General features: G+C 53.0%; 1 protein-coding gene and 1 long non-coding RNA gene across 6 annotated transcripts; one reads left to right on the forward strand and one right to left on the reverse strand.

The window, feature by feature from the left end:
- Positions 1 to 12,083: 12,083 nt before the first annotated feature.
- LOC122364263 (ras GTPase-activating protein raskol-like) lies at positions 12,084 to 182,644 on the reverse strand. 5 transcript variants are annotated; one of them, XM_043334472.1, is made up of 18 exons: positions 180,819 to 182,644; positions 149,415 to 149,554; positions 98,612 to 98,819; positions 46,210 to 46,310; positions 38,276 to 38,373; positions 32,141 to 32,359; positions 22,400 to 22,686; positions 21,366 to 21,486; positions 19,338 to 19,552; positions 18,775 to 19,033; positions 18,371 to 18,519; positions 17,661 to 17,827; positions 16,630 to 16,925; positions 15,863 to 16,435; positions 15,126 to 15,534; positions 14,786 to 14,928; positions 13,077 to 13,235; positions 12,084 to 12,675 (listed from the first exon to the last, which is right to left on the reverse strand). In XM_043334472.1, the coding sequence occupies exons 1-18, from the start codon at positions 182,413 to 182,415 to the stop codon at positions 12,591 to 12,593; spliced, it is 5,226 nt and encodes a 1,741-aa protein (XP_043190407.1). In that variant the 5' UTR covers positions 182,416 to 182,644; the 3' UTR covers positions 12,084 to 12,590. The 5 variants fall into 5 exon arrangements, with proteins under 5 accessions (XP_043190407.1, XP_043190408.1, XP_043190410.1 ...); XM_043334473.1 differs by lacking the exons at positions 149,415 to 149,554; positions 180,819 to 182,644 and adding an exon at positions 125,936 to 127,537; XM_043334475.1 differs by lacking the exons at positions 98,612 to 98,819; positions 149,415 to 149,554; positions 180,819 to 182,644 and adding exons at positions 69,147 to 69,898; positions 74,572 to 74,620.
- Positions 182,645 to 228,515: 45,871 nt separating this feature from the next.
- On the forward strand, positions 228,516 to 235,195 carry LOC122364264. Its single transcript, XR_006253532.1, has 2 exons — positions 228,516 to 228,870; positions 229,115 to 235,195. It is a non-coding gene; the product is annotated as an uncharacterized LOC122364264 (long non-coding RNA).
- The last annotated feature ends 53,163 nt before the right edge of the window (positions 235,196 to 288,358 follow it).

Raw genomic sequence — 288,358 nt, forward strand, 5'->3', positions numbered from 1 at the left:
CAAGAGCTAGCTACTATTTGACCAATAAGCACTGTCCATGCAGCTTGTAGCCTGTCGAAAGTCGAGAAGCTTGACAGAACTCTAATTCGATCAGCGAATTGTTTTGGTTGTGCACGTGAAGAGAACTGTGGTTTTTGGTTGTGCGTCCTTTAAGCAAAACACTCCGTGAATTCTGCACGCTGTAAAGGGTTAATGTCACTTTTAACATTTTAATAGGCTACATGGAAAAGCAAATAACTTGATATGAAACCAATGCTAACAAATTCAATACTATGGAAAAAATTAAACACATGGCCCTTGCTACATTTTAAACGTTAATTAATTGTTGTTGTGCCGAAATAAACGAAACGTCAACGCTAAACAAACAAATGCAAACAGCCAATCCTACATTTTGAAAGTTTTGTGAACATTCGCTGTTTAATAAGGCACAATTAGGTATCCATGCATTCTTGCATACCGTTTGAAGGGGTCAGCTAGCGATTCAGGCGTAGAGCACGATATGCAAAAAAAAAAAAAAACGCATTTCGGTCGGCTCTATATTTTTATGTTGTGGTACGTTCCTCGTGGAACCTTCCAAGAGCTTACGTAGAACCTAAAAAAATACGTAAATGTTGAATGACGTGTTCGAGAGTACCTACTATGCATGTAAATACAGTATCTTCTGTCTTCCATTGCTGCTGGAAAATCATCCATCTGTGGTAATACGGGTACCTAATACCTATAATGTGACCTGTTAGTTGTATATAACTAATACTTCTGCTAAAATGGACGGCTCTGTTATCTATAAAAGCAATAATCCTTGTGCTATTTATTATTCTTGTATAAAAAGTCGCTTAATTTCTTAATTTAGTCAAATCGTACTGAAACGTTGCAAAGGCGAAACCAGAATCGGCACACACAGTAGAGTTAATTGCACGAAATCGGATTTCTTTCCGTTCATTTAGGAGCTGTTTAGAAGCCCAAATAATAATAAGACACGGGAGTTCCGTCTGCAGTTTATGAACGTAGCAGAACGCCACCTGTCTCACTCAGTCCTCGCTGAAACAGCCGGCTGTCACTATGCCCATTAACCACAAACTTCAACTAGTTTAACCAAGCTCATACTTCGGGAGAGCGTCAAAGAGACTGAAGCTCGAAATGAACACGAGCTCATGCATCGAACGGCAAATTTGTGTGATATGCATAAATTGCGGCCAATAACAAGGCTTGGCTACCTAAATAGAAATAAGTTTTGTGAACTTTTCAGTTTATGTGTAAGCAAACATTAATAACATAACATTTAACATTCATAGCATTTATAACATAACATTTGACATTCATAGGAACGTTTTATTCAATGCCATTAACAAAAGCACGGTTCTAACAATGAGTTTGGCTTGGGTCCATGCGAGTGTACCCATCCACATTTTTACTATGCCTACCCTGACCGGACCTGAAATGCAAGGTGTGCTTATTCGCGTTTACATTAGTTTTACTTTAAAAAGTGGAGACCGGTGTGGAGGCCTGACTAGAATAGAGAGCTTACGGCTGACTTTTGACTATTCTTCCTCCCAGCACGCGTCTTGGAGCATGCATCCGTCATTTGTATGACTGGGAAAACCTAGTGACGTTCGTTGGCGACATCACGATTTATTGCGTATAAACTCCTGGCGCTTGTGTTTTGGGAAGTGGTACACACTTATAGATGTTGCCTGCCTGAATAAGCCGCTTCACTAATCCGGCTCGCACGTGAAGATCAAAATGCCGCAAACACGGAACTGAAAAGATAAGCTAAATTTTCGAAACTAGATGATGTGTTTTATCTAAAGTGACACTGCGAACAGCAATGACGCAAAGATCCATCTAAAATGCGGCACCTCAATGATGTTTCTTATCCCTTGTAAACATACATGTCCGACTTGAGTAGTTATGTTATGATTCGATTAAAACGTGCTGTAAAACATTCACTACAAGCACCATGCGTAAGAAAACTGTCGGCCACTTGATACTAGCAAGGACGTAAGCTGTAAGCGGTTCTTTTGAAATTCGATATCAAACATGAATAAAAAGCCACAGCTACCTATTTTACAACTGTATCACGACGGGAATCCGACATTAAACGATTTTCATTTATTGCAGATTAAAAGCGTCCAAAATATTATTCCAATAACGGTGATAAGGAGAAATATAAACAATATATAAACGCAAATATGTAAAACATTTTGTACTCACTACCTTGTTTGGCAGCTCAAATAATGAGTGTAAGGATAGGAGTCATCCTCAGTTCTCATGTCGTTTAGTGGTAGGTGTTTGCGTCAGGTGTTTCACTTTATTGAGTGGCTGGTTGGAAACAACTGCCAAACGCTACAAAACACTGTTGAGGAGGCCGGTTTGCGACTTGACGGGAGAGCCATTTCTGCACCGTCCACCACGCAGATCATAGAGGAATATGACAAACATTTGTTTTGGTATTCAAGATTTGGTTGCTGAGGTCGTCTTTTACAAAACATTCCAACAGCATTGGTCAACGGTAGTCTGCAGATGGACAATGCTGATTGCCCATAAATGAATGGAAATGGTAGAGTACGTTCCTATGCCGAACGGAGACTGGTATAACCGAGAGATTAAGTATGCGGATTGGCCGAGTGGGCGGCGCATGCCTACCCATATAGACGGGGGCAGACGATATGCGGCTGGCACTGCGCACTGACCCAGACGGTAGATATAAAGGTCTTGCATCTGATACCGAGGGCTCTGGGTGTGCCGGTCCCAGACGGCCACATATTTAGTTAGCGGATGTTTATCGGCCTACTGAACAAATGTTTATCGGCATGCTCGACAAATGTCCATAAGTCCTCTGGGGACTGACTGATCCACCTCACGGCTGGAGCTCGTGTGCAGCTGTGTTCTGGACCGTCTTCTGGACACTCCGTTAACAGCTGGAGCTCGTGTGCAGCTGTGTTCTGGACCGTCTTCTGGACACTCCGTTAACAGCTGGAGCTCGTGCGCAGCTGTGTTCTGGACCGTCTTCTGGACACTCCGTTAACAGCTGGAGCTCGTGTGCAGCTGTGTCTGGACCGTGTTCTCAGAGACAAAACGGTCCACCTCCGTCAGCAGCTCGTGCACAGCTGCTGACGGGGTGTGCCGGAATACCCTGACATCCGTGTCCGAAACTGTCCCCGGTTATCTGATGGGCGAGAGCCGCTCATCTCGGCCCCACGCCGGCCTTTCCAGTGACGGCTGAACCATGTTACCATGTGGTCAGTTGGTGTATAGCTATACATATGTGTAATGTAGTCAACCCGACTTTTCACTCAGTGTCGCCTCGCATCCGAATGAGTCGTGCAAGAGACATGCAAAGAGAAAAGTGGGACACCAGAAAAGCTAGTCTAGTGCATCTGCTATCTCGAACTAATTTTACAGCGAAAACTTTGTACCGCTTCTTTGTTTAGGATGATGAGAAGCCAAACTTATTCGGCGACAAAAATCCGATAGCGTGGAAACTAATTCAAATTAAATGACGGCTCATATTACGTACACGGACAATATCTGAGTAACGTGAGCACTTCCCGGCGGACCGCGTTCCTGGCCGGTTTAGGAATGTCTGTATGAAGCAGCCGTCTCTGTCCTCGGCCTGTGCAGGTGAGGCAGGGGACTCAGTTTCCCGCTCCTGTCTGTCGAGGGCCGACCCCAGTCTCCGGGAAAAAGGCCACGGCCTCCCCCTGTGCTACTTGTGCCGGGACCTCTTCCGGTGACGGGGGGCGGACGGAGAAAGGCTGGGAGTGACGACTGACTCAGCAGCCGGCAGAGGCGACCGGTCCCGACCTCGCCGCCGCGACCCGACATATTCAGGTTGTCCCGGGCAACACACACACACACACACATAGTGACCGGCACTGGCTGCGGCACGGAATGACTGGATTGCACACACAGTGTGGAAATACCGGAGACGGATGCCGTTTTCCCGGTCTGCCCCATACAACGTTACCCAGGAAATGCCACAGCGTTACTCACAGCTCCTGAAGGTCACCTTTTTGCGCGCGCGCACACACTCGCACACACACTCACAAAACACATCCAAGCTCTCGCACCTGCAACCGCCCACACACGCCGATAATGTACGCAAACACCACGGTCCATCCGGCACCTAACCGGCCCCTGTCCATCCTAATCCGACTCGCACCAGCCCTCCCCCTCTTTGTCACGTCTGCCTGTCGCCGCCCGCTGTTTGGGTGATCTGTGGACCTCCGTCTGACCGTCTGCGTCCTGCTCACAGGTGTGGAGCCGTTCCGGTGCGAGCCGGGCGCCGTGTGGATGGAGGCGTGCAGCCACTGCCGCTGCGAGATGGACAGCCACGTCGTCTGCACACACCGAGTGTGCCTAGAGGACGAGATCGAGGCGGCTGTGGAGGCGGTCGAGGCGGCCGTACAGGCGGAGGCGGAGGCGGAGGCGGCAGCGGCGGCGGACGTGCAGAGACAGTTTGGGTTTGGGGCCATCTCCCGTCGTCGGGGCATCCCTCGACGGCGCTGATGTCAACTGACGGCTGACTCTGTCGGTGTCGATGTCTGCTGGACGAGGCTTCTGATGCTGAGGCCAGGCGGCCGTGGTCTTCCGGCAAGTGGATCAACGCTGATGTCAGCTGGCTCCGCGCTGATATCAGTTGACAATGGTGTTGAGACGCTGGGTCATCAAAAGTGGCTATCTGATGTGCCGCTGTCGTCAGCAATTGCCGATGAGAAGACCTGAATGGTGGGCTATAGCTCCAGAGGTTTCATCAGATACCAGCTGTGTATCAGCGAAATACAAGCGACAGCGGACATTCTCGATCGTCCAGGGTGCAAGACTGGGGAGAAAACCAAATAGCGTGTCTCAATGTCGCGAAGGCTGACATACCCAGCGCTGCAGCACCTGAAGACATTGAAGCAAGTGCATGGGTCTCCTTCAGCAGCTGGTCTGAAGAGGCTGGTCAGCTGGCCTGTCTGTCAACCGGGAGGAGAATACTGCTGATAGCCGCTGGCCGATGCTTCTACTGTGCTGAATATGGAGTCAGCTGGGCTGTTGGCGCGTCTGTGATATTGAGAAAGGTTCGCTAAAAAGGGCAAATAATGCGCAATGGTGACCATACCGCGAAGTTGGGTTGTATTTTAAGTCCTTCATGCCTAACCGCGTTGCAGCCACCACCGTGACAAAGGCATTGATCTCAGCGGGGCAGGCGTCCGCGATACCTACTTGTCTAAGTATTAATAGCGTGTGTCCTAGGAAGAGAGCGAGAATGAAAGGTGGCGCGAGTCGTCTGTTGTTTAGCAGTGACCACTACTATTTGATTATTCTTAGTCGTGCTTGTCTTTACTGCAGTTAGATTTGCGACTTCCCAGCTCAGGTTGTCGAATGTGTGCGAGCCGCTGCGTTGAAGTTATTATTGTGTGCTCTATCTATTCTATACGAATCTATTCATGCAATTCGCCGGGTAGTTATTTCGTTTTTTTACGATCTTGAAAGGATATTGTAGACAAATACATATCTGCTGTTAATATACGTGAACCACAGCGGCAAATGTTTTCAAGTGTATCCTCTCCCCGTGTACTCGAAAAGTGGTTGTCTCTTTAGCAGTGTATTTTTTTTTCGAAGGAACCTGTAACAGTCTCCGTAAGCATGGCTGTAGCAGTCACTGTATACAGCTACAAAACTACGATACACAGCTAAAAACGCTCCGTATACAGCTGTAACAGTCACCGCATACGGCCGTAGGCCAACGTATACAGATGCTACATTCACCTTACATAACAGCCACCGCATACAGCTATAATAGTCACCGTATATAGCTGTAACGGTCCCCATATACAGCTACAACAGCCGCCGTATATAGCAGTTACCAATGCAACTGCACCAGTCACCGTATACAGCTATAACAGTCATCGAATATACAGCTCTACCAGTCACCGTGACCGTATATGTATAGCTGCTGTAGTCACCGTCTATCAGGGTTGTGCTCGACTCAAAAAAATTTGCCGACTCGACTCATCATTCAACTTCAGAATGCCCTGACTCAACTCTGACTCAAACAAGGAGCTGATTTTTTCCCTTGACTCGACTCATGACTCAAGCGGCTCAATGAAAATATGAGTTGACTCAAACTTGACTCAAATTTTTTGTTGAGTCAAATGTGTTGACTCAAAATTGACTCAGATAAAAAAGTTGTTGAGCGGGGTGAAAAAATCCGGCAGCAGGGCCAGGTCTAAGTTATTTAGCGGGGGGAGAATGAAAAAACTTATACTATATATTGTTTTTAGAAAGTTGAGCCAGCTGACTCATGTTCCTAAATGTTTTTGACTCAAGTCAATGTCAAAAGTTATTTTACTGACTCAACTCTGACTCAACTCAACACCTTAATATTTTTGTCCGACTCAACTCTGACTCAACTCAACAGCTCAACATTTTATCCGACTCGACTCAAATCTGACTCATTTGAGTCAGAGTTGAGTCAAATTTCTGACTCGACTCATGAGTCAAGCACAACCCTGCCGTCTATAACAGTCACCGTATAATTAGGTATATCAGTCACCGTATACCTATAACGGCCACCGTGTGCAACAGTCACCGTATGTACATAACAGTCAGCAGTCACCGTAGTAACTGTCACTGTATATGCAGCTCTAACAGTCGCCGTGTACAGTAGCGGCGCAACTAGCGGCACAACTATTTCTAAGAACATGTGAATTCAAAACATGCTCACAGCATTACCAAAGGGAGAAATGTTTTGCCAGTCAGCACCATAGGCTGTCAGGAAAAAACCTAAAACCAGTATAGCGCCTTTTGGGGCGACTAACGGAGCGAGCGAGAGGGTGAGCCTTGCACGTGCGAAATTTCGAGGGGGTACCTCCAACAGAGAGAGAGAGAGAGAGAGAGAGAGAGAGAGAGAGAGAGAGAGAGAGAGAGAGAGAGAGAGAGAGAGAGAGAGAGAGAGAGAGAGAGAGAGAGAGAGAGAGAGAGAGAGAGAGAGAGAGAGAGAGAGAGAGAGAGAGAGAGAGAGAGAGAGAGAGAGAGAGAGAGAGAGAGAGAGAGAGGAGAGAGAGAGAGAGAGAGAGAGAGAGAGAGAGAGAGAGAGAGAGAGAGAGAGAGAGAGAGAGAGAGAGAGAGAGGAGAGAGAGAGAGAGAGAGAGAGAGAGAGAGAGAGAGAGAGAGGAGAGAGAGAGAGAGAGAGAGAGAGAGAGAGAGAGAGAGAGAGAGAGAGAGAGAGAGAGAGAGAGAGAGAGAGAGAGAGAGAGAGAGAGAGAGAGAGAGAGAGAGAGAGAGAGAGAGAGAGAGAGAGAGAGAGAGAGAGAGAGAGAGAGAGAGAGAGAGAGAGAGAGAGAGAGAGAGAGAGAGAGAGAGAGAGAGAGAGAGAGAGAGAGAGAGAGAGAGAGAGAGAGAGAGAGAGAGAGAGAGAGAGAGAGAGAGAGGAGAGAGAGAGAGAGAGAGAGAGAGAGAGAGAGAGAGAGAGAGAGAGAGAGAGAGAGAGAGAGAGAGAGAGAGAGAGAGAGAGAGAGAGAGAGAGAGAGAGAGAGAGAGAGAGAGAGAGAGAGAGAGAGAGAGAGAGAGAGAGAGAGAGAGAGAGAGAGAGAGAGAGAGAGAGAGAGAGAGAGAGAGAGAGAGAGAGAGAGAGAGAGAGAGAGAGAGAAGAGAGAGAGAGAGAGAGAGATAGAGAGAGAGAGGGGGTGGTGGTGAGAGAAAGGAGGATAAGACTAATGAAGGAAAAGGAAAAGACTAACAGAGACTTCAGGGAGGACGGCAAGGAGACTGATGCCTACAGAGAGGAACAGTAGCGGCGGAACACCTTCAATTAAGGGGGGGGGGGGGCACTGCCGACTTTTGGTCCCACTCTTTCCATGCAACGCCCATAGGGCTAATGTTAAAATGGCAAAATCAAGGGGGGGGGGGGCACGGTGCCCCGGTGCCCTTCCCGTTCCGCCGCCTATGGCCGTGTACAGCTAATAAGTAATAACAGTCACCGTATATACAGCTGTATGTCACCGTATATAATAGTCATCATATATAACAGCCACAGTATATAACAGTACCATAAATAGTGGTCACCGCGGTAACAGTTACTGTACGATAGCTTTAACAGTCGCCGAATACAGCTATAACAGTCACGGTATACAGCTGTAATAATCACCATACATAGCAACAGTTATCGTGTTACAAGCAACGTATATAAAAGTCACTATATGTACACACACTGTCACCGTATACAACAGTCACCGTATACAGCTGTTAAAGTAGGTCACCTTACGGCTGCAACAGTCACCGTTTACGACATAATAGTCACTGTATTCAGCTGTAAGAGCTACCGTACCTATCATACAGCCATTACAGTCACCTATTACGACTACAAAAGTCATCTTTACAACTATAACAGTCACCGTATGCGGCTATAACAGTCACTGTATACAGCTGTAATAATCACCATACCGTACATAGCAACAGTTATCGTGTTACAAGCAACGTATATAAAAGTCACTATACGCACACTGTCACCGTATACAACAGTCACCGTATACAGCTGTTAAAGTTAGTCACCTTACGGCTGCAACAGTCAACGTTTACGGCGTAATAGTCACTGTATTCAGCTGTAACAGTTATCGTTCCTATAATGCAGCCATAACAGTCACCTATTACGACTATAAAAGTCACCGTATGCAGCTATAACAGTCACCGTATGCAGCTATAATAGTCACCCTCACAGCTAATATAGTCACCTTCACAGGTACAACAGTCGCCACACGCAGTTCCGGGTCTCAGGTGAGCGTCCGGTGCGCGGCGGCGGCGCAGTTGTTTCGACACCGCGGACCGGCCGTCGGACGGGCTGCCGGACGTCGCTCCTGTGAACAACACAGTGACCGTCCCACAGGGCCACACAGTGACCGGTGTGGCCTGGTGGCTGCGGCGACCGGCCGCGGCGGGCGGGAGAGGAACAGCGGACGGGATGGGTTCCACCAGCCGTTCGACATGCTTGTTGCATGGTCAGGCGAGCGGGGAATTCACCCCTTCTCTCCTTTCGCAACCTTGGTGATCACTGCATTCAACTCGCTCTCTAGCCGGAACAGCGATTTTGCATTTTGGTTAATTTAAATTGGCGTATAAAAGTACATCGATGAAGAAATTGCTAAACCCTTCGGCGACTAAATACTGACAGAAATCAATAAATAAACGCACATGGGGGGGGGGGGGAGGTGAGGCAATGCTATTGCAACGATGCAAGCGTGGTTGTATTTATTACAATCGAAGTGGCTGTCGATTTTGCAAACCTACAGGATCTGCTAAGAAGGTGAATATCGAACTATAATAATGCACTATCTGAGGTGTCTGACTGGGCAGCACGCAGAGGCCGCCTCTTGAGGTAGTAAAGTCCACGCCGTTCCGGCGACGCAGTGACTATGAGTGTCAATAAAGCCGTTCACGGCGGGTCAGAGTGACTTGCTGGAAGTCTGCGGTAACTAAACATCCCCGAATTGTGCAAACGGTTTAGGAGTTCGAGGCTATAGATGTGGCAGTCAATCGGAAACTCCAAATCATGCATATACGGTAGAATGCAGTTGTTCTCATTTACTTTCGTCCCTAGCGATTCTTGTTTAATATAGGTAAATTAACCCTCGCCCGTATTGGTGCTTTATCAGCCGCGAACGTATAGGACGGTGGGGGCCGTTAGACCCTCCTTGGCGTTGAGCCCCTGATCAAGCTAGAACAAACGAGAGTGTTGTCCGTGACGAGAGGAAGCCGATTATACCCAATCTTAAGATCCTAGGTCATTGGTTGACCTTCCAGGTCAGGCCAATGACCCAAAGTCAAGAAAATCGGGACCTGTCAGAACTTAGTAAAGTGAGGCTGTTATTTTTTTATCGGGGTGCTGATCACTAATTTCATGAGTTTTGATCACAGATGATGTCTTCATGCATTTAGGCCAGGTCGGGTCAGGTCAGGTCAGGTCAACCGGTGGCGGTCCTGCCTGGTATTCATAGTAGGTGTCAACCACCACTAACAGCTTCGTAACACGTTAGGAAGGCACCAAAACTTATTCCTAAATATTCAAATGGTTGCTAAATTCGAAATCAGCTCCAGAAACTAGCCTGGAACATGTAAACCTCGAAAAAGTGAGGCGAGGTCATCAAAGGTCAATGAACAGAACTGATGTTCACGTAACCTTGACACCCACCATAACCCTCGCCCCGCTGGGCTATTCAGCCATACGTGCCCTGCTGGGGGGGGGGGGGCAGATTCTGCCCCCCCCTGTCATAACTTCCGAACCGATGGTCGTAGAAAGACGGGAAAAACGGCAATCGAAAGCTCTCAACGAGGCGGATCTTAAGAGCTTTTCTTTTTTGCTTAAGTAGGTCAGGGGTCAGGTCAAGGTCAGGTCAAGGGTACAAAATGCAAGTTTCTACAGTATCGATCTTGCACCGTAGTTGCCGAAGAATGGACTGAGACTGATTGCCCAAAACGTGTTCTTAGGCTACCAAGACAAGATTCGTTACATAACAATGTCATGCAAAGGTCTAGGTCAAGGTCAGGTCAGGTCACCAAAAACGAAATATAGAAAAGGGCATGTGTGACACATGTTTTATGGGTCATTTTATTTATAGAATTCAATGGGCACACTCAATTAGTGATATGGACCACACCTGGATGAATTTCAGGTCGAGGCCAGGGCAAGGTCAGCAGGGGCGCAGCTTAGGTCAGGTCAATTGAGGTCAAATTTTGAAGTTGATTGTTATGACGTAATAAGGTGTCTATCGGATGCAGTTTTTCACGGCGAATCTAATGGTGCTATTTTTGTTTCCGTACGAGGTCTAGAACTTCCAAAAAATCATTTTTTTCTAAAATTGTGTGTCGTGAATAACTCCCACATTTTGAACCGAATTTTCTAAAAATTGATATGTAAGTGCACATATACCACTTCTCTAACATGTATTCCGGATTTTCCGAAAAGCTCAAAACTTTAAATTCCATAATGATTTTCTCCATAAGGTCAGTTTTTTAAGTTGGGACAAAATCCAAAATTTTCATAAAACCGAGAGAGCCATTTGATAGAAAAAGTAGAATCACGTATAGCCTTTTTTGTTGCGTCTTGATTCCTTCAAAAAGGAAGATGTAAGAGGCGTTTGAAATTTTGCCGTTTTTGAGGCGAAAATGGCGAACATGACGTCACCAAAACCGTCATTTTCTCAATTTTTTTCCGACGGATTTCGCTCAAATTTTCAGGGAACGTGTCAAATTGATGTATGATAAGCTACTCAAAGTTTGACGTCGCTGGCGTAACGCGCTTAGAAGTTATTGGCGAAAAACTGTAGGGGCAGATTCCCCTCTCCCCCCAGCGGGGCGCTGGTTATAAGGCATGGGACCAACCTCCTTTCACATGTTTTAACGTTTGAATTTTGAATTTTTGAAACCACAAAAAGACACGCGGATAATGTAAGCCGACATGCGATGATACGCCGAATCACGATTGTGGCCAAACATGGTCTTGAGAAATAGGTCACAGGTCAAAGGTCATTTGGTTCAGGGTCATGCCAATTTTAGAGTATGTACCTATTAAAGTGGTTAACTTGAGGGCGCTGAAAGTTTCGCCGCGATCTGTCCCTTTTAGCGCGAGTTATTCGCGAAAAACCGAGGGGCTGGGGGGAGGGCGTTCGACCCCGTAATTGCGATGGTTAAATTGAAATAAAGTGGATAAAACATTTGTTCAGCACTCCGTTACCTGTGTATGGATCAAGGTCCTAAGCTCGAACTCGATCAGCTAAAATGGGCCAGTTGACCTGAGAGGCGCCACCCTCGTCACAGATATGACGAGGGCCCCATCAGAGCAGGCCGTAGCATCCTGCAGTGGAGGCTTGACACGAACAGCTGCCAAGCGGTGGCCTTCTGCCGTTGGTGACTGTCAGCCCAGGTTTGCCTAAGCGAAATTGATATTCTGTATTCGGATGAGTTACGTGTATCGCCTAATTCTGACCAATTCTGTTTTGTAAGTGCATGCTCAACCACTTCAACCCGAGCCAGCGTAATTCCCAGCGCTCCAGTCTGTCACTGCATTCATTTCCACCCTTTCATCAACGATTCAAACAGTCTGCTGTGAAGAAACGTATATTTCTGTTTCAGATACTCTCTACCTGACTGTGACGACTTCACCCGCGTACGATGACTGCTTACAAGGACAGCTAAGCGTGTCGAACAGGGCGCCGCTGACTATATGTCATATAACATACGAACGCAGCGGCTAAAGGGAGCGCGGCACTCTGAACACGATTGCACAGTGCGCTCTGGGCTGGTGACCGCTCTGGGCCGGACAACTCTTTGTTCCCGAGGCTTGTTCCTCAGCAGCGGCACTGGCTGCTCCCAGGCCGAGCGACAGGCCGCCAACGGCGGCTATAAACGAACACATGACGCGCGAGTTATGCGATGAGTGACACAGGTGACGGTACCCGGTCGGTACCTCCCCACCCCTCCCCAGAGACAGATACAGAACGACAAGTAGAGCTGCCACAGTATGTCCTCGGACGAACCACAGCTGGACACAGTCTGTCCGCGGACAGTCTTTGGTCTGGTCAGGCCGCGGGCCGGCGCCGCCGCCTCAGCGCTCAGCACGAGCTGCTCTTGTAGTCAGAGGTGTCCGAGATGGGCACCAGAGCCGAGCCGCCGGGGCCGGCCGGGGGCGGCTGCTGCCTGCGACACACGGACACACAGACACGGTCAGAGGACGGACTCACGACACGGGGGATCACATCTCATCTCGGCGTCCGGTGCCGAGCAGACCCGTCACGACATTCCAGGACACTATCGTCAGTGATACACAGACAACAACTCGAGACTAAACACGGCGCCGGATTTAGACGACATTACGTCAACAGACGCCGCCGTCCCAGTCCCGGCGATACCCCGCCGGTACCCCTACCGGACGCTGCCCGGTCCCCGCTCCGTCTGACTGGCGCCAAGACTACACAGAGATCCCGTCCACCAGGCCTCCACCGGGCCTCCACCGGGCAGCTCAGATCAGATTCCGTCCGATCGCACCCACGGCCACGACACACATCCCACCTTCCCGGTAAACACTTCCCGTCACTCACGGTGGTCGCAGCGAGGCCAGCAGCGAGTGTAACTGAGAGTTGGCCGCGTTCAGCTCCTGGATGCGCGAGTTCTGAGCCTCAATGACACGCTCCTTTTCTGATAGCACGCTGGTCAGCTGACTCTGCTCTCGGCGCAGCTCGTGCTCCACCAGCGATAACCTGTCGGGGTCACAGGGGGTCAGCTGAGGTCGCCGGGGCGGGTCAGGTTAAGGTAGGATCAGTGGGGTCAGCGGAGCAGTCAGGGGAGTAGTCAGGAGCCAGGACGCAGCCCTGTCATCGCCTGTCGGTGCCAACAAGGACGATCACCCGATACGAGATGAGGGGTGTTAAGTGACGCAATCTAAGATCGCGCGGGGCCAGTTAAGTGATAGGATGAGGTAAGACGAGGTCACGTGGCGTTCATGATAGAGCCAAGCTGAGGTGGGAAGGGTAAACATGCAGTCAGAGGGGCTCGGGTGCAACAAAGGGGCGCGGCCAGTTGTGGGGAGGACTCGTGCACCGGAGTGCAACTAACCACACGGGTCGCAGAGTTCAACACAAACGAGGCCCTGGTCTTGCCACTAATGGGGGGCAATGACCTGACGCAGGACGTTCTATGAAAGCTGCTCATGTGCTAACGATTCCACCAGCAGCGCCAGTGATGTTTGTTTAGTAGATGCACCCTAATGAATGAGACCACTTCTCATTTAGTTGCCCTGGCATCCTCATACGAGTACAGCGATGTCTCGACACACAGCTGTGCCGTCGAGGGTTGATCCACGCAGCTCAGCACCATACAATCCGGTCCGGTCGGAAACACTCTCCGACAGCGAGACGACACTGACCGCCATCTCTCGCCCGGAATTATGCAATGAGATCTCCGCTCACCACTTTATCTTGGCCCAGTCGGGTCTGATACAGCCCCAGATGGCCGCCCACGGTCCGACGCATACTAACAATGGGGAAATTCGGCCTCTCCAAATCCCTCAATGGGAGCGGCGGGAGCGGCGCCCTTCAGAGGCTGGCGCGCGCGACTAGATCGCCACATCTGGCGGATTTCGGCCGACGACAAAGGGTTTCCCCGGCGTTTTTATGTGCTGACCGTGTGTCCACTGACCGCAGACAGGTATCTGATGAGGAGGGGGGGGGGGGGGGGCAGAGACTCGCAGTCGGCCCGACCGAGCCTGCTGACCGGTGGGGACGGGGTAGGCCCGGGTGGAGACAGGACGGGCTGACGACGGGTGGTCCGTCTCACACCGGTAGGCTCGGGTATCAGGACGGACACACCGCTGGGAACAGACCGTGCTTGGTGCCGCTCTGGTCGTGGCGGAACCGCCGGGATATCTGCTCTGTCTCAGACGAGTGGCGCCAGTGTGATACCGCTTCAGATGCACCAGGAACTATATTACGTCAGCGGCAGCGTCCTGTTGTTTAAACAAGTTTCATTGTCGGAACCACAAGGAGAGGATCACGAAGGGTTATATCATGACACCATGAAACTATGTGATATCGCCTGGAGCCCCGAGAAGTGTGACGGCCGTTATTGTCTGTCAGATCGTGGATTAGCTAGTAATCCTACTGGGATTACTCGTATGAATGAATAACTTTGTCCTTGGCCAGGTAACTGACGACCAGAGATGGCAGTGTGGCACGCATTCTATCCTTTCAATCACCTAGTTCTGCGTATCTACCGGTTCCGGCATCGGTATTGGTTTCGAGGTTGAACTGACCTGTGCAGTATCTCGTTGATTTGTACTGGGGTCGGCTGGCAGACGTGGTTGGTCGGTGTGACCGCCGGCCGCGGCAGCTCCTCACTCAGACGGCTGTGCAGCTGCTCCATCTGCACGTGCAGCTGACGGATCTCCTCCTCGTACTGGCGATGAGGGAGATAGAGACGATTAGGTAACGATCGAAGGCATAAACGCATATTGCAAGCTGTCGATCCATAACTCAACGGCAGGTTGACAGGCCCAAGAATAGGGCCACTGAATACAAGCACAGGCTAATTCAAGCGACAGAGGCTTCCCTGAAGACTATATGACCTTCATCTCTGAAGAAACTTCTGCTTACCTCTTCGAAGGACTTCTCTGGCAGCCGGCCGCGCCTGGCCTTGCCCTTGAGTCGGCTGTCGCGGCCGGTGCGCAGTCCATCGCTGCTCTCGCTGTCGCTGTCACCGTGCTGCTGCTGCCGCCTGGTGGCCAGCACGTCAGCTGAGGTTCGCCGGCCGGCCTTGAGGCGGCGCTGGCGGCCGTACAGCTCCTCGGCTCCGGCCGGCGGCGGCGGCGGAGGCGGCACGGCACGCGGGTTAGTTCGTGGCGCGGCCGGGTGGCGGCGCTCACGCGGCGGTGAAGGCGAGCTGCTAGAGGAGCGCGGCGGCGCGCGGCCGGCCGGGGCGGCCACCGACGGCGCCAGCACCAGCTGAACGTCCTCCAGACTCTGGGCCGAGCTGAGCGAGGTGCTCGGCGAGTAGGGCGACGGCCTGTGGACAGCACGGTACGGAGGTTAGTCAGGGAGAGGGGGGTAACAGATTAACAGCACACGGCAGCCCGACATCCGCCCCATACGCTGAACAGGCGATACTCAGGGCGGCGCACAGCCAACGTATGCTGTCGCCAGAGTCCCTGAGGGCTGCAGGGACTAGCTGTGTGACACGTTTATCCTGGCAGAACGCCCACAGAGCAGGTGGTGAACATCAGGGCCCTGGTATAACCACAGCCACTACCAGACAGTGATTTATCGATCCACGCTATCCAAACAAGCACCCGTACACAGACGGCCCGGCCCGTCTGCCTGAGAGGGACACTCACCGTGTCTGGCGCGTCCTGTTGCTGCTGAGCTGGTACACGGGGTTGTTGAAGGCCAGCGGCGTCGGCTGCTGGCCGGCCGACTGCTGCTGCTGTTGGTGACTGATGGCCGGGTCCACCGGACTCGAGCTCTGGCTGTAAGCGAAGCTCTGGTAACCGCTGGAGGCCACGTTGCTCAGCTGGGAGATGGAGATCTGCGAGCCCTTGACGTTGTGCTCCAGCTCTGTGGCCGAGTGCTCTGCGGTGTCGTCGTCGGCTCGCGGCGCCCTGCGCGGCCCGGTACCGGCTGATGTGTACGCCGCCAGCGCCGGGTGGCCGTGATAGTGCTGGTGGGGGCCGGCGGCGCCCGTCCGGCCCGGCCGCAGCGCGCTGAACAGCACGTAGTCGTCGCTGGTGTTGAGGTGCGCCGCTGGCCGCTTGGAGGAGCCGCCGGCCGGCAGGTAGGCGTTCCTGGGTAGTGTGGAGGCCTTCTCAGCCGGCGGAGGGACGGTGGGGGCGGCAGAGGGCGCGGTAGGTCCGTCAGAGTCCGCCACCGGGGACGCCGCGTCCCGCTCCGAGGAGGCGCGCTCGTTCAGCCTGCGGAGAGAAACGGCGACCGTCAGAAATGAGGTGCGCAAACCGAGTGGAGGGCTACAAAAAACATTACATCGCCATCAAGTGAACCAGAGAAACGAAGTTAAAGGCTAAAACTGATAGCTCAAGGGGCGAGGTTGAGCATGTCAATGGGAGACAATATTTCAACGCACAAATCGTGTGAATAAATCACTCACCTGTACATGTTCCTCTGTAGGCTGAGATAGTTGGGCGGCGGCGCCACTGCGGCCGAGGGCGGCGGCGGGGGCTGCTGCTGTGACTGCTGCTGCTGTTGCTGCGCCTGCTGCTGCTGACTGTGCGCCGCCGTCACCGTGGCCAGTGCCGCCTCCAGTCGCTGCCGCTCGGCCAGGTGCGCCGGGCTGGTTACCTTGGGCGCACACTCGCGCAGCAGACTGTGCAGCACCGATAGCTGCTTGCCCAGGTCCACGTAGCCGTCCCACTCCTGCTGACGGCCATCGCGGCCCAGAGGACTCTGTGGAGGAGAAGAGAAGAGGACGATCAGTCAGAGGCCGGCGACACGGTCTGTGGGTGTACTAAAGGACTGGTGAATCCTCTCACAGACGCATCACAACTCAATGTCCGAGATTGGGTGTATCATGTCGGCTTCCAACAACCACAATTGCGAGACACTATTCACGCTACACTTTGGAGTATCCAAAGTGTCACAAATTTATGCAAAGTGGACGGGGAAAACCAGTAGTTCTACTCTGAAAGACAATGCCGTTTTTCAATCTTGAATAGTTATTCCCCGCAATAATCCAGCATCACGCACTTGGGTAGAATATCCAATACCACAGCGTGTATTCCCAGGGTAGCCTAACGCAGTCACGTCACGGCCCGGTCTCATCAGTCAGTGGGAGGTAAACATATACACTACCCTTTCAGCAGAGGCCAGATTAACCGGCCACGTGCCGGGGCGGACGACACATGAGAAGGTCGCATGGTAATGTGTCGTCTCATAGCGCTGGAATGGTGGCGGCGGGGCTGCCGATGGCCGGCAATATATAGGCACGATATATCGAGACCCAATCAGTGACTGCGACTGTCGTTGGCAGGCTGCGTACGCGGCCCATCCGGCTGCCGAGGACAGGACAGGCAGTTGGCGACCTCGGTAAACGGTCGATGACAGCGGGGAAGTGTCGGACACCTCTGTGACAGCCGGACCAGCGCAGCGGCATCATCTACTGCGCTGCGGAAAAGGTCTTACCGATATTTTGCGCAGGAAGGCGCGCATGGTGTTGGTTTCCTTGACGACGAACTCGTTGAGGAACTCCATGTAGTTCTCTTTGCCCTGGAACTGGGTGAAGTTGGCCAGCGTCTGCAGCGTCTTGGCCACCAGGGTCAGATTCCGCACCGCCTTCTCGTTAGGGTACTCTGTGGGAGAGAGGAGAGGAGTGAGATAGAGCAAAGGGAGGGACTCTCTTGTCATGGCGTCATCCAACAGATGGGCTTTCAATGCAGACCCCGTCAAATGCTGTGTCATCTATACGCTGTGCGACATACTCCGCCGTTGGGCCACCTCCACACCACACCACTTATGAGGGAGTCGAAACGCCCACACGACAAACCACCAATCTCAGCTAATTAATGCTGATCAGCTGAATACATAGATGTGACGTGGTGAATCATCGCTGCGAAAAATGTGCGCCACAACTTGAGTCCCTGCCACTCCCACATCAAGCCTAAAACCTGACGTCGATTAGAGCACTAGAGCAGCTGCCCTGCTATTGTTACAGAGGTATATGTTCCTTCTCCCTTGCTCAAGGCGTTCACACTGTGTCTGCAGTGTTAGACCCAGAGGCCGTGACCCACCCATGTGCCATCCTCCACTCATCACCCGACCGTGTCGTTTGGCTGCCAGCCACTCACCCTGGGTCAGACTGAACAGACTCGGGCTGAGGATGGCCGGCCACTCACCCTGGGTCAGGCTGAACAGGCTCGGGCTCAGGATGGCCGGGCAGAAGAAGCGCAGGAAGATGCACGACGAGATGACGTTGTCCTGCTGCTCGGCCTTGCCCGCCTCCCTCAGCCGCTCGCAGATCAGGTGGAAACAGTCGCGCAGCTCCCTGTCAAGCGGCACAGGGGTCGGTCACAGCACGTCATACATAATGTTGATCAGAAATAACTCAGGATAAGACCACGAGATCAACGCAAGCAGAAAATATGACACACCAAGGAACCTTTTTTAGGACAGGGAAAACAAACGACATGAATGATTAACAACAGCCATAAACATCCAAAGCCCCGACCGAATTAACTAAAAACCATGTCACCAAAGGACACATAGCTCCACATCTCGCCCTCGGCGTCTGGCTACTCACGGTGGGAAGTTGGCGTACGAGGCGAGGATGCTGGCCCACACCTCCTCGACAAAGGCCCGCAGGTTGGTCCTCTGCTTGTGCAGCGCTCCGGGCGCCGTCACTTTGAGCGGGTCGATCTCGAGGTCGGAGCGGGCGTCCAGCAGGCGGCGCACCGGCTCGCCGAGCGTGTCCTGCAGGTAGCGGTCGCCCACCAGCTTCATGAACGACTCCGTGGCCTTGGTGGCCAGCGAGTTGCCGCGGAACGTCAGCCGCTCGTCGTCTGTAAGAGAAGGAGAGGAGGGGTCAGTGATACGGTCCGAGGGATATGAGAGTGTGAGGGACACCGGTACCAGCCTGTGCAGGCAAACAGATTTGTCAGCGCTTCTGTGTCTTAGCAACGCCTCTATCACCGTTTTCCTCCTTTTTTCTACTGGCCTGTCTGCATTCTTTTCTTTTCTTCCTGTCGTTCTCTATTGCATTACTAATTCATGAGACCCTCGTCCCTCTCATGTGATTACTGCCTGCCTGCTTCCCTCCCCTACCTCCACAATCCACACCTCTCCGTCCCTCTCTCCCTTCCTCACCAATTCTTGTGACGTCCATGCAGACCAGGTCGGCCAGCAGGTGTTTGGCCAGGCCCTCCCTCTGCATGATGTGCACCAGTGTGGTGGCAATGTCCTCCTTGCTCTTCACGCCCACCAGCGGCTCGAGGATCTCACAGAGCGGTCCGTACCGGGAGGTGACGTAGTGGAGGAACTCGCTGTACACGGGCAGCGGCAGGATGTCCACCGCCTGGAACCTGCGGAAGGGAGCGGGGGAGGTCAGAACTACTAAATACCACACACGCAGGCAGACATTGTACCTATGTACTTATCCGAGAGGGGAGGGCTGAATAGTGAATACCTACCTACCCAGCATAGAGACAGGAAGGCAGGGCACTGTGGCACACCTGAGCGGATAGAAAGGCAGGAAGTCACTGCGCACGCGATGTTTGATGGATAGTGTGGACAAAACAGCAAACAGGAAATTAGTTCTAGTTTTGTACCGGAGAGATTTAGGCTGTTACAGTGTTTATACACACGTCGGTGCCTGAGCTTCGACATTAATCTGTTGTTTGTTTGATGGCAAAGCCGGCATATGTGCATCGATACCCGTTAGACGTTCCGGCTAGACGCCTAATTAGCGAGCGATGAAAATGTCCGATTGAGCCGCACACGGTATAAACGGTAGCGCCAGGGCCAGGGGCGCGTGGGATGCTCGAAGGAATCCACCCAACCGAGGTGCACAGGAAACAAAACGATTTAAACACGTAACAAGTAGCGAGAACCGGCCAACACACAGGAAATAAGCGATACTTCGTGACAGATCCATACGCGATAAGCAGATTTGCTATGTAGACGCCCGGTAACACACCACAACACAGAAGTTTAACTGCAGAAACACGGCGCGGTGCGACTGAGGTCTAAATGCACCCCAAAGAGAGCCGGTCGCCGGCAGCCTGCCCCAGCGAGCGGTTCCCACACGGGTTCCCGGTGACGCGAGGGCGGTTCCTGGAGCCCAGATAATGTCTCGAGAACAGCCGGTCACCACTGGTCCACTGGGCCAGCGATCTCACACGACATCAGCTGCGAGTGGCGCGTCACACGGTCTGCAGCTGGGCTGTATCACGGTCGGAAAACGAGCGTTTGCCGCGCATTGTCTGGGAGGCCAGGCTCGCAGATGTGGGCCGACGCCATTCTCAGAGAGCAGCGAAGCTCGGTTCTGTTGTCCTAGCACCCCTCCCCTCGAGCGGGTGAACATGTGGCCTCGGTGACGGTCGCAGCCCGGTTCGGTGGATTCTGTTGAACCACCCACAGTCCTGACGATACCTGGGTCGGTCACCGCCTCTGCCACAAATCACTGCCAGTGTCGCTTCACGGCACGACAGCCACCGCTGGGCACACGGCACAGTGGGCAGAACAGGAGCCACCGACCCACCGAAATCGCCGCCAGCCCGCATACCTCCGCCCCGAAGATGCGCTGATTTATGGGACTAGAGATCTAAAGTAGAGGCCACATGCAACTGGTTCCGAGTACGCCAGTAAGCCCTGCACCAATAGTCGGAACAGGCAGCGGCGCGCGGTGGTGTGTCCGTGAGCCAGTGACTATCGGGCCGGGTTTATCGGAGCACGGGACCTTCGCCGTGTCGTGTACCCTTCGCCGCCCGACGCTAATGCACCTTGTTCGTCACAGTCGCCGCAGCGAGACACGCAAACGCCAAACACGACCGTGTGTGCCACCGTGGCACGCTCCTATCGGCAGCAGCGCTTGTAGCACCATGTTCAGCTGCCGATAGTTGACGGACATTAGGCCATAAACGCTCACCGGACACGGTTCTGATAAACATCACACACAAAAGGCCAGTGGACACGCGAGGGACTCAATCCACAATAGCAGAGGCAGGATAACGTCAGTCTCACGACTCGAGCTGTGACAATGATATACGGAAGGTGTGACGATGACATCACCTATCCTCCTCCGCATACTCAGACGGCCAGGAAACCCTCCCTTCCCTGCCCGCCTCATCCCTCCCCACGGGAGGAAGTTGTAACGCCGGCCACGCCGGCACCTACCTGCACTTGATTCGCAGACTGGGCGCGTGCTTGTTGCTGGTGCCCTTCTCCAACGCCACCGGGTACCACTTCTCGACGAAAAACTTCGAGTTGACCGAGCTGACCGGTATCTCGACTGTACCTGGAACAGACGAACAGACAGAGCGCGTGTAAGAGCAGACAACACGTGTGAAGGCGATACAGAAACACTGCAGTGTGGGTGCCGATACAGAGTTCCCGAAACACGTCGTTTGCTGGCTTGTCTTGACAGCTGCTGGCGTAAGACTGGTCAAAAGTTGCGCGAATGATGATAACAAGCTTATGTCATCAAGAGACAATTAATCATCTTATCGCTGCAATTTTTCAGCAGCGGACCACAGGTAAAAAAGCAGTGACCCGGATCTGTATCCGCCCTTCGGAGGTCAGGTCGACGAGCGCCTTTATAGGACCGCTGATAAGCCCCAGCCCTGCGGACCTCTGTTCCGATCTGGTCTCCGGCAGCACTCTGGGACCAGGTGTGGGACGGGGGCGGGTTCCATCCGCCACCAGCTGGGCGGCGTCTGATCTGTCACCTGATAATCCGTCACCGGGCTGACGGCCGTCCGTCCGACGGCGGCAGCTCGGCGGGGAGAGCCAGGCAGCGCGACAGGTGGTCGGGTTACGGACCGACAGGGTGGTGACCCGACCCGGTCAGAGACCCAAGCTGAGGTGGTCGGAGGCGTGGGAGCCCGTCGTGCTCCACGACCACATGTTACATAAACATAACTGCAGGCTAAAAAGATATTCTTCCGTATCTGCTCGTAGCTGTGTCCAATCCTGCTCCAACCCCGCCCGGGCGGGTCATCGACCGTCCCTCCCCTCCCCAACAGGGCGACCACCTGCCGGTACCCCGCCGCTACGGTCAACACGCATCGAACCAGCCGTCGGCCAACACAAGCAGCTCCGGCAGCGGCGGCGATCACAGAAACTCCGTACAAACACAGTCAGCACGCGCGCCCTCCCCGTCCCCTCCGCGTGTCCGTCAGCGCCACCCCGTCCGGAGACGTTCAACTTACCGACTAGCACGTTCTTGTCCTTCTTCCTCTTCTTGTCGGGCTCTCGGTAGAGGTTGACCTGGATGCTCTCCACGGTCGGCAGGTTGTTGAACTCGAACTGCTCGCCCCAGAAGCACAGCTCCGTCTTGGCCTTGCTGGACGTCCGGGCGTAGAGGGTGTTGTCCAGACACAGCTCGCAGAAGTAGCGCTTCTTGGCGGTGACCGTCTTGGCCTCGAGCAGCCAGATGCGCAGTGAGTTGTCGATGCGGCGTATGTGCTCCCGGTTTGGCTGCACTGTGCGGCGCAGGCTGTGAGACGTATAGAGATACATACACGTCAGTCGATTTATTATCAGCGAAAGCTCAGGCGGAGTTACGATGACCTATAGACGTCGTAAACGGAGGCCTATAGAATAACCATTGAATACTTTGAACGTTTTTGGAGTTGAGGCAATGCCATATGCAAATGACATATATTACAACGTCAGATACGCAATGAGGAAAATGAGCAGTGCTATGCATCAGACGCATTGGTGCTGCATCACTCGTAGTTTTGCAGTAGGTACTCGGCCCAGGCATTACTGGTCTTTAGGTCATCGAGTATTGATGATATCGTCAAACAATTGACACATACACCTACTAATATGTCCCTGTCCCAACATCAGATTAGCCGTGCAAAGTTTGGACAGCGGGCGATCAGTTATGACGCCGATACTTCAGAAATCGGGCGCTCGACGGTCATACCTGACGTGCCAATGCAGGGAAACAAGACAAGCAATGACAGATAAAATGCGCGGCCCACGGGACTGGCCGCTATATCGAAGGCGCGCGCAGCGCCCGACCGAGCTACGGCACAGGGCAGGGAGTACGCCGAAGAGCGGCCGACCGATTTGGTCAGTGATTATTCCCACTGAACAGAGTGACCGCTCAATTGACAAGTGACACGTGCAGGTAGATGGAGGGACCGGACCCGGGAGAGCGAGAAGCCCTGATGACCCGTCGGGTGTGACTGGGTCGGGCTGAGACGGGGGCGGGGGCGGTGGCCGCCGGCCGGGGTAGGGGCGGGGGCGGGGGCGGAGGCTAGCCGCGGTCGATCCCAGGAAACCTCACCGGCCAAAGAATACACTGACCACAGCCACCGCTAAGCGGCTTACTGGGCCGCCAGACACTCGTCCACCGGCTAAAAACGCGCTCTGTTGTCCGTCAACAACGAGTGAAAGGAATTCGGTCGAACGGCCGCCCGTTCGTCGGTGACATGTACCGGGAATGCGCTCCTGTGAGGGTGCGGATCCAGCGGGCGCACAATGCCGCCGCAGGGACGACACCTAACGGGGCCGCGCCGCCGGAGAGTTCGGGGAACGCCCGGCGGTGCGGTACACTGAGAGACTGCGCCACGGGGCGGTGTCACAACATGTGCAGGATGGTGGATGGAGCTGGTCCCCAGCCGGCCGGCACTGACGGAGCCGGTGTGTCGAAACTGGTCCCGATGTGCAGGCATGCCTCGGTCTGAATAGACGTCAACAGATGATCAACATTCACCGACCGTGCTCCGCATGTGAAATGACGCTAAACTGCAATGTCACATTGCGTTAGCACAGAGCTCGCCGCACAATACAATGCAGCCACATCAAGACTAAAGTAGACGTACTCGTTTCTTCGCAATCCGCGGCTCACAGGCAGACATTATCCCATTACCTTCCACGTCATCCACACGGACAAAAACTCTGTAACCAGACTGCCAGCCACTCCACCGCCGAGGAAAACCAGCCCTCTATCTGGGTCCAGGTGAAGTGGCGGCCGGGTCTTGTAATTCATGTAAATCCCTAAGAGGCGGCGGGAGCGCGACTCACTCCCAGGTGAGTCGACCTGGATCAGCACGGCCGGTTCACCCACATCTCTGTTCATCCGCTCGGCGCACTGCCACAGGAAATCGGAGAGGGCGGACTGCCTCAGGAAACCGAAGAGCAGTCAGCAGCGTACCAGGACAGACGCAGTGAGCTGATTCTCACCAGTCCCCGCTCTCATATTTCACGACACAGGTAGGTAAACCAGTGACCGATGTCTGCCAGTGCAGTAGCTGACAAATTCAAAGAGCTACTGACTGATTGCACCGATGCTGAAGCCTTGAAGCTTCACCTGACAGGAAATGTATGTGAATGTTCCTTTGCATTGACGATTCGGAGAGTCGACGGCTACCCAGAAACGCTGCCCTGGTATCGGGTTTATTGGCGACTGTCTCTGGGAAACTCCGCGCCTCTGCAGAGGTCACAGACAGCAGCGCAGCTCAACAAACACGGCGCCGGGCACCTGCAGGGAGCCGTTATACGACACAAACATTTACCGCCGGACATCCGGTCGGTACGGCCCGGCGCCGACTCCACCGGCCAAAGGTAAACGCCGCGGAGAGCTGTTTGGTCTGAGATCGGCCGCAGCCGTCCGCCGTCCGCGATCGGACCGCCGTGACCCGGTGGTGCCGGAGACGGCCTCCAGGTGCCGTCGGTCGCGACCATAAACACACAGGCAACGTAGCGCCGGCGCCGACCGGCCTTGGTATAAAACACTGCTTTGCATACCGCAGCGGGTGCTGGCGGACACTGGACCGGGCGGCTGGCGGACCTCCGGTCCAGGCCTCCGGTCCAGACGCCCCCTCCCGGGAGTCGCCGGGGTCTGGATGGTATCACAGACCTCTGCATCCGCCCGGCTGTCAGTGAATGTCTCCCCGAACGGCTGTAGAACTGACGCCGTATCACCACAGAACGCAGCGCTGGAATGTGTGCTGCGATAGAGCTATCGTGATGAGTTCCAAAGGCGACCCATGGTCTGGACCACCCCGTGGTCACCAGTAGTGGCACCGTGTCAGTGTCGAGCCATCACTAGCATCGGAGGAACAACGGAACATCGGAGCTCCCCCAGGCGGCGGAGAGAAGCGTCATCGGCCGAGAGTGGACATGGCGCCAATTGACTGCTCAGCTCGAACTGTGGCGCCACCACTGACCTAGGCCGATCCCCAAGGCGTTGGCCGTAACTGGGCCATGCTGTGACAGCTGCCGACAGCTGCAGACAGCTGGTGACAGTGCGTGTCATACGCACATCCGCCAGCTGCTCCCCGTGGAGGACACACCCGTGCCCGCTCCGCCCGGTACGACCAGCCGGCGTGTGCCAGGCCACACAATGCGCTGACGCAACCTGTCACAACGGCCTCCGGTGACGACCTGTCAACGGCGGACCTGTGACGGACTGTCAGCGCGGGCGGGAGCGGCAGAGTGTCGGGCACATCTGTCCAAATCTGCTGCCGCGCCGCGCCCCCCTGACGACCGCTCAGCTCACCATCCTTACCGCTGATAACAGCAAAGCCGCATAAAGAAGCCTGTATTTGCCGGTCGGCTTACGTGGCCCAGGGCTGAATGAAACATAAAACCGCGGCTGGATTGCTCAGGAGCGCTATCGGCACAATCACACCATGTAGTGTTTTTAAGACGGCTGATGAGCGTCAGTGACATCACCTTCCGACCTCATTCAGACCCGGGGGCCGGTCTGCCGCGCTGAGACCAGTAGGGGAGAGTGGGGTAATTTGGCCGGTGGTGTAAATTGGCCGCCCCCACCTGTACGAAAGCTGATAAAAGTGAATGAAATAACTTTATTCTCTATTCATATGTCATCGGCAGAACTAACTCGAGAACAAATGTCAAAACTTTCCCCCTCTTAGTTTTATTCAAAATTAATAAAAGGTGAATTTCGTTAGAAAATGGTAACATTTACTTCTGTTTAAAAACTTGTATAACATGTAGTATTTGGGCTGTAAACGAATTCCAACATTATAGCGCCATTTTTGAGGGTGTTCAGCGGTTCCAAGAGCAATTTCATCTAGTTCTGTACGGCCATGACGACTTTATAGACAAAAATTTTCAGAATGGCAATGTGGGGTTATTTGGCCGGGACTAGCGGGGCAACTTGGCCGGTGCGCTCAGAGTCACTATGCTGGGACGGCCGAGTTGTCATGGTCAATGATACCATAAAGGACATAATTCATGACCAACTTTGACTACCTTGATGCCATATTTCCTATTGGACAGCTGTAGGGGCATGTGACGTCATCAAAGGTTACCTAACGCTTTTTTGCTAATAAATACTTACAGAAAAAAGATACAGCCGCGCAAATGGTCTCATTGTGTTCAGCTCGTCAAGGCGCATCGAATGATATACATGATGACCTTGAACTCACGTAACCTTGAGGTCAAGCGACCTGACGTAACGTGACCTGAAGCCAACCTTTGACCTTGACCTCTCGAGATCAATACATACATGTTTCGATGCGGAATGACGAGAGAATTACGATGGTACTTTTAGTTTTGGCCTAGCTTGATAACTTCAAAAGCTATTCGTAAAAAAACAGTCATCGTATCTAGAGCCGCTATTTTGACTATTTTCGACCCCTGTGACGGCTGAGTCAACCTCCAAAATGCTTCAAATGCGTCGTACGACACGCGTCATTGCTGAATATGAAGCTGACTCGCCTATAACAAAAATCATGTCCTCAAACTAACACCGGCCAAATTGCCCCACACCCCCGGCCAAATAACCCTGCTAGTGGGGCAATTTGGCCACAGTGACTGGTCGCGTGGCGCGGCGCGGCGTGGCGGATAGCGAACCCCCGCTTTTAATTAGAGTTCAAAGCGAATTTAAGTAGATAAGCTGGTATTGATATTTGATTTGATATTTGATAATGTCGGGGAGAGGCAGACCCCGAGGCGGCGGAGGAAGACCAAGGCGAGGCTCAAAATCGCAGGCCTCCGATAACCGCGGCGAGGATGACGCAGCGTGGACGTGTGAGGGGTGCAAGGTGAAATTCACAAAGGATGACAGCAAGCTCCTGGTTTGTGATTACTGTGATCTCTATTTTTGCACCGATTGTGTCAACCTGTCAGATGAGCAATATGAGATCATCTCTGCTGTACCTGGAACATGTTGGTTCTGCGCTGCCTGTCAGAGAAAGGCCAGGGACTGCATAAAAACAGAAAAGCAGATAGAAGAACGTTGTGCAGAGTACTGCAAGAAAATAGAGGCTAGATTAACAGCAGCAGAAAATAAGATCGAGGAAAAGGTGTCCACAGAGGAAGTTCGGGTTCTCATCAAGGAGGAACTCTCGACTCTGGACCGTCGATGCTCTGAACAAGAAGACCTCAAGAAGGTCACCATGGCTCTAGCCGAACATCAGAAATACCTAGAAAGCCTTGAAGCCCAGAAAAGAGCCTCAAACTTGATCATAACTGGGGTCCCAGAAGACGAGATGGTAGTGAACGGTGACACTCTTGCCTCGGATCTGGAAAAGTGCTCGGCTCTGCTCCGCTTAGTCGATGAAGACAGGTCAGTCATCAAAGACTTGTCTCGGTTAGGGAAAGAGCCTGCCCCAGCTGGCTCGGGTGAAGCAAGACACCCAAGGATCATCAAGGTCCAACTGAACAATCCTGAGTGTCGCACAAGGATTCTGAGGAAGAGTAGTAACCTGAAAGAGGCAGGCCCCTCCTTCAACAAGATCTACATGAAGAAGGACATGCACCCCATGGTGTCCAGGGAATTCCAGAGGCTAAAGAAAGTCACTAGAGAAGAGAAAGATAAGCCCGAGAACCAGGGTCGTCAAGTGACCTATGACCCAGCAAAGCGTCAAGTGCTGGTGGACAACGTGGTGGTTGATGAGTTTCGCCCAACCTTTTTCTGAGACAGTGGGGTGAGTCACAGTCTGTCTTTCTTTGCCTGGAACATAAATGGTAATGTGTCCAAACTCGAACTCAATTCTGTGTTCAGCGCTTTCAGCCCATGTGATATTGTGATTCTCAGCGAGCTCAAAACAGAGTACAAAGTAGAGGCACCTGGTTTTGTATCAGTGCGCAGCAGTGTAGTCAAGGATGAAAGTGCTAGGGGTGGCGTGCTGGTGCTTTTTAAGAATTACCTCTGGCCGAGAGTTCAGATTAGGCATGTGCTGAAGGACCAGGTGTGGTTCCAGGTCCACCCTTTCAACATAACATTTGGTGCATGCTACATTGCTCCATCCGATTCACTGTTCTTTGATCCAGCTGCACTGAGCCACATCCAAGAAGTGTGTTTAGAAGGCGAACATGATGTGCTGATTCTTGGTGACTTAAATGCTCGGCTTGGTGATCTGTCCCCTCATGCTGCCCTGCATCGATACTCCCATACGACAAACCCTGATTTGCTTGTTAACAGCAACGGCAGGCAACTGGTCAACCTCTGTAAGAGTTGTAATATCGTCCCAGTGAATCACCTTGTGTGTCCACATGTTGTGTGCGATGGCGGCCTCACATTCAGGCGAGGCGGTAACTGGGTCTCTCAGCTCGATTGGGCACTCATCTCAGACACACTAGTGAACTCTATCAAGGGGTTTAAAATCCTGAGAGATGCAAACTTGCCCTCAGACCATGCGCCAATCATTCTGCAACTGAGCCTCCCTACCCACCTGTCTTCAGCAGTGCTGCAGAGGGCCCAGAGACTGAACGACGACCGGGACGAGGCAGTCGCGAGGAGTACTCACGAGGGTCGCAAACCAATTCGATTTCACAGCGTTAATGTAGCCACATTCTCGGGGATCTTGCCCGACCCCACCGCTCTCATGACCACGTTGGAGGATTGTCCGGCAGACATGTGTGCCGCAATCTCAGACGCGCTGTACAGCGCGTGCAGATCAGCCAGACAGTCCCCCCGCTCACAAACCCAACCTCGGGGCCCACACAACGCCCACGAGCGATGGCTCAGGCTTTTGGATCGGAAGGACCACCAGGGGTTATGGAACGCCATTAACTGGAAAGGAGGACTCGTTTATAGATCTTCTCAGCCGTCGGCCACCCCCTCAGAGCGTGATTTTGTTGTACACTACAGGGCGCTTCTGAACAGCGATTTCACGGAGAGTGACGAACTAGTCTGCCCCGATGAGGGAACTTATTGTCCCGTCCTGGATGACCAGATCACTGAGACCGAAGTCTGTCGGAGCATCAGTAGACTGCGCACAGATAAAACTCCGGGTCCGGACGGGATCCCTCCGGGCATCCTGAAGTTCGTCCCCCCTGCCTGGGTACCCCTGTTGGTTTGCCTCTTCAACGTGATCTTTAGTGGCTCCTACCCGGCTCAGTGGCACCTGGCCAAGCTGTGTAATATCTTCAAAAAGGGAGACTCTCGCAACCCAGCCAATTACAGAGGCATATCAATTCTTGACGCCATGTATAAAGTGTACGACGGCATTCTCTCAGAGCGTTTTAACTTATGGTTTAAACCGGATGTAGAGCAGGCGGGGGCGCAGGCGGGAAGAGGCTGCCAAGAGCAGCTTCTGACCCTTCGCCTTTTGATCGACATCGCAAGGAAATCCAAACAAACCTTGTATATTGTGTTCGTAGACTACCGTACCGCTTACGATAAGGTGAACAGACAGTTGCTGGTCGATAAACTTGCAGCGGCCGGTTGCGGTCTCAGATATCTTCGAGCAATCACACAGACTCTTAACCAGACCATAAACATGATAGGGGATGATAGTTTCCGAGCCACTACGGGTGTTAGACAGGGTGGTCTGACTAGCTGCTCCCTGTTCACGTTTTATATTAACGATACGATCAGAAAATTGAAAGAGCTGGGTCCCGATGGATTCTTAGGAAACCTCCACTCTCTGCTACTGATGGATGACACTGTAATTTTTGCGACCTCCCGCTGCAACATGCTACGTAAATTAGAAATTCTCATCAGCACTTGTAACGAGCTGAACATGCAGCTACATCCAGATAAGTCCAAATTCATGACGGTACACACTAGAGACACAGAGCCACTCGCGGTTCACAACATTGCCATCCAGCATACCAAATCATACGTGTACCTCGGTTCTCCGATTTCGAACGCCTCGATTCACAAACAGGTCAGCGAGCAGATGGAGCTAAAGCAGTGTCAGGTTAGGAAGTTCCGCAGCTTTCTCCGGAAGAACAATGAGGCTCCGTTCACCGTAAAGAAGGCCGTGTGGGACAGCGCTCTTAACGCCAGCATTCTGTACAGCTGCGAGACGTGGATGACAGGCTCCCTTAAGCCGGTGGATCAGATGTACCAGCACACGCTGAAGGATCTGGTCGGGGTACGGTATCAGACCCCGTCTGATCTGATTTATGTCGAGACCGGCATCCCACCTCTCTCTGCTAGGGTAGGCCAGATGCAGCGAAACTTTCTGATGAAGCTCCAAGCCAGCACACACTTTGAGGGTAGCCCTGTGCAGAAGGCCATCGAGCTCGCGCGCGTGCATGCCTGCCCCATGGGCCAGTATATTGAGAAGCTTCTGGGCTCCCCGCACCTGAGCTCACCCGTGGCCGCTCTATCCGAGGTGAAGGCGCGCATCAGGGGTGCGACAAACGCCAGAGCAGTCGCGTACAAATCGATAAATCCCTCACTAGATGCGCAAATTATCTACCAAACAAAAACGTCTTCACACTCGCACACATTCGAACCACACCGGCTGGCGTTCTCTCGCCTCAGGCTGGGCTCACACCGCCTCCGGGTCGAGACGGGGAGATGGTCTCACACGCCGAGAGACCTACGCCTATGTTCGTGTGGTCCGTTCGTACAGGATGAGGATCATGTCATACGACAATGTAGGCTGACACGCAACGTCTCAAGCTTTAACGAGGCCGATTCCCTCCCCGACGTTCTATCAATGTACACGAATGTTAATGCCCCGAAACTCTGTTACGACGTCCTTAGAGCCTTCATGTAGTGTCCGCCGTTTGCCGAACGTCTCGTCTGTATTCATCGATTGCCGATTGTGCGTTATATGTTGCTTACAAATATCTAGGCCCGGAGTCGAGATGGTTCCGACTTCCGAGGTCCCACGGGCGGTTAGCCTGCGCCGCGCCGAATCGCTAGAGATCATTGATGGACTGAGGGTTGTTTTTAATGTATTTTTTTTCCTGTCTTGCTTGCATCGTTTTAATGTGCCATGTTTGCGTCTGTGTCTCTCCCCCCCCTCCCCCCCGATACCCAAGGTCAATAAACGAATGAATGGCCGCTTTGCAGACCTTTGTAATACGTCACAATTTCAATATAAGTAGTTACTCTATCATTTCAAGTTTACTGTCCAAGAAAGTAAAATGTATGCCACACCTGTCAGCGTTGAGAAAATGCAGAAATGTGTTGTCGATTTTTAGTTACATCGTTTCCTAAAAAAAGCGGCCAAATTACCCCACTCTCCCCTACTGACGCACGACATTTAATTGGGCTGAGGTTTCCATGGGTCGGCAAAAATACTGTAAGACTACGACATCGGTCCAGGAGTCGGCCCATACGTCATAAGCATGTGCCCATTCATTAATTGGACATTCAAACGGTTTTGGTTTTTGACTATGCCAAAGCAAAGCAATATGGAGAACTAAAAATTAGGACGCTGAAAAGGTTTTCTAAAAAGGTCGTACCAAGTAACGGTAGCACCGTGCCCTGGATTCCTGGTCCTAAAACGAGTACCTGCAGGGCAGTGACTTTTGTCTGGTCCCTTGTAACATGCCTCCGCCCCCTGAGCATTTTCCTGTGACGCGATTAGCTCGTATACCTGATCTCATCCCTAACTTCTGACCCTACTTACTTTCCTTTGTGACCCCACTGACTTATGACCTATGAGACCCAACTGACCTCCCTGTGACCCCACTAGCCCTCTCTGTGACCCCACTGACCTCCCTATGACCCCTCTGACCTCCCCTGATACCACTGACCTCCCAATAACCCCACTGACCTGTGGATCCATCTGTCGCGCTCCTCGGCGGTCCGGCAGCTGTAGTAGCGTGTGCCGCTCGGGGAGCTGATCTGGATGCAGTGCTCCTGGCCCAGGATGGAGCTGTGCAGCGGTTTGATGACCACCTCTCCGGCTCCCAGCTCAGTCGAGGACACCATGCTGTGGCCGGAGAGCAGCGACTCGTGCGAACGGGACGAGCGGAGACGAGACGGCGCCGGGCTGCGGGAGGGAGAGGGGACGGTCAGCGTGGACGACACACGTCTCTCTCTCTCTCTCTCTCTCTCTCTCTCTCTCTCTCTCTCTCTCTCTCTCTCTCTCTCTCTCTCTCTCTCTCTCTCTCTCTCTCTCTCTCTATTCTGTGGTGCTTGTAGAGCGGCAGGTGCCAGGACGGCGCCCGCCAGCGTGGGCCTGTCCAAACCTGGTGACAGGCGGTCGACCGCCAACAACGCACACGCACACAAACACACACACACCGACATCCTAACACACAGGCTCCCCCTCCCTCCCTGCGTCCACACCCACACACCACGCGCACAGCACGCGCCAGGCTCGGAGAAACTCTGCGTCGGCGCACGAAAACAGACGGCGAGTGTACTCGGCTGACATGACCCACGTGACCGGGCACGGTAGCCGGCCACTCGGGTCGCTCTCCGACCACACAATCACCGAACAAACAATGACACCGCGCGCCGACAGACCCGGTCCCGGCACACGCCGAGATCCTGCGAACCGACCGTCAGGTCCTCGGGCGACATATAGCGGCCGCTTTGAGTTCTAAGAGCCGCGGATCGGGCCCGGCGGGTTATCAGAACGGCGGGCTTCCGCCCACTCGAGCGGGATCACCACCGGATTTGATGTCGAGAGGTCGGCAAGCGCGTGCCGCCGTGGTATCCCACGCTAACCGCTACCGACAGGACGGCAGTGAAAGCGACAGGGAATTCGGCTGCAGTTAGCCCGACTGATTGTGAATCACCGCGGCGCTTGGTGAACTTGAAGCGAACGGTGTGATATACCGCGGTAGTGCTTGTATAATATTCTGATGTAACACGAGAGCATTTGGCTTGTGTCTGAATTTGTTCCGAACTAAACTGCGTGAACGTTCGCCGGTATCACTCGCTCGTCCCTTCCGCCGCAGTGCGTATATCGTTTCGACAGCGTCCCGGAAGGAAGCTTGAAACCGAGCTGCGGCGAAGGGGTCGTGGGATCGGCCGTCCCGGCGCTCCCACAACCCTCGGCCGTCAGCCAGCGTCGGCGGCGAGCGATTGTGTGGGTTTACTGCAGCTCTGGATCAGCACAGACTTCTGTCATAAAGTAGACGTCCATTAGAGATCAGCTTCTCAAAGGAATGCTTCGTTTATATTAGAGAAGATAATCGCAATGAAGTAGACGGCAAGAAAGGATACATCCATTTCATACGTAACGACTAAAAGCTATACGCTATGAGGACAGACATAATACAAAACCGTACCCGTCGAGCTTTGAGACGGACTCGACTTACCCTCATGAGTCACGGTTAATCGCTTCTGTGGAGAATCTCCTTATTCCAGATTGACTTAGCGCTGCCAGCTGCAGTATGAAGGAAATGCCTGGGAGGCCGACGAGGCACGATCAGCGCCTCTGATCCATCCGTCTCAGCGCCGGACCGAGCCCTCACGGCTGAACGAGTTCCGTCTGCGCGCCGAGGGACCGTCTGAGCCGCCGCGCCGCCGAGGTCCGGCAGGCTGCGTTCTGACCAACAGGTGCGGGCTCCGGCCGCCAGCCGGCCGGTGCAGCCTCTCTAACACAGCACAGCCCTGATCGGAACCAGCCACGAATTCCAGCTGTCCATTTCAGCTCCGCCCGTCCATATCGATTCCGTGAGTGGACCTCTCGGCGGCCGGCCGCATATTCAGTGAAAGTCACCGCCGTCTGCCACCCGGTCGATTTGCAGATGTCACGCTGCACTGGGTGCACACAGTGACCAGCTGGGTGCACAGTGCACAATAATACCCGTTCACCGCCATCGTGCAAACAGCACAGCACACTGAGCTATACGCAGGTATTCGGATAGACGGCGGAAAGTCCGGTGCCGGGTCTGAGTCCCGCTCCCAGCACCATTGTGTCTGGATCTGAATCTCTGTGGGAGTGCAATGATAGTAACCCTGGCCGGCCAGACTTCAGTCATCACCGGCCAGACATCTCGGCAGCGCCACTCCCCCACCGGAACTCAATCTCATCTCCTGACGGCCGGCAGATAACTCCGCGGGTCGACATGCTCTCAGTACGAATTAACCTGACATCCTATCAGCGGCACACATTCCCGTGCACCTGTCCCTCCTAATGACAGCGCGCACCTCCGCCCTACACCGCGCTGCTGCCAGCGACACTTGACTCCCGGAACTCACGGAATGTGACCGAAACTGCGCGCCCTGTCAGCGGGGGCCGCCGGGTCACGGCCGCCGTCACCGAGAGGTGACGGCAGACCGACCGCGCCCGAGGGGACGGGCGCCGCCAGACCGCTGTCACGGGGCTGCCGCCGAGCCGTGAGGTCACGCTCACGACTCACGACGGGCTCAAGGCTGTCAGTCACCGTGACACCGGTGTGCAGCGGCGGGAGGGGGCTGACAGAGCTACCGACGACAGCAGGCTGTTGGTGTGGGGCCGTTCCCAGCGTCCCAGGAGACCGGGGCCGCGGGCCGCGCGGCGCCTCTCTCCACGCCAGATTAGTGACTGCTGACATCCAATGCGCCAGACGCAGACAGCAACTCATCGGCCAGACGTCTCCAGTAACTGCTTCCCACTGCGGCGTCCTGCAGGCTCCACTCAGGATCAGCGCTTCTCGAAACCTGAGCCAGTCCCACCAGTTCCGTTATTTCCACCAGTCACCCGGTTCCGTCGTCCACCGTTTTATCAGTCATCAGAGGGCAGCCACCGAGCACTGTCGATAGTGTCGAATCAGGGAGGGTAGGGCAATTGGGGAATTTCCACTTATAAATTGACAAAATTGTGTCGTTTTCTTCGCCGTCTCGTCTGTGCCATGTTGCTAGATATAGGCCGGCGAAGTAATGCCGCCACGGCACCAACTGCACTATCAGTAGACGCGCTTATCTGCGGCTCAATCAGCCGTATACAGAGAACGATAGAGTCCCACGCGGGAGAATCACACACAGGTGTCCTCGGGCACGGCTCGGCAGCACGCCCCCGCCACCGGGGCCACGGCCACGGCTCACTGACGCCCCGCAGAGGGCCGTTCGATCTCTCCCGAACGGCCGGAGAAACTGCCGTCACGGTCACGGCGCCGGCCCAACAGCCGATGCAAATTGACCGTCTGAGCCTGCCCAATGAACAGTAGCGGCCGTAATTCATTTGATACCGCCGCCTACTGGCTACAGGTGGCCAGGAGACGGCTGGTCGCTGAGGGTATAATGGTGACATGGTGTACGGAATGGGGGAGGGGGAGGATTGGTGTCACAGGAGTCACGACACGGCGGCCGAAGTGTGCTAATGCTACAAGCTCCCGATCGATCAGACTCAGCTAAAGGGTGTCGCGGTTAACACCTGACCTGTACCCACAAAGCCCAGATGAGCAGCAGACGGCCGCAATATTAGGCACAACACGTGTTCCCAGCCGCCGAGAGCCGATATTGAGTCGGCTGACATAGCCGCCAAAAGCACAACAAGACGGTCTTATCACGATCGGCGGCCTTCAGATACCGGGAGGTGAGCGTGACTTGACCTTTGTCAACGGACAACAAATGGAAATCGCTGCGTGTCCCACTGCAAAGTACAGTTATAAATAATGACCAGTCAATAGGTTGACAAATCGCAACTCAACAGGCGAGAAGTTTTAGCGGCCCGTTTCGATGACGGACCATGCTGTGACACGTGTCGCGCAGGTAACAATGGCACAAAACAGGGGCCCCTTTTGCGCCGGTGGCCTCTGAGGTCCCATGACCCTCACGAACCGTGAAGGGTACGGCAGCGAGCGACAGCGCCGCCCGCAGCTCGCCACCACGCCCAAACGGCCCATTGTTTACTGCGCAACAAACACGGCCAAAAATTTCACAAACGGATGCAGACGTAACAATGCCGCGCGAAATTCTCGGTGGCTCGGCTCCACCAGCGCCGGGACAGTGCAGCTGACAATAAAACTACACTGCGGCCGCATCAGTGCAGCGGATGCGTGAGTCGAGCCCGAATGGTCAGAATTCCACCGGCCGTGCCAGCCGGGCTGTAAAAGTAATCGGGAAATCGAGCCTGCGCCGCACTGAGACCGTCAGTCACGCGTCAGTCCCCGAGTAAAGCCGATGCCTCGGCCCCGCGCCGACATAATGGACCTTCACTGTTCGAGAGCATCCTCGGCGTTTTACGTCCGCAGGAGAAACCATGAGCGTGCTTTGTGCATAGCACGCCCCGACGAAGCTGAATATCGGCTCAATAAAACAATACCCGGAACTTCTCAGTAGACCGGAGGCGGCGCGCCACACGCGAGAGCGTCATCCATCAGCGCGCGCACGCACACACGCACAGACACATTGACACACTGACACAGTAGCGCGGGCGTTTGACGACCGAGCTCGGAGAGATCGTCAAACTTACTGAGCCGGAGAAAAACAAACCGTGAACCGTATGACGCTCACATGGACACTATCAGATCAGCCCAGAGCGATCACCAGGCTGGAAAAAGAGCTCGGCAGAGAAAATGGGAGACGGAGGAGCTCTCCGCCGAGGCGCCTACCTGGAGATGACGGGCACGGGTCGGCGCGGCCTCCGGCGCACAGTGGCGAAACTGGGGAAACATCTCCGGTCGGAGGCGCCCACACAGCAAGTGCCGCCGCTCATAGTGCGGCCGATCCGAGACTGACCGCTCCACACGCACTCCGCGCCGTCCGCACGCACCGCCCGCGCCCCGGGAACTGCCGCCACCGCCGCTGCCGCCGGCCGGCCACGGAGGAGGGTTAGGGTATTTTTAGACGGGCCTGTCTCTCTCTCCTATTTGCTGGTCTCTCGGGGGCGGAGGGACGGTACGGAGACGGCAAACACACGGTCCCGAGGGCCAGTCAGAGGTGGTGAAGAGCACCCTCTGTCTCGCTATATCGCCCCTCCGGTCTCCTCAGCTGTCCGCCGGGCGCTGATTGACTGGTGACTGACGTGAGGACCAGCTACGGAACGGGAGGGGTACTCTGCACCAGCGCCGGACCGCAGTGCAGGAGCACGCGAGGCTGGACCGCCGACACTCAGTCTGACAGGGCTGCCGGACCACCAAGCCCTAGATGCCCGGGTAAATGACCCCAGAGAGCGAGAGGAAATCGTGCTGCGTATACAGCCCCCGGCGCGGAAGTAGTTGCAGCCGGCTGCAGTCAGTCCGCTGTTCAGCACTCACCAGGCAGTCACGCCGTTCCAACACCCCCGACGCACCGGCACACCTCCGACCGGCCGCATTCTCGGCCAACAACGGCCGGAATGCTGTAACATAATCGGATTTCGAGTGCATTTAGTCCCAGCGGGATACCTTTGGAAGGCGTTGCACCACCGAGAGCAAAAGAAGCCCCGTCACCGGCGCTGTTTTCACTGTGTGAGAAGCCCCGCGGTCCCGGGGGCGACGTCGGTAGGGCGGCGACGCCCCGGTGCGTCGGTGTCGACACCGACAGTCGGACACGGCGTGTCGCCGCGCTCGTCTTTCGGCGGGCACCCCGCCGCGAAACGGTGCCAAACACGGCGCCCCAGGCCCAGTGGCCGCGCGTTGGCCAATAGGTCCTCTGCGGACTGACCGCGCGGAGCTCTGGAGGGCGCCGGTCCACCGGTCGCCGGTCGGGCGCCCGTGACCGCCGACAACCGACCGGTGATAAATCCAGCCTATCGCTGGATTTATCACCGGTCGCACAACTACCGGACAACTACCGGACAAACGGTCAACACGCGGCGACACGGATACGGACAGAGGGGTGGCAGCAGTGAGCCGCTGATAGCGTCACCGAGACAGGTGCAGTAAGGCGACCGGCTTATACTCGGCGACGATTAAACGGCATGCATGTAGGAAGGACTATCGAGTATATAACAACACACTCGCACACTCGCAAGCAGAAGTCACACTTGAAAGGTAAGTAGCATCGATTGCTAAATTGACCGCTGATCGTTTGAAGGTTCAGTACTCACCCATCGACGTCTACGGGGTACCTCTTGCGTTCCAGCTTGGTCACGGACTTGGTTCGTTTCAGCGGGTTGCCCTTGAAGGAGCGCTTCGAGAAGAAATTCTGAAACGGATGCGGAAACACCAGTCAGTGCGCTGAAGAATCACTTATTATACTCGTATGTCCCTCACGCAGAGTGTGTAAGGACCCTCTGTGATGTAGGTGGGATGTAATGTGACAGTACGTGGGAGTGTGTAAAAGATATACCATCAAAGCCAGCCCGTGTGTGTGCGAGTCGGAGGGAGGGATGGGTGCCCCACTGTGCAGCACTGTGGGTGCAGCGGTGAGGGGCTCCTGTCGGGGCTACCAGTGGCGTCACTGCCACCGCGGCCCCCTCCCTCCCCACCCATTCTCCCACGGTTCGGACAGAGTCGTCAGACCACTGACAGCTATGAGTCGTCAGACCGCACTGACAGCTCACTCCGCCCACACTGAAAACAATTTAACCCAAGGCCCGCGAGTAAACCGGTGTTTTGCAGGTACACTCGGGGGCAGATTGATGTTCCACAACTCTTTATCCACCGGGTTCCTATGGCTCAGCATTGGCAGCAGCCGCCTGGTACCGGTAGACTGTGCCGCTTCACTTACTTGTCAAGCGGCACAGCCTACCCACACCGTATGCCACCGGTCTGGGTCGGTGGCTGGAAGGCGATGTGGGCCGCCTGTGACGTCAGCGCAGCGGTGAGGGCCGAGCCCGGAGGCATGGCTCGGGTCGGCGCGGCGCGGTGGCTGGCGAGGACTGGGGAGTGAGGTGGGGTGGGAGCACGGACCATCGCGCGGCTGAGCGAGTGTAGTTAACTTTCGCGTCTCAAGGCGCCAATTATTCTACCTAACAATTGTGCTAAAGCAGTTGTTAAAATGTCCTATCCCCAAGACAGCGTCTATCATCATACTTGCCATGCACATTACGACACACTTAAACGTGGCATTGGGACAGCCGATAGAATTTATATCACACGTGCATCGAGTTGCGGAGCTACATTGTTTTTAACAGATAAGTATTAAGGTCTTGATTGAGCTCATTGGTGTCTATTATTTCGCACAGCAATCGTCCAGAGACGTGGGAACTGGGGTTTTTGGATAGCGCGGCGTCCCAAGTTTAAACAAATCTTACTGCTCCTCTTATGTGTGGTCGCAGCCACCAATAGCAAACCGTTCCATCTAGGAACAAATAAGTCGCGCACCTGGGACGGTTCGAACCGGGTTTCTCCAACCGGTCACCCTACGACGCTAGCGTGTATCCACTGAGCTGCCGAAACCAGCGACCACCCACCGCGGTCAAACGCGATCAAATGTCACAATACTGTCATTGGCGGTCAGCGGGTCAATGTCATTTTGTTTTGTGCAGGCGAGGACCATTCTCGGTAGCTCAGTGGATGAACGCTCGTGTCGTGAATTGGCCGGTGGGAGAAGCCCGGTTCGAACCCCCCTGGGTGGCCGAGTTTTTGGCTACAAGTTGGAACGGTTTGCTATTGGGGGGCTGCGACCACATATTACAGCAACAGTAATAATCGCTTTAAATTGGGGCGTTGGCTGCGGCACTACTCATAACCCCCAGCTCCCACGTCTCTGGACGATTGCCGTGCGAAACAATAGACACCAATCTGCTCAATCAAGGCCTTAATACTAATATGTTATACAAAATATAGCTCCGCACCTCGATGCACGAGTGACATAAGTTCTATCGGCTGTCCCATTGCCACGCTTAAGTGTGTCGTAATGTGCATTGCAAGTATTATGATAGGCGCTGTCTTGGGGATAGGACATTTTAACAACTGCTTTAGGACAATTGTTAGGTAGAATAATTGGCGCCTTGTGACACGAAAGTTAACTACACTCGCTCAGCCGCGCGATGTCCGTGCTCCCACCCCACTTCACTCCCCAGCCCTCGCCAGCCGCCGCGCCGCGCCGCGCCGACCCGAGCCATGCCTCCGGGCTCGGCCCTCACCGCTGCGCTGACGTCACAGGCGGCCCACATCACCTTCCAGCCACCGACCCAGACCGGTGGCATACGGGTGGGTAGGCTGTGCCGCTTGACAAGTAAGTGAAGCGGCACAGTCTACCGGTACCAGGCGGCTGCTGCCAATGCTGAGCCATAGGAACCCGGTGGATAAAGAGTTGTGGAACATCAATCTGCCCCCGAGTGTACCCCTATCCGCAACCATTTTTAACCACCCTCCCAGGAGTACAGTAAGGTCCCATTGCAGTGTAGTCGTCCCTGCTCTCAGCGGACTTGTTCGCTGACAGCGGTTATATCCGCTCAGAGCAAGTACGACTACACCGCACTGGGACCTAGCACTACTCCTGGGAGGGTGGTTAAAAATGGTTGCGGATAGGGGTACCCGTAAAACACCGATTTACTCGCCAGCCTTGGGTTAAATTGTTTTCAGTGCACAGCCCGGCCAGGAATCGGCCGATCAGCAGGCGGGATAATCCTTCCAGGCGTCATAATCGGGCCATAAGAGGCCGGCCGAGACACGTCAGACGGTGCTGATGACCTCTGGGTGTCCAGCTGAGATCCCGGCGCTCTGTCAGCCGTCTCGGCTTAGAGCGCCATCCCTTCACCTTGATAACTTCTCCCTTCCACTTATCTACAGCTGATCTCGAACACGAGTCAATTACCGCTCCCTATACTCGTACGCCGCTGTCTCCATTGAATCCCCTTCCAGCAATGCAGACACCCGATCAGTCCTTACGGACGGAGCAGCCACGACATTCACTAAAACGTCGGCACATCACTTTCCGTCATCAGCGGACCGACCATCCGACACTAACTATAGGCCCCAGTCCCCAGTTCAGTCAACGGTCAAATTTCAGTGACCTGGCACAGGCGTCCAACAATCAGACATCACCCACCGGCCCTCCACGACACGACAGCACTTGTAAAACAGGCCGCCGAACAATGCAACACGAGCGAGTCGTGATCACCAGTGGCGACCGAACTGGGTCAACTATAGGAGGCGATTGGGCCCGCGAAGTGTGAACACGGTGGCCAAGAAGCAGGAGTGTGACACAGACTGCGCGCCCTTTACTGTCATCGTCACCGACCGATGAGGCAGGAAGGCGTCGTGAGTGATGTGAGTGGTCGCCCAAGGGAGAGCGTACAATTAGCTACATTGACATTTACCGAGCGCAGAATCCCCTCCAGTTTCAGCAGATATCATGGCGCCCATGATAAGATGGTCCCCTGATAAGACGGTCTGGGTTGCGGCGGCAGCGGGTCAGATCGTTTGGAATGCAGCGAGCGCCGGTCGGGGGTGGGGGTGGGGGGGGGGGGGAGGGGGCAGGTGCCGGAATGCAGCCGTGTGCGTCACGGCGCCGCCTGCTCTGAAGGTCGTCTCCCATGTCCTGCATCGTGCCGCGGTCCGCAGAGAACCGCACTGCAGGCCGGCGGCCAGCAGCCTCCGTTACACGGCAAATCTCCGGGAGCGGGGGCGACTTAACTCCAAATGACGTCAAACAAACGGAATCGACTTGGATTTGCTTTTTAGCTACACAACTTGCCGATAACGCCAGCACTTTTACTTTCAGGTAAAACCCATGGCGTCCCGCTCGTTCGGGTCTAAAAACGTTCCGCAGGACCTAGCCTCACTCATTCTCTCTTGCAGTCCTGCTATCTACCAAATGTTGTCACACAATTTCAGTTTTCCTTTCCGCTTATAACTGCGCGGTAGTGAATCGCAATCGGTGCGGTCTGACTCGTCACTGGGGCGGGGCGGACACAGGACACGAGACACTGACGGACACTTCGGGTGGGGCGGGGCGCGACTCGGGCGGGCGACGGGCTCCGACGGGTGCAGAGAACCGTCCGTCGCGATACCGTCACTACACACGTCGCACATAGCGCGGCGTGATACCGACCAGTCTGTGTACCTATAAACTCGCCCGGCAGGTCTGATCGGCTGTTTGAACAGCAGCTTGTTAGCCGATCATCCCGTGAAGCGGCCATAAACCAGTCGACTCTACATTGGCCCTGACCATACTGCAGTTCATAAGCGAACAGTTACAACATTCCCATAATAAAGCAGCGCCGAAACATGCCATTTATGCTAAGCAGATGGAGCTCTCATACCCGTTGGCACGAAGTACAGGCGCGGGTGTGGCAATTGGCACGCCGTAGAGCCTGAGTTGCATCACAGGCCGCCGCTGCCGTGCCACTCTGCTCACGATCGGCCCGCGCCCGAAAACTGCTCCCTTCACGGCCCATCAGCCGGCACCGCTCACAGTAACGACCTGCCCTAAACCCATCGGCGGCGAAACATCACAACTTCCTGCCGGCGCGCCGACACAAACGCCGTCCAAAGTGGCCTATCGGCGGCACAAAGCGGCGGAGGGCGCCGATAAGGAGCCGGTCGCCGCCGCCCATCTGTCGCCGCGGAGGGCACGTGTCGCGCGGCCACAGACCATCCATCAGGTCTGTTTGGCCATTAGGTGAGCGGCGGAGGCCCGGGGACGGCAGCTACACCGTGTCAGCAGGTGCTGGGAGACCGCCGGCCATCTGGCCCGGTCCGCCCGGCCGCGCCCGTCGGCCCCTTCTCCCCGCTGCAGCAGCCGCCGCCGGAGGATTACATACATTCCACACAGCAGACCAAGGGGACGAGCGGCGCCAGCGGCCATTCACGCACCCACCCACACACCTCGAAACGAGCGGGCCGTGTGTTTTGACGGCGGTCAGCGCGGCGATCACCGCACCTCTGCTGACGGACAGCACGAGCCGACCTCGGCGGGGGCGGGGGCGGGGGCGGACCACCGTCCACCAGCTGTCTCCTGCCGCCCCAGCTGCCGTCCCTGAGGGCCAGCGCCGCCGACGGCGCGGGCGGGGCGGCGAGGCACGAAGAGCCACGGGCGCGACTGGCGCACCCGACACGGCGCATCAGCCGCCGCCCACCCGCCACCGTTCATGACGGCACACCCCCGCCGACACCGACCGAGCGGTGACCTGACCCGGCCGGGGGCGCGCGGCGGATGTCGGGGCGAAAGTGGCGCGGAACAGCGAGCGATCGGTGCGGGGCCGGCGCCGGCGCCGGACGTCGCGCCCCGGCGCCAGTTTGCTCGCTAGAAAGCGGACCGATCGGCGCCAGAGCCGCCACTGGGCGTCTGCCGAGCTGGCGGTGTCGTTCCCATATTCCTCTACCGTTCCTGACCTGACCTCCCGCCACCAGCCGCGCGGCCCGTCGGCACCCGCTCGCTGCCAATCGCTGCGGAACAAGAAGAAAGCGGCAATACGAGTACACACCGTACGAGACGCCCGCCCACCGCGGTTGGTGCCTCGTGCTGCGTCGCAGTCCCCGGCCCACCGCCGCGCCGGCGTTACGGCCGGCGTCGCCTGTCCCGACCGCTCGGCCCACCGGGAGCTGTCACCGCCTGTCACCGGCACGCGCTGACAGCTGTCACCTGACCCGGTGTCGTGTGACCGGTGACGGTCGGATGACGGAGCTCGGCCACACGGAGAGCAGCGGCGCGCGGCGGTCGGTCGCCGCCGTCACCGGGAGGCAGCCCGGCCCTCCGCCCTGCGCGCCCTGACAGCCGGTGACGTCATCAGGTCCCCTCTGACGCACGTCACCTCGGGAAGGCCCACCGGCAACCGATCAGCTGATATTGAGGGTCACACAGCCGGCGCAAAGGACGACGGGCTGTCTAAAGTTGATTCGATGCCGTTTGTTCTTGAAGCCGGCAAGACAGGGAGTTGAGGTCATCATCGAGCCAGGCTGAATCCTGGCAGGGTAAGTACGACGAATGACGATAAATTCTCCGCCGCGACGATCACTCTCTCCTCTCCAGCGCTCTCCCCTGCTCGGCCGAGCAGCTCTGACAGTTCGGTCACGCCCGGTGACGACCCCAGGTCTCCGTTTGACAGCCGTCAACTCTCAAACTCTCCACTGAAACTCCCCGCCGCCGAAGCCATCAATGCCGCTCGACATTCTGCTCTCTAACGAGCCGCTCGGAGCCGCCGCTCTCCACTGAAAACGGACGGCCGATCCATGGCTTTCGAGCATGACCGAAGTTCAGAAAATCTGCTCTCGAACGCAGCGACACTTTCCATGGACTAAAGGGGCTCTGCCGCACCCCAGCTAGCTTGGTCCTGTCTCAGTCTCCTGCCAACATTTATAATTATCTCTTCTCTTGCCAGCCCGTTCCCCTAGGTGCCACTCCTATCCCGACTCGTCTCCAACTCCCGACCTTGTGACGTCAGAACAGTCCGGTGATCGGCATACAAACCGGGTCCACCGGCCGAAAACCAGTTCATGACGAGCTGGGACCAGCTCCCACTTGGACACCGGAGGCATGCCACCGCTGAGACGGACACGCCGCCGGAAGTCCTTCTGCTCATCTGCAGACGGACATGAATACAAACGGCTTAATGCCGGATGTAAGTCTCCGGTAGCCGACGGTTGACGTCGGTGGCGGCGGTTAGCGCAGATGGGTCTCTGTCTGATGAGGCCGTGTCGGCGGCGGCACCGGCCACCTGCAGGACAGGTGAGACCTCTCCTTCACTGTCCACCGACCGGCAGTACATAATACGGCGGCATATCCGGCAGGATCGTTAACCGACCGCTGTAACGCGACACGGAGACTGGCTTGTCGGCCGGAGACGGATGAGATAGACAGGCTCAGTGTGTCTTTTTACCTTCAGTGCCTACCGTTTGTCGGTCTTGTGATGACGACATGACTAACGACAATATGTCCACAATGAAAATACCACGAGGGGCGGTCACAACATCGTATGTCTCACCGGTGATTTAGTCACCACCGACGCCCATTGACGTATATCATCGTTCATCGCCCTCGTCCCACACATCATACTCTGCACTCCGGGAACGGCGCCACCCGGCAAAAGTGGGCACGAAGACATGTCAGCACGACATTTTTCAATCACGTTACAATTAGTTTTCCTCGTATACGGCGTAATTGGCCGCGCGTGGAGCGCTGGCCGGGCTGACCCAGAGAGACAGTACGTGACGTAACGTCAGCGCGCAGAGCCCAGCCGTGACAGTGGGCTTTCACCGCCGCCGCCCCGGTCCGGAGAGCGTCACGAGTCACAGGACAGAGGGGGGGGGGGGGGGTCCTGGGATCAGTGTCCTGTCTTACTGACCACCGACCGACCGGCGACCGATTAGTCGCAGTCGGAACAATCTCCATCAACACTCTGGCTGGCGAAGTCGGGCCTCTCCTCTTCTCTCGCCTACCATCGACCCTCAGACCCCTGCACTGCCGGGCGTATCCTCATTCCGACCGCCGTCGCCACTGCCGACATACTCTGACCGGTGGTGTGCTCTGGCCAGTTAGCGGCGTGTCATGCTCGTTAATTATCCCCGCGCCGCAGAAGAATGACCGCACAATGACGGCGAGACTGTTCTCCGGGCAATTGGCGACAATCTGGGCCGGGTTAGAGAGCCGGGGAGGAGGGGGAGAGGGAGAGGTCGACGGCATGAGGGCGGGGTCGATAAACTAGCCGTGCTGCGAGACACAGACACGCTGGCGGAACGGAGAGACATGACGTCGTACAGTTCGGCAGAACGAGCGTGGAAAATACCGGTTACAGGTTTAACATTCACGTCAGCTCATAATCATAACTACATAGCGCATGACGCATTAGCAACGTCAAGCTAAATACCGCGGGAGACGTACTTACAGCATACCTGTCACATCAAACAAAGTGTCTACAGCTTACCGAGTTCATTAAAAACGTAGCGTTTTCCGATGCCCTCTACCCGCAGTGCCGCGCCAGTCAACTCACAAAGAACTTCCGCTGGCTTTTGTTTCAGTGATCTGAAGCGATGCAGGACACGATCTATTGAAGGACATAGCCGGCCCACTACCGACAGTATCCCTGTCCTTCCCCGCCCTCCCTGCGTGTCCCGGTCACCGTGACTCAGGACTCGTGACCCCGTGACTCACCGTGAATCGTGACGCGCCCGGGTCGGGCCGCTGACCCATGACGGGCGTGCCGGGCGCCGAGCCGCGGCCCGCCAGACCCACCGCCTTCTCATAGGACGAGTCTGAAACGGAGGACATCATAGTTAGAGCAAATCATCATCACCAAGGAAATCATCATCACCGCTAGGGAGACACGCTATCCCGACCACGATCCCTCCCAGACGGAGAACTGTGGTTAAAACGGCACCATCATACTGTGATAAGACGGACAATTTACAGACCACTGTGACGAGCGGTTCAATAATCATACACCTGGGAACCCGGTGACACACATCTCTGCACGGCCCATCTCGGTGACCGCACGGGCTTCTTTCAGCGTAATGGTACCCTGTCGAGCCCAAGGTTCGACGAGCCCTATCGGTGATCGACCAGCCCTATCGACGATCGACAGATCGATAGTCGCAGCCGCCCGTCGATAGACGCACTGTGTCGCCGCCGATTTGAGGTCACCGATCGCACTCTGCCAATAGGTCATGTATTTCTCTGTGCTTGATCGGATTTGTCCAATTGGGACGATCAGTCGGGTCACCGTTAGTGGGTCGTCGGTGCCCCGAACTCTCTTCTTGGGCAGCGTGCCTAAAGGAAGTGTAGTGACCATTTTGACCTGCCCCAATGGTGTGGGTATGGGTGCACAGAAAGATTGTGGCACGACCCCAGCCATCTCCCAGGAATGTGCGAGGGACGCACGGCTGGGGCCGGTCGGGGTGAGTCGGAAGGATCTCTCGGCAGTGTGTGGGTGGTGTGGATTAGGGAACCCCTGCCGCGCCCGGGCGGGGTGCGTGCCGCCGCGCTGGGAGCGCCGGGCCGGCCCGGGATCAGCGGTCGAACACCTAATGACGCCAATTACACAGTTTGTATGAACACACCCCGGGAAACAGACTCGCGGGATAATCCAATCAGATACACAGGCCGCCCGCCGTGCCGTCCCGCCCGGGGAGGGCTGGGTGGTCTCCCGACCTCTCGTGTCTCCCGGGACCCGCGCTGGAGACCTGTGCAGCGGCGGTCGGGCCGTCAGCGGTCTCCGAGGCCACTTTGTCGTCAACTAACGAGCCACCGGTAGCAGCAGCTGTCCCGGGCGGAGCCGCGGCACACCACCTTATCGATGGGCCGCTACCGAGGCGCTGTCAGCCTCACCAACACAATGTCCACTAAACGCCGACCACAAACAGCCGTCTAAATGACAGACAGCCGACTGGCGGCTAATATACGGCCGGGCTGCAGCCCGTGCCTCCCGCGCCTCCCGAGCTCCGCGGCCTGCCCCAGGGCAGTGTGCTCTCGCCGTCCCTGTTTTTGTTATGGGCGGCGACACTCGTGCAAGATCTCCGCGACATCCCCGGTGTCTCACCGTATATGTACGCGGACGACACCGCAGCACTGTGCGCCGGGAACTCCATCCAGATAGCCAAAGACAGGGCCCAGAGGGCTGCAGACGCCCTTCTCGCCTGGGCAAAGAAGTCGAAGATGGTCGTTGCAGCTGAGAAGACCCAGATGCTGGTGTTGTCACAGTGGCACCGCGACGCAGTCGACTGCCAGATTAAGATGGCGGGGAAGACAGTGTCAGCCACGGACTCCATCAGCCTACTCGGCGTGCAGTTAGACCGTCTGCTCCACTTCGGCCCCCACTGCCATAAGCTGAGGAAGAAGGTCCGCCCACGCATCGCGCAGCTGCGTCAGCTGTCCGGACGCTCCTGGGGCCTCGAGGAGGACCTGCTCCGGACAGTAGCCAGCGGCTATGTCCGAGGAGCCCTGGAGCATGCCGCAGCAGCCTGGCTTCCTGCCACGCCGCCCTCCCACGTGGAACTTCTGGAGAGGGAAATGAGAGCAGCGGCGAGAGTCGTCACGGGGTGCACTCGCAGCACTCCGTCGGACGCGCTCATGGCGGAAGCGGGCCTTCTCCCGGTATCGGTGAGGAGAAGGACACTGGCTGCGCGTTTCCTGGCCAAGGCGACTGCGCTCCCCCCGGAGGAGCCGCTCCATCGAGTAGCCGCGTCGGACGCCCCGGCCCGTCTAAGATCCGTGACGGGCTGGAGAACCCTGGGACGAGAGATGTGGGAGGCGGCCGGTGTCGGCCCCCCTATCGACCCAGTATCGCAGGCGAGCGTCCCCCCGTGGGAAGTGAAGAGCGGGGTCACCATCAGCCTGGACGTGGGACCACTACCACTGAATGCGACTTCCACACAGAAGAGAGACGCGGCGACCTGTCACCTAGGTAGTCTGCCACAGTGCGCGACTTGGGTTTGGTCCGACGGCTCGGTGGAGGGAGGCATCACAAACGGCGGCGCTGGCGTTTTCATCGAGGACCCGGACGGCCAGCAGCACCTACTCAAGGTGCCGGCGGGGAACGTCTGCTCCAGCTACCGTGCTGAAATGGTAGCCCTCAGAGAAGCGCTGAAGTTCCTGCTGGACCGACAAACCCTCCCTCCTGAGCCGATCGTGATATGCACGGACTCCCAGTCAGCTCTGGCGACACTCCGGGGTGGCCCCTCTACCCAAACAACCCTCATAGGAGGAGAAATCTGGGCGGCGCTTCAACAGCTGGCGGCCCGCGGCAGGCGTACCCACCTACAGTGGGTACCTTCCCACTGCGGCCTGCCCGGGAACGAGAGAGCGGACGAGCTGGCGAAGCAAGCTTCAGCACTGGACCAAGAGGAAGTCCCCGTCGACGCCATGACGGTGTACCGCGCGGTGGCAAGGACGGCGCGGGACCAGTGGGTCAGCGACTGGCCGCGCGGATGGTACCGCAGCCTCATGGGAGCGAAGCTGCCGGGACCAGTCAGACACCTGGATCGAGCGGAGGCGGTGGATGTGCACCAGTTGCGAGCGGGGCACTGGTCAGGCTCCGCCCAGTACCTCCACCGAATCGGCCGGAACCCGTCGCGACACTGCCCGCAGTGCGAAGACGTGGACTGCCAGGGTGCCCGTTGCCCCCTGTGCAGAGAGACGGCGGATACTCCGTACCACGTCCTGGTCGAGTGCCCGGCCCTGATGGGCGCCAGGCTGCGACTCACCGGGACAATCAGACCCAACAGGGAAGAGGTGCGGAGCGACGGAGTTGTCGCGGCCCTGGCGGCCGCGTTCAGGACCCTGCAGAGCCGTCAGGCTACAGTCGACTGAGGTCGACCTGGAGGGAACAAACAAAAACAACAACAACAGCTCCGCGGTCTCGCTGGCAGACTGTCAACGCCTCCAAACGGGTTCTGCTGCACAACTGGGTAAACACGATAGCCCATCAGGGCACGGGCTCATCACACAACGGACTGCACTCAGCCGCCCAGCTGGAAAAGGCTGCCGACATGTGTTCACGCCATGGGCGCGAGCGGGGCGATTTTTAGTGGCACAACAAGCACACAAACCACTGAAAACGGGGCCGATCACCGGCGATAGCCGCATAGGGCGGCGGCCGAGTCACAACTCAATTCCGCCGCCGGTGTGAATGCGCCCACATGCCGATGGAGATCACCAACCACGTCGGCAACTTCCCCAGAACAGCATCTGACGAAAGGCAGCGCAGGAACAGGCGGCTGATGAAAGGCACGAGCCGTCGGCGCGTTTTTCGAGCGTTCGTGTTTCGTTGAAGGCGACACACTGTCGTCAGCCACCTCCAGTTTTCACGAACTAGCATCACAGGGCGTGAGGCTAAGTACGACCGTGAGTCGTTTCGGTAACACGGAACAACCATTTATCGTGTCAAAGCACTAGGCATAATCCCCCACCGAGTATCATAGTGAACTATCACGGAACGAGCATTACAAAGAACTGAGCCGTCATGAATGAGTTAATACACTTAGAAGAACACACCTCTTTTTGAAGTAAGCAGTCGCACAGTTTACGAACGTAGACGTGCACATAACTAGATTCACCAAACCACTTGTGAACACATCTGCTCATAATATCCCCGTAGCTTTTCATCTCGCTCAATTTGAACGGCCGTCAACACGGTTACGCCATCCACCCTCTCCACTGCCGCGAGAGTCAGGAACAACAGCCCCCGGACCGTTCCCACGAAAAACAAACGGACCGTTTAGCCGCTCGACTGCACATGTGAAAACACGCATCGATCTGTGGTTCCCAACGCCGTCACGAGCCGGGAACGCGGCTTGGTTGACAGAGCCACGCCTGGAACCCGGCCGGCATGCGGCACAACGCGTAACCGAACGACCCTCCAAGGTCGCATGGGTGGCCAGTGGTGATGACGACAGCCATAGCCGAGCGGACCATATGTCGGGTATGCTTACGACCTTTTTATTGATGCAGAGAAGAGACGAGCTTTCCGTCAGGTGTTTTTTTGTTTTAAGGATCTGCAAATAAGCCTAAGAGTAGGAGCACTCATGAGACATGTTGGAAATGTCAAACGATGTAACCACAACAGGTTTGTTTGGCGCTATTCATATCCCGGTGTCATCACTGTATTTGTTTTCTACAAAGTTGCATATTTCTAAAAATTGACGCTGCCCTAATCGCGAGGCTCGCGTCATGTGTCGAAGCCGGCTTAAGTGACCGCAAACCAGAAACACTGGAGGCTCAAACGGTGCTAGCTGCTAGAACCGTCCACAAGGCACCGTAAGGACCGTCCAGGCTATTCAACTAGCCCCCGCCCGAAGACGTATCGCCCGTACGAAGCGGGCAGTCCGCCATCAGTCGCGACCCACTCGGAGTGACCAGGCAGTCCATGTGAGCAGACACTCGTGGGATTTCCTTACGGCGCATGCATAACTGAGCTGCAACGTACATACGTATATCTAAACCATCTGCACTCGTAGGACGGTATCCAGCGAGGATTTCCTCGAATAGTCGCACATACTTATCGCTGTTTTACTCAAAATCACATGGCATTCGCACACCTGCGCGTGAGGTTCATCGATGCAGCCACTATGTCAATAAAGTTTCCCGTCGGTAATACAAAAATGAAAAGCGCTTTATAAACGGCAGTCACAGGCCGCTCCCGCATACAGCCGTTCAGGCATATTCGACGCAGCACATGTCAGCCTGGGTGTGTCGACAGAAAAATGCGAGTAACTTGCAGGTACTTTCGCAGGTGCCTGTTGTGATCTCACGTAATTTGAGTAAAGAAGAAACAAGCGATTTAATACCGACTTAATTATGAAAATGTTGGCGTATCTGCAGGTAGGAAAACACGGCTGATTAGTCGTGGGCACGTCACCGATTTTCAATCAGAACCCAGACAAAAATGCGTTAAGATATCAAACGCTGTCAAACAGCTAGCTTTAACCTTGTGATTGTATCGTTCCAGCAGCCTGCATTCCGCCGTCGCCGGGCGATTAATCACCGCCGACCACCTAGCTGCAACAGTGGCGGCTAGTTAGCGTGTTGTCTGTCCATCACTGACCTGGTTTGGAGCGGATCTGGTGCACCCTTTTGCTGCACGGCTCCGGAGTCGGCGGGGAGACAAACCGAATCCTCATCGTCCCGCCCTGCTGCCTCACACACAGGGGAGGCGAGTGCGGTTCTCAGAGAGCCTGTGCACTCTCAGCTCAACGTCTTTGGCCAAATACTAGCGCTACGAGTCGCCGGCTTCTGAAAGCAAGTCTCTCGACTGCAGCCACCGATCAGTTGTTGATCGCCCTGTCACACCATCAGCGAAGTGCCGTAAGCCAACGTCAAGCTCAAACCTTCACAGTAGATCACTCCTCATAGGCCAACTCAGAATGATCACCACCGGCTCACCACGGCTCGTCCGCGCGCACCACGCCGCACCACCAGCCGGACCGTCCCACCAACCGACCGACCGCGCGCCCGTCCGTCGCCCCACTGTCGCTGCCGCCGCCGCCGCCGCGCCGGCTGCCCGGCCGGTCTCCAGTGCGCGCCACTGGACGGTGGCCGGCCGGGCCGGTCGGCTCACAGTGCGTACGCAAGGAGGAAAAGGTGACTGCGCTGATCACGATGGGTTCGATGGAACGACTGAGTCAGACTGACTGAGTGAGCGTGACTGAGACTGACAAAGCAGAGGTGAGGAGGAGCGCCGTAGAAGTGATGGAGACACCTGAGAGAAAGTACCACCACTCTGACTACACCGCTGGGCCAGGTCGGGCCGCCGGAGCCGCGCCAACTCCGTCAGCCAGCGGTAACTGGGACCAATTACTCGGCTGCAATCCGTCCCGGCTGCCAGCTCGGAGCGCGGCCACTTGAACTGCATCATCTCTCGCTCTCCGGTGATGCGAGCGGCCGGCCGGAGAGAGAGGCAAGGCCGTGCCGCGGCGGCGCGGCCGGACATTGCAAGGCCGGCGTCCGGCGTGACCCGAGGTCAGGGGTCAGGGGTCGGGGGCCATCAGGAGGCGGGGTTACCGCGGGAGATAGACGGCCGAACGACAGGTGAACACTCACGGTTCGCCGCCGGCGGGCTACGGTGGAGCAGAGGCGACGTGCTGGCCGCAGACGCACGCCGCTGCTCGTTTAGAGGGAGATGGGTCATCGCTAGGGTCAGGTCAGGTCACTTGTCAGAGCTGAGTGGGTTTGACCGCAGTAAATCTATCCTGTTGACAAATTGGCTGACGACACGAATCTCATAACGCTAATCGATATTCAGTTGAAGTTCATTCAGCTCCGTGGACTGTCTGCACGCTGTTGAGGTGTCCCTGCCGTAATTCAGACACCTGGGTGCCAGTCATTAGCGTCGCCACGGGGGGGCAAGCGGGGCAGCTTGCCCCCCCAACCTCGGACCGGGCACCCCCTGAGATCGATACAGATCCGATGAGATTTTGGAGTCGGGAAAAAATGGGGGTACCTTTCTGAGAATGCCTGTGAGGTCAGACTCGTTCAAGCCAGAGTCGGAGTCGCAGTCGCCAACATCGTCAAAACACCGACTCCAGACTCGGAAGTGTCAATACTGTGATTCATTTCATGTTCCTCGTTGGTTTTTTATTACATTTTATAGCTGATTTTCATAAGTTTTGAAGTGCTGATACAAAATTTGCGTTCAAAGCGTGACACTGAATCTTCGGGCCTTTCTCAACTCTCGTCAAATGTCTGCGACAGACTCAAGTACCGTTCAAGTGCCACAGGGCTCATGACTGCTTGCTTTTCACACAGGCTCCGAAGGAGCTCCACTGAGCTCTAAGAAGCCTTCAGAGGGCCCAAACCGGCCTCTGAGAGTCCCACTGGTGTTCATATTCTCTGAGGGCCCATACAGGAATCTTTGAGGACCTTACACATGCGTAGACCTCTGAAGGGCCACACGGATCTTTGAGGATACTTTTAAATATTTCTGAGAACCTTAGGCCTCTGATAGCTCAGCCGAGCTTTTGAGGCGACAGATTTTGCTGAGCCTAAGCCTGCAGTTTAGGGGTCACGACTCGGGTGTGCCTCTGAGGGTCCCAGCACATGTTTCTTATGTCCCTATGTAGGGTCCTTAGTGATTCGACACAGACCTCCAGGGTTCACACTGCTATTTGAGGGCTCCCTGCTCACCCTGGGCCTGGTCTCTTAGCGCCCGCCGCCGGCGCCGCCCACACTGGCTTCTGAGGGTCCCACCTTGGGCTCGGAAAGCCCTAAAGCACCACATATGTACACGTAACTATTTGGGGTGACCAGCGCCGATTTTCAGGATCCTAAGCAGGCTTCTGAGAGCCCACACTGACCCTGAGTGGCCCAAAATGGCCTGGAAGTCCCAAGCCTATCGCTAAAGGATCCCTTGCCGCTATGCCGTGCGAAATTTTGGTTCCGTTAAACGTCTTTTCTTCGCGTTTGCAGCGCTTCCCTACACACGAAAAACGAGAAACTTTTTGTTCACACTACACCTCCTCTCACTGGAGCAAAGATGAATTACTTCCGATTCACACTTCCGACATTCACTCTCCGCTGAAAGCCCTACTTAGCTTCAATCGGCGGCTGGGATAAGCCCTATGCATTTTACGTAGAACCTCTGCATGCATGCGTGAATGAAAGTTTCAGCAAGGTGATTCGCTTAAGCTGAGCGTTTAACCTTTTTATGATCATGAGCGACGAGCGTCTGCACAGGGGCTCTCCAGAGTGCGTCGGCAAGCGCAGCCATTGTGATTCTACCGGTCGTTTTTTGTTCAAAAATTTAAAAAAAATAAATTTTCTGTAAAAAAAATGGCAAGTCATAGCTACAAGGAAAACCTTGTCACCATCGTATTCCTCGCACCATTGCGCGTTGAATGATATGTAAAATGAATGAGTAACGACTGGAGGAAGGCAAGATTTAACACAAAAGTTGATTTTGCCCCCCCAACCGAAAATCTCTGGCGACGCCTATGGTGCCAGTACCGGCACCGCCGGCTGTCCGGGCCGCCACCAGCACTCACGGAACTCCTAGCCCGGGGCGCCGACCAGCCGACCGTGATCCGCCGGCAGCCGCCTCCTCTCGACAGCTTACTCGTCAGGTGACCGAGCACGCCACTGATGTTATCACCCAACCCGACCCGCGGCACGCAGACCTGCCAAAAACTTAATACATTCATCAATGCTTTATCGAAACGCTGGCAAAAAGCGCGGAAGCCGGCGAGGAGAGCAGTGTGAAGAAGTGGCACTCGCTCGGCCCGCGCGGCGCCGCGTGCCCAGTTTGTCCGTGAGCCCCGGGCGTCCGCCGCACCTCTGAGCGGAAAGCTGAGCCCCGACCGGCAGTGATTCTGATGAGGAGTGAATGTCGGTTCTCCGGAGCTATAAGGCACAGCCCAGCACGGAGCCAGAGTGCTCCAGGAACCCTCAGTCATAATTCGGGCAATGGAGAGTTACACTGAGAGGTGAAACAGTACGGACTGAAGATTGTGACAGAAGCGGAGTATACAGCGACCTCGGACAGCTACTTTAGCACAGAACAGTCAGCAGGGGCACATCTGAACTGCAATGACACACCCAGCGACTACTTAAAGGAGGACGGTCACCGTCCTCAAGCTCAGCCACTCCTAGCACATATTCTGGATACGGCACATCGGCGATTAGGATCTGAAAAATACGCCATTATACAGCAGTGTTTCCGAGAAGTTGTCCTCCATCCCAATTCGCACCGGTCCGTCTTACACCGAACATGATAATGTCAGTAGCGGTGCAAAGTGCAGTGGCCGCTCAACATTAGAGGTCAAACGACTCTCCACTTGCGAGAACACGGGAATAACGAGGGCTGCTCTTCTGCCGCGGTTGACTGCAGATGGACAGCACTGTATGTTCACTAATTACTCTGCCTAATTAGTAACATGTGTAGACGCCAATCTTGATAGATCAGGTTGCAGCTTCTTGGCAACTTACAAGTGAAAAACACATCACCGAGCTGGGAAACACGATCAGATTGGCTGGTCGGCCGCTCGAAGGCCCGCGCGGCACACGTCCTTACAGGCGCGTGACGGCTCGGCCGGACGGCATACCAATGTAATCAACCAGTTCGCGAGGAGGTGGAATTCGGCTGCGGAACAACACCTGTCAACGGGCTTGTTGAGCACTCATCATTCATTAACCACTGCTCCTTCGCCGTACAACAAACGCTAACTAACGGGGCGCCAAACAATCTATAACTCGCGAGCGAGCTGCCCGTACCACCGATCGGACTCCGCTCGATCAGTGTCGGTGACGGAGATGGGGCGTCGCCGACACCAGAGAACCGTGCCACAGTGGCCGGGCCATTACCGGCGGCGAACCGTGCGCCCAAACTGTCTGCCCAACGTCCGCCAGCTGGCCGCGCCACAAACGCCACTGAGAGAGAATGAGCGCGGGGCATAGAATGAGAATGATAAAATGGGAATGTGAAGATCGATTCCGACAGAACAGCAGCCTGTTGTGGGCGAGGAGACGGGCAATGAGCGGGCAGCCTTAATTCTGAATAAGAAAGTTAAGGCAAAAAGTAAATCGAGTAAAGGTCTTGAAAGTCTGGCTTAAAACAAAACATCCCATTACCGAAGCTTAGCGAATGTTTCGGCACCTCCGGCGACCGGCACCTCTAAGTAACTTTGCAACTACAACACGGAAGCATTTCAATTCCCCGAAATCACGCTTAAATACACACTCCATGATTTATAACACCCGATGTGTCTGAAAAGAAAACAACGTGAGAACCGGCATTCGGCATTTTACAAACCATTGCAGTCAGTGACTGAATTACATAACTGTTGGTTGAATGACCCCACAACACTCTGTCATGTCCCACGCCCCCGGTAAGAACCAGGACAGTGTCACTGCCGGCGTCCCACACACGTACACAGGAAGACCGGCAGAGAATGCAGCTCAGGCTCGACCAGTGGCCATTTTTCCCCCGCAGTGCCGGCTCCCAGCAGCCGCCCCACACGGGTAAAACGCCGGCCGGCTGAGCAGTGCACACGGCGGCCCCGTCACCGCCGATAAGGCTGATAGGCTCTGACTTAATGGCCGAGTTACCGACCCTATCAGACCAGCTTTTAGACAGACGATCTTGTTAAAATGCCAGGTAAACCACAAATCGATTCGCGGAATCCCGGCCTCGATGCCGAATAGCTGGGGAGGGCACATGGGCTCCGAATGGCCCGGGCATCCCAAACAAAACGCGGGAGCAGGCTGAGAAAAATGGTGCATGGTTACCTCACCACATCCGCTTCTGCTGACGGTTTGCAGGGGAGCTTAGGTTGAAAAACGATAGCATTCGCGGGACTGCTCCGATTCCGCGACTCCACAAGTGCCTCGCAGTAGTCTGAGTAACCAGATGTCTGACTGGTAGGCATGGGTCGCATTATCAGAAGTCGGAACGCCATCTTATGGGTTTGATCGAATCAATAGTGAATTAAACTGGCCCGTATGCGGTATGGTACACTCGGGGGCAGATTGATGTTCCACCACTCCCTACCCATCGGGCTCCTATGGCTCAACACTGGCAGCGGCCAGTGGCAGCACTGGCAGTACTGGCACTGGCAGGCAGTGCTGAGCAGTGCTGAGGGCAGGCAACACTGGCAGCAGCCAGTGCTGAGCAATGGGAGCCCGATGGGTAGGGAAGGGAAGGGTGGAACATCAATCTGCCCCCGAGTGTACCTACCATATCATACTCGAGGTATTTAAATAAGGCCCTGACATCACTTCCGAAGCCAGTCTGAATCTGAAATCCCATTACATGCATGGTTGGCATCTGGTTGGCATATTCAGAAAAAAGGAAAAACTAATGGGAACATTTACCTATAGTGTCACGAAGAATATCCGTCACGTAAACAATGCATGCGCGGAGGCAACAGCCAATCAGCGGCCCGCTGAGAATGACGTCACCGCCGCCCGCAACGGGCGTTTTTTTTTTGTTCCTATTCTTGTCGAGACGTGAAATTACCGACAGCGTGGAATACGCAACAGCCCGGCAACATAATGCCACCAAAACCTGTATGGAAGAGCCACGTCAAGTTTTTAGAACTCAGAAAAATTCACGGAAGTAGCAATGCGGATATTTTAATACGCGCAAAAACAATGTTACGTTACCTGACTTCCTGCAGTACCTAATTATTTAAGTGTTGTTATCAAACACTTATCGTTGGCATTTATGAACCCAGGTGAACCTCAATCAAAGCCCACGGGTCACTCCAGATGACCCGTGGCCGGTCTACTACCCCACCCGGGACCTCTCCCGGTCACGTGGTCACTGAGATGGTCTTGGTCACGGTCACAGTCACAGTCACAGTCCCGTGGTCAGTGTGACGGTCACAGTCACAGTTACCTACAGATCTCTTCCAGTCACCGCACACACGCCGTATAGAAGTGACGGGCACCGGAAGAAACGCCACCGTAAAACCACCGTATTAAATTGTGCTGTAGGGGCCCACTCGTAACCCGCATAAAGTCGTAATCGACGCAAGATCGTCGCCGTCAACAGCGAGTGTATAGCTGAGCTGCGTGCCACTTTAATCAAAGTTACTAGGTTACTAAAAAAGCTCGAAAAACGATAGATTCCAACGTTTAGGAAAACGCAATGGGCGTAAGCAAGTGAATGGAACCCTGCCTAAGCACACGAGACAGAGGCAGGCCCCCATGGGCTCGGACGGGTGACGGCCCGTCACCCGTCACTGACGGGCCGATTATGGTTTGAAAACATACCGTTGTCGGTGTCAGTCCAACAGCAGAGCAGTCTGAGCGCCATGACTGGGGTCGCTGGGGCGCCACGTGAGCGCTCCACCACGCCCCCGGTGCAGCTAATTGCTCCGGCCTCCGATTCACGTCGGAGCACGTTTCCAAAGGCTCGGCTGCGGCACGGCACAGCCGGCGGCCAGCAAAACCGCCGGGTCCACGCCCCACGGGCCGTCCACTGGGAGTCCACAGCTTATCCACTCCACTCCACACCACCGCCGGCCCCAAACACGGGGCCGGCACACCGACAAACCGATACAGCCCACCGCTGGGGCGTGCCGGCGGCCGGAAGCCACGGTCAGCGACTGCGTGATGCGAGGGACATCCCGACAGTGCGCCGGCACGGTGCACTGCGCGCCGCGCGCCAGTCGCCACGGGTCGCGGTGCACTGCAGCCCGAGTGCTGTCGCAATCGCGCCGGTATCGGCGGCGCGGCGGTCTGATAGGCCAGGTGGAAGTGAGCTGATTGCTGGGGAGCCGATTGACAGTTCATGACCCGGCCGCTCTGCCGAGAACGGACTGCTGTGCGTTGTGACGTCAGACTGACGTCATCGGCCCGGACAGTGGCCCAATGCGAATTGCGATAAGAAGAGGCCTCGGAATATCGCGACATCGATGATTTTATTTGTTTTCACTCGTTCGCCGATATTCGATACGTGCTGCTCTTCTGAGAGGAAATGGGGCTCGACAGACAATGTCGATCAGTGACTGTGTCGCGGATTGCAGAAACGTAGTGATTTCATTTATTATCGGTGCCGCCAGGTGATCTACCTTTTCCCGCTGATTGCAATGGGTCTAGTTCAACCGGCGGCATGTACCTAAGCAAAGCCTAAACCAATTAAAAGTAATGACAATATTTGAATATTCCGGCTTAATTTCACAAAATAATTATTTCCACAAAAATTATGACTTATGAGTATAATATCTCCCCAAAGAGCTTCTAATTTGTTGCAATAGGTAGGCACAGATTAAATCAGCGGTAGCTAAAAGTCACCTAAAACTCAGCAGAGCAGAATCATATGCTGCATCTCACTATGGAAGTTGGTGACTATAATGCTTGAGTAAATACGCTCCCATTCTTTTCAATCTCACAGTATTGTGACATGAGCCGTGACCCAGTAACAACAGCTGCATTTTTACTGAGTAAATACCCTTCTGGGCAATCGGCTTTGCCTGGCTACAAGTACACACCACCTAGAGAGGTAAGTACTTCGGTCAAAACTCGGTGACCTCATCCCGGTAATGAGATAATGTACAAAACCTACGACGATGTTGAAAAAATAGGCCGGTTGAGACAAAGCTCCATGGTCCGTGGAGATCAAACCCAATAGCCCATTTAGACTTGCACAAGGCTTCTTACGTAACGATATCATGCCGTTTTTCAGTTTCCTGCCGAAAAAGATTCAAGGATGCCTAGTGTTACAGGTCATCTTGGTATGCATTGCAATGCATTATCTTGCAAAATACAGGAAATAAAATAAAATAACATACGAAATCAAATAAAGCAACATCGCACATTCACACTGAAAGGAGGCAGATGAGAAAAAAAACACCGCCACTAGGTCAAAACAGAGGCTTGCTTGAAGCGGATGTACCGACAACAGCACCACAGCTACGAGCGCGTTGCTCGAGCGTATGCAAAGTAGCCCATTCGGAGCCGTGCCCGGCGCACCGATGCTCTGTTTAGATAGGTGCGGCTCTTCCGCCTCATTGAGCGGTCATCAGGGCGCTGATCGCCCGGAAAACCGCTCCGGAGATGGTGTTCGACTTGTAATCGCCGATCGTATCGCACCGCGTCCATTCAGATGGCAGCCCCATTCAGAACACTTCACCCAGCTCTCCTGACACAGGTGGCAGCACCGTCGGCACCGCCCGTCAGCAGAGCTGACAGGTGTCGCCACCGTAACGGTGAGGTACGGAACTATTAGTTCCGACTCCGGCCGCCTGGTGTCGGAGCAGCACCGGTGCAGTGCCGTGAGGACTGAGGATGCCAACAGCTGGAAGGCACAGGCCCCACTCGCATGCATTCTCTCCCAGGGAGACGCTGAAACTTCTAAAAACCATAACAATCATAAGTATGGTCATGAGCGCGATGCATCGCGAACATTGCGGGGGATATCGCACTGACCCTGAAATTTACTGCGGAGTCGTGTTCAAGTGCATGATGAGAGATATTGCAATGCTCGACTTATGTGCATGCGGTTCTAAATCAAGCTTGAAATATTACAGTATCGTTCATTACGTGAGAGCTTTACTCACTGTCATAATTAATAGTATAGCACATCAGGCTGGCACTTGTATGTAATTCACGGTAGGGAACTAACACACCTTTAACCCTGTTCGGCTTCGCATGCTTTTCTCTCTGGTGCCAATGAAGCACGTGAAAAAGAATGACCTCTCTCGTTCTCCTTATCAAATTACCTCCTTAGCCCACAAAACCACACGGGAGACGGCCAGGGACGTGTAGACTGGGTCAGGCCAGGTCGGACAAGATCTCAGGTAAATCTCCACCTGCTCGGCAGTTGTGTCGGACGACACACCGCTTCCTCGGCCCGTTCCCACCACAGCCAGTAATCTCATATCACCTCAGACCGCCGGCAGACATGAACAGAGATCACCGGGCGCTGATTCTCCACCCGGAGCGCTCCTTCAGGGCCACGACACGTGTCCGACCGTCCGCCGAGCGGCGTCGCGGCGGCGGGGAGGGTCCCGGGGACCGAGGTCGGCCGCGTCCCCGGGCCGGCCAGTGTCGCCGTGACCCGTCACCTCTGACCCGTCGCACGCACATCGTTACACGGACCGCAGCCGGGGCGGCACACGCTCTCGATTAGCCCTGTGGGCCGCTGTGACCGCGCCCGGCGCCGTGTCACGGTCAGACCGAGCCGCCGCCCGCCGGGGTCAGCAGCTCACACCCCGGCGCACTCCCACGACCCGCGCTCTGACCCCGCCCGGACACCGGCGCGCTAACAAAGATGTCTATCGAGCACGCGCCCAGCGCGCTCTGGTGGTAAGTGGGCTCGTTCCTGACCCAGATATGGTCAAACGAGGAGAGACGAGGCGTCGGCAGCGGGCTGCGGTGGGAGGAGGACGGGCACTGGGCAGGGACTACATCGTGGGACAGGGAGGGAAGCAGACGGTAGAGATAGGAAGGCAGATCACAGGCCAACTGTGGCTGAGTCGCTGACTTATAAATCATTTGTGGACTAGCATTGGGCGGACGACGGCCGTGTGGTTCTCTCGGTATTGCTCGTAATGACGTGTGACCCGGTTAGCAGCCCCATTGACCGGCTGCTGAGGTGTGAGGGTCAGCCATCGGTGACCTATAGGTTCAGATCGGTTCAGATAGCTCAGCAATTGACCGACACCCGACCTCGGTCGGAACATAAACGACTGCACGAGCATGTTGGACTGACTGAGGACAGGATGTGACGCCCTGGGAAAGGCGAGCTGGGCTCACCAGATGGAATGAGGTGATCATTTGAATCTGCTAAACAATGGGGTCCGCTACCTGACGCCGTCCATTCACACGAGTACATCTGTGACATCTCCGCTCCTCGGACCAAACTCTCCACGCCAGCACCTGATGACTCGTCGCCGAGCCCTTTGAGCTCGTCACAGTGATTAACTCAGCTCAGTGAGCTCAGATGAGTTCCCCACCGCTCACCGAGCTCTGTGAGCGGACCGGCTCAACTCAGTGAGTTCCGGTAAGCTCCCCATCGCTCTCTGAGCACCGCCAACTCAGCTCAGTGAGCTCACAGCTGAGTTCTCTGACCCATCCGAGCGCACGCCCGTGCCAGGGACCGGCTGGGTGTCTGTGGGTTCCGGGCAGCGCCCACCGAGGCCTCGCCAGCACCGGAACGGCTCTCCCACCGTCCCAGCGGCGGCGCCGGCCTGAATGAACACAGTCCTTCCCAGGCTGCCGGATCTGATGGGTTCAGTTCAGAGCGGTGTGACGGAGGCGCCCGACTGAGGGCATTTACCGGCTCGGGCCCGCTGACGGTCTGCTGCGCAGTGGCGAGTTTCCTTTCTAGAGTTTCATCGGAATTGAATCGCCCGAGATTATACAGTTGCCAACACATATTGGGTGATGATATCAGAATACCCATGGTATACCCGCAGGTGCCTATTACACGAATGCTCAAAAGTCAAAACTGTCACTCCAAGAGGCAAGAGTCGAGTGCGGTTGGCACCACTCTCGTAACGAATAACGATCACATATCATGGCATTTCATAGGAATACCTACATACAAGTGGCGTCAGCATTGCATAGAAACACAGCTAACACAGCATCGTTGGCACAATGCGTTCCAGCCGTGTACCTCAAGTAACCACAGCCGACCTCAGGTGACCGGAGAGCAGCCCGCCGCACAGGAAGCCCGCCCGGCCGGGCACGTATGTTGATAGGCCGACACCGGACCCGTGCTGCGGCGGCTGTGGTGGCGGATCCCTCGGTCGCGGCGGTCAGACGAGTAGGTAGGACCGACGGCCGCGGTTCCGGAGGTCAAATGAAGGGGGCGGCGGTCACTGGGCGTCCGTCAGTGGTCGAAGGCGGTGGATGTTTTTTTATGTCTGATGGTTGGTGGTAGATGGTTGTCGGTCGTCGGCCGGCAGTTGGGGATGCGAGGTCGCTGGTAGGAGGCGTTTCGAGGTTGATGGATGAGAAGGAATTTCGCCTGACCTTGACAGCCCCAGAATGGACCATTGGTTTACGGACGATCATCACTAAGTGCAGCGTCACTGTGGACGGCCGGGCGGACGCGATGGTGTTTCAGTGACGGGGCTGTAACAAATGTAAAAAGTAAATAAACAATTTCTTCTTCTGTGATAGTCTGTTTGGGGACCTCTTGTTTCAGCCGTATAACCAACACGGTTTTTCTTTTCTTCAAGTATGTATTGCAAATTTGACGACAGAATCCAAAAGTAGTAAACAGTCGGCCGAGACTTTGAATAATGATACGTCAGGCCGCTACGGCGGTTGGCTTTCGAATCAATCTTTCACAGCTCCTGCTCGGCGTTCGGCGTCGGCCGCTATATTCAAACGTCATACACACACGTCATACATATAGATGTACGTCATATCATAGCACCAATCAGAAGCGGGCGAGGACAGGCGTCGCAGGTGAGGAGTGAGGACCATATAAGGGTATTGTAAGTGGGCGAGGGGGCTGGGCAGTAAGTAGGTACAGAGGGAGGTGGAGGACGGGGTAGGAACGAATTTCGTTACAGGGGCGAGACGAGACACAGGCGTCAACAGTCATTGCACTGCATGCAGCAGGTCGTTAGGGAGCCTGAAATAAACAGAACAAAGGCGCCCTGGAGATAAGAAACTGAGTGAAGTCGTGAAAACCATTCGAGTAGAGACGTCGCAGCGATCGTAATCAATACCCCATGACGAGTTTATATGGCTTAGCATATGGTGGATTTAGATGGTCTAAAGACGGTCACTCAGACGGCAAACCAGTTGCTTCTATTCTATGAAGGCACAATGGGCGGCAATGCTACACCAGAACTCCACCAAGAGCGACCGCCGGCGATTGAGCTTGACTGCATGGTGATTGGAGCCAGCCCGTCTCCACTGCCGCCACCGGCAGCCGTAGCCAGGCAACGGGTGGAATCGAAAGTAAAAGGCGCCACATGAGTGCGAGAGTGTGGGCAATATGGACCATCTCCGTGCCGGTTCGACGGGCCAAATGAACTCATCTGGGCGCCGCCGAGCCGGCGGACGTGGCCCAGCCAGCCGTTTATTGAAGAGGTCAAACCACTCACTGCGGAACAGATCGTCTCGGGCGCCGCCGCCGCCCGGCGTGGGAGTCGGTAGATGGTTTGATAGCGACCTCTCCGGAGGAACCACTTCGGTAGGAGCTGCTGCTAGCCGCTCCAGACTGTTTTATCGGTCCAAAGGCTAACGACCAAAAACGTCGTATTTGCATAAGCCAGCAATCAGTATTTTAGGCCGAGTCAATCATCCCGTACAACGCCCTCGACCGCAACTTTTTGGGTTCAGTCCGTGGGCCGGAAATGTTAGTATTCATTCGGAGCGCAGTGATACGGCGTATGATCACTATTACGAAGAACCAGACGATGACGCCACGAAACGGAACGAAGGCGGCTGGTGCGTGCTGTGAAAGTCAGTTCTTTTCACAGGCGTCTGAACTATAAACCCTGAGCTATAAACCTTGAGCACATGATGGCACAAACAGGGAAATATCGCTCCGGCCAGCGACCATAGCTCATCGCCATCAGACGGGGGCTAATTGAGCGGTGCCTTATCCGGGGGCCCGGCGGGCGCGGCTGCAGCGGGGCCGCTGTACCCGGCGCCACCCGCCCGAGCCGCGCTGTGGGCGGCAGGCGGCCGCTCAGAGCCGCCAGTGTTGTGACAGGGAGCGTCACTGCACGGAGAGGCGGCATCGCTGACCGGTCCGGCGACACGGTGGCGACGGAGGCGGCCGTAATGAGCGCAGACTGTAACCAGATAACGCCTGATTATATAAACAGAGCGCTGGAGCGCCGTATATCCCCCTATCCATTCAGTTAGGCTGATTAATTGAAACGCATTCCGTCTATTCAGAATGGAGAGAGGGGATGGGAGGGTGTCGACGGGCGATGGGGAGGGTCGTTTGGGGGGGGGGGGGGGGAGGGTAGGTGCCTCAGCCAGTCAGTGGCCGGGCTTTGTTGCCCTGGCTCAGGCACGCCCACCGCCCAAATGGTGATGCAAATTTGTCGTCTAGTCATGGAGCCACACAAACGTAGGAGCGATCGGCCATCGCAGCGGCCAAATACGGACCGGGGCGTGAAAACAGAGCTGGAAATCGAAGGTCACCACACACTGAGGCAGTTTCACGCCGAATCACGCACGAGTTTTCAACACATGACTGCGCAAGTCGCAATAGATGCGGCTTCGATAAACATTCCGAAGCGGCCCGAGCGAATTAAGCGGATCAGAAAGCAGGGCAACGAGATGACCCGAATTCCGGGCCGACGAGTGTCTCCCTGCATTGTCGAGCGCCGAGTCATCCAATTCCCTGACTCCGACTGACATACCGCCCGTCATACCGCCAGATATCGGGAAATGCATCGCCTCCAAGAGCGCCGGCTAATTTGAGAAATGGATGTCGAGTCATCTCATTCGAGATATTGCTACCCAGTTAGCCCCAAATTTGCGGCACGTGCCGCGTCAGCTTCTGAGAAACTAATTCTTCCAAATGCTGGCCTGTTGTCCCGCCTCCTGACTGACGGACATGGGACGGCTCCAGGCGACATGGACGGATGTCAGAGGTCAACTGCTTTCTAGAGTCCAGACAGTGCGTCACTCCATCGCCCTTAATCAACTGCATGACAGGACAGTACCTCGTCCATGGCTCACCCACTTCGCAGAACATCGGTGTGTCATCTGTATACCAGCTCCATCGACACAGAGCGGGACCACCCGGTCAGGGGTGAAGAGAAGGCAGGGACGAGTAAAGTCCCTGCTGCACCTCACAGACGACGGAGCGGGTACAGCCGGCGGCGAGTGATGGCGGTGCAGCTCAATTGGGAAGACAGTCTCAATGAACTGACGCGACGGGACGGGCGAGGCGAGGAGACTGGCACAGCAGACAGTCCGCAGTCGGACGGACAGAAGGGCTGATGGGACGGGTAGAAGAGACAAGGACAGACAGAGGTAACAAGAAGACAGACTGGAGTGCGCGGACAATGAGCTCTCGAGACCCGGCCCGGCCCGCGTGGCTCCCGTCAGGAGCGCCACGGTGTTATTTCAGCCGGGCATTGTTCATCGGTCTCACAATGCTCTCGTCTCGACACCTGGACCGCGCCGGCTGCCTCCGGCCGCTGCCAGTTCCGCAGTCTCGGTAACACCACCCCGCTGAGACCATCGGGACACCGAGGTCACGTCCGCAGTATATCGCGCCCTCCCGCCGATCCCCACAGGCCGACGGAGGGGCGCACGCACCGCCCTGTTGCGACACCCGTTTACGTGTGCGTGCTTCTAGGGCAGAGATGGGGAGACTAATCGGCGCTGGCCGGCCGGCGCGGGTCGTTTGGGACGCCGGTCGCCGCTTGGGGTCCAATCTGAGCTCATCAGCGCTCGTGGAGGGCGTGACACGCGTCAGGATCGGACGACCGGCCGGCCGAGGGGCGCTGAGAGTCCACGGAGAGCGGCATCACCGGTCGGCCTTGCACTGTGGCCACCGGCCGGCAGCCTAGCGAGAGAGGCAATGATGGTCCTGTGAGACGCAGAGCGATGACTTCAGATGGAATTTAACCTTAAGGACATCGACCTTCTTCATTCCACCCTCGCATTGTTCTTCGATTGGCCCTTCCTCCAGGCTCCAGTAACCCGTCCAGTGAGGATAACGCGCAGCAGCCACCGCTGAGCTGACTGACAATGCCCGCCGTTTAGAGAGCTAATTTCAAAGCCAGAGACGGTCACAGAACTTCTCTGAGCGAGCGGCAGATCTGAGGGCTCTGCGGTGCCGCCTCTCCGTCAGCAGGGGCCAGATGTGGCCTCTGCAGGGTTGTGTAATTCTCACCCCGGAATCAGCAACAAACCTACGCAGCTCGGCCACCAAGGACAGAGAGGAGAGGAGAGGAGAGGAGAGGAGAGGAGAGGAGAGGAGAGGAGAGGAGAGGAGAGGAGCGGAGAGGAGAGGAGAGGAGAGAGAACTAGGGGGAGCAGAGTAAAGGAGAGGACTGTCGGGTTTCGAGAAGGTCGCAGCTCATAATTCACCTAACATTGTTCCGTGTTGCCGATCGCCTCAATGAAATGGATGGCAACATGTGAGCCGCCCGTTGACAGCAATTCGATATAGCACGATATTGTAAGGCATTCAGCCGGCGCCCATGGAATACAGACCGGTCCATTGATATGTCCAGGTTGTGTTACCGTCTGAAGGTCGAATCCAAAACACGAAACGGAAAACATGGCACACTCCACTCCATTGTTTCGCCATTATGTTCCAGTTGAGGCAACGCTTCAAAACTTTATATTTCACGCACCGCCAATTTTTAAAAAGCTGTGTCATGGTCTCCGTGCCGTTGCGCTCATCATATATTCAACTATGCTAATATTGCGACTTATGATTATTCTCATCAATCACCGGAGCGCCGTCGTTTGTGGTTGAGCCAGTCTTGCTGGCCCTGGCGCCGTTTATAAGAGACAGTCGACACGGAGCCTGTTTTTGGCCGTCGACTGCAGGTGTCTCTGCCGTCGCGGGCGGCGGTACCACGCCCCAGCGCAGCGCAGTGTCTTCTCCAAGGCCGCCGCACCGCCGCAGATTGCCGGTTTATTCGCGCTGCCGTGTGGGAGTCTCAGCCTCGGTGGCAGCAGCGGCAGCAGGCCGGACGTCTCCAACGGTCGTCGGCGCGGGTCGGCGCAGGCCCGGTCAGGGTCGGCCGCCGCCCACGGCAGCCGGCCGCCCGCCGCCGGGCGCCTTATACGGAGCGGGCGCGGCGCCGGGTCGGCCCGGGTCACCGCCGCCGGCCGCAGATGTGGTCCAACGACGCGCGCGACTCCATCACCAGTGTCGTGCGAGTCGGCGTGGGTTCAAGGCGGCCGCGAGGCCGGGCGAGGGTGGCTTCCCACCGCGCGGCCGCCGCCGGTGGCCCCGCGGGACAGGTTTCACCAAACCACCACGCACCGCAGCTAGTGGTGACGCGACCGTTTCAAATGTCCCCGATAGGCGCACGCAGCGCGACAGTAAAAACGGGTCCAGACCCGACCGCGACAGGGCGCCGCTAAAAGGCCTGACCACGCCGCGCCGGTCCGCAGAGGGGACGGGTGCCGTTTTTGCGAGCCGGGCGACCGACAGCCGCGGGAGGGCGCCCGCTCATGGGAGCACGACCTCAGCGACAGCCGCCTGATGCGGGGAAATCGAAAGATATTCAGACGCGACTCAGCGAGAATGTTCTGGGAAAGTTTCACGTGTACACCGAGCCATATCCATTACAACTATGGAGAGGCCCGACGGAGGAATGCATAATACGCTGCACAACTGCTTAGCACAGAGATGCCACATCATTATTCCTGTCATAAATTAGTTTCTTTAAGCAGAGAACGAGCAATTCATCAAGGATTCATCTATGGCACGACATACCCGTCCTGCATTCGAACATAACTCGTGCGCTATGGGCGGCCCATGGTCTGCCAAGTTAGTGGAAAACCTCTCAGAGGCTCTCCTTGAGCGGCTCGGCGTGGCGCAGCCACTGCCAAACGCTGCGAAGAGCCGACCCGGCGCGGCAGTAACACGGAACACACAGCCCACGATCTGCCAATCGCAGCGGGCGCCACTGAGCCGCGGGCACCGGGTTGAAAAGGCGAGCTGAGGGCGCGTACGGGCGTGAGCTCACATCTCTCTGTGATGGCCGCTCGGCTGGTGACGGACGGCGGACGATCACGCGAGTCCGATCGGCGGCTATCGGCCGGCTCGGGGTCACGGCGGGGTCACGGCTGTCCGGTGGGCGGTTCACCCGGCCTGGCACCACCGGTGCCTGTACACTGTGCACTGTGCAGATCACAGCTCACCGCTGCAACATCCGCAACGCCCTCGGCAGGTAGATCATCCGGTGAACTCATGACCCGAGTTCGATGAACTCATTCATTCATTTTAATCAATATTAATGGCACAGTGTAGCTGCATATATACCCGCGAGCTTCTGCCGCGTATTCAACGGCCCTGGCAAGACACCAGATGCCTTCCTCTCTTGGCCTTTAATTATATTCAAAAGCCAGTCCGTTTGAATTGCAATTGCCCATGAATTCCGTCTGTCGCTATGCCAGCACTTGCACGGATAAGGCAAGAACAGGGCGAAATCAGGGTAGGAAGAAGACAGACAGCCCGAGGATTTGAAGGACTCTGTACTCACCTGAGAACATGTCTGGCGGTGGCGGCGGGCAGACGGCCGGGTCCACACTGACTCCGTGCCGCTGCTGGTCGGCTAGCTCCGCCCCTCCGTGCCTCTGTCCCAGGCCGGGCGGCAGTGTGGCGCACCGGTCCCTGCTCTTGGCGCGCCCCATCAGCCTCGCGTACAGCTGTCGGCCGCGGCTCCTGCCCAGTGTGGTGGGCTCCTCTCGGCGCCGCTCCTCAGGAGCCGGCTCCTCGCGCTCCTCCTGCTCCGCCTCCTCGCGCGGCGGCGGCTCGTCAAAGTAGCCGCGCTGGGCGCGCACCATGGCCGGGCTGCCGGAGCCGGCGCGCCGCTCAGGAGCTCGTGCCGGGCTGAAGCCGTGCCGACTGGCGTGCGGTGACTTCAGCAGGCTGAGACACTTGGTGAACGACTTGGGCAGTGATCGCGAGTGGCCGCCCAGGCTCTCAATGTAGTCCTGCATGCGGCGCCGCTCGGCGCTGGCGTCACGTGCGTGAGAGGCGCGCGGGACCTCGTGCACGTGCATTATGACCTGTGGCCTCTCACAGTCTCACAGAGACGCTAACAGTGCGCCCACAGTCCTCTCGCAGTCCGCTGACAGTCCTCGGAACAGCTGTGTCACCCTTCCGCTGAACTCCTCTCACAATGGTACATTATTCACTTTAGCCGGCGGCGAACGTCATCTCAGCTCCGCGGCGGTCCGCCTGTCTTCGCCGCCTCACTCACATCGCGCTGATGACGCTGCTGCACACGCACTGCCGGACGGGCGATGACGTGCTGAGACCAGGGCCGGGTGACTCCGCGAGGGAACAGCTACTCAGAACCGGCGACGGTGACGTCACGACCCCCAGCCAAGACGTAAGGCGGTGCCCGGAACGGGAAGCGTTCGGAGCTACCAGCGTCACAGACGGGCGGGACGCCGGATGACGCTAGGTGCAGAGTGAAGGTCTATCCGCGTATTGTGCGGAGTAAACGATGTCTCATAAACAGGGCGTGTGCTCGGGGTTTCAGGGCGGTACGGACGCGGCGCGCTATACCTTCAGCGATAAACGAGCGAAAAGATGGCGACCCGGCCATGTAGGGCGGGTGACTAGAAGACTTTAGACAGATACTGTTAGTAACTGGGCGGCGCGGGGACGGAAACGACCTGTGCCGTCGTGGCCAGAGGGTGGAGACGGGCACGAGTGGTGACAGACCGGGAGACCTCTCCGCGCGACACGGTGACAGACCGGGAGACATCTCAGCGACTACGGACCGTCTGGTGACAGACCGTCAGCGTGACACGGTCTGACGGCGATGTCAGTGGCGCATCTGCCTCCCACGTTCCGCCCCAGCTGCCGTCACTCGGAGGGGGCTGCTCCGGAGAAAGGCGATCGACACGCCCGCTGCACCGCCGCCGCCGCCGGCAAATCACTCGAAAATCGCTAACGGCTGAGAACCGAGGGCAATCACCGCCGCTGCCGCCCTCACTAACCGAAACGCACACATTGCGTAAGGCTTTCCGTCACGACAGTGGCGCAGCCAGGATTTCGTTTCGGGGGGGTCATCGCCTCCAAAGCGGGCCCCCTAGTGTACGGGCCCCCCACCCATTTTTCAGAATCTCTCCATATTTCATACGCATTCTGCTGAGCGGGCCCCCTTTACCTGCACGATAACCCTGAGCGAGTTTGAATCAGAAAATTTGGATAGAACAATAGCTCGGTAGTTAATCACCCGGTGTTCAATTTTTACGCAAATTGACCACCACAGAAATATGTTACTATGACGTATGTATTCGTATCTTTCGAGGCCGAAATGTGCCCTTTCCGCAATATGTATAGCATATAATGCAATCAGAACTGTTGCCTGCTTCTGTCGGACAAAGCATTGTGCCTTTATTCTTCTTCATTACGTGAATTCGCTCACAAGAAGTTTTAACCCTCGCCGGCACATGGAGAGGGGTTGATGCAACCCCCCTAAGGTTTTTTTTTTCGCGAATAACTCGCGTTAAAAGCGGCTGATCGCGACGTTACTTTCAGTACCCTCGCGTTCATCAATTTTACACCTACCCTAGAAATTTAATGACCCTTACCCAAATGAACTTTGAGCTGTGACCTACTTTCCGAGACCATGTTTGGCCAGAATCGCGGTTCGGCATATGCCGGCTCGCATTAGCCGCGCGTTTGCAGTCCTTTCGTGGATTCCAGCGTTCAAACATGTGATTTGATGATGCTCCCATGCATAAGGGTGGATGTCAACGTCACCTGAAGGTCAGGTCAGGTCACTGACCTATGATGACCTCGGTACACTTTTTTTTTAAGTTATGTATGTTTCTAGGCTAGCTTTTTTGGAACTGAATTCCAATTTAACAACCATTTGAACATTTAAGAAGTAGTTCTGGTGCCTTCGTAACATGTTACAAAGCTGTCAGAGGCGGTTGACACGTAGGTAGGTACTACGAATACCCGGCGGGACCACTACTGGTTGACCTGACCTGACCTGACCCGACCTGGCCTAACTGCATAAAGACATCATCTGTGATCAAAACTGACATAATATTCGTGATCAGCACCCCGACAAAAAACCTATAGCAGCCACATTTTACGACGTTCTAACAGGTCCCGATTTTCCCGACATTTGGGTCATTGACCTGACCTGGAAGGTCAACCAGTGACCTAGGACCTTGGAATTGGGTATTATCGGCTTCCTCTCGTCACGGGCAACACGCTCGTTTTTTTTTCCGCGAAGCTCTAGCTCGATCATACGCCAAACGCGAGGAAGGGGGTCGTACCCTCCCTCCCTTGTGCCGTCGAAGGACGCAAAATGGCCTGAGCCGGCGAGGGTTAACGTGCTCACATGGGTCATGTATTGCCTTGGGCCAGGTTTGAATTGTGGTGTGGTGATGTGGTGACGTAGATTCTGTCTGTCACCGTGGTCCCGGCATGGTGTTACTTATCCCGGGGTAGGTACAGGCCAGACCGTTGCACCTACGTTAGTGCGCTGAACTTCGCGCAACTTATAGAACAAGGATGGGGAACGTGCCTGTGAGGGGTCTCAGCTCGATCGGGCTGGTGGTGAGCACATGGCGCGTGCTCAATAAGTGCAAACTCGCGTCATAGACTTTACAGGCTTGCAAAATTGGGCGAAAATGGCTAAATTTGACCGACACGGGTCCGGTCCCCGTGCAGTATCTCGGTAACCGTGGGTCCGATCGGCATGGGGAACAATGAGGATCGAACGGGCTATCGAATGGTGAGCGGTGCAGGGATGGCACGCGCCACGTGCACCCGTGAGGGCACTTATGCTTGAAAAATTGACGTTTCGGACGGATTTTGGACTTAATGCTATTTTCGGGTGACTGTCAGACGGAGCGGGTTTATTAACCCGCTTTGATTAAACCCGCATTGATTAAAACACCGCATTGATTAAAAACAATGTGGAACAAATCGCTGGAGAAAATGGTTTTTGTTCATGACTTACTTAATTACACGGCATTTGCTGCATAACCTGATACGTTTGACAATTAAAAATGGCATCGTTGGAAAGAGCATTCAATTTTGTCCAAGATCCAATCATCGCTTTTGCAAGACGAGCAACAGTATTCTTAAAAAGATAAATTTTCAAACCTCTACATGGCAATTCATCTATGGCTCTCATTTTTCAATGACCTACGTCAACCTATGCTATAAAATACACTTGACAAGTTCTGTAGTAGACGTATGGTTATCAGACACGAGCACCTCGATGCGATGGATGTTTTTTTCCAAACCAAAATGCTTAGCCGTCAAAAGACAACCGACCGAAATGTATACATGACCCACGGACACAAGACCAACCAAACGCCCACCGATCGAAAATATCCCTTATTCGCGTTGCGGAGCAAGCGGGTCACCCTAGCGGGCCCCATCCACCCGGAGGGCCCGGGCCCCATCCACAGGGGGCTGGTTCCCGTCCACACGAGGGCCCGGGCTCCGTCCACCCGGGTCCCGACCCCATCCACCAGGGGCCCGGGCCCCGTCCACCCGAGGGTCCGGGCCCCGTTCTCCCGGGGCCCGGGTCCAATCCACCCGGGGCCCGGGCCCCGTTCTCCCGGGGGTCCGGGCCCCGTCCACCCGGGCCCCGACCCCATCCACCTGGGGCCCGGGCCCCGTCCACCCGAGGGTCCGGGCCCCGTTCTCCCGGGGCCCGGGTCCAATCCACCCGGGGCCCGGGCCCCGTCCACCCAGGGCCGGACCCCATCCACCCGGGGCCCGGGCCCCGTTCTCCCGGGGACCCGGCCCATCCACCCGGGGGCCCGGGCCCCATTCACCCGAGGGCCCGGGCCCTATCCCCACGGGGGCCCGGGCCACGTCCACCTGGGCTCCGAGTCCGGGCCCCGTTCTCCCGGGGGCCCGGGCCCCGTCCACCCGGGGCCCGTACTCCCGGGGCCCGAACCCATCCACCGGGGGTCCGGGCCCCATCCACCCGCAGTCTGGGCCCCGTCCACCCGGGGCCCGGGCCCGTTCTTCCGAGGGCCTGGGCCCCATCCACCGGGGGGTCCGGGCCCCGTCCACCCGGGGCTCGGGGCCCGTTCTCCCGGGGCCCGGGCTCCGTCCACCCGGGGCTCCGGGGCCCGTTCTCCCGGGGGCCCGGGCTCCGTCCACCCGGGGCTCCGGGGCCCGTTCTCCCGGGGGCCCGGACCCATCCACCGGGGCCCTCAGGCCTACCCCTCACCCGTGATGTCCCAGTACCTAGGCACTTTACTTTTCGAAGCGGACCCGTCCGATTATGTAGATTAGGATCTCTCTCTCTCTCTCTCTCTCTCTCTCTCTCTCTCTCTCTCTCTCTCTCTCTCTCTCTCTCTCTCTCTCTCTCTCTCTCTCTCCCTCTCTCTCTCTCTCTCTCTCTCTCTCTCTCTCTCTCTCTCTCTCTCTCTTTCTCGAGCGGGCCCCTGACAGAAATTTCGGGGGGGTCAGCTGACCCTCTGACCCCCCCCCCCTGGCTGCGCCACTGCGTCACGATCGTTTTGAGCCGCGCTCTTTGGAAAGCAAAGAGCCGTGAGCATCAGAGCCGAAAACTGTTGTTTGATTAAAATATTGACTGAACGGATTGGTCGGTTTGAATTTCGGCCCGTCACACCGTCTAATGCCGCTGACCGTGCGAATATTGGTTGTTCCCAGTCTGGACAGCACTCAGGGCGTAGAGTATCGTCTACAGGGAAGACTAGTGGACAGAGGGGAGCGGCCCGCTCGAGGGGACACCTGCTCGATACTGAATCGATACCCTCGCGAGGGGAGCGCACCGTCAGTGGACAGTGGACACGACTGTCTCCACCGCACGGCACGCACGAACGTAATGAGACTGCACCCGGTCCGCGACAAACACAGCGGCTACACGTCACTCGGTCCATTTCAGGGGACACACAGTCCGACAGCACTGGCCCGGCCCTGGTCTCAGCACTCTCACACACCTCAGCCCGACGGGGCTCACACTCTCACGTGCTCGGTTCGGCACACACTGATGGACGGCCCGGCCCGGAGCGGTGGCGGCGGCGGCGGCGGCGGCGGCGGGGACACAGCCGACAGGCGGCGCCAGCGTCGGCCGGCGCGGCGAACGAATTTGACTGTGAACCGAGCGGCACAGCCTGTCTCGCGAGGTCCAGTGCACGTCCTCCAGACATTGTAGCTGTTCGGCTCAGTTATTTCAGCATCACGCATTGCATTGGGATTCTCGAAAGTCTCGCCTAGTCTCTCCGTCTCATCTTGTCCCAGACTCCCACCTATGGCTCCTCTAAATGCCTCTCGTATCGCTTCGTCTGCTCTTCTTTCCTCTCCTTTCCTCTCCTCTCCTCTCCTCTCCTCTCCTCTCCTCTCCTCTCCTCTCCTCTCCTCCCTCAGCTCATCTCGGCGTGTCTACCGTCTTCCGCTCGGGGCCGGGGCGGGTCACGGGCCGACCCAGCGGGATGGTCGACCACACAGCGCGTCCCACGGTGACCCACAGAGCCAACAGAGCGGACGACATGACAGACAAGACCGAGGGAGGATGCCAGAGAGAAACGGACCACATACATCGGACCGCGAGGTGATGGGGTTGATGGGGTGAAAACGCGATGGGGCGAGTCGTGAAAGGATTTAGAAGATAAGCTGACACATTGTAAACGAGCATTGTGATACCTTGTTTTTTTTTTATTCTTCCCTCCCACAAGCATTGTGCCCATTTACAGGACTCCTCCATCAGTCAACATTCGGGGTGCGCTGTAGGACACTGCAGGTCGCAATCTGACAAGCACCACCCAAAACGAACGTTTCCTCAACGCTGATAGATTGTAGGGGGACACAACGCTTAACGGTAGCGCAATTTGCAGCCATTTTAGCTTCTAAATGATAATTTAATTACGTTTCTCATACGTTAAAATTTGTATTCTTATGTATCGAAACGGCGCTCCAAACGAAAGCGTTTGGCTGCTCATGTAAACATGGTTTGTGTTCTTAGGTTCAGTAAATCCCGTTCAATTCATAAATGCCTTGAAGATAAACGCACACCGATGTTATTACCAGCACGCCAGAACTAGCCCAGTGTCGAGGGCGGCGTTTAAGATGAGCCGCTGCACCACCGTAAAACCGGCCCACAAACAAACCGGTTCACTCTCGGGACACATGTTTACTGGCAGAGTATCAATCGCCGGCCCTTTACGACCGTCCCGTGGCCTTGGCGGTCAATCCGGCGGCGGTGAGCGCCCGTTTTTACACCGTGCACAGGGCGCAGCGCCGTACCCGACTGGCCTGGGGCGGCGCCGACCAGCCTGCCGTGGCGTCATCGGAGGCATTAGGGCGCCTTCAACTGTCTCAGCAAATCACGGGATTGCGGGCGGACGGGATGCGCCGGTTTCGGGAGGGTATGAAGCTGCCCCTGGGTGTATTGGGAGGGGAAGATAAGGTGAAGAAGCAAGATACGAGGTCAGCAGTAAATATCTTGTTTATGTTCACCTCCCTCTCTCTCTCTCTCTCTCTCTCTCTCTCTCTCTCTCTCTCTCTCTCTCTCTCTCTCTCTCTTCACCAAGTAATGCAGCTCGGACCATATCCCGCGCGGGGCTGGGGTCTCCAGCCGAACGCGCGGGGCTGGGGGGGGGGGTAAATTTTACCCCCCCCCCCCCCCTGTTATCTCCCGAACTAACGGTCCGATTTGGAAAATTCAAACGCCAATCGAAAGCTCTCATCACGAACTACTAAAAACATGTACTTAATTTAAGGTTTGAGGTCAAGGTCAAGGTCAGGTCAAGGGTACAAATTGCAAGTTTCTACAGTATCGGCCTTGCACAGTAGTTGCCGAAGAATGGAGTCATGGACTGAGACTGATCGCCCAAAACGTGTTCTTAGGCAACCAAGACAATATTCGTTGCATACAATATCATTCAGAGGTCAAGGTCAAGGTCAGGTCAGGTCAGGTCAGGTCACCAAAAAACAAAATATAGAAAAGGGCATGTGCGACACATGTTTTATGGGTCATTTTGCTCATAGAATTCAATAGGCACACTCAATAAGTGATATGGACCACCTCTGGATGAATTTCAGGTCGAGGTCAGGTCAAGGTCAGGTCAAGTGAGGTCAAATTTTGAAGTTGGTTGTTAAGGCCTAAAAAGGTGTCTATCTGATGCAGTTTTTCACGGCGAATCGAATGGTGCTATTTTTGTTTCCTTACGAGGTCTAGAACTTCCAAAAAATTCATTTTTCAAAAAATTTGTGTGTCGTGACGTCATAAAATTTTGAATAACTCCGACATTTTTGAACCGATTCTTCTAAAATTTGGTATGTAGGTGCACATAGACCACTTCTCTGAGATATATTCCGGTTTTTTTGATAGACTCAAAATTTTGGATTTTATAATGATTTTCCCAAAAAAGTCAGTTTTTTGAAAAAATTTAGGCCAAAATCCAAAATTTTCAAAAAACCGAGATAGCCATTTGATAGACAAAGTAAAATTACGTATAACCTTTTTTGTTACGTCTTGATTCCTTTAAAGATGAAGATGTTAGCGGCGTTTGAACTTTTGCCGTTTTTGAGGCGAAAATGACGAACATGACGTCACTAAAACGTCAATTTCTCAAAAATTTTCCGACGGATTTCGCTCAAATTTTCAGGGAACGTGTCAAATTGATGTAAGAAAAGGTACTGAAAGTTTGGCGGCGCTGCGCGCCGCCGTTTTTGAGATATCGCAAAAATTCGCGAGGGGGGGGGGGGTAAAATTTACCCCCCCCCAGCCCCGCGCGGGATATGTCACTGACGGCACATCTGACCTTCGTGACGGCTCCGGAGCTCCGTGACGGTCATCAGAGCCCGTGACGCGCCGTGAAAGTCACCTTCAGCTCAGTTACACGGTCTCTCAGAGCGCCACAGTCACGGTCGCGGGCCCAGCGGGAGCCCGCCACGTGCTGTCACACGTACCGGTCACCTCCCGTGGATCGGTGTCGCTCTAGTACGTAGGTATACCGAGGCCGCGCGCTGACAGCCGAGTCCGTGAACCGACCCGGCGGGGCTGCAGAGACAGAGTGACGGCTGGTGTAGAGTGACGAGTAGAGGTCACCGGAAAAATCGACATTGAACCGTGCTGGGTCGGTCGGTCCTCAGGCGACAGGTCTGCACTCTGCCGTCCCGGGTCGGCCTATGCATGGGAATCTCCTTCCGTATGTGCGGGGAGCAGAGGACGGCCGCCGTATCTGGAGCTCCTCCGTCCACGGTCGCTGCTCTGGTCCGTTCGGCCAAGGTCGGGCGGACAGCCAGTGTGCGCCGGTATGCAGATGAAGGCGAAGCCTGCGCTGCACCGGGTAACAGATGGACATCTGACGGCCGTTCTCCGCGCTCCGCTCTGACCGTGACGGCCATCTGTGACTCATCCCATTATAACATACCGCTCTCCAGCACAGCGCCGCGGCTCAACGGATTTCCTCCACTCACGGAACGTTCAAACTGGGTCTGCCGTGTTGGTGCAGGTCACTGCAGCACCCCTCCCGGCACCCGTCAGCTCCGAGGTCTCGTCTGTGACCACCCAGGCAGCCGCGCGTGGCCCGCTCACCTGTTCGGCTCCTACCTCACGGCTCGTTCAGCCACAGCGGCCGTTGGCGGCTGACCATTTACATATCTGGCGCTGTTTAATGGGCGCCGGGCGGCCGCGGAATTTGGCGGTTGGCCGCGCCCGCTCCGTACCGCCGGACGCAGAGACACGCCGTGCCCGGTCGCGCACCTCTGCGGCAAAAAACGGCGCACCTGGCGCACCACTACCGCCGCACGGCCGGCGGTTACGGCGCAGGTCAGGAATGTCTGGCCGGGATGCTGAGCTGTCCGATTTTGGAGAGGTATGGCCGACAAACTGAACGGTGGCGCTGATGCCATTGTAACGAACTGAGCCGCGACAGAGCGGGTCGAATCGGTCTCTGAACGGTCCCCAAAACTGGGCAAGTCATCTAGTCACGCCGGCGAGTCATCTAGATCAAGGCGCTCAGCTCTGGGCGCCGCCGCCGTGTGCCGTTGGCTCTGAGGACGGGCGGGCGGGCGGAGCTCGGAGCCGAACCGGGCTGCCCGGGACAGCTGTCTGACAAACCGCATCAGATGCGGGTGTCGCTCGGGTACCGTTCCCGCAGAGACAGCACGGCTCTGAGCACCCCAGATCACAGGATCGGTCTCACCCGGCCTGGGCTCGCCATCAGAGCAGCACGCGCTCGCAGCACGCATTCCTGCCGTGCGGCCGGCCGGAGATAATTTAAATCCAGCCGACACCTGTTGAAGACGTTACCGCCGCAGGCCACGGACGCGCGGCGGGCTCGAGATGAGCCGGGACGCTGCGCAGTGGGCGGCGGCGCACCAACGGTCAGGAAGGGCCGGCCCGGTCCGGTCTGTGGTCCGGGCTGTGGTCCGCGGCAGGAAGGAATCCCGGGCCATTACCGGGACCTTTCAGCCGCGCAGGCCACCGCTGATAAGAGCGTAACGCAGGCAGGCAGGGAGGGTAGCAAAAACGGAACACAATCGCTGTGTTCGGCCGGTCGTACTATTCACATAATGTCGCATCATTCTGTTATGGGAAAGGCAGAACGGCCGGAAGGTGAAAAAGAGTGACGTAAGACGGACGTCTGTATCAGACCTATTCCAGTATCAAATCAGAAACAACTAGCAGTATGTCTGTTGTCTTTGAGCCACCAATCTTCAAAGATATAATTTCCTTTTTAAAATCACGCTTTACTGTTTATACAGCAAAGTTTTCGACACCAGGCAGGATACTGCAGTTACCAACGTCAAACGCAATGTGTATGTACGTCCGCGTGTCTGAACCGTTATGCTGCCAGCGATGACCGGCGACCGACGTGGGGGATCTCACTGAGGGATCGCCCCTGTGCGGCCACCGCCCAGCCGGCCGCCCGCGACGGGCAGCTGATATGACAGGTCACTGCACTGGCAGCAGGAACATAACAGAGAAAACGTCACCTATAGTGCATCGGGACCGTAACAGATGCATCGCGTTTTGGTGTATCCGAATATGGACAATGGACAGTGCGGATAATGATGTAAATAATAAACCAATTAATACAAATCAAATATATTCAAAATACACAAAGCTTTCGGCTTAAACAGCCTTGATCACTTGATCACTACTTCAAACGCGATAGTGCTACACATATAGCAATGCAACCACTTACCTGATTGGGAAAATACGAAAATATTAGAAAAGAACATGAAAAAATATACGAGAAAGATCCTGGAAGCGGCTCATATTATCACACGGGACACATTCAACAGTAGAAACGGATTCATTACTTGGTCATCGATGGCAGCAAAATCGACAGTTGACCAGTAAAACAAGAAACACGTGATTCATTATTTTCAAGAATTCTTAGACGGTTACTGCGAATATTTGTGTTGTACCGATTATACATTGCCACAACTCACAGTGATCAAGGCTGTTTAAGCCGAAAGCTTTGTGTATTTTGAATATACAGGGTGTCCCAGAATTACCCGGACATTTATTTTCTGGCTAAAAGTAGGTACGACTGCGCTCGCTTCTAATGATATACAAGCATCATACTTTTATAAGATATCCCTTAGCTATCGAGTATGGGGACTGTGTGCTTTTGGTGGCCGGTAACGACTCGAATCAATTGTTATCCAGAGTCAAGTAAGAGTAGTCCTTTTCCGTTTTCAGTTTAAGCCACTAATAGGCAACCATGGTGAATCAACTCCCGTTTTCAACTTTGTAAACGGACTTTCGGCATGGTTTTTGCTGGAGAGCTTCAGCAGCTCATCTGCAAGCAGTTAGGATTGAGCAAAACGCAATTATATCAGCTAACGAAGCCAGAGAGAGCAAGAGATAAACCTGATTGACAAGCTTGGGCTCGGCCAAAAAGGGCCATACACCAGTTGTCAAACAAGTGGTTGCTTGTCATAGACAACAAACGTCACCGATCTAGCTAAAAACTAGCTAAACAATAGATCAGGATTACCTATCTACAAAACATTAGGCTACTTTGCACCACTATCTTAGACAAAATTTTGGAATTTGGGGTCCTTTGCCAGAAAAATATGCGAAAACTACGGGAAAAGTAGCGCAAATCACTACAATTCATCCCAAAAACATAACATATACAACAAAACAGTATATTGAAGCACACTTTGTGGTCTAACGAAGGTAGGTATTATGTCATTTGAACCGCCCGAAAAAGGCGTGTGTGAACGTCCGATGGCTACAACGCCCCAACAGCAGAGACGGCCAGGCACCCATCGAAAATCAAATTGTGAGACATTTTGAGTCACCGTGCACTCATTGGGCTTGATATGATGGCCCAAAGACAACCGTTAGCACATAGTACTACTGCGGTAATATTCTACCAGTAAAAAAAAAACTGGATGCCGTAAACCAAATGGCCATGAACGGGTTTGTTTTGGAAACCAAATCTGTTGGAAGCCAAAGGTCCTGCCATGTTCAGACATGGAGCTTCTCCCCTTCAGATGTAAAAAACGCAGCAAAAGTGGCGTAGGCAGAAATTTTTGTTTTGGGGGATAATACCTTATGGCCTGGGAACACTTTGATGTCAAGTTTATCTCATATATGATCGTATTATCCTCCGGCAAGAGGTCAAAGAAAACAGGCCTACACCCAGTTTCGGGAGACCCGTAAAACAACTGAGACCAGCAATGGCTGGCATTTTCCATCATTGTCGGCTGATCTTGTAACAAGCGTATCTATTGCATGTGCTATTTCACAGCCACCCATAGTTGACTATATAGGACGGTAAAAAGAAAAAAGCACAATCATGTTTGCCTTATTTTATACGCTAATTAACAATGTCCGGGTAATTATGGGACACCCTGTATTTGATTTGTATTAATTGGTTTATTATTTACATCATTATCCAATCTGTCATGGATACTCAACAATGGACAGTGCACCGCAAAAAGGATTTGTAGAAAGGGCGAAGAAACCTTTGAAATAATTATTAATTAATAACTGATGTAGGCCAGTTCGTGCCCATGTCCCCAAGAAGAGCTGTGCTCGAGCCTAAACGAGGCAGTCGCTCCGTGGCGATATATAACGGCTCAGTCTCGTCGTCAACACACGCCTTTGTGCATCAGTTCAGAGCGTGATCGGAGGTCAATCTGGGTCACCGCTCGTGGCGCGGCCGGGGATCGGCGACGGTGACGTGGCGACGCGACAGGCGGACGCCGGGTCACGGGTCGGGTCACTGCGGCGCGCAGCCGGTGCCCACCGCGCACAATACGCCCTAATTGATGAGCGATTGCAGGCATTGTCGGAGGCCGCTGGCCCGTCGCGCTGGCTCGGAATGTAGGTCGAAAACATGACCGCATGGTCGGACCGAGCGGGTGGTAGGCACTCACTGCCTGCTTGTGAGTGAGTCAGTGGCCATGTGAGCACTCGTGCGAGTGCGCTGTCGTGGCTCATTGGTCAGCGTACGTGCTGGCATCCGCCGTGATGCGTACGTGACCGTTCGCACGTCTGCATTTGGTTAACTTACATCTTTATAACCATTCAGATGATTCGAACCACAAATGATAATGGGTCGAGCCGCGGGGGTAGCTGCGAACCACACCATGGGTCATGTGAGCGGCGGTTGTGCAACCTCGTGGGAGGCAGATAGGGGCGGGAGGGTGCACCAAAACAGCCGGTCGGTGCCCCACATCGACACCGCTGCTGCGCGGTGTCGGAGCTCCAAGGATGGCGGCCGCAGTGGGCCGGCGCGCAAACAAACACGGCGCAAATTGGCACAAACGACCCGCCGCAGCAGGCAGCAGGCAGCCCCCGGTCGCGACCGCACTCAAAACTTTTTTACCACCTCCTGGGGGATTCACTTTTACCAAACCCGCAAGATAAGAGCATATTGAAAGGGTACCTCGCTGCTACCATTATGTGCATGGTAACGGTACGTGGTAAAATTGAAGTTATTCGCCAGCAAAGAGTATTATTACCATGTAAATATCAATATTACGCTCGCAATCTTGAACAGGACGAAAACTCTTTCCTCCTAGGTATAGTGACTCGTGTGCAGGTGGTCGTTCCATGCGTGGATCTTGTTTACCCTCGTGGATATAATATTTGAAAGAGTATCAATCAGCCAATCAGAAACGAGATCGGCCGTTTGCGGTTTGAAGGCCGCGCGCATCTGTCAGTTTTCGGCCGTTGGTCTCCGAGAGAGGATGTGAGCAGTGTCGGTGCCGCGCGGCATGGCCGTTGGTGATTGTGCTTGTGTGTTGTTCATCGCCTATAGAGCCTCTGTGAATATTTTATTGTAAGTACCGATGTGCTAGAGCATTGCGTGCCGTTGAGTGGTGCTAATTTGACCTGGTTAACAGGACCCCGTGCACGGCCACGTGGCAGAGTGTTGTGAGTAGGTGCGTAGCTTTGTTGTGATGCATTTTGTTGGTGACTTAGAAAAAGATATGTACTGTAGTGATGTAGTTTTATTATCCCATGCGTAGACGAGCGACCACCCAGGAACGTTGCCGTTCACTTCAAATGTTGTGCGCTGTGTCTTATCCAATTTGAGGGAGCTGAATTCTTATTCATATTCAATTATTCATTTTGAGTATTCGTATTCAAATTGCATTCAAGTTGTATCGTGATGTTTGTTTACCGCGTGTGCATCGCTGAACGCGTATGAATAAGTGGAGTCTCACAATGTTCATGGCCGGTGAACCCCTCGTATTGTTTGTACGGAATGCCAAATATATATTGTTGCTCTTGAACCATGTTTTTTAGTTGATGAGCTCCGGTTAACAGAAGCTTCGCGAAGCTTCTGAAGAGCGTCTGTGGGTCCGTTACCATCCTCTGGGGGGTTTACACTAAAGGAAAGAGTAAACATTACCATGTGACTGAGGGTAAGCCAGAAGACTATGCTCTCTGTAAGGGGGTAAATCACAGAGTAGATGGCATGCTACTCTTTAGAGGAGGATCACGTTAAAAAGTTACCCTTCCACAGCGTGTAACTTCGAAAATGTTAACCTCTAGACGAGAGTAAATCAAAAGAGTTTACCATACAGAAGATGGTAAAAAACGTAAGTGTGTCACGTTACCCCTCCCTGACGAGTTTACTCTCCATGGAAGAGTAAAATTTACCATCTGGAGGGTGGTAAAAAACGTCTGTGTGTCAAGCTACCATGCTATGGCGGGTTTACCCTCCAGGAAATGGTAAAAAAGTTTTCAGTGCGGGCGGTAGCAGCTCTCGGCGCCGGCTGCCCGACGGCGACACGCCAGACGGCGCCGACACCGTCACCTGACACCCGGGCGCGCCGTGACGCCGGCCGTGACACGACACGCTGTGACGTTTCTCCGTCAGCCGACCACCATCCATCTCCGACATGACGTCCGGACACGGTGCTCCACCGGCCGCACACTCAAAACTTTTTTACCACCTCCTGGAGGATTCATTTTTACCGAACCCGCAAGACAAGAGTATATTTAAAGGGTACCTCGCTGCTACCATTATGTGCATGGTAACGGTACGTGGGTAAATTGAAGTTATTCGCCAGCAAAGAGTATTATTACCATGTAAATATCAATATTACTCTCGCAATCCTGAACAGGACGAAAACTCTTTCCTCCTAGGTATTGTGACTCGTGTGCAGGTGGTCGTTCCATGCGTGGATCTTGTTTACCCTAGTGAATATAATATTTGAAAGAGTATCAATCAGCCAATCAAAAACGAGATCGGCCGTTTGAAGGTTGAAGGCCGCGCGCATCTGTCAGTTTTCCGCCGTTAGTCTCCGAGAGAGGGTGTGCGCAGTGTCGGTGTGGCGCGAGGTGGCCGTTGGTGATTGTGCTTGTGTGCTGTTCATCGCCTATAGAGCCTCTGCGGACATTTTATTGTAAGTACCGATGTGATGGAGCATTACGTGCTGTTGAGTGGTGCTAGTTTGATCCGGCTTACAGATCCCGCGCACGGCCACGTGGCAGAGTGTTGTAAGTAGGTACATAAACTTTGTTGTGATGCATTTTGTTGGTGACTTAGAAAAAGATATATACTGTAGTGATGCAGTTTTATTATCCCACGTAGATGGGCGACCACCCAGGAACGCTGCCGTTCACTTCAAATGTTGTGGGCTGTGCCTTATCCAATTTGAGGGAGCTGAATTCTTATTCATATTCAAGCATTCATATTGAGTATTCGTATTCAAGTTGCATTCAAGTTGTATCGTGATGTTTGTTTACCGCGTGTGCATCGCTGAACGCGTATGAATAAGTGGAGTCTCACAATGTTCATGGCTGCAGTGAACCCCTCGTATTGTTTGTACGGAATGCCAAATATGTATTGTTGCTCTTGAAGCATGTTTTTTAGTTGATGAGCTCCGGTTAACAGAAGCTTCGCGAAGCTCCTGAAGAGCGTCTGTGGGTCCGTTACCATCCTCTGGGGGGTTTACACTAAAGGAAAGCGTAAACATTACCATGTCACTAAGGGTAAGCCAGAAGAATATGCTCTTTGTAAGGTGGTAAATCACAGAGTAGATGGCATGCTACTCTTTAGAGGAGGGTCACGTTAAAAAGTTACCCCTCCACAGCGTGTAACTTCGAAAATGTTGCCCTCTAGACGAGAGTAAATCAAAAGAGTTTACCTTACAGAAGATGGTAAAAAACGTCTGTGTGTCACGTTACCCCTCCCTGACGAGTTTACTCTCCATGAAAGAGTAAAATTTACCATCTGGAGGGTGGTAAAACACGTCTGTGTGTCAAGCTATCCGTCGAGACCGTTGTGACGCATACCGTACTTTTGACGTTTAAAGTTTTATAGTGTTTCGAGCTAGCCTGAGCTAGGCTGAGTTGTCTCACCTTTTAAGTGATCGGCTGTGATGTATCACATTAGTGTTGCAGTGTACTTGCGTTGTTGTTTCGACAATACAGAGCATACTTATGAAGACAGTGAATGTTGGTTGGTTGTATTATAGGACTGCGTAGAGAATAGGTGTTAGTGTCTGGTATCCGTGTCATTGATGTGTAATGTTGCGCTCACCTTATATTTTTCATTGATAAATTAAAAAATTAGTGGGGATACAAATCCACTTTTCCGCCTAATTTTTAAATTTTCATGTCAAATAAGGTGCCTCCACGGAGAACACGATACGAGTTTACTCTGTATGGTAGGGTAAACCATTACCCTTGCAATGACTCCTTGCAAGAGTGTAAAATTTACTCCGATGTGAAGGGTCAGTTGGATATTTTACTATTCTCGTCGGGGTAAACACCCAAGGAGTACAATTATTTTACCCTACTGACGATATTTTAGGGGACGTGTTATTCTCGGGACGAGAGTAAATTGAAGAAGTTACCACCTGGGAAGGAGTAAATACAAAGTTTTTACCCTCTCGAGAGTGGTAAAAAACGTCTGTGGACGTCTTACTCTTTCCTGGAGGGTAAACTCCCCAGGAATGAGTATATTTACTCCATGGTGGTGGGTAAAATCAAAGTGTTACCCTTCAGCCAAGAGTAAAACAACGGATTTACCACCTGGAAAGGAGTAAATACAAAGTTTTTACCCTCTGGAGAGTGGTAAAAAACGTCTGTGGACACCTTACTCTTTCCTGGGGGGTAAACTCCCTGGGAAGGAATATATTTACTCCGTGGTGGTGGGTAATACCAAAGTGTTACCCTTAAGTCAAGAGTAAAATAACGGATTTATCCTCTGGAAGAGAATAAATTAGAAGAGTTTACCCCGCGGTACGTGGTAAAAAACGTCTGCGTACCTCGTACTCCCTCCCAGCGGATTTACTCTCCAGGGGAGAGTAAAAAAGTTTTCAGTGCAGCCCTCCGCCGACGGCCGTGGGGATCTGTGACGGAGCTGCGTCACGTGAGCGGCCGTGACGCGCGTGCGGCTGCTCCGTAACGCGGGCGACGGAGGAGCCGGCCGTGACGCGCCGGTTATTACCGAGATACCCTGCGAAAAGCCTCTACCTTGACACGGTCATCAGAGAGGGCAGGGTCGGCCGCGTTCCCAGCGCGGGTGTGACGAATGGCGGAGGGCAGATTCCCTGACCTGACCCACACCCGCCCGGCCGGCCCGCCGAGGCCGGATGGGGCCGATTCCCATGTCGACGCGCTACGACCGTGTTAGACCCACTTTACATAGCAGACTCGTCAGAGCCAGGGTCACCCGACATCTCGCTCTTTTTTCTCGATCGATACAAAAAGTGTTGGAGATTACATGAATTACACACCGGCTCAGAGTCTGAATGACGGCTGCTGGTTCAGTTCTGACACCAGAGGGTTCATTAGGTGTACATCGGAGGCTTTCGTGGCGAACCAGCTCCGGCGGCAGCCCACAACAACACCCTGCAGTCATAGTGACCAGTGACTCACAGTCTCGTAAAACGGCGACGACTGAACACAAACAAAACACAAACGGCGACCCTGCCGACCACACCCTGCCGGTCAGCAAAGTCTAGCGAACCATTCCGCCATATCATTCTTGACCCTCTTCACCGACCAGCACAGACCTATACCCAGCCAACTCGTCCGCACCAGCCACACAGACCCACCCCACTGACCCAGCCGCGTGCCGACGCCGTCTGACCTGCTGCGTGCCCGACCTGCCATCGTCGACTCAGTCGGAGGTCCGGAAACGGCGCGCAGCTGATTATGAATTAGTGGCCGCGTACCGTTACCTTTGACTGCGTCTGGGGCACGCTCGTGACGGCCCGCGTGCCGGCTGTCAGAAGAGCGGGCCGAAGGAGCGGGTGGGTGAGGCTGAGAGACTGTGCCTCAGACCTGCTGACTAGGTCAGTTGACTATTGGTGAGCTTCGATCTTTGGGACAGGACACGAAGGTTAGGGTTCTGCGGTGCACGCCTTGGTGGGAAGATCGGCGCAGCTAGGACAGAGGCGTGGCGGCCGGGTCAACTAGAGCGATTCTCGGCGTGACCCCCGACTGTGTACCCCATTCTGTCCGGAATCAGGGCAGTCACGCGGGCGCGTCCGGTCAAACGGCGCCCGTTCAGAGCCTGCGTTCCTCGGTCGTGGCTGCTCTGCCCCAGTCGGGACCGCAGCACTAATCGGCCCGGTCAGCCACCATTGTGCACGGCGGACGGAGAATGGGATGGCCGCAGAGACCTCGAACACACGGACCCGGCTCCGAGCCGTATTCAATTCTGAAGAGCCCGAACCGTTATAGTGCGCCACGCCGAGGGCAGTCACTAGTCAGTGCTAGTGTCACTGCGGCGAAGAATCTGTCCAGTTTATACATTGTGTTAGTCTTCGGACTGATCGCTTCTCGGAGGAGTTTTGGCCTGCGGGCGCTGTTCACCAGGCGACACATTGGACCCCATACCGCTGTCCGCTGAGACCGACCGTTGGATGGCAGACCTGTCCATCTGTCATTTTCAGAGGGACAGTGCCAAGGCTGGTCATCGTCCGAAATCATATTCAATGAGCTGTGAAAACGCCTCTGTCAGATCGTTCATCATTGCCACTTGAATTGAATGCCTCGGGCTTCCGCAGTACCACTTACCGTTCCGCTCAAGCACATTCCATGCAGACCGTTATCATACGAAAATCAAAGAGAAGCATCGCGTGCCTCTCTGCAATCATCGAACAATGCTCCGTCGATCGGGTGACCGTTTAACCCAGCGCGATCGGGACCGAACCAATCCGTAAACAGGCAACAAGGGTCCGCAGAGACCCACATCATTACCAACAGGGCCACTGTCCGACGCTCCGACTTTCACACACGTGCCTCCACGTGCAGAGGGCCGACGGGACGGCGGCGGCGGCGGAGGCGATAGGCGGCGGGCGGATGGACGAGCCAATACCGAGGTGACGGATTCGGTGACAGCCGCAATACATCGAGCCGACACCGGCACAGAATGCCGCAGTGTCGGGCCAGGGGCGGAGAAACTGGCCCGCGCCCCCGCTGTGAGACACATGGCCCATTGGTGCCGGGACGGACACGAGCCGCGGCCGATCGCCGCCGACCCAAACCTCGGCCGGTGCATAACAATACATCAGTCGATTTATATCTGTCACTGTCCGGAACGGCCGCCGGTATGGACGGCTAAACTAAGTGAGCCTAATCCTGGTTTTATTTACATCGTGTCCGATCTCCCTACAAAGTATAAAGCCGTATAAAGCTGTATAAAGCCGAATTGCTACCGAGTCTCTCTCTCTCTCTCTCTCTCTCTCTCTCTCTCTCTCTCTCTCTCTCTCTCTCTCTCTCTCTCTCTCTCTCTCCCCTCTCCCCAGGCACCCTATCCTGTGTGGCATCCTCCCAGCGGCCCGCGAGTTCCTCCCAAAGACAATGCAGGCCCGCCCCGCTGGGCCCGCTCAGCCTTCCCATTGTCCACCTGTCAACTGGCCGGACCCGCCCCCTCGTCCATTCGACTGGACCCATCCGACCGTAAGCAGTGTGTGCTCTCCCCCGCCCGTTCCCCGGTCTGCCCGACTGACGCGGTGCGGCGGGGCGGGGCGGACACTGCGGTACTGAGGGTTGGATCAGCCAACCATGCTCCACAGTCCCCGGGGAATCGGCGGCGCTGACATAAAGCAGAGATGGTTCGTCAGATCTCCACTGGAGTGGTGAGTACAGCCAGCGGAGCATGTCCCCGCTCCCATGGGACCGGCGGGGCAGACAGCGAGTCGCCGGTCTAGCACAGCAAAAACAGCGGCATTGTCTTCCGACAGGGTGATGTCTTCCGTCCAATCTTCAGCACAAACGCATCATGTCTTGAGATTATAAACTTCCTTCCTAGACAAAGTTTCTATGTTTCATGCCAGTCTACATGCATATGAGCTCTCGGCACAAAGAGGTCTCTTATAGATGGAACGCGGTGCACCTGTCCTCTTTGGAACTGGCAGGGTAGGATGATAAAGGCTGGTGCACCTGATCTGTCAGCGTGCAGTCCATGGTTTCGTAAGAATATCAGTCTATAACCACCCAACCTCCTCGGCTGTCGCCCAGGTCCGTTCCGCAGCTGACTGCACAAAAACGCCGCCCGGTAATCGCGTTAGAGAGCGGCGCGCCGCGCGGCGGCCGTCCCGCGTGTCGCTCGGACCTCATCACGAGCCCGCTTCACCGGCCGGCTTTTTTACACTTTCACGCGAAATTGGCGGCAATTTTCTCCTCGGCTCAGCCCAGCCACTTCCGTTGCGCCACGGCACTTCTAATCGGCCGGCATTAGCCCAAGTAGGAGAAAACGCCCCTGAAAACCTCTTCCACGGCCTTGCCGGGGTTGTTCAGCGTCAGACTACCTGGCGTGGGTGTGAGATACACACAACGCGGCACAGTGAGGGGAGCCACGTCCGCCGTCCGTTTTCCGACCATATGGCACAGCTGGGCTCGGTATACCTACCGACTGACGGTGAAATCACCTCACTTCACTTCGCTGGAACGTGGTGGGATGCGGCTCCCTGTCCGTTATCACCAGGCGCATTTTCGTTGTCTGCTGAGGCTATCGCTATCAACGATTCATCCAGCAACAGAGCCATGTCAGCTTCGTTCTTCTGTCAGAGACATGCCCATGAAACGCCACTGGAAGCATCATTCCAGCACTACCATTCAAATGAACCGGGCTGACCGCATGACCACGAGGTTCTGCTGTGAACCAATAATACGTCATTCACATCAGCTGCCTTCTGTCGGACGTGGCGGTCGGTCGGCGCAGAGGTCAGGTCAGGCCGGGTCACACGCTGACCCCGTTCCCCACAGAGCCGGTACCGCAGCACCACGCCGAGCAGCTGTCCGATCTTGACCGAGACTAACCGACCCGCATGCACGGACTATGGGGGCGGTCCGGATTGATACATCGCTGGCGGCGTACGGGGCCCGGCTGTTGTGCCCGAGCGATCATTGTCCGGGCGACTGACCCAGTGATCGGTCACCGGCTCACTCCGCCCAGCCCCGCCCCGCCCTCGCCGGTCGGTATGTTTTTGACCGGGCCGAGGATCGCGGCCGGTCAGTCACGAGCTCGGCATTCTTTGCTGTTTTCAGGGAGCTGTTTTCGTGATGAACTCTGCTGTGGTGGACCACCCCCGCTGCTCGGCCTACTGAGACCGAGCTGAACAGCCTGTCCAGACCGGCAGCCGGCGGTCGGCCAGCATCCCTCCGACCTGGACCGCCACCGCCGAGGGCAGGCGGAGGCCACTCGATCGCCACCAGGCGGGCCACCCGGCAGAGGCAGTCCGCCCACCGGGTCATTAATCAACAGGTGTTAATGAGGAGCACCAACAGTCGCCAGCACTCGGACGGACTTAAGGATCGGCTGGATGCGCTCATGGAACCAAGCGTACTCCGCGAGAAAGTTCTGCATTAAGGGCACGTTATGAGCCCCCGGTGGGGAGCCGGTCGGATGGACGGAGGTATCTGGAACTGACCCCGCGGCAAACGCGTCTCCGCCGGCTGAATTGAACGGAATCCCAATGTGCCGTGAACGGTCCACTGACGGCCGTGATAAATCGTCCAGCATAGCGGCCACGGCGGGTTAGCTATTTGCCGGCATTTGGCTCCATTCTTCACCCGCGTACAAACATTTCTGTGGAAACGCCACGACTGGCTCTCAAATGAGCTCGAGTCCGCCGAGCCAGGCGCTCCGCTAACCTGGTGACCCAGACAATAATCACCGGCTAATTTCCACATTATTGTTTTATGCCGTGTTTAGTGGCCGGCCGAGTCCAAGTGACCTGGTGATGGGCGGCCTTTGAAGTGGTGCCGAGTCGCCGCCAGCCCCGCAGAGGCCCGCACGCCGGCCCGCAGAGGCCGCACGCCGGATCTAATTCACTGATGGCGCCCACAGCCTCCCAGAGGGGCGCCCACAGCCTCCCAGAGGGCATTCATTTCACGCCAACGCGAGAGGCAAGTGTGTACACCAGCGCTTACCGAGGGTGAGTGAAATTCCAGATTTTCAGATTTCAAGCCCGATTTCATTGAGTCATGGCCCGTTTCTTTTCACTTGCAGCGCTATCGGTGCTCTATCGGTGTGTCCCGTCTGCCCACGGTATCCGCTCCTGATCAGGCGGCTTTCTCGGGCTAATCGGCAGGATCGGGCGACGCCGCGCGCGCACCGTGCCGCAGTTACGCCGCGCACAATGGTGACAGCAGCCCGGCCCAAACGCACACACGCGCCGCTACGTGGGTAGAACATCCCTCAGCACCGCACATTTTTTGTTTTGTTTTGTTGGATTAGGCCCTTTCGGTCCAATATGTATACCATTTCAGAGCCAGGAGGATGATAGGACATAGGGGGAGACATTGGTCTGGGCAGGCACCCTAGTGAATCGCCGGGGCTGAGCCCGTCCAGAGGACAGGCCACCCAGCCCCAAGGCACTCAATGCACCCGGCTACGGGGTGCGCTCCCTCGGGAGCAGCGGTGCCGCTCCAAGGGAGTAGCCCGCATGAGATAAAGTTGCCTGTCCAGCTCGGAGGGGGGTTGCGGCGTGGAGGAGAAGGATTTCAGTATCCTGAGGATAGAAGCACTGACAGGTGATGAGCACCGCACAGGCAGAGATGGCTATTTATCTTATGGAGAACAAACTTTCCAGCGGAATACGTGACTCAGAACACACATAACCTCAAAAATGAGGATAACGCCTGTCGTCTGCTAAGTTTCCGCCGTACCTAATATAACCCGCGCACCGACGGGGGGGGATATCCGCCCCCCTGAGGTTTTTCGCGAATAACGGGAAAACCGCGGCGCGTAGCGCCGCGAAATTTGGAACGACTATTCCCCCATCAATTTTACACATGGTGTGCAAGTTTGAACCTCCTACCTTTTAAGGTCAGGTCACCAGGTCACTTTGAATGACCCAACCTCAAGTCACGTTTTTGCAACTTTGTCACCGTGCCAGAGCTACAGTAGATGTCGGAGGCCTTTGAAAGTCGCAGGATGTTATAAGGTCATTAGTAGCTACAATTCGTATATCTCGGAATTTTGATATCGGTGACCTAAGGTCAGGTCAATTTCGCGACCTCCCCATTATAAGTCAATGGGGGAAAATCAACTCCCTGTTTTTACCACTAAAACGGGTCGGAATGGCCCCATATACCATACATGACTTCATATACGATCAACCTTCACTACCTTGAGGTCTGTTTTGCTGTTGGGCAGCTGTGAGGTCATGTGACGTCATCAAAGGTCACCAAAGGTTTTTGGCCAATAACTCCGTACAAGAACAAGATACAGCCGCGTGGATGGTCTCATTGTGTTCAGCTCGTCAAGACGCATCGAATGATATACATGATGACCTCGAGGTCACGTGACCTGAGGTCAACCTTTGACCTTGACCTTTCGAGGTCAATATATATATCATTTGATGCGGATTGACGAGAGGATCACGATGATGCCCTTAGTTTGTTCCTATCTTGACTCATTCGAAAGTTATCCGAGAAAAACTCTCCATATCTAGCGCCGCCATTTTGACTTTTTCGACCCCTGTGACGTCATCTTTGACCTGACCTGAAAATGACCTTAGTAAAAATTGTAGATCTTGACCGTGCGTATCCGATGCCGTTTACCGCTTGTCGCTATCTTGCTTCGTTCTCGAGATCTCAGGGGGGGGGGCGGTCATCCGCCCCCCCCGTCGGTGCGAAGTTGGCGCAGACCCCCGTCGGTGCGCGGGATAATTTTCATTAGCCCGGCACTCCTAAGCGTAACAAGGCTCCATTATAACACTTCCCATTCCAGGCTTCTTGTTACTTGACACAGGAAGCCGGCTGCATGTTCTAGAAATTGCTACCACAGCGTTTATCTGCACGCAGTCTCGAACCACCTCATCCAGCGGGGGTCACTCTCGATGCCTCGCCTCGGTTACTCAATGTTCAAACGTCGCCCGTGTTTGTGCGTGCGACTGGCCGAGACGACGTATGATTGAACTGTTGCATCAGAGTTGGCTGTGATCAGGTGAGGGCAAGCTGGGGAGGAGACAGGGGGCTTACTCGAGGCCTGCACCCTCCCGTGCAGGCTGTGGCCGATCTTCCCGGTTACAGGACAATTTGCCGAACTGCGTTTTGCCGAATGCTTATTCGTCGAATGTCAATATGTCGAATGCATTTTGCCGACGTGTCAAAAAGGCGAAGTGCTTAAAGTCGAAATGCAATTTGCCGACATGCCTTTTTGCCGACGTGCAATAAGTCGAAAATGTCAATTTGCCGAAATGCTAATTTGCCGAAATGTCAATAAATCGATTTGTCAATTTGCCGAAATGTCAATTTGCCGAAATGTCAATTTGCCGAAAAGTCAATTAGTCGAAATGTCAATTCGCCGAAATGCTAATTAGTCGAAATATCAATTAGTCGAAATGTCAATTTACCGAAAAGTCAATTAGTCGAACTGTCAATTTGCCGAATGCCAATTAGGGGAAAGTGGGGTAAGACGGTCAGGGTAGGTAAGACGGGCACCCCTTCTGCAGACCAAACCAATAGCGCTACGAGCGAGAAAAATTAGGACCAGAATTGTCTTTCCCACTACACACCACCATTGAAGTTTGGTGATTTTGTGTTCAGTCGATAATCTTTTATTTTGATTTCTTTAAAACACTAATTTCATTGAAAACATCCATAATGTATTGTGCAAGTTTTTGTGTGCAGCACTATACAGCTAAAAACTCGCAATCACTTGTGGTACACTCATATGCCACCAGTGTTCATTTACCGCGGATTTGCTTTGTCTGCATCAAATTGTCCACAGAGAAAAATTGTGCTGAACTTCTTACATTGAGTTAGGGGTAAGACGGGCAACTATGAATCCAATGGGTCTGTAATGGTGAAAATATTTTTGTTGCTGTAGGAAAAAAAGAAGCATTTCTTATAAGAATATCTTCGATTCCGATACTCACAGACATGTTAGCAATATTCCTTCGGCACAGTTTATTCTCGAATGATGAATGTGAAAAACGGTTCTACATGACTTCTGATCTAGGGCCTATATACGAGCATACGCCTTCTGCACAAATCTTGTATACTGCCATTTCCGAGGCACTTGAGACCAACGAGCGACTGTATCAATGCAGCTAATTTCGGGCATTTGTTGCGAGCTGTACTGGTCGGTGAAAGAAGCTGGCCGTCTTGCCCTACCCATGTGACCGTCTTACCCCATGGGGTGGGGTAAGACGGGTTTTTGCAAGGTTTTGCAAAAATAGCTGCAGTTTATTTGTTGAATCAGGTCTAAGTCTCATCTTCTGGCAAATGGAAGTAAAATGTCTAAAAGAGGTTTTCACTCAGTTTCCCGTTTCTATGATGTTTCTAACCGGCCGAAAAATGGCTCCAAAGTTAAGGTGTCCGTCTTACCCCACTTTCCCCTAGCCGAAGCTTACCCAACCTAACCTAACCTAACCTAACCTAACCTAACCTAACCTGTAAGTATTAGCTTTAGGACCGACTCAGTTTTGTTAGGCAAATTTTACACCTTCTTCCATTTTTTTGAGCTCCTAAATCCTGATGTGATACAACATGTCACCAAGAAAAACATAACCAAACCTTACCTAACCTGACCTACTGATTTTTGCCTACCCGTGGATAAGGAAGAAGTTACTCACATGAATAGATTGCAGACAATGATAAGTCAAATATTTTTAGGTTAAGTGGTTGTGCATCAGGCTTCAGGCCGAAGGCCTGAAGCCAGATAGGCTTCAGGCCACTAAAATATTTGACTTACCATTGCCTGTAATCTCTCCTAAGGCATTGCCTTCGGCACTGCACTGCTTCGCCACGAGCAATTTGATGTTATTTTCCATATTGTGTTGGTGCTTTTAAACTTGTTTGTGCCATGGATAATTATTAGTTATGATTTATGAAATCAGGAGGTCAAAGGATGTCATGTGATTTGCTTTTTACTTGGGTATCCGGGATTGCACTAAAAGTAAATTGATGATCGATCCTAAAGTAAACAGATAGGTACCACCTAACCTAACCTAGGTTTGCAGATTGACATTTCTTCAACTAATCGACATTTCGGCAAATTTACATTTCGACTGATCGACATTTCGGCAAACTGCCGATTCGGCAGATTGACCTTTCGGCAAATTGGCATTTCGGCAAATTGGCATTTCGGCAAACTGGTATTTCGGCAAATTGGCATTTCGGCAAATTGGCATTTCGGCAAATTGACATTTCGGCAAAAAGGCATGTCGGCAAATGGCATTTCGACTTTTATCATTTCGACTTTTTGACACGTCGGCAAAAAGCACATCGGCAAAATGACATTCGGCGAAATGCATTCGGCAAAATGACATTCGGCAAATCGCCTTTCGGCAATTAATCCGGACACCGAGCTTCCCAGACCAGTGTTGCAGTGGCAAGATTAAACACGTCTTCATTAGTTCCGTCTCCAGACAGCATGAGCACCAGCGTCCAACGGCCAGATCCAGGGTCGCCTGATCAGTGATCAGTGAGCACACCGACACCATCAGCGACCTCCCTCCCTCTCTTCCTCCCTCCCTCTATCCCTCCACGGTTCGCTCTCTCCTCCCTCGCCGAGAGAGACGAGGTAATTATAGGCATTGAGCGTCTGTAATGGACGCCTAAATGCCGTTTTGGGATTCAGGGCCGTGCTCCTCTGTCATGAAAAGGCCCCTTCGTTATCAGTTACACGACATATCGGTCCTGCGGCCTCAATACAAAAATACACGACACTTGACAGCTAACGCCGCTTTCACGAATCCGCCAGATTTATAAATATTTATGTCAAAATATACCACAAAATGCGAATAATTATTACCAGATTCAGAAAAGTACGGTCAACAATTTGAAACAGGTGCCATGACAGTGATATATCCTGAGCGTTCTGCTACCGGGAAAAACGTTTATTTTTGTTCCAATAGAAAACATCTTTTTATTTATCCATAGAGACACGGGTATTTTGGAATTGCCAAATGACCCTTTCTAAATAGAGTCCCCGCCAACATCCGGACCGATCAACTGATCGGTGATCAGGCGCCTGGCACACTTTGCATCGCATGTTTTATCTCACTGGGGAGTCGACTTTTTGAAACTAAGAATTCCAGGTAACAATGGTTGCTTCTCCTCTCATCGAAACTTGGAGCCTGCATTTAGGCTGAATTATTACTTTGACCATCAATCGAGCACCTGAAAACTGGTGCTCGTGCTCGTTGAGCACCACAGTTCCGTGTCCGACTCAATTCCAAGCTAGGCAGCGCAACAGCGCCGTTCTTATTTTCGTGGAAGCCCATTGGCACAAGGGTCGCCACTCAGGTCATCCATTAGCACCATTACAGCTTGTTGTCGGCCCGACCAGCTGCCCACCTAGCGGGCAGTCTACGTACTAATGCTACTCTGAAGATCCACTCATCGTGGAGAGGGCGCCACCACCCTTGGTGTCTAGATGGCGCTCCTAGCCAGAGAAGACCATCGCAGCGACAGCCATAATCCAGTTTGTAGATGTCGCTGCTAACTGACGACCTCCACGATAGAGGCAGCTCTGGGAGCACCACTAAGCACTGAGCCATACGGCAAAAACAGCGACCTCCAGCTCGCAAGACACAGTACTAAGTGGTAAAAACGGCTCACATTGGCCGTTTTTACCCCGGTTGGAAACATACATTGTGAAGGTGTGCCGAAAGAAGTTGGGGAAGACAAAAATTGTCCGGCACCCGTCCGTCGTTTCCATCCTCAGGATGTTCAAATCCTTCTCCTCCACGCCGCAACCCTCGATCCGGGTTGGACAGGCACCTTTATCTCATGCGGGCTGCTCCCTTGGAGCGGCACCGCTGCTCCCGAGGGAGCGCACCCCGTAACCGGGTGCAGAGCGTACTCGGGGGGCTGGTCGGCCTGTCCATTCGGACAGGCTCAGCCCCGGTGACTCTCTAGGGTCCTGCCCAGACATATGTCAAATGTCTTCCCCTAATTCCTATCATCCTACCGCCTCTGAAATGGTCTCGTCAGACCGAAAAGGCCTAACCCAACAAAACAAACAAACAAATATTATCTGGCCCAAGTCAAGAAAGCATCTCAAACTAAAGCCCACAAAACTACGTTGCACACATAATTTTCCATCCTCCGGACGTAGGCATGTGCCTCTTAAGTCTAATAACCACCTGAACCTGCTCCAAGCTGGACGATTACCCCAGCGTTAAACGGTCGAGGCGGATCAGAATGATTGAATCCCATGACGGCACGACTAGAAGCGGCTCGGTGGCTTCCTCAATCAGAACGGGCGGGCTGATATGCGGCGGTGCACCAGCTGGTGAGCCAGATAATATGCTTGACCTATAATCTAACCACTCGCAGTCCTAAATTGTCTTATTTAGAACTAAAATTATTATCCAAATCCAAACAATGAAACAAGGTGAAGCACCAGCTAAAGCCTGATGCTGTGCTAACTGCTAACGGACTTCAGCCAAGATTTCTTTTCTTAGACTTGGCGATGAATCAGCAATAATCATGTTACATTGCCGTTTGGATTTGTGCAGAAACATGTATGAAAAAACAGGCCTTAGACGGATTAGGAAGATGCATCATAGACCGCAGTAGCGAGAAATGAACATTCCAGACGGCTTTAAGCAGGAGTTTGTGAATGAAGTTGAGTGTAGATTTACACAGAATTGCAAGTTTTAATGTTTAACTAGCGCTGACCGGTAGGCTACCTAGTGCCGGGATCATCTCCAACAGCTGTGTCTCTAAATCATTTTTGACTCAGCATTCATGCTGATCCACTAAAGGGCTCTTCTTTCACAACGGAGCCCAGAAGCTTGCTTGTCATTTGACTGAACTGTAAACCAAGTGCTGACTCCCAGACACGCTCAGGTAACGTGTTCTGTCATTCAGTAACAGGGGACTCGCGAAGAAGTCAGTACTAAGTACCGAAGGGTACCACAGAGAGCTCACTGCGTACTCTCGGTACCACGGGTACAGAGTAGCTGACTCACTACCTCCAACGCCACAGGGAGCTCACCGCGAACTTCCAATAGCAAAGAGCCAGGCTATAGTTCACTCAGTAACCCCAGTATACCACGCGGGACCATGCAGGACCATGCGTACCCCGCCCACCCGCTGTGTGTGCCTGTGACCCGGTCCCGGGGACTGACCTAGCGCTGACTGGCGGGAGAGGCCGTCCTCGCGCAGTGACTGGGTCTCGCTGAGCTCCTCCTCGTCCTCGCCGTCCTCTTCCTCGTCCTCCTCCTCCTCCAGCAGGGTGGGCGGCGGCGCCTTCTCGTAGCCCCACTGCTTCCTGAACGCCTTCCCGCCGCCGTCCAGTCGCACACGCGGCAGGTCCAGGAACAAAGAGTCGCCGATCTGCAAACACGGGACAGATGGAGCGCGTGGGTACGACAGTCGATAGAAAATACAAATGCCTTAGTGGTAAATGTTCATACCATATAGTGTAACTCATGCCTGTCATCAAATGTCAGCTGCTATGTCGCGCATAAGCAGATGCAAGTTGTTGCATTATGTTAAACGCGTTAACTTTCAAACATGCCCAGATGGCGCAAAACACCAGCCACGAAAGTAAGGCAAAGTAGGGTAAGTACTTTTCCTTACTTTCGGGTAAGAGAATATCACATCTACGTGAGAAAGGGATAACGTGAGGCTAGAATGCTTAGTCTGGTCAGACTCGACAGATCAGATGACACCCGTCAAACTGGTCGGAGCCGCGGCGCTAAATCAGCATAGAGTCATAGACCACAGGTGATCAATAGGTAACCACAATGAATCACTCACAAATTCGACGAAAGCTTTCTGTCTGATGTAATAAGTATACCACAAACTTCTAACAGCACGAAACCGACAAACGCTTCTGTTATCCAGTGACCTACATGCCAGCCCCAGGTGGCGTGGCGGGTTGGTAGGTAATTGCGCGTGACACACCGTCATCTCTCGCTTCTGATTAGAACTGCTGACAGTGTCACAATAAACTTAACACGACGAGCAACGGAAGGAAAGTAATAGAAGCGGACAACGTAAGAAAAGGGAGGGACAAACAGGGTGAGCACATCTACGCGACACACCAATTTCTTTGACACTCGTTAACTGTAACGCATTTGTCGTGTGTCTGGACATCAATGACACACGCTCAGACACAGTGCAGCCACTGGTGTGTCGTGTGTCACCAGAAGTGACTGAGTCACGCCACGGGCCTGTCACAGACCTCCTGGGACGGACAACTTCTGAGGAAACCCGACTCAACAAGGTCAGACGGACACCGATCAAAACATGCTCACCGGCGCGGTGGCCGGGGCGACACTGGCCTTCACCGCGGCAAATTGTAAACAGACGGGCTGCCGGCGGCGTCAAAACGAGCGCCGTCTGGTGTAATGAGGCCCCAGGCAGCAGTGTGCTTCATTGCTTTTAATTATCACACTGTTTGATATTTAATGCATATAGTTAACTGCATGGACATCCGGGGCTCTGTCTTGTATTTAGGTACCGTAAAGTGGGTCTATTTGAAACGGATTTTACAGTTTTTGGCCTCTCCCTTTAAGACGGTTCATATTTCTTATAGCATGTAAATTGCAAAAATGTAGTTCCCTGTGAGCTCTTTCATACAGGTGCATTTTGCTTCAGCTTGTGATAATAATTATGGATATTTTGTTAGTTAAAGCCTGTCTCAAATAGCCCCATAGGGTGGGGCTATTTGAGACAGTTTTCGTTACCAGGAAATTGAAGAAAATCGGCCACGCTAGGGATAATTTTTTAAATGCCATGCGATTGGAAATTAAATTTTGATGAATCTGGCAAAAATCATTTTTGCAAAGACAGTTATATTTCCTTTATATTCGATCTTTTCCTTTTTCGTAGGATGCTTCATTTCGGTAGGTTATAAAATTGCATCACTATATGCTAAGGCTATCATAATATGATGTGACCCTAAACTTTCGAAATGACAGGATGATCTCCAACGGAGGAGGAGGAGCGGCCATCATCCTACACCGGGAGAACGACCGCAGGATCGAGTGTCTGGCAGCTGCAGGCACCCACTGCAGCAGCACCAGGGCGGAGCTGGTGGCAGTCCGGGAGGCACTGAAGTCCCTGGCGAGCCTGCCGGCCGACTCCCTAGACGCCATCAAGGAGATCCGCCTTTGCACCGACTCCAGGGCGTGTCTACAGACGCTCCAGCGCGGGCAGGCAGCCCAACAGGAGGAGCTACCGGCGAGCATCTGGGCCTCTCTCCATGACCTCACGTGTTCCGGGAAGCACGTCACCCTCCAGTGGGTACCGGGGCACGCTGGCATCCCTGGTAATGAGGACGCCGACAGGCTAGCCAACCGAGCCGCGGCAGAGCTAAGCCAGGCAGCGGTCCCGCTGGACATGGCCGGCGCCCGAGCGGCGATACGCCACAGATCCGCCGAGTGGACCGCAGCCCGAGCCAAAGCTCATCCTCACCTACCACCCACGCCCGGACACGAGGACCTGACCAGGTGGGAGCAGGTGACACTGTCTCAACTGAGAGTGGGAAGATCAGTGCTCACAAGGAAGACTCTCCACGAGATCGGTCTTGCGACAAACCCCGACTGCCCGAACTGCGAGGAGGAAGACTCGGTAGCACACTTGCTGACCGAATGCCCAGCGTACGCCCACATGAGGTCCCGCCTGTGGGGCGGACCTCTGCCGAGCCTGGGGCATGTGCTGGGCGGATCAGCGACTCTCATCTTCGAGTACCTGCGGCGGGTGGGCCGTGTCGACCCCCCGGTCGACGCGGCCACGGCCGTGGCCGCCCCGGCGGCCACGGCGTGACGTGTAGAAGAAGAAGACTATTTCAAAGTCAACGACAGTAAAATTTTGAAAGAAAGTTTTCGGATATAACCCTGGTGGCGTGAAAACAGATGTACTGAAAGTCGGTGGGGCTATTTGAGACAGGCTCGCTACCTCATGAAGCACACTGTAATGGATCAAACGAGCTAAAATATTTCCCAAAACATTTAAGTGAATGGTCTGCATGATTCCTTGTTCAATTGCACATCTTCGTGCGAAGAAATAACAGACAAATGTTAAGCGGTTTTGCTTTTATGCCGATTTTCCTCGATCGCTGCATGCTGTATCAATTAGCCGATTACCCTACTACATCAAGTACTTGCATAGGCTCACCTAACAGGACGTTCATGTGTTAAGTAATCTTCAATGGTGTTTTTGGTCAACCAAGGCAGACATGTGTTGATTTTCACTAAGTTAGTGACTGATGAAGCACATTTTAAGCACATATTCATCAGAATAACTAGTTTGGTCACCAGCTAAAGGGTCATTATGTTATACTACGAACATGTAAATATTGCTTGCTGCTAGAAGAACCCAATAATAATAATAATAATAATAATAATGTTTATTGCATACCGAAGTCGGTACATATAATGTTGAGAATATAGGTATAGGTAGTGTGGCCGAGATGAGTACGCTCATCGCTCGGTGCAGCAGTGGCGACAGCTATAGGCCGATAGGCCGACGGGTGCTGCCGCCTGGTGGCACAACTCTTAGCCACAAATTACAGGTAGAGGAGACAGAGGACAGGACGTGCGTACTGCGTAGGATAGCTTGGGTGTGGTCGGCGTGGCGGGGTTGACACGTGAACGGCGCAGCTGAGACGAGTGCGGCGATGACGTTGCATTGTTGAGTTGGATTTGTTGTGACTGCGTGGCGGTCAGTTGTTGGTTTGATGGCTCCCGTGTCTGTGATGGGAGACCTTTGGGTGATTGATGCGTCAAAGTTCAAGGGCGCAATAAACCCAATTTGAATTTCGAATGTTTCCCGGTTGTGATCAGTGATGAAGATGGGAGAGCTTTGATTCCCAGACATTGGTGCCGAAACCGCCGGGAGGTGACCAGAAGATTTCAGCTGTGTTTGTGAGCTGAGAGGGTGGTGACATTTGTTTGTTATTAGCCTACTGATTTGATGGCTGACTTTGTCACCCTGAAGAGTTTGAGTGATAAAAGTTGATCAGTCAAGCCTGGTAATTGGTGAGGATAGACCTTGACCCAGGTTCTGAAGCCCTGGCCTGGTGTTCCGAGTTCCGACTTTCGAAGGATAGGCCATTTTGAGTTGTTTTGGCCTTGGCGGAACTTTGGACGTGTTGACCAGTGGCCCTGGCTGGTTTTTGAGACCACGTGACTGTGGTGAAGCCTCGTTGCGTTGAGAGCAGAAGTGATTCTAAACCTGCTGAAGCTTCATGATTGTTTTCTTGGACTTTTGTTTGTTTCTTTGAGCCATTAATTTGATGTGTGAAGACCATAACTTGTGTTTCTGATAGTTGTGGCAATGGCGCAGGATCTAACAACACTTATCAAGAGGAGAGTGGCTGCCAAAGGGTGGCTAACACGGACTATCAGTCGTGCGAACGACGCCATGAAGGAAGATAAGCCTGATCGTGATGTGTTGAAAGACATTAAGAGAGAACTGGAGATGCGCCTCAACACACTGGACGAGATCCAGGGTGATCTGGAGATGATGATTGAATCTGAGTCAGAAATGTTGGATGATATAGAGAAAGCTGGATGCTTCCGTGACTCTGTAGTTGGTGTTATCTCGAGTGTGAACAAGGTGGTGGCTCGGGGGGAGACTGGGTCTGAGACTGGTGTCTCTGGCAGTCAGAATGTGAAGCTGCCAAAGCTGAACTTACCAAGGTTCAAGGGTGATGTGCTAGAGTGGCAGTCTTTCTGGGAGATGTTTAAAGCTGCTGTACACGACTCAGACCTACCTGATGTGACTAAGTTTTCATATTTGAGATCCTTGCTGGATGGGGAGGCAGCCATGTGCATTGCAGGGTTACCACTGAGTGCAGATAACTATGCTGCTGCATGTAAACTGCTGGCTGACCGCTTTGGTAGAACTGAACGGATCATATTTAACCATATTCAACAGCTGCTCTCCATCCCTGCCCCCTCTGTACCTGACGTGCATGTTCTGAGGGGTTTACAGGATAAGCTGTTGACTCATGTGAGGGCTTTGGAGGCGTTAGGTGTGAAGGGTGATGCGTATGGTGTGATGCTAGTACCTGTGATTTTACAAAGACTGCCATCTGCCATTAGGATGGAGTGGGCACGGGATGGCGTTGGACATGAGAGTGACCTGAGTTGGTTACTGGAGTTCCTTGACTCAGAGATCGGGCGACGCGAGAGATCAGGTACCTACTCTCAGCACCTGGCTGCTCCTGCTGCCTCGGAGTCGAGGCGCAGCCAACGTGTGACCCGACCACAGAGAGCCTCGCACCAACGAGCCCCTGCAGCTGCTGCGGCTCTCCAGGCTGTCTCTACAGTCTGCTCCTTCTGCGGAGGACAGCATGTGCCAGCTAAGTGTGCTCACTTTTTGTCGATTGATCCAAAGGCAAGGTACCAGGAAGTAAGGGCTAAAAATGTGTGTATGTCCTGTCTGCAGACTGGACATCATGCGAAACAGTGCGCTAAGAGATGTGACTGTGGTGGCAGACACCACCCTCTACTGTGCTGGTGTAGGGGAACTGATGGCCCGGTGGGATCCAGGGGTGGTGAGGGTGCAGGTAGACCTCCTCAGTCCACCTCCTTCAGACCTCAGCGGTCTGATGGGGGAACGACTCAGTCATGTCAGGAGCCACAAGCTAGAGTGTCTCTGTCTTGTACTACGGGTAGTGTGTCACTGCTTCCCATCGCTCATGTACTTGTTGAGGGCAAAGATGGCCCTGTACCTGCTACCCTGATTTATGACAGTGGGGCTGACAAGAGTTTTGTGACCGAGAGGCTGATGAAACAAGTGAAAGGGGAGTATCAGGGGTCAGTGGACATAACATGTGCATCGTTTGGTGGGGGTAGAACCTCAAATGTGTGTAATGTGTATGAGCTCAATGTTTCTGCCGCAAATGCTGCTTGTGTGCCGACAGCTACTAAAGTTCGAGTGGTGGAGGTGCCAGTGATATGCGCGCCACTGATGCGGCCTCGAGTCCCTGCCCAGCTCCTCCAGCCCTTCAGCCATCTCCAGCTCGCAGCAGACTGCACGTCGGACTGCCCACTGCACATTGACATTGTTGTTGGACAAGACCAGTACTGGTCACTGGTAAGATCTGGACTTGTCAGAGGCCCTGACGGGCTGGCTGCTATGGAGACACCATTTGGGTGGGTCCTCTCTGGTTCAGTGGAGGGGGGCCCTGCTGGTGTTGACTCAGGTATGGGATGTCAACTGCTTCTGATGACCGCCCCAACTCCCAGTGCTAGTGAGATGTGGTCTCGGGATGGGTTTGATCCTGGTACTGAGATGGAGTCTGATGATGATGATGCCGTGTTGAAGGCGTTCAACAAGTCCATCCAGTATGATGGCAGCAGGTACGTTGTTAGTGTGCCCTGGAGGGACAACAAAAGTCAGTTGATGGAGAATCGTGATTCCGCACAAAAGCGGCTGATGAGTCTAGAGCGCAAACTGGACAGGAACCCCCAGCTGCGAGCTGACTATGATTCAGCTCTCAGTCAGATGGTAAGTGATGGTGTCATCAGTGAGGTGCCACCTGATCAGATGACGACCAGTGACGTCATGTTCTATCTCCCGCACAGACCAGTGGTTAAGGAAACCAGTAGCACAACAAAGGTGCGACCTGTCTTTGACGCTAGTGCAAAGGGACCCAACGGTATCTCTTTGAATGATGTAGTCCATGTGGGACCCTCTCTGATGCCGAACCTGCTGGAGGTGTTACTTCGTTTCAGACGATGGCGGTTCGGGTATTCGGCTGACATTGTGAAAGCATTTCACCAGGTTCGTCTGACGTCACATGACCGAGATGCCCATCGCTTCCTATGGAGACAAGGGGGCCAGATTCGGACCATGCGGTTCGAGCGGGTGACGATGGGTGTCGCCTGCAGCCCGTTCTTAATGAACGCCACCATCAGGTATCACCTGTCGCTGTACCCAGAGAGTCCGGTCGTCACCGAACTGAAAGAGTCGCTGTATGTTGATGACCTGCTGTCAGGCTCGGATACAGAACAGGGTGCTGTGGAGATGTTCCAGGAGGCTCATGAGATTATGAGAGCGGCTGGGATGGAGTTGTCCAAGTGCAACAGCAACTCATCTGTGCTGGCCGAAAAGTGTCAAAAGGGACATGTGACTACAGAAAGTGTGATGAAGGTTCTTGGGGTGACCTGGTGTAAGGAGGAGGATGTTTTCTCTTTCACAGGAGACGAGCTGCCTGCTGGCATAGTGCCAACGAAGCGTGTGGTCCTCAGCATGATGGCGCGGATCTTCGATCCAGTGGGATTTTTGACGCCATTTAGTGTGGTCGCTAAATGCCTGTTTCAGGAGCTGTGGGAGCTCCAGCTGGAGTGGGACGATGAGCTGCCGCCTGAATATGCAGAGGTGTTCACCAGGTGGTTGGACGGTTGTCAGATTTTGAAGAACATGAAGGTCCCACGGTGTTTCACAGTGCACTCTGTTTCAGACTGGTCAGCTGCACCGTCTCTCGAGCTGTGTGTATTTGCTGATGCATCCCCAAAGGCGTATGGTGCATGTGTGTACATCCGTATCAAACAGCCTGATGATTCGTACAGCGTCTCCTTCGTCATGTCGAAGGGGAGGGTGGCCCCCCTGCGTCAGCGGCTCACGATGCCGCGCTTGGAGCTCTCGGCCTGTGTGCTGGCGGCTCAACTGGTGCAGTTTGTTCGTACGGCACTGCACTTGCCTGATGACACACCGTACAGGTGCTGGAGTGACTCCATGATTGCTTTGGGATGGCTACGTGGTAACCCGAGCAGGTGGAAGCAGTTTGTGTCCAACCGGGTCAGCGAGATCCAACGGCTCACTGACACAAAGAACTGGTTGCACTGCAGGTCAGCCGAAAATCCGGCGGATCTCATGACACGCGGCCTGTTAGCAGAGGATCTGGTGGCATCCCCTGTGTGGATCAGCGGACCCGACTGGTTGAGGGAGGCTGATGGTGATCCGGGTGTGACGCGAGAGCCGGAGGTTGGTCTGGATATGACCGAGAGCACTTCTGTCCCGCAGAGACCAGACGCAGAGCCGGGTTCGACTCCGGACCAGGGACAGGACCTTGACACTGATGGTCAGAAAGAGGCTGATTCTCTGGATTCCCTACCAGAGTCAATTGTTTGTGACAATGTTGGTGTTTTCACGGCGGCGAGTGTAGCAGCGGGTAACACATCCGATTTTCTGCAGGTGGAACGCTACAGTACGCTCAGCCGAGCAACCCGTGTCATGGGCTGGATCTTGAGATTTGTTCACAACGTGAGACAAAGATCGCAGCGCCGTCAGGGAGATCTCTCAGCCGAGGAGTTCTCGACGGCTCGCGTGGAGCTGTTACGCTTGGTGCAGGCGGACAGTTACCCTGAAGAACTGAAACTGCTCAGGCAGGGCAGTCCGGTGCACCGAAGTTCCCAGATTTACAGACTGACGCCGTTTCTCGGCGATGACGGGCTGCTACGTGTGCGCGGCCGTTTGCAGTTGTCAGAGTTTTCCTACGAGGAAAAGCACCCGGTGATTTTGCCAAAAGGTCACCTGGCCGTCCTGATTGTTCGTGAGCAGCACCTGTGTATGAAGCATGCTGGTGTGTCAACTCTGATAACTGCAGTGAGATCAGAGTTCTGGATCGTGGGTCTGCGCACCATCGCACGGCGGGTCGTGAGGGGATGTGTCACGTGCCGCAGGCAGGATTCTCAGCCGTGCTGTGAGCCCGCCGCCCCTCTCCCTCGAGACAGAGTTACTCAGAGCAGGCCGTTTCAGGTCTGTGGGTGCGATTTCGCAGGGCCAATCTTTGCTGTGGATTGTCCTGACAAGAAGCTTTACATTTGTTTGTTTTGTTGCTCGCAGGTGCGTGCTGTACACCTAGAGTTAGTAGACTCACTCTCTCTGGATGATTTTATGTTGGCTTTTCGCAGATTTGCCGCCAGGAGAGGCGTGCCTTCAGTTGTGTATCTCGACAATGCCCGTACATTCCAGGCTGCTGAGAAGCTGATGCAGCGATATTTCGGGCGTCTCGCTCCCAGGTTCAAGTTTTCTGCCCCCCTCGCTCCGTGGTGGGGTGGGCAGTACGAGCGCATGGTGCGTAGTGTGAAAAGTGCTCTCAAAAAATCCCTGGGCCAGCGACACCTCAGTAGGGCCGAGTTAGAGACTGCCCTGACGGAGATTGAAGGGTGTGTCAACTCGCGGCCACTCACCTTTGTTGGTGATTCACCAGACGATCCAGTACCATTAACCCCCAACCACTTCCTGACGGGTCACAGCGTAGGCTTTTTGGCCAAAGAGGCCGAGGACCCGTCTGAGGTCAGACCTGATGAGCTGAGAGCTCGGTCACAGGTAAGAGAAAAGCGACTGCGAAAGTTCTGGTCCGTGTGGAGTCAGGAATATGTCAGAAATTTGCCGCTCTCAGTACGCAAATTTCGACCGCAAGGTAAGTTGGCGGAGGGCTCTGTTGTGCTTCTACAAGATGAGAAGCAGCCTCGCATGAAGTGGGACCTGGGCGTGGTGACCAAATTGTTCCCAGGGAGGGATGGTGTCTCCAGGTCCGCAGAAGTTAAAACTAGCAGGGGCAGAAAGACGAGAGCAGTGCAGCGGCTCCATGACTTGGAGGTCTCTGATCCAGAGTCGTCCTAGACCGGCCGCCTCATCCTCCCCCTGGTCCCGGTCCGCATGTCCTGCCTGCCGCGGCGCGATGTTATGGCATTTTTTATTGTACATATATCGTGTGTGTATCGTATGTGTTGGTGAATGATGTCGCGCTCAATGAAACGCTATTCACCAAGGGGGGAGCGTGTTGAGAATATAGGTATAGGTAGTGTGGCCGAGATGAGTACGCTCATCGCTCGGTGCAGCAGTGGCGACAGCTATAGGCCGATAGGCCGACGGGTGCTGCCGCCTGGTGGCACAACTCTTAGCCACAAATTACAGGTAGAGGAGACAGAGGACAGGACGTGCGTACTGCGTAGGATAGCTTGGGTGTGGTCGGCGTGGCGGGGTTGACACGTGAACGGCGCAGCTGAGACGAGTGCGGCGATGACGTTGCATTGTTGAGTTGGATTTGTTGTGACTGCGTGGCGGTCAGTTGTTGGTTTGATGGCTCCCGTGTCTGTGATGGGAGACCTTTGGGTGATTGATGCGTCAAAGTTCAAGGGCGCAATAAACCCAATTTGAATTTCGAATGTTTCCCGGTTGTGATCAGTGATGAAGATGGGAGAGCTTTGATTCCCAGACATATAATGCACAAACAGCACACATACATTACACATCATTCATCAATATACACAAAAAATAACTAATGCAAAACAGCAAGATCCCTAAAACAACTGGTACACGAACCGATCTGCGGCACCATCATTCCCCCTCTGCCGTACAACATTTTCGATGCGCGCAACGAACACATTATTTAGCTCAGAAGGGGAGATGGCGGACAAATCCAAATCATTCAGTTCATACTGCTGACGCAGTCGCAAGTGCGTTTGGGCCGTCAGCCCCGTTTGGCCAGCTGGACTTGCCAACACGGCAGCAACCAGAGTGTTGGGCGAGAGCGAAAGGCGGCGCCAAAATAACATCTGTCTGTATGCTATTTGCATTGGACAAGTCAACATTCCAAGGTCATGGCAGAGTTCGTGATTACGCGCCCACTTCGGAACCTTGAGAAGCCTTTTCAAGCAGTTGTGGTACGCAACGCACAACTCGCGAGCTGCTTTCTGAACACGATACGCTACCCAAAGCTCGCATCCATACAGGCTGGCACAATGTGTTTTAAAGAGATTCGTTAGAACATCTCTCTTTGCGAAGCCAACAGTTGCTAACAACATGTTCACATTGCTGTACAGAGTGCGTTTGGCCCTACACATATCGTCAGTATCACGCAAGTCTTCTCTGATCACATGACCGAGGTACTTAAAGCACGGCACCCATTTCAGTTGCAGCCCTGTGAGTAGTATTTGGGGTGGCCTAGAATCAATGAGATGTGATGCTGAGTACGGTCTTTTGGGCAGAAATTGCATGCACACTGATTTATCTGGATTAAATTCCATATCCAGCAGTTGCGCTTGCCTTTCACATTCATTGACAAGTGTTTGTAGCCCCGCTCTGGTAGGCTATAACAAAACAATGTCATCTGCATAGGCTAAAACATTAGTTGCACACATGCCTAAGCGACAGCCAACACTCATTTTACGTAAATCACACAATAATGAGTCAATGTACACATTAAACAAAAACGGAGAGAGGATTCCGCCCTGCCTCACACCATTTGCAACGCTGAAACTGTCAGATACATGACCATCCCACCTTACAGACATGGTTTGGGACCGATACCAGTAAAGCAGCAGCTTTGGATACGGTGCGGGTACACCACGCTCGGCTAAGACACTAAACAACTTTGAATGGGAAACTCTATCAAACGCTTTCCGTGCATCTAGGAAGCACGCATATACTGGACTTCCCCGTGTATTATAAAAATGAACCCACTATGAACCCACTGCACGTTTATGACCACGACCGATTCAGCGGTGTTGCTCACGTCGACCGTTCGATGCACTTCAAGTAGATGGTGATAAGTCTTCTCGGGTGCAATGGCATCGCCATTATCAGTAGTTATTAGGCATATCGGTTGAGGTTTGACCAGATGGGCATCATCGGGATTCTGAGACAATGGGTTACGCAATCGGCAGTAACGTTAACAATGTATAATATTTTCCTGAAAAATGTGCTTAGCCTATAAGTAAAACGGTAGTGACGATAGATCCAGTAGCGAAGCTGTCAAAACTTCAACCATGTTAAGCTGCAGGTAGGGGTCCTTTTCGAGCAACTTAAATTGTGCGTTTTTCTGTATTTCGTATTCTATGTCAAATTTCTTTCAAAACTTTTCGAAATTTTCAAAAAGGTTATTCAGGTCATTAACTGTTCAATTCCACATCAGCCTAAGCAAAAATGACGAAAAAATATCAAACGGTTTTTATTTTACAGCGGTTTTACTAAACCACTACCTTACTGTCTCAAATAGCCCCACTGTCTCAAATAGCCCCACTTTACGGTACCCGAACAACGCTCAAAATCTGGAGCTTAAACAAAATTAATTATCGCAATCGCCTAAGCTAAAATACCAAGCCCAGCTCGAGTTCAACCTGACCGCACGTGAAAAACATGTAGGTATTTGGTAACAGTAGCAGATACAGGTGTTACCGAACCCGGCTACTTGCCGGGAGTCGGGAACAAGGTCGTTTCAAAACCTGCGGCGTCGTCTGCAGCGCATCAATAACAGAGGATCAGGGTCGATGTGTAACGGACAGAGTCGTTCATCCTTAGAGTAGCCAGCTGCGGCACAGTTGCCCCATGCGGTGATACCTACAGCCCCACGGCCAACGACAAAACAGATCCCAGTCCAAATGGGATGGTTACGAGGGGACGGGGCACCAACGCCTCAGGGAAAGGCACCACAAAGAGCAGCGGTCGGTGAAATCGAACAGCCCACGGTTCGGACAGCAGTAGACGACTCCGCAGGCATGATGCACAAACAGCGTTTTGATAAGAGATGCAAGTTTGATAGGAGATATGGTCTGTTCAATTCAATGCAGTTTAGACAAGGTGCCGTGGCAAGCAGGCAAAATACGTTCAGTCTCCGGATGACTACCATTTGAGCAGCTGCACAGCTGAGGGCACCGAACTGAATCATTGATCGGTTATTGGATAGCCCGAGCCGGCGGGATCACGTGTTCCAGCCAGTGATTACCTCCAATGGACCTTTCATCTTTCCGGGGCAACCACCTCACAAATACTTCCCAGGTAATCACTCAGGCTACAAGATAGCCAATGTGTAATGATCCGCGAAAGGAATCCGAGCAGAAAAGAGCACTCCATTTTACCCAGAAATTCTCATCAAACATTGAGCAAACCCTAGGGCATTTAATCCATTACCTTCGCTGATGGGAGGGAAAATAAATGTGCTGCAGCCCTGTGGAATAAACCCAAGAGGATTTAGCCAAATGAGAGGCATCCTATAATGTACGAATCTGAAAACAATTACCTAAATAGAGACTTTTTCTTGATAGAGATTCGACTACATGCAATGCATATCATTAGATAGTCCGTCTCCGTATTCAAGATAACAAGCCTGCAATGTAGTGTCATCACAAGTGTTGTCCCACTGACGTCACCAGCGCTAACGCATTCCACCGCGGCCGTAAACTTCGCTCCATCGTGTAAACAGCGCAGGGCGGCGATACGTTTACGGCGCTCCGCTGTAGCTGAGGGCCGGCTGTCGCCATAAACTTGCACTCGCAGTAATGCAGACAGATGTATCGGCGGTGAGCCAAACAGCCCCCCTTCCGACTGAGCTGGCCGGGTAGCGAAACGAGTCCACAAAATGACAGCCGACACTCACCGTTTGCCACTGTCGGTCTGTCCTAAAACAGCAGCGCTGATAGTGCACGGCGTTATATGGCGACGGTAAAATTACAGCCACCGCGACAGCGAGGCCGAATGACAGGCAAAATACAACGTCATTCATACGAGCACACGCTGTCTCACGGTGAAGCGACAGGAACAGCGACCGGTCCGTGTCGGGTACGGCGACTGATGACGTGCTCGGGTGCAGTATGACACCGCGCACGGTGCACGTATGACACACGTGACACGTCTGACACCGACATGTGACACGGTGCACGCAGGCGTGGAGCCGCTCGGACCAGCACCCGGCGCGGTGCGTGTCCACTGTCGGGCCTTACCGGGCTGTGCGCTGTCCACCACCCTCCTACTCCCAGAAACCCGGCACCAGCGGACATCTCATCCATTCGGGCACACGGACGGGTCTTCCCACACCACCAGACATGGCATCCACTCGGGTCCACTGTCGGGCCTCCCGCCGCGCTGCCGGCCGCGGTAGGTAGCCGGCCGGGCGACTGTTTATAGTGACCCGTTTCCGGGCCGGCCGTGGTGGCAGGAGCACCGCTAGGCGCGGGAGAACCTGCTCCGCCCAGCCGGCTCCGCCCAGCTACCTGCATACTGATGGCCGCTCACGAGCCGGGCGCGCCGCCCTGGCCGGGCGACTGCACCTCACCCACGGCCGGCGGATAACCAGACGGCGGCGCAGCACGCACAGCTGACTGAGACGGAACCTTCAAAACGACCGGACACCTGCTGCATCTGCAGGCAGACTATATCTGGACAGAGTACTCCTCCTGAGCTAGACCGCATCTGAGGTCCCGCATCAGACTCAAAACCTGACCTGATATATCGCACCTGACTAAAACCTGACCGTGCGTGCTATTTCTGAATCTCACTTCACCTGACTAAAGCAGTGCCTCCTGAGCCGAGGCCAGCATCCGCTCTGATCAGTGTGAGAAGCGGGACACGGATATACCAACTGACCACACAACCCAGACATACATCCATACTTTACAAGCCCAGACGTGAATAAAGCATGAAATGAGCTGCAGGGGTCTTGAAAAGGGCGAAAGGCTTATGTGTTGCAACTGCATGCTTTTCATTCAAGGAAATCTGAAAACACTATGAGTAAATCTATTGAGTCAGCGTATTTCCAAATCAGCTTAAAGGTAGTGTGCCACCTTTGAAAGATTTCCCATTTTATTTTTCCTAGGAAAAGAAGCTTCTGTTTTTACCTAATATCGCAACAAAAATCAAAAATGGGCCTGGAATAGTGCCTTTTTCGCCTAAAAGTTTATCGGTTTTTCGATATGTATAACAACTGTAGTAGGCTGAGCTGCAAACAGGCGTCGGCAACAATCGCGAATGCGGCGCACATGTGACAATAAGCAAAGGTCATTATAGAGTTACGACGTACAGTAGGTCTATTAAAAAAGTCCCCAGCACCAGTGGGCGCTGCCTTCGCTGAGCCGAACCCCCGTCTGCCTGTCCCATATCGCGCCGGGCTCAGGTCAGGTAGGGTCAGCGGGACCGCTCGGTCCGGCCCGCGGGCGGTGGACGGGCGGCCGGTAACGCTTTCCACCAGCCAGCTGTAGAATCCAACAAACGGGACGGCCACCGCTCAGCGCAGCGAAACCGGTGTTAACCCTATTCCTGGCGGGCTCCGCCGGGACAAGAAACTGGCGGGGGGGGGGGGCCGATTCGGCCCCCCCCCTTCAGATCTCAAAAACTACACATCGCAGCGACAAACGGCGAACGGCATTTGATAGGTCGTTTAAAGATCTACAACTTTTACATAAAACATTTTCAGGTCAGGTCAATATTGAGGTCACCAGAGGTCATCAACGATAAAATGTTTTGGAATTAGTTACCTATATAACTTTTAAACTAAGAAACATAGAGACATAAAACCAATACATTTTTTGTTGCTCTCGCCGAGGCGATGCGAAATAAGTATGTGATGACCTTCACAGGTCAATTTAAAATTTGACCTGAGGTCAAGGTCAGGTCATTCATCAATGAGGTTGTGGGGTATGGTCATGCTGCATACCAAACGACGCGCCTTGACCAGGCGAGCAGTTTGGTACCACTTACAAGTCTTTAGCACCATCATGTCGTGATTTATTGACAGAAAAACGATTTATGACGTCACATGACCTCAGATGACCTTTGCCGGTGCCCCTGTCAATTAGCGGCACCAGGATCATCACCGATGAGATAATCTTCCGTAATACTGAAAGAACTGGGTGGTTTTGACTCGTTTACACGAAGCAGGAGGCGTTTCAATATTTTCCCATAGGCTTGCAATGTAAAGGTCACGAGTCTGGCCTGACCTCAGGTTACAGATATGAAAATTCTGAGATATACAAATTGCACATACTGGTACCCTAACTAAAGCCTGAAGAGAAGAAATTGATCGGTCAAAAACTCTAGCTCTGGCGTGATTGCAAACTTTTCTGAGGTAGGGTCACCAAACCGCCTCTGGTGACCTGACCTGAGGTCAGATCAACTCAAAATGTTGCGTAAAAGCCTTTAAGAAAAAGTCAGAAAATTTGAGCTTCCTAGCTCAAAGCGTTTGGGAGATATAACCAAAAAACCTCAGAGGGGGGGGGGGGGGGGCTCCTGAGCCCCCCCCCCCCCCCGCCAGGAATAGGGTTAAAGAATGGCAGTAGATGTTCATGGCCACAATGATTATGATATAGTCATTGTTAGCCCGTGCCCCACAGGAATGCCTAGACTCTCACGCCCTGTTGGAGGGGAAATGGGGATTGAGCATCATTCTTATAACTCAGCCTTGGGCATTTAAGTGATATTCGAAGTAGCGTCAAAAGTAGCAAAAAGAAGAAAAAAAAATACTTCAGCCAATTTTGGATCGGGTCATAACCAGAGGTCATTTCAATAGAGGTCATCGATGGTAAAATTTTGCTTACACAGGGTGCGTTGCGCGCACCGGTGCACTGGGTTTCCAATTTCAATGGAAACATCAACAGACTCGGAAGCTCGCAACAGGGGCGCGGGAACTACTTTCCGACTGGGGGCACACCATGATAGAGATCAACCTAGGGTCCCCCCAGACCTAGTTTTCTCACCGGTTTTAGGCCACTTATTTTTCATCCCTCGGCTTTTTCAATAAAAAAGAAAACATTTGCAAAAAAGTGTGGTATTCCGTCTCAAAGCTGTAGGGGCACCGCCCCTACGGCCCCAGAGTTGGGGGGGGGGGGGGCAAGCTGCCCCCACTGCCCCCCCCCCCCGGCTCCCGCGCCTATGGCTCGTAACGCTAGCGTGGAGCCGAATTCATATCAACCGCCGCAACAATGCAGCAGCGCAGCGCAGCGTGCTGCAGCGCGGGGCCGTGAAACACCGCCCAGGGCTATCCATGTGTCAGTGCAATCCAACCCACGGGATGGGCTCGGTCCCAGCGGAGCATGAGGTCCAGGACTCCCGCCCAGGCCCCCTGTCTCCCCCTAATTCCTATCATCCTTCCCACTCTGAAATCGACCGAAAGAGCCTACCCTAACACAACAATTAGCTCGTTTACCGCTATGTCTGAAATCTGAATAATATTGTCAGATTTAATTAGGGTCAACGGCTTAGCATGTAAATTACAACTGCCACCATCGGTATTATGAGAAAACCAATTGCTTTTCCACAAACATTTAAAAGTGTTTAGCTTAAAACTTGCATGAAATTAATTTTACCAGCCTCGTGTTCCTCTTATCAAAACGCTTCGAATGAATCAAAAGTTGATCTTTAAAGGTCATTTGAAAAATCTGGCCTATGTTCAAAGACATGACCTGACCAGAAATGGTCATAATGCATAGCAGGATATTAGATCCGTATCGTGGAACTTCGCAAACACTTTAGATGATTTCATAACTTAAGCATGTCTATCAAAAATAATTATTACATGGCTCATATGTAAGCTGGATGTGTGAACATGCTTACGAGTATGTCGAACGCAACTGATAATGTGCTGTTGGCCACAATTTCTATATTTAATTTATCCTCCCGAATTTCATATTTTTGTTAATGACACCTTGACGATGTCGAGAAAAAACGCTTAGGAGATTTAACAGCCTGAGATACATTCAGTATAAGGAAGGTTCAAGGGTGCTAGATTCCTTCCGTCCTATTATAGCTATCCTCAGGAAAAACCAATCCGCATCGCCCCTAGTCTTCATGCTTCCCTCTCTGAACTGGAGGTCACCCCACCAGCCAACCTGTAGTTGATGTCGGATCCATTCCAGGACACATAATCCTCTTCGGGTGACCGTTTGGGAGACGGCTGGACCGTCCCGACAGTGCAATCGTCCCACGGGAACAGTCTCGCTTCCGCAGATCACTGTCGCTGGCTCGCACAACCCAATTACTACACCACAGCATAGTTATGTCGTAGCTCTGCAAGGGCCTTTTCAGACCGAAAAAGATGGCCCCCAACAAAACAAACAATTTTCTCATTCAGTATTGTATCTCATTAAGCACCACATGTTTTCAGAGTGTTTATTATGCGTTCCGTCCAAAAAAGCGCAGTTCAATTTTCTCCTATTGACTTGAGCGGTTGAGCGATCTCAAAATTGACCCGGCCTTTCTGTCAACAACGTCAAACTTGCAAAGTAAACGTTTCAAATACATATACTGTTGCCCATTAAAATCGCTGCAAGTTCTGAAGCGATCGATTAGTCGGTATATTTAGATATGATGAGCACAGGATCTTTCCTTGAGGTAAGGTCACTTGACATAACCTGATGTTATGAGTTATGACCTTGAATTGAAAGACTTGGGCGGGAAAAAATGGGCAATTTGAAAATCTTAAAATGCTAGATTTTAACAATAATTGCAAACACTATCCCGGCCAAATAGTGAGTGAGAAGAAAGCGATTCCCCGTTTAGCTCCTATAATTGAGCTAGCTACTAGAGCCTCGCGGAAAAAAAACGAGCGCTTGCGTCGTTACGTGACGCAGCGACTGGCACCCCATTTTAAAATATCAGTGACCTCTTAGGGCAGGTCGAGGGCCCCAAGGCATTTGATCGGTTCTTGGTAAATAACTAAACGCATTATCGTCATTTCGATACAATTGTGTTTTCTGTTCTCAGACGCGTCGATTTATATGCTTTTTTGTTTAGGTGAAGCAATTTAGGATGTTTACCTCAGGTCAATGTCTTGTTAGGGCAACGCAGGTCACGAAGCTGTTGAAAGGAGGACATGTTGCATAACATTTGATTCGGCAAGTCTTGCAAAGTCCATTGATGGCTGTCCCGACTGGCTAGCTCATTTTGATCGGGAGTTATTGACGAAACACTCCTATGACCCTAGTGACGTCATAAATGACGTCACGCAAGGTGAACAATGCAAAAGTGAAGCATTAGACCTTGCCAAGAATGTATGAAGTCACGATTTCATGTCCTTGAGGTATAGTTTCATATCATTTCCGACGCCAAATTAACAGTTTCCACGATTCCCCATTATGCTTATACGACACTAAGTGCATTGCGGATTGCATCATTTTATAACAGACAACCGTGCAGAGGTTTACCTAGACGTCATAGTTCAGTGACCTGACCTGAAAACGTGGTTGATGTCAAGCGATCCGGCTTGAATGAAATGTAAGGCATGTGAAATGTCAGCCTTCTATCATCAGTGTGCTTTGAGCTACCGCAAAAAATGCATGGTGGTGGCATCCACCCCTTCTTCTCGGCCGGCGAGGGTTAAACCTCGCTTCGAATTATTGCAGATAATGATAACAAAGCATTATTCTGTGTCTAGAACGGCCGCTGACTTGTTAGACAGGATCCCCAATCTTAATTCGCTAGATCTAGCGAATCACATACCGAGTATTTTATTCCCATCTATGGGAATACAATACTCGGTATGTGATACATATAGTTATACCCCTCGATTTGCCCTCGCGCTAAGTCTATTCTAATCATCACTGTCGCTTTTTTATCCGAGACGATGTCGCCGCTAAACGGGTTGTTTTGTTTGCTTGCTTGCGCTGAATGGCCATTACAGATTATTGAAGGATTATAATAAATTAGGAATGGGGCAAGGGAGGATATGCACTGCAGGTGTTTAATTTAGATCACAAAGGCATCATTTCCGGCATCGTGCAGAGTCATTATCTTCCCCTCCTCTGCACTGCGGCATCTCTGCGTCCCACACACGGCGTCCTCACTCCACGGCCGGCCGGCGCCAACTGACCCACTCGCCGGGCGCCGCGACCTGACCCGTGTCGCTGCCGCGGCCTGCGCAATAGAGTCGGGGCTGGAATCCGGGGGTTCGGCCGGCCGGCCGCCTCTGGAGCGGGGGACTTTTTTAGTAGACCTACTGTACGGGAATGAGTTATCAGCTGTCTAATCGTAGACAACACAATGTCGAGCCTTAAACTGTAAGCCTGTATTGGTATTGTTTCTTTTATTTGGCTGTCGAACATTATTTATGGTTTGAAATATGATTTTATGTAAAATAATTGATATGAAAAAGCCGTCTCTTAAGTTATGACCCCGTTTCACCACACGCAAGTGGCAGAAATGACAATGATCAGCTGACGCATTTTTCTTGGCCGAAGTCAGAGCGCGCGGCCCGACGCACCACCACCGCACCACAAAGTATGAGCAGAAGCCGCGCCCAAAGCCAGGGCCCCGGTAACGTGAGGTAGCCGAGTCGGTGCAGCGTGCGCTGACCCAAGCCGGGGCCGCAGCTTTGGGCGCGGTCTACCGCATCCCCCCGGGCTATCACATGACACCGGGAGGACGCGCGGCCCCGGCTTGGGTCAGCGCACGCTGCCCCGACTCGGCTACCTCACGTTACCGGGGCCCTGGCTTTGGGCGCGGTCTACCGCACCACCTAACAGGCGTGTTCGAAACCGCAGGAGATGATGATGAACGGGTTTATCGAAACTTGATTGGATGAGCATATCGGTAATAGCGATTTCAGTGTGTGCATTTATTGTTCATAGTGGTGTGAAATGTGGTTGGGGTACGACCGACAACCCGTCGGGGCGAATTTTGCACTGGGGTACTCAAAATTTGAAGAATTTAAGACGTTTCCATGAGTTTTGAAGGTATGGATAAGTTCTAAAAATCCGGTTTTCCTTATCTGGGCCATTAACTCCATACGGTCCAGGAAAGCTGGCACACTACCTTTAATTTTCCCTGCGCGCTGCACCAGCTGACGCGATTGGAGAGTGAATGAGTATGCTGAATGGCATTATAGCGCTGGCGCTGCGACCGAATTGGACCGATGAACGTGGACGGCCTATACAGTGACCCGGTGTGACGGCACGGCTCACAGCTGTGACTGGGAGGTCGGTCGGGTCACAGCGGTATACGGACTGTAATCACGCTGGTATTTACGGGCTGAGGTCACAACCGATCGATATAGGATGGACCGGCACATCCTACGGACAGGACGGAGCGGACAGCAGCAGCTGTGTCGTCAGCAACTGTCGAAGTCCGCTGCAATAACACTGAGTCGTCACGGAACTGACCGGAGGCGGGGTAAAGTCAGCGAGGAGTCACTCATGTCACCCCGAACGTGATACCCGTGTCAGACGGCGAGAATCACTGCAGATAGACGACACAGTTACACCGGGTTACATCGGACTTACACAGCACTGGGTGTGGATGACAAGAGGGAGCGTTGTTTGATCTTTGTCATCTGCGAGCGGGGACCGGTGGAAAACTGCTAAAAATTAGACCTCACGCCAAGGTCGACACGGCTCCGTGTGTCATTCAAAACCCGTCAAACCAAGGTCCGCGAATTGTCATCCGCGTTTCAGACATAGAACGCGGTTTGGTTTCACAATACTGATCGGGATCCTGGTGTGCCGATGTGACCGCAGGCCGACCACGGCTGACCGCAGAGCGGTCCATCAGCTCTGGCCGGCCGCGCAGTCTGTCGGTCCGCGACGCACCCGTGGGAGCCTGCCTCGTTCGATCCCACAGCAAGGAAGGCCGTTCTGGTTCCTCAGCGGCACAGACTTCTCCGTCGCTCCCCGGCACGGCTACGGCGGAAGTCAGCTCATCGAACGGCGTGTGTGACCGTGACCCTGGCGGCGGGTCGGCAGGGTCACCGGCCGCACCCCTCCAGGTCGGCGCCGTCGTGAGGCGCCGCGGGCTCGGTGGTGCGCTGCGCAGTACCGCCGCATCCGGCACGGCACCGACTCCGAGACACCCCTATCGTCTGCCGCGCCTCTCGAGCAGATAATCCGACTGGAATCTCCGAGCAGTCAGCCAAACTGACGGCCCGAGAAACAAATTGGCTGAAATAAATAATGGTCTTTCGCATTGGACCCGACGCCAAACTTATACCGAGTCATTGAACAACTGCGCATCTACTGTCGGTCGTTTCGACAGAGATCCGCCCCAACAAATAACCAAGCGAATGCGGACACGGCGTCACGCCTCTTTCTCAAGATCTCAAGTCAGCCAGAAGTGACCCAGGCAGGTACACATGAGTCCGGACCCGGTTCCAGCGCTGGCCGAGGCTGGGCGCCGCCGCGGTCCGCCCGTTGACCGGTGGACCTCACTGGCCCACTAACGGTGCCGCAGAGATAGGTGGACAGGTCGGTACGCAGAGTCAGGGCGGTGCAGCCGGCGGCCAGCGGTCCTCTGTCCCAGCGTGACCCAGACTGGGTGGTCCGCGGTAACCGAAAGGCGGACTGTGTTTGCTAACAGTCGGATCGGGAAGTGACTGCAGCTGAGTGACCCGGCCGTGGCAGCTCAGTCAGTGATGACCTGCTGAGTGACCGAGTGTCAGTTCACAGCCGGTCAGCCTCAACCTGAGGGTGCAGTGGCAGCCTGAGTGACCGGATGGTTATGCGCTATGGAGAGTGGCCCGCTGAACGAGCCAGAGGTGACGGAAGTGCTGGACGTGACTGGACGGTGCTAGGTCAGACAGCTGTCAGCGTCCCTAAAGGCTTGATGACAGTGCTAGAAAGAGGCGTCCCAGTCCAAGAGTGAATGAATCGTTTTATTTGGTCATGACCCGTGCATAAATACATAGGTCACCAGTGGACTATTCTGGCAATGAATCAGTGTCCTTCGCACCGAATGTTCCTGATTTTCCATGTCATTCAAGTATATGACCAAATTACGATCCAAATCAATCAACACCATCACGACCTTACGGCGGCCTGATGTGACCTGACACCAAGCTACCCATAGCTCGTCCATGACCTGACCGACATAGCACGCATCTGTCACCTCTCCGCTGAATCAGCAGAGCCAGAGAGGACGCTCTAAAGCACTCCGTCACGCAGCCTGTCCCACACACCCCGTCCGCCCCCGCAGCGGAGGGGCGACCAAGTTCACGGTCAGGCGGCGGCGGGGAGCGTGGGACTGACGTGTGCCCAGACGTCCAGCTCTGGACGGAGGCGGGGGCGGGGGCGGGATGAGTACCGCTGTCGGCAGTCACACACGACGAAACCTCCAAAAATCGCCGTGGAACGCGCACGCCGGCGATGTAGGCCTGCAACGGTGGTTGCAGATCGGCACGTCGAGCGCATCGTAACACGGAATGGCAGAGGCGTGCCTCTGCCAAGTAACGGGACGGACCGGCACCTCGGCGGCGGTCACAGCCGGGCCCGCGGCAGGACCGGCCGGCCGCGCCTCCTCCTCTGACCGAGCGGCCGACTCTGCTGACCTGCACAGCGGAGTCGAGACGGGTCAGTCTCCAGTCAGCCCTTGACGACGCGCGCCTCGCCAGGTCGGCCGACCAAACGAACGAACAGAACAACGGCTACAGCTGGACGACTAGTGACTACCGCCCAGGGAAGACGACCGTCGAATGCACTGTTCAACTTCGCCTCTTGCCCCGAGTGGCCGAAGCTGCCGACGTAACATAAGAGACGCCGGTGCCCATATGTATATTAAAAATGCACAATTGAAATCTAGAAGAAACAGAGGTTTAAAAGAACATCCTGACAGCAAAGCTCGCTTCTGCAGTGTTTAATGTCCCGACATGCCCGTTGAAATCTCATCAAACTCATTTATCTAGCAGATCTCCACAATATTTCCTTCCAGCAAACGACCGAGCCTATCTGAACGGCTTTGTCCTTGAATCTGACAGTCGTCGAGCTGAGCTCGAGGTGCACGTCCCGACTCTCCCGGCAGTATATGGCCAGGTATGACACACAGCCCGCTGACAGTCACACGGACCGCCCAGAGTTCGGTGGGTACACCCCCCACCTTTATGTACAGAGGTGCGCTGCTGACCTTGGGAGCCGGGGTGACCTGGGGGGGGGGGAGGGGGGACGGAACGTGAGCGGCTCCGGCTGCGACGGATCAGGACCGGCCGGACGGCAGATCAGCAGCCCGACCGGCGGCTTCCGTTCAGAGGGGCCGGGAAATCACTGACGTCACACCCATGAGAGCGACAGCAGCTCAGTCTCTCACCAGGAGATTTCATTCACATGGTGGTGATTCATTGCTCGGCTCTAACGTTCAATAATTGACGATTTTTCTTAAATTATTGGGAATAATGTGCTAAGATATTTTTTCGAACACTTGATGTTCATAGACATAGGAAGATTTTCCCACAAGACAAACTGATCTTTTCTTAACGGTAGACGGAAATGCCAGATTTAGATATCAACAATCTCATGCGAAAATAATATGTTCCATTGGTATGTGTCATAATAATGAGAATAATGCATAGGCATTCAGTCACTCGATGTCATGTCATAACATGTCATTAGTCCTGCCAGACCGATTTATATAAATCTCATGCCCGCACAGATAGGTATCATTATTTGTCACTCAGCTGGTATCCAGTACCTACATATGACTACCAGCATGAAGCACTTGTGTTAACGCCAGTTTCCGTCTCGTCCAGCCGAGTCCACTAGTCATTTTGTTGAGCCGGCCGGATCCGGAAGGCTCGAGTGATTAAGTGATGACCAGGAAGGTGAGCAGGTGCCCAGAGTCACCTGAGTCGCGGTGGTAACGAATGCCACTCTGATATCACCTCCTCGAGGGGAGGGGGTAGTGAAAGCTCCTCCTCCTACAGCTCAGCTGTACAGGTATGTATGATGCAGGGGCGAGGGGCTGGAAATACTATACCGTCAAGGAAAATTGGAGAAGTTTTCCCACGGGTTAAAATGAAAAAGCAACGTGCTTACCTACACTTCTCTTCAAACAATCTAATGCGACGCGACGGTTCCCTTATCAGTCACCAAATACACATAGCGCGGGCAACTGCGTACATTGGCATGCGAAATTCACAAAGATTGCACATTACATGCATCACGATCACAAATTGTTATAATAAAAACTCCATCATCCACCTCAAATGAGCAGAGAAAACATGCGGTATTTTCGACAACAAAGAAAATAGATTCGAAGAAAAACTATCACATTGAAGGTCAGCCTCATCTTCATGTATCCGTATTTATGGTGATCATCAAAAACAATCGATCGTCACGCTTTCAAGCTCGGGCAAAAAGGGGGTACCACTCAAGTGTGCAAGCTGATCGGCGTCTCGAAACACATCAAAACAGAAGAGAAACAAAAAAGACGCTGTGTATCTTGAAACATCCTTCGTCATTACACACATCAATAACGTTCTGGATCAATGAGTCGGCGAGTTTGTTTCTCGGGAGTGATATGATCGTGTTATTATTGTAGGTCACGATGACGAGTCGTCTATTCTGCAAATATCCCTGATAACCTCTCCCGGAGCCTCTGCACGCCACCAAGCCGGGGACTCTCCCCGTCAGGTGTGAACCCTGAACCACCCTAGTGTCACCTCACTGGCGTGCCACTCTGCGAGGGCCTCTGTTTGATTATTACCACACGCCCAATCCGTCAGCGGACCCTGGACCTGTCATAGGCCGTCCGGTGCGCTCGCGTGATGGCACGGAACTCACGGAAACCGAAACTGGGGGATCCTCCACATCCGGTTACACAACCGTCGGCAGGTTCAAAGGCCGCTGACGCCCCCCAGACACCCGGTGAGGCGGGGCATGGGATGGACTGGGGAGGGGTTGGAGATGGCTGGTTGGGGCCACCACGGAGCCGGCCGCCGCGTGCATGAGCAATAGGTGGTCACCGGTCCCCACTCGCAGTCTCAGCAGTCGCCAGAGAAAGCGGTTCTCGGTAGGCGACCTCCGACCCGCGGCGCTGGCCTTCGTGACGTCACCCGTCCGATGAGGTCACCGCTGGGCCCGACCTGCCCGGGGACGGGCAACAACAGCGCCTGGTGACGTCACTGGGCTGTCTCCGAGATACAGTTCCGTCACAATAGGATCGGAATGAGAATCCTCGTGGATCCTCCGGTGTTCATAAATCATATTGCTTTCTGCCCAACCAGAAGAATGTCACAAAAAAAACACAATAAACGGACAGTTATGCAACCTCCATACAAAACCTCGATGTGCCATCATCAGTGACGTCACACACACACACGGATCTTGTGACGTCACGGGGACAGTACCGGCCGGCCGGCTCGTTAATCACCTCCCAGTGGCTCGCGGCTCCATCCGCCGTGCCTCGCCGTCGGCGGCGCCGCTCGGCCGCGATCGGTATCGTCAGATCAGCTCTGTCGGCGGGCGGCCTGCACCCTGCCGGGGCACCGGCACCCCGCCGCCGTCATGGACCACTTCCTGCATACCTGCCGGCCACCTGTGAGGCCACCCGGGCGGCCGGACGGGGCAGGGGGAGGGGCGCCGACCACACCCCGGCCCTGAGGAGACCGCCGGCGGCCCCGCTGCTCCAATATGGACAACGGCACGCCGTGGGCACACCGTGGAGTACGACCGAAGGTGAAACGGCGCCTGGTAACTTGGAGGTAATTCCTACTACCGGGCTACTTAGTATTGCTCCAGCATATCAGTGCGTTATCAGAGTAGTAGTGACTGGCAGGAACATATATTGGCCTCTAAGCGGGAAGCATGATCACATCATGACCCTTATATTTCAGGACGTATAAGTCGGTATAATGACCGTTGACTGGCAGAAAATCATACTTGGTTTACGACCAGGAAGATAGGTATGCGATTCCCTAGACTGACCCTGGCGGCCCTCCCTGTGCGATGCAGCACCGAATCCTTTGGCGGGGATGGGAACGGCCAGTGCCATATCAGGATGACAGGTCTCGGGACGGACAAGCCAATGTCGGCAATGGCTGAGCACGTAAAGCGCGTGCTTAACACGTAATAAGTCTACAATCTCGGGGAAAATCAACGGAATAACGGCCGGCTTAAATATGACGGAGGACATGGACAAATTGGTGGAGCAGGTTCACTCGGCTGTGCATATCGCGGCATGATGAAAACGGAGCCGGCGACGGGCGGGTCCGGATCAGAGCCGAGCAGATGTCCAAAGTCAAGCCATGTCCATTGTCCAAAACGTGACCGCTGAGCTGAGTAAAGATCCCCACCTTGTTGTTTCCATGGTTTCTGTTTGGTGACAAGCGCTGGTATTCACTGTCTGCTATCCACTATCCGTGCCCAGCTTCCAGCATCTGTTCCAGTATGACGCTAAAAAAAACTTTGCCTCCCCGTCATCGGATAAGCGTAAGTCTGTCTCATACACGTGTAGGCTGGCCCAAGGACTACATCCTGTGACTCGCGTGTGCAAACAAACACCCTCCATTCCCCGCCGGAGTGGTGGACGGGTCAGCCGTCTCAGGGTGTCACCACCGTCAGCCCCGGGGAGCAGGTCATCGAAACCGGACCCATCGGCGGCTGACTGGAACACCACACTGACTCATCTTCGCCCCAGACAGGCAGGGAGACCGGTCACGGACAGCGGACGGGCCGACCCGAACTGGACCACCCCGAGACCGTCCAGGGTAGTTATCGTGAGGGTGCTGCAATTCACCATTGACCACTGAAAGGTCCGAGGAATTACCCCGACTACGTCAGAGGCTAGGAACACGTGGCAACACGAACAGTGGCAGCAGTTAGTGAACGGCGAGCCGGTTTGCCCATCCGTAAGTACCAGGATTTTCCACCGTCGCGCGCAGCGTTATGGAAATCCATTGGGAGTTACCTGGATCAAGTACGTTCGCCAGGGTGGAGCGCCACGCGCTGGAAATGGACTCATACCGGACTCTGGCCCGTCTCATATGTCGTACTCTAGCCGCACCCAATGGCCGAACTTACCTCTGCCTCGTCCTGCGCCGTCGGTGGCTCCTCATCAACGGGCGTGCCCAGCGGCAGGACCTCCGGCGACGGACTACGCTTCACCTTTGACCTGTCGCGCAAAGGTGACGCAGCCATGGAGAGCGTGTTGCGCAGCGCGGCACGTCGGCTCCTGCGCTCCGGCTGCGCCGACACCGCCGGGGAGCTCTCGAGACGACGAGCCGGCTCGTGTGCCGCTGCTGCCGTCGCAGAGCTCTGCTCTAGCTGACGCACAAAGTCGTGTGGGGACTCGATCGTCCTTCGCGCACTGTCATGGGCAGATGCAGCACTACTCGACTCGTTCCTCCGCGCAATGAGAGACGACGTCGGCGATGTCGAAGTCTGTGGGGACTTTCGCGCACTGTCCGCTGAGCTCTCCGCACTGCTAGATGCGAATGCTGTCTGCTCAAACGCCTCCGGAGGAAGCGGCTGCTGCGGCCGATCCTGGATAGATGTGGCCGTGGCTGGTTTGGCGCCAGCATTCTTCACCTCCTGTGATGTCTGTTTGGTGGAGCCACCAGTACCCAGACCTACCCTCCGCAGCAGGGCCCTGTGAGGAGATTCTGACGGGGCTGACGGCTGTTTGGAGGATGTCGCTGTCGTCAGGGCGCGCCGCAGCGGCTCTTTTGCCGTCACCGGACCCGCCGTCGTGCTGCCCAAGCGCCGGAGGCTCTCCCGGGATGGGTCCGGGGCTGCTGTGTCACTCCGAGCCAGCGGCTTCTTGGGGGACGCTTCCGAGCGGCTGCGGGGCTCCGACATCAGAGCCATCTGAAGGCGCTTCAGCGGGTCTTTGGTGGCGGTGATGTCCACTCTCTTCAGCGGATCCTTGGAGGATGTTCCGGACACTCCAATGGCTACGTCCTTTGTCAGTGGCGATTCTAGTCGCTTCAGTGGCTCTTTTGTCGTTGCTGCGTCCTGCCTCCTCAGCGATTTCTTCGCTGGGGACTGCTCGGCGCGCTTGGCCGCATCTCTGGTCGGGGTGGTGTCGGTTCGTCGCAGTGGCTCCCTGGAGAGCGCAGCGTCCAGCCGGCGTGCCGCGTCTCTGGCTGTCGCGGCGTCCTGTCTCCTGAGCGGCTGTTTGACCACCTGGACACCACCGGGCGCCGCGCTGGCCTCCCGCCGGAGCGCCGGGGCCGGCTCCACGAGCTGGTCGCGCTGCGACACCGGCGGAGCGCTGCCCGTCCTGCGGAGCGGCTCCTTCACGACTGGCGAGCTCTCGGTGCGCCGCAACGGCAGCTTCAGCCACGAGCTGGCCGCGCTCACACGAGACGGCTCCTTGATCTTCACCGACTTGCGCTTCTTCTGCGCCTTGACGTCGAGCGTGTGCATGGCGCCCTGCTGGGCGGCCACCTGGCCGGCGGGCTCCGCCTGAGCCGGCGCCGGTGAGCCCAGCCGCCGACGCTGGAACACCTTCAGCGAGCGCGAGCGCTTGCGCCGCTTGAGCTCGTCGTCCCGCGATCGGCTGAGCGTCGAGCACGCCTGTACCACACAGTTCTTCTCGAGCCAGACGGTGCGTCCGTCCACCTGCAGCATTGCGAGCCGCCGCCGCGCCCAGCACCGACCGCGTCGCGCCGCGCCCCCGCCGCCACTGGCGCGCGCGCCGCCGCCGCCGCCTCCCGCCAGCCGACCGGCCGGTGACGTCAGCCAGTCTGGGCCGCCACCGCCGCTGCCGACCGACCACTGCAGCGCCGACCCTGGCGCGACACGAGGTCAGCACGGACTCACCGGCCCAGCCTCTAGAGACAGAACTGCGACAGCCCAGACCGGGGACGACAGAGCCTAACAGAGCTTAGAAATGCCGACCAGCAAGCATGAGGCCATCTAAACGCGCATTTCCTTTTTTTGGCATATCGGATTGGATCAGTCGTAAAACAGCTAACTTTTTCCATCGTACGACAGTTCACGAACGTTTTTACCGCAGCATCCCCTGATGTCTTCACAGTAAAGAAGCCCCTGAGAAGAGCGACTGGATTCACAGATGGCCCGTTGCTGCTCTTGGACCGAGAAAAGGTCACATGAGCTGGAAACAGCGAGGCGACAGAGAAAAGGTCACGACTGGAAACCGAGATGCGACGACTGAAATACGTATGCATTTATAAATTCCCGGAACATTAGCCGATTATTGATTATCTTCCCAGCTGAATTATATGTAGTCCGACCTTTGTTTTGAACGATTTGGGAATGATGACGATCTTGTAAGACAAGAGGTTACCAGATCCTCAGACTACAACTTCTGAGGGGTCTCCCGGATAGGAATTTCTTTTGCTAGCCACACTTCGCTGGTCTTGAATATCGGATAGGGATGGCAAAAGCGAGCAGACATCCTCTGAAGTCTAAAATGAACTAAACAATTACATGCTAGTTGTATAAGCGTATGGCCACATACAGCAACAACAATTTAGAAGGCAAGGGCACAATGAGGGACGGTGGTAGAGAGGTGGCCATGTTTATTCTTTTGCTGAATATAGGAACAATGCCAAAGTGAAACGAACGACTTTCCTGCCGCTGGGTGACGTTGGTAGAAGCGTAGCAGGAAAGAAACCTGCAAACCTGTTTACTAATCGTCTCGTTACAGGGCACATCAATGTAGAATCTTATTAGTTATTGTTAAAGTAAACATAACGCAGATCAGCCAAACGACGGATAGTTCATCACAAAAATTACCCTCACGGAAAACCGCTCGACTGTATGCACAACTGCACATTGCGCCCTACAAAACGACCTTCAAACGGGAAACATTTCACCAGAACCAGCTATAAGGGGGACGCATCAGGGTCACAATTACAATTTACCGGACTTTCCTTTCCAGTAGCGAGTGTTTCGCTAAGTGGAGCTCCCAGTGTACCGTACAGTCACGTTGTCTGGTTGGCACGCAGACGTGTATGACCATGCTGGGGTACCAATGGGATTTAGCTACATGGGTCATCTGTCACCGAACGAAGAGTGATCACCTCTGAGCCGACCCTCTGAGTGACACGTTCCCAACCAGCCTCTTTCACTGGTCACCCCACTACACCGCGTCCCTTCCTTTAGTCGCTCCCATTTCCAAGGCCAATGGTGGTCGACCGGCGGGATTTTACGGCATGCACCGTGCATGTCAGTATTCACATTTGCGAAAAAAGTAATTAAAACAAAGGTAAGCTGTTTGAAAAATGACACATCTCTTAGATAAATAATAATCTAGCGATAGTTGTTGTCCTTGATGTTCCTTGCAATGTGTTTAAAACCATTCTAAGTGCGGTAGTATGCATTCAAGAATGGGTAATGCCGTGCGACACAAATCATGCCATTTATACAAAATTTATAAACTACATACATGGAGACCTTTTACGTTGTTACCGAAATCTACTCGTATGTAAAAACGTGTCAGCCCATGCTATACATGTCAACCAGTATCAGCAACTTTTGGTACGAGCACTGATTATTATTATTATTATTATTATTATGTCAAACATCCACCAACCACAGAACAGTGGGCATTACGGTGGCATAGCACAAACAGACGCACACATGCATACAATTTCACACATATTCATATATGAACACTTAATCGACTAACACAATATTCGGCGCAGTGTGAAGCAATCCATACGCGAAGATATAAATAACCATGTGTCCCATGTATGACAATTAAACTGTGTGCTCCTTTGTTTGAAGATATTTAATCAATTCCTTTTTAGATGCACTTCTTATCTGTGTCGGCAAACTGTTCCACAATTTTGAACCCTGGTATGATAAGGAGCGTTTTAAGAAGTCAGTTTTAGGAGCAATAAGATCAAGGTTACATACAAGCCTGTCTCGTATTACGTTCCGATTTCCTGGTCCTAAAGAGGGATGAAAGTAACGGCGACATGGTTTCTGGATAGAGTAGGCACTGGCGAACAACGGTGAGGACAGCAATGTTGCATTCCAACTCGAGGTCACCGCGCCATGCAATATTTTGATGTTCTCTACCTGCGATGCGCCGCGCAAATTTGACAATTTTTGATATTCTCTTCCTCTGAGCCAGACCACATGTGCCCCAAAGAGACACACAGAAGCGAAGATGAGGAAGAACTAGAGCATTTATAAATAATACGATGGTTTTGGGAGGTAACACATGACGAAGGTGACTTAGGCGGATTAACATGCCTATACATCGGCCTACGACGCTGTCAATATGACTGCTCCCAGGTGAAACAACTGTCTATTGTCACGCCTAGACTCACCAATGTACTTTTGACGGGTATCACAGCATCAAAGATAGTAATGCTCCGCAAGTTGATTCGCCTCAAAATAGTTTTAGAGCCAAAAACAGCTACTTGTGATTTACTGACATTGATCGTCAGGCGATTTCGAGAGAACCATACACGAAGCCTGTTCAGCAATGTTTGAAGACGATTTATAATGTCATCAATGTCTTGAGGTTTACCTGAAACAATTATCTGAGTATCATCTGCGTATTGGACTAGGGACCCCAAGTTATTGGCAACAGAAGTCATATCATTGACAAACAAATTGAACAACGTTGGGCCCAAGACACTGCCTTGCGGAACACCTGATGAGACCTTGCCTCTAAAATCATCACAGCCTCGAACATACTGACATCTCTCAGCAAGGTAGCTCTCAAACCAGGGGTGTTCAATTCCGTAATGAGAAAGTTTTTGAAGCAATATACTGTGATCAACAGAATCAAAGGCTCTGCTCAGATCTAATGACACCAAGATACATATTTTGCCGCTATCGATGGTGGACCGAATTGACTCTGTCAACGCAATGAGAGCATGGTTTACGGAATGACCAGGTCGGAATCCAAACTGCTCGTCCGATAACAGACAACAGTCTTCTAAATATGTCTTAAGCTGAAGTGAAACAACTCTTTCAAGAATCTTAGACACAACGTTTAACAGAGAAATCGGTCTGTAATTAGTCGCATCCCTGGGGTCACCTTTACCCTTAAAAATAGGGACAACTTCTGCAGTTTTCCAACACAGTGGTATGGTACCGCTGTTGATGGAGGCGTTCAAAATACGCAAAAGCGGCAGAAGCTGCCTGCCTGAGAAAGACTTAAATAAAAATGTAGGCAGCTTATCGGGACCAGCTGATGAATGCATTTTGAGCGAACGCACTACAGAACGAAGTTCGGCCAGCGTTGCTGGACGAAGATCAAATTTGGTGGATAAAACTCTAGTTGGACCAGAAACAACGTCAGTGTCATTCCTATTCCCAACAACATTAGCACTGGTGGATGAATTAGACCCTAACGAACAGAAGAAGTCATTAAATGACTGTGCTGTATGCTTATCTAGGACCTGAGTGGCCTTTGACCTACCCAAGGTCGAATTTATCAGATCACACGTATCTCTGCTGGATGAATGAGTTGTGATACTGCACTCAAAACTTTTTTACTACCTCCTGGAGGATTCATTTTCATCAAACCAGCAAGATAAGAGTATATTGAAAGGGTAACTCTTTGCTACCATTATGTGCATAGTAACGGTACGTGGTTGATATGAACTTATTCGCCAGCGAAGAGTATTATTACCATGTAAATATCAATATTACTCTCGCGATCCAGAACATCACGAAAACTCTTTCCTTTTGGGTATCGTGACTCGTGTACAGATAGTCGTTTCATGCGTGGATCTTGTTTACCCTCGTGAAGATGATATTTGAAATGGAATCACTCAGCCAATCAGAAACGAGATCGGCCGTTTGCGGTTTGAAGGCCGCGCGCATCTGTCAGTTTTCGGCCGTTGGTCTCCGAGAGCGGATGTGAGCAGTGTCGGTGCCGCGCGGCGTGGCCGTTGGTGATTGTGCTTGCGTGTTGTTCATCGCCTATAGAGCCTCTGTGGACATTTTATTGTAAGTACCGATGTGCTAGAGCATTGCATGCCGCTGAGTGGTGTTAATTTGACCTGGTTAACAGGACCCCGTGCACGGCCACGTGGCCTAGGTTGTGAGTACGTACATTACCTAATTTTGTTGTGATGCTACAAGTTTATGCATTTTGTTGGTGACTTTGAAGAAGCCTTGCACTGTAGTGATCCAGTCTCATTATCTCACGCATACGGGCGACCACCCAGGAACGCCGTCGCTCTCTTCAAATATTGTGCGCTGTGCCTTATCCAATATGAGGGCGCTGAATTGTATTCACATTCAAAGTGCATTCAAGTTGTATCGTGGTGTTTATTTACCGCTTGTGCATTGCTGAACGCTTCGTATAAATTCGTATGCATAAGTGGAGAGTCTCACAATGTTCATTGCTGGTGTGCCCCTCGTATTGTTTGTACGGAAGCCAAATATACATTGTTGCTCTTGAAGCATGTTTTTTTAGTTGGTGAGCTCCGGTTAACAGAAGCTTCGTGAAGCTTCTGAAGCAAGCGTCTGTGAGTCTGTTACCATCCTCTGGGGGGTTTACACTAAAGGAAAGAGTAAACATTACCATGTGACAAAGGGTAGGCCAGAAGAATACACTCTCTGTAGGAGGGTAAAGCACAGAGTAGATGATGCGTTACTCCCTAGAAAAGGGTTCCGTTTAAGATTTACCCTTTCAAAGAGTGTAACCCAAAAAATGTTACACTCTAGACAAGAGTAAATCAAAAGAGTTTACCATTCAGAAGATGGTAAAAAACGTCTGTGTGTCATGTTACCCCTCCCTGGCGAGTTTACTCTTCATGAAAGAGTAAAATTTACCATCTGGAAGGTGGTAAAAAACGTCTGTGTGTCAAGCTACCATGCTATGGCGGGTTTACCCTTCAGGAAATGGTAAAAAAGTTTTCAGTGTGGACTCAATTTTAAACGTCGCTCTGAGGAGATGGCACTCCTTACCTGCCGGCGCATGCGCTTATAAAGAGCAATGTCAGCTGGGGAACCAGAGACACGAGACACACGCAGCTGAATAGTTGCTGAACGGATAAGCTGTCTTGTTTCAGCTGAAATACCAAAACCAGATTTATGTTTAAGTGAAATAGTAATGAATGGGGCATGACGATCGATGACAGGAGTTACAGAGTCTGTCCACCCTTTCCATGCCTCATCAAGAGAAGTATCATCACCTATTTGTGACCAGGAAATCGTCCGTAAATCTCTAGAAAATGACTCAAGATCGATATTTTTCCAGTTGCGGAATGTTATTGCTTTGGGTTTCACTTTAGTTCTCCTTACTTTAATTTTTGCTATAACTAAGTTATGATCGGATGCAATACAGTCTAGCGAAGAGCATTCTGTCACAATAGAAGAATCACTAACAAGAACTATGTCAATGAGGGTGGAACTAGAGCTTGTAATGCGGGTCGGGTGGCTGACGCACTGTTGCAGTCCAGTATTGCCGATGACAGAAAGCAGTGATCGAACGTGGGGAAGGTTTGGTTGAAGCAGATCACAGTTTAAGTCGCCACACAATACAACACATTTACCTGCCGATAAGAGCTTTTGAATCGATAGCTCAAGCGCCTCAAAATCTAATTTAATGCCATCGTACTTGGGCGGTCTATAGACACAACCTATGGCCAGTGCTCGGTTATGGCCACACTGTACATTTATCCAAGTTAACTCAAGCCGGCTGGAGCCATGAAGAGCCGGGCTAGAGAGTTTCGAGAACGTAAGGTCATTGCGGCAGTAGATGGCTACACCGCCGCCCTTCTTCCTCGACCTATCGACTCTACTGGCCAACTTCATACTGGCAATGGGTACATCAGGCTCACCCCTCCTTAGCCAAGTCTCTGTAAGGCACAACACATCAATGTGGTGACGCTTAACATAATCTGACACAATATCTGATGAGGGTGTCAAAGATCTTACGTTCAGGTTACCTACTGATAAGACCAGGGGCGGCGCCACGGGTTTTCGATAGGGGGGGACGGGGACGGGGGCTTGCCTGACCGAAAATCCCAAAAGTAGATACTGATCGTGTATGCAAAAAAAAAAAAACGAGGCACGTAACGCCGCGAAACTTGGCAAAGGCCAAAACACATCAAATGGTGCATCCCGTTTCCAAACTTATCCTAGGACACCTAAGATCGATCACCTTTTCAAGCATCCTTGCCTCTAAATCAAAATTTGCAGTCTTGCCAACTCAAAGCTGGTTTCCTACAAGCTGCGAATTGCTTAGGTATGAGTAGCAGTGCCAACTATTCGTACGTTTCGTACCTACTTTCAACTTTTCGATCTTACGTCTAGTCAGCTTCATGGCTTCACCATCATATAAGTCATGGAGGAAAAGTGGGAATGTCTTCTGCTCTGACAAGTGCGCCAAAACTGCAATATAATTTCAGAATCATGACATCACCACCTGATCCATATGCAACGGGCAGGGTGCAGCTAATGGCTAGCCGTCAGTGGTCATGTCATCGGTGGACACTCAAAAGGTCATGCTAGGTCATGGAAGGTCACCAGCCGTTATTTGATCACACTTTCTGATGGATTTTACTTACCAAGAGCTTCGCGGGAAAAACGAGCGCATGCACCGTTGAAAAAAAAAAATTGAGTGAAAGGGTCTCAGGTCCGGCGACCTCTGCAGGTGAAATGCCCCAGGGTAGGATTCCGGTCCTTGTTGATTAACTTCGTCAAAAATGGCAGTAGAGCTGTGATGTCGGCAACATTGTGTTCGTCATGATCGAGCTGGCACGACCTGCATCGTTCTCATATTCACCCTCCAATCGTAACTCAAGCAGGGATTGGCAAATGGCGGGGCACCCCCTTTGGGAGGTAATGAACGTCTCTGGAAACCTCATCCCTCATCTCTTTAGCATTAGTGGCTCTGCTTATGGAACAGGTTTCTTGACTGGTCTGTTTCACCCCAGAATTCAAAGACTAGTCAAGGTCAAACCGTCAAACCGAGCGCACCACAGTGAGCACAATTTGATAAGCTGGTGTATCTCAATTTTCATGTAGAACCTTTCACGTATCAGTTATCACGTACCTAAAACCCTTTCGTGCACTCATGCAAAAGCAACTGCCATGTTTCAACAGCTGGTAATGGCATTTTCACAGCCGCTGACGTAAGAAGGGGAGGGGGGGGGGGGGGGGGGGCTCGATTAGACCCCCAGCCGTTCGGTTCGGCCGCCGACCGAACTTAGTTGTGCAGAAAAAAACGAGTGCTATCGAACCCCTTGACGAGAGGGAGCCGATGCTACCCAATTATAAGGTCTTGGGCTACTGCGTGGTTTTTTGGTCCTGCCTGTGATCTATCCGAACACTTCTCCCCACTGCTGGGGTTAAATGGCATAGATTTCAAATGGTTCCTGTGGTAGAACTGGCATGCTTGAATTTGACTAATTAGGAATGGAAAATATCCATATATGTAGTAACGGAAATCTATGGAATTTCAGTAAACTTGGTTTTGTCGGCAATGGGGTCTGGCAGTGGAATGGGGAGGTAATAACCCTGCCTGGCGCCCCAAAAAGGGGGGGGGGCACGATCCCCGAGGCCCTGCCGATCACCTTATAACTACAGGCATCACAGCTCGACACCTTTTGCAGATGGCCAGGACCTCCTGCGATACATCCCAACAGCAATCTTTATTCAGAACCTGCCTTGATTAACCAACGATGCATTAAATGCGACGGATAAATCTACAATGCATTATTATCAACTATTGAACGGGCCTCGCCGATAGGGGGGTACTGTACCCCCCTAACTTTCGATAGCGGGGGACCTGTCCCCCCCGTCCCCCCCGGTGGCGCCGCCCATGGATAAGACGTATTTTGATGACGGCACGCGACTATGGCTGATGCTGGTACCCAGCACTCTACATGGACTCGAGACCAAGGCAGCGGCTACTGATGGCAAGGAAGGCGAGGTACGAGACGCGGGGACTGGGGAACCTGACGATTCCTTGGCTGGCTCATTAACTACACTATGTTTGGGTCTTCGGTGCTCAGACCCTATAAAAAAGTATTTCCTGTCAACTGTAAGATCGATCTGAGGGTCTGCGTGGCACCCTCCCTATTGTAGTGAACTGCGTTTGACGGTCAAATAGAGCAAGCAATATCAAAATTATTTCCTAAAACGTCCAAACTGCGCCACTCGTTTCAGAACTGTGAAGAAACCTTGCTCAAGCACAAAGAGCTGACAACTTCAGCTTCACCTCTTCAGGAAGGAAGTCATACGGTTTTGGTTAATGAACGTCACGATCCGCCTGAACACCTGGTTAAACACTAATAATTGCGATATTACCTGCTCATCACAGCCATTAGCGACTCAAGGACGGCAATAACGCTGACCACACAATACGCCCTAATTGCAGACCGCCACCTCTCCTATTTTCACAGGCCATCAGCCGGGCGGCGGTCTTCTGCAGCGGCGGGCCGACTGAGCTCCTGACACGACGCCCACTGCCGGGTCGGGTCACCTTCATGGCGAGGTCACACACGATTGGCGAGCGGGCCACTCGGAGCGCGGTACCGGAGCAATGCGACGGAGAGCGGCACGGAGCGCAGCCTTGGAGGCGCCCGGAGCTCGGCAGGCCACCGGCCACACCCTACCCCTGCGGACGCCCTGGGCCGGACCCCGCCCACGCTCTGCGCACCCCGGCAGTCCAGCCGCGCGGACAGGCGCCACCAGTCGAATCACGCCCCGCTAAGACCGACTCACACTGACATCAGACGACGCAGAAGGTCGCGGAGGCGATACAACACGGATATAGCTGATTGGAATCGCAGCCACGCCTCGTCTCAGCCGGACCGTCCGTCGAGAACAGCGGAGCGGACTGAAGTGCTCCGCGCCCGTCCAATAATGCAGCGCAGCCACCGCTCGGACGGCGGCACACTGTGTCGGCACGTGCGAAACATACCGGTCACGGCGGGGTGCTGACTGGCCCCGCCGCTGGCCTCGACTGGATCACGACCAGGCGGCGGCGGCCAGCCCCCCACCGGCCTCCGTCATAATTGACCCTGATTATGTCTGGTGCCCGTGTCCTAGCCGCACTTGATGGTGTGGAGACTCAATCAGCACAGAAGGAAGTCCATCGAATCCCCCAGACCGAGCGGAGGCCACGACCACCGAGCGCCACCGTGGGTGCCGTCATACGCCACTCGGCGCCGTCCAAACACGGAAACAATAGATGGAACGATTCAGAAAATGGGAAATGCAAATGAGAGGAGAATACAATGAAATCGATTCCGCGAGGGTGATAGCCGAACGCTAGGAACTCATTTCCACTCAGTTCGGTGTCCATTGGGAGCGAAGCTCGGCACGTCGCTCTGACACCTGCTCGGACATCACCGGCGTTAGTTGGCCCGGCACCCTATCAAAGAGCACAGGTTACCTATATCCTGTGGGAGGGTCCTTGCCCGCCCCTCCCTCACGCAGACGATACATCAGAGCTGGGTCCGGGGACAAGTGGCAGTGACCTTGCCGGGTACGGCAGGCGGGACCCACCGGGAAAGACCCGGCCGGGCCTGCCGCTCACACCGACCGGGAGGCCCGAACCGCTGATTCACAGTTTTTGCGTGAAGGAATGGCTACGTCAAATCAGAGTCCTCGCGTTCACCCGCGGCGGGACCTTCCGTCCGGAGGGACAGGAGACGTTTCAGCCCCTTAACCCGCGCGGGGCTGGGGTCTCCAGCCGAACGCGCGGGGCTGGGGGGGGGGGGTAAATTTTACCCCCCCCTGTTATCTCCCGAACTAATGGTCCGATTTGGAAAATTCAAACGCCAATCGAAAGCTCTCATCACGAACTACTAAAAACATGTACTTAATTTAAAGTTTGAGGTCAAGGTCAAGGTCAGGTCAAGGGTACAAATTGCAAGTTTCTACAGTATCGGCCTTGCACCGTAGTTGCCGAAGAATGGAGTCATGGACTGAGACTGATCGCCCAAAACGTGTTCTTAGGCTACCAAGACAATATTCGTTGCATACAATATCATTCAGAGGTCAAGGTCAAGGTCAGGTCAGGTCAGGTCAGGTCACCAAAACACAAAATATAGAAAAGGGCATGTGCGACACATGTTTTATGGGTCATTTTACTCATAGAATTCAATAGGCACACTCAATAAGTGATATGGACCACCCCTGGATGAATTTCAGGTCGAGGTCAGGTCAAGGTCAGGTCAAGTGAGGTCAAATTTTGAAGTTGGTTGTTAAGGCCTAAAAAGGTGTCTATCTGATGCAGTTTTTCACGGCGAATCGAATGGTGCTATTTTTGTTTCCGTACGAGGTCTAGAACTTCCAAAAAAGTCATTTTTCAAAAATTTTGTGTGTCGTGACGTCATAAAATTTTGAATAACTCCCACATTTTTGAACCGATTCTTCTAAAATTTGGTATGTAGGTGCACATAGACCACTTCTCTGACATATATTCCGGTTTTTTCGATAGACTCAAAATTTTGGATTTTATAATGATTTTCCCAAAAAAGTTAGTTTTTTGAAAAAATTTAGGCCAAAATCCAAAATTTTCAAAAAACCGAGATGGCCATTTGATAGACAAAGTAAAATTACGTATAACCTTTTTTGTTACGTCTTGATTCCTTTAAAAATGAAGATGTTAGCGGCGTTTGAACTTTTGCCGTTTTTGAGGCGAAAATGGCGAACATGACGTCACTAAAACGTCAATTTCTCAAAAATTTTCCGACGGATTTCGCTCAAATTTTCAGGGAACGTGTCAAATTGATGTAAGAAAAGGTACTGAAAGTTTGGCGGCGCTGCGCGCCGCCGTTTTTGAGTTATCGCAAAAATTCGCGAGGGGGGGTAAAATTTACCCCCCCCCAGCCCCGCGCGGGTTAAAGGTAGTGTGCCAGCTTTCTTGGACCGTATGGAGTTAATGGCCCAGATAAGGAGAACCGGATTTTTAGAACTTATCCATACCTTCAAAACTCATGGAAACGTCTTAAATTCTTCACATTTTGAGTACCCCAGTGCGAAATTCGCCCCGACGGGTTGTCGGTCGTACCCCAACCACATTTCACACCACTATGAACAATAAATGCACACACTGAAATCGCTATTACCGATATGCTCATCCAATCAAGTTTCGATAAACCCGTTCATCATCATCTCCTGCGGTTTCGAACACGCCTGTTAGGTGGCTTCTGATGCTCGTCGAGGTCGGAATTTCCAAATACGCGTGGTGCGTCGGGCCGCGCGCTCTGACTTCGGCCAAGAAAAATGCGTCAGCTGATCATTGTCATTTCTGCCACTTGCGTGTGATGAAATGGGGTCATAACTTATAAGACGGCTTTTTCATATCAATTATTTTACATAAAATCATATTTCAAACCATAAATAATGTTCGACAGCCAAATAAAAGAAACAATACCAATACGGGCTTACAGTTTAAGGCTCGACATTGTGTTGTCTACGATTAGACAGCTGATAACTCATTCCCGTACGTCGTATGGTCGTAACACTATAATGACCTTTGCTTATTGTCACAAGTGCGCCGCATTCGCGATTGTTGCCCGACGCCTGTTTGCAGGTGAGCCCACTACAGTTGTTATACATATCTAAAAACCGAAAAACTTTTAGGCGAAAAAGGCACTATTCCAGGCCCATTTTTGATTTTTTTTTTTTGCGATATTAGGTAAAAACAGAAGCTTCTTATCCTAGGAAAAATAAAATGGGAAATCTTTCAAAGGTGGCACACTACCTTTAACGGCTAACATAGCCATTGGATTCGCCGTACTAGATACAATACGAGTACCTACAAATGACCATGCCTCTTGGCTTTCCTCCCAGCACTTTCCTATCCGCAGGTGGTTTGGTTGGGGAGACATGGGAGGCCTCTAGTCTCAGACATCATCAGACGAACACCTTTCTGCGTGGAGCGGCGGTTGCAGGTAACTTCAGACCCCACTGGCGCGCGTGGCACGTCCGGGGGCCGAAGACCCGTCTCGGGGCCCACAGAGACCTCGCCGTCGTCAGCGCCTGTTTGTTCCGACGCCGCCAAGGTGCCGCTCACACCGTAAAACAGCACGGCCTGATTGGCAGACTCGGCATCAGTCGCCGAGCGCCGGCCTGCAATTAGCATACAGCCGCTAGATATGGAGGGGGAGGGAGCTGCAGCAGCTGCCACGGCTGGGCGGGGCGGCCCACTGGGAGTGAATGGACGAGGCCGGCCCTCACGGCGCTGCTCAAAGCCGGGCAACAGACGGCGGTCAGGTCAAAAAGTGTAGCGAATTGTAGGACGTATAGACGTGGGTTGAGCTGAGACGTTCATAAGTTTTTAGCCTTGACCAGCTGATGTCAGCTCAACACATTGCATGCAATCATCCCATTTTTTAAAACAAGTAATTGGATATTTTGTTCAGGACGTCAAAAATAGACCATAAATGATACAAAAAATACCTTTTCATTTTTTTTTTCAATAAGCTGGTCGCGTAAAGGTAATAGAGACGAGGCAAGACAGCAATATCGTGACTCGTTCATTCTCGAGAGTTCTGACGCATCACGAGCTAGTTGCTATGGAAGCTGGGTGATTACTGTTCGCTTTCCAGGGAGCCGTCACAATCGGCGTAACGGCACTATGAAGCCACCACAGCAACGCCGGCTGCTACTAGCCGGGGGAGCACATCGACCAAGAGAAGGAGGCACAGGCCAGGTGGAAAAAGCCGCGGCATATAGCCCATGGGGAGAGCACCAGTCAGGCAGTCATCACAGCTGGGTTGGACTATTTCCACGCCCTGAACAGTGATGCTTTGGGTGCGATATTGTGGTCTTCATTTTTCTTCCGACATAAGCCCGCAGTATTCTTCCCGCTGAATGAGCCACGGCCATACCACTGAGTTGTTACCGTACTTGCATAAACCGGCACATCACGATCAGTGCGCCTCCATCGTCTATCATCAGCCCCACTACCAGCAGCATTCAGTGCCCCATCGTCGTGGAAAATTCTGCAGGGGTGCCGCTCAAAATTCTGCTCACGGCGGCGGCGGTGCGCGACCTTGCATGGGTCGCCCGCGGCCAGGCGCAAATGCAAATGGTGCGGCGGCAATCTGCATCAGGCATCGGGAGTCGCCCCTGATCAGCGCAGAGCCGGGTTGAGACGGACACAGCCTTCGCAATGGGAAAAGGGGCAGACAGGCAGCAGATCTACATACATCAAGCGACATGTACTGCAGAGCATGGAAAATGTACACATGTCTGACGCCGATAGGCAAACGTAAGAATGCAGACATGAAGACAGAGACGGACATTAGATTCTTACACGACATTAAAATGGTTGAGATGGGGATATCTAAATTGCGACTGAAACCAATCTCGACTGAATCATCCATGTATATGGAGTCAAATCCGCTTCAGAATAGCTGTTCTCTTCAGCATTGAACCTATAACCGCCTGAGACGAAACAAGGTCAGCTCGTGGACCGATTTTTCAGTTGCAGGGATCAGTGAAAGTTGATTGTGCAGAGCATCATCGGTAAGGTAAAACTGAAAGTCTATGGGGCAGGCAGAAGTGAATACGAACACTATGGCGCTTCTAACCGACAGGAAGAGCGCATCCCATCCGGGGTTTCCATCCTTTTCATACGGCCTGCAGCGCGGTTCACATTCATCCGTAACCAACGACCCATTGAAGAGTAACATCCACCAAACCAGTCCCATCGTTGGTTTTATAGGGCGCCCATATCTGTTGTGCTGCAATCCGGCTCCCCGCCGTCGCATCGCTTGGGGATGGATGATAGCCGCCCGGTGACCAAACGCGGGTCACACGGGGTCACGGATTGTGACACGGGGTGACCCGCGGCGCCGGGTCACGATCAGACCTCCAGGGGTCAGCGGAGACGCGCAGGACCGGTACGACCGCCACTGCATGCCTCGGCCGTCCCGTGGGCACACCAGAATAATGACTGCTTCCGTGGGCGGCAGGAGCGGCGGGGGCGGGGGCGGCGCGATGACCTAGCGGGGGCGGCCGACACGCACTGACCCTGGGTGACACAACTGCTCCGGAAAACACAGCCAGCATCAGATCCGGCCCGGCGTGTGCGTGTGGAGGGCGGGGGCGGGGGCGGCCACTGCTGCCGGCCCGTGCCGCTCGACAAACACCGCTGTTTACCGAAGCGACTCAAGGAAACGGAACTGAGGGTGGGCGGTGACCGTCCCAATTTCCAGGTCTCACAACCGCATAACTCTGGGCGACACAGCTCTGCTCAGCGCTCCGGGGGACACGGTGACAACTGGGACAGTGCAACAAGGACAGGGTCACTGGGGCGCCCCCTCAGCAGTCACCCGACAAGGAACCACCCCGGTCTCAGCGCAAAGGAGCCGCCGGTGAATACAGATGGGCCGAAGTTCGCCCGGAAGCCCTGCCGAAAACTGGCTGCCGACGTGGCCCTGTTGAGTGGGAGTGGCACAGGTGGACGGAGGGATCACCGGCTGTCGATCAGACCTCGTTCCCGGTGACATGTCACGCGAAGTTCAGAGGCGGCCGCGCGGCGGCAGGACGGGTGGGGAGGAGGCCACAGGTGCGTGTCTGAAAAGGTGACGCCCCTCACGCACACAGAGCGGCCTAACTGGCAGTGGCTGGCCGAGGTCAGTTTTATGACAAGACACGTTATCATAATACAGCGTACGTACAGTACACGATGCGACATTTCCGCCTCCTGCCGTCACATCTCTTTCGTGAGTTGTTCTGACTGTCTGTCTCTGTCTCGTTTCTTACCTGCCTGCCCCCCCCTCTCTCTCTCTCTCTCTCTCTCTCTCTCTCTCTCTCTCTCTCTCTCTCTCTCTCTCTCTCTCTCTCCACCCCTCCATCCTCTCCAATAATCATGCCCCGACGTCGTTTGACGTCACGGAGACATGGCCCAGACAGAGAGCCTGCTCGCGTGCTGCTCCCGGCTCCTGATTAAATCCGTCACAGCGTGCTCTTCTTGTCCTGCCCCATTGATCACGGCTCATCCCTCCTCCCCAACTCATCGCATCTGGCGCACGCAATTAGCGTATGCCTAATGATCGCCCGTCAACATCTCGGTATCGGAGGTCGCTTTCAGACAACTCTGCGTTACGCTATTTAAAAAGGCAAGGTCCTGATCCGAGGCATCACCGGTACGGGTGGAATGAGTGAGCCGACCATCCGAACTACTTTAGCTCTTGTTCAGGTGTCTTTTTATTTGATCTTTAAATATAGAGTTGGACGTTGTTACGTGTTAGCAACAGTGGCCTGAAGCAAGACAGCCGTTGAAGTATATTGCTCGGCTGTCGCATTGGAAAATGTCGCCGATATACATAATCGACGTATGCAATATGAGACTTCGTCGTCTTTTCTGGTCAGAGTACCTGAATTCTTCACGCGGGCGTAATCGGTGCCGTCCTGAGCTGACCATAGCCATCAAACCACACTCACAGGGGGGTCGTCACGAGGACTTCATCCCATGCTATTTGAACATCACGCTCGCAGCCGTGCTCGGTGATTTCACATTGGTTCTCTGCAGGCCGCGTGGCATCAGTGATTGTGGGGAAATCTCGCCGCGGACGCTCACAGACCTGCAGACCGCACCGCCAGTGCACTGAGGGGTGAGATTGGTCGGTGTGGACCGGGCGCCGCGCCGGTCGGCCTTTACAGTGCCATGGGAAAGCCTGGCAGACGCCAGCGATAGCCGGTGCCGGGTTATTGCCTGATTGGGAGAATCATTCAGCGATCAACGGCCGAACAGCGGGGTTTCGCTGACCCTAAGTTTCGCAGGGTGGCCAATTAGTGAGCAGTAACAGGCAATGCAGAATGGCTCTATCAGTATTGGAAGAATAAGCCAACGGTCCGACAATTCATTTCGCAACGCAAGGAAAGGGATGAATTAATGAAGTGAATTGGTGCAAGTCGTTTCTATTTCATTTTCATTTGCTATGTCATGAAACCACGATGTCTAAAGACCAAGTGTATATAAAGATTAAAGATGCTTATTGGTGGACGCTTATACTTAAAGCGTTTATAACGCAACGTTATCGGAATCATCAGACATCACCATCACCAACATAATCGCGCTCACTATTTTTGGCTGAAGTGCTAAGTTTATGGCACATCGATAAACCATAAGAGAACTACCGTTCACTCTCGTATAAGGAAGGAGATGCTGAGTCAACGCTGATGACATTTGATAGTCCCGATTAATTGTCGTGTTTATGTTGAGGGCTCCACGATTGAGTGTGGTCCACCCAAAGTGTATTGCCCTAATGAAATTGGTTCTATCATCCTGGAGTGAAATGTCCATTATTTGTAACAGAGTGATCGATTTATTCCACCATTATACCAGGTCCGGTTAGCCTAACTCGATTAATTGATTCTACATATGCATATCAGTCCAACCGATCTAGCTTCTCTATGAAACACGAGAGTCTTTTTATAAAATGTAAATACTGATTTGCAGCGCATAGTCACATATACCTAGTTAGGTGCAAACACCAATAAAAAAGTTAAAAATAGCCTACCTTTGTTCTGAAATGAAGATTTTAGAGATGACAGCAGTCTAAGCAAATATCACATTTCAAAAAATGTTTCCAAGGGCCTAATAATACCGATTTGCCCTCGGGTGAACAATTGCCTCTTAAAATGCAAAATAAGAGAAAAATGACACTTACGTATTAAATTTTGAAACATATTAGAACGTGATAACCGACAGCAAGACTAAAACAAACCACAACGCTTGGTACATTTTCTATTTTGTTCACCATTGTACTCTAACGCTCAACGATTTGCAGCCCGGTCCCCAGTTAACCTCGTGTAAAGCGAGCGGTTGGATTGGGATGGATGGGGTATGCCAAATGGAGGTATCAGCCGGCCGCCGCGCGGCTCAAGGATAAAGTGCGTCCACCGTCTCGGTGCTAAATAAGATGCTAACGAGCACCGGCCTCACCCACCGGCCCCGCCCAGTGTGACGGCATACCATGTCCAACATTACAAAAACAGTCGTCCCCCGCCATGCAGGGACATACCTACGCAGTACACTACATACACTAAGTGCTCATGCGCCTCTGGCTTGGCCAACTAACCACTATACATATGCTGCAAATAACTGCTGGAACGATAACTTATGACCAGTGGGTTTTCTGTATGAAGAGACATTATAATCTCACAGTGACTTCATGCCGTTCGTAACACTGATAAATGTGCGCCTACGTAACGCTTGGAGCCTTAGAACAGCCCGCAGCTATGTTTTGAGAACCGGCTTATGTTCCGGCGTCGCCTGCAGCAGAGCTGTTACAAACAGCACCCGGCGCCGGACGCCGACCCGGTCTGTATCCGTCTCCCGCCGCGTAAAGCTAACAGCTCCTGGTGACACCCGATCACCAGACGCCGGGCACCAGCTGGCTGTTTATGGTGAGGTGCACGCCATTTCCGTAACGAGTGCACCACCAGCTGCACCGCACCACGTGCATCCGCCACAGGTTCGGCGAAAAATGCGGCGCTGGTGACCACCAACACAAACATTGGGAGATCGCGGAGAGGCGGCGGTGCAGAGCGAAACGCATAATGAGAGTAAAAGTGAGAGCTCTTGTCTAAAGTGGACGCCGGACGGTTTAGCTGTCAATTCACCTGGCGTAGCCATGCCATGGTGAAAGGCTTAATTTTAAACGACATCATATTCGCTTTGCTGATTATTCATAGCCATTGCAACGGGATTGGCAAGGACATATATGTCTTGCCACATACACCGTCTATAGACAGTGCAACGTGTTTGCATGGAGGAACGACCGGTCTGATGTCACCGCGTCCTCATTTGTCCCATGTGAGTCACAGGTCCCAAACCCGATTAGTTCAAATAGATGCCTTTAGATTATCTGAGTATGTGAGCCGTAATAATGTGGTGCATGAGCCCTAAAAGGAGAAAAAATACATGGAAACCAGATCATCTTATCGCTATAACTGAAACCAAATAAATAGAACAAAAAGCCCCCTAATTCGGGAACTTACATGCACCGTTATTCTGTAAGAAGACTGAACGCTGATAAACTCCATAATTCAGTCACTTCTCAGTCCCCCCCCCCCCGGTTTGTGATAATTATCAATGAAACATATTCAATTAAATGTAGGTACTTTTGCGCAGTCAATCAAAACTGACTAATCGATTTATTATGTTAATGAAAAATGGCCAACTCAAATAAAATAAGTTCCACAATCGATTGTGATCAAAGTGAACTACGGAATCCAGCAGGGGCCCAGCATTCCAATACTCGCCATCCCTTTCCCCGGAGCTGCAGGGACGTACGCGGCGCGTGTGACTGGCGCCATTCGTCTGTGCAGAGCCGCACGCGAGTGCCGGGAAGTTGTCCAGAGTGGCAATTCCCTCAGTGAACGTCCCGTTGGGTCGAACAAACAGTCCAGAACATGGCATCGCCGGCGATCGGACGACCTTCGGCTCACACCCGGGTGGCCATCGTCGCATGGCTCTGTGTTAGAGACCGTACAGAGTGCACTGTGCATTGTGCAATCCGTGCCTTCGCGGACTCGAGCGCTGAATGCAGCGCCAGAGACTGGACGAACTGACCCGGTCGATCCCAACAGACAAGATCGGAGACGTGGGTGCGGTGCATGGCGCGGCATTGCTGCCAAGGTTGCCGGATGCTCATGCATGCAAGCACGATTGTAGGACCTCATTGCATGAGTGGACGGGGACAGCGTGGAGCAGCTAGCAGAGACAGAACAAGAAATACGGGCAGTGAGTACTGAGACAGAGCTGCATGCAAGGATGAAGCAGGGGTATCGGCAGACACATACAACAGAGTTGCGGCGATTAGCTCGGGACAGAGCGGTGACGGAGAGACGCATATGCATACGTACAGCGTCACAAACGGCACATCACCCACCTTCCTGCTCCTCTGCTGACCCAGAGTGAGCGGGAAAATCTGCGGACACACAACCAGTCAACAATCTGAGGCGGTCGGTCTAAACGCCACATCCACCGTCCATCATTCATCAGATGCCCAACAAAGTCATCCTCCATGAAAAGACAGACTATGTATCGTCATAGAATCCCTCCATCGTCCCCACAGAACCTCGTAATACGTAAAACTTAGCGACCATACGGTTAGCAAATTTAGATGACAGCCGTGATATCTACACAGACAATAGTTACTCCCAGAGCAATGTGTGCTATAAATGTCAGCTTCATTCAGCTGCACAATTGTCCACAATGAGAAATAGGCAGCACGACCGACGAGCAAACAGAGGCAAACAAGAGCCACCAAGGTCACCAGACTGTCGGCTGCTACATTCTAGGCCACCACCAACACCAACACCAAAACATCAGCACCAGCCGTCACCAACCAGCACCTCACAATCAGTGGTCGTGAATTTCGTACACCATACATTCCGTACATCACGTATACCGTACATTCCGTGAAGATCAGGCCCCAATTGTTACAACTCGGCCCATGGCCATGGGTTCGGTGAGACGGCTGCCACCCCGGCGGTCACCATATCACGGCAGATACGGTCACCATCGGATAACGACCAATCCCGAGTAACGACCTTGCCGGCCGTAACGACGGGGCGCCGTGACCGCCGCCGGCCGGGTTACGACAGCCCTCAGGTCACCGGGAAGGAGAGGAGGGAGAGGGGGAGAGGAGGGAGGGGAGGGGAGGGGAGAGGAGGGAGGGGAGAGAGGGAGAGGAGGAGGAAGGGGAGAGGAGGCACCGACCAAAGACCTGACACAGAGGAAAGTGACATCGGAGCCGCTCCGCTCCGATCCGCTCCAGCGGTGAAGAAAACGACGCCAGCTGCACCCACAACAAACGACGCGAGACGGGAGAGTATCCCAATCTCAAACCGCTTTCCGCCAGACATACACGACTGCGGCAAACCCCGTGACTACCTTAATAGCTGGTGGTTCCATAACGGAGTAACTCGGTTACAGGCATCAGTATAATCGCTTCCTGTGCCAATGACCGCCGCCACAGTCCAGGCCCTAATGTTTTCCACGAAAATCTGTTGAGTCCGTGCATGGTCATCAAGAATGCTATCGCTAGCCAATCGGCCTAAAATTTATCCATATCACAGATAGCAGGTAATCACACACCTTACGAGTTACGAGTTCGTGTCACCGTATTCCCATATGAGCCGTTCAGCGAGTAGCCAGAGTACGCCTGGTGCTTCGTGGACCCGCCAACGAGGGCGTGGTCGAACCGAGAGGGTCGGCTGGCCTTCCGGCAAGTGTCGTGTCGAGGCTGGCATCGCTGACCATCAGCCTGGGCAGCATGTGGCCAGCCCCAGTCACGGGCGACACTTGCAGGGGGAGCTGGGGGGGGGAGTGGATGGTCTCACCCCCGAACTCTATCATGCAGTAGTCGCCAGCTTGCAATCCAGAGCAAAGTGCGTACTTGGCTTATTATTGACCTAGCGGCAACTCCAACCGCGAAGACAATTATACTATCTAGCCTCTAAGCCTCATAATAGCGCTTAATGGTCCCCATTCACTATTCAACATGCATGCATTACCTATCAGCGTATTTCTTCGCTCTTCGTGGCGGGGTCTCCCGTCCTTGAGAATGACACGTGGGGCGCGGCTGGGCGTGGTCCGCCGCCGGAGAATCATGTGGGAACGGTCTCACTGCCAGCCAAAAACAAACTGAGAGGCTAGATGCAAAGGTCACCATCAGAGGATGGGGTGGGTGCAAAGACAGTATGTTGATATAAGGAACTACAGACTACAAAGGCCTACGCAATCGGTCGGATATCTAAGCAAAATCATACTTTTGAGCTGTGCAATGTTTTAATGGCAATGGCAAGGTGGTTGGATCTCGGGGTGATCGGTTATTCACTTAGCACATTATGCATACACGCACGATTGAGGAGGATTCGATGATCGACTGGTGGTGTATTCCGAGCCGTGGGCTCCGTTGCCGCCGATCAAACATTGTTGCAGCGGCACAGACACACCATATCAGTTCGGCTACAAGAGCAGTCCATCTCCACGGTCATGACTTTATGACCATCGGATGTGGACAGACATGAATAAAATATGGAACCGGCGGCGGCTAACCGCCACCAAAGAGATTCCATTCAATATACAGATGTCGGTCCGGATTTGGGCAGAAGCCAGAACTCTGTTGGTTTAGTGACTGGCATGCATGAACAATCATATGACATTTCTGTTTTTTTTTTTTTAAGAGAAGTCTTGAATGAATTTGATGAGGATCAAAATATCATTTCAGATGGAAAAGATGTGAACTGTGTGCCCAATGACTTTGTCTGTTTGCTATGCGGAAGAAATCGCGACATCAACATGACGAGTTGTGGGTAATGATGTTGCCTGAATATCTGATATAGATGGGTGAGGCCTGGGGGTTTGGGATAAAATCATGAACATGACAGGCCAAAATGTCTGGAAACTAGGATATTTATTAGACAGCATTCTACAATGGTTTAGAAGAGCTGATGCACCTTAATGCATGGGTATGGACAACTTATTTCAAATTCATGGGAATAGAGTTGCTTCTCGAGTGTGGAATCAGACCGTGAGTTATACATGACTTCCGCGGGCAAGATGCACGGGGCTGGACCGGCACTCTGAGTGCCGCTCGGACACTCGGAGAGTGCCACCCCGGTCACTCACCGCCATCTCCTCGCTGCGGTAGGCGGTGAGTGTCTGCTCGTCCTGCAGCAACACGCAGAAGTAGGGCTCCCAGCCGAGCAGCGGCACTCCGTCCCGGCGCACCTTCTGACTGCCCTGGTGACCCAGGTGTACCGACCGGTCTGGAACGAAACAACGCGCAACGGTCAGGGCAGGGCAGGGCAGGGTAGGGCGGGGCAGAGCAGGGTAGGGCAGGGCAGGGCAGGGCAGGGTAGGCTAGGTCTGTCTTGCCGTGGAATAATTATTATTCGTTGTGTTGCGCTTTCAGAAACTCAGACTGCATTGGAAGAATAACCAAGACAAACTACAGATCCCGGTGCATTCGCTGCACTTGCTAGTCTTACGTTCACATCATACTTCGATGTACGAGATAAATAACTTCATTTCGGGTCAGGTCGGGTCATAACGGATTCAATTGATCGGGGAGGGATGCATTGCATACACGACACGTAGATACAAGCGGTCATGAAATCATTGGCCGATGGGTCACACGGTCTGATGTTTTTGGCACCTTTGACCGACGCGAACAACTCCGCCGTCACATTATAAACACATTAAACCCTGATTAACTGCTGGGAAAACATGAGCGAAGTGGTTAACTCATCGAGAGTGCAGATTTCCAATAACGCTGAACATGAAAATGGTTGCACAAGAATATCGAATGGAGAGGGATTGGGGATAATAAAGTTGCAAGAACTCAATGCAGCACGTACATCCAGCAATAACACCGAAATATGGCCTAACCAGACATCACCGCTATAATATTGAAGCCGCTCATCTCTACAGCTATCGAATGTGCATTTTAATCAAACCATTGCTGCTGGAATCGATCAGACAACCCAATAGCTATTTCTACATATAGTTAGATCACGCATGGATCCTAATGACGGATACCTCTTAATCCCACATCTCATTTAGTTCACTTTACAATATTTCACTGCCGTCGGCGTCATTCAGCTCCAGCGCCCGCGCTAACTACACATTGGTCCCCAAGGTGAGCTCCGCAGGCAGCCGCACCTGTGTGCGCCTATCGACTGCCGCCGGTCATCCATCTCCCCGCGCCGGCTAACACATCAATCAGAGAACAAAGCCGCCGGTCGACCCGCCCAGGGAGGCCTCGTTAGCAGACCAGCCGTCACGTGTCAAAATAAGCACCGGACTCGTTACGTGGGCAAATCAAACACCAGACCTGAGGTTAAGGTGAAATATGATAGCAAAGCAGTACATTAATGATTTGCTATTTAAACATTTGATGTCCCTACTGTCATTAATCGACCATACCAAACGAATTATAGGTAGGTTTCAGCACCTACAAATGTGGTGCCTCCTATAACTTGTTGAATCGGAATTATGGTCGAGCGGTTAATAGTGTTGATTGGGTGTTTACAAGTATTCGACGAAAGCTTCTGATAGAACAAGAGGAAGGATCGGTGCGGATTATGAAGGTCCCAATATCCAATGCATCGAGAAAGCCGTAGACCGTCTCGACCGTCTCGCAATTCAACAGATGCGATGGTGGCGACACCTACACAAAGAGCCTGCACTAGACGTTTCTGCTTTTACCGTCACTGTGAGACTGCAGCTTTGGGAATGAAGATTGAAGATATAGCGAAGAACCATGGCACCCTGCCTTAGTAACGTTAACTATTCAATGAAATTAACGTTGCAGATATTATTTTGGTGTTTTTCCATAATCGATACATACTCGTCAACTATTTTAGTCATCAAGCAAATAGGGTTCTTAGTTCACATTGACGGCCGAACTCCAGTCTATTGACCATGTCCTGAATGGCTGAATCTATGACCAGTCTGTGTGTCATTTTCTCGATAATCAGACCATGATACTAGAGCTCGTTAATCATTTCCTTAAGATCACACGTGCATAGAATTAGATAGCTAGCTAAACAGCTAACAAATATCTCAGCGCATGGCACCGGGACCGACAGACGACGGGGGTATGACACACAGCGCCACCTATGGCAGTATGTTTGTGACTAGTTTCCCTCCAGCGCCACACGGCCGAGACTGCAACTATCGAACAGCAGAGTATCCAGAGACTGCAACTACCAGCCGGTGGTTATCCGGAGACTTCAGTTGCACGGGAGCCAACAAAAGAGTATCTCGACACCGGCGTTTACACGCGTTATGAAAATAATTTTATGACCATTCCGTGAATTAGGCGATGCGCAGATCGTTGAAACTGATTTTGATGGATTTTCCATTACAGCATGCGGGTATAGGTAGAAGTTTCACTTGTAGGTAACTTCTTACCCATAAAGAACATAAAAAGGTAGTCATGCAAAATGTGGACGTAGGTGATTCGTATCGTTGAGCCTGGGTGTGTAACAAATGGGAAAACTTGTTCATCCATCCTTGCCATCATCGGGACCATTCTCCATTCTTGTCATTATTACACTTCCCTGCTGCAGGCTGACGGTCAACCCAGCAGTCATCTAGGTCAGATTCAATAGGAGCAAGTCCCTCCGGAGTAATTGTTGAGCATTCGGGTGAAGTGTCTCATCAGGCCCGCCATTCCCAACGGGATGAGCCCACGCTATGCACCAGGCAGTGGTCGGACTGCAGCAAAAGCCTCCCTTCAAGGTACATGCATTTTTACTACCTAATACATCAACATTGCAAATCAGAATTGCCTTTCTGACAATCCAAGAAATCTAACTCTTCAATGTCAATTCTGCTGGTTTTAGAGCCAGTACCAGAATCACGATTTAAATGACAACTGAAAAGCCTCACAGAACTTCCTAACTGTCTCGGCATCGTCAAATCCGAGAAAGCGCATAAAACTACGCCCTCTCATGTCAATGCAATGTTCGGCGAAACTGCAGGTAGGTACCATAAGCGGCATGGATGTGCGAATGCTGACAGACAGCGAACCATCACGTCACGTGAAGGCCCGTCACGAGCTTCAGCGTCCATTACCCGGGAATGCTCTTGTCGGAGGCAGTGATTCCGATCACTCAGTTTCTACGAATGCCCAAATGAGTTTTTTTTAAGCACGAAAAGGCGACGATATTCGGCATCCTACATATATCTGCATACAGCTCTCAAGCGTGGGTAGTTGCATAACTACTCACATCACCAGAAAATCTGACATCATTGGCTCTCCAACGTCATCTGACGCTCCATGACCAAGACCCTCACCAGTCCGTCTGTGATCGTGACCAGCCGATATCTCTGCGCGCCTGTCATCCCGCTTGCGTTGGACGGGCCACATTTGCTTATCGAATAGAGCGCACGGCACATCAGCCGCCTACCTGTCGCAGATTTCTGCGGAATTGACTCGGTCATAATATTCGCAGAGCGGGATGAGGTCGATTTCGGAGCAGTGGTGGCGACGGAATGCTCTACGGACAGATGGGACAAGACTTCGCAGTCCCTCGCGTCGCGACTGTCAAGGCCAAATCGAACTGCGCTCGCGCGTGTAAGGCAGGTCGAAGGCAAGTGAAGGGGGCAGTGTGCTGTGACTTAGGTGAATTTTGCCAGTCACTGGTTTTAGTGATTTCTACAAGGGTTCCATTCTGCTCTCATCCCACACCTGTTTGATGGTCGATAGACGGGCATTGTCTGAGATGGAGTGGAGCAATGCCGATCATCAGAACAGTTGGTAATCTACGGCGGCTCCCGATTACGTTGTATGTTTTTGAATGCCAGCGGTTTAAAGAACAGATTTTAAATAGTGGTTGTGAAAGTTACGGTTGATCGCAGGCCGGTAAATGATTCTGAGCATCTCATGACATACAGAGCGATAAGCACGTACTGGTGGTGTGTTTGAAATGTTCGCCGCTCCTTCATCGCCTATCGCCATGAATGGGGGCGACATAAAGCTAGGTTGGGACACGCTTAACGAATCATTTCGCCACAATCCACAAGCGGCCACCGCTTGAAGCTTGTCTAGAAATTATCCCGCGCCGCGCTGTCATCACGGTGACATAGCCACCGATCAATTCAGCGCTATGTATGGAGTACGTCAGGCTGCAGCAAAACGAGCTGTAGAAGAGACCACAAACGGCTACACGGGCTATAAGGGTAACGGCTTAATCAAGCCCTCGCAGCGCTCCAACGTTGCCACTGCTCCGCAAAAGGCTGAAAATGGTTCACAAACGGCCGACCCCCGCCACAGACCATTATCTGAGCACGCTGTTCCCAAACGCAGTTCTCATCCTGGAGCGCCTCAGATGCACACAGTTCCATTCACGTGACCTTGGGTGCACCACAGACCTTCGGGTACCCTCTCTAGCTCCGGCTATACCGTCGACCAGACCCAGCCGTCCGAGGCCGAACTGCTCGATAGCAACCTCTTCAAACACCGCCTCCCAAAACTGGCCTGGTCGTCTGATGATCGTAACAGTCATCTGCTTCTCAACAGCTTCCTCACAGCGCACCGACTCAGCACATCGCATATTCAAACATCAGCTCCGGCGTCGTCTCTATTTAGCGCCCGGCGCCCCACACTGGGCCGGGGGTCCGGAAAAGTGCTAGAAATTATTTGTGATTGAGTTGTTGATCTCAGTGACAAGCAAACATGCTAAAAATGAAGTGGGGCTGCTTAACCCTCGCCGGACCTATTGTGGGACCCCCCACCCCCTCGGCCGGCCGAGGGGGGGAGGGTTGGTACGACCCCTTTTTGCCGTTTCGCCCCTAATGGAGCTAGAGCCTCGCGGAAAAAACAAGCGTGTGCGCCGTTTCAAGGCGGAACGATTGATACCCGATTTTAAGGTCCCAGGTCAACCGGTAACCTCTGAGGTGAAGTCAAAAAGCCCAAGGTAGGGTTTGAATTTTGGCAAATAATTTCGCAAAAAAATGGCCGCAGAGCAGCGATTTTGGCACCATCGTGTTCGCCTGGCTCAGGCGCGTCGAATGGTATACTTTTTGCTCGGGTGAGGTCAGCTTAAGGTATTGACCTCGAGTCAAGGTCAGTTCAGAGCCCATCAGGCCACGAACTTAATCGAAGGAGGTCGTATCGCATATCATTCGATTCGGGAGGTCTTCCCGAGTCCGTTGGTGGCTTTCCCGAGTCGCTGGCTCAATTTGATCATGAGTTATTGACGAGAAACTCCTATGACCGGTGTGACGTCATAAATGACGTCACGGAAGGTCAAAAATGCAAAAGTAAAGCATCGGATCTTGCAAGGAGTGCACGAAATCACGATTCCGTGTGCTTGAGGTAGTTTAAAATCATTCCATGCGCAAAAACAACAGTTTCCTTATTTCCCCATTCACTTTTAATGGTGAGGTCACGTGACCTCGAAGAGTAGCAGGCATTAGCAAAAATTGCGAGTAGGGCATGACAGAAAGATGATTGGTGGTTTGTATGGCATGACCATTTTTAACGGCTCGAAATAACATTTCTCAAAAAGTCAAACTAAAGAGCAAGTTGTTGTTGATTATCACTGACTTGTGTTTAGGGGTTAATAATGACTGAATTTTTTAGTTTGGCCCAGAAATGTTGACAGCATTGTGTGCGTTGATTAATTCTGAGCTCAGGGACATATATTTCATTTAGATTATAAGCGTTTGTTTTTCACAACTTCCAGCGTTTTAAAGAGCGCCGGTCCTTCAGTAGAGCGGCGAGGTGACAATTGCCCCTACATCATGTGGTTTACTGGCGCATATCTCGAAAAGTAGCAGGGAAAAGCAGCAAAGCACCTATATGGAACAAAAGATGAGTAATCAGAGGCTAGTATGAAATGTTCATTTTTAGCGGCTCGAAATAACGTTTTTATAAAAGTCTAATTAAAAAATTGGATATGATTTTAAATTACGTCTTGCAGCTGCTTGCAAACAGCTAGCTTATCTTGCAGAAAAGCGATGCAATATGTCAGAATGATGTTGGCACAGTGAACAACAGTGCCCTGAACTAGTCTGACAGGAAATTTCGTTCAACACGACGATTGGTCAACTAATAAATTACCACTAAAGTTCATCATTAAAATCGGTAAATGCGGTGGCCTATAGAGAGTCTAAATTGTCTTGTGTTTGGTGACAACTGACGACCTCAATTTTGACCTTAGGGCAAAACTAGCATCGGAATCGTATTCTTCGATCAATTTGGGATTAAATGATACCTATTTTGTTCATATTGCGGACAGTCAGTTTGGGGTAATTTCTAGCGCTTTTTCAGGCTGCCGGCCTACAGTGCGCCCGGCGCCAATGCAGTGGCTGGAGCGGCGATTCGATGCTCGTAAAACCGCTCCCAGTGGCGTGGTCGCTGCCCAAATGCAGCCCGATGGTCCACTCTCGCCTCGAGCACAGACCCGATGACTCACTCGCCGCCGGCGGCAGGTGGGCGCTGCAAAGCGGCCATTTCCGCTCGGAGCGCACCGAACCGGCCCTGGTAACCAAGGATGGCTGCTGAACTTGAGCGAGCCGAATCCTCACCCATCCTCCGGAATCAACTACCAGAATCAGTAAATCGTCCGCTGGTAACCCAACAAAGTCCGTGCAACTTTCTGTGCATTTCACTGCATTGTCACGATACCAAATCACCGCTGCAAATTGGGCCCGGCGTTTGGTTCGTAACAACAAGGAACGGAAGGGAATGGGCGAAATGGGCGAAGCTCTGGGAACGGACGGGAACGGGAGCGGCACGCTGCACCGGTCACCGTGTGCGAAAACGCGCTGGTCGGTCCGTTAGGGCCGGTGGTCAGTTCTCACAGGGACACCGTTGTGCGGCGCCGTCCGGCACGCCTCAGTTCTCACATACGGGTGCCAGCTCCGGCCTGACAGCGGTTAGATCGGTCCAACATTGGGCCAGTGAGGCCAGAAGGGAGGGAATGTGCGGGCTTCAGTAGGCCGGAAATCCTGCCGCGGCTCACCCCGGCCACTGCCACGGACTAACAGTGAGTTTAGGGAACTACTAGAAGTATAGGAAAGATATCATGCCAGATAATGTTCGGCCAGATATTGCTGGTGAGAACTACAACGACCACGTGATGGTCAATTAACATAATCAATTAAAGCACTTTCAGCATAAAACTCAAACACCGACACGGTGAAGGGTCGCGTTAACCCGATAACTACGGACGCTTGTCGACCTGGGAACGGAGCAGCTCAGGCGACTAAGTGCGTCATTGAGCGTCATGGAGCCTTTGCCCTGTCGGCGCACTTCAATGGGGCCGTCCCATCCGATCACCTGGTGAGTGGTGACACCGCCACTGTTGTGACAGGCACAAGGTCAGGCTCTGCAGTTGTCAGGAGCAGCCAGTCGGCGAGCCATCGCAGTCCGCAGAAAGCAGAGAGCTGGGACTCATATATTGTAGGTGTCTTCATAAGGTAATGGTCATTTATATGTCCGAATTATTCATTTGACCACTGTGCGAAGCCGTATAATGAAGAAAACACAGGTGCATTATGTGCACTCGTCTGTCTAGCATTGGCAGTATTGCAGCCGCCGAACTCGTAATACACTAGCGTCGGAGCAGCAGTGCCACCTACAGCCGTGTCCGAAAACCTCTGACCACCGGCCGTCAGCCGGCTGCGTGTGCGCCGGAGGCGCTCTCCACCTCTCCCGTCCACAGCCAGCGCCGCGGGGTCCTGATTGCACCCGGCACCCCGCCGAGCCCTGCCGACTGCGTCAGCTCACCCCGTGTGAGGCGGAGACCGCACCGGTGCCGAGTCTGACGCAGATTGGCTGCGGTGACGCGCGGCGCCCGTGAACTCCGCGTGGCGATACGACCCCAGCCCCCAGGCCCTGCCGCGGTGAGGTGGCTCCTGGAGGGGTACCGAGACGCTCCGTGCAGGGGACGCCGCAGAGGACGCGGGAGGGACGGTTTATGGGCCGTTAGCACTGGATTTACGCCGCAGTCGGTGAGCAAGGTGAGCGTCAGAACGATCCTATAGCACGTCCGGCGCCGCCGAACCACAGGGTAACGACCATTACCACTCCAGCGACCGTAATTTGCAATCTCACAGGCCACTGCCGCGAGGTTAATTGATAATAAAACGAACAATGTCAGTTCTGAGTGAGAACTGGCCTGACGTTTGGTTTGTCGCAAATTAACAGTAATATTCCAAATAACTAAAAGATGTCGCTTCCAAATTGGGTAAATGGCAACAAAGTGTATTTTCTTTTCCAATATCATTCCCACTTCGGAGGCCAGAAATCGCTTATCACAATTAGGTATAGCGAAGTTCGATAAGTTTTGTTTAGTCTATATGCTGACTGGAATTTAACAGATAGATCACAATCAAACATTGCGTTAATAGTAATCTGTCGCGGTTCCGTCTCAATTCATCAGTAGGACTCCGACCAACTTCCCGAGTCAAGCATACCCAGCGGGGGAGCGGGCTATATGAATAATAAAAACACGCAGAGTGAAGCACCTCCATCGACACGGCTTTAAGTGGTGGTCGACTCGGGGAACTGGGACACCGCGCTCGGCTCTAAACACAGCAAACTGCACCGCCCCGGTGTGACTCAGCAGCGTGCGAAAACAGGGCGCAGCCAGCACGCGACCGGCAGCACACGACACACCGAGTACAGCATGGAGAGCACGGGAAGCAGAGCATGGCCGGTGCAGAACGGTGAAAGAACGGCATGGAAAGATGCCGGCACTGAGCTGTCACGGTTTAGAAGAGCGGTTCAACAGGCACTGTGAGAAATCAGAACCAATTATGGACGATTGTTTACATTCCAGCCAGCCATTCACGGATGACAATATCCAACGCAGTGACTCAATGCCATGTTAGTTGGAAGAACTTGATCCCGACACGTGCTACCCAAGTGCAGTCGGCCAGCTGATCTATAACAACCGCATGAGGTCGTGGCCACTACAAACAGTTTTACGGTGACGTGATATGTTGTGGGCACGTGCCCGCCTACCCCAATGAATACCAACGCGGCCCAATGAAACATCAGCGCAGTCACGTTACATCACGGTGTGACCTTCCATTACGCCGGGCGTGACCCGTGACCCCGTATCCGCCGGCCGCTGCCGGTCGCCGTCACCTGAACTCCCGACACTACTCGATATAGATCCCTACACACCAAGAAAGACCCATGTACTGGATAAAGTCTGAGTGACGATGATTGCACCGCGTGTTTGGTTCGTGCACGACAGTACCGCAGCTTTGTCTGCCCCATCCCAACCTGTCCGGGCGAGGGCTGCACTGCAGGGGCCTGTGATCTGGGTCAGGGGAACACAGGGTCGAATAAGGCGATGGTGCCACCCTGCTCCTCCTCGCCTCTATGAACTGGGGACACAGTGACCAGAGCCACACGATGATGAAATGTTTCTCAACTGCGCTCTCTGATTGAAAGAGCGCTGCCGTAGATGTGATCCTATGCTGCCTGCTGAGCAGCGTATTTCCATGTTATCTGATACGATCACTAACCATATGCTGCCCACGAGCCTGCTGACATCGTCAGTACCTGCTGACATCGTCACTACCTGCTGACCGACCACTGCTGACCGTGCTGATTGCTGCTGCTGACCTCTCTGTTCTGGCCGTCACTGCTGCTGACAAGTGGTGAGCCGTGTTTGCTGTGATCGGGCCGGGACGCGGCAGAGGCCGGCTCCCACCCTCCCTCGAGTCCAGTCATCCCCTGCAGCGGACGACTCCGCAGCTCCGTCGGGTCATCTCAGTACCGTCGTCAGGTGTCTGAAGGTCAGACCGCGGCGCCAGGGAATTAGCAGAGACAGAGCCACCAGTGCAGTCGATCAGCAGAGGCGACAGTGCAACCGATCAGAAGAGGCGCCAGAGTGGTACCCGTCGATGGCTAGGGGATGACGGTGTCAGCGTCACTTGACGCCGAGCGCTGGCGCCGACAGGCAGGCAGCAGTGGCGCCAGTCTGCACCCTCCCAACGTCACAAACCAACCACACGGCACATCAGCGAGCAACACAACATTTAAAAGCTTTCCACAGAACACGCATGAAGTGCTGAGAAACAACTGAGAACACTGAGAAACAGACGCACGTGAAAGTCAAACGTCACCTATCCGCGCTGCTCGGACCTGTGGTGACAATACGACCACACTCACCAATCGCGAAAGGCTGGTGTGAGCCGAAACCTGACCGCACCATTAGGCCTCAGCGCCTTCCGGCCGCAGGACCACCGGATTTTGGAGCCGACGAGGGAGAGCGAGCCCCGAGCGACGATGTCGATCGGTTCGGGCCGCGGCCGGTCGCAGCGCGCCTTTCACCGCGTCGCTAACGATGAGGTCGCGTCGCTAACGATGACTGACGGCGACGACACGCAGCCGGGGACGGGTGGAGGGCTCTCACCAAGTGTGCGCCTCTCACGGCATCGTTGCTGGTCTTGGAAGTATCGAGCGAGGAGAAAACAGGACAGGGAACGGACGAGCGAACGACGGCGTGAGGCGCGTCCCACACGGCATCACATGCAGCGATTGCTGTAAGTGCAAGCTTGAATAACCGATAATAACGTGTAAATGGCCCAAATCCGGCATGGTAGCGGGTGACAAGCATTGCAATCCGCCCACGTTCCCTATAACCCCACGAGCATGCTGTCCTCAACCATTCACACTGTCCCAAATCGTGCATGCTATCCGATAGATACCGATCTGGCCAGTCGAAGCCGTGCCGAGGTCAGGGCTGGTCTGCAACTCCGCGGCCCCATCCGCATCCATAGCCAGCCGCAATTACAGTTTCGCACTCGTGACGTCCGAATCAGTGCCACTCTGGCGTCTGTCATTACCGCTCGTGAATATGACTGCTGAGCACACGCAGTGCAGAGGACATGCCTCCCCGCGGTGTGTTCCGGTGAGCGATGGGTCGCGTTGTGCAACTGAGGTTGGTCGGGAGGGTGCCGCCGCTCGGTGCGACTCGTGGGGCGTCTCCGCCGGGTCTCCACGCCCCACTCTGCACTCCACTGAGAGCACTGTCACTGTTCGGCAGGGCGGCTCCGCGGAGATGTGAGATACCGCTCAGGGTCGGGGTCGGCTCCCTGGGCGCGGGCGCGGGCGGGGGCGGGGGCGGGGGCGGGGGCGGGGGCGGGGGCGGGGGCGGGGGCGGCCGATCGGTCACTGGGTCAGCCGGTGACTGAGTCAGACGGCTAGTGGTTTGGACTGGACCGGACCGGGTCGGACCGGGTCGGATTAACATCCAGACCGCATACTAAAAATCCTTCACACCAAACTCAGACCTGACAATATCCAAACCGGATTAAAATAACTACAGCCCGACCGGTATCAGACACATAAGTACTGAACCCGAACTGGTTCAAACTGACTTGTGTCAGACCACCCAGTGCTCCCCATAAATTTCCCCTCCATCTACATACGTGAATTACTGTGACACGCCCTCTCTCTTCATTGCCACCGGAAGGACGACAATACCACACAGACTCCCATTTATTACAGGCGGTGTCTCTGGCCAAGCGGGTGGAGCGGAACGGAAAGGCATTAGATAGCAATGACTTTAAATCACTGCATATTGTGCCACCGATACTGCCTCCATATGTATGTATGCCGTCTGAGTTCAGATGTAGAGTTGCAAAGTTTTCCCAAAGGGCTGCTACCGGCACCGCCCCGCCCCACAAAAATTTTCTGGGACACCGGCATGCTACCACGCCCCAAGCAAAAAAACCGCCAAATTACCGGCATACTAAAAAAACCTGCATTCTTGATTCTAGCTTACCCCTGCAAGAGATGCCACATTTTGGCAGTTTCAGTACCCCTCCCACCCAACAGCCATCCATTGTCCAACCACAAATACCAGCAGGCTGATTTTGGCTGAGTTGGCCCCACAAATACCCACAATTTTGAAACTCAATTCCAGTCTATAACTGTTAAGATATCACCTGTAATCAAAGAAGTATTGCCTACAAAAAAAAAAACTATTACATTCATCAAAAAGGTGAGGACACAAAGGACTTGAATTACTGAAATGTGTTTTTGAAGACTGGACAGTGAGCAGTAATCACATTTACATTTCACGGTTGTTCTACTTTTCCATATTCTCCTAAAATGTTGCAGGCACCAGCCAAATGTTTAAAATATAGATGGTCAAAACATAGGTTAACAAGTACAGATTAGGCCATCTTCCTAACTGAGGAAGCGAGATCAACATCTACTTTTTCCTATCCACTATGGCTTGCTGGTTCGTGAATAAGATACGAATCATGTAAAAAATGTGTTAATAACTCACTGGTCCTGAGAATAGTCACCAAATAATATGTATAAAAACGATATCTTCCATCCTCTCCAACCTCAAGCGGGAACAAACACAAGGTTATCGATTTCGAAACAGATGCGCCATAATAGAGGCTTTTAACCAGCTGATTAAAACGCTGCAAAAAAAATGTTAAACGACTGCAAGCCACTGCTTCGTGAATGATTATATCGATAAAAATTACCCAACACAATATTAAATTATAATGAAATCAACATTGTAGTGTAATTCACTGCAAAGAAATTCATCTCTCTTCAGTTATTCAACCAAAAGGGTATATGAATAAATATTACGTCATCAGATTACATCCATTCATTAGGGGAGAGAGAATCTTAAAAGTAAATCCTTGGTTGTCGAATTGTTTGCGCCACTTTTTGTCAATTTTGGCCTGCATGATGTGTTTTCTTGTAAAGATAAGACAAAATGCCAGTTTAAATCCATTTTCATTTAATAATGGGACCAAAGTCAGACTCAGGGCTACCTAACACCTGCCTTTTCAGCTGGATTTTCAGTGTCAAATTCTTTGTATCATGATCTCAGGACTCAAGGCCAGTTTCCAAACATTGTGTTTTTTGGTGTTTTGATTCTGCCTTTTCCCCTAGGGAATGTTGTCATGAACATTGATTTATTTTATTGTGCTATACGTATTACCTACCATTAGACTTACTAGTTTATCGTGCTTTTGCAACATGAATGAGTATTCTTCCTTTTATAGACCACAGTAGATTCTTGACAATTCTAATTATAACCAAGCCTGTGAATTGTGTGAAATGCTGAGGTCCATGTGTTACCCCTACACTTAGCAATGGAACTTCTACCACAAAATGTATCTTGCAGTGGCTAATATTGCTGTTACTACAATTTGAGAGCCTCTTAGTGTCCAAAGTTTGAATCATTTGCTGATTTTTTTTTTTTGCACAAAATCAAAAATACCGGCATGCTACCGGCAAGACATGCCAGTTACCACGAATAAACCTGCGGTAGTGAAAAATTACCGGCATGCCGGTAGTGCGGTAGTGAAATTTTGCAACTCTATTCAGATGTTGCAGACAGTCCAACATTGTAAAGGGAGTATATTTTCGTTGGAACATGAAGTCAAGATGATCAGTCAGTGCAATAAGCAAACTGTCATCCCCGGTACGCTCACATCTCACCCAGGAGATAATTTCGCTGGAAATCTGCGTAGAGGATGAGCTCATCACGGAATGAGCGATACATCGTTCCCAGTTTAACCGAGCACAGCTGTGCCGCTACGAACGACTGACATTCGCTGCATATCGCCACAGGCATGCCGTGTTTATACTGGACGTTCGGCTGACTAATGACCAGTGTTCAGGGCTGACTAATGTCAATAAAAAGTTACTCGATCACGTGCTCCTTTAAAGGTAATTATAATCATAACGACCAACAAGACGCTCGTCTAGAAGTGGTGACTGAGCTGAAAAGCAGATGTTTATGCTTCGAGATGACTCAATAAACCATATGCCAGTGTAATTGCGTTGTAAGCACTGCGGTACATGGCTCCCTACAGAGTCTGAAGTTACTGGATCAAACCACTACCGATTGTAACTCAAGTTAGCGGGTACGACCATTTCAGTTCCTGCTCAGGTCACGGAGTTATACCATCCACTCGTGACCCAGGTCACGCAGTAGACCACCTACTCGTCACCCAGGTCACGGAGTTTGACCACCTACTCGTCACCCAGGTCACGCAGTTGGACCACCTACTCGTCACCCAGGTCACGGGGCGAGAGTGGTCGTCGCGCCAGCCCGTCCACCGCCTCGACCACTCGGTCAGCCACAACAGACGCTGTGCGCGACCACCGGCCCATCTGGACACAAAGCTGCACTCATGGACCGCCGTAAAAGGCCCGTGAAATCGGCGACACAGGCCGCACGGTGGCACGTCCGGACACCAGCGGTCTTCTGTGAAACCGCTCTGAGTAACGCGTCTGCCTTGGTCGTGCTGTCGGCGGCGGGGGAGGGCCGGGCGCCCGAAAGTCGCGCCTGCTGCCGGTGCCCCGATCGGCGCCGGCCGTGATCGCACGCCACTGAATCAGAGGCCAGTTCTGGGGAGCCAGGTGGTCCGGAGAGGAGGGTGGCCCGTCTGAGACGGCGCCCGGGGTGAGCTGGCGCCCTGTCGCGACTGCTCGGCGCCGGCGACAGCAGAGGGCGGTACACTGAACAAATGTCACGCACAGCACGGGCGGACGATACGCTCACTCAGCGGCCCCCTCAGGTCCTTGTTTCTTCGCCCAACTCAACGAACAAGGCATATCCCTAAGCAGCCCTCAGTTGACATGGAGCATGCCTAAGATCATCATATATCGGTCTATGGTAGATATATATTGGTCTATGACCATATGGATATAATTATTATATTGATATGTTACAGGCAAAGTGAAAACTCGGGCATTTTGCAAAATGCCTAGGCAATTTGCAAAATGCCTGACCCGCCAGGCATTTTGCAAAATGCCCAGGCAGTTTGCAAACTGCCTGACCCACCAGGTATTTTGTAAACTGCCTAGGCATTTTACAAAATGCCTGACCCGCCAGGCATTTTGCAAAATGCCTGGGTTTTCATATATTCCACCGTTTTTGTTGACTACAGGCGTAGACCATAAACGTTCTACTGTGACTGACCCCACAACACATTTCACATGTGTTGTGGGCACATGTGACACATTCCACGGTCACGAATACAGGGTGTCACGAAATTGTTGCGGGATGTTGTACTTGTGTCCCGAAATGCATTGCATCGTAACTGCATCAGTGTTCTCCAGCACCTCGCTGACAAGTTATCAGCGGCCACATGGTCTGTCCCCGCGGCACCTGGTGAAGCTCAAATAGGCCTCTGTAGCCCATCATGTCCCAAACGAGAATCCCCGGTGCCCAGTGGGTGCTTCACCGTCTCGACGGTGCAGCGCCTCTGAGCTGCTGTTGGCCCAGAACTGCTTGTCGGGACGGTTAGTGACTAAGAAGAGCTCTAATAGCCGTTTTCACGACGGGCTATCCGGCGAGTGCACCTAATTTGACCAAATCTGCACCTAATCTCTTTTACAGCAAATATCTTTATTTAATGAATTTATTTCAGTGTTTTAACCGATGATGCTCTCTGATAATATGACAAAGGAGGCATATAAGCAATTAGTACAACCCTAGCTGATAACTACTAAGAGACACACTGAACCTAATTTGACCAAATATGCACCTAATCTGCACCAGATGTTAACCAAATGTGTACCAGATGGCCGTCGTGAATACGGCTAATATCGGCTCACGGCCTCATCATTAAAAAGTCTGAATCTCTAGTCCTGAATGGTCCAGATTTGGTGGGTTTTGTCGAAATCCAGCTGCACCACTTATGGATGACGGTAAGTCGGGGTTGCAGCCTGAGGTTGAGCGGCTACAGCTTCAGGGTAAAATCTTCAGATACCGGGAGATGGCCGATTTAGATGCCAAGTGCCCTGGTCCAGATGCCCTGGTGCCGGGCCCGTTCAAATTATATCCATTCAGCACTCAGGAGGGGCATGGAGGGACAAGACCGCGCCAACCGCGTATCAAGTTCGTGACACTCTGAATACCTACGTCTTGCGTCAATTCTGTCGAGATGGAGCCAACGCTGAATGGACTTGAGCCACCGTCTCCGTACCTTTCGTATATACGGAATTGTAGCCGTGTGTATAAAAGCTGCGATGTCCAGTATTCTGCCCTGGTGGGCAACTGTTCCGGCAGAGACGATTGATAATATACCTTAACGTGTAACAATCAAATTTTCGTGAATTGGAAGAGTATTCTTTTCTGATCAATATCCACCCATAGTATTTTCAAAAAGCCACCAAGAGCTCTGAGAAACAGTATAATCATTGTACCGAGCGCATGTTTACCCCACGAAATCACGCCCGGTGCTCGGCACCCGACGGCCGCTGGGGCTCAGTGACCTGAACTCGGCGGCGCTACCCGGAGAACGCAGTGACCCCTCGCTTGGTGTGCATTGACAGCGATTAACTGTTGTAAGCGGCAGTTACAAATGATGCTTACCTATACATCGTCGCTAGTGCGAGTTGGATGTCAGGCATTTTGCAAAATGCCTGAGAAAATATTTCAGGCAGTTTGCAAAATGCCTGGTGGGTCAGGCAGTTTGCAAACTGCCTGGGCATTTTGCAAAATGCCTGGCCGGTCAGGCATTTTGCAAATTGCCTAGGTATTTTGCAAAATGCCCGAGTTTTCACTTTGCCTGTAACAGATACATCTCTGATGAAATCCAAACCTGATAAAAGCACTACAAAAAAGCCGGGCCCTCTGGACTGCCAAAGACCCACCGCGTGACCGGGCCTCACCAAACGCAGCTGGGTGTTTGGCGCGTTCCTCAGCTAAACACGTGCCACGTACCGCATGTCGCAGAGGGCTGCAGCGACTGACCTGTCTCCTCTAAGCCAGGAAGAGTTAGTGCTTGGTGCCTTATGCGCGGCGCCGCATTGTGTGCATCTGTGTGCATGTTTGCAGATGAGTGAATGCATTTAGCACGTGCCGAGCATATAATGCCAACTAGCTGCATCTTCCAGTCGGGGTCACTGGTCATTGGTCAGCACCATATCCTGGCGCCTGCATCTCTCCGATTTTCCTGGGACAGCAGCCGACACCGGGGGTCACCGTGTCAACTGTCGGGCTTTACAACGCGAGCAATATCCGCGTTCACCCAGTATGCAAATGTGCGCCCGCAAAAATCGAGGACAATACGCCGGCAGCAGACACACAAGCGTAGTTCCCGACAGGCGGCCACTTTATGGCCAACTATCCAATCTGGGCAGATATTTTTGATAGGGAAACTGTTGTCTAGTTCATGTAAGAATATCATTATTTAAGTGAGAATTTCCTCCATATTTCCTGAATCCGGCATTGACCTAGGACAGACCAGGAAGGAGCTTAAAGAGTCACAATAGCCCAGGGAATTGCTTCACGCATCCGCGAATCGGAATGCTTCAAAGGGTCTGATTTCCCCGAATTTTGACATTGTTTGACGCTATAGCCCACATAGATTATCATGCAAAATATTACAGCTTTTACTGTGACAAGTCAAAACAATGATAATCAAACGCCGCCACCTTAAACAAACTTCTATCGTGTGCCGACCCCTGGCTTCTGCACAAAAATAAGCTCAGCTATGTCTGATCGGGGAGTATCTCCGAACATAGCGACATATTCCGCGTAAAGTAGCGTCACCTGTAATGACAGCTGACATTAAGCCGTCAGCAGGCATTGGCTGTTACTGGGCGCAGTGGTGGGCCTTACCAAATCCTATATCCCTCCCTTCTTGCTCTCCACGCTCCTCGGGCAAAGGTCGCCCACGAACATCCGGGTGGCAGTAGAGGCTTTAGGCAATTATCAATACCTTGTAATCAAACACAGGGGTATGACAACGTTGACAGTCACTTCATCGGTGTCACTATAGGTGACGGGAATGGGGCAGGGGGTTAGACACTCGTACAATTGCTCCCAACACGCAGTCTGAGCCATAGGCGAACGGGCCAGGGTGCAGGTCGCTGATAACAGCCAATGGAGACAACAAATTGGTCAACTCCAGTGGAGAAGTTGCGAGACATCAAGGAGCATACTGCCGTCAGTGTTTCGCAGCGGATGCCGGTGGCCATATCTAGGATTTTCGGCCAGTGACCAAGTCAGCAGAGCGGCAATCCACACCCGTGTCACAGACGGTTGGCAGAGAATGGCTTGGTGAGCTTGGAGAAACGAGTCACGCTGCACCACCAGTGCACCACTGACCAACGCGGTCAGAGAGAATCCACGGCGCAACTGAGAAAGGCTGTATGCATGCCTACTACAACTAGAAGATTTCCGGCTTAACCACAGCCTGATGCCTTGGCCCTTGATGCCTGCAGCACGGCCAAGGCACAAGCAAGCAGACACATCTCATTACACACATCCATCCATGCGAGTGTTCATCTAGCACGCACTTTTTACACGCACGCCCCTCACCATGACGCCAGCTAGAAAAACTGAGCGGAGTGTTTGACCCGCCGTGACCCAGCACTATGTTTGATATGCACGCGAGTGGCTCTGTCCGTCTGTCCCTTCAACTCGCTGGCGGCATGGGAAGCCACGCCGAGAGCAAGCACCCATCTCTGATCTGGTCACGGGATCGGCGAACACAGAAGATGCTCTGTGCTCCCGGAGAGAGCACGAGCTACGAGCGGTCTGGGCGGGTGCTTTGTTACGAGGGGCTGGGATGTTTGTCAATATGGGGAATTTCGGACCAGAACACCAACCGGAAACATCCCCATCATCGACACAATACAGGGTAAACGGTAAATGCGATTATGTAATAATGATAAGACCACAAGTAGGCTATGAGATTATCCTCCAATCATAACCCAAATTGTGAATACAGTTCGGGAACTTACAAACTCCGGGATAAAACGGTGTGGAAAATCGCTCCAGTCATTATAAATTAATAGCAACAGGAGAAACTGACTCATATTCGGGAAATTATCCCTAATTTCTTTTTGGATTTCCGCGAATTTCGGAAACGGAAATGTCGGCGTCGGTCAGCACACTGCAGTGCTCAGCAGCTGGCGACCAGATCAGCGTTATCTCCGACCTCTGTTGACCCCTGGACCTCGCCCTGAGTCACCGGGCGTGTCCAGAGAGCAGCTCAGGGACCGACGCGACGGCTCGGCCGATCCAGGGCGGAATGGTCGCGTGACGGACGTGCCTGGACGACCGGGCGGCGGCGCAGGAGACAACCGTGACGGGACGTGACAGAGGCCGGTGACCGTCCGTCACACGGCACACGTCACACAACGTCAACCCGCAGCCGACACAGACGCGGCCAGCCGGCACCTGAGATCCGCAGTACAACGGCTGGTCGTATATGGCTTATCCAGCTCACAATGAAGATTGGCCAATAAGACCATACCATAAACATACAACCCCAGGTCCAGCGGAACATCGACGAATACAGTTGAGCTAGCGTCGACCATACCGATCAGCCACTGAGATCGATCAGTCATCCCAAGCGCTGCAGTTCAACGTTCTCCAGGTCATGTTCGAGTAGGTACCTACCCTTCACACAATTTCAACTTCCTTCATGTCACATTAACCCACCCTCCATCTCTTCTTTTGTCTCCCACTATGTCATGTGGCCGTCCTCTCTTCTCTGCGGCGCTCGTGCTGCCTGCGCTCATTCTCCTGACGGGCCAATTATGCCTCAGAGGACGCGGTCTGGATATATAGGCCGACCGGAGTGAGCGTGTGTGGGCGGCGACCGGTGCGAGACGCCGCTCTCCGCCGCCGCAGTTCAGAGGTCGGCTCTACCCAGCGCCGCGCCGCGCCGAGAGGGTCGGGTTGGAACCCCCGGAGACGAGAGGGTCGCGCTGGAACCCCACGCTGGAGACGAGCGGGCCGGGCTGGAACCTTGCCGCAAGTGAGAGGGTCGCGGGCTGCAAAACCATGAAGTATACGAAAGGACCGCACCGCACCCGTGAATACCTGATGCATTCCAGCGGGTCCCGGAGCTTCGGAAAGTACCGGACAGTGGAATGCTGTTTGGCAGCTCAGCATACAGAGGAGAGCTGCGGCGGCGGCCTTTGGCGAAACGACAGCTACACGACAGCTTGCGTGACACCGCGGCAAAAGTGCTCTGATCGAACTGATCGACTTTCCGGGGGCTGCGACGAGTAAACACTATTACCCGGTTTCGGCGACCGCCCTGAGTCATTTTGCCACTTTGTTTGTGGTCGCGTGATGGTCGGCGATTTGTAGTCGCCACTGTAGATGTGTGTCGGTTGCACGCGGTGAAAAATGAGCCGGCGGCACACCATCAAGCCGCGCGGCGCGTCACCTAACCGCCGCCTCCGTCGCCGCCGGTTCGTTCCCAGCGCTAATTGCCTGAGTCCGCCGCCGCGCCGCGCCCGGGGGAACAACCGGACCGACGTTCCTTCCTAGTTCCTACGTCCGGAGCAGCGTCCGCACGAAAAGAAGACGCCCCAACTCAGACTTCCTCGGCGCTTCGGTACCATCAGTGGCTCCTTCCACCGCAGGTCCCGTCAACAAACACCGGAGCTTCCGTGCCGCGGCTGCTGCCGAGCGGGGGCGGGGAGCGGCGGCTGGCGGGCGGGGAGCGGCGGGACGGAGGGGCCGAGGAGCGGCGGCTGGCGGGCGGGGAGCGGCGGGACGGAGGGACCGAGGGACCGAGGAGCGCTCTAACGGTGCCGGCGCACTTCCCAGTCGGGCAGTCGGCGTGGGAGCGGCGCCGAGCCGCCGAATTACCCTCCTCAGTCGCTGCCGTGCCACACAAAGCTGGACTGGAAACTCGGCCAGTGGAGGCGGCGGGGCGAGCCGGGGCCGGTGGGTTCCCAGACGGGACTCCGGGACTGCGTGAGTCAGGGACTCCGGTCAACATACCGGCGGTAGGCTGCCCAAACCGTGTCACAGCGGGGAGGCGATGGAGCAGCCCAAGTAACGGCAGAAACGGATTGTCATTCGACAGGTCGGCGGGCCCACGGAGCCACCGGCAGCGACGGACTACCTATCGGTCGGCTGAAGGGCTGTCACACTGACATAGAGCTGACAGCTTGACATATGTACCTATATCAGTAGGTGGTTAGGTAGCTAACCAAAACAGTGACCAAATGATGGCCACAGATAGTGGATAGGCTCTCGAGTCACAACTGTGCAGCGTAGTCAAACAGCTGCGCCATGTCTGATGATCCGACGTCTATCGGTCCGGTTATTTCTGGTGATTCGTGAAGTCTGGTGGTTTTCCTCCATCTGGTGATCCTGGTGACAGACTTGTAAACGACTCAAATTTTTTTTGAGTCGATTCTTTGTTTGAGTCTGGAAATTTGAATCGATTCATCAAACGACTCATGATGTTAAATTTAATTGATTCGAATCAACTCATGACTCATCAAGTTCCTCGATAAAATGATTCGAATCAACTCATGACTCGAGCAACTAGCCAACGGAATGATTCGAATCAACTCATGACTCACACATTTTGATGAATCGATTCAAATCAACTCATGACTCACACAACATTTTTATTGAACTTATTTCATTCAACCCATGACTCACTATAGGCATTTGTTGATTATTTGACTCAAAGCTATGATAAAATGAATATGCCGCATACCACAATTGTATTAAGCAGCATAGTAGCCTTGACCAAAGATTCAAGCAGCTACCTAGTAGGACTAGGTACATAGGTACCTACTTTGGCAAACATGGTTGATGCAGTTTCCAGTTCCTAAGTCCCAATTCCACTTTTGAATTCTAATATTCCTGCAGATTGGGCTACCTATTCTGTAGCATACTGGTCACTGGTCAGTCTTGCTTCAATTTCTTATCTTGTCACCTACAACAAAGCAAACAAGTTCTAACTGCAAGCAGTCCAGAAAATACTTCAAATGTTTGTACACATCACTTCCATTCAGTTTGCTGTACACACCCAACAATATTTTGGGCTGTAGAAATCAAATACCAATAACATATGAGGTAAGTATGACTGAAATCCATTTATAATGGACACAAATCCAATTGAAGCAAGGCTGACCAGTTGCAAATCTTACCTGCCTTTTCAAAGACATACCCGGCTATTGACATACCAATTACCAAAGTCACTGTGCCCACCGGAAATCGCAGTTCATGTCTGATACCCATGGCCTTGGTTTGATATTTAAATGCATTTCATAACTCAATCAGCTTTGAAATTATTTCTATCTGTATGAAATGAATCTAAGGCATTCTCCAGAAGCCATGATATTGAACAGATTTTTAGCCAACTGGCGCCGCATGGTGGCGCTAGCAGAGCGTATAACACTAGCGCTCTACTAGCGCCATCATACGGCAACAGCTGGCAAATAACTGAGTCAATACCAATGCCATTCTCCAAGGCCAATGATTCCGTGTTGATATGAAAACGGCGCATTTGAGCGTCATATATGCTAAGCCTTACGCACGCTAATCTACTGCATAAAGGTAACAATTTTGGAACACGACCGGGAAGAGGACAAAGTCTCCACTCTAGCACATACTAAACGCCTAATGACTGATACAAAGACCCCGAATGCATTGACGAGTAAATGTGCATCAGGAACGGATTTTCCTACTTGTTCATCATAGTGATACGTTTGTAATACGCAATTACTCTGCTCATGGATCCCAGCTCAAAGACGCTAAGATCAAAATCAGGTCAGTCCCAGAAACTTTGGTTTTTATTCTATATCTAAGTACTAACAACAAATTGTAGTTTGTTTTCTACGTTAATGAATTGGCACTAAGTCATGATCGCAACCTTGCGGTACTTTAATGCCATTTCGATTTTGCAGTACTTTAACGCCAACAAAATTTTGCAGTGTTTTAACGCCTGCTTTGTCTTGCTATTGGTGTCGACATTTCTGGCGGACCTTACAGTCTGTTTTGTTTCTCTATTTTGATTTTGATTTTCTGGTTTGGGACGTTATTTAGTTGATATTTGAAGGACTTATGTATTCCATTCCAAAAACGAATAGGTATCTTTTACCAAGAATATTAGCAAAGGTATCAGTATATTTATCTTGTTCCATGTTTGATGTTAGGTTCTGACTGATGAAGTCACTGCTCCATGGATCCCCAGTTCACATCATTTTTAGCAGCTGTAGTAAAAGGGGCTTAGGTGAGCATGAAATTCATTGTTCTTCTTACGCCTTATATTATTAAATATGACCTGAATCTGGTTCTAAAATACAAACTGTGAAGCGAAGTGAAATGACCATGGCATGAGTGTTTTACTTTGCAACACAAGGTTGCTCAATTGGAAAGAAAATATTTTCTTCTTGCACAGTACACAATTTTCCAAATGAATTTCGGGAACGGGTCCATCTGGTTCCAATGCTGACCTAGACCGGGTCTGACCGGTTCTGGAAATGTGCCAGTCAGACTGGGTCCGGGTCCGGGTCCCAAAATTTTCCAGTTTTGCCATCTCTAGTAACTAGGTATCAACTGCCAAATGCTTTTGGCTCATTAGGCGCCTGTGCCTGAGCCTCTGAGGCTCTTGTAAGTTTGAAATATGGAGTTAAGTGATGGCTAAAGCTGAGGGGGGTGATCTAGCATTGATTATTAGGGTGTTGATGGTGACTTGTAAACGACTCAAATTTTTTTTTAGTCGATTCTTTGTTTGAGTCTGAAAATTTGAATCGATTCATCAAATGACTCATGATGTTAAATTTAATTGATTCGAATCAACTCATGACTCATCAAGTTCCTCGATGAAGTGATTCGAATCAACTCATGACTCATCGAAAAATGGTTTGATTCTGAGTCGATTCACGAATCAACTCAGAGTCGTTTACAAGTCTGCCTGGTGATGTATTTCGAGGTCTACCTATCCGGTTATTTCTGGTGATTCTTGTATTCTGGTGATCGGATAATTCTCCTGATTTCAATGTCGCATTAACTGACTGCATCTCGAAAGACCAATGAAGTGCGCACCCTCCAAACAGGCATTATTTACGTTATGACAGTGATGCGTTTTCCTATAACTCCTGCAAAGTCCAGTTAAAACAAAAAAATCCCAGCCGTGAGGGCACTAGTGATGTCAATTTCAGAAAACATGTGTCCAATGTCCGTCCAATGTCCAATGCTGGCGTCGACTGTCCGTCCAAAAATGTCCAAGCCAGCCATTTGTCCAAAGGTGTCCGACATCTACGCAATAGTTTACACTCAACACCGTTATTTAATTTGCTGTTAATGTATCGTTACCAGCTCAAAAGTGTTAATCATATCGAAAGCTTGGCTTTTTAATAGCCAATCAATGTTAAACACGATTACTTTATAAAAATGTTGAGGTGTAGCAAGCGATTGTCCAAAGTTGTCCAAAGCCTGCTGTCATTGTCCAACCGAATTCCGAATTGGACATTGGACAAAATCGGAATTCCGAAGATTCAAGTTCCGATTGACACCACTAGAGGGCACCGTCGCAGTGGACTGCGTCGTTGGACATCACAAACCTGTCGAAATCGTTGTGAGTCACAATGTCATAAGCCCTCTACATGATTGTTTTTTTAGACTCAACTTCGCGTCTCGTACAGTTTGGAGTACCAGTATCACTGACCGTATAGACCGGCGTGGGCTTTCTGGCCGATTACCAGCCCGATCCCACGTCTACCGCCACTAGTCCGCCTCCGCTGCCGTTTCTCAACAACATATGCATAATGCATGGTACCGGTTTGTAATTTCAGCCGTCCGGGCGGCCGGTGCAGGTCTCACGGCAGCTCGCCGATCGGCCAGCCGGGTCCCGCCGCGCCGCGGGAGAACCGCCCGCTAACAGGAGAGGCGTGTGCGCCGGGCAGGGAGTGACGGGGGCGGCCGGCGGCACCCCGCAGCAGCGGGTCAAACCGGTGACCTCACCCGTCACGAGCACCAAGCGCACAGTCGGCGCCTCAGCGCCATCGCTGACCCGACTGCCATCGGTCCCCGTGAACTATCTCGTCTCTCCGAGCTTTTACATCTTTCGGAACTGCCTTCCACGGTTTATGTGAGCTGCCTCTTTCAATGAACTGTCTCCTCTCCGTGAAACCAGCATCACCGCATCGCCGACCTTTACCATCGCATATTTGCTAACGCACTCTGACTGCAGCCGTGCCCTGTCCTGCGCGTTGCCACGGTCCTCCCAGTACCACGAGCGGAGGTACAGTACCCCAGCGGCCCACGCACCGTCTCTCTGCCGACCTGCCAGCAGCCGGGTGACCCCAGCCGACCGGCGTGACGCGCAGCTTCTGGTCATGACCAACACACGGCGCCGAGCTGACCGGCCAGCGCCGACCGGCCGGGGCCCAACTGCTGACCAGTGCAGAGACTGTGCTGACGCCAGCAGGCTCCAGTCATGCCCTCACTTTGTCCCTACCTTCGCCATGGTCAAAGCTGAAATCCATGAGAGGCTACTGCCATTGCTACCACTGCACGCTGTCGCCAAGTTAGCAAATTGGTTCCCATTCGTCACCTAGCTCGAACAAAAGCGAGTGGAACGTCTCCAAAAATGCCTACAAAGCATCGTCTCAGCGCTGGCAGCAACACCAACATATGTGTTTGTCCGTGTCTGCGGATAGGCATGATTTTGTTGGAGTGCAGTACCTCACGATGCAACTGGTTACCGTATGGTTACATAACTCAGGACTGGTAGACGCAGACTGAAACGGAATAGCATGACATTCGGCCGGTGTTCGCCGTCAAAGGACGTCTCATCCGTCCTGCCCACTACCTTATGTAGCCCGCAGACTTCCTTGGTGTGGAGCTGGCGACAAAGGGCGGGTCAGTAGACAGTGTTGGTGTCACCGAGCTCCGAACTATCCCTATCTACTGATTGACGGATGCTGGGCAGACAGGGACCGGCCAGAGAGCGTCCACCGCTCCTGAAGCCCAGCTCAGCCCGGTGACTGCGTGGGTACATTCCGACACATCCTGTCCCATCATGGACGGCAGGCCGTGGATCGGCGTCCTCTTGGCGCCATCGATGGCCATTTGGTCGGTGAGTCAGCCCGTCAGCCAGTGCCAGAGACGAGTGCTGTAACTGGACACGCCTCTTTGCAAGGCTAGCAGGTAGGCTGGCCTCCAGTGGAGACGGGGACTTTGAAGGGGAAGAGGGGAGGAAGGGTAAGAGGGAAAGGGGAGGAAAGGTGAGAGGGAAAGGGGAGGAAAGGTGAGAGGGAAAGGGGAGGGAGGTGGACGGCCTCGGCCACGGATCGGTGGGATGTCAATAGGGTGGCCGATGGGAGAGAGGGAAAGAGAGAGAGAGAGAGAGAGAGAGAGAGAGAGAGAGAGAGAGAGAGAGAGAGAGAGAGAGAGAGAGAGAGAGAGAGAGAGAGAGAGAGAGAGAGAGAGAGAGAGAGAGAGAGAGAGAGAGAGAGAGAGAGAGAGAGAGAGAGAGAGAGAGAGAGAGAGAGAGAGAGAGAGAGAGAGAGAGAGAGAGAGAAGGGTAGGAAAAGGGGAGAGTGACCATGCAACCCTGAGTCCAAAATGGGAGAGGCGGCGCCGCGATGTCCCATGCACGGTCCGTCCAGTGTCCGGTATAGGGGAGACCGGCTCAGCGGCGCTGCACGCCGTCGTACCCACTGGCAGGTGATTCATACCCGCCACTGTCCACCCGTCAAAACCCAAGGCTAGTTGCGGTAAAATGCTTTTGAAGAGAACGTCCAGCATCAACGATACTGCGCTGCTCCAGCCAAAAGACGATTCAGTCTACTAAAAGGAGACAGTAAAATGTTCCTCCCGCTGAATCTATCTTTCTGCGACGAATGATTTGCATGGTTGGCGTTTTGTAAAGCGATGAGGAAACCCTAGCAGCGATCGTTCACACCTGCCACTCACCGGGCCCGCCGAGCGGACACGCACCGGTCCCGGGGACTTGTGTAACCGCCTCTCCCACCGGGGAACCTCCACCAGATCACACGCAAACAAACGGCCATTTCGCTTTTCCTGGTCGTTTATCAGCATGAATGACAAAACGGGCGGCGTCTGGGAGCTGTGGCGCCGCGGTCGCTCCCCAGGGAGTACCACCCCCTCCTCCAGATGAGGTGGTCCGGTCCCAGAGCAGGACCTACTTCTACTTCGTGGTCTGATCCGCAGTGGATCTGGCAGAGTTAGCAAGAAGGAGACCCATGATGAGGCCGGTCGCTTAACTATAGGCAGACATGGTCACCCATAGCACTAATTGCGGGCCTGCTTTTTAAAAAGCGCTCGGAACCTCCTTTGCTTTCTCGCAACATGCATGCAGCTTGTGAATGCAGAGGCGTATACCAAACACCACACGTTCCCTCTCAGTCTCCCGGCACCCACACCCCCTTCGTCACACGCGGCGCACGCGGTCTCAGCCCGAGTAAAAACGTCCCCGCTGATTCAGCGGGCAGTGTGTGTGTGTCAAGCCACAGGGGCAGCACGCAGCGCGCAGGGAGGTGGGGTAATCACAGGCCGGGAGGGGTGCTGGGCGCAGAGAATAGGGAAACACCGCGGCAGCGGCACAGGGGGTGGGGTGAGAGGTGCACCCTCGCTTCGTAGCCACGCCCGGCTAGTTAGCACCCGGACGCGTATTCGCCAATTGTATTACACGAATCGGCCCATCAACTAGCGACATCTCTAGTGCGACGTCATAGCTATCCGCCGCGACGATGCATGCATTGAGGCTAGATTTGAGTTGAGACTTTTTTGCAATTGTATATGGCTACTAAACAAGAACGTGTCGCCGTAGCCGAGTGGTTAGAGTCTCGATGTGATGGATGAAAGGTCGGTGGATCGATTCTTGCTTTAGCGGTTCTTTTCTCTTAAAAAGAAGTCGGTCGTAGACGCGCATTTTTGGCCCCTACGTTCGCACGCCAATATCGTACGCCCAATAAATCTCTGACAAGTATTCATCTGATTAAGGAATAAGTTGCAAAAGAACTGCAGTTGCAGTCTATACCTGAACTACCAATTTTGTTACGGCACTGTCGATATTCGTCAAAGTCGGAAGAGCTATTATGAAACACACTCGAATGACAACGGATTCCTGTATTATTTCATCTATCAGATAAGACATGTATAGAGATAACTTGATGACAGCCCGCCGTGAGCATGCAACTTAACAACCAGTCCCAAGTTATCTTCATAAACGTCTAATATAAATCTTTTTGACTTTAACTAGATTCCAAGTAAGGGGACTTAGGTATCCCCCTGGCGGCTGAAATGCTAAAGTTATAGTTAGGGCATAGCTCCTATAGATGACGCTCTGACGGCTGGAAACTGATAAATCTCGTCCCGTGATTACGCTAACAGTAACAGCTATGCCGAACTTTTTTTGAGCGTGGTGATTCTTACACGAAAAACTATCTAATAGCCTGCTAACCAGCGTGCGATTTTTACTTTTCATCTTAGCTTTCGCTACTTTTAGGTACTTTACCTTGCCAAGTGCCCACCTACTTTCAAAAGGTCAGCGCCGCCCCTGTCAATGCTGCGTGCTATCACCCATTGGCAGTGAAAATATTGATCAATGAATGGCCATCGCCCAGCACCATTTGTCTTTCCATTGGCTACGTTCGCATAGTATGCACTATGCATTAGTGATGTCAATCACAGAAAATCAGAACACCGCTACCAAACCAAATACAAACAAAGACCATTGGAAAATACCGAAACCGAACCAATCGGTTGGGCTGCAAATATCTATCTTATGCAACATATTCATTAGAAGAATGCCTACGTCTGATTTCTTAGGTGCACGCCGTTGCAAATGCATAAAAAACGCTCAATGACTTATGACAGATGACACGAAAAACGAAATCGCCGAGTGGATTCGAACCACCTACTTCTGAATCACCAGTCCGATACTCTAAACACTTCGCCACGGCGACAATATATTTCAGGTAGCTTAAATATCGTTAAACTAAACCTAGCTTCAATAGACGCCACCAACGGCGAGGACCAAAACTATGACGCCACGCTGACGTCACTCAAGAGGCACGCTATTGGTCTGCCGATTCGTGTAATACAATTGGCGAATACGCCACCCGGACCAGTTTTTGTCCGACATTTACCGTGTAAAAACGCTGGCTAGCGCGTTGGAAACTTGATCCGATTCTTTCAGCCAGCCGCAAGTGCGATCAGTCCCATGCATTTTGCTTACTGACACTCATAGGAAATTAACATCACTCCTGTTTGAAAACGGATTTCCGAATTTTTATTTAATTATCATGACTGTCATGACTGCTGTGAACTTTTTAATGACCGCATTTCAAGTACATATACCTATAGTAAGTATTGATTTCAAAGCGCTATATCAAAATAGGTGGTTCATCCGTCACAATGCAAATAATAACGATGCCTTAGAATACAAACGCTGACCTCTGAGCACGATTCAGCGAAGCAACCATTGATATGCGCATCTGCTCAAACTAAAGCGCATATCTAGGGTATCTGCGATGTATTATCGTCTTCAATGGTCCCAGATCTGTCAGAATTTGAGGGCAATGAGTTCCTCGACGACTTATCGATCACTTTAATTGGAGCCTTGATAAACGATCGATCATCCGTTAGCTTGGTCAGTGCCTATCACCTTCGTCCCGTCTCCGTCCCGTCTCCGTCGCATCCCATTTCGTCCCACCCCGTCCCGTCCCGTCCCGTCTCCGTCCGTTCCGTCTCCGTACCGTCCCCGTCTCGTTTTCTGTCCCGTCTCCGTCCCGTTTCAGTCCCTTCTCTACAGATTAGCTGTTGTTGGTTTGCGTAAGCGGGTCGAGGTGCGTCCCGCCGCGCCGGTCGGCTCTACCGTTGTGCGCATTGTTGGCACGTTAGCGCCGAATTACGGACGCTCCTCTCACCCAGCGCTGCCACCCACACGTCCCAGAGAACTTCGAGGAGCGGCCGGCACCGATCCGGAGAGCGGCCGGGACCAGTCCGGAGTGAGGTCCAGACTCTGTCCTGACCGACCGCAGAGTACGTCGGCTGGTCCGCTTCAAAATAAAGAACTGGGTAAATAGAGAGATCCAGAGATGAGAAGGGATAAGCGTCATATGCACCATATGTTCAGTAAATGACATAGCCAGGCTAATTCATTTGCTTGCTATGCACCACAAGCACTTACCTCACTCTCTGCACTCCATGGTGTGAGTAGGCGCCGGAATAATAGATGGTGAAGAAATGTCATTCGCTGGTTAGGTAAAAGAAGCGCTGATCATTGCACTGGTTCCGGAACAGTAGCCGAATGGTCCCATTCTACTTGTTATGCTCATGTGAATAAATCCAAGATGGACTCACTTGAAACTATCACTCACACCTATAGCATCCTTCATTCGACACAGAGCAGCTCAAGTCAGACGCAGACCCGTGTGACAGCCGGGTCCCCAGACCGAGCCACAGCTTCCGTCAACGTACCGCTACTCGGTAATGAAGCAGAACACCCCAGAACGTGGGCTGGATGGCTGGAGTTCCGGAGGGGAGGGCGGACGGTGGGAGCTCGATGAGTCCGGCAGACGGGTCTGATTCCAGAGATGGCTGTCACTGATCGTCACTGGCCGACCACAAATGGCCATGGATCCGTCAGTGCTTCATGCTCAGCGGCAGCCACCGTCAGCCCAGTGTATTAGACTGGGGAGGCCCACAAACTCAACCTGGCGGAAATGGTCCAGCGTCTAGCCGGATTAAGCCCGATCAGGAAACAGATAAATAAGTAGACGAGTTGATTCTCGGCGCGTGTTGTCGCTATTAGCGCAGCGGTCAACATCCGTTCAATAGGTGACAAAAACGCCAGCTGGATCCTTCCTATCCTACTGGACACGTAACCGGCTCACCGCCCGCCGGGACCACTTTCCGACGATGGTTTTTCGTAAACACCGTCGAGCGATTAGCACTAATTGCGAGCGCAGTATCCTTGACACGTTGTCACACGGTACTTGTTTTATTGTTGGACACAGCACCCGGTGACCCGGCGTGGCCTTCTGCGTTCGGCCATCGGAGCCCCGGGCATCTCTCTAGAGACCATTTGTCACCGAAAAGTGCCACCGCTGCCAGTGGCGGGTCACCGTGGGGTCACCACGAGATCACCGCGGGGTCGGCGGGGTCACCCCCGGGCACACATCGACAACCGTAGCAGCGTACGTCCCTGAGCTGAGCCCGTGTCCCGGCGGCTCCCGTGCCACGCAGCGCAGTCGGCGCCCCCTGCCTCCCTGCGGGCGGCCAGGTCAGACCAGAGCCGACATGTCACCGGGGAGGCTCGACAATGGGCTGGCTTTGTGGGTACCATCCTAGTCAGTGGGACGCGGCCTGGTGAGACGGAGAAGCGCGACAGGCGCAACCACAGCCGCCATTACCAGCTGATCTAATAGGGCACGGCGGTAAAAAGGCGTCCGTAAATTACTTTCACAATGCCGCGACTGGTCTTACGGGGACATGTTTGTAGCGAAGGGAGACAAGTTCATTATGATGCAAGGCAGCGACGCATTGTTTGTGAGCGAGCTAGGGTTGTTGTGTGTCGACCCAAACAGACTGGGTCACAGGGTCTGAGAAGGGGAGCGTGAGGAATCACATGCGTGACTCGTCTACCTGTTCAAAGCTGAAATTGACATCATCATCATCATCAACATCAGCAACGACTGCAAGCACAAATGTAGGCACACAACAATTTGCAGGAGTGTCACTTCCCACAAACAATGCGTGTAAGATGAGCCTCGTGATGGTGATGTGCTGACAAACAAGATACACTGGCGTTGAAACTTACCTTGGGCGTTTTCTGCTGCTCTGTCATACTCCGGCGGTGAAACTGTCGCGTTAGGCCTGGACGACTTGGGGCTGCTTTTCACACCACTGCCACCACTTTCCGCCCGGTCCAGCTTCGGGAACTCCTCGGAACGAGCACTCACGCCCAGCGACCTCGACTTCTGGACGAGTCTTTTGAGCACGCTCAGTTTGCGCCTCGTCTTTGGCGACGGCTCCGGTCGGTGCACGGCGTCGTATCGAGCTCTGTCTGGGGGTCGAGGCGATCCCCGCTCTAGCTCCCTGTTGGCAGAGGTGTCTCGCCAATCCACCACCTCTGCCTCTGAGGAGGTCAGGTGTCCCGTGTCGGCTGCCGGTGCCACCTCCCCCGCCGAAGAGGCGTCAGTGGCCGTGCTCACCCCCGAACTGCTGCCCGTGGAGCGGACCGTGCCCTCTGGACCGCCTCTGAAACACAGCTCGCCGCAGTCCCGACCAACGGAGCCGGTCGGCGGCGTCGGCACCAGCGGAGCTCTTCGCTTTGTCACAGGTCTCCGGGTCAGCTTAGATCCTGGAGAAGATTTGTCATCGCCAACAGACACGTTAGACACTTCGCTTTCTCTAGATTTCCTTGGACATCTGCTTCCTTTGTCGACCTCATCTTGCTCAGGAGGAGGACTAAATCCACGATCATCATCAGCAGGATCGTACTCTCCCATGTGAAAGGTTCCACTGGATTCGACCTTCACTATCGTCCGGTTGGTGACATCCTCTCTCTGCGTTGATCTGGCCCCGTGGCCTCCTCCAACCTCCCGTCGTAGGATATCCTGGAGGCTGACCTGCCTCCGGTGCTTGTTTCGATCATCAGATGCTCCTCCAGTAGCGCCATTGACCGGGACGGCATGGGCACCACCTCTCCCACCGGCAACAGGCGAGTCGTCTCTATGACTGTCAGCATTCTTACCACCGATGCTGACGCTGGTGCTGGCTCCAGAGACATTCTCCTCTCTGCACCAGGCGCGGTGCCGGGCCGCCGACGGCGTTGATTTTGCACTGGAGCAGGGTGAAGCTCCGGCGCCGCGCTGCGCCCGCGCCGACTCGCTCGCCGAGGACCGAGACCGCCGGATGGAGCGGCGTGTGATGTCGTTCCTCGACAGCGAGCTGTTGCGGTAGGGCGGCCGCGGCGGCGCCGAGCCCGTCTTGTCGCTGTCGCTGCGGCCGAGTCCGCGGCGGGTCGGCGCCGGCCGCAGGTCACCCTCTTCCTCCGCGCGCCCTCCACTGGAGGAGCGCGGTCGGGGCAGCAGGTGCTTCCTCAGCAGGGCCGAGATGCGTTGCGGCGTCGGCGGTTTGGAGCTCAGCGGCGGTGTGTCAGGGGCGCTCCGTTCGGAGTAGTGCCGACCAGAGGGACTCAGTGCGCTGGCGGACCCGTGGTCCTGCCCGCGGGACGAGGGTCGCTCACTGGACGGCATCCTCTCACTGGTGTCCAGGTTCTGGAAGCTGATGCCGGAGCGGGCGCGGTAGACGACGGGTCCGCGGCCCGAGGAGTCGGGCTCGGCCACCACTGGCACTCGGCGCGGCTCCAGAGGCGGCCGGCCAGCGCCGCGGCGATCGGTCAGGGCGGACATTGCCGTTCCCCGAGAGCCAGTCCTCAGTGTGGCTCAGTCGACTCCAGTCCTGTTTTATACGTCACAGTAGTCCCAGTCGGTAGTCACAGTTGTTTGCCGTGAAGAGTAGCGGTAGAACCTTCACTCACAGTTTATCGATCACCGCTATACTGTTCACAAGTACGAATAACCGGCCACTGTTGTCGCGAAGCTCTCACAGTTCACACGTGCACATCACCTCCCTCTCAACCTAGAAGCGGACTGCGTGTCAGAATTCGGGCCACCGCTGTCGACGCCGCTCATAAGCCTCCTATTGTAAGCCGCGGCTTCTCCGGGTGCTGACAGCCGCTCACGAAACTATGCCGTTCACTTTCGTTCTCATCCGCCACATGCGGTGGCAATCCGTCTAAGGCCGGACTCAGAACAGCTAAGACGCGCCAAGTCTGCGCATTTTTAGTCTGACGGAGATTGAGAAAACTGGCGAAGCCCGGGGTTCGTGCGGTGTTGTAAGAGACATGGGATGGGCTCGCCGTACCACATCACAGCAGCACAGGGTTAGGCATAGGGTGCTTTGAGGCTAACATAAACAGGGAGGACCGCACCTCAAGCAGACAAGGCCTCCCTTGAGACGGGCTGCACATACGAATCAGCGTTACTTAAAGGGGCTCTATCAAACTCACAAGGTAGTCACTGTGCTCAATACATTGGGACAGGATGTGACATCATGTTTGGAATAAACACGACTGACCTCCGGGATTGCTTCAGCAAACTCTGCGACGCCTCAGCGACAGCCATAACGAGGACGGAAATCTGTAGATATCAGCTCTGCAGATACAGACCCTCTGCTGAACTCTTCAAAAATGTTCCGCCATCAGCTATATATTTTCGTAACTTCTGTCCAAAGATCTTGAGGGCAAATTATCTGCTTTTGCCGCAGTCTCATTTGGTCACTAACATCTGTCATGTCATTCTCCTCCATCAACTCGACTGTGATTTGCATGTCAGATGTCGCTCTTGACATCTGCGGATCGAACTTCTGACCTGACCTCTCGCCCTGCCATCTGCAGACCTGACCCCTGCCGCGCCCTTAGCGCGTGCCGCCGCGTCCGACGGAGACGGGGGCGGTCTGGACGCCACTGTCGACCTTGAGGCCGGCGCTGCAGCCGTCCCAGCAGCCTCCGTGGGGGCGGGGCCCGCGGCACCGTGCCTGGCCGTGCACCCTGCACGTGAGCAGGAGACTGAGACAGCACCGGCGCGCGACGGCCGGACGCCTGTTCGGGTGATGGATCCGCAGAGACACAATGGAACACACAGACGCCTTATGCAGCTAGCTGAGCAGAGCTGACTGCTCAATCATCCTCATCGGAAAGGGGCTACTGGCCATATATGCAAATAACCGGGGCATTATCGTTCAATGTTGGAAGCATCTAGCGACGGCTCTGCTTCACATATTTTTCAACCATCATATGCGAGCCTATAAAAAAGGAAAACTTTTCCGCTGCCCATGACAATAAAAGCTCAACACCACAAGGCCACCAACAACCATTGCCGGAACTATCTGAAAGAATCTTGGCAGTAACCGCGTGTGTGAAGAAGTTCACGTGGGCAACAGATGGTAGAGAATCGCCATGATTGGTCTGGACTCTCAGGTGGACCGTCAGGTGGGCCCGGTGAGACGATCGGCGACTGCGATTCGCCAGGCGCACTGAGTGCCCTGCGGCAGTTTTCGTTCCGAAGTGGTGGCCGGTGAGGGTCAGCCGAATCGGCGGGGACAGGGTGATGGACGGTGCCCCACCCGACGACCCGCCCCCTCCGATCATCAGCGAGACAAATGGTGGAAACTGAAACCCCCGAGCCACCACAACCGCCGCCTTCGGCACGCATCCCGATCGACGCCGCTTGCTTGACAAGCCAGAGAAACCACACGGTGACGGTACCAACAGTTGCCAGCTTCCCGAAAAAGGAACACATTCACAATCAACAACATACAAAAGTTTCCTCAGCGCGTTGTCGTGGCCGTCGTCGGGCGCCCCTTCGTCGATTACGACACACGGAGGGCCCCGGCGCACAGAGAGCCGGAGAGGAGTCGGGTCTAGGAGAGGAGTCTCGTCCCTGCCCGTCAGCGCCGATGGCGTGTCACCGGCCGGCGGCGGACTGCGTGCCGGGCCAGGAAGACGGATGGCCACACCGGTCACGGCGGAGGGACGTCCGTAATTGAACGGAGCGGTGACGGGGGCCGCCCGGGGAGGAGGTGGGCCGGCCCCGGGTCTCACGGTGTGGAAACGGCCGATCGGACCGCCCCCGGTGCCCTGCGCTCCTCTCCCGCCCGGCAGACGCTGCCCAGACCTCCGGGAACGCGCGGCTGAACGGCATATTGACTTAATCGTTTGACCACCTCCCTTCCTTCTGTGTATGTCCTATCTTCATAATCGCGCCTTTCAAAACATCATCACCTTTTAACTAACAATCCCGCCTTCCAACGATTTTTCATCAATGATTCATCTTCCCATATCATGGATCAACCATCGCCTTTCGCCCTACCACAGACCGTTATCACGGCGCATCCCGAAACTCGACAAAAGCACATCTTTTGTGTCCGGCTTATTTGAAGAATTCTAAGCGCGTTTCCTAATCGCTGGGCACGCCTCGGTCCATTTGTCGGCGGAGACGAGTCGGCGGCGTCTGCCGCCCTCCCGCCGGCCGGCCCACCGGCAGAGAAGGCCGCCCAGCCACCCGGCGGGCGGGCAGGAAGCGGTTAACTGCACGACACTCCGACCACGCCGGACGTAAACAAGGCCGTAAATCGTGGCGCGTTACACCACCGGCCAGTAGTGTCACCACGGCGGAGCGTCACCCGACCCGACCTGACCCGACCTGGGCGGCCGGCGCCGGGCCCGGGGCGAAAGTGACAATGCGGTGGTCGCCGTCGGGGCTGACCCGGCCGGCACGCGCCGCACGCACTCCCGAGTCACCGCAGAGAGACCCAACCGGTCACGCCGAGAAAACAGTGCACGCATGCACATCGGGAAACCGGAGAAATGCAGTGCACGACTGGAGCTTCTGTGATTCATGGAGGTTCGAACCGTCTGCAAGAGAGAGCTACGCATAGTGCTTTGCTTCGGATCATTGCTAACTGAATCTACTAATACTTCAATAAGCTCTTGGTTGATGAAGAGCGCGCGTTTCGACCCTCGCAGCTCTGCCATAACATTGTCTTTTTCAGGATCTCGGAGGTTCTTTGAAGATAAGGAAGCCTTCTAGATCTACCGCGGCCGTCCGCGCCACGTTGTTCTCACTCTCTCAGGAGCGTTTGTGGGGGTTTCACCGACGTCTGTTTGACGCCTTATCTGAGATCAAACGGCGGCTGATGCGCCGCGCTCGGCCAGGCGCCGTCCGGAGCAGATAGAGACAGATGGTGAGCCGCGGAGAGAAAGGGAGAGTGGACTGAGACGTTCCCGGGCCGGCCGGTCGGCCAGCTCGGCCGCGAGCAGGGCGGGCCGCCCGGGCGCGGTGCTCAGCGGCAGGTCGTTATGCGTCAGCACGTCTGCCCTTGTAACTGGCGGCAATGGCCCGTCAGCGGGCGGCTAACAAGGGCCGCGAGGACCCGGCGTATGATCTACGGCGGCCATCGGCGCTGACGCCGGGTCACGACGCGGGCCGCTCGGGACGCCGCCGGCGGTCACATAGGACCCAGCGGGGTCAGCTCTGTAGGTCACCTGGAGGCCGCGGACCGGCGAACCCGGCTGACGGCGTCAGGTCCGAGCACGTTTTATTACAAAGTCAAATCAAACCAGACCTAATTGCGAGGTCGAGTCAGCGAGTGGCCTCCGCGCAGTCGAGTGTAAAGCCAGATGCAACGGGGATAATGCAATGTGGACTGTAGAGCCTTGCAGCATCTAGTGAGATGCAAAACCACATACATATGCAGTTGAACATAGGCATAGGGTCGAAGCAGGTCATTCATTCACCTGCCACGAAGCCTCAAAAGCCAACAAAGGCAAAAAATAGGCAGTGAATAACGACGCCATCCACTATGCATAGCAAGCTGCGAAACTTCAGAGCTGCATGTATTTTAAAGTAGCAGATCTTTTTTTACGTGTCTCCGAGACGAAATATCTGGTTCTGCCAGATCACACGGCGAGTTCGGTCCAGCGATCCGCCCAATCCGATCTATCCCCGATGGCCATCGGTAGCATCACACACCTGTCGCACACAGGAAGTCCCCGGCCACCGCTTTTTGTGCCAACAATTCCCCGGCATCGCGCCGCAGGAGCGGTGATTTTTGACAAACGCCGGTCCCCCAGACGCCGTTTCCTGCTCCTGAGTAGCCAGGCGTAACGGCACGCCGCCTCAGGACGGACGCTGGCCCGGTCAGGCACCCTGCCTCCGGGAGGGGCAGGTGTGGGTGGCAACGAGAGCGATCGGACGCTGCTCAGGCTGTCACAGGCTCTGATCACCCGTCGACAGCCAGCACGCGATGACCATTAGTGAGTCGGCAAAAAGTTCGGCCGCCCCAGTCGGGGTTTGAACCTGCTCCGCTGCGGGGCCGCCGCGGGCCTCACAGGGTGGAGTCCGCCCGGCAAAACATACCGTCAGAGCGGCAGGGGAGGCAGGCGGCGAGGTGGTAATGGGATAAAATTGAGGCACAGGAAAGGCGCCGCAAAGGTGCAAAAGAAAGCTAGGGCGATGAAGAAGTACACACTAAAGGCGGCGAGGAGAGATCAGTGAAATGAATTCCGGAAGTGGCAGGGCAATGCAGCTTTTCGATTCTGCCGCCATGGGGCTTTTATAGTAAATACGTGGTCCTATTTTTACGCGACTGAAGACGGGCCGATATCGCAGATACCTACACCACGTTTATTTCCTGACGGCCTGTCGGCTGGCATTTGGAGACGGCGGGCCGACCTTCCCTCTGAGCCGGTCATCGGACCATCCTGCGATCAGTGATGCGGAGATGTACTCAATCTGAGGACTGCTGAGGCGAATTCGCCGGACCGTGGATCGGATCACAGGCTGCCCAGCGACCAGGGTAAGAGCCATCTGAGCATGGCGACAAGAGATTCTCCTGGCAAGCTCGCAAACCACCTCATGAGATGCGCTCGTGAAGGGTAGATCTCCATGCTAACCACCACACAAAGACGCGCACCCTGCAGACGAGCACATTCGGAGTTCCCAGCCGGTTAGTGCCGTCTTTTACGACTCTACGCTCCTGGGCCTCGTTTCATAAAACTCTGCCGTAACTTACACCTTTCCGTAATTCACACCCTTTCAAACTACGGAGCGCAAATAAATCCGTTTCACAAAGCCACAACTGGAATTGTTTACACCTCCGTAACTAAGCACATTTGCGTAGTTACCGTAATTTATCAAGCGTCCTACAAATTACAATTTCATGTCAACACTTATTTTTTACGAGAATTTATAAAACAATTATGTTGAATTTAAATCTTAAAAATTATGTATGAAAAAACAAAATTGATATTGATGATTATCCTTTATTAAAACAATATATTAAGAACAGCAGAAAGCCAGCTAAGCAGAAGTGCCTAACTACGAAAGTGGCGCGGCGCGGCGAATAAACAAAATTCCGATAGTGGCCACAAAAAAGCGACTGGTACAGAAGATTTGCAGTTTCTTTTTCTCATTTTGGCTGTTCTGTATTCCTCACCGGGCTCAACATTATAAAATATATTAAAAATTAGCTTCGAATCTTCACATTAATTCAAAATCACGCAACATTTTTGTGCGTAGTTTACACCACTGATATCAAGAGCTTGATAAAATATTCGGCGTTAATTACGTCGTTTTATGAAACCCAAATGGCATCAATTGGTCCGGAATCGAGCATTTGCCGTAAATGAAGCTCCGTACTTTCGATGGCGTGAATTACTCCGGTCTCCGGCTTTATGAAACCGAATTGGCATCAAATACGCCAAATCTGGCATAATTGACGGAACGCCGTAAGTAATTCCTTTTATGAAACGAGGCCCTGAACAGCGATGTGGATCGGTGCATGGCCAACAGCCGCGGGCTCGCACGGATGCTGCGGTGGACTGGCGTGCAAGGAACTCAGGGAGCACCGGCATAGGACACCTACAGACTCTTCACTCTTCAGTTTCCACGAAGGCAAAACAATATAATCAGACGAACTGCGATATAATGGAGCCTCACCTTTCAGTCAGGTGCGCAATGAAACAAAAGAGAAGAGTCTTCAAACATCAGTTTTAACTTCTGTGCAGTACCATATGACGTTCTATAATTTGGACCAGTCAACTGCAATATAATTCGATAGCATAAGCAGGCAGGATAATGAAATTCATAAATATAAAATGCGTATTCCAAGGAACAAGGGCTCCTCTGGGCTACACGACAAAAACAAGCCGCAGATTCTCCCTGCCGACGGTCCGGATATGGTCACCAGTGGATAATTGACGGTAACTGCGAGCCCACATCCGCTCCGCGAAGTTCCAACGACCTCTCGTCGAGCGTCCGTCTGCCGGCTGGCGGCTGGCGGCGCGGCGGGGGCTGAAGGATGCACCGTTCGGCCACTTCAGGAGGCGGACGGAGCCACGGCCGGACAAAAGACCAGATGGAGACAACACTAACACGATGTCGCCGGCGTTGGTGCTCTCTGTGGCGTGCCAGTCGCAGGTGGATGACAGGTCATGACCGTAGAAGAGCCCGGTCAATGGCTGACCGCACCGCACTGCGGCCGCTGGAGGTAATGAGGTCTTAGAGTGTGGACACTGCGCGTCGAGTGCCATCCGACGCGTGGAGTGCTGTCTGACGGTCCCAAGCGAAGGCATATGCTTAAGGACAGAGGGTATCTCACTTCACCAGCTGCTTTGTTACCAACACATCCAATAAGCTGCCCACGGAGGTCTCTCTGCGGGGAAATGATGGCAAGCTATTAGCTAACGCGATACCGCGATAGCACCTGACATATGAACAAGCACCTGACATCGCTGAGAAATGACACTGGAGACATCCTATGCGTAAAATCTGACAATCCATTATAAAATTAGGCCCAAATTCTGACACACAGCTACCGGTTAATCCGCACTGTCCCTCACTCCACATCCACGTCGCACTTACTCTGCCGCACGCCGCTCGCACTACACTGGGCGTCTGTCTCACTGTCGGCTCGCACGGTGGCCGTCCCCCGAGTCTGTCCGTCACTGTGTGCGTGCCTGCGTGTGGCGCGTGACGCGGCGGCGCGTTCAGACGGCGCGGCGCGGCGCGGGCGCCGACAAGGCTGGCGCCGAACTGGCGGCAGCGGCGGCGGCACGGGTCGGGCGCGCTGCCGACCGCGTGCCGGCGCCGCTCACTGGCTGCCTGCGGTCACCGCGCGGCCGTTCACAGACGCCGACAGGGGAGCCGGCAGACAGAAGGAGCCGAAATAGGGAGACGGCAGAAATGGGAGCCGACACTGGTAGGTATCACAGGTAGTCGACACAGGGAGCTGACACAGGAAGATGCACACAGGTATCATAGATGACACAGATAGCCGATAAAAATGGGTTGGTGGGGCGTTGTTGGCGCTATGATGTATGTCTTACTGGACCGTCGTGTCTAATAGCACTTCGCTCGAATAATGCATTATAATATTCATTGCATCCTCAATTTGGTTGTCCACGCAAATTAGCATGTGCCTTTTTAAACGTTTTATTATCTATAAAAGATATCCGTATTCAGATTTTCCTTGCATCATGATCTGCCATATTATCCGTATTCCGTTTTGGTCTCAATCGCCAATGCAGCCATGGCAATATATTACAACAATGTGGTGTATTCCCGCGTACTTTCCTGTCCATAATGGCAGCAATCAACAAACAAGTGTGAAATAATCGCAACAGGCACACACGCTCTCATAAAAACACAAAAATATTGGACATTACGTGATTATAGGGTGTGAAAAGTAGTGCCCATTTAAGGATGAGCTTAATTGGTGGTAAAAGTGGCTCTCACTCGACAAATCATATCAAAGAAAAAATAAAGAATTAAAAACACAGTTAATCAGGAATAAGACAAATGACTGGTGATAGCTTTATTTGAGGTGCAGATATCTGCAAACTTTGCATGCTCACTCCGAAACGGAATTCCCGGCTGTGCATTGCAAATTGAATGTTACGTTTCCGAGCCGGACGTTTTTCTCTTCCGCGTCAAGTCTGTGCTGCATGCATCACATTCGGCCGCACAATGTAAAACTCGGTCAGCAATACAAAGAACTGGTTTGGGTTTCGACGAAACGGTGCGAAATTCCCAGAACCTTGACATTCATAAAATAAACAAGGCTGTGCCTTTCTGGGTATCCCGTGAAATCCCAAGAAAAGAAGTCCACTCGTAAAATAGTTTGATATAAAAGTCTGGTCTGGTGAAACATACAAAAAGCATCACGCATTGGATAATCCATTAGAAAAACAACTCTACACGCAAAACAATACATACACGGAAGATCATCTGAGCAGGATGTAGACCAAGCATGACCATACAAATTGTGTTTAGGTGGAAGGTTTTAAAACTTGCAGTTCTAGGCCCTTGTATTTTGTCTAGAAAAGATGTTGCCTGATCTAAGCCCACTATGGGATTATGCGATAGATAGTCACGACTTGCAGTTAGACGATTGTGGGGCGTAGACCTTGCAGTTCTAGGCCTCTGTATTTTCCCTAGAAATGATATTGCCTCATCAAAGCCCATTGCGGGATTATGCAATAGATAGTCATGACTGTCTACCAATCCTCGAAATAGTTGAAATGAAAATAAGCATGAGTAAATAATCATTTAGTGTAGACTTGGAAGAAGGGTATATCATTTGCGCTGAAAGTGCCAACCTTCAAAAGTGCCGTTTATTCATCCATTGCGCCAGTAGTTTTGATGGATAAATGTAAAAAAGTTTGATGGCGTGCAAAGCTTCAGAGTAGCCTTGCCTAACTAAGATAAATACATATTTGTCAGGTACCAATTCAGCGAAACAGCAGATGTCGGCCGATACAAACATTAACGTGGGAATTATACTATACATAAACACAACAGTAAAAATCAACATCTCGGTTCGGTACACATAACAGCTCGTTAATATTTACAAATTACATGCTTTGATTGGAATAAGTTCAAGCAAACTTAACACGGGGCCTGAATGACAGCTCAAAGAAGATAAATCTGAAAAAGCAATAGACTATAATTTATTCCTTTTTCAAAATATTATCCAATGTCCTTATTTCCTAGTTATTCTCTTGACCGCGACAGGCATCTATGCTACGGAAACGTGCTCTTCTTTGACAGGTGTGCCTATGCCGAAATTCAGCAGGAAAATGACGGAAATGTTGGGACGCACAGTTACATCATCCACACACACTGACAGTGGCAGGCCCAATCACCACCCCTAATTTCACCGATCGGTTCAGAGTTGCGGAGTCGATGTGTGCCTGCGCCGATTACGGTGACCTGTGCGAATTACGGTGGCCTGTCACTGACCCGGCCTCCCGTCCGTCCGGTGGGCGCGGCACTCTGAGACCTGACAGCCGTCACAGCACTGGCAGGTGTATCGGCGGAGGGCATATGGAACCAGCACGAGCGCCCCACAAGCGTCGCACTTACGTCCGAGTTGGCCAACGCTGTGCGGAAGTCTGCCGCGCTCTAATGGCAGGGCAGCGGACAGCGACTGATCAGAGATCGCGCACCGGCTGATCAGAGCCATGGGAACCAGACTGGGATTCGATCACACACGGGGGATTATCGTCCGGGATATGAACTCAGCGCGAGAGACAGGAGACTAAGTTAGCGTGTGACGCAAGGAGAGCAGGGAATTTCGGAGGCCCTCCACCCGACATCGGCAAATCAGTGGCGCAATGAATAAAACTGATCGCAGCGTCAAATCGGTGAATGGCGGGGGCTGGGAGTCGCTCAGTTACTTACTCAACTGATTGTCGTATTCCTAGCTAATGAGAAGACAATAATGAGAAGAGAAGACAAGTTTATATCGTAGCCGGTGTTAATTCAATGAATTAAAAATATCAATTTTGAGCGAATAGATTCAATTTCATTTAGACTATTTGTAGCTGTTGATCATATCAGCTTAATATCAACTATGTGAACTGTGTAGGGTATAGCTCAATATCGTTAACCCGCGCCCCGCTGGGGTCTGCCGAGCAGCGCGCCCTGCTGGGGGGGGCAATTTGCCCCCCCCCCCTAAGATCTCGAGAACCACGCGACATAGCGACAAGCGGCAAGCGGTGTTGGATAGCCCTACCAGGTGCCCCAATTTCATTGACCTAGGTCAAACCGATGACGTCACAGGCCAGGTCAAATGTCGGATTTTCACCGTTTACAGGCATTTCAAGAAATGCGTTGTAAAATCGAGTAAAATGCATTTCATTGAAAAACATTGGCGGAAAAATGTTTGTCAAACAGATATTCTGCTATTTGAGGTCACTGATACCAGGTCAGGTCACTGAGGGTCACAATATGAAAATATCATGTGATGCATGTTTTATGGTCCATTTTATATGCAAAATACGATTATGTGGGTCAGCCAGCCTTTGGGGTCAGGTTAGATTATGTTCTGGTGAAAGTCAGGTCAAGGTCAGGTCAAGGTCGGGTCAATGTCAGGTCAAATTAGGTCAAATTAGGTCAAATTTCGAAGTTAATATCGGTGCATAAAATAGGTATCGATTCGATGCAGCTCATCACGGGGAGTTCAAAATGAAGGTCTTTGTTTTGCGCTACGTGGTCTGGAATTGCCAAAAATTGAGTTAAAAAATTTGACGTCATCAATTTTAAACAGTTGTTTTGCTATAACTTAGCCAAAAAAGGAGGTATCGATCTTAAATTAAGTATGAAGATAGAAGAGGGTAGGGACTATCACATATATTCCGGTTTTGTCGATATTCGGATTTTGTTTTTATTTTTGTTTGCCTTTTTCTAAAAAAATCAATTTTTTGAATTTTTCTGGGGTCAAAATCTAAAAATTTTGAAAATCCGAGACAGCAATTTTGTAGCGCCGCTTTTTGTCTACATGACCCTATAAAGAAATTTGAAATTGCTTGATAACTGTAGCTTTTGTGAGCGTTTCAAGATTTCATGTCTTCTTGCTCATTTTTGCTCGAACATGACCTCAGTTTGACCTCAATTATTGACCTAAGGTGACCTAAGACTTGAAATTTTGTGTGAAGGTGTCAAATTGATGCCCGGGAAGCTACTGAAAATTTGGCGGCGCTTTTCTTGCTATTCAGGAAAAACCACAGGGGGGGGGGGGCAATTGCCCTAAGCCGAGCGAGGGTTAATATTCAAGCCTTTCTTAATGTCATCATATTAAATCTATTAAACAAGTGTTCTTGTTGAACTGAAGCATTGTTATCAGGAAAAATAAGGGAAAGTGAACAATTAGATCACAAGCCAAAGCCATAATCTCATAAAACACCAATAAAAACAGCAAGAACAAATCTGTTGTAAACCAGGCCAGATTAGGCACCTGGCAGCTACAAATTGCTGTTGCAATCAGGGAAGAGGATAGGATATCGACCACTTCTGAGAATCATTTTAGGAAGTGATCCATGGGTCAAGCCTATGCTGGCCACGTTCGCCGAAATGTCGGCATGGGTTCAGGACCCCGGAAATGTATTCACGGAAGGATGTACGTTGCGTAAGTAGAAAAATAGCCGACTGAATGGGTAAAGTGGAGTAGGTATCGGTAATCGACAACGTGTTTACACATATAGGTACTCCATGTCCTATAACACTTCCTCGTCAAACAATGCGCGCATGAGGAACAGATTAGATCGTAATGATATTGCGTGACATCGGATTTGCAGTGTCACTATACAGCATCCAATTAATTGGTTGTCCGGCTTAAAGAGTCAAAGCTGGCAATCGATAATGAAATGGAGAGATAAAAGGGCTTAAGCGACCAGCGACGCTAGGAGCACGCCTCCTCGTGGAGAAGAAAGGCATACGATATAGCTACTTCGCGTCGGTTCACGGCTGTTTCGTGGCGCCACCTAGACACGATTTTCGAGAGCGGGAGTACCGAGGCCGTCTGGGATAGCCAGCAGTGCGGCGCACGCGGACCCAGGCCCAGCAGTCGATAAGCCCTTATCACTGATATGCAGCGGTCAGCTCGGGCTACTGGCAAATGGTCAATAGATAGGTAGTCAATGGTGTAATTGTGAATGACGATGTCCATGCCAGTCGATCTTGAATGATACGCCACAGGGAGTCGAGACAAATCAGCAAGTGTATCTAAGTGGGTATGCCACAGTGTCACACGGAGGCCATCTATCCCCCGTAATGGCCAACCCACTCACATCTTTGACTCACTCACACCACCATGTCCGGGCTGGCGACTAGCCCACTTGGGACACTCACGGAGGGCAAACCCAAAACCCCAAAGGGCCAGCCGGTCAGCCCATCCGGACTCCGGAGTGACCATTTGAATAGTGAAACTGCCCCAGCAGACTCAGCCGTCTGAACGAGATCGAGTCTAGCACCGCGGCGCACCAGTTAATGGTCGAAAAAGCACAATGTCTTAGGTATTAGGTTCCTCTCATCCCATATAGCTAAAAGCGCAACGAAAAAACACACACACACACACAAAATAAGCAGCTGAAATAAAAAAAGGATTTAGTGGCAGAAATCAAGATAAAAATCAGCCAATCAACAATTTAAACGAAAAAAACAGCAACTCAAAAAAGAAAAATACCGCCGACTTAATTATTGGTGATTTAACACATCTATATGTAAGAACGACATTTGCAGCCGATTATTGCTGTACACACCGTAGTGCAGGTGTTTCGTCTGCAGTGCGCTGTGCTATAAGGTATTTCGTCTGCGGTATACCGCAGTGCTATTGACGCGGTGATGTCGGTGGCGGTGTTGGTTACACGGTGGACGTGACCGCGCAGAGGTGAGAAGCCGCTCTCACACATCTCCCACCCGTCTGACGTCTGCCAGGACACGTTTACTGACGAAATCCGTGTAACTCTGCGTGTTTTCACACACCGCCTGGCAAAGGGAAGTCGCGCCAGCCTTCCGGGGGGAAATATCGCACATTTTACCGTCGCGCGTGCATTGTTTTCGAACGCACTAGAAATCCCCGCCGCTGTGTCGGGCGTCGTGGGTCGGTATCTGCCCATCACGACTCGCATGTTCCCACTGCCCGTCTGCCGCTGCAGCCGCCACCGCCGCCAGGGCCGCCGCCGCTCAGGGGCGCAGGTCGGGTCGGGATCGGTCGTTGTGATCACACGGCGCGGAGACACGAGTGCGACAGACGGCGACCATTGACGCCAGCATACACTCTGAGGCCGGCAGATAAGACGGCAACCAGACGGAGCCGTGACGGCCGGCTCGGCGGCACCGTGAACACGCCGCCAGACGCACGACCACACGTGGGACACACGTGCTGCCGGCGCCGCACGGAGGGCACGGGAGAGTCTGGGGCGGATACGGGTCCCGGGGAAACCTAAATTGATATACGCTAGAGGCAGCTATATACGTGAATATCAGCTGTCTCTTATCAAATTATATGTTGTGTGTTTAAAGAGGCATTTTTACCAGGTTGGGTTAATATAAAAACTTTTCGGCTTTCAACTGAGTTTACTTCAATATAGTCATTAAAGTCCAGTTGAAAGTCGAAAGGTTAAATTCTTAATATTAATAATTTGATGTAGAATAGTTATTTGCTCATGTGCTACGATGGGCTCTGATGGCAATCATGATTCGAAATTTTCTGCAAAAAAAGAAATATATTCAATGGGGTTGGGAACTCGATTTTTTAAGAATGCATGAAAATGATCAAACTATTTTCACAGAATTTATGGTGCATACCATTGCCTCATAAAATCAATAAGCTGAGAGAAATGGGGGAAGAAAGATAGGAAACTTGTTTTGAAAAGTTCTTGAAAAAGATGCTCTTGATGCTGTTACGTCACATGTCACCTTCTGCGGTTGACAAATAATGGCGCATCTGGCGCACCACAGATTACATGTTATATCAATGGGTGAAAGATGTTGTTTGCTTCACTCTGCCATTGGCGCTGTTTTTAACTTTAAATTATGCTAAAACATTTACGGATGAAATGTTCAGTGTCAAAAATTGATGTGTCTGCCGTGTACTATATTCCCACTTAACATGAGCGCGTGATAAACATTTTATGTACCTCGAATTTTCAAATGATAAAGATGATGAATCGGAGGATGCTGAAAAGCAAAAGCTCATTCCAATATTTGGACTACTTTACGATTAAAATGTTTACATTCCTGTCATCTTATTGATCATTTATTTGTTCTTTTTTATGAAAATAACTTAAGGCGTTGAGAATCGAGGTAATTTCTATCTACCGTGCCTTAACTTACCAGCAACAGCAATCTATCTACGCCCTACGGTGGCAAGGGAGACTGTGAAAGAAGCGTAAGATGGATTCTAAACAATTCTTTTGTGATATACTGAAGGGCAAAGTGCAGAGAAGAGCGTACAAGTCCTGTTTTGTGCCAGGCTGTTGCAGTAGCACTTATGAAACTCCGAAAACGATCTTCGTTCATGTCCCAAACAACATTACCCTGAGGAGATGATCGTCTGCAATAGCAGGAAGAGCTGATGCAAGCAAGTACTTTGAAATCCACTATCAAGTCGGTGCCATTGTTGTAATGATCACTGTGAGGTGAGATATTTTGTGCAAGGGCTGAGTGTAATGCCCAGGAAATGACCTCCATTCGCCCCCTGACCGGTCAGGGTTATAAAATTTGAGTGGATGGCGTTCCGTTTGGGGTTCAGATGTCAATTGTATTTTGTTCCTGTCAAACAATACATGTTATGCTGGCAGCGAATGTGTGTAACGTCGTTTTTCGAAACAGAAGTTAGAACTGTAACGGCAGAGTGCTTGCTGGTCTCATCGTAAGTATTGTAAGTGTTGTAAGCAAAAGCATTGTCAATATTGTAAGTATTGTGAGCATTGATGTATGGTAGACATCACCTCACATGATCTCGGCTCAGATAACCCTCTCCGGTGTCCCTGTCAGTAAATGGCACCTGGATCATTACAGATAAGATAATTTGTCATAATTCTTAACCCTCGCCCGCACATGCCATTTTCCCATCCTAGAACGCACATGGGGGGGTGGTTGCCACCCCCCCCCCCCGCGCCATTTCGTTCCTGTTGGAGATAGAGCTTAGCGGTAAAGACCAAAAAGATTCTTTGGGAAGAGACGAATCCAATGATACCCAGTTTTACCTTCTCAGGTCAGTCATTGACCTTCCAGGTCAGGTCAAACTAAAAAATGTTGCTGTTTTAGGTCACCGTTGGATATCAAGTGCGCTGCTTATCATATACCGATAACGATGCCGTTTTCTGGTGCCAAGCCAGCTAGAACCTCTTTCTCACACTACCCGACCAGGTTTTTGCTGCTGAGGTCATTTCAGGTCAAGTTAGGTCAAGGTCAATTATATGTGTTGTATGTCTGTGTGTGTCTGTGTGTATACTGATGTGTGCACTGATTGTTTATGTGTCCATATTACATGAAATCATGATCTGAGAAGCTTTTACCAAAAATGCAGTCAAAAAACTTCACAAAAAGTAAATTCCGCTTGCCTAAAACGCAATTATCTTAGATGACCTAGGTTGACCTTGACCTTGACCTTGACATATGTACATCGTCGAACAACATGTTCCATGATGGGTGGGAGGTAAGACTGATAAAAAAGGCCGAAATCAAGGTATCAAAAGCTCACAAGGCCCATAGCCAACGCAAGATGTCGAGAATTGGCCATTTGGGTCATGACATGACCTAAAAAACAAGGTCATATCTCCGAAACCAAAGGTCACAGAAACTTGAAATTTTCAGTGGACATCAAGAAAGGATAGAGGAGCAGCTATACGAAAAATCAGCCGTCTAGCTCTAAAAATGTTGAGTGCAGAGCAGAAAGACTACCTGGGGGGGTGGCAACCACCCCCCCCCCCCATGTGCGGGCGAGGGTTAAAGAATTGGGTGGTTTTGACTCGTTTACTCGAGGTGCAGGTCGCATTTCAATACTTTTCCATAGGCTTGCAATGTAAAGGTCACGACTCTGACCTAACCTCAGGTCACAGGTCAAAAATTCTGAGATATACAAACGACACATACTGCAGGTACTGTTTTGAAGACTTGATGAGAGGAAATAACTTCGTGAAAAACTCAAGCTCTGACGTGTTTGCAAACTTTTCTGAGGTGGGTTCAACAAACCCGCTCTGGTTACCTGACCTGACCTGACCCGGCATTTTCTTTTTTTGCTGAGATGTGCGCAATGAGCATTTAGGAAAAGTCACCAAATATGAGCTGAATGTCTCGCGGCGTTTGGCAATTGTACAAGAAAATCCTGAAAGGTCTCCCCGTCCGAAATAGGGTTAATGTGTATATGAAGAGTTGCAGATGCCAAACATACCCAGATCTAAGACTGCAGTTCCCAGCGCCGCTGCAACGTTTTTAAAACAAACATACATAGGACATACAAACATGTTTATTTGCATCTGTTTTGGATAATAGCAAGTAGCAACTCATGGCGCCATCACCCGCGATAACTGTTAGGATTTGAGATATATCTTTATTTAGGCCATTAGTTTGGCTGTAATGTTTATTAATATTAGTTGGGCGGAGTTTGGTAGTTTTTTATTTAACTTGTGGTATGTTGTGCTGATTGCGGGTTGTTCAAACCTTTCAAATGTAAGGACCTTATTGAACTCAACCCTACCCCTACACTACCCTACATACCTACGACTGGACGCTTTCCAAGCCCACAAGCATGACGACGCCGAGATGGAATGTAGCCGAGAAATCACCCTCGCCATCTGCTCTAGAGCTAATCGTGTGGGGCGGCGTGTGGGGCGCCGCTTATCCTATGGGGGTGCACTTCTAGTGGATGGGGGACGGGGGTGCACCTGCACCCCTTTCATATGGAAAGTTACTTCCCTGATTACAGCTCCCCGTATTGCACCTAATCAGGGAACGGCCAGCAAACGAAGGAACTATTTCTGGATGACAGGCGAATAACCGCTCACGCAAGGAGCGGAGCTCCGCCCCGTCCAAAGTGGCCAACAAAGCAGAGACAGAAGCAGCATCACATCTTCCATCAAAGAACTGGTTTCTGGCTTGGAAGATGAGCTCCATCTTTGCATCCGAGTCGGTGCTGTCAGGAATCAGCTGGTCTAATGGAGTGAGAGTAGTGAGACGACTAGCTATTGTATCAGAGCTGCCTGGTCTTCGTAGCATTTGCACCGATTCTTCTCGATCGGACTCTGAATTCTGTCCCTGCTGCGTATTACTTGAGCCATTGCTATGTAGCTAAGTCTTTGGCAGAGTTTCATTATCCATGCTTTGCAAACAGTGCCATAACAACACAGTTAATTAATCACCAAGCTTCTTTGCAAGTTCCAATACAGTTAAATCGCACGCGATTTGAGTGCAAAAATCAAGAAAAGTGCCAACTTGTTCCCGTAAAATATTTTGAATATTGACCTAAAAAAAAAATGAGTAATTTCCAGATAAAATAACGGCGAAATCAGTTTTCGCTTGCCAATGAAACTCACAGATATTGAAGCTCCACTATTAAAGGAACATTTTAGTATATGCCATTCTTGATAAAACTTCTTAGCCACGCAATACCAGCGCAAAATAAAGAGACACTGAAAACACGACCAATCACTCCGATTTACCATAGGAAAATACATAGAAAATGTATGTCTCAACTGCGCCAAATATACAGACAGTTATATACCTACATGTGACGTCATGATTAGCCCGACCAATCAGAAGCAAGTTGTTTTCAGCCACAAATAATTAATTTCTGAACTAACTAGGCATTTTTATAACAAAGTGATTTTAAATTAAATCATTAAAAATTCTGAGCTTTTTTATTTTACCAAAACATACAGAGCATGCAGATAGGTCCCAACCCTATTATGATTCAATATAATGCGCATGAATTATCAATGCATGTAAAATTTTAATCAACGAAGCTCCATTGATAGACCACGCCTTATGATAGTCACCGAAGAAGTGCCCTCAACACCCAAAAGCAGTTTAAGAATAACACCAAAACATTTGCACAGCGGGTGCGTTATAACCTGATACTCGCACCAAGCATGTAAACAACATTACTGGCTATGTTTTCGGTGTTGAAAGTTCAGCTTACAGCAGATACACTTAATTGCAAAGAGGCTATTACTCTACTCGAGCTTAAATGTTGACATTAAGTGGAGCTTTTTATCAGGTTTCCGGTCTCAGAAAAGCCGAGATTAAGACGGAGTAATACCTAAATAGTGAGCTGTTTTCTTGTGTCAGTGATTTCACCAGTGCTGTCAACATATGTTTGGAGATAAAACAGGTATTTGTGAATTCTACGATGCAATTCAGGAATGAATGAAATGCACTAAGTCCTTTGTAGCACACTAACTATCCAAAATGATTCATATGGTGATCTCATAAACGGGTGCAGCTCTCGTGTTAGGTTTCACTACATTTACATTTGTATTTAAGATCTGAACTACATAGACGAAATTATGAAATGTCTGTTAAAAACGCCTTAACCCTCACAGGCACATAAGGGGATGATGCAACTGATAAGGGTTCTCACGAATATCTAAAAAAAAAAAATGGCGCGGACTACCTACTCGGACTGAAATTTAGTAAGCTTTTGCGTTCGTTCATATAACACATAGTAAAGCTGGCTTCCATATCGGACAGTGGCGTCAGTCACAGAGGTATAGCGTCATAACTCACAATTCACGTCGAGTGCGACCAAAATTGACGTTTGTTGGTGATCTGGGAGATACTTACTGCCGTCCAACATAGGTATGCATATTCCGTATAACAAGCCGATTAATTGGTGTTTATTGATGGTACCTGATCGAAGCGGCACTTTAAGGCCCTAGCGGTGTCCATAGAAACAGTCCTTAATTAGGGGGATTTGGGAAATGACCGCAGCATATCAAACGAGCATATAAGGTATAGGGATGCATGCAATATTATTGTTATGATTTTAGAATTATCATAAATTTCAATCACAGAAAACATGCGACAAAACATATAAAAACAACACTACCACAAACCTATAAAACATGACAAAAGCACGCAACTGTGTCACGAACTAGTAATGACCATCGACGCAGTCGGAACGCCAGGCAATCAGGAACAGAAATACCCAGCATTGTGTCATATTAGGGAAAATAAAAGCGCTGGAATCCCGCCCCGAGCTTAAAACACTGCCGTGTGCCGCCGCGAAGGCTGTCGGTCAGGGGTCGGTGGACCGGCCTGGGGTGGGGGTCGAGGGGGGAGGGGTGACAACGTCACGGACGCCCGTCATCACGGCCCGGCCGGTGACCACGGCCGGCTAACTCAATTAGTCGGCCGTCACCTCGTCCACCTTTGTGACCGACTTTTGTCGCGACAGGAAACCACCGGACACGTGCCGGCCAGACACGGAAGCGGGCCGCGTAAAACCCGGTGACGGTCAGACAACACCGCGCCGCCCCTGGCAACAATGGCCCGGAGCGCTGCCGACACCCGAGGCAGGATAGTCCGACGGTATCGATGTGCTGCTCGAGCGAGAGAGACACACACAGAGAACGAGAGCCGCTGCTGGAGACGGTTGGGCGGGCCGACACTATGAGATGAAGTCAGCCATAAAAAAAAACAGGAAGAATAGTTGTAAGGACCTGCTGGATGGAAGCAGGCTGTGCTACCAACTACGACCGTTGCTGAAGGGCACCCTATTCTCCCCTGGCCACAAGGGTTCGTGGGGACATCTGTGACGAAGTGACAATATCCAGCACCCGGAAGGTTGACACGATGCCCCCTCCATAATTGGCCACTAAGGCCAGCAACCCGCCTTTGATTCGGCTGCATGAAACCAGATCACTCCCAACGGTCCACCACGCCACCAGCCGGTTTGTTTTGTTTGTTTTGTTGGATTAGGCCCTTTCGGTCGACAAGACCATTGCAGAGCCGGAAGGATGATAGGAATTAGGGGGAGACATTGGTCTGGGCAGGCACCCTAGTGAGTCGCCGGGGCTGAGCCCGTCCAGAAGACAGGCCACCCAGCCCCAAGGCACTCACTGCACCCGGCTACGGGGTGCGCTCCCTCAGGAGCAGCGGTGCCGCTCCAAGGGAGCAGCCCGCATGAGATAAAGTTGCCTGTCCAGCCCGGAGGGGGGTTGCGGCGTGGAGGAGAAGGATTTCAGTATCCTGAGGATAGAAGCACGGATAGGTGCCACCAGCCGGCTCTATCTTCAATATTTATTTGACCGGTAAACTGTGTATGAGTTCTGTGACAGTCCGATTAACCGCTAAAACGTTACTGTTTATTGCTTATGCGTCACGTTCCGACAGGGCCTTAAATAGAGGTGGTAGCTCAGCGGGCACGGCTCGGTTTTGTAGCCCTTCTCACTGCCGACCCAGCTCAGTTTCGGGAGTCGCTGAGCGATCACGGAAAACCCGTGACCTAGCCGCGTCTGCTGAGCCTGTCAGACAGGGAAGCTTCACCCATCGGCCACCAGACGGCGGTGGCGGCGGCGGGCGGCCGGTCGCCAGGCGGCGCTGCCGTCGCTGGTCCGATCCGACTCCGCCGGACCGGTCAGGTGACTGACGGAGGGTCTCTCCACACCGAGCAGCGACACATGGCCACTGCAGGCCGGCCTGTTACTGTGTGACACGGATAAACAGAGCGGGCCGCCTGGACCAGTCCCTGTCCACCAGCACCGGTCCCTCGTGGACTCCAATCACCGACTGTTACTAGGAGTCCTGCCTGGCCCAGATGCAGCACGGAAGCAACGAGCATGACCAAGCAAGAAGCCTGAGCCTGGCGACACCAGACCTTATAAGGGTGGAAATTAAGCCAACTGGACTCATGAACAGGCTGCACACAACTGTGTGCCGTCCAGTCTTGGTCCGGTCTTGGTAACCACACTGTAGGACTGGTTTAGGTATATTTCTCCTACCTCTTGTTTTTGGAAAAAGTGACACCAATAACCATTTGGCTTAGGCTGCCATTTCTTTTTATTTGCAATGATCCTCAAATGAAACCTCAAGATCATTGTCCATTGTACAACATTATCTCCAATTGTATTTTCTGTTGGAGGACACGCCCACTAAGACCAGCGATAATCATGGATAATAAATAACAAGAGCCTCAATCGTCGATGAGCCGCCACAAAAAGCATGAGGGCCATTGGTGAAATTTTACAGTCGAATCATAGTTTTTACAGATGGACTGGCCTATAGACCTCTGTAAATCGTACACATTTCTATGATTGGCTCAATCTGTCATTACTTGCAACAATGTCACGTTTTAGATGTCCCGTTCCACTAAAACCACGAGAACGATATCCCAGAGTCCAGACCATATTAAACAAGACCAATGCTGTCATTGATGCCAATGGTGTAATGAAATTGATGTCATTGTTGAGGTCACCTGTCAACGATATGCCATGACCATTAAGAAATGTTGCACAAACTACGGAGAAAGGAGCATCACGAATTGAGGCGATACGGCGCGCGTCCGCCGGCGTCCCATTCAGACGGGCCGGCCTCACAGCACGCCATCTTGATGCAGGGAGTCTCAGGATGTGACACGCCGCGCCGATTGTCGCCGGGCCGACGGCACGACCTGTGCGGCGGCCGTCAGTCGCCGGGGCACCGGGCCACGCTCTCAAACGGCGCCGACGCCGGGACTCTACCGCCGGTTTACCGTCGACCCTGCGTCGGAGCCGGTCCGCCGGGGGTGTGGGAACTGGACGCGGCCGCCCGGCGCCGTCCCACACCTGGACTAACTCTCCGATCTCCGGCCGACCAGCATATTGCATGAGACAACTGAGAGTCACGAGCGCCGCTGCAGTCGCGGCCGGGTGCTGACTTAATGGGCGGCTTAATTTCGCCCCGCTGTGAGATGCTAGCTGGATTAAGCACCCATTGACGCAAACTGCTAGGGCACACAATGGTCCAGGGAGAGATTGGAGTACGATCTTTTGATAAGCCGTCCTCCTGACATCTGAAAGAGGATGTGGCCGGCGGAGCGTGGGCTCGCCGCATGACTCTGGGCTATATCGGCATTTTTCAAAGTTCAGTAGCCTCCTCTCACCGGAACACGTCCCACGGACACTTATAAGATAACGCCGACTTCCCAACCAACACTTCAGCGAAGTCAACACGGTAGCACATCAACCCGCCTCCCCCGAATTCGACTGACAAAGGAAGTGCAACCGATAATAAATTAACCGCAGACAAATGCCTTCCATCGAAGGGAAGTTGGCTTTGCGTGTCGGCTAAGACGGCGTTTGGGCCGGGCCTGCGGTCAGCCATGGCCGTCAGACCCGTGAAACAGGTCGGCCAAAACCGCTGAGGGGGCGGCCCGTGGGCGACAGGGGGCGTCCAATCAGTACCATTACATCACCTACCCACAGAAAAGTGCACACTGTGCACGGTATAGGTAGGTACTTGGTGCTCTGTGCCGCAGCTCGATTAAAAACCCTACCACATGTTTTCTTTCCATTTGTATGTAGGTCAGTGATCGAAAATAATGTGAACATTTAAAATTGAGCTTAAACAATATCTTCACATGAAAACTTAAATAATGTGTTATATTATCAAGAAATAATAATGAAAAATTTGCAGCTTAAAATATCAGGACGTCAATAAGAGATAGTCAACATTAGGTACCCACGAGTTGTGGCTTCATATTACCAAATAAGAGTTGCTCGTTCAATTAATCAAACAGAGGAATAACAGCGATTCCAACAATCGCAATTCTCGGTACGTTTCATCAGCGAAGCAGTTGATTGAACATCTGTGAACATGCCAGCGATTATTGTACAAATTAGTTCACATGAAAGTCGACAGCACATTGTGCACAAGATATTTGCCAATTAGGTCCGGAGCGATGTCTTTGTTTGAGTTTCAAAAATACAGAAGCAATTTACCGAACAGCGCTACCGAACGATGCATTTTACTCCTGTTACCAGGTGCCCAAAGGAAAACAGCTAAGTGTGTTTGGTGCCATTTCTCCAAACCATCTAAGTGAATTAAGAACAAACGGAGCAAGGATAAAAACAACGCTTCTCAGCAAATACGACTAGGAAGACGGTCGACGCATGTATTTTAGGAGCAACCAGCTTGCTGCGGCTTATTATCCTAGAAATCCTGTTTGGTGGACTGCACGACTGTTTCTTCCCTATGCCGTTAGCGGAGGTCCGATCGTACACTCGGGGGCAGATTGATGTTCCACAACTCTTTATCCACCGGGTTCCTATGGCTCAGCATTGGCAGCAGCCGCCTGGTACCGGTAGACTGTGCCGCTTCACTTACTTGTCAAGCGGCACAGCCTACCCACACCGTATGCCACCGGTCTGGGTCGGTGGCTGGAAGGCGATGTGGGCCGCCTGTGACGTCAGCGCAGCGGTGAGGGCCGAGCCCGGAGGCATGGCTCGGGTCGGCGCGGCGCGGCGTCTGGCGAGGGCTGGGGAGTGAGGTGGGGTGGGAGCACGGACCATCGCGCGGCTGAGCGAGTGTAGTTAACTTTCGCGTCTCAAGGCGCCAATTATTCTACCTAACAATTGTGCTAAAGCAGTTGTTAAAATGTCCTATCCCCAAGACAGCGCCTATCATCATACTTGCCATGCACATTACGACACACTTAAACGTGACATTGGGACAGCCGATAGAATTTATATCACACGTGCATCGAGTTGCGGAGCTACATTGTTTTTAACAGTTATGTATTAAGGCCTTGATTGAGCTCATTGGTGTCTATTATTTCGCACATCAATCGTCCAGAGACGTGGGAACTGGGGTTTTTGGATAGCGCTTGTTTGTTTGTTTGTTTTGTTGGGTTAGGCCCTTTCGGTCGACAAGACCATTTCAGAGCCGGAAGGATGATAGGAATTAGGGGGAGACATTGGTCTGGGCAGGCACCCTAGTGAGTCGCCGGGGCTGAGCCCGTCCAGAGGACAGGCCACCCAGCCCCAAGGCACTCACTGCACCCGGCTACGGGGTGCGCTCCCTCAGGAGCAGCGGTGCCGCTCCAAGGGAGCAGCCCGCATGAGATAAAGTTGCCTGTCCAGCCCGGAGGGGAGTTGCGGCGTGGAGGAGAAGGATTTCTGTATCCTGAGGATAGAAGCATGGAATGGTGATTGGATAGCGCGGCGTCCCAACTCTTATGTTCCTCTAATGTGTGGTCGCAGCCACCAATAGCAAACCGTTCCATCTAGGAACAAATAAGTCGCGCACCTGGGACGGTTCGAACCGGGTTTCTCCAACCGGTCACCCCACGACGCTAGCGTATATCCACTGAGCTGCCGAAACCAGCGACCACCCGCCGCGGTTAAACGCGATCAAATGTCACAATACTGTCATTGGCGGTCAGCGGGTGAATGTCATTTTGTTTTGTGCGGACGAGGATCATTCTCGGTAGCTCAGTGGATGAACGCTCGTGTCGTGAATTGGCCGGTGGGAGAAGCCCGGTTCGAACCCTCCTGAGTGGCCGACTTTTTGGCTCCTAGTTGGAATGGTTTGCTATTGGAGGCTGCGAACACATATTAGAGCAACAGTAATAATCGCTTTAAATTGGAGCGTTGGCTGCGGCACTACTCATAACCCCCAGTTCCCACGTCTCTGGACGATTGCCGTGCGAAACAATAGACACCAATCTGCTCAATCAAGGCCTTAATACTAATATAGCTCCGCACCTCGATGCACGAGTGACAATTGGCATAAGTTCTATCGGCTGTCCCATTGCCACGCTTAAGTGTGTCGTAATGTGCATTGCAAGTATGATGATAGGCGCTGTCTTGGGGATAGGACATTTTAACAACTGCTTTAGCACAATTGTTAGGTAGAATAATTGGCGCCTTGAGATGCGAAAGTTAACTACACTCGCTCAGCCACGCGATGTCCGTGCTCCCACCCCACCTCACTCCCCAGTCCTCGCCAGCCGCCGCGCCGCGCCGACCCGAGCCATGCCTCCGGGCTCGGCCCTCACCGCTGCGCTGACGTCACAGGTGGCCCACATCGCCTTCCAGCCACCGACCCAGACCGGTGTCATACAGGTGGGTAGGCTGTGCCGCTTGACAAGTAAGTGAAGCGGCACAGTCTACCGGTACCAGGCGGCTGCTGCCAATGCTGAGCCATAGGAGCCCGGTGGATAAAGAGTTGTGGAACATCAATCTGCCCTCGAGTGTACCACGTCGAGGAGGAGGGTGGGACGCGCGTAAACCGACCCCGTCTCACCCGGCTCCTGGGCCATGTAGCGGCAAACGATTGGCCTACGATTGCTTGTAAACTGCACTGATCTTGCACTCTTATTTCTGTTTTTGAATGTGATTGGCTTCAAAAAATAGATGCAATGATGAAATGATGATAGATGATATAAACAAAGATGATATAAAGGAGATAGATGAAACGTTGGAGAGTCGTCCACTGTTGTCAAGAAACGGTCCAGAGCATCAGCGATTTCCAGCTGCAAAGCCATAGGCCACCATCCTGGGAATGAAGTCCATTGACCTATCTGTAACATGGCGTGTAACTCATACCTGATAGAGAAAAGGAATCCTAAGCTGGTAATCTAATCAAATCCCAGGCAAAAACATAACTGGTTGCGCTCCAGCACGGTAGCCAGCATAGCGATGATAATCATGCTGCAGTAATGCATTCCTCGCGAAGTTCTCTGAAACCAGCGCACGCTCCTGCCTTATAAGGTTTTTCAAAGCAAAGGGTTAAAGAATGAAGGCAGATTTTAGGACTCCAACCTTTCTAGACCGTTTTGGAATGCAAAACGCCGTAATTCAGTTGAGCACACTTTCGTTATTAGATGGATTGCTTAGTGCAGTTGCCAGAAAGTTGCACGCACGTCAATCAAAGTTTCGCTTAGTTGAATGAAGGATCATAGGTATACCCAATGCTGTTCATCACCATGTGCTCTTCGTATCGGTGCACAGCTAGATACCTCTGCATGGGTATTGCTTGCCCTCTGCATAGACTTCTGCATAGACTTCTGCATGCCTCGGCATACAGAGGTCTATCCTACTGTTATTAGAACTGATGAGTGTGACGAAAGAGGAGTGTACGTACGTACCTACATGCTGTTGCCAGGAACTGGAACTGAGTGTGGAATGCATAACTGAAGCAACAAATAAGCCGATTTACCGAAATGAAAATCTCACGGCCCAAAGTAACCAATCACCCCCACCAGTCTTTATACACCAACAAGGATGATAATCAAGGCCGCAGGACAATGGAAAACACGGCGCATTTTTGTGCTTACAGAGTAAATTCCGATTCACGACACTCAAAACATCGTCTAATCATTACACGGAACCGATAAGGCCAACAATACGATGCGACCTTCACCAAAATGTATGGCAGGATAAAGAACTCCGGAAACAGGCTGAGAAGAGAAGGAAACATTTAGGTGGCCAGACAGATCAACAATAGGAAGTCTAACATGTGACGTCCGCCGGCTATTGGTACACCGTCAAACACATGTTGGTGTTCACACTTCACGCTCCTAGGCACTTCGTTATCGGTGTTTGCGAGCAGGCCTGACATGCATATGGCCAGAGCCTTCCGTTGAAACGGGCGGCAGACGTTTGTTTTCAGGACATTGAATGAAATCGATTAGTTGGGCTTGGGACAAACATTACAACCAAATAAAAAATACACAATGCAAGTACCATTATCCTACAAAAGTGCGCTGCTATTGACTTCACATGAGAGGAAAGCACACGATTAACATAAGGTCACATCGCGTCCTTGCAAAAATCCGATCACATCCGATTATCATGACGGGCATATTAAGACAGGAAATGCTAAAAAACCGGCTCTTGATACATGTTGACAATTATGGTTCCTTGCCAGCCGAAAACAAAGCCGCCTCGCCCTGAGAAATATCCTGCAGTTGGCAATTTTCCGAGGCGCTCGGAACTTGGTCCGACTATAGTGTCCAGCGCCGTCAGGTGATCGCTGAACTGGCCACATCTGACCGCTGAACTGGTCGCTGAGAGCTGTCTCACCGCAAAACGTTTACTGACCACCATCTGGCCCCTGGATTGACCAACTGACCAATTGCACCGGGCGGTGGTCTGCTTACAGACCACCCGCTGACCACGGTGCTGACTGCAGCTGAGAGGCGAAGCCCGCTCCATACTCTGAGTTGCTCCCACGTCTGACTGCACCGCGCTGAGCCGGCCAGTCATCACGGGGATCGCCCGCCGCCCCGGCACTGCACGGTGGCCCGTCCGGTGCGGACGGTCAGTTCCGCTCCTCCATCAATCCAGCAGCTCCGGCTGCTAATTGGCCGGAACTGATTAATTAGTCGCGCTCGTGAGCGGTGGTCGGGCTGCACGGAGTCGAACACCTGTTCCGAGCCGCGGGCCGTCTGCACAGGTGCAGCAGAGCCGACAGACGGCAGATGGCTATCCGAGTTATCCTATCTGCCCCGCCTGTCGTACAACAAACAGCTGCCCGGCTTTTCCAGGTCAGTGGGCTCAGCAGCGACTACGATCTAGGCCCGCAGCACCGGAACAAAGTGGAAACGTTCCCGGAAAATGCACTCCAGGCCGCTGCCGGTCGGCGGGTTTGGCCATTTAGTTCACTCCCGAGATCGTCGACCGGCAGCAAAGGTGACATAATGAGCTAGTGGGGCACTCCGGAGCGGGCGCCCATTGACGTAGGTCGGCCGGACGGACCGCACGCTCACTGCACCTGTTAGGACAGGAGAAGGAGGGACCTTCCTGCCATCCAGCTTGGCACGGGCTCACGGTCGTCGGCTGGGACGGTCCTGCCTCGGGACATCACAGAGGCGACGGGATGTCCGCCGGCAACTGGGCGCCCCGCGAGGTTTTATAGGCGACACTGGCGTCATTGCAGGGATGACTGAGTGAATAGTACAGTGGTTTGACCAGATCCGTGTGACTGCCCCCCCCCCCCTCCCCCAACTGACCCACAGGACAGCCGCACGCCGGCGCTGTGCGTCACGATCATTCAGTAACCACCACCGGTTACCCACACATGGTGTAACACTCGATAACACTCGATGACCAACGTATCGGCCGGCCGGCACGCGCGCCCGATACCCACTTCTGCCAACAGCCCCACTCGGAAAGCCCGCCCAGCCGCCAGATTACGTCACATTACGCGAGCATGACCGCAGTGCCAAAATAGCTACATACAGAACTACCTCCCAGCACATTCCTATCGGGCAGGGTCAGTCCCCGGTTCCGGCAGGCGCCACAACACAGCAGCTCAGTGCAGCCAGTACGGAGTTGCGCAATATCGCTGCAACCGGCTCGGGCCCCGCCGCGGTGCTCGGAAGCGGACGGTGTTGGGATCTCCGCTGCCGGGAGGTCAGAGCGTACCAGGTGGTTCCCCTACCCGCGGTGGTGGCCCAATGGGCTCAACATGACCAGGCGGTGATTCGGGGACCGGTTGCACGTATACCACATCATGGAGGTTTGGGATTTTGAGGAAAAGATGGACCACTCCGAATGCAAGAGAGAACACCCACAACACCACGAGTTACGACCTTCGGAGATGATAGTGCCTCCCGATCCTCCCCATAACGCCACGACCAGCGACGGCTCGACCGAGCGGTTCAGTCCGCGGTCCCGAACGGTCACCGACCGGGGTCAGCCCGACGGCCCCGCGCCGTCGGAACAGCCATGAGTAATGGATGCGTCACCTGATAAAAACGACAACTCAACGAGCGATCGCTGTGAAGCTTTTCGGCAGGCTTGGGAAAAGCAAGGAAAATTCCCGTCCGCACCACCACAAGAAGCATCTTGGTTGACGTCAAAGCGACGTCAAAGCAGATTGGTATACCCAGTACCAGCATCACTAAATGCGGCAAATAAATTATCGGGAGCTGCATAGACTTTGATATCGACCGTCCTTAGGTCAGGAACATAAACAACGCGGGCGCCTATGATCAACGCAAAGCGAAGAAAGGTTTTATTTATCTCTATAAACCTATGCTGGATTTTCCGTCAGTTTCAAGGACATGTGAAAATGTCCTTCGAAACAAGTTTACTCATTAGTCATCACACTAGAAATGCATCTCAGGCGTGGAAAACAACAAATCAAGATTACGATCCTAATTCTAATGAGCACATAGAGAAAAGATTTAGGTAATAAGAGTTAGGCCACCAAGAGGTACTAAAAGTGAATGCGTTTAATGTTTCAAAACTAAATCAAACTGTACATGGTGAAAGAGCGTGCAAGCCAATTTCCCAGAAATGCAACGCAATACAAGGATGTTACCAAATGAAAAAATAAACATCCAGGGCATATGCCTCCCGGTTGCAGCCCTCACATGGGCGATGTTTTGACCGATGGCCGCCGGTTGCGTCCACAGTTTGGTGGGCGGGCTGTTACGCAATCTCGGCCCACTGTGCCCGCGGCCCAAAGAAGCGTGTCCCAGATGTCTGGTCCGCCGGGATCCGGCCAGGACCGCCCCAATCCGGACCCTCGGCCGTGGCGCCACCGGCCAGGACCAGCGCTGCACGCCCAGTGTTTGCCATGCTGAGGGTGGTCTCCAGGGCCGAGCCGGTACCGGCACTGGTGCGTACTGCAGGGGAGGGAGGGGGAGGGGCGGACCGGAGGTGTGCGGCTTGAGAAGGCCCGACGGACATGTTGCGAGGGTGACCGGTCTCATCGCGTGGCAGAACGGGTGGTTTGCGCAAAAGACGATGTCAGAGGGTTGGATCGTGTGTTGCCCCGTCACCTTGCTGGTCAGGGAAGCCGAGAGGCAGTAAAGGAGGGGACTCAAAAATACAGAAGGTGCATTTCTCCATGAAGCAGAGCGGGGGTAGCCCCAATGATCCTTCATTCTCAGTGAGAATCTCGTTTTGTAAACAAATTACAACAATGTTGTGACAGAAGAGGTGAACTCCACACCCTGCACATTGCCCCAACAGACGGTAAATAACTTTTGAAAATACCAATTTCCAATTTTAGTGTTTTCTGGACCAAAATTTTGCGAGGAATCCGATGGTGTGGTCCCCGAAATCTGAAAAATTTCTATTTTGGAGATAGCACCAATTTTTTGAAAAATAAATATTCGTCAGGCTTAATAGTCAAATAAATTGGAAATATTAATGAGTTAATTTTTGTAACAACACTAGAATGTGTCGAACATGAATTAGAGATATATTTTAGCTGAGATGATACTATATCTGCGCATACATGTACATGAACTAGTACATTAACCCTCGCCGGCCGAGAAGGGGTGGGGCGGGTGCCGCCTAATAGGGCTTTTCGCGATAGCTTAAAACTCGCTTAGGGTAGACAGCTGAAACTTGGCATACCTAATCTTTTATTCAAGCTGGATCTTTTGACCTCAACTGCGTTTTCAGGTCAGGTCAGGTCACTGACCTATGACGTCATAAATGAGCCTCTGCGAGGTCCTCAGATGTTGCAACTTTGCAACAGCCTCAGTGCCAGAGGAACTTTCACAGGAAGATGAAACTTACAGGACTTAGTATCCTTCAGAGGTCTCACAACTTGTATATCTCGGATTTAACCTAAATGTCACATGAGGTCAGGTCGGTCACGTGACCTCACCATTATAATTCAATGGGGGAAATATGAAAACTGTTATTTTGGCGCCGGAAATGATCTAAAACTGTCCCAAGCACATGAAATCGTGGTTTCATGTACTCTTTGTAAGGTCCGATCATGAAACCACGATTTCATGTGCTTGGGATAGTTTTAGATCATTACGGCGCCAAAATAACAGCTTTCGTATTTCCCCCATTGACTTATAATGGTGAGGTCACGTGACCGACCTGACCTCATGTGACATTTAGGTTAAATCCGAGATATACAAGTTGTGAGACCGCTGAAAGATACTACGTCCTGTAAGTTTTATCTTCCTGTGAAAGTTCCTCTGGCACTGAGGGCGTTGCAAAGTTGCAACATCTGAGGACGTCGCAGAGGCTCATTTATGACGTCATAGGTCAGTGACCTGACCTGACCTGAAAACGCAGTTGAGGTCAAAAGATCCAGCTTGAATAAAAGATTAGGTATGCCAAGTTTCAGCTGTCTACCCTAAGCGAGTTTTAAGCTATCGCGAAAAGCCCTATTAGGCGGCACCCGCCCCACCCCTTCTCGGCCGACGAGGGTTAATGTACTAGTTCATGTACATGTATGCGCAGATATAGTATCATCTCAGCTAAAATATATCTCTGATTCATGTTCGACACATGTTATTGTTGTTACAAAAATTAACTCATTATATTTCCAATTTATTTGACTATTAAGCCTGACGAATATTTATTTTTCAAAAAATAGGTGCTATCTCCAAAATGGAAATTTTTCAGATTTCGGGGACCACACCATCGGATTCCTCGCAAAATTTTGGTCCAGAAAACACTAAAATTGGAAATTGGTATTTTCAAAAGTTATTTACCGTCTGTTGGGGCAATGTGCCTGGATACCCCGCCGAGCGACAGTCACCCTGCCCTTTATACTGGAATATCCACACTGCGCAATCCGGTTGTATTATTGCTCACTTTAAGGATCAGTTTGGATCAGCTGGGCTCAATCGCACCGACCCCTTGGGTGGCACCGCGATCTGCGTGCGAACTTATCCATCGAATTTCGGTTGAATGAATTCGGTTAGACAATGGCAAGTAATATGCTTAGCATTCTTCTACAAAGTCCCACAAAGTGAGCCGATTCCGAACCTTATCAAAAGTGGAGATCGGCGGAGCAATGGGCAACACTGGCGTGACTTTTGCCGACCCAGTTTCCGCCGCAACATCAAGGGGCGCTGCGCGGTGTGTGCGGTGACATACCGGAAGGTTCGTTGATCCCCCCCCCCCCCCCGGCTCAGCGGCCGAGGATCGGGGAGGGGCAGGGAAAGGGGCGCCACGCCGCACACCTCACGGCATGAATGGTTGAGCGGCTATACCCGGCTCACTTCAGTCCATTCAACCAGTCGGGAGTCCCACGGTACAACCCGACAACACAGAGAAATGCCACTGCAGGATTTGAGACACTTGAGTGCGGGATTCAGGAGTCACACATGTGCACTTGAACGGTGACCTGGCTGACATTGCCAGTTTCATTCATGAGACAATGAAAGCATCGTAGCTATTCTGATGAAAGTGCTGCGCAGAACATTCATTCAGATCAGCCGAAACAAGTCCCGTATTCATGAGCGTGCAGTCCCGTTTGTGATTTAACAACTCGAACTACCACAAAAGGCATATGCACTGACCAGTGACCGATATTGGGGAAGACCCACGATCTACAGCGGGGAGTAGCGCCTTCTGACCTTTGGAAAGCATCGTAGCCCGACTAAGCATGCATGTATGCATAGGTGCACAATGTTATTGTAAATACAGACCCCGGACACTGGCGACATTGCAGTCCTTGCCCGACCTTGTCACAGTTGTTATACAGTACCGATCAGGAATATACCGGGGACAAGAACCGGAGCTGCTCCGGTTTCCACGAGGCAACAGCAGCGTACTCGAAACACAGCCGTCTCGTTTTTGTCGCTGGACTGTTAGCGCTGAGCATTTGACATCGCCGTCATCCTCGCCAACACACAAAATTGCGAAAACAGTAACCAAAGTGTATGCCTTCTGGAAAACTGCTGGATTGAAGAGCGCAAGGACTAACAAGGACGCACATTTTCCGCAAACATACATAGTCGAACAAGCACAATCACTTGTCCCGATTTGCAGATCGGTAAATTAGCACATGGGCAACGTCTCATTTCAGGAATAGTAGGTCGGAAATTTCCCAATACGGCTTTCATTGTTCTGAGGGAGGATTTCGGAGGAACCATCCAAAACAGTGAAGTTGGATGTAAATTAAAGATAACAAAAACAGTCCGGCTTTCACAAATCCTCTTTGCAGGTGGGGTCTGGGACTGTTGAGTGTTGACTATAAATTTTATCGCACATTGCAATGAGAGTTGTTTACGAAGAATAGCTATGTGCTCGTGCGCGTTGTTTCATCTTTATTTCAGTGCTATTAATAGATCCTTTCTTCCACGAAAACGTGTTGAATATTTAAGAATTACAGGACATTGTTTTGCTTCTCCATGACATTTTGTTTGTCTACATTCAAGCATACCTAAAAATCAGAGCAGCTAGCAAAAGTTAGGGGACGCTTATCGACCCATCTCGAGCAGAATCGGATATGCATCGCCATCATTTCACCAACATCATGTCGATAGGAATGACGATAGCGTATTGTCCAGCTGTTATGCCATTCTTACCACAAAAAGTTCATGCACGTTTCTTTTGGACTGCTATTTTCCGCGTTGTCGGTGCATTCTCATGGGTCGGCGCTCGTCTCTACTGCGGCGAGTCTCGGCTGTCTGAGGAGTGGAAAACCCGCCCAGTTGCTCAGTGCTCGGTCGGCACACCCCCTTCCGCAGCCAGCCGCCGGCGGCCAGCGCACCCTGCGGTCCAGTCCCACACGGCTGCAGCAGCGGGCGGCATCTCAAAGGTGTCTGATAACGCACCGCGTTCTCTGCTCTTCCCGGCGTGCCGGCGGACAACAGACGGCGGCGCGGCGGCGCTTTCCTCTAGATATCCGGTGATGTAAGTTCGTTACAGTCGTGCGTGTCACCCAGCTTAGGACAGTCACCTGATGTCATAAGGAGCCCATCCACCCCACCCCACCCACACCCCGCACACCGTGGCTCGTCCTGTCGTCGAGCGCACGGGATGGCTCTATCCCATCACCGTCCCTAGCAGTCGCCCGGCCCAGCTCGCCGTACTACCTGCAATCGGACTGATCAACCACCACGTCACAACTTCCAGCGAACAACACACCAAATCGGGGACATGGACCGGCCGCGGGGTGGGCCAACCGGTCCCGGCGTGTCAGTTGGACTAATTGGGGACGCCCCGTGCGCTGGGCCGGCGGAGCGTCCTGCAGCCCGGTCAGATATTACGTGACAGCCGCCAGTGAAGTCTCCGACAGGTCACAGGGGTACAGATCATCTCGTGAGAGCCGCGGGGACTGAGGTGCCGACAGTCACGCCGGACGTGCGGGTACAGTGGACGCCGCCTGGCTGACTGGAGTCACTTCCTGTCTGGCCGACAGTCCGGCTGGAAGTGCAATGTTGTCATCGGCACGCTGTGTGTCGCTCAGGTGCGGCGGCCGCCGTCAGACGCTGTGATCGGACAGGAATGCCGCCGCCGCCGCCGCCGTTCATAGCCTCCCCGAACTGGATCTGATCACAGACGGAATCGCGTGGCTTACTCGCCGTCAGAAAAAAAGACGTCCGATTATGCAATGTCCAGACCTTTTGCGGTGATTTCTTTGAAGTGCACGTAAAGTCCGCACTGATACTAACCGCGAATTTGCCGACAATTCGACACTTAGAATGCCAAATTGCAAGGAGGAATGTGTCGTTGTGGCAGATTTAAAGCTGCCGTCACCCTACACTTGCCGTTCTACAGAGTATTTATAATTCTCAAAGCAAGATGGCTGGTTGTCTAAACGTCCGACATGGGGTTGTCCAGATCAATTCCCGAAAAGCGATACCACTGATACGATTTCAGAAACATTTGCTTGCCAACCAGAAGCAGAGCCACGTTTCACGGGAACGCAGAGCGCCCATTTTCCGCCAAATGCCGGACCATCGGGTAAAACACGCATAAACAAACGACTCCTTTGATATGTGCGTCGGGAGGAAAATCGGGGTTTTGCTTTTTCACATTTTTTCTGGAAAGAACAAGTCGGTGGCTTCATTCATGACGTTCGGTTGACACTGAATTTCCACGATTTCATCTTCACTCCTAATTATGTATATCGCATTATGTGGCTCGCCTTTGATGCCGCTCGAGTACCAAAGACGTCACTTTTCTTTGTGGTGAGCATGTCCAACACGTAAAAAATCACACTCGTTCCTACATTCATCACAAAGCGCGGGCGACACGCATTCATTAGGATGCCTGGTAACCCCATGCGACGCAATGGAAAATCTACAAATCGTAATTACGAAGAGTGAAATTGATAACCTAGCCATATGAACTAAAAACAAGACCGCAGGGTGAAAAAATGTATGGAATGACTTTTGGTGTCCATGACATGAAATGCACCGTTCTATTGATGTAAAGCCTTCATCAAAAAGTCAACTGTAGGAGCTGAAAGGCATTAGCTTTTAGACACAGGGTGCTAAAGCACCTTCAAACCAAGAACATTACAAAAATTTCATGATGTTCTGAAGAAGTGTCAGCAGTTTCACTGAGACTGAAATGATCGAAAAAAAAAACATTATGCAAAATATCTGCAAAAGGATTGAATTGAATTGAACCTGTGCATCGAAGTCCATTTCCGGAGTCCATATTCTGAAAGCATGCCTACGCCTATATTAGTACCAATGACGATTATGTTTCACTATATACATCGGGTAAATAAATAATGCGCACGATGTGATGAGAAAGCTAATGCGAAGCGTCGTGGTGAGGGTCAGGGTTTCACGAATGAGCATCTCAGACAGCTAGGAAAAGTACACAAACGTATATAAGTAAACTAAAATCAACAACAGGTTTCTTCCACGCTGGAATTCCCGAAATGAAGAGGATTCATAGATAAACAGGCACGGACAACATTCACGTTTTACGGCGTAAATATTGGAACATAGGTTCGTTGTTTTCTTACTGCGGAGGTGAACGTTTCCCATCAAAACATTCGCAGCTGAAACAGGCTGATTGCACAATACAATATCAAACAAACAAACAAACTGCCACAATATAATGACCAGCGTGTTATTGCCGATACATTCGCAGTTAAAACAAGTTAGCTGTAAACAACTGCAAGAGGTACTAATGAGTCCCGTTTCCTTTGGCATTCTGACCTAATGCCGCTAAGGGGCCGGTCTCAGCGATCGGAGGAGGTGCTTTGGCAGGTCCGGTGATCAATCATGTTGCACCGCATGGAACGCCCAGCTGTCGCCCAGGACGCAGCCGATCGGACAGGCCCGTGTTTTGCCCAGAAAATGGATTTGGGGGATTTTGGCCGAAACCATTGTCCACAATCATCATCTCCACTTTCACCGCCGGCACTGTTCAGATGGTATCGGCGCCGCCATTGTTTGAGCCGTGAAATGGTGTTCATATGATCAACCGCTTCCGCGCCCCATTCGATAACACCTTTAAGCTGTCGTGTAAGTCCCTCCAATCCTTATGGGAGGTGTGTGCCATAACTATTACTCACACATGTGACCGACAGTTAATTATTCGTATATCTGATACTAGTCCCGTTCATGAGATAAACACGATAGAGTTCTTAGTGGTTTTGTTATCAAGGTCGAAGGCACAGCGAGATTTGAGCTAGACAGGTAATGATGCCAGTGCCTTGAGCCTTGAGGTGTCAGTATTTTTCTCTGCCTAAAATTATGTAAAACTCATCGACAGCACCTACCCTTGACTGCTACTACATGTACCTTATATAATGTATCTTGGATATAATGTATCTTGCGTGACAAATATGTGTTTCAATGCACGACCTGTTCCAGCCCGTTTGTGAGCACGTAACAGTGAACGACCGACCGCTTACACGCTAGCGTTCAAAACGTGTTTGATGCAGCCTGTTCTATTGAAGAGGTGGCTGCCCAATGAGTGTTCGCTGTTCACCGAAAGTCATACCGCGAAGGGAGCCGGTGCGCTCCTAAGAAGGCTGCCGATCGCTGAGGAAAGGCATCCGGGCCCTCAGAAACGTGCTCTCGCAGTACTTGAGTGCATCTTTAACTCTGAATCGCCCTACTGCCTGGTACCGCACCGTTACATCAGCAACGACCGGGGAGCACTTGAGCGGCCTGCCAAAACCAGCACTTCCCAACAGCCGGCCTGCCAGAAGTGCCGCTGATCAGTCTCACACCGGCAGCAGGCGCCGGGCAGTCGCGGGAGTCGGTTCGCTGTACGTTCCCTGAACAGGGTACGGTCACAGCTTTTGAGACCTACCTGGCATAAGCCGTAGCCCTTCCTCTGAACCCTGCCCCCGAGATGGGCGTGGTTTCCCATCCATTCTACTCTCATCGGACACTGTATGCCACTGGATCAATCAGACCCTGTTCTGTCAACAGAGCCCACCCTCCACGGACCTTCCACGTTTTTACCAGCGTCTGTCGACTCCTGCCCTGTCGCACTGCTCCGCCAAGATCGATCATCCATTGAGCATCCGTCACAGGCAGCCCCGAGTCCACTGACCACCGGACTCTGCCCCGTCCTCTTTGAACCCCGCTGTGAACTCTGTTGCTACCTGTTCTGTCGGGGTCGCTCCGCGCTATAGGCGCCATCCGTCCACTTTGGACACCACCACACTCTCCTTGGACCAGATTGCCTTCAGCAGACCCGCTGGCACCACTCTGACGGACTCCACCCTTCGACCCTGGACCCTGTCCCGCCTTCCCCGGACCCTGTCCCGCCCTCCCCCGACCCCGTCCTGCCTCCCCCGACCCTATCCCGCCCTTCCCGGACCCCGGACCCGGCTGGTTAGCGACCCGGCCTCTATGTTGTGGTAGGGAAGGTGACAGGCTTCTCTCCGGCGACCTCCACTCTGGCAGAGGTCCAGCCACGCGTCAGCTGAGACGGCCGTCGCCAATCACAACACCACGGGAGGGGGCGGTAGTCGGAACGGCTTCGGCGCGCGCCGCGAAGGCTGGCAGACGACCTCGGGTCGGTCCACGACCCGCGGCCGGCCGCCCACCCGCGCCGCTTCCACCGAACGGCCGTTCCGCGGACACGTGGTGTAAATTGGGATTAACCGCCGGCCCTGCAGCCGCGCTACAAACGCGATACATTCCCTGTCCTGGCCCACCATCATAATCGTCCATCAGGCACGAACCGGCTGGGCCGATTCCGACGAAGCATCCCGGCAGTGCTGCAGCGCCGCCCACCCCCAGCAGCACGCGCCCGTCTTGTTGGTACCCGCTGTGCTGGTGGGGCCTCCGAGTACGACTGGGATTATCCCGTCCATGAAAACCCAGGCATCGCGATGCCAAACAGCGACACGTGAACTCGGGGCCTTATAGTGTCAGTCGCCTCCGAAATCTGCGAAATGTCATGCGGCTGGCAGCGCGCCCGTGGACTCATCCAAGAAGCTTGGTTCTGCACAACATGACTGGACAAACCGGGCCACGCGCCGACTGGCTGATTGAGCGTCAAAACAGATGTGTTATCGCTAGAGGGAAACAGTGCTAATTGACCAGGTTCGATGCCAAGGTTTCGGAGGAATCGGGGGCGGCTAATAAGCAGAGAAGGGTGCACAACAAACAGCGCGGGTGCGGGGGCAGACGGAGCGCCAACAGAGAGGAGTCCGATCAAAACAGGGAGCCACCGTCGCGTTGGCGGCTCGCCGCGGCCGTTCCTGGTAGCGATCGTTCCCGGCGGCGGCGGCGGGACGGCGGCCGATTCGAGGCCACGGCCACGCGTATCCGGTCGAGCCGGACCTGCGTGCGCGGCGCGGCCGGGAGGTCTGACCGGGCCGGCGGCGGCCGCGTGCCGTCGCGCCGATATCCGCCTCTCTCCGGCCCACCGTAAACACACGCCCCCGGCGCTCTGAGCGGTCCGGCCGGCCGTCCACTAACGACCGGTCGATAGTGCCGCGGCACCCGGCCACCGCCGCGCTGGGGAAAACCGCGTCGGTCACAGAGCCGGCCGAAACGCGCGGCAGGCTGCAGCAGGCGCGGCCCGCCACCGTCCGCGCTCCGAGAACCGAGCCACGTCGCCGAAACGAGAGGCCAGCCTTCTCGGAGCACTGCCGGGCTGTCAGCGGGGCCACCCGGCCACTGATGACCCTCCCTGGTGTGGGAGCACGCGCCCGGCGCCGGCGGCTGAGTCACGGCGTCTGCCGCCCGCCGGGCTCCGCCGGGCCGACGGCGGGGTGAGACACGTCGCCGATAGGGCGTCGCCGTCTCGGCAGGGCACGCACAGCGCGGCTACCGTGATTCAGATGCGATAGTGGCTCGCGCCACGTGAGTCAACGGCGCCGAGTGTGCCGCCGCCGGTGGCGCGCGGGACGATTTCGGCGGCGGCCGCCTGCCCGCCGTGGTGTAACCGGCCGTCGGCTGACGTCACGGCCGGCGCTATAAATGCGCCGCGCGCCGCCGGCCGGCCAGAGCTCCACGGCCTACCGCCGCGTACGGATCGTGAGCCATCCCAGCCCAGACTCAGTGACACGAGTGTGCCAAGAGCCGCGAGGCAGTCAGACAGCGACAAACAGCAGAGCAGCCAGCAGCACAGGGAAGCGATCCCCAGTGCCGGCCACCTCATCAGCTTCTCGGGAAGGGCGTGCCAAGAGCGCGCCTCCCGCCGCCGCGACTACCGGTGGCGATTTCAAAGCATGCGCAAGGAGCCCACTGGCGCAGTCAGATCATGCTGGCCGTGCCGGTGTCTGGCCCTGTGGTGCGCGCTCTCCGCTCAGTGCAGCTGGCCGACCAGCGGGTCCGGCTCCGTGACATAGACTGCGACCATGTGCAGCTGAACGAGAACGGAAAACTCATCGACGTCTTCACGGAGCACTTTGTCGAGCTGCAGCTGGCGCGCCACCACGTGCGCGTCCACGACGACGTGCGCTCCATGGACATGGACTCGGTGCGTGTGCGCGTGCGCGACGTGGACCGGCGGCGCGCGCGCGTCACCGACCAGGAGAGCGTGATGGACGTGCTCACTGAGATTGTCAAGGTCTCGGACGTGGTGCACAGCAGCCTGCGCGCCGTGCTCGGCGCCCTCAGCTGGGGCGCCCACTCGGAGGAGGTCAGCTTCAACGAGACCAAGCGCGAGCGGGTGCAGTTCGGCGACGTCTGCGCCGAGCCCGAGCCGGTCATCACCGAGCCGGAGGAGGAGGACGAGGAGGACGAGGTGTTCGAGAAGGACGACGAGCGCGTCCTCTTCGAGGAGCTCGAGGACGAGGAGCCGGCGTACACCGAGTGTGAGCGCGTCACCCTCGAGCCCGAGGAGACCGACTTCGGCGACGCCGACAAGCTGGACGACGTGTTCATCGACTCGGAGGTGCCTCTGTACGGCGAGCCGTGCGACCCCGAGGGCGAGTACGAGCAGCAGTATCCGTACCGCAACAAGACACCTCTGGAGCGCCGCTGGTCGCGCCGCAATCGCACCGGCACCAGCTGGCTGGTGGACGCCAAGCCGGCGCGCCGCCGCAGCTGGAAGCAGCCGCTGCGCCGTCACCAGAGCGCCTCGGCCTGCGTCAAATGATCCCGTCTGGAAGGCGTTCCTGAACTTACCTACACAGCTGACAGCTGAGCTTACAGCCGTCACTGGCGCCTCTGAGCGCATCCTGCCACAGCTGGCAGTCTGGCCTGACCTGGCCACCGACCCGACCCGGCGCCGCTCCTTGACCTCGGTCCCCGGCAGCACTACTCACCTGCCGGTCACACAGAGGGGAGCAGAGCGTCAGAGGGGCGCACACGGCGTCAGAGGGGACACCCCCTCCGGCCCGGGTCTCTCATCAGCGCGGCGGGCGGCGGCACCATCGGCCGCCCGCCGGCGCGGCGGACCCCGGTCCCCGCCCACCCACACCACCATCAACAGCCGCAGCAGCAGCCGCAGCAGAGGAGCCGGCGCCGGCCGCGGCGGGCACGTGGCGCTGCCCAGTCAGCGGACACGTCGCCCGCCCCGCCACGGCGTCGGCTCGAGCGCAGAGCTCCCGCCCCTACCGCCCGTAGGGTGCTGGCGAGCCTGCAGCGCCGTCCCTAGCAACCGGGACCCATTGGACACATGTCACTGTCATTGTCACCTGATATCGCTGACATGGTTGTATGTTACAAATATAATGAAATGAAACATATTCCCTGACTTTTCGTGCGACTGAGGGAGATGATGAGCCAAAGTGGGCGGGAAGAAAGGGAGGGCAGAGAAAATGATGGGACGATGAAAGGGGGATGGAGCAGCTCAATGAAAGCAAGCCGAGCGTACACACAACTGAATGCAAGAACACATGACAATGAGCGGCTCAACATAGTATGAAATACGGCAATACTATCCACATACACACGGTTACGTAACCACTTGTCTGGCTTCCTACTATTGCAAAAGAATGGTGACATGCATTCTATACTGTATACAAAAATGTCGACACTGAGAGTCATACCACTCGAGTTTCAAACACAACAAACAGTAGAGCATCAAACAAACCGGAGCTTTACGTAAATCGACTATCAATTACCCCAAGCTCGCGTATTTCGCAATAAACTATGAAATGCATACACATGCTTATATTAGCGTTGGGATAATGTTTTCATATTGTGCCGCTGTAGGGGGTCATTACTAATGTACTTCAAATTAGGCCTACTCCTACGCCCAAAAGGTTTTTTTTTAATTCGCTAACACTAAACTCGAATACCAGGGCGTATTTTAAGGGATTTTCACTGGGTCGGCAATCACAATTAGGGGCGGCATTTTGCACTCATAGAGGCGGCACTTGGCATCTGAGGGGGCGGCATACCTACTGATATTTAATGACCAAAAAAGACACGTTCGACGGTTCTTTTATAACTCTTTCTAAGTAATGATTTCAGTTTCAACCTAAGCTCAGCGGTATTTCCGGGATATAGTTTTTCTCTCATCATAATGCGATAAATGAAATATAATTTGATTTTACAAAAAAATAATTTTAAAATTTTACCTGAGGTCAAGTTCATGACCTGACCAGAAATAGAACATGTTGCATACCAGTCGATCCGTATCGTCAAGCGACAAGCATAAAACATTCACGCGTTTTATGGCTCTATCTAGAACAGTGGTCGGCAGGTCGCACGAGTGGTGCCCACTTTATGGGCGCTGGACGGGGCCATTACCCCCACTTGTCATACCTCATTGCTTACACAGCAAGGGTCGCTGATATTCGGCCATATCCTTAGACGTCTCTATTTTTCTGCATAGGTATAAATAAAATTCAACACATTTAAACTCTCTTTTTATGGAGAGGGAGAGCGGATGGAGTAAGGATGAACTCATACATTTTTTATTTATTAGTTACTCGCGTAATGAACAGCGTATTGCACAGATAAGTTCATCCCTCCCCCCCCCCCCCAGTTAATGAATGTTATACCTACCTACTCAAACATTTTGGTGACCCCAGTGACATTGTCCTTGAGTTTTTGAAATTTGAATGACCTTCACTCGGTAACTTTCTCTCCGGCTCGGCCAGCGGACAAAACGCAAGCGGAGACAATGCGGGGAGTCCGGTGCTCTACCAACTGAGCTACGGAACAGGCAAATGCTCACCATAGATATACCGACTGAACGATCCCTTTATAACTTCAGCGATTGATAAGACAAACAGTGTATCACTGTAAGTACATAAAATGTAAGTCTCGAAATTGCGATGTCTTTGACCAAAGGTAATGACAATTTTGCGGCCCTTCCATTAGGTATAAGGAAATGGGAGAAAGTCGGGGCATGTGCCTCTTTTTATAGGTAGACAAATGTCAAAGTTTACGAATTTAAACATCAGAAAACAATTAAAAATGACACACTTAATCGGAAAAATGCCACCCACGACCCCTCGTTATGTCCTTGAGGTCATGTCAGGTCATGGATTGGTAGGCCTCCAGCAGGTTTTTTTTCAATAACTTCTGATAGAGACATGCGATATGCCTGAGCGATGAAAATACCTTAGATGATTTCAGTTTCACGATACAAATCGACTGTTATGCAACATGACCTTTACCAGTCAGGTCATGACCTGGACCTGAGCTCAAATTTCCCAAATGACATTTGAATGTCAAATTATAGTTCATTCGACGCATCTCGACGAGAGGAGCGCAGTACTGAAAAAAAAACGATGTCATAACTTTCGTGAGTCAATAATTATTAAAGTAAAAAGGTTCTTCATTCAAACAGCTCAGTAGAGGGGCGGAGGGGGTCCACTGTCCCCTTTAACCCTCTCCGGCCCGACACGGGTTAAACAAGTTGTGCTCTGGAGGTTAAGTCGTTGATGTTAGGTCAAGTCTGAGGACTTTATAGGAACGTTGAAGAGCTATCGAATGCGCTTTTTCGCGGTGCTGTAGTTCTATTCTTCCCCGAGTTATGCGCCAGTTTGTCAATAAATGTTGAAACAGACAACATTTCACCCACATTTCACCTTTGATGACCTCTGGTCACCTGATATTTGACATTTGACTTGACCTAACCAAAGTACGGTTAACCAACTAACCCAAGTAGTTTTGACACTCCTTCGAATGCCGCTTACCGCGTGTCGCTACGTGGCCCAAGTAGCCAAGTTATAGGGGTCGGGAGGGGGGTTCAAACAACCTCAGCCCGGCGCCGGTTAAGGGAAGGCACTATCATTTTGGGGGCGCTGCAGATATGGTAAGGGACGGCAGCATCATTTTGAGGCGCGCCACCAATTTTTTTTTTAGGGCACTTAAACCACTTTGAGGGACACCACCGACACTGTGAGGAGCGCAATTATCTCTTTGAGCGTTGAGGGGTGGCACCATTACATTGAAGGGCGCCATGTGAGCAGTTGACAATGAGGAGCGCCTCCGATACTTAAAGAAGAGACGCCAACATTACTCGGGGGGGGGGGGGGCAACATCACTTTTATTTTGAGGACGCCACCCACATTGTAAGGGGCGGTACTGTAACTTTAAGGAACGCCGCGGATACTTTAAGGGGCGGCTTCATCATATGGAGGGGCGCTACAGATGGTTAATGGGTGGCAATAGGTATGATATTTAGGGACTCCGATACTTCGAAGGGCGCCACCGTTTGTTTGAGGGTGACATCATCACTTTGAGGGGCACCACCGATACTGTTCGGGGCGCCACCGACACTATAAGGGGCGCCACCGACACTGCCAGGAGCACTTTGACCGGCGTTACTATCACATTTAAGGGCGCCATGAGCACATTGGGGGCGGCACCATGACGTGGAGGGGCGTTACGGAAGGTTTGAGGGGCGGCAACATCATTGAGGAGCGCCTCCGACACTTCGAGGGACACCAGCATTTCTTTGAGAGGCGGCACCTTGACTTTTGAGGAGAAACCACCGACACTGTAAGAGGCGGCACCATCACTTTAAGGGGCGCCACGGATGGTTTGAGAAGCGGCACCATTATGTATATGGAGGGGCGCTACAGAAAGTTAGAGGGCGGCAACATTGTATTGATGACTGATAAGTTCCTCCAAAACTTTGAAGGGCGCCACTGACTTTAAGGGGCGGCACCAGCACTTTTAGGGGCGGCAGCATCATTTTGAGGGGCACCACCGACTCGTTGACAGGAGACACCATCACATTTAGGGGCGCCACTGGCACTTTGAGGGAGGCACCATCACATTGAGGGGCGCCACCGATACTGAAAGGGGCGGCATCATCTTCTTGAGGGGCGGCATCATCTGCTTGAGGGGCAGCTCCATCACAATGAGGGGCTATGTGGATACCTAGAGGGGCGGCACCATTACATTGGTGGGTTCCTCTGACACTTCGAAGAGCGTCACTGACACTATAAGGGGCGGCACTAACACTTAAGGGGCGGCAACATCATTTTGAGAGGCGTCATCGACTCGTTAGCGGGCAGCACCATCACATTCAGGGGCGGCATCATCTGCTTGAGGGGCGGCTCCATCACAATGAGGGGCTATGTGGATATGTAACGCAGATGCGTTACATTTTTTTCATCTTTCATGCTGAACTGCAAGCTGTGCCACAAGCTGAAACACGGCCATCTGCGAGCGCCGCACAGACACGGTCAGCCGGCTAAATCGGCTGTGATACCCTCTCTCCGTCCCAGCTGGCGTCCACACAGACGGCGCAGTCGGCTCTGACAAACAGGGGTCCTCTATAGATGACCACCCCACTTCATGAGAACCCGGATCTGAAGCCAACAAATAGCATACCGAAACGCGCCATTCTGCCAGCCTCGAGCCATTAATCAGTTTAGCCTTTGGAAAACAAGACTCTGTCCCACGCTCGGCACCCCGCCAGAGAACAAGGAGAGGGGAGGGCAGACCGGCCCTGATTTGAACCAAAACAAGAAAGGGGAGCGGAGACCGACCCGGATTGTACGAAAACAGTATGAAATGGAACTCGGTCGCCAACGACAAAATATAGGACATCTGGCCGGACCTGACTTCAAAACAAGGGGAGCAGAGGGCCAGGCCCGCCACCTGGCGCCTCAGGCGCCGTGAGCGCCGGCGGCGAATTCCACCCGATCGCTGCGTGAAAGGGTGCGACTGCCATGGCCGGAGGGGAACCGAACTTTGTCAGCAAATCACGAACTTTCGAGGGCGGAGCCGAGTGCAGCTTCTGAGAATGGAGGACGGAGATTGGACAAGGTGATGCTGCCCGGCCCTCTGAAGTATGACGTCATCAGAAGTATAAGTTGATGAAACGGAACTGAAAAGCCCTCTCGGACGACGCATTCCGGGCCTCTCGCTCTCTCGGACGACGCATCGCGCGCCGGTGGCACTCTCTCGGCCCACGTCTCTCGTCTGACATCGCGGACAGCCCACGAGACACCAGCGGCTGGCATCACGGCGCCGGCGCGGCGGCGGCTCTGGCCGCCGGGCCGGGCGCCATGGACGGAGACGGCCATCATGTCAGCGCCTCCATCTCAAGTAAGGTCACGGTGAACACGGGCACGCACCTAGTCCCTAAATCCTTCAAATAATCAGCCCCCCCCCCTCGTTACTGCTATGTGAGCCACATTATATTTCCTTTTTTTTTGGTGTCGTTGCGCAATATATAAATTAGGCCATTCAGTTTAGGTAGTTCATTTTATTTTGGGGACATTCAGTCTAGGTAGCTTAATTTAACGTTCCGATTTCGGTCAATTAGGGCGTGGTGCGGGACGCGTGCCGACGTGGAGTGGACCCTCGTCCGGCGCCCGTGGTGATTAAGGCGGACGGAGGGGATTATGCACCGTGGGGAGTCGGGAAAGGGACGGGCGGGCGACGCGACTTTGTACCACACCGCGCGGCGTGTGAGTTCCAATTGCTGGACGGCCTGGTCCCAGAACGTTTCGTAAAATTTGGCATGTAAAGGAATGAAAAGCGTTGTGTCAGGGAGAATGTAAATAAATGGGACTTGTAAATATCGTAATACGAGTGTGACTAGTGATGAAGGGCAGGGACCGGAGAATAGAACATAACAGGCCATATTATGAGAAATATCGTTTCCGTCTGCTCTGAGCGGCTAATCGGCGACACTCATTATTTCCAGCGACGGGAAGCGCCCCGTCAGTCGGCCCGGAGACCAAGGCCGACCAACCGGCGGCGGCTCGCTCGGTTCCTATCTCGCTGACCTCCACCGTTCGCCCACAGCAAAAACACTCGGCGAGGGTTAAGCATGTAGGGAAGGTTAGATCGTGAAAAACTGAACGTGGGATCAGATAATGGGTTGACGACACACCAAGGGCAAACGACTGTCGGAGAGGTATAAAACGGGCGCCAGACGCAGCAGCGGGACACTCCTCACACAGTCCACACCACGTTCGACAACACCCACTCTGCAACACTCCACTCAACATGCACAAGTAAGTACCTACGTAAGAATGACTCAGACCAGACGGTCTGCCCCAGCCAGCTCTCTTGGAGCTGTGCTGTGGGGACAAGGTGACGTGACGTCTTCTAGGAAGTCCGTTTAACTTGCCGAACTATTCGGTATATGGTTGAACTGTTTGTTTTGTCTTTCGGCTAATCATTCGGTTATCTCTTTCGCCCTTTTTTGGTGACCGTTGACCGCCGTTGTCCGGTCTCACTGCGCTGTTTGTGTTTCAGCCTGCCCGCCATCATGACGCTGACCAGGGAGCCGATTGGCTCGGCTTGGCGACAGCAGGCTGTTCTTTCGGCACTCTTCCGGCCTCTCCAATATCGGCATACTCGAGTGCGATAGCAACTCGAGTGGGACTGATTTTCGGTCTTCTTTCGACACTCTTCCGTCTTCTTCGATATCAGCCTGTGCTAATGCAACGGCTATTCGTGCAGGACTGATTTTCGGCCTTGTCTCGTTTAATGACTCGATCGCTTCCTTTTGACATTTTGGTTTCGACCTTATCTTTTGGCTCATTTCAATATATCTACTTTTAACTCATGTTCACGTCTGTATGGTGGATGGTGTTGGGAACGAAGGAGGGAAAGGATCCAGAAACACACATATATCGATCGCGTTTTCATCAGTAATACCCCTAGACAGCATATAGAGTAAAAGATTGAAGAATATAATCCCCTAGACAACACATAGAGTAATATAGTGAAGGACACAATCCCCTAGACATACCTAGCGATAAGAGCAGCATAGCAGCATATACAAAGGGACAACTTTCAAATTACATTGGGGGCTCGTCCGGGATATCAAACTCTGTTCTGCTCGAACAGGACCCTGATTGTATATGCCGTTGATTCATTGCATGTTCTTGCTTGTAAAGTTTTCAGGTTCTTTGTTGTTCCAGAATGATTCGTGGATCTTCGTTGGTGTAGCTTGCTGCTCGTGATTCGTAAACTTTCCGTTTCACCGTGTTCGTGAAACATGAATTGACTGGTCAAATTTGTGTATTTCCATTTCCAGTTACCTTTATTTGATGGCGAATGGCTCGAGTTCCAGACTCTTAGGTTCGCCAGGCCAATTGTTGGTCCGCATGCTGCATGGGCAACCTACATCGGACGCACCGTCGAGGTCGCCATCTCTTGAAGTTCATTTGATTCAGGTTAGTCTTGCTTACTTCTGTGGGTCTACTTACTTTGCCTTCTGGCGATACGCTACTCGGTCGTATACCTCGCAAATCAATTCGTTCGCATCGTTGGCATGACAGCAAATGGCTATTTAACTCATGGTATAAATGAATGTCCAGATATGCTCTATGGATTACATCCATTCGATTCCTTTGACTTGAATATGTGTTCGGATGATACTTACTTGGTATAATTGAACTTTATTAAGAAGTTGCCCGTAAGGCGCTCATATAATGCCGACTTGGTGTTGTTGAGCTGGTCCGCTGGTTTGCTCTGATAACATCGACTTGGTGTTATTGAGCTTTGTCTTGACCTTTAATGCTCAGATGTTACTGACTTGACTTTAGGGAACTATATAACACTGACTTCGTTGTCATGGGACGTTCTGGTGATACCGACTTGGTGTCATTGAACTTTGGGGTAGTTGCCATAGGATGTCAGTGACCAGGTGCATGGCAGCACAGTGGTCAGCTAGCGTGTTCGCGGCAATAACCATCCACAGATAAAACAACGCGAGTTCGATCATCTGATCGCCAAACCGGATATACCATTCGATCAGCTTTCAAGATCGCGGAAATATCCCATGATCAAGGTTCCGGAGTTCAGAGGTTCGTTGTCAGAGGTCAGTTGACATAACCTTACATGGCCCTGACACAGTCCGAAGTGTCATTGTGACTGAGTGGATGGACGCCTCGCTGACATGATTAGATATTCATGTGGGATTTCAATTGTTCTCCTGGTTGGTCGCTGATAGAGTCTTATTGCTAAGTTGTTGACAGATGTTGACAAAGTACATTGTACAAGATTGGCTCAGTGTTTCATAACTTGAGATGTCATTTAAATTTGAGAGTACGACCAATTTGTTCGTTGACATTTTCTTGACACAGGAATTTCCATCTTTCAGAGCATGTTACAGGTTTCCGGTAAGTCGATTTCAGGTCAGGTAGTTCTCTCAATGCTAGATATTTTGTCCCGCAGTAAAAATAAGATATCGTTTTAGACGTTTACGGTCAACACTGGATGGCAATATTTTAACTTCACTTTGGCTCAAATAAGTTTGACTGAATGATAAACGCGAGGTATTTGGCGGGTGATGATATGCTGGGCCAGAAGTGTGATTTTCCGTTAATTGAGTAGGTCGTGCCGTCTACCTACGTCCCTGAGAGAAGGGCGAGTGCTAGGTAGGACGGGCAGCCTACTGACGTCTCTCGGAGGAGGGCGTCACAAGACCGTCTGCTCGCGGGGAGCAGGACGGCAGTCGCGGCCCGGACGCGTAGGAGCTGAGGAGAACTGGTGATAGGGCCTGCCCCACCTATCTACCAGAGTTGAGCAGCATGGCAGAGGGTGGTCCTCTGGGGGTCCATGCCCACCGAACATACACCGGCCGGGTATGGGTGGAAATTCTCGGTCAGCTTACGCTCTAGGCATAAGGGCTGGGCGTGCAGTGACGGGAGCAGCAGGTCACTGGCACATGCGACACAACAATCCATGCTGAGGAGGTGTTCCTAGCATGTGAAAAACGGAACCATTTGAGCGTGTAAGGCGGCAAACCCCACCGCAAGTACACTGCTACCGGAGTACCTATAAAGAGTCGAACACTCCAGCGAGTACAAGGAGAGGCCAGCAGCAAACCCGACCAACAGCTTGCTTGTTTGAAGGTGACGTCGATAGAAAATGTGTCTTATAGGGTGATGACGACTCGATTGCTCGACTTTGTTGCACAGGTGCTGCAGGTACAGCAAACCCGACCAACAATTTACTTGCTTCAGGAGGTGACCGCAGCATCGATAAGGAAGGTGGGTTGTTTTATATCCGAGATAGGATGACTCGGTTGACTTGTTTGGCACTGCTCAGGAGTTGCTGGAGCAGCAACCCGACTTACAGCTTAATGACTTTGGAAGGTAGTCGCAGCAGTCGATCGGAAAGGTGTGATTCACATTCAAGGTTAGATGGTTAGATGATGAATTGGTTGCTTGTTTCATTGCACAGGTGTTGCAGAAGCAGCAAACCCGACCAACACCATAATTACTTTAAGAATTGTACTTCAGGAATTGACCAGTGTCGGATAATTGACCACAGTGTCGATAAGACAGGTGTCTTAGGAAGATGACTCGGTTGCTTTGCTTCGTTTGCACAGGTGTTGCAGAAGCAGCGAAACCGATCGACGTTAACTTGTTTCAGAAGATGACCGCAGCGTCGATAAGAAAGGTGACTTGTTTGCTGTGCTTCGCTGCACAGATGTTGCAAAAACAGCAAACCCGACAAACAGTTGAAATGTGAGTAGACTTCAGGTGACTGCAGAGGGAAAGATAGTGTTTAAGACGGTGGTTTTCGTCTCGTTTTATCTCCATTCCATGGCAGGAGGTAGTACGACTCGAATCCTTGCTTAGCTGCACTTTGCAAGTCATAGCAAGTGCAAAACTCTTCAAGAGTCCATCCCGTGGCTCATCTCCAGAGTAGGAAGAAAGACATAAATGCTTCATGTCCTGCTTCATCGTGAATTACTGTGTGGGTCTTGCAGTTGAGATAACAAGGCAAAGAAAAATAGTAATTCGGCCGTCAGCAGTTACCATGTGAGCTGACTGAAGCCGAAAGGTTTCGATTTCAGCGCAGGAACGAGGCACGAGACGTCCCGAGGGAAGGTCTTTCCAGTAAAGCTAAACCGAGCAGAACCGCAACGGTAAGGGACAATGCAACATTAACGAAATATTTGCTTGATTTCGTTGTCTCGACTTTCGAGTAACACTTAGGTTAATGTTTTTATAGCAAGATTCTGGAGTAGCATCAACTGTGCAAACTGACCACACATTTCCCTGTGGAACGATTTAAAATATGAACCCGAAAGCCTATGCAGTTAGAACCTGCAATCCTATGTGAACTCGTTCAGCACTCATGTGAATCATTTGGCAATCCCAAAGCTGAACGAAGAGTCAACGTCATATTGAATGGAAGGTGTACCAGTTACTGTGGTTGACTTTCGTTGTATTGTCTGCAACAGACACCACGCTGCCGAGTGGAGGTCCTGATGGATTTATCCAACCCTGCATGGAGCGTCACCGTCTCGTGAGTGACCAGCGACGATGATGTCAGGTCACGAACAAAAGTAAGAACAACCCTTGAGATCAAAAGATCAAAGCCAACGGGCATGTGCTCACTTGTTAAAGTCAAGCAGACGAGTTTGCTACAATCTGCTTCAGCGTATGCATGAAGGTCGTGATAAGGGTCAGTTGGTGCTCGAGGTATAAGTTGTGGTGAAGCAACAATCTTGTGCATTGCCTTGAAACTAGATCCAGCGACATGGATCTGTGCAGACCAAAAGATGCGCGGGCCTAGAACCGGCATAGACAATAGGACAAACTGCTCGTGTGCTGCGATGCTTGCATCGTCTGGTCCCTCCCAATGTCCTCAGGTCATTGGAGCCAGCAGCAGAGTGCGTCCTACACAGGTATCGGAGATACCAAAAGGTCTACAAGCACCACCATTCTCTCGGCATGTCAGATTGACTTCAGCCTCAACACCTCACCCGAGCCCTTAGGACCAACATCTCGATGCTGAGTGCTGCCAGAAGTCGGAAACGCATCCTTCTGTTCTAACGGAGGCAAACGATCACTCGCCCGTCGGTTGTAGCTTATCTCCTCCAGGTGTGGCGGCCATAAAGCAGACGGATGGACCCATCACGTTATCACTCGTGAGTTTTTAAAGTCGAAGCCCGTATTGGGAATCGTTAACAAGCGTACCCTTTACATTGCACGACTGACGACATGCTCCTTTGTAAATCGTTTCCGGTAAACCACGAAATTCCCATCCCAGAAACAGTCCACAGGTCAGTAGCAAGCAGATGTGGTTCCCAGAATAGCTTAAACATAAATGTAAATGCGTATTGATTGCCTTCTTCCAGGATTTTGTATCCGGTAGCGTCAGCACAACCATGGTGCACTGCTAAGGATTATGTAAGTCGTAGGGACTTATGATTTTATGGCCAATCAAGCTATTTAGTAATTATGTACTTTTCTAGTGTCATATTTGACAAAAGAGTTGTCAAAAGAGTAAAAATAGTTTGAGATAGAGTGGTCTCATTTACCTTTGCCTTAAAGTCAAAATGTGTCGGACTCAGTCAGACTGTAAACATGAAATTACATACGTATACCCGTTCACCCCCTAAGGTTACAGTTCTTCGTTCGCCGTAAAAATGGGAGGGATATGAGAAATATCGTTTCCGTCTGCTCTGAGCGGCTAATCGGCGACACTCATTATTTCCAGCGACGGGAAGCGCCCCGTCAGTCGGCCCGGAGACCAAGGCCGACCAACCGGCGGCGGCTCGCTCGGTTCCTATCTCGCTGACCTCCACCGTTCGCCCACAGCAAAAACACTCGGCGAGGGTTAAGCATGTAGGGAAGGTTAGATCGTGAAAAACTGAACGTGGGATCAGATAATGGGTTGACGACACACCAAGGGCAAACGACTGTCGGAGAGGTATAAAACGGGCGCCAGACGCAGCAGCGGGACACTCCTCACACAGTCCACACCACGTTCGACAACACCCACTCTGCAACACTCCACTCAACATGCACAAGTAAGTACCTACGTAAGAATGACTCAGACCAGACGGTCTGCCCCAGCCAGCTCTCTTGGAGCTGTGCTGTGGGGACAAGGTGACGTGACGTCTTCTAGGAAGTCCGTTTAACTTGCCGAACTATTCGGTATATGGTTGAACTGTTTGTTTTGTCTTTCGGCTAATCATTCGGTTATCTCTTTCGCCCTTTTTTGGTGACCGTTGACCGCCGTTGTCCGGTCTCACTGCGCTGTTTGTGTTTCAGCCTGCCCGCCATCATGACGCTGACCAGGGAGCCGATTGGCTCGGCTTGGCGACAGCAGGCTGTTCTTTCGGCACTCTTCCGGCCTCTCCAATATCGGCATACTCGAGTGCGATAGCAACTCGAGTGGGACTGATTTTCGGTCTTCTTTCGACACTCTTCCGTCTTCTTCGATATCAGCCTGTGCTAATGCAACGGCTATTCGTGCAGGACTGATTTTCGGCCTTGTCTCGTTTAATGACTCGATCGCTTCCTTTTGACATTTTGGTTTCGACCTTATCTTTTGGCTCATTTCAATATATCTACTTTTAACTCATGTTCACGTCTGTATGGTGGATGGTGTTGGGAACGAAGGAGGGAAAGGATCCAGAAACACACATATATCGATCGCGTTTTCATCAGTAATACCCCTAGACAGCATATAGAGTAAAAGATTGAAGAATATAATCCCCTAGACAACACATAGAGTAATATAGTGAAGGACACAATCCCCTAGACATACCTAGCGATAAGAGCAGCATAGCAGCATATACAAAGGGACAACTTTCAAATTACAATATGCCAGCCACACAGTCGGGAAAGCGGTCGTTTTCAAGGTGTCTGGCTCGTCACAGTAATTTACAGCGATCAGTTTTCTTTATCTGCTTATTTTACACAGTACACAAAGGGATTCTGTACGCACACTGGACCTAACCCAGCTTGTCTCATACTGGTGGGTTCCACTGGTTGATTTCCGAGGGCTGCTAAGGCGGCTGACCTATTTCCTGCTATACCACATTCCAAGTTCCTTGACATGGCTCGTACCAGTGGATTCCTGGTACTCTTTCCTTATCAAATTATCAAACGGCTAATTACAAGGATTCTACACGCACACTGGACCTAACCGAACGCATTTCACACTGGTGGGTTCCACTGGTTGCTTCCAAGTGCTGCTGAGGCGGCTAACCTATTTCCCACGTCACCATATTCCGAAATTCCTTGACATAGCCCGTACCAGTGGATTCCTGGTACTAATTCCTTATCAAATCATTCAACAGTTCGAATACAAAGATTCTGCAAGCATACTGGACCTAACCGAACGCATTTCACACTGGTGGGTTCCACTGGTTGCTTCCAAGTGCTGCTGAGGCGGCTAACCTAATTCCTACGTCACCATATTCCAAAATTCCTTGACATAGCCCGTACCAGTGGATTCCTGGTACTAATTCCTCAACAAATCATTCAACAGTTCGAATACAAAGATTCTGCAAGCATACTGGACCTAACCGAATTCGTTTTATACTGGTGGGTTCCACTGGTTGATTTCCAAGTGCTGCTGAGGCGGCTAACCTATTTCCTACGTCACCATATTCCAAAGCTCCATGACATAGCCCGTGCCAGTGGATTCCTGGTACTATTTCCTCGTCAAATTATCCAACGGTTCGAATACAAGGACTGTGCACGCACATTGGACCTAACCGAACGCATTGTACACTGGTGGGTTCCACTGGTTGAATTCCATGTGCTGCTGAGGCGGCTAACCCATTTCCTACCTTACCATATCCCAAGTGTCCTTGACATAGCCCGTGCCAGTGGATTCCTGGTACTACCTCCTAAGCAATTCACCAATGTCCCGCACACAAGCACCACGCATATACAAAGTCGCACCTGTCCAATTGCATAATCATCTGATGAATAGGGATTGCGGAACCGGGGAGATAGATGATGCACGTCACGCCCCTGTGCGTGGAAAGTCCACCGACGCGGCTACGGGTTAGGAGGGAGATGAGAAGCGAGTGAAATGGAAGAAGACTGTACACGTAGAGGAATCGGATTTCCTGAATGAAGCTCAGCTCGGATAGACCCCACTTAAATAGTAGGCCTCGCTTGGGTAAGCCCTGGATACGTGCAATAAGTCGCGAAGTGAAGAGAAAGGGTGAGAGCGAGTTGAGGATCGATTATTGAGGATGAGTGCATAGCCGACGAAGGCTAATCCGTTCGGTTGCCGGCGCGGGCCCCATAAAGCCGTGGCTATACGGAGACGATGCAGGCAGCCCGGAGGGACCTAGTGACCCCGCCCGGTTTTAAAAGATAGGTTAGGTCCGCTATCGGTCCATTGAGTGATCAGCGCAGGATGACATTCGATAAGCGACGTAGGTAGTTTCGGAGATGGTTAGGACCCCAGGCGTCCCAGCGAGGAGACGTATGCCGCCGGTTAAGTAATGTCCCGCGAAGAAACGTGTGATGCTGCAGGACGGGGGTGAACATTAAATACCAAAGCATGCGAGTCGGGTGATCGCGGTAAGTCGGTACTGGCCACCCCGCTGTTAGTCGATTTACTCCGGCCGTGCAGCGGTCATTTCGGATAGGTCTGTGACGACAGCTTAACTACCAGCAACGGATAGATAGGGCTTCGGGCACCTATAACGCTGGTAGTCGTGGATTGTGTGAAGCCAACGGAGGCTAACCCGTTCGGTCGCCGGTGCTGTTTCAAAAGCCGTGGCTATACGGAGACGATGCAGGCAGCCCGGACGGACCTAGCTACCCAGCCCGGTTTCAAAGTTTAGATAAGCCCACCGCGGGCCGTGGTACGCTTAGTTTTCGTTTTCTTATAGGCAATTTGGCATAACTGGTAGTCATGGATTCGTGTAAAGCCGACGAACGACTAATCCCTTTCGGTCGCCGGGGGCTGGCCCGAAAACCGCGGCTATACGGAGACGACGCAGGCAGCCCGGACGGACCTTAGTTACCCAGCCCCGGTCTCAAATTTCAAATAAGTCCCCCGCGGAAACCGGACTACACAGTGTCCTGCGAGCCGTAGTCTCGGAACCGCTGGCCGAAGGACATTTATGTTTTTTTGTGTAGGTAGTTCGACATGGTGATGGGATGGACCGCAATAAGTCACGTAAGGCGAGGGTCGAGTGCCGAAATCTGTGGTGGGTCGTATCTCTAATTGTGTAGCGTGAGCATTATGAAGCGTTTGTCTGATGTACGGAACATTGTGGTTATGAAGGGATAATGGTTAAATGAAATTTAAGGCCAATGACTCGATAACGACTTTGCGCGCGCCCTAGCACCACCGGGGGAGGTTAGGAAAAAGGGGAGGGACCGGAGATGGTCAACTCTGGTAAATTACGAGGTAAAAGTGGACGAATGGCAGGGTTGTAAGGGGATGGATAAATGGACGAAAGATTGGCATGTATATCCGGTGGGAGATAACCCTCAGCTAGGACGGGTGCTGTTGTTTGAGAGTGGGACCTTTGTTTAGTAGGGTTGGGTTCGTATTTCACTATGATCAAGGATAATGGGTTATTGTTTATCCCTCCTCCCATTCCTTAACCCTGGCCTATGTGTTTCCGATGATTGATCGCCCCGGAAGATAGAGTCAGAGTCGGAACGGGTTCGCGAGGGGCTGGATACAGAGAAGGGCTTCTATGGAGCGCGCCGACGGAGCTCTCTCTATCGGAAGACACTGCCCGGTTAGCCCCGCAACGCCGCGAAACCCCCGCTACAGATTTGGCGCCCAACGTGGGGTAGGATCAATCAAAGGAATCATGAAGTCGGTGGACGGACGTGCATTGCCGAACCCAATGCTAAAGTTTCAGAGGAAATGCGAGCGTGAGTGAGAAAACTTATTATGTCAGAGCTAGATGCAGTGGGGGCTGGTCACTCAGTGCAGCATTACTCGGATTAAATTGATTTGATTGAAATCAGAAAGCGTGGATTGCTGGAGGATGTATATATCAGGAAGTGATAAGGGTAACTCGAGAATCAATTTTAAGTCACGGGCGAGCGGGCTTAGTATAGTTTTTTTTTCGGCTACGCTACAGGTATCGCGAACTAAATTTATGTGGCTCACATCTAGCGAACCCTAACCTTGAGTGAAATCCCGTGATCCAAAGTTAGAGTAATCACACCGAGGATGCCATTTTAACCTAATTTTTAAGAGATTGTACCCATCCTATACCAAAAAGGTGCAGTGACCTATGTGTGACCCGTGGACTGACCCGCCTCTGGAGAGAACTGACAGGAGACCGGCAACCGTCCACGAGCCGTTTTCCCCGACGGAAAACCTGTTACAAAGCAGGCAGTCATGTGTGTTGCCAATCCGATGTATATAATGAAGATACGACTGAGCGCGACGCTATGAAGGTATCGAATGTTGTCGAATGAAATCAGGGCTGAAGAAGGCAAGAATGACAAATAAGACGCATCATATTGAAATAAAGGTGACGGCAGAGATTGAAGATGATCGAGGCTGTTACTGAAGAAATATGAAGAACAGTTAGGTGAAAAGAAGGACAACACACAACCGAGTGACGGCGAAAAAGAAGATATTGAAGAAGTATACCGATGGAAACGACGTTGATACTACATGGCAATGGAAACTGCAATCACAGAAAGGAAACGACAGCTGAGAGGAGCAAAATGCAATGATTGAAGAACTGTAACATCACGAAGCCAGTTGGAAGAGCAAACGTGCAGCGCAGAAAAGAAGAGATGCCGACAAAAGAAAAAAAAAAGCTAGTCATCAACCACTGACCTGATGCTGACAGCCAGTGCCCAAGAGGGCTCAAAATGAAGACAACGCCTGAAACAAATAACAACAAAGACCGGAAGAAGGAGAAGGAGGGACGGATATACCGAATAACTAAAATGTTGTTAGCAATCAACATTGCAGGTATTACAACAAAATCAGACAGCAACTTGGGTGATGGTGACGACTACTATCACCTTTGGAGCATCATTAGACACGACCATTAGGGGGCACCTGAATGCTGCCTGTTTTGACCAACATAGACAGCTGAAATGGACCGGACCAGTCCGCGGGCCGATTTCTGGGCCGCCCGCCGCACTGGCAGGTGGTGATCCGCCGTTCATCAATTGCAGGCAGCTCCCACTTTCCAGACATCGAGACCGACTCGCGAGATCCGCAGCGGGTCAGAGCGAAGTGCTCAACATCGCAGCCAGTAATCATGGAGCAGGCTGCAGTGGGACCACGTCTCCCGCTGGATGTGACAGCCAAACCATCATCAGCAATCTACACCAGAGCGCAGCCCAGCCGGCCACCAGACCAGCAGAAACAGCTGGGAAGTGCGCTGGAGCCACGTCCAACCCAGGCTCAGCCACAGACGACGAGTTCTGGGCCGACCGTAGTCAGCCCTGACAACTCGCCAGGGCGGCTGCGTTCGACATCGATGGTCGGCGAGAACCACGACTACAACTACGAGACTGGGAAAATCCGGAACTGGACACAACTACAGCAGCAGCCGGCCGGCTCGAGACGGAGTCGCGGACGCCCGCCAGCTCGCCAACAAAGGCCTTCCCGGACCGGGGTTATCGTGGCTCGCTCGTGGAGCCACCGTCAGGTGCCAGGCTCGGCTCAGGCACACCAAAGTCTGCACCGGTATGTTATCGCTAATTTGATCTGAATTATAGTAACCAAACGTACCAATGCTATTTTTGTATTGTCATGTGTCGATTATTTCAATGGTTTCATTCAATTTCCATATAGTTTTGTGCGCTAATTATTTGATGTGTAGTTGGTGGTGTTTTACGGGATAGTACGTAAATGTTTTTAGTTCTAGAAATGTAAGAATGGCCTGAAATGCTGTGCAATGACACAAAAACCCGCAATCCTTATGTCCTAATCATCCAAGCTCGTCCTACCATCCTCCGCAACCGAACACTCCTGTTGAAATAGCTACCAATTCATTAGAAGACGGCCACCCGCTCTCGTCAAAGAAGTCACCAAGAAACACGACGAAACGGCACCAAATAGCACGGCAGAAGCGGGCTCTCAAACGTTTAGTCGCGGGGCGCGACTATAAAAAGAGGTCTGAAAATGTAACGCAGATGCGTTACATTTTTTTCATCTTTCATGCTGAACTGCAAGCTGTGCCACAAGCTGAAACACGGCCATCTGCGAGCGCCGCACAGACACGGTCAGCCGGCTAAATCGGCTGTGATACCCTCTCTCCGTCCCAGCTGGCGTCCACACAGACGGCGCAGTCGGCTCTGACAAACAGGGGTCCTCTATAGATGACCACCCCACTTCATGAGAACCCGGATCTGAAGCCAACAAATAGCATACCGAAACGCGCCATTCTGCCAGCCTCGAGCCATTAATCAGTTTAGCCTTTGGAAAACAAGACTCTGTCCCACGCTCGGCACCCCGCCAGAGAACAAGGAGAGGGGAGGGCAGACCGGCCCTGATTTGAACCAAAACAAGAAAGGGGAGCGGAGACCGACCCGGATTGTACGAAAACAGTATGAAATGGAACTCGGTCGCCAACGACAAAATATAGGACATCTGGCCGGACCTGACTTCAAAACAAGGGGAGCAGAGGGCCAGGCCCGCCACCTGGCGCCTCAGGCGCCGTGAGCGCCGGCGGCGAATTCCACCCGATCGCTGCGTGAAAGGGTGCGACTGCCATGGCCGGAGGGGAACCGAACTTTGTCAGCAAATCACGAACTTTCGAGGGCGGAGCCGAGTGCAGCTTCTGAGAATGGAGGACGGAGATTGGACAAGGTGATGCTGCCCGGCCCTCTGAAGTATGACGTCATCAGAAGTATAAGTTGATGAAACGGAACTGAAAAGCCCTCTCGGACGACGCATTCCGGGCCTCTCGCTCTCTCGGACGACGCATCGCGCGCCGGTGGCACTCTCTCGGCCCACGTCTCTCGTCTGACATCGCGGACAGCCCACGAGACACCAGCGGCTGGCATCACGGCGCCGGCGCGGCGGCGGCTCTGGCCGCCGTGCCGGGCGCCATGGACGGAGACGGCCATCATGTCAGCGCCTCCATCTCAAGTAAGGTCACGGTGAACACGGGCACGCACCTAGTCCCTAAATCCTTCAAATAATCAGCCCCCCCCTCGTTACTGCTATGTGAGCCACATTATATTTCCTTTTTTTTTGGTGTCGTTGCGCAATATATAAATTAGGCCATTCAGTTTAGGTAGTTCATTTTATTTTGGGGACATTCAGTCTAGGTAGCTTAATTTAACGTTCCGATTTCGGTCAATTAGGGCGTGGTGCGGGACGCGTGCCGACGTGGAGTGGACCCTCGTCCGGCGCCCGTGGTGATTAAGGCGGACGGAGGGGATTATGCACCGTGGGGAGTCGGGAAAGGGACGGGCGGGCGACGCGACTTTGTACCACACCGCGCGGCGTGTGAGTTCCAATTGCTGGACGGCCTGGTCCCAGAACGTTTCGTAAAATTTGGCATGTAAAGGAATGAAAAGCGTTGTGTCAGGGAGAATGTAAATAAATGGGACTTGTAAATATCGTAATACGAGTGTGACTAGTGATGAAGGGCAGGGACCGGAGAATAGAACATAACAGGCCATATGCCAGCCACACAGTCGGGAAAGCGGTCGTTTTCAAGGTGTCTGGCTCGTCACAGTAATTTACAGCGATCAGTTTTCTTTATCTGCTTATTTTACACAGTACACAAAGGGATTCTGTACGCACACTGGACCTAACCCAGCTTGTCTCATACTGGTGGGTTCCACTGGTTGATTTCCGAGGGCTGCTAAGGCGGCTGACCTATTTCCTGCTATACCACATTCCAAGTTCCTTGACATGGCTCGTACCAGTGGATTCCTGGTACTCTTTCCTTATCAAATTATCAAACGGCTAATTACAAGGATTCTACACGCACACTGGACCTAACCGAACGCATTTCACACTGGTGGGTTCCACTGGTTGCTTCCAAGTGCTGCTGAGGCGGCTAACCTATTTCCCACGTCACCATATTCCGAAATTCCTTGACATAGCCCGTACCAGTGGATTCCTGGTACTAATTCCTTATCAAATCATTCAACAGTTCGAATACAAAGATTCTGCAAGCATACTGGACCTAACCGAACGCATTTCACACTGGTGGGTTCCACTGGTTGCTTCCAAGTGCTGCTGAGGCGGCTAACCTAATTCCTACGTCACCATATTCCAAAATTCCTTGACATAGCCCGTACCAGTGGATTCCTGGTACTAATTCCTCAACAAATCATTCAACAGTTCGAATACAAAGATTCTGCAAGCATACTGGACCTAACCGAATTCGTTTTATACTGGTGGGTTCCACTGGTTGATTTCCAAGTGCTGCTGAGGCGGCTAACCTATTTCCTACGTCACCATATTCCAAAGCTCCATGACATAGCCCGTGCCAGTGGATTCCTGGTACTATTTCCTCGTCAAATTATCCAACGGTTCGAATACAAGGACTGTGCACGCACATTGGACCTAACCGAACGCATTGTACACTGGTGGGTTCCACTGGTTGAATTCCATGTGCTGCTGAGGCGGCTAACCCATTTCCTACCTTACCATATCCCAAGTGTCCTTGACATAGCCCGTGCCAGTGGAATCCTGGTACTACCTCCTAAGCAATTCACCAATGTCCCGCACACAAGCACCACGCATATACAAAGTCGCACCTGTCCAATTGCATAATCATCTGATGAATAGGGATTGCGGAACCGGGGAGATAGATGATGCACGTCACGCCCCTGTGCGTGGAAAGTCCACCGACGCGGCTACGGGTTAGGAGGGAGATGAGAAGCGAGTGAAATGGAAGAAGACTGTACACGTAGAGGAATCGGATTTCCTGAATGAAGCTCAGCTCGGATAGACCCCACTTAAATAGTAGGCCTCGCTTGGGTAAGCCCTGGATACGTGCAATAAGTCGCGAAGTGAAGAGAAAGGGTGAGAGCGAGTTGAGGATCGATTATTGAGGATGAGTGCATAGCCGACGAAGGCTAATCCGTTCGGTTGCCGGCGCGGGCCCCATAAAGCCGTGGCTATACGGAGACGATGCAGGCAGCCCGGAGGGACCTAGTGACCCCGCCCGGTTTTAAAAGATAGGTTAGGTCCGCTATCGGTCCATTGAGTGATCAGCGCAGGATGACATTCGATAAGCGACGTAGGTAGTTTCGGAGATGGTTAGGACCCCAGGCGTCCCAGCGAGGAGACGTATGCCGCCGGTTAAGTAATGTCCCGCGAAGAAACGTGTGATGCTGCAGGACGGGGGTGAACATTAAATACCAAAGCATGCGAGTCGGGTGATCGCGGTAAGTCGGTACTGGCCACCCCGCTGTTAGTCGATTTACTCCGGCCGTGCAGCGGTCATTTCGGATAGGTCTGTGACGACAGCTTAACTACCAGCAACGGATAGATAGGGCTTCGGGCACCTATAACGCTGGTAGTCGTGGATTGTGTGAAGCCAACGGAGGCTAACCCGTTCGGTCGCCGGTGCTGTTTCAAAAGCCGTGGCTATACGGAGACGATGCAGGCAGCCCGGACGGACCTAGCTACCCAGCCCGGTTTCAAAGTTTAGATAAGCCCACCGCGGGCCGTGGTACGCTTAGTTTTCGTTTTCTTATAGGCAATTTGGCATAACTGGTAGTCATGGATTCGTGTAAAGCCGACGAACGACTAATCCCTTTCGGTCGCCGGGGGCTGGCCCGAAAACCGCGGCTATACGGAGACGACGCAGGCAGCCCGGACGGACCTTAGTTACCCAGCCCCGGTCTCAAATTTCAAATAAGTCCCCCGCGGAAACCGGACTACACAGTGTCCTGCGAGCCGTAGTCTCGGAACCGCTGGCCGAAGGACATTTATGTTTTTTTTGTGTAGGTAGTTCGACATGGTGATGGGATGGACCGCAATAAGTCACGTAAGGCGAGGGTCGAGTGCCGAAATCTGTGGTGGGTCGTATCTCTAATTGTGTAGCGTGAGCATTATGAAGCGTTTGTCTGATGTACGGAACATTGTGGTTATGAAGGGATAATGGTTAAATGAAATTTAAGGCCAATGACTCGATAACGACTTTGCGCGCGCCCTAGCACCACCGGGGGAGGTTAGGAAAAAGGGGAGGGACCGGAGATGGTCAACTCTGGTAAATTACGAGGTAAAAGTGGACGAATGGCAGGGTTGTAAGGGGATGGATAAATGGACGAAAGATTGGCATGTATATCCGGTGGGAGATAACCCTCAGCTAGGACGGGTGCTGTTGTTTGAGAGTGGGACCTTTGTTTAGTAGGGTTGGGTTCGTATTTCACTATGATCAAGGATAATGGGTTATTGTTTATCCCTCCTCCCATTCCTTAACCCTGGCCTATGTGTTTCCGATGATTGATCGCCCCGGAAGATAGAGTCAGAGTCGGAACGGGTTCGCGAGGGGCTGGATACAGAGAAGGGCTTCTATGGAGCGCGCCGACGGAGCTCTCTCTATCGGAAGACACTGCCCGGTTAGCCCCGCAACGCCGCGAAACCCCCGCTACAGATATCTAGAGGGGCGGCACCATCATATTGGTGGGTTCCTCCGACACTTCGAAGGGCGTCACTGACACTATTAGGGGCGGCAGCATCATTTTGAGGGGCGCCACCGACTCGTTGGCGGACAGCACCATCACATTCAGGGGCGCCACCGGCACTTTGAGGGCGGCACCATCACATTGAGGGGCGCCACCGATACTGAAAGGGGCGGCATCATCTTCTTGAGGGGCGGTATCATCACATTGAGGGGCTCCACAGATGCTTAGAAGGGCGGCATCATTACATTGAGTGGGGCTACTAACAGATTTAGGGGCGGCACTGTCACATTGAGTTGCGGGATGATCACTTTCTATAGACGGCTGGTTCATTTTAAGAGGCGGCATTATCATTTTGGAGGGCAGCAGCCTCACTATGAATGACGGCACCTAGCCTGCATGTGCGTGCTGCATCCTAGAGGGGGCGGCAACTGGGTCGGCAAACGGCTGTCACTGGGTCGGCATTCTCCGTGACTGGGTCGGCAATTGCCGACCCAGTTAACATGTTAAAATACGCCCTGTCGAATACATTCAGTTCACTGCGTTTTACCCTTACCTTTGTGTAACAAATGTTCGTAGAATGCATGAACCACAAACAAATGAAGTGCAAGTAAAGTAAAAACGAACCAGCCATCTGACGAGGCTGGATTTTCGGCCAATTTAATGAGAACTGACGAGGCTGGATTTTCGGCCAATTTAATGAGAACATTTTTAAGTTTTCAAGCGTAGGCAAATACGGAATCTACGTGACAAACTATGAATGCGTGTGCACTGTGTGTGCAGGTACCTATCACCGTCATGTTATGAATAAATTTGCTAGATTGTGTTACGTTGTTGGCATGAGAGCACGACAAAGTGAAATTAGCTTGGTTATAGCAAGCACTGTAGATTATGCATTGTATTTCTGATAAAATTGTATTGTATAGCATTGCATTGTATTCAATAAAATACAATGACCATAAGGATAGCCCATGTTATAAACCTTATAGTAAGAGATGATACAAAGCTTCGTGCAGATGTGATGCCTAAATGGAACGTTTCTTATACGTTTTATTGGGTCAACGGAAAGAAATGCTGCATGGTAACAGGGAAGCACCTATGAGTACCTATACACAGGCGGTTTGCGTAGTTCAAACAGGACTCGTGGCGACCGGAACAGCAACGAAGGGTTGCAACCCTGCACAACGCGGATTCCCGCCGTACTAACAACAATGCCTCGGTGATAACATGGAAAATCGGATGGATGGGACAATAACACACTTTCGATCCCTTTAGAAGGATAAGCGATGTAAAAACTGCACAGCAAAAGTGTTAAGTGTACATAGCTCAAGCTGGCAAACCCCATGGCCCAAATGCCTAGCCACCGCTCCCCTGTGTGTGGAGGCTTCCTTCCTCACTTCGGTCCGATTGTTATGGTTTTACATTTAAGTCTACGTTAATAATGGTTCGATAGCAAATTAATTATCGTCGCGATTCCACCGCCCCAGACGCACACGCGCACTCCCGATGTGAACTGTATTGAGTCCGGCTGACGACTGCACAACAATACTCTTTACTCAAGGACGCCGGAAGCTGCCGGGCGGCACAGCCTACCATCAGGCGCCGGCCGGCGCCGCGGCGGCTGGCAACAGCTGACTGCGCCGGCATACTAGTTCGTGCCGGCTCAGTAGCACGCATCACAACACCTCCCCCCAGACGTGGGGGAGACAACACGTCTCAAGAACAAAAACGGTGCCTCCGACAAACACAAACGCACCAACGCGTGCCAGCGCACGATGGCTACACAAACTCGTACACTGGGTCCGACCAAGTCACAGTCAGCCTCTTAGGCTGTCGACGAAGTCGTTTGCTGCGCCTCACAGAGGCGTCAGGCGCGGAGGTCGCTCCGCCAGGGCGGCTGCGGGGGACTTTGTCAGCGGCTGGGGTCCCGCTGTCGGCGGTCCTGGTTCGGGCGCTGGCCCGGCCGCTGTTGCCGTCTTGGGTGATGGCGTCTCGGTTGCCATCGGGTGACGTGGTCACCATCGGCCGCAGCGGGCGGAGGTATCGTCGATTCCGCCAGTAGGTGCGGCCGCTTGGCAGGCGAGCGAGGTAATCTCGGCGGCTGCCGATGCCAACGACGACGCCTGTCCGGTCCCACAAACCAGTCTTCGGATCTTGCAGGAGAACCTGTTGACCGATGCGCAGAGGTTTCAGCGAGCGGGCGCTCGCGTCGTAGCGCTCTGCGGTCTGGGACTTCAGAGCGGCTGCTCTCTCATCACACTCCTCCGCCGCGCGCTGCCACACCTCGGCAAACGCTCGGTGGTGGGCTGGCACGGTAGAGCGCAGCGGGTGACCGTACAGAATCTGGGCCGGCGAGCGGCCATCGGCCCGAGGCGCGTTCCGCAGCTCCAAGAGGCCGTGCGCGAACGCGTCATTGTCCAGGTTGCCTCGGTCGCTGACCTTCTGCACGAGCCTCTTCACTGCCTTTACTGCAGATTCCGCATGTCCGTTCGACTGAGGAAAATGCGGAGTGGATATCTCGTGGGTCACTCCCCACCGTCGCAGAAAGTCGCGGGTGTGACGGGCTGCGAACTGCGGCCCTCCGTCCGTTCGCAGAGTCTTGGGTGCCCCAGTGGCCGCGAAGGCGACCCTCAGGCTGGACACCAGGTCCTTCGCCGACGTCTCTCCAGAGCAGTGGAAGACGAACGGCCATCCAGAGAGGCGGTCTACGTATACAAGATACGTGCGACCAGCCCACGAAAAATAGTCCGCTGAGACGGCCTCGAAGTCTCGAGTTGGCACCGCCTCGGAGACTAGCGGCTCCTTTTGCTGGCTCGGAAGATACATCTGGCAGGACTTGCACGCTGCGACGAGGTTAGCGATGTCCTGGTCAAGCCCGGGCCAGTAGACAACTTGTCTAGCCCGACGCTTGGTGCGCTCCACACCTTGATGGCTGGCGTGAAGCCGCTCGAGCGTCTCCCGACGCAGACTCTGGGGAATCAGGAGTCGCTGCCCGCATACCAACAGGCTGCCGTCCACGGCGAGACGGTCTCTAGCTGTCCAGTAGGGCCGCAGCGTCGGCTCCAGCTGGGACTTGTGGTCTGGAAAGCCAGCCAAGACCACGTCTCGGAGGGCGCTGAGCTCTGCATCACGCTCAGACGCCGCCCGGACCCTCTGCAGAGTAGCGTCCGGGAACAGTGAGTCTTCCTCGGTCGGATCAGCCGTGGTGATCCTGGCGATCAGGCTTGCGATCTGGTGGGCTTCCTCCTTCTCCGCCTCTTCGTCGTCTGGGGTCGGAGTATCCACCGGTGCCCGGGAGAGCGCATCCGGGATCGCGTGCAGTTTCCCTTGCCGCCACACAGCGACGAAGTTGAACGGCGTGAGACGTTGCCGTAGTCGTTGCAGTCGCGGGTTGTCGATGTCGATGAGGCTCTTGGAGTTCAGCACTGGAACGAGCGATCGGTGGTCTGTGACCACCTCGAACTGCTGCATGCCCGAGAGGTACATGCTGCACTTCCGACAAGCCCATGCAACTGCCAGCATCTCAATCTCGCAGACGGCGTAGCGGGACTCCACATCGGTCAGGAAACGAGACCCACACTGGATCAGTTTCCATCGTCCATCTGCATCCTGTTGCCGCAGACAGAAACCCAGCCCTCGCAGGCGCGCGGCGTCGGTCTCCAGGACTGTCCGGCGCCGCGGGTCAAAGAAGTCGAGGACTGGTGGCGAGACCAGCGCCTTCTTCACGTCACTGAAGGCTTTGGAGTGCAGCGGCGTCCACACCCACTCGTTCTTCGGTCGCAGGAGGTGTCTCAGAGGCTCGGCGGCGGCCGAGACGTCTGGTGAGAAGTCACCCAGCTGGTTCACGAGACCGAGAAACGATCTGAGGTCCGTGAGGCACGCCGGCTGCGGAAACTCCGCGATGGCTCGCACCTTCTTGTTGTCTGCGGTGTAGCCTGTCTGGTCAATCTTGAATCCGCAGAACTCCACCTCATTCCCAGCGAAGGAACACTTGTCTGGGTTCAGGGTTATCCCGTGGTCGTCACACCTCTGCAGGATGTTCCACAAGTGCTCCAGGTGAGCTGAGTAGCTCGAGTCGTACGCCAGAATATCGTCTACGACTTTGCATGTCTGAGGGATGTCACCGAGAGCAGCGTCGCCTCTTCGGTTGTACTCGTCTCCTGACGAGATCAGACCCATGACGGCACGTTTGTAGCGGAAACGGCCCCATGGCGTGATGAAGCACGTTTTGTCCTGGTCCTCCTCGCGGATGGGGATCTGGTGGTAGCCAGACTTGCTATCCAGCTTCGTGTAGAAGTTTGCACCGCTGCCGATCGAGGCCACAGCGTCGTGCGGCGACCTGACTGGGTACGCTGGCCTCTTGACGAATCGGTTCAGCTTGGTGAGGTCGACCGTCAGACGGCAGCCAGAGACCGTGCCGTCCGGCGACCGCTTTGCCACCGGCACGATGGGGTGGCACCACTCGGTCGGATGCTCCACCGGCTCGATCACGTCACTCTCCAGCAGCTCATCCAGCTGGCGCCGAATGTCGTCACGCCAGCAGAACGGTACACTGCGAGCTGTGGAGACGGCAACTGGTGTGGCGTCTTCAGTCAACTCGATGGCCATTGAGCCTCCGGACATCTTGCGCAGCTTCGAGGTGACGTCAAACACTCGTGGGAAGGCTTCCTTCATCGCTGAGAAGTGCTTCCGTCTTTCTTCAGCCGATGGCACGCCTTTGCTTTCATCCCACGTCGGCTTCAGCGGGTGCACCTTCTGCGCCTTCCCGGCGTCTTCAAGTGCAGGAGCAGAGTCTCGTTTGACCACTCTGCGGGGTATCTTGCTCTTCCCTGGCATGGTCTTCAGGGAGCAGACTGCTGGAGCTGGTCTGGAGGTCTCCTCCTCGTCTGAGATGGCAGAACGGATCTGCTGTGGGAACTCCTTGTGCAGTATTCCCAGTCGAACAGCGTCGTGCCACGACAGCAGCGAGCTGTGCAACTTCTTCACCACAGAGACGGCTATCGTCCTCTTGATGCTTCCCAGCTGCAGTGCGACTTGGCACGCTCCCAGGCAGGGAAGTTCTCGTCCGTCCGCTGCGAACATGCTTCCAGAGGGCGGCGTCAGCTTCTTGACGTTGATGCCCATCTGCTTCGCTGCCTCCTGAGAGATAACAGACACCTCAGCGCCTGTATCTGGCGTCCATGTCGTTTGTTGCCTGCCACCGTCACTCCGATGCAGCAGAATCTGGATCTGAGGAGCACGCGTCGTGTGCAGGCCTTGGATCATGCAGTCTCGGGGCTGCTGGTCCACTGTCTGTCTGGCAGGTGCAGATGCCGCTCGCGTCTTCATTGTGACGAGCGACACACGTCTGCCTCCATCGGACCTCCGCTGGGTCCGGTCTGTGCTCGCCGCCGGAGCGCGCGAGCGACTGGCGCTGCGACCGCGGCAGACAGACGCGAAGTGGCCTACCTTGCCACAGGCTCGGCAGGTCCTCTTGACGGCCCTGCAGTCGCCGGCGCTACGGTGAGCTTCACCACCGCAGCGGGGGCACGTCTTCTCTGTCGACCGGTCTCTCGGGCGACCGCGGCTGCGCTGGTACTGAGAGACCCTCGCCAGGGTCGAGCCAGCTGGCTCACGAATGGCTGAGCTGTTGGAGGCGGCATTCTCTGACGCTCGGGCGATATCCACTGCCTTCTGCAGCGTGAGATCCGGCTCTTCCAACATTCTGCGGCGTGCTTCTTCGTCTCGCGTGCCGACAACGACTCGATCTCTGAACCTGTTGTCCTGGCAGTGGTGACAGAAATCACAGAACGATGCAATCTCTTTCAATCCACAGAGAAAATCGTCCACTGTTTCGCCCGCTTCCTGTACTCGCATGTAAAAATCTCTCCGATCAATGATGACGTTACGCTGGCGGCGCAGATGCGTCTGCATCGCCGTGATGATGGTGTTCATATCAGCGTCTTCGGGGATCGGCAGGCCGTACCTGACCACCCTGGTCCAATCGTTATCAAGCAGAGCGAGTAGGGCTGCCTTCTGCTCGGGCTGGGCTAGCCTGTTGACGCCAGTCAGCAGACTGTAGCCGTGAAATTTCTGTCGCCAGGATTCAAACTCCTTCAGTGACGCCGATGACGACAGCTGTGGAGCGGGAGTCGCTGATGCCGGCAGTCTGGGCGGTAGATTGACGGCTGCGTTCGTATCGGCTGGGGTGGCCGCTGCAGTAGCCGCCGTGGCTGCAGCGCCGGCCCCTGCCGCCGGCCCGACCCACATCCGTTCCATTACGGCCACCATACGCTCCTCCCGCTGCTGGCTTTGTCGCTGAGCTTCTTGAGCCAGCTCCAGTTGCTGGGCGAGGAGTTTGGTGAGGGCTCCCAGGTCCACCGGCTTGTCTTTCTCCGCCATTGCGAGAAACGCGCGCGAAAACCGACGAAAAAAATGCTATATTTAATGATAAAAAGTAAATTATACCGATCGCGCCATGTTATGGTTTTACATTTAAGTCTACGTTAATAATGGTTCGATAGCAAATTAATTATCGTCGCGATTCCACCGCCCCAGACGCACACGCGCACTCCCGATGTGAACTGTATTGAGTCCGGCTGACGACTGCACAACAATACTCTTTACTCAAGGACGCCGGAAGCTGCCGGGCGGCACAGCCTACCATCAGGCGCCGGCCGGCGCCGCGGCGGCTGGCAACAGCTGACTGCGCCGGCATACTAGTTCGTGCCGGCTCAGTAGCACGCATCACAACACCGATAGACATCGCAGGAAAAGAAGCTTGAACAAATGCTGGTCTAGAAATGTGAAAAATAGCGGCTGTCTGTGCGAGCGCCAGGGATTGCCAAACTAACCCTTTCTAGAGTAGCTCATTTACCCGTCAACAATCTCACAATGCAATGAACCCTATCTTGAGTAATGTGAGTTTAGTGAAGGCCAACGGAGATGATCGGGCCAGCCATCGATTCCTGTCGAGCTGCCCGGTTCTGCGAGTGACTGGAGGTGCATCAGGCTGCCGCGGTCCGGGCGGCACTCGGAGGATTACCGACACTCGCTCTGAGAGTGAGTGTCTCTGAGTGCCCCCTGAGAGTGACTGAAGGTTCACCGGGTGAGCTGTGCGTGCTTTGAGGGTGACTGGGGTGACCGCCGGGCTGCCGCGGTCCGGGGGGAGCTCGGAGGATTACTGTCGGCAGCAGCGCGGAGACCATGGGCCGTGACTCACTGATTGTCTGTACCTGACCTCTGAGTCTGCAACCGGCCGGGCCGCCACACTCTGTCGTACTGACTTAAAAGTCACCGTCCAGCACAAGAAGAAGATCTATTCTGCTCTCCTCTACACCTTCCAGCCAACTAACTCACAATCCCCCTCCTGGCACATCCACAGCTCGCAGACACACATCTCACATCATCACCAACCAATCGCGCTGTCATACGTCATATATCTCACATCATAACCAGCCAATCATGCTCCCATACGTCATGCCCGGCCCAGCTACTTGCAGGGTGTAACTCGGCCCTGCCGGCATCAGATGCCGGCGGCTATGACCAACGCTGGGTCACCGGTTCACAGCTCGACGCTGAAGCTGACTCACACTTATACGGCTCACATTCATCCTTGCGTCACGCTACATCACCCCCTGGTTCTGAAGAACCACATTACTCTACATGTTACATGTCATTCAATCAACGCATCAACTACATCCTCTGGCACACCATCGCCATATCTTTCCGGCTCTCTTCGAACACGCGTACCACGCCGCAGCGTCGCAGGCACGAACGTTTCACTCTCGTCTGCGGACACATCGGACCCGGTCGGTGGATCGGGGTCCGGGGACTGAGCGACGCTGGGCGGCCGCGTGTCCGACTCCGTCACATCACTCGGAGCTGGCGACACACACACGCCATCACACTCGCTGTCATCAGACCATTCCACCGTTGGCGCTCGCAGAGCCCCTGGCCTCGGACATTCAGGGACGGTCAACCGATGTCGGAGGTTTCGCACATGTCGTGGGACATTATCGACTTCGATTGTCTGGGCCGAAACGACGCCTGTCACAATACCCTCGTCTGACTTTACAAAACATCGGTCGCCCCGCCGCCGAACCCACACCTTGTCCCCTACCTGGTATACACCGGGTTTCTTCAGAGGCAGGGCGTCACCAGGCTCGTCTGAGGTTCTGCGGGGCGTCACGTCAACGTCTCGGCCAGGGTGTCGAAGCACCCCGTTGATTGGAGCTGTGGCCGGGTCACTGCCATCCTTCGGTGTCACGTTGTATCGATGGACTGCTTCAGCAACGGAGCAGGACTGCCGGGCCACCATCACTTTGATGGTACGATGATGGCGCTCGACGATGCCGTTCCCGCCGGGCTCGTAGGCTGCGCGGAACCGGATGGATACGTCCCAGCGAGCCGCGAACGCTAACATGACCCGGCCACGGAACTCTGTCGCATTGTCCGTGAGTATTTCCGCCGGGGCTCCACGCTCTAGAAACACGTTCTCCAGCTCACTCACAATCTCCAGAGCTCCTGCCCGGCGAAGCCGTCGCCATATGGCGTACCTCGACGGCCCGCAGTCCACCAGCGTCAGGTATGGGTGGCCGTGCACGTGGGTGACATCCATGGCCAGGCGATCCCACGTGCGTTCTGTTCCGAGTGACCCACCGGGCCAGCGCTCCGGCGCCGGGTCAATCGAGGCACACGTCTGGCATCGTCTGACCACGTCTCGCACAGCTGGTTTTGACACCCGCCTCACCCCCAGCTCACGTCGGGCGTACCACAACGTTCTCCTCACTCCTTGGTGACCGATGTTTTCGTGGATGGTGCGGATGTCACTCGCTGAGGCACTTGTGATGGCAGCGACAGCCACCGGTTGTGCTTTGGACGAATCAGTGGTTGGCTGGTCGGCAGTCTGCAGCCAGGCGTTGGGCACCCGCGTCACCTCATCAGCACGGTTGACCGCTGACGCGACCAGCTCGATAGTGACCTCCAGTTCGTACTCGATGACGAGCTGACGGAAAACAGCCACGCGCCGTCGGATAAGCATTTCGGACTGCGCCTTGGTTCGCAGCCTTGCCTTACCCGACAGCGCGTCACTCAGCCAGCGGTGCACCGTCACCGAGTCTGTCCGGAGCGTCAGGCGACGGAAGCCCCATGCTACCGCCAGGTTGACACCGTTGAGAGCGGCATCCAGTTCTGAGATATTGATGTGCACGTCCCTCTCCGATTCGGCACGCAGCCAGGACGCGTCCTCGATGATGGCGCCCGTGTCAGGGTCAGTGAGCACGACACCGCGGGCGATGGAGCTGGCGTCGGTCCACACCACGACGCTCGTCCCTGTCACACACCACTGGCCGCGTGCCGGGTCACATGCTCGAAACCGCCGTGACACCTCATCCACCTCACGTTGTAGTTCATCGCTGACGATCGGAGTGTCCCAGTCCGGGCTGAGGCGGTTGGCAGTCCGCTTCATCCATGCAGCGGCCGGCCGCAGCCAGCCTGCGACCGGCACATGAGATGTCAGCTGGCCGGCCCACGCGAAGACAGATCGCCGCGTTAGCACGGGTGGAGCCTGCGTTGGTGACTCCCCGTCCCTACTCCACTGGAGTGCCGGCCCGTCGCTCTCGGCGACACGAAGGCCCAGCATACGTGCACCGGTCGCGACCCGCTCCGGCGGCTTGCATGTGAGCCCGAATCGAGCGAAGTGCTCGGCAACCTCATCAGCCGAGACCACCGCTTCGTTGACCAGCAGATCATCGGCGTAAGGCAGCACTGCCTCTGCCAACCCGGGGCTCTGTGCGAGCACCTTCCTGACCACAGCCTTCATGATCAGAGGCGCGATACTGAGCCCAAAGCCGACCCTGGTCAGGCAGTACCGCCGCCCTTGCACGATGACTGTCTGGTACGGCCACAGGGCCGGGTCCACACGAAGCTGAAGAAAAGCTTTCTTCAGATCCAGGACAGCGACCCGGCGTCCGTGACGTCGCCACCTTCGCAGCTCTTCCACGCAGACGTCAGCGTCGGCTGTGTGACGTGTCAGGTGTTGATTGAGTTCCCGATAATCTAACACCGGCCGCACCTTGTCCTTCGCTGCCTGAGTAACCACCATCAACGGGATCAATCCCTGTGCGGGACCGTACATCGTCTCATCGTATTCGCGCAGCCAGCCCTCACTAATCCACAGCGCCAGCTCTGCATCGAATTTTTCACGCGCACAACTCGGCACACCGTACTGAGCTATCGAGTTTCCAAGCGGGGGCGGAGCCACGCCACCGGCCCATTTCCAACGGACTGTCCACACATCATCGAACACAGCCGTGAAGTCAGTCTCGTCAATCCTTAGCTCCGGCTCCGTGTCGACCGCTCGACACACCTCCCGCTCCGGCGGGACCTCACGCTGCACCACAGCAGCCGTGTCGACCGCACGACACACCTCCCGCTCCGGCGGGGCCTCACGCTGCACCACAGTAGCCGTGTCGACCGCTCGACACACCTCCCGCTCCGGCGGGACCTCACGCTGCACCACAGCAGCCGTGTCAACCGCTCGACACACCTCCCGCTCCGGCGGGGCCTCACGCTGCACCACAGCAGCCGTGTCGACCGCTCGACACACCTCCCGCTCCGGCGGGGCCTCACGCTGCACCACAGCAGCCGTGTCGACGCTCGCAACTGGGTTGTCGCTCCCGAAGCGAACGGATCCTCCACTTACACTCACGCCCTGCAGGGCGTCAATGCCGGTCATGCCCAGCAACACGTCTACGCCCAGCAACCGGGCCGGTACGACGACCGCCCGCACACTCACTGTCGCCCCGCGCACTCCAAGGCTGACCACAGCCCGCCCACAGCACAGCACCGGGCTGTCGTTGACAGCGACCAAGCTGGCGTCACTCCGCTCCCAGCAGGACACCATGCCCTTCCACACCACTGTCTCGCTGCACCCTGTGTCGACGAGTGCTCGGCACTTGCGCCCATTTACATTGATGTCGATGATGGGGGCTCTTGGGTCACTGCGGCAGCTGGCGACGGCGGAGCCCGTGGCGCTGATGTAGCGCCGTCGCCGTGCCCGTTTGGGCAGAGCCGGGCGATGTGGCCTACCTGGTTACAGGTCCAACACCGCAGTGGTGGACGGCGACCCGCCCCTCTGGCTCCCCGCTGCTGCTGTACATATGATGGCGGCGGCTGGACGACAGCCACCGATGCAGTCGCTCTCTCCCTGGCCGCCATCGCCAACGTTGACCTAGCGACGGCGACGGCTCGCTCCAAGGAGAGAGTTTCATCTCCAGCACTGTTACGTACTGTTAGCCGCACCTCCGGCGGCAGACCTTGCAGGAAGTGCGTCGTCATCACTTCGTTGGACACTGAACCTATGAGGGATATCAGCCGCTTGACTGATCCCAGGTAGGCATCCACAGACTCGCCCGGTTGTAGACGTCGGTGATACAGCTCATACATAGCCGCGTCGGGTCCCAATGCAAATGCACGATGCAGTTTTTGGCGGACGATTGCAGCATCCCGCTGCTCGGTGGAGGAGAGGGTGGCCCACACCTCGTACGCCTGGTCCCTCAGGCGTGTGGGTATGACAGCGGCCAGTGACACACGACGCAGGGCACACAGCTGTGTCGCCTGCTCCAGCCATCTGACGACGTCACCGCTGCCGTCGAACTCCGGTATTGCCCGCAGATCGAATGCAGGCGCAGGAAACTCTGGTTCCATGGTATTGGTACCAGCTACCGGTGCACCACTGCCCTCTTCTACGTCAGACATAATCACAACACTTAGTCGAGAAGGCCGAAATAGCTTGTCGTACTGACTTAAAAGTCACCGTCCAGCACAAGAAGAAGATCTATTCTGCTCTCCTCTACACCTTCCAGCCAACTAACTCACAATCCCCCTCCTGGCACATCCACAGCTCGCAGACACACATCTCACATCATCACCAACCAATCGCGCTGTCATACGTCATATATCTCACATCATAACCAGCCAATCATGCTCCCATACGTCATGCCCGGCCCAGCTACTTGCAGGGTGTAACTCGGCCCTGCCGGCATCAGATGCCGGCGGCTATGACCAACGCTGGGTCACCGGTTCACAGCTCGACGCTGAAGCTGACTCACACTTATACGGCTCACATTCATCCTTGCGTCACGCTACACACTCACCCGGCTCTTCGCTGAAATACACATCTGCAGGGGGAAGTTCATAGCGGATAAATAACTCAAGGTGTTAGTGTCTGCATCAATTAGCCATGAGACAGGGAAGCGCTGCAGCAATCAACTATAGCACAAAGCCAATGGAACAGTAACAACCACGTCCCGTATAATCAACATCTCTATGCACGCGCTTAATTAAAACCACCAGCTTTACCATGCATTTGGTCGATTCTCGGGATTGTTAGCGCTGAAGGAAATGGCGAAATTAATTTCATAACTTGAATGAAAAAAAATAACTTAAAAAGGCAATGCAATAACGTATCAAGTTGAAAACATTTAAAGTAAAATATGCAAACATTCTGGTACACCAAAAATATTTCTACGGTACTAACTATGCAGACCGATGGAAGGGGATGCCGGATGAATCACATCATGACTATTAACCACTATGTAGACATGCTTTATGACCTTTTTATTAGTGTAACGTAGCATTTTCTCACGCATAATTTAGGTAAGACAGGCAAAATCCATCACTTAAAAATGCGCGTTGCGTACAACGGAACATACCTACTATAAAATGCACTAAAAAGAACAGAGCAACAGGCATCATCATTTGGTTTTGTTTGTTAATGTAAAATCACAATTTTTGTTCACGCACATAAGTTTCTCTTCGATCACAACAAAGAGCGGGGTAATATGGTGGCAGCTTTTCCGACCGGTTTCTCCTTATCAGCATTAACGGTTGCGTGGAACCGGAAGGATTAATTGTGGATAATTAATCAACATATTTAAAAGGCAACCTAAATCCTAATCGGATCTTAAGCCTACTTTTCCAGCACTGACTGCCATCCGACGTTTTTTTAGGAGGTGTGTGTGTGTGTGTGGGGGGGGGGGGGGGGTAGAGCCAAAGGAGCCACTCGCACCCACGCCTCCTCCACACCATCGCCGGACCTAAAGCACCACGGATCCGGTCGTGTCCGGATGCCACAGAAACCGCGGACTGTAGAGCCACCACCAGCCCAGGTGCGTGGGAACGGCGGGCACCGATGGTCCGGTATTTGCGGCGGGAGATGGCGAGATATAAAAGTGGATGGACCGGACTCCCAAAACTGGGACGGATTGACAGACGGACGGTCGGACGGACGGACGGACGGACAGACGGACAGACGGACAGACGGACAGACAGACAGACGGACAGACGGACAGACGGACGGGCAGACGGACGGACGGACGGACGGACGGTTTAACTGAACTAAATTACAAATATGATTGCCCGTCTGAATCTGTACATGCATGCAGGCAGAACAGTCTGTATTTTACAAGCATACCTACATGCTTATACGTTGGAAATAGTGTTGATGAATACGCAAATACAACTTACTCGTCATAACTCAAATGCCATCCTATGAAAAACAAACCGCTGAGTGACTGATGCGTCCGATCGTCTGATCAAGACGGTTCGTTTTTCTATAACTGAACTATAAAAATGTCTCGGATGAGCTCATGCTGTCAGAATCTGCGATCGCGGATGGGAACTGCATGAAGGGCGCGTGTGAGTGGGCGGTTGGTCTTTGCTGTTGGTCGGGCCGCCTGCCTGTCGCGTGGGCAGAGAAACTCACCAGCCGCTGCACCGTTTTCAATGGAGGCTACTGGGGACGCACAGACCACGCTGACAGCACTAGGAACGAAACGGGGGACTTTATTTTATCTGATGGCCACCATGTTATCATACAAAAATGATATGCCCAAAATAGCGTTATATAACTATTCATAGCTTCGCGATGACTGTATGTAGAGTTGTTTGCAGAGTTGGCCTTGCTCAATTTATAGAGATGGAGGTCGACGGAAAACGATGATCAGTTGATCGGCAGTGGCTGGGGAAAATCAATCGTTCAGTAGGCGAGGACAGTTAGTCGAGACGGAAAAACCAGCCCTCGGCCTTGTAGGTGGCCAGATATACACACATTTTACCACTTTTCCCTGCAGTTATTCGAAACATTTTGAGCAAACCAAACTGAATACAGCATGAAATGCACAGGTAACAAAGGGAACAGTTAGCCTTAGCAAGTGATTGTGAGGCAGCTGACCCCCAAACAGGCTTCTGCAGAAAAAGGAGGCGCTGCACAATGCAGGGGAAAGGCTCAGAGACGCGCCCACTCCACCATCTGGCTCGAACGGAGGGCGACCAGAGAGGAGGAGGTGGGATAGTCCGACCCGGCCCGGCTGCGTGACCGGTCGGGATTTCTTCACAATCAACGGAAAGGCCGCACCTCCGCGCCGTGGCGCAGCTCTCCGGCTTTCCACTGCACCTGGCGCTGAGAAGGGACACTTTTCTCGGCCGTCCGGGGCCGCGCTGAGGTGCAGTACCCGGCGCGGCACTCAGTTCCCAGGCACGGACAGAGGTGGGCCGTGCACGCAGCTCGAGCGGCGGACATGGCGCGCATTCCGACTGCGCCCCGGTGGTCCTGTGGTCCCCCGGTGGTCTGCCGGAGGTCCCGGTGGTCTCGGCGACACCGGCGCGCCGGCGGACCTCACCCACTCCGATTGTGGCCACGCGGGAGGGCCGGACATACCGACCCAGTAGCCGCGGGACGCCGGCGGCGGCCACACCAGCACACATGTCGCCACGATCGGGCACCACCACGAACAAACCCCCCGGCAAACATCCGGACCGGGTGGGCCGAGCGGCCGAGCATTGTCCGCGGAGGCGCCAGTCAGCAGCGACCCACCGGCTACCGCGGCCGAGCTCTGTCACCCTGCCGCCGCGTCCGGTCCAGAAAAACGACCCGGCACGGTCGCCCCTTCAATGCAGCTCAAGTTGCATAACGGGCCACGGAGGGGCAGAGCGAGAGCGGGGCGGGGCGGGGCCGGACAGGGGTGAAGGACGCGCCGCCAGAGCGTGGCGACACCGTGCTCTCTGTGCTGGCAGAGTGACCCGGTAGACTAACAAAGCGGCGGCGCGGCGCTGCGCCGCGGCCGGCCGGCTGCGGCTGTCACGCCCCGGTACGGCACTGTCGACAGATGAGGACCAGCTGTCCCTCCCGGAGCCGGCGGCGGAGGCCCGTGTCAGGCACCGCTCCCACGGGGCCCCGACACCATCACGGCCTAAACGAACCGGCCGCGGGCCGGGCTGGCCCGCGCACACACCTACTGGAGCCGTTTACGCCTAGATCACGCTCCTGCGGTCAGCACCGGCTATCTTGGTTCCCAACATGGGTCTCAGTCAAGATAACGACCACAAAACTGCCTGGGAGGTGTTGGCATAAATATCTTAACACCCAGCTAGTTGTGGACACATTTCAAACCGCTCAGTAGAAAAAGAATCAGACATTAGAAAGCGAGAGGGGCAATGTTCCTGAGCTCAGTTTCCCACAAACATAAATAAGCGCTAAGTTATGGATCACGTTACATTGCTGCAGACTGTGCTCCCGCGAAGAAGATAATCACCGAACTGGCTCCGGCGAATCCACCCCGCGGTGCGCGGTCACGTCAGGAGGCGAATACAAAGAGCGCTGGCTTCGGTACCGCCCGTCAGAGGCACTCGGTCATCTTCGACAGCTATCGGTTCCTAGTAACGCCGAGAGCCTCTGCTTTCGGTCACGTCTTGAGTCGCTGTTCAGACCTCAACCCCGCCAGTCCCAATCCTACTTAGTACATACCTACCCCAGGTCCCAGCCCCTTCCCTGGCGCTACCAGGGGACCGGGAAGACACCGCGCCGCGTCCATGACTCCGGCTGATGATCGGCCCACCGAGTCCCGTCCCTGAAAGCAGCCAGTTCAGCGTCCTTGTGTACCGAGATTTCGGCTGAGATCAGCCGGGGAGCGCGACGCCCCCGGAGCCACCGCGCCGAGCCCGTCTCCGCGGCCACTGCACTCGGTCGGAGACACCCTCTCGGTGCCTCTCTCACGCACGCCGACCGGTGCCAAGGCGGCACGCTGACAGCCCTGCACGCACGGCGGCTGCTTTTTGCTGATCAGATCTGATCCGATCCGATTTGATCCGCCGCGGGCCGGGTCGGCGACTCGGCGGGCCGTTGGTTGCCGGGCGCCGGTGGCTGCGACCCCGCGATCAGACCCTCTGCAGGTCAATGAGCAGTTGCAAAACCCGTCTGTCTCCGGCGCCCGCGCACCGTCCGCTGCCCCCAACAACAGCGGGCAGATGCGTGCTGCACGTGTCCTCCTCCGCGGGACATATGGAGATGAACGCCCAACCCAGCGCTGGCACGCACGTGCTGTCCGCTGTCACTGTCCGACCGGCCGGACAAAAACAAACCGGCACACGCGTACGGCCGGCCGCCGAGCTGCCAAGGCCGCCAAGAAAGGTCAGTGCCGCGCGCGAGCTGCGGGGCCCGCGGCCGGGAGAAAGCTGAGTCGAGCTGCAGCTGAGCCGGGGATCACTGACACCCGCGGATCGGAGGGGAGGATGGGGGAGGGGGGGGGGCACCGGAGGACAGCCGGACACCGACATCGGCACTGCGCACGATTCGCAGGACTCTGTGTGAGAGTACTACTGCTCACAGCCGGTCAGTCACACGCGAATTCGTCTTACACCGGGAAAGCGGAGCCACCCTGGTATTCGTGCCGGAGGGGGAGGGGGGGGGGGGATGGAGTCTCATGGCCATCTCCAAGCATCAGTTTATAACACCACGCCTAATGCAGTGCAGTGAGTGAAAAAACGAATAACCGACTATTTATAACAACGGCACCTCCAAGCCCCCTCCCCCCGTTCCCAGCTTCATTTAGCCCGGTTGCAGGCTATGCCACAGTGAGCCGAGGCCGGCAGGGAGTTATCTATTATATGTATAACTCTCCTGTGGTGACAGTTGGTCTGAATATGACAGCTGACTTAGTGCATTGTGAATAAATGGCCTCCCTCTGCCTACCTCTCCCCCTCTCTCTTTCTCTCTCCCTCTCCCCTCCCTCCCCCCCTCTCTCTCTCTCTCTATCTCTCACTCACTGCCTCTCTTTCTCTTTCCTGCTCTCACAATTGCAGGATGGATCGGCGAGCCGACATCCGGCGCGTCTGCTCACCTCGCAGTCTCACACCCAGCCGGCTGATGATGGCACCTGGCACCTGGGAAGACCAGCGCGGTTTCCACGCGGAGGCGAGTTTGAATGACGCACAGGAGAGGTCAAATCCCGTTTAAAATATTCAGGTTTTCCTACGAGTATGAAATGGTTCACCTCGAGTTAGCATTTTATGTTTCCGGCGGCTGGGTTCACGTGCTCCAGTTTGCAGGGATGTTTTTAAGTTTTTTACCCCCATGGTTATTCTGGATGAGTCAGATTGAAGCGACTTGTGGCGGCCGTGGTACTTGCTTATAATCATGCAAGAGAGAGCAGATGGATATCAAGTTCATGTGACCGACATATCGTCTAGGCAGCGTTTCCGGAGGATCACTGTCACAAAATTCAGAGTTGGCGACATTCAAATTTGGAGCAACGTGTCAACCATTCGATTCATCTTCGATACAGTGAGCCATCTCATGTGACAGCTCTGATGGCATGGTGTCTCCGGTGTGGCTATTTTTAGAGGGCCCTGACCGGTGTAATTCACGTCGCTGAAGATTGTGATCAACATGTTTTGAATATCGCAGGCCCATGACATTTGAAAGTCAACCTTTTGACCCATGCGAAAATGCATTGCCCGTATGTGACCCGGAGGTATGTATACCATTCATGGAAATTCAAGTGTCTTTGACGTTGGTCCATCGAACATGTTTGGCCTTTGGGATATGGCCCGGCGGCTGGCCGAGACCTGCGTCAGTGACAGCTGGTCCTGCCATCGGACGGCAGTAGGCCAGCACACGACTGCTGCGGGCGCAAAGGTCACAGGTCAGCCCACGCGGAGCCAGAAACCCCCAGAGCTCAGCGGCCGTGCCGGCGGTGATTTACTGCTCTGGTGTAAACACACGACGGAGCCTTGACTAGAGTCTGAGGCTGACATCCCCATCACACACATGAACTCCCCAAAACAGACTCAGCTCTCGAAACGCATGGTGTAGAATCGCATAGTGACAATTTAAATTACTCAAACAAACTAAACAAAACAAAGTGTGTCAACAAATTGACACAAAAGTATTAAATTAGTCGCTGCTCAAACCGAAAAGTCACATGCTTTGTTTTGAGAACGACCCTCCCTCATTATGGTCGCGCCACTACACATGGCGTGATGATTGCACAACAGTTTTCAGCTCATGTCAACATTGTGCAACTTGCAAGCTCCAGAACCAGTAAACAGTCAAATATCAGACGCACATCTCGTTTTCCAACCACCGATGGCCCCCAAATCCGGATTACTGCGGTCTGGGCTGCTTCTCGTAAACCATAATGGCGACATTCGTACAGGCACAGATAACAGTAGTACTACTGTTATCTGTGGCACAGGATATGTGTACTCAGTATTGGGTAAACGCTCAGCTCTTCAGACATTTTGAATATCCTTTAGTTTTATATTTTAGCGTTTTCAAGCCGAAAATATATCTGGAAACACGATTAATTTCTTCTCCAAATTAATGTAAACTTTTCTCCCAGATTATATAAAACAATTGACAGCAATATGCATTGAAAAATTAACTCTATATGCATACAAATATATTCAAATCAGTCATTGCGTTACATCAATGCCAACACCGGCTGCGACCCTGGCATGTCTTGCGTCAATATCTCAGCTATTCATTTAACATTTTTCATCAAATATCTCATATTTTCATAGTTCCTAATCCAAGTTTTTAATTTCCAATCCAGCTTTTTGCATCAGGTATAAGTTGACCTAATTATTTTGGGTAACAAAAAGTCTTTTAATGGATATGCATATAACGACTTGGGTTCGTTTGCTTAGTAATTTTTGTTTTGTTTTGTTTTTAGTAAAAGTGTTGTGTCATGTTATGTTGTAATTTTGTTTGTGTGCGTTTGTTTGCGTGGTTAATGGTGGTCAAATGATCAAATAAATGGCTAGAAGTTGAAAAAACACGTTATACATGACCGTCCGAGCAAAGCATGGTCCGATACAAAAATGGAACGGAGCAAACAGGCACCTTCAGCAAAAGGCATAATTTAAAAGTTCCAAATTAATAAAGCATTATTCTTGAAAACTGATACATGTACACCCGCCTTGTTCGGCATTATAACTATACTGATGTTGAAACTTCTTCTCAACAAGACATTGAGCTCAATTTTCCACAAAGTACCTACTTAAGTTGCGTTCAGTGACATTGTAATAGGCAGCTCACTAACGTACTTTTTGCCCGTAAAATGGCCAAATCATAAATAATCAGGGATGCTGAGCTTCTGGTTAACGCTCGGTTACTGAGAATGTGGTCAACAAATCACGGTGATGTGGTCTATAAAGCACCCTCAAGATCCACAGAGTTCCAACCGCATACCTATACACACATGAAAGCTGATTTCGGCACGTTTGGTCTATGATGCAATGCCTCTAGATCACTGGTGTGAGTATTCACAGCTGTGCGTTTTTGTCTGACGACACTATAGGACCGTTCTACGGATGTACCTTTTTGTGAAGCGTAACTTTAGTGTTTGGCGGTACGCCGACGCTTCTTTTGACACGGAGCGGCAGTACCTAGAAAATAGCAGCACACCGTTTACCGGTAATCCATTGAGTGTGGCCAGCCAGTCTGTCTACCGTCGGCGGCCACCCATTGAGGCTCATCGCCGCTTCCTGTGAAACCACCCGCCGGCTTTGACACGTTCCCTGCATGCCCCGCATTCTACCTGAAAATGGCACATGAATGGCGCCGCGCGATGGCAGCGATTGGCCGTCGACATGCCAGCGCGGGCGGCACGTGTCATGTGGCCCGTGCACGTCGACACCGGTGACACCGCGGCAGGGGTGGCGGTCGGTCGGTACGACAGCTGCAGTTCGGGCGGCCGGCGGCTCTCGGCGCTGGCACCCGCGGACCACCCAGGCGGAGAACCGCGCCTACCACCGCCAGCCACAGCCAGTTGGGACACCGGCCGGGAAAACTGCGAGAAAACGACGCAGTTGGGAGTGCCCGAAATATGGCTGCCGCGCCCAGTTCGAGTTCATCCCCCCCCCCCCCACTTCCCTAACATTCCCGTCTGAGAAGACTGCACCATCAAAACATTCAGCTAAAGTTCAACGAGCCGTCAACGCGCTCAATTGGCGTCACTGAAGCCGATAGCAGGAGGAGAATTCCACGCGATTTGCGTCCGAGGTCAGCCGATGTCCGTGAGGAGCCCCCCGCGCGGGTCACGCGGACCATACGGCCGGCCGGGTTCGTATGTTAGTACACACTGCCGTGACGCAGCCGGCCGGTGCCGGGTCCGGGTTGGGTCAGGCTATCATCACAGCACGCGTCCCGGCCCAATTGGCAGACTGTTTGGGAGAGTGCAGATGACGCGCGCGTTACGCACGACGCAACGTGAGTGGGCCGGACCGACCATAACATCACGGTGAGTGTCTGACGCGACCGTATCGGTCAGAGTCGTCATGATAGGTGACGGCAGTGTGGGGGAGAGGGGAGGGGTGTCGGCAGACCACCGCACCTGGCCACCTTATCGTGCGCCGAATAACGGACAGCTGTCAGCGCGCGTCGGATCCACGCCCCACCGACCGCCGATGGTCTGTCGTTTCAAGAATCCCACACCTTACCGAACCGGCTACACACCATGTGCTGATCCCTCCCCCGCCGGGCCGATTATCAACTACCAACCACTTCTATCAGATTAAAACTCACCCGACAGCCGAGCCATCAAAAAACGCAACAGCAATATTTATGCATGAAATAATCGACAAGGGTATTAACTACGATAAGCTTAAAAAACTTGGTACACCCACTGGCTCTAATTTTGGGAAAAGCGGTTCCATCTGCGCGGTCGGGCGCCGTATCGCACTGCACATACACAGCTCGGTGGGACTGCAAAGCGGCGTGATGCGTTTCCGGCCGCACACCTGAGCGGCGCTGAGCACTTTGACACGGATCCGTCATCTAAATCACGCCAAACACGTCCGAGCGTGACCGGCGTGGGACAGTGCTGTCAGGTGCGCGGCGCAGCACCCCCGAAAATATCCAGCACAGTTCCGACGCCGACTCGATCCGATTAGCGGCAGCCTGACGTCAGCGCCCCGATGGCTGTGCACCGTGCACATTGCACAGTGCACTCGCCATCTCATGGGAGAAAGTCGGGCGACATACCATCGTACTGTCCCGCCGGTCACCGCCGCTCGCAAGGGACCCGGATCAGAGAGCAGCACGTGTCCTCGAGTCGTGATGAGCGCACAAACCAAACGAAACAATGCCACTTGAGCATGCAAGCCCTGAAGTATGTAAGTTACAACAGCCCTGAAGTAATGACGATCGATAACGATAGCGAGGCTCCGTTATCAGCGTTCTTACCGATCCATATAAGTGGTCGGCCGCCCCACCTCCGGCCTGAATCGATCGCGGTGTTTCCCGTTGATCCCCTGTGGACCGGATGCCGATCCCCGACCGCCCCCACCCACCGGCGCTGCTCAGGGTCAGTTCGTGCGCACGGCGCCCCACTCCGGGTCACAGGGGTGTGTCTGACACGGGTCCGCGCCGCCGTCGGCAATCAGCCAGACCAGACGGTGTAGCCAGGACAGGAGCACGTGTAGACCTGTGTTCAAGTCGGGCCAAGCGGTGAGAGCCGTGGGAGAGTGGACCCCGGGCCACCGCGGCGGCTGAGGATGGGGATAGAGGGAGGTATAGGTGTAAACCGAGGACAGCGTACACGGCGTACAGAGACAGCGTGATCGGTGGGTGGCCGTGAGGGGCCGACGGTCAGCGGGCCGGACCAACGTTTCATGGTGACCAGCAGGCAGCACATGGGTGCAGCGAGAGGTGCACATTCGGGGTCACATGACCAGACAGGATGGGAGGATCGGACAGACATGAATGAGAGCCACTCGCTGGAAAATGCAGATAAGCAAAGACTGTGTCTGATTGCTTCTACTTTAAGTTGGACTGGACTGATTTACGGTTAACTGCTGCAGCACACACAAAATCGACCGGCAAGACTGATGGATCAAAATGCCGAGAGCCCAATCTGAGTCATATCGCCACACTGCAGGCAGACTGCATGTCTCTTCTTCGCCGATGGCGTCCCGATAACCCCTGCAGGTGTGAGCATTATCTGCAGTCGTCTGCCAGAGTGTCTGCAGAGAGTCATGTGTCACCGACGGGGAAAATTTCCCGCCGAGACCGTGTCGCCCTGGCAGTGATTGACGCGTGCATCAGTACTAAATCAGGAATACGGTCCACTCCCGAGGCATTACCGCCTTGTTGGATGTAAAACACGGCCCACAACACACCTTTTATTCCCGCAAGGTCCAATCCGTGGAAGGTCGATCACATTGTCTCTCGAGTGTTATATTAGATCGCATCGGGCCAGTTCTGTTGAGCCGTCCCACAAACCAACGGACCACGAATCTGATGCAACATGACTAATCGAAAAACGGACATCTCTGGCGCCCGCTCGAAAATCACAATTAAGCGCCAGAGACCACAGAGTCAGGTCAGTCGGTACGTCCTGACTTTTTCACATCGTAAAGCTTCGCACCGTGAAACACATTGAAGCTGAACACATGCAACTAATAAAAACAATGCCAGCAAAGAAAATAAAACTTGCTCGCAAATGAGGGCCCAAACCTAGCATGCAACGAGAGACCTGTCACATCGTCAACATGTACTGTTGGATACTCGTGACCGTGACCGTCCAAGGTACCGAAACACATACATGGCAATTTTGTCTGTTCCAAGTCATTACCTAAGTCCTAACTGTACAACTATATTGAAAAACAAGACCTTGGACATTCTTGGAAGTTGTGGAGGCACTACCACTGTGAACTAGAATCAGCATTACCTAACGAGAATGCATACAAAACATTATTCTTCATCTCATGGAGTGTTACCAACGCCCCACTATGCCGACAAGTCAATGCTATTGCATCATGACCCTACCCTGTCATGGCTTTGGCATGCACTTTGTGGACGTACCGACATAGCAGCAGCAAGCGTCACCCTTTGTTGTAGGTCATAAAGCCTTCAGGAACTACCGCTGGGAATATCTCGCTAGACTTGGGAATATCATTAGCCTACGGCAGCGTGAATGCTTCCTTACAACATTGTGCAACGTGTCCGGTCGCCCATCACCTTGCCCCATCACCGTGTCGCGTCCGGTGCTGGAGTGCAAGGCTGCAAACCGTCATACGCCCAGTGCCCACCGTCGTACCATATTCGCATGGCCCTGCGGCGCCGATCAGCACGAGACGGCCGCTTATCAGCTGGTCGCCGCCGGTCGAATTCCTGTGTGCGGGAGGGGATGACGCATCGCATAACTGGTGCCACCTGTCCATACCTGTACTGCCCCCGCCGCAGGCTGCTACCTGCCGCCGCGCCGCCGCAGACCGCCGCCCCGCGGCCGCGGGCGGCGCGTGCGACGCGATTTGGAGGGCGCGCGGTGAGTAGCGGCATTAGTCACCGACACGGCGGGACGGGCACTGAGTCACACGGCCGCGCCGCCACCGCAGCTGGACGGGTGACCGCGCCCGGTGGCGTCCCACCCCCGCGTCGCCTAGGTCGCCCCGGAGGAGCCGCGGGCTGTCCCGCAGCTATTCATAGCCGTTCACAGGCTGAACGGTGCAATGTCGTGATTGCTCATCGCATCCGACTTGTTGCAGACCCTCCGCCCACGGTCAATAAGCCGCCCGCCTCCACACGCTTCCGTCCGGCATCTCCCGGCGCCGCCCTGTGCTAACCTCCCAGCGCACACTGGTCGGAAACGCTCCAGCGAGAGGCCAGCGGCCTTTCCGCAAAAGTTTTTTGCTTGTTATTCCACAACTAGTGAAGCAAACTTCATACAACTTTGCATACCTTCTCTGTCATATGTAAGCTATCATTTGGATGTCAAGCACTAAATATATGACGTGAATCTGTTAAGTTATGACGTCATAATTGAGTATAATACAGGATCTAGCACCACTTTAAGTCAACAAGGGAAATTGGGAGCTGCTATTCGGGCACCGGGAATGGTTTCATGCACTCCTTGCAAGGTCCAGTGCTTGACTTTAGCATTGTTGACTTTGCGTGACGTCATTTATGACGTCACTAAGGCCATATAAGTTTTTCGTCAATAACTCCTGATCAGATAGAGCTAGAGAGTCGGAAAAGCCACCATTGGACTCAGGAAGACCTGCCAAATCGAATGATATGCAATATGACCTCCTTCAACCATTTTCGTGACCTGAGGGGCTCCGACCTGACCTTGACCCGAGGTTAACACCTTAAGTTGACTTCACCCGAACACCAAGTATAGCATTCAACGCGCCTGAGCTAGACAAACACGATGATGCCAAAATCGCGGCAGTGCGACCATTTTTAGCAAAGTAATTAACCTAAAACCGAGCCTGTGCCTTGTGGCACTTACCTGACCTAAGAGGTCACTGGCTGACCTAAGACCTTAAAATCGGGTAGTACCTAATTTTTGCGTCTTATAACGGCACACAGGTTTGTTTTTTTTCGCGAGGCTCTAGCTCAATTAGAGGCGAAACGGCGAGGGAGTTGTACCAACCCTCCCCGGTCAATATAGAAAACCAATCGGTCCGGCCAGGGTTAGATACCGGAATTGTGATCTAATGTAAAAAGACGGCCCAAGGTAACCCGACGTCAGTGACAGGTGTCCTATATTTGCAGCGTCTTATATGTATTTACGAAGGTTTCAATTTCCACTTTCTTCAGCCGAGTGATGGTTGTCAATAGCAAGGCTCTCTAAATGCAAGCCGTAATCGCCACGCAATGTGTGGAAGGCTTTTGATGTCAATACATACATAAATGCATACATAAAACGCGCTTTTCACAAAATTCATAAACTCAGGCGCATCTGTTTTTAATGACCAGTCAACTACGCATGGATGCGTGCAGGCCACACAGGTCAGCGTAAGCCGGGCGCGGCGGCCGAGCCGAAACTGGGGCGGGGCGGGCGGTAGTTGGGTAGGAAGAGCGGCTCCTGCAAATTTTGCGCAAATATGCGCAGTTAGCTTTTATGTTGCCCTGGTGTAAAATTAAATCCTACTTCATCTCACAAAAAAATCAGAGTGGAACTAGATGGGACTACCTGTTGTTTCCTTACCTAAACTTTGCAGTTATATTCCAGAATCACTGTAGGAGAGCCTTCATAAAAAAGCTATAGTACATCTTAGTTAGGGATTTAGTATGCCAAAAATTTTGCACTGACCAATCGGCAACTTCATAACGAACATTTTGATGCATAATATGTGGGATTTCAATTTGGTGTCTATCAGCAATAAGACTCTGAATATCCGGCTCAAGAAACCTCTTGCTCCGCGTCAGTTTCCGAGTTCTGGGATACCCCATCTTCGGGGGCTGATTACAGTTATTTTTGGTCACCCGGATTAGTTTTTTTGGCCTAAGTATAATAATTTCATCAATTTCAAATCGATCTATGTAAAAAATAATCCGAAACTCCGGAATCGCCCGTGGCCTCTCGTGAGGGCGTTTCCGACCAGTGTGCAGCGCCTCCCTGGGACTGCGCAGCACGCTGTGTCTCTATAGCAGCAGTCCCAAACTGCCAGTCACACAGGCGCCGGAAGCGGCCGCCAGTGTCAGTGAAATCCCGGCGAGACCCGGCGCGCTGCAGCGCTGGTCGGCAGGCCATGGGGAGACCGGAGCAGTCCACCGGGATGTGAGCGCTCTCCGCCTTTCACCGGGCCGGCTAACGGACGGTGCGCGGTCCGGGAGCCACCGGCCGGACCTGCAGCTCCGATACCGTGCCGGTCTGTCCCGGACGAACGGACGTCCCGAGGGTAAGCCTCCACCGGGATCAAACATGGGACGGACAGGCTCAGTACTGATCGGCCGGCAGCGGGTGCTTTGAACAGAGTAGACGACATCGAATAGAACAGGGTTCTGCGGAACAGCCCCGGACCAAGTCCCGAAACAGAGGGAGCAGCCGATAGCTAAACCACAAACAGGAGACAAGCTGATACCGGTGACACGGAGACGGAAGGCCGGGGTGTCGCCATCCACAGTGACTGGCCGAGTTACGACCCGGCGCGGGCTGACACCGGCCGGTGCGAGGGTCCGGGTGCGAGGTGCGAGGGTCCGCGCCGGCCGGTGCGAGGGTCCGGCCGGCGCGGGTCAGTCGGGGGCCGCCGCCGAGCCGGACCTGAGTCGCTAGGTCAGGGTCACGCGGCGCCGGCCACCGGGGCACTTCCGGCGGCACTCAGCGGCCGGTGCTGTCGGCGACTGGTGGTGACTGGTGGTGCACGGCCCCCGCCTGCACCGGGGACAGACGGCAGAGGTAAATACTGAGATCTCGCCGGATCCGGACTGGACCGGACCGTGGGGAGGGCGTGTGACCGGCGGCGGCCGAGGCTGCCGAGCCGGACCCGGTGCACCGCTACGGCCCGGTGGCACTCGGCAGCCACCGGGCCAGCATGTCCGGTGGTGGGCGGCGCCGTTGGGAGTGGTCAGTGCGGTGCCGACAGGAGGTAAACCGCCCCCAGCCCGCGCCGATCAGCTGGGGCGGCCGGTGCCGGCGCGGCCGTTGATCCCAACCAGTGCAGGCCGGTAGTTCCGCGCCGTGCTGCTGAGCTGATTAGAGCGGCGGCGGAATGCAGCCGCCGTACGCCGGAACACGCACCGGAGCGCCGCAGTCGCGCCAGGCATGCCACATCCCCACAGGCACGCCGCCGCTAACCGCCGAGGACGCCCAAACCCGAAAATCAACGGGAAAGGGAGCGGGATTCCCTGCTGTACGTGCTAGAGAAGGTCGTCGCTGCATTTGCGACACAGAGCGCCACCGGTGACTGCGCAAAAACCGGGGAAATGCCCGCTGGCCGGCGTGCGGTGCCATCCCCGCCCCGGTGCTGAGTAGCGGTGCCACCAGTTCGGCGGGGGCCGGTGCCTGGCGGCGGGACGAGCCGCGGGAGACAGGTCCCGGCCGGTAGCGGCGGGTCTCTGGACGCTGTCAATGTTGAATGGACCGCGTGCCGACGCCGAAACCTGCTACGGCCACGGACCAGCCGTTGCATAACAGGCACGGCGCGCGGCGAGGCCACTGCTGTCTGTCCGATACGCCCGGACCGTCCCGCCGTGGGCTCGCCGATCGCGAACGTTCGCGGCGTATCGCGCTCCGTCGCATACATGGCACCACAGAAGGTATTGGAACGTCGTTTCTAAAGCACAGGAGGCAGACTGGTGAATATATGGGACCCATGATCGCCATGGTCATAGAATGATAAAACATTGCAATGTTTACCTGTTTGCAATGTTTACCGCCATGGTCTGAACATATCAGTGATACCATCGGTCCTGTAGCCCGCGACATACACGACCACAACACCCGAAACGCAGGGCTGATAACACAGCCACGGGCCCGAACAGAGACGGGGAGACGTCGACTATGTATTAGAGGAGTCGCGATGTTAAACGGTACCGAGTTGAGCCCGTATATACCAGCGTTTCGCGCCAATGTGAAGCGTGTGATCATGTCGAGACGCCGAGTAGCTGTCTGAACCTGTTCCAGTCGCACGCTTGTTTGTGTTTGCCAGTGATATCTATGCCTACTCGCACTGTCTATATGTTCCCCGTTTTATCTGGTTTTACGTGTCTGGTGAAAAGCCACTTTTATTGTGGATCCTAGATGAATACACATCTGTATCTGTATCTGTATCTGGTCACGAAAGGAATAAAATCAGCGCCTCCACAGGCCACAGCCATGGTGAAGCAGAAATGTTGACGGACCGTCGAAACCTTTGGAGCCCTCGTAGCCTTTGGAGCCGGCGTAGACTTTGGAATCGCTGGTACCGTCTGGCTGCAGAAGGTTGTGCCAGACCTACTAACAGCCATCAATCGTGAGCTGTTGGTTCCCCGAACTGTTGGTCGATCAGTCGCCAGCCGTCACGTCAGTGTGAGTGGCCACGGATCCGCTGTCGACTATCAGTCGTCAGAGCCGGCCATCACTGCCACCTGTCCGTCACCGCCCTCCCTCAGTCCGTCGCCGTTCTCAGCTCTGCCCGTCGTCGTTCTCGACTCAGTCCGTCGCCGCTCTCCGTCCATCCGTCGCCTCTCTCATCTCCGTCCTAAGCCTCTCTCATCTCCTTCCTTAGCTTACCGCCTGACCGTCCGTCGCCGCCGTCAGTCCTGTCACGCACACGCCCAACCTGCACCGAAGAGAGGCAGAGAGCGATGACCGACCTCTGCAAACTCCTCGCCGCCTCTCCGTGCAGCCCACTATCCGACTGGGTCAACGCTCGGGCCTCGGGGAGCAGCGGAAAGCAGAGGACCCAGCGGCGAGGACGCTGTAGCTAGAGTCGGCTCCGTGTGCTGGCGAGAGAGAGACAGGTGGTCTTCCTTACAGGGATGACGGCCGAAGGAGAACCGGCCCACGGGTATGACTGTTTTCGAGGGGAGGCAGATATGTGATTCACAAGAATCGTGACTTAATTCTCAATCTGGCAGCTCACCCCATCAGCTCACCCCTGCCCCCGCTTTCAAAGCCCAGTCATCAGACCAGTGTGGGACGAACAAATGCGGCTCAACAAGTTTGGAGGCCTACATAAGCGACACACAACCAGTTTTGACGAACGGTGATGTTACTCCAACCAAACGAGACTGAAATTACATCTGCAACTACGGAAGGAGGGACTGCAGCAAAGGCATACCATTACTGGTGCACACATATCCTGATGTCGGACAGCGGTCGTCCGGCGGCCGCTCTGACTGTCCGCAGGCTCGCCGGGCGGTGGCGGCGCTGGGCAGACGGGCCGGCGCCGGGGACCGCCGCGCGGCGCCGCGACCAGTGAGTCACGCGGCTTCCGGCGGCCGGCCGCTCACCGGCGCCGTCAGGGCCGGCGGCACACACCCACCCAGACCGGGCCGCTTCCGTCCGCACCTGCGGAATGTGGCGCCACGGCACTGCAACCGGCACGCAGCCGCCGCCGGCTCCGCGCGCTGGTCTGAGAGGCCGTGCACGCCGACCGGAGCGCACCCAGGCTCTCTCCCGTTTACGCCCACGCCTCTGGTAGGGAGCCGCGCCTTCCGCACCCAGGTCAATCGCAGACACACCACCCCTTCCACGCCCATATCTATCGTGCACACACCGCCCCCGCGCACCCATGTAGGCGCCAGCACTGACTTCCGTTTACAAACATTGCAATAGCCACGGGTATATGTATATACCAGTCTGCACCAAACCGTGCCCATTCCGCACCTACATTCTACAGCCTACAAAACTGTACATGCAGTCTAATAACAAGCTTATTTTCGATACCTAGCTCATAGCTGGTAGTCCACAACGAGCCGGTTAGAAGTTCTTCTCCGCAGAAAACGCTTCTCCGAATCATAAAAACACGAATCAGAGCACGACAGAAGAGTTCTGGGAGCGCGTAGTCCTTCTCCCTAAATACACGGGTGCCTTTCCAAACACACAGAGGTGGTTCCGGAACGAGGCACATCGCGTCGGCTCGTTAGTCGCGTGGTGACGTGGACCTCCAAAACAGGCCGGGCCAAGTACCGCGCAAAACCCCAGCTATCGGGACGCCCCGGTCCATTGGCCATGACCGCGGACATTGGGCAAACCGGCCGGGCCGGGCGTCGTCACGGGACCAGTGCGGCGCGGATTTGGGCGGAATTCTCTGCGTCGCAAATGGGCCGCGTCACCAGTGGCGCAGTTCAACGCCGCCGATATCGTCGGATGGAACCGTTTGAGCCGGGGATTTCGGCGCCTGTTTACGCCGGTGGCTGTGGAAGCTTCCGAGACCCGCCGTTGTGAGACCCCGAGCTGAGAGCTCACCTCTCTCACAGCCAGGAAGCTCTGGGAGCATGATTTCCGCATTGCGTGCGTGATATCGGGCGTGCTCTGAGGTTGGCTGCAGAGATGACGGTCCGATCTAGCGCAGCCGGCCGTTTTGATGCGATGAGAGAGCGCATCTCAACACAGACTCCGGCGCGGTGTCGGCACGATAAGTGATCGCCGCTGGCGATGCTATCGGCGGCGCTGCCTCCAAAGACGAGCTGCACGACCGGCGTGTGAGCTCACCCGGGGGAGTGGCTATCGCTGCCCGATCTGCGGCCGCGCTGGCACTCCACTGTCGCTCCATGACAGCGGGACAGCGCCGGTACAGGTCAGAGCCATTGATCCCACCCCAAACCGGCCACGGACACTGCCAGTTTCTTCACATAACACAACTTTTTGGTGTACTTATGCAATGGATAGCTTTTCGGCAGGCGGCGAGACAGCCGACAACATGTTGACCGCTATCAAAAAGTCATTCATACAACATGTAGCATGGTTTCGGCAGATGAGAGTCATAGTTGAGATGCACGCCCGATGTTTTTATCTGCTCCCTTTCAAAACGCGCCGCTCATGCAACATGGAAGTGATCCGTTGATACGGGCATGGCATCGCAAGTCATCACACTGCGGAAAAGATGACAACTACCTCGTTTCCTTACAGTGTAGTGCATATGAAGCGAGTGCTAAACACTGAAAATCTTGAGTCAAAATAACATGTCGAGACTCATGAATATGGATATTTTGCTATTTCAAATGCTCTGCTGTTCTCTCGCTCTGATGTATGGCTCTATAGCTGCCCTCTGTTCGATATATGTCAACATATGATTACATAAATCACTCGGGGCACAATGGGGGAAAATCCGGGACGCATGAGAACGATCGTGAGCGACGTATCTAAAATCACGGAGTGCAACGTTAGATCAATCATTATTCCTAACCTGATGGCCGATTAACTGACGCATCAAACCGTCTCGGCCCTACTGTCCAACGCAGTTGATGTCATTGGGGTAGTTAGCCGGATCTAACTGGCCGATGCGACGGTGTGAATACGCTAATTTGTTAGTATCCTGGTCCGCAGGATATGAATGAAACACAATAGCTACGACACATCATTCAACAGTACGTACACAACTGACACAATCTAAGACCAAGATCACGCAGACCGGAAAATAACGGCAAAAGACACGCGAGTGATCGGACGCGCAACAAACAAATGGAAATGTACTTGATACTCAGTTCCATGACGCTGGAGACCACCAGAACATCGCTGCGCAGTGAGCTGCGCTGGATCTTACCAGTCTTCCATACCGCTGCGGCGGGAGGCCCACGCCAAGCCGCTCGCTGGCTGTGTCGCCCGCCATGAGCTGCCGAGGAAAGCATGATGAGGTCGAGGAAGACGCGACAGTACACATGTCTCGTGGCTGGCGCCATCCTCTTCACTACATCTTCGTGGAGAGCCGGCGAATGTCCGAGGTCTTCCTCTCCGGGGACAGCTCGAGACTCGAGTCAGGATCTGTCTGCCCCTTGTCTGGCACTTACCTCTTCCCCATGCACTAGGCAAAATAACGTCCGTTTCGACATCTGCTAACCCATTCCCAACCCCAGGCCACAGAGGGCCCCGTCCCGGTACCAGGCACCTCCACTCTGCTGTCCCAGTCACGGCGGGAGGTTGCCGCGGAAGGTCTCCCCGGACCAACAAAACCCGTGAGCGCCTCCAGCGAGCGTGACTGGCCAATTCGTGATCCGATAGTACCGCCGCGGTGTCGTGAGAGGCTCAGCCCCCGACTGCCGCACCCGAGCTGCTACACTCCCTCGATTGCAACACTACAACGACAGCGAACCGTTAGCCGGGCAGGTGCAGTAGTAATAGCGAACAAACGTGGAGCGGTGCGGGCGGCAAACAGACCCTACACCCATCTGCAGCTGGCATGCAGCAGCAATATAGCGACAAACTCGCGGAGAAACTGTGTAACTGCATACTACATACAGTAAACGGCAGGGTATGTGCTCTCTCAGATCAGACTGAATCCTTCACACCTAACACGGTATATTATTAGCGCAGTATCCTTGGCGAGGGTCTGCCAAGTTCTATTCCAGAAGCGCCGGGGTATTTGAAGTCGATGGGCACCAGACGGCAGACAGCCTTGGCGTTTGGCGCCCGTCTGCGGTGAGACGTTTCCTGGGGCGGCCAGGTGAGGGGTGAAATTCACGAGCGGCCGGAGCCCGACCGAACCGTGACAGACTCTGGCTCGGACGTGGTCCGAAGCTCACGGCGGCTACCTCCGGACGGCTCACCGCCCAGGGGTTTGGCCGTGACCGCAAGACTGGGGCAATGGAGCCATGCCCGGGCAAAGGAAGGGAAGGGAACCATGGGACCGGGGCACTGGGGTTGCCATGGAAAAGGAAGGGAGGGAATCCATGGGACCGGGGCGGGGACCAGAGGCAATGGGTCCATTAGAATAGGAAGGGATGGCCGTCCAAATGGATCCCACCTCGTCCTTCCCCACCATGGGGGAGGAGCATGAGTCATGGGGCGGGGAGGACGGGACCGGGGCGGAGTAGAGTCGGGGTCGGTCGGTGCCATCTGGTCGAGTGGGCGAGATGATGGAGCTGGCCGTGTGTCGCCCACTCCGGGTGACATCAGTGTGTGCCGGGACCCACGCCCGAACGGCGGCCGTCAGCCGTGCAGACACCCCCACCGCCGGTGGAGGCGTCTGCACCCCGCCGGCGCCGCCCCACGCCGAGCTGAGGTCGCTGCCAGCGGCGACGGCACCCTCGAACGACTTCGGCGACCGGGCCAGCTGGCCGGCCTGTCTCACTCGCTGTGACCTCTGGCAGCGGCTCACACCGCCCCCCGTGACATGACCCTGTCCCACCGACCCTTTCCCACCAGCCCAGCCTCACACAACCGACTACCCGACGACAGGCTTCGTCCCCTGACCTCAACCCTCAGACTCAGCCAGTCCCACTATATTGGCACCCACGTCCCACACCCCACCCCACCGGCCCGCGGCGTAACAAGGAAGGCTTGGGCGGGCCCTTGTCCGGCCACTAGCCACCGTGTCGGCGACCAGTGGCCCTCCTTTGGTGGCGCCGACAGGATACTCGGCCCAGTACAAGATGCTCCGACACTTTTTACCGACAGAACTGGGAATATTCCTCCGCAGGCATGTCGGCCGGCTTTTGGACGGACACCGCAGGTGCTCCAGCAATGTGGCGAGCTTTGCACATACAGGCGATTTTTGCACAGAGAGCGGTTTTATTTCTGTCCAGTTTGTATGGGCGTTGCGTTGAAGATATCTAGACTGATTGCACGTATTGAGGGCACGCAGCAGCCAGCGAGAAGGCGCCCGGCGTACGTCGTTACGCTGAAGGCTAAAATTGACGCACACACTTCGCAACATGAAAGGAAAGACAAGTGCGGCTAGCTGGGAAACAAGAAGCACGTCGCATTTCCTATGACAGGCCTTTTCGGCGAGAGCTACATGTTCGGGAAAAATTAGGAGCAGGTTACTTAGAACACAGTCCGCCCGAATTAATTTATTGCAAGAAAAATGAATGTGAATATACTGCCTAAGCTCCCTCACAAACATAGATGCTACGAAGGGAAACAAAGTGAACTTAATCGTCTGCTTGAGACTACCGGTAGGCTTCCATAATTTGAACCATTGATGAATCAACCACAATTCATACCATCCTAGCACTACTGATAAAAATAACGGCGGATTTTTACACTTCATCTTCATTCATGCCGGATCTTGCGGTTCAAAGACGGACATCAAGATGACTGGGCAATTTGACACGATGTCACGGTTTTCTCTGACACCTGTGTTGATAAACATTCATGATAAATAGTGTTATCAACCGCGCTGAAACTATTTCATATTTGTGCTGAGCGAAAAGTTTTTGACATACCTCCATGAGCATTTGTATGAGTCATCGAAAAGACCAGCCTGATATTCGGTCAACACATTCAGTGGGACGAGCTCACGGATGTGAGCATTAAGAGTTTTCTTTCACCACCATGAGGTTTTCCATTATATATGAGCAGATAGTTGCAATGTCTTGTTCAGAGATATAGCGTTTAACATTCTTACCTTACCTCAGGCTGTACCTACACCAGAGGTCTATGACTCAGGGTATAGGTATCTAATTATATTTCTGCCGTTGATTTAGCCACTTTAAGTGCTACCAATGTTATAATTGGTCCGGATAACTCTTGTTTTGTTTTTAACAGGATATCATAAAAGCTGAGACTTAGTTCATTGACTTCTTATCTAAATGAAGTTTAACTATTTGATTGAATTGCACTGTGCATGCCATGCAACTTTTCCAAGACCAAAGATACCGCAAAACTTACGAAGCTCAAACCTTCTCGGCATTGGCCGTTAACGTAGCCGTTAACGGCCGTCCTAGCCGTTAACGTATATGCAGGGTCGATCAGACCCCCCCCCCCTCCCCGCCTTCCTCCGCGGCCGTTCGTCCCAGGCTTGTCGTCCCCTGATAGAGCTAGTTAGAGTTTCGTGAACAAAATAGCGTGCTGTCCGTAATGAGAGGAACCCAGTTACATATACCCAGCTTTAATGTCCTTGGTTATTTGTAGAGCTGCCAGGTCAGGTCAATGCCACAGATGTTGGGCAAATCGGGATCAGTTAGAATTTCATGAAACGAAGATTTATGTGGGCTTTCGGGGTCCTTTGTTTTGTTCAACAAATATGCACTTACATTTTCGAGCATTAGGGGTTGGTCGGCTCAGGTCAGGTCAGGTCAGAAAGCCGACATTCCGCCAGCTATTAAAAGTAGGTGTATACCACCACTTAAAGCTTTGCAACATGTTGCAAGGGCACCCCAACTCGTTTCCAAATGTTTACATAAGCACCAAATTCGAAATCAGCAAAAAAACTACCTGTAAGGTAGAAATAAAGGTAAAAACAACATGGATTCATGTTATCTATGATTTATGGCATCTCAAGGGACGCAGTGAGTTACGGCGGACGGGAATTCCCTTCCACTTGACTACGCCCAAGTGATGACTGAGACTCGAGTCACTCGAGTCTCGAGTCAGCGCGCATATGAATAGAACTCCGGCGTCTTTTGGAGTGAGCTGAGCTGAGTCAATCAGCAGACTCCCCGCTACAAATGTGTCGCCTTTTCCAGGGAAGATGGCACCAACGGGCCCCACTGTCTCAGGGAAACAAAGTTTCCTTCCGAAGAACGGAACTGACCACTCCGACTCAAACTGGGCCTCTCCATACATACGGCACAAACCACTTAACGTGCTAGACGCCGTGCATGTGTCATCAACAGGTTCTTTGTGTTTTCACGGTAAAGATGCTTTCAGATTGGCCGTATTGCGCCAAAGCAATTATCATCCTTATTCCGTCCGGGAAAGATACACGCAACTGAGAAAAATAAACAGACATCTGGTTCACGATTGCGGTTGCACAGCGGGCCGGTTGCCCCATGACTGCAGCTGGGACGGCGCAGTAGTGGCGGACTTTGGCCGCGCTGATTTCGGCGGATGAGGGCCAAATAAACAGGGCCACTCCGGCGAACGGGCCTGGGGTCTGGCGAGTCGCTCGGAGCGGCGGACCGGCTGGTACGGCCGGGTGTGTCCGCCGCTGCAGCGGACCGCGCCGGCCGGCCGCAGACAGCGCGGCGCCGGCCGTCCCAGGCCGGGGCCCGGCACCGTGCAGACGGCTCGCCGTCTCCGGCCGTGGGAGTGGAGCGCCGGGCAGGCCGCTCTCGGCGCGTCCAGGCCAGGTCGTGCCGCTCGCCACCGCAGCTGTGTCACACAAAGGGCGCGATGCCGCCGATAGGGCCGCCGAGGACCGGCGCCGCTCCGACTGCTCGGACAAGGGCCGCCGGGGTGCGGCGGGACGGCCCACCGGTGAGCGTGCACCGGAACAGGAGAGCTCCCCTGCCCCCCCTGGAGCCCTCCCGCGTGTCGGCAGATGAGGTCGCCGATAGAGCCACCTTCAGTCGGCGGCGTCCGGCCAGCATCAAACGGCGCCGACGGTCCACCGGCCGCGGTTTCCTCGAGTCCAGAGCCGATTGCGAACGATTAGCGGGCGACTCAGGTGATAATTATTTCATACAGCCATGAAGTGTGGTGTGGCTGCCGGATTCAGAAGCATGTCTCTGCTATGGGCCGTGAATGAGGTCTGTGTGCTGAGACGGCGGTATAGGCGTGAGTGAGTTAGGCCATCCGCGTCGCTCCTTATGGCCGGACAGGAGGGTGGGCCAGTCGGTAGTTCCAGCTAACCTCTTCAAGCGTGTGCGATACATTTGGCCGACCGCAGACACGGAGCAACGGATCCTCTTCTGATTCCGGCAGGCTGCTGAGCCTCCAACGGCATGTTACCGTGATACACACGCGCTGCGCGATCGCTGGCACACAGCGTCTGAAAAGGTAATCACCAAGAACAGTCCACACGCATCGTTATCCTCCAACGAACACGCTGGGAGTCAACTATTTGGCCGCGTCTCGTGAAAGCACGCTTTCCGGATACAAACGCTACCGATAGGAAAACTGCATTCACGATAATGCGGGCAGAAAGAATCCATCTCCGACAGGAGGTCAACCACTCCGTTTACGGTTCATCACATGCACGGAAAGCATGCGCCCACTTTACCAAGGACTCGCATCCGCTCGGATCTGGTCTTATCCTTCATTCCGATGCGCCTTTCTGATAACCTATTCTCCGTTCGGTCAGTGGCCGTACAGCAGCAGGCCACAGGCACGTGCCTATTCAGTTTGTCCTCCGCGCCTCCCCGAAGCCGCCTATATTTACCGCCTTTGACTCGTTCACGCCAGTGGCGCAGCCAGAACTCTGGCGACGGGGGTGAGAGACGTTCGCGATGGGCCCCCCAGCAAAGTGGGCCCCCCTCAACCAAATGGTGGCCCCTTACCAACAACGAAAACGGTCGCTGTTTTGCCGAGTATTTTTGGAAAATCACAAAACCATTTGAATAATAATTGAATATGAATTTCTCATTTTAAACTTTGTTAACTCTGATCTGTAGTCAGGTCAGATCTTTGTCCTCATCATTAGGTACCAGCCAAATCGGGAAAAAGGACGAATATCTCTTGATCTGAAGAGGCACGTCAAAAACAACAGCATATTTACAGAAACACGACCATTCTGCCCATATTTGATGGACAGCGTGCAATTGATGGCCAGCGGCCACTCAAAGGGTCGGGCTAGGTCAAAAAGCTTTTAAAAAAGCTCAACATCAGTTTTTCGACTATTACTTTTGATATAGGAGACGAGCTAGAGTAATTACATTGTTTTGAAGGTCATCCATACGGATCGGTTGATGACCATCATGAACTTTTCAAGTAAGGGTACTATGACCTAGATCTGCGGTCACATTTTGAAGTTGAACTTTTTATGTAAAATTATAGGTAGCTCATTCGATGCATGTTAACGAGAAAATGATGACAAAGTGAAATGTAAATGTCTCATAGTTTTTCTTTTCTCACCAAAGTTCTTGCAAAAATTCTTAGCAACATTATGGCAAATGCGACAATTTAGATGGTTTTGCCCTCTGCTTTGTTGCGAAACCGACCTCAATGAGGCATTGAGGTCAAATCAGGTAGGGGAAGGTGGGGTAAGACGGACCAGCTAAGGTTTGAGGCCGCATATCTTGCTACACTGCTCTCGTAATTCATATTATTTATAGTCTTCGGAATGCTCAATCCTTCCTCTGTTGATATGTGTAAAAACTAAATTTCAAATTAAAGACATCTAGGTGGTGGATGTTCTTAAAGAGGGACATGTCAAAAACTCAGACAAGAAAAAACGTGGGGTAAGACGGACCACCCAGCAGTGCCTGCTATCCGTTCATGTGTGTTACACTTCTGCTCTGTACTCTTGTAAGAAAAAGTAACCAGAATGGTAAAATAACAAAATGAGCCTTTATTCTTTACTCATGTGTGATGGAAATGCAGCTAAAAGCTGGGAATATGTGTGTTGATTGTCGTTTGGCATGAATGCATGCTAACTGAGCACTTGCATGCATGGCTCACATGCAACAAAGACTCCTTCCTGAAAAATTAGCTTACTTAAACTTGTGTCAATGTTTTGGAAAAGAACTTTCCATATGCAGGGTACAATGGACCACCACAGGGTAAGATGGACCACAGTGGTCCGTCTTGCCCCAAATCTAAATTCTGTCATTATCATGACGTATATATCAAATAGCCCAACATTGCAAAACCTTGCCTTTCCTAAAGTGTGACTATAACTAAGTTTATAACTTTGTTCTTCACAGTTAAGTGCAAAATAGAAACTAATCATGCAAGAAAGGCGCCGTAATTGAATCACCCGTAGACCTCTTATATTAGATCGGTTTGACGAAAAACAACATTTTTCTCAATAACTCAAAAGCTATGCATTCTAGCAGCATGAGCTCAAGGTGGCCATTGTTACGAAGGAAAACAAACATAGTGAGTGCATAAAGCAGTAGATACCAGCAGCGGTTCAGCCGGGAGGGCTGGTGGTCCGTCTTGCCCCGCTGGGCCGTCTTACCCCACCTTCCCCTAAGCGAAAGCGTTTTGCAAGGCCTATCGAATGAGTTGTTCTGCGAATCTCTAGCTCTTTGGTTACCGAGTTATACGGTTATTTGTGAAAATATAAAAACAAGATTTTCTTCGTCGTAATCTTGTCTTTTTGTTTATCATAATTTTATCATTAGGTATGTTATCTTCAATGACCTCAACGATGACCTAATCGAAAAATGACCTCTACGATTCTGAAATATCCTACAGCTATCTGTTGTTTTTTCTTGTCTTTCTAGCCTTCTTAAATTTTTGTTAGATAATCGGGTTTAGCCGATAAGCCTCCCCCCCCCCCACCACCATGTCTGATTGCGCGCGTTAGAGAGCTATCGAACCCACTTTCAGCGCGCTATAGCCTTATATGTCTTCGAATGTCGAAATAGGCGAAACTTTTCCTTCGACGAACATGACGACGTGGGCTTTGGTCTGAGCTGCAACATGACTGAAGTAATTTCTCCATGATTTTTAACGCTCTTTAGGAAGCCGCCTACCGCCGCGCTTGTTGCTACGTGACCCTGGAGTCGGGCTAGACTAGAAGGGAATATTCAAACACCCCTAAGGGGCGTAAAACTGAAAAGCTTGGGGCCCTGCTCTGCGGGGCGCGGTCGAGCTGGGCTAGGGCCAGTTTGGGGCCTTTACAAGCCCACGTAAAGCCCTCAATAGTCTGCATAGAGTACAGGCCTTCCAAGACTTGAGGGTTTAGATATCGACAATCGACATGGTCTTTTGACATCTGCGTGGCGGCTATCAGAGGCCGGTGGGCCCCTCAAAAGCTGGTGCAGGAGCCTCAGGTGTCAGTTTGGAGCCATCATGGACCAGTGCGGGGTCCTGATGAATACCTAGGCGTCAAACCCCTAGACGTCGGGGTGGGGCCGGGCGGTGAGGCAGGCACAGGCCTGAAGAGAATAGGAGTTTTCAGATGTCGGCTTGGCATCTTAAAAGCCCTGCATGACTTTCTCAGAGGCTGACATATCGTCCTGCGGGACCTCCATGAGTCTCAAAAACCTCTATGGGCCCCCTCACGCCTGGGGTAGGCTTCCTCAAGCATAAAATCTCTGAGTCTTCAGATGGGCCCATTAGACATGAGCTGGACCATCAATATACATGTGGTGACTTGACCCATATCAGGCATGATATCGGCTCAATCAGGATTGAGATAGGCCCTCTCAGACCCAGACCAGGCACGGAGTACGGACCCTCCCGCACATAGGATGATCCTTTCTTTCCTGGGATGAGCTTTCTCAGGTCTGAACTGGGCGCTCTCAGACCTGAAATGGGCCACTTTCAGGCCTGAAGTGGACACTCTCAGGCCTCAAATAGGTCCTCTAGGGCCTCTTAGGCCTGACATTGGCCCTCTCAGGCCTGACATTGGCCCTCTCAGACCTGAAATGGGCCCTCTCAGCCCGGAAATGGTCTCTATCATGTCGAAAAAGGGTCCCCTCATACCGTAACTGGGCCCTCTCAGGTCTGAAATGGAGCCTGTTATGCCTGAAACGGACCCCTCTCAGGCCTCAAACGGGCCCTCTCTGGCCTCAAACGGGCCCTCTAGGGCATGAAATGGGCCCTCTCAAGCTTGAAATGGGCCCCTCTCAGGCCTGAAATGGCCCCTCTCAGGCCTCAAGCCGGCCCTCTAGGGCCTGAAAAGGGCCCTCTCAAGCTTCAAATGGGCCCCTTCAGGCCTGAAATGGGCCCTCACATACCTGAAATGGGCCCTCTCAGGCCTGAAATGGCCCTCTCATGCCATGGAACGGGCCCTCCTATGTACTATGTAGGCCTTGGATTAGCTCAATTGGGCCTTGGATGTACCCTCTTGAATCATATAATGGGACTATAAATCCTAACGGGGGGCTATCAGGCCTGAGAACTGTTTTTCAGTCCTGTGACGGACCTTGTCATTATGATAAAAAATTGTCAGGCTGCATAACGTTACAGTTCGAATCGACGGCGGTGGGCCCCTAGGATAAGAGAGGGGGGTGAGATCTCACCCCTTTCACCCCCCCTGGCTGCGCCACTGGTTCACGCGAATTCATCCACGAGCAGTGTGCGGGAGTTCTATTCACGCTCCACTGGACAGACAGCCTCGGCGCTCGGCTTTGAAGCGCAGTCGCAGCTCGAGCGCTGTGTACATAAACTGGTGCCGAGTTCGACAGCCGGTCAGCCTGCGGCTCGCAGGAGCCGACCCGGTCGGCGGCCAGCGGTCACTGCTGGTCGGCGTCTCCCCTCACCCCGGGACAAGGACCCGGTGCACCTGGCCGTGTCTGTGGGGAGCGCTACACGTCGACACGGACCAGCCACCGTCCCAGACCGCAGCATCGGGAAGGTAAATGAACGCTTCCTCCCTACGAACCTCGACTATTTTTTTTTTCTTAGAGAGGTACACTACCGAGCTGACCTTTCAGATTAAGTGGAAGAGGTACGGTGTTTGCTCATGCATTCGACTCAACCTACCAAACATTCCGGCAATTAATTCAGAGAAAAGTTTTTTTTTCAGACTGTCGCAATAATGTTATTGATCCAAGGATATTTTCAAATCAATAAAGCACATTAAACATACCAATAAAACACATTGGAAGCTTTAATAAAATGCCAATCCACAACAAGCTACATACAAAACCATTTCAAAAGGCGTATAAAAGTGTGATGACGTCAACAGCCAAAATATCTGTTGTAAATGTCGTTGATCATTGTAGGTAAACATACCAGTATTTTCTGTAGCGACGATTGGGACCGTTTGTCCGCTGTCGCCTGTTCCCACCATTGCCTGTTCAATTGTTCAAATCCCATCTACCCTGTCGGTTTCAATCTCTCCGATCGGTGCTGGTCCCAATCTGTGCCCGGCACGACCCTTCTGATACACTCACGACTAGTCACGGTGACCGACCGGCCTGACAGGCCGTGCACGGCCGATACATCCGACCGTGTCCGGCAGATGAGGGTTTATTTGGCAGCCCGGGCTGCACCCAAATCAGCCTGATTTGGCAGCCCAGCTGCACCCAAATCAGCCTGTCCCCGAACAGCACGACTCCACTGGCCAGATGCAGTTGCATCTATATGATCAAACACACCCTAGAGTGGTGTATGATGGTGTGTTGTGAGATACGCACAGATTCGACATGTTCGTGCGGTAACTGTCTTATCTTGCTTGCTGATTTGTGACTGGAGCAAACACGGTGATGCCTTAACGCCACGTATACAATCTTTAAGCTTCATCAAGTAAATTATACAATGAACGTTGAACAGCTTCTAAGATGATGATGCAAAAATGATCGTTGAATTCGATCAGAGGCCATTTTTGGTAGTTCGACGATAACAAATGCCCATGGTAACATAAGATTTCCCGTAAAACGCAAAATGGTAGGGGTTAAAAACGCAAGTTTCAAATAAGCTTTCTAACTTGACCTATAATTGTACACTGTACAGTGTACAGGGTGTCCCAAAAGTTTCTTAACACCTATTTTTTCACATAAATGGCCATTCCTACCACTTTGAGAACATCGAGAAACATGATGTGGCTATTGGCATGATGCTTAGTATGTCTCGTATCAGAGCCTAGAGTGTTAGCAATCTAATGGCGAAATCACGTAAATTGAATGTGTATTTTGGATAACGGCCAAAGTTCCCTTGTCGCACAATAACACGCCCACTCACATTTCTTAGGTAAGTCAAACGAATAGAGAACGGGTTCATAAACACGACCAACAACCGGTTTTATTATTTTTATGACAGCCCACGCGCACAAAACCGTGTTCAGGCTGAAGTTTAGGCTGCATTGCGCCCACGCAGACTGGCTCTTTCGGTGCAGAAAGCGGCGTTTATGTGCTGAGATCCTGTGTAGGGAACAACCCAAAGGACAGTCCTACGCCCGTTCTGAGCGCTATCCGTGTAACTGAGACGTGGGCGAAGCTTAGCTGGGATTTCTAATTATTTTGTGTCACAGTGCGCGTTATCTCAAATTGCATTATCCAATAAAAGAGCTAATATCTCAAATTGCATTGTCTCATAAAAGGGCTAAGAGAAATAAAAGGAAGCGTATTTCGCGAAACATTATGATGATAATCATGCGTGCACGGAAAACGGTTTGGTAATTTATGTGTTTATTAATCATCGCCAGCAATATCTCACATATTAATTGATAAAATAAAAGCACATATGGTTACCTTGATGAAAAACGATCCACCTGGATCTGGCGACGTAAAATACAAAATAATAGACTAACGTACGTCAGTCATCGCTTGCATGGGGGCGACTAAATATTTAAAACTATTTGTCCCCTGACACACAAGAAAAAATAGTCTTCGCCAAAGGAACGGTCATTTCGCGACCCATAAAGCTGTCCACAGCGTTGCCGACGCTAATAAAAATAGGTCCGACAAATAAAACAAAACTAACAGGAGACAAAATCGGCAAGAAAGGCTGTTACCTTAATGAAAAACGATCCACCTGGATCTGGCGATTCCCTGAGCCCCATGCAGCGGAGGGGAAACGTAGCGCTGGGCGCTGGCCGCGCCCCCGAGACATGTCCCCGAGACAGCACCATTCCCCCGGCGGTGGCGCCGACCTCGCCACCACGAACGGAAGTGGCCCTCATGCTGAACATTCCTCCCTGCGTGCCACGCATTCCGGTAGCGCGGCTCAGCGCCTCTGGCGCCCCACACTGTGGTATGCAACCGGCG

The sequence above is a fragment of the Amphibalanus amphitrite genome, unplaced genomic scaffold (assembly GCF_019059575.1).
Source record: "Amphibalanus amphitrite isolate SeventyFive unplaced genomic scaffold, NRLGWU_Aamphi_draft 000665F_arrow, whole genome shotgun sequence".
Classification (NCBI taxonomy): Eukaryota; Metazoa; Arthropoda; class Thecostraca; order Balanomorpha; family Balanidae; genus Amphibalanus; species Amphibalanus amphitrite.

Bases quoted from the DNA above. Each gene is read 5' to 3' on its own strand.
- LOC122364263 (XM_043334472.1), bottom strand. From the start codon at position 182,415: ATGTCCGCCCTGACCGATCGCCGCGGCGCTGGCCGGCCGCCTCTGGAG. The intron at 149,555-180,818 runs GTAAGTTTCAAC...GTTTCGTTCCAG, and splicing joins AGCAGCAGAAAACGCCCAAG to ACCGGTCGGTACACCTGGGT. The intron at 17,828-18,370 runs GTGAGTGGCCGG...TCTCTCCCACAG, and splicing joins CCTGTTCAGCCTGACCCAGG to AGTACCCTAACGAGAAGGCG.